The 288,358-nt window shown below is 47.6% G+C and overlaps 1 protein-coding gene across 4 annotated transcripts in view; it reads left to right on the top strand.

Moving 5' to 3' along the window:
- The first annotated feature begins 264,945 nt into the window (after window positions 1-264,945).
- The window catches only part of COASY (Coenzyme A synthase), an 855,545-nt gene continuing 832,132 nt past the window's right edge, over window positions 264,946-288,358 (top strand). For 2 of the 4 annotated variants that reach the window (XM_040331793.1, XM_040331796.1), the window contains exon 1: window positions 264,948-265,172. The gene's annotated coding sequence lies outside the window, so the exon portion shown is untranslated. Of the gene's footprint in view, window positions 265,173-288,358 lie in introns of all 4 variants that reach the window. The other 2 variants (XM_040331794.1, XM_040331792.1) reach the window with 2 other exon arrangements.

The raw sequence follows: 288,358 nt of genomic DNA, 5'->3' as shown, positions 1-288,358 counted from the left end.
AGATCATCCTTGGCTGCATAACATTAAACAGCAGCTCAATACTATGAAAGTATGGATTAAAGCTGTATACATCAAAAATTTATAAAGGTGACTGGCTAACATGGAGGTGGATCATATAGAAAACATCAAAAATTACATAACTGTGGAATCAAGTATATATGCAATAATGCATCTGAAAATTAGAATTTGTGTACATAATAAATAAAACTATATATACAAAAAACTCCACAATAAACAAAACCTAGTTAGGATTGATTAATGAACGCATTTACGTCCCATTCGACGTTAAGTCCAAATGGTGCGTAACTTTTGAGCGAATATATCCAGAAGACTTCTAGTTTCGAAACCCCTCTGGTACTTGGCTCGCCTCTCCAGTGTGGGATAAACTTGTCTATAATCAAGAAAGTGGTGCCTTCCAGTTTTTTGTTGTGTACTTGTAAGTAATGTCTAGAAGACCCTATTTTACTTTCACCTGGTGGTGGTGTTTTTTGTTTTTGTGTTTTTTCCTCTGCCGAGTGCACTTTGGTGGAGGTTTACTTGATATTTTAAACAACTGAGGGTCAGAGGAAAAGGAGGGGCCTTTTAAATTATATCTGATTTGTGTTTCCTGTAGAGGGCAGAGCCAATAATCTCTCAAATAGCTGTCCTGGAAGGTTCCTTGAAATACCGTTACCGTTAAGACTAACGGGGGTTTTTATTCAAAGGCTCAACATCCTTGACCCTAGCATACAGGGCTTCCGGGGAGGGTGGTAAGCGTTTCTTCCCATGAGAATGTGTCTGAGTAATTTCTTATAGGGTTTGGCTATTTTCAATTGAGAGGGGCCCAACAAAAATAATTTAGGTGTCATGGGTATCTGCACCGCGAAGAGGCGGGTCAGTAGTTGTTGTGTTGAGCACCAAAATGGAGCTATTAAAGGGCAGGTCCAGTAGATGTGAAAAGGGTGCCTCTATCTCCCTGACAACACCAACAGCAGTCAGAAATAAAGGGGTAGATAACATGGAGTACATCCGGAGTCGGGTACCAAAAGTAGAGAATTTTGTAAGCATTTTCCTTATAGAGAGTACATAGTGAGTCCAGATCGCCTCGGTTTCTACGTGGATTTCCTCTCCCAGCACCCTTTTCCAGCGGAGCATGTTTGACCTGATCTGGTATGGAGTATGTATTAAGAATCGATCTGATATATATCAGAGATCAGCCCCCTACGTACGGAGCACTCCAGTATGATGCGTTCAAAAGCGGAAGGTGTGGAGAATCGCAGACTCGGAGCTATGGTTTGGGCATAGTGTCGAATCTCTACAGATATCTACATATCCATAGAACATCTGATAGGGTAAGTCATATTTTTCCTGGAGTTCAGAAAATGGTAGTAATTTGGGTATCTACTAAGGGTCCTAAATGGAAAAAGTACTTTGGACGCCCATGGCAATGTCATCTGACGGGAAAGGCTAGCAGGCACTTTACATAGAATAAACCTCAAATACAGTATATGGGATTTTGTGGGCAATTAAAAAGTGAAATTTCATGTATATTTAAAATTAAGGCTAGCAGGCACGTTAGGGTTGCAGAGTAAGGAGCTCAGCAGTGATTTTTCAGAGTTAAGTTTGTGTTCACAAGATAGCTCACCTTATAGCCGCCTAAGCTGGGACATTGAGCCCAGTAGCTGACCGGGTTCTACCTCCCTGTTTGCACTCCAGAGTAGGCTGTTCAGATGTACAGGTACCATCCAAATGTTCTCAATTTCCGTCCAATTATTATAGAAGAGTTGGGGAAACCAGGAGACTATCGCGCGTAGCTGAGCCACCTGATAGTATTTAACTAGGTTGGGGAATGCCAGGCCCCCATTAAAGCGTGACACCATCAATACTGTCAGGATTAATGGGGTTGAAAGAATATATATAAGGCCTGTAGTTGCAAAGAATATAATATCTGAATTTTGACTATTCTCTGGTTCCAGTCAGACAAGCTGAGGCTGAAGCTGTCTTGGAGAACAGGATGCCCCCGCAGGAATGTAATCTGTTACACTCGACTCCGAAGAGTCTATGAAATCCTCTGATAGTAATTATCCTTTGTTTGTGGAGATGCCTATGTCAACATACTTACAATGATCAAAAGACTAGGGCCAAGTGAGGAAGCTACTGATAGTGAAGAATGGATGTAGAGGCTTTTGGGCTTCCGTTTCCGGGGGGAGCGGCTTAGGCATGGCAGAGTGAGGAGGTGAGAGAGGAGCCCCCAGCGAGAGCACCGCGTGTATCCGTCAGAAGGACCGGCGAAAGGAGGCTATACCCCCCCTCGTGAACAGCTGATGTCGCGTAGAGGGAAGAGCGCAGGAAGGAGTGTAGGTGCAGCGAACCCAGCAACCCACACGTACATCACCCGGTACCTCAAGGCTAAGAAAGAGCCGCTGCCACGAACGGACTCGGGGGACGCTGCGGACGCTGATCATACCGCAGACACCGCAGTTACTACAGGCAGCGCGGACGCAGTGCTCTATATGGCCGGGAGACAGGAATCATTGTCAGAAGCCTCATCCCAAGCTCCAGCAGTGAAGCCCATGCAGACTGGAGGTATGTCCAGAGGGAGAGGGGGAGGGCAGCCGGAACCCTATGCTGAAACTTCCACAATGAAGGCAGGGGAAATAAAGGTATGTCTCCTGAGCACAAAAGACACACAGACTCTGGAAAATGAGAACGAAAACGAAGCTGCACTAGATATCAGAAAGCTCAGTGCACTCATACAGGCACTCCCCACAAAGGAGGACATACTGATACTTACGAACAGTATAACGGGGGCACTGCGGGGTGAAATAGAGGAGGTACGCTCAGGTGTGACGAGGGGGGAGCTCAAAATAAACAGCCTGGAAGAACAGAGTCTTGTATTTGGGCACAGAATGACGAATATGGAGGAAGAATTAAAGAGACAGTATCAGCAGCTAGCTACATTACAATTACACACGGAAGAAGCTGAGGACAGAAGCAGACGGAACAATATTAGAATAAAGGGGGTCCCCGAAAGTCTGGAGGGGTCGGATCTGCGTGAAATGATTACAAATATGTTAAACCATGTTTTGAAAAATCCCCCAGACACACCGATCGAGTTAGATCGGGTGCATAAGGTTCCTATTACTCGATATTCGGCCCAGACGAGTCCCAGAGACGTAGTATGCAGGATACACTTTTTCAGGATCAAAGAGGAAATAATGCGTATTGCGTGGAAAGAAGGAGTAATAAAATGGGAAGGCAGCAATATACAGATTTTTCCTGATCTCTGCAGACAAACAAAATGGAGACGACGGTTGCTAAAACCTTTACTAGAACTTATACGGTCGAAGGAAGCAACATATCGATGGGGCTATCCCCTGGCAGTCATTGCAAAGAAAGAAGGGCAGAGTTTCAACTTGAGGTCCCCCGCCCAACTAACAGAACTCTTTCAGTTCCTAGGGACAGAGCCTATTGACGTCCCTAATTGGCTAGAGATGCCCACGACAATGGATAGAGCCCCCATTTAGACTCCCTATAATGTGAACACATATGAGTACTATGAGAACTGTTATGGGGGGGGTTAAGGAAAAAGATAGAAAAGACAGAAGCAGAGGCCGGATTGAAGTAAGGAGAGGAAGAAAAAAACATTTGAAGAGAAAATAAACCCCCAAGGATAATGGATAGTCTTTAACCCTTTTTTTTTTTTGAAGGACTAAAGTTTTTTTTGTCTTGTATTTTTTTTTTGAGAGGAGACTTTATATATTTTTTCTTTTTTTTGGGGGGAGGGGAGGGCAAACGCAGATGGAAGACTGCCCCCTTTTTTTTTTTTTTTTTTACGGGAGGGAAAGAGGAGGGGAGATGGAGGTAATGGGGAGGAGGATAAGGTAACTCAGAGGGAATATGGATACAGGTGAAGCAAAAAGGGTAGTAATAAAGGTAGACAAAATAAATAAAGCAAATCAGTAAAATAGCAAAACACTAAATTAATAAACACTAAATTGATAATCATGGTCTAAGGAATTATGTTAGTAATTGGGGATCACTAAACAGAGGATAGTAGTCTAGCAGGGAGCGGGATTTTCCCCCTCAGGCTCCCCTCCCCCTACCTTGACCTCTCTGGGATGGATGGTCTTTCTTAGGGGTGTTTTTTTATTTTTTATTTTTGTTTTTGTTTGCCCTTTTTTTAAGAACTTTTTCTTTTTTTTTTTTTTTATGATATGATGATATGATGATATATGAAAATGGTATGAAAATGGTATGAAAATGGTACGGCAAATACCGTGGAAATTGTGGTAAAGGTTGTGTCTTTCTTTTTTTTTTTTTGTGCCGAGGACCAATAGAGGGATAAGGGAGGGGGTTTGTTTTGTAGTGAGGGGGTAACAAAAAGAAATTCTTTTTCTTGTTTTTTTTTTTTGTTTTGTGGATCACTAATTTTGGGGAAGATGGGAGGGGGGAGGAGGGTGGAGACATAAAAGGATAACTATATTATAGATTATAATAGATTTAGTGCACATAAAACACAACACACTGATAATGGAGGCAATAGTTCCTCAATTTTTTTTTTTTTGTGAGAGTGGAGAGCAACAAAATTTATTTTTATTTTTTTGAGAACACATGTTCACACATACGTATACCAAATTTGTATACGAATCACATCCATGCACCAATATGGATAAATAGATAGAATAAGGGTGGGAGTAAGGTAATGGGGGAATCATGGATTAGGGGTAAGGGGTAAGAGGGTCCTCGGTTGAAGGAAAGGATCTATATACAAGGACCAGGGATAATATAAATATAAGAGTACTGTTTTATTTATTTAATTATTTGGTATAGATTATATTATATTTATTATATATATTGCATACATTTTTTATTTTTTTTTCCCTCCTAACGATTGTATTAATATAAATAAGGTTGTATTAATAAGGAATATTTAGACCCATATCCGTAGGACATTATATTCGCCAAATTAGGGGGGAATGGAAATGAGATTCGGTCTAACTGTATAACTGAACAAAAATAGCTTCACAAACATTTAAATGTAAATAGGCACGGGATCCCGTGTTTCTTTTTTTTTTTTTTTTATCTTTTTCCCCCCTCCCTTTAGGGAAGGGGTGGGTAAGCCCACGGCAGAAGTAAATAGAGGAAGGATACGCGCGGGCAAGCGTGGGGGGGCTCCAGAGGCACACTTTGCATTGCATATACACTCCCCCCATTTGTAAACGCCTCTCCTCCAAGAGGAGGAAAGCCGGAGGCGTCTAAGGGGTGTTTTTTTTTTTTTTTTTCCCCTTTCCCTCTGTCTCCCTTACCACTGCTCTCGGCAGGGTGTCCTGCGGGTCGACAGATCAACAGGGACCATCGGGCTGGAGATAAGAAGGGGAAAAGGGAATAAACTACTCGGGAGCTCGGACGAGTGACTAGCTCCCGAGGGACGGGATAGGGTTTTTTTTTTTTTTTTTTTTCTCCCTCTCTCTCTCGGGTCTCTCCTCCTACTCCCCCCACCCCTCTTTTTCCCTCTTGCCTGCATAAAAATCCAAGACAAAATGGATACAATTAATTTTACCTCATATAATGTAAAGGGCCTAAATAGCCCAGAAAAACGATCAAAATTAATGGCGGAACTCTACAGAAGCAAGGCACAGGTAATCTTTTTACAAGAGACTCATTTCAGAAAGGACAAGATTCCAAAACTGGGAAACTATAGGTTTCCAACGGTTTATCATGGTGCCTCACAGACATCTAAGGCAAATGGTGTGACAATAATGCTCTCAAAACAAATGATATGGAAGGAATCCGACGTAATAACGGATGAAGAAGGGCGGATGGTGATAGTAAAGGGAGAAATGGGGGAGCAAAAGGTTACCATGGTAAACCTCTATTTACCTAATGACAATCCCATCTCCGCTCTGGAAAGATATTTGGAAATAGTACAACAAAACAAAGAAGGGGTTCTAATCCTAGGTGGAGATTTGAACATAGCCCTGGAACCGACACTCGACGTATCAAAGGGTATATCCCACATATCTAACATAAAACTACGTAAAGTAAAATGTATGTTACATGATGCGCAGTTGGTGGACAGCTGGAGGACTATGCACGTACATGACAAAGACTACAGCTTTTTCTCTGCTAAACACAAGACATATACGAGAATCGATTATATTTTTGTTGACCAGAATATTCTGTCCCGTCTGCGAGACGCGTCAATAGGGTCATTTACCATTTCTGACCATGCGCCCACTAACTGCTCTATAGAATGGGGAGAGAGGGGTCCGTGTGGGTGGAACTGGAAAATAAATGAGACTCTGTTAAAAGACCCAGCGTACGAGAAGCAGTTAGCGCAGGAAATAGACACCTTCTTTGTTATCAACAACCTGGATGAAACAAGACCGCGCAATTGTCAGTTAAAGCGACACAGTGCCAAATCGCAAAAAGTGCTCTGGTCTTTGACCAGCAATATGGCGCGGAGGTTAAGTGGTTAATACAGATGCAATAGTTATATAGTATAGGTTACAATATAGATATAATATTGCATGATTTTACACTTGGCACCCCAGATGGGACATATAAGATTTATTTCTGCATAGAACTCGCAAAACCCTAATGTATTTTTGTTCATTAAGTCCATTAAGCTAAAAAGTCCTCAACCCAGAACTGAAAATCGTCTCTAGTGCAGATAAAAGGTTGGTCCTGGCTCACGAATCTTAAAACCCTGCTTTGATGATCCGGAAAGTTCTGTAAAATTTTTTTTTAAATAACGTTTTCTATTATTCTGTAGAAAAATAAAACAGTATAACATTGGCAAGCGGAAAGATCTGTATCTTGAATGAGCAGTGAAGCCTCCACCAGATAAATGACAATCACCCGATGTGAATAAATAAATTGGCTCCTTACCAACTAGAGTGGACCCTTTAACTAAAAAGAGGTCAAATCAGCTTTGTTACACAAGGTAACCATGGTAAGTGCAGATATAGAAGTCCCAATCGGCGATCATAAGCCTGGTAACGGATCTCACATCTGCTGGTGTCTTCAGGTAAGTCCAGAGTTACTGCAAGTTTGAGAGAGATCACTGAATCTGCTAATTATACATGTAATGATAGGATTGGTCAGGAGTAGCAGTGAATGGGCGGTGTGGTAAAATGAATTCTCCAGATGTGGTGGACCCAGAAACACTGTACGGTGGTGGGTCAAACGTGCTTAACCACTTAAGCCCCGGACCAATACGCTGTCTAAAGACCAAAGGTGTTTTTCCATTTTGTCACTGCGCTGCTTTAACTGGTAATTGCGCGGTCATGCAATGTTGTACCGATACGAAATTTGCATCCTTTTCTTCCGACAAATAGAGCTTTCTTTTGATGGTATTTGATTGCCTCAGCGATTTTTATTTTTTGCGATATAAACGGAAAAAGACCGAAAATTTTGAAAAAAAATGATTTTTCCTTATAACAAAAAGTAAAAAATATCGAATAAACTAAATTTTACTCAAACATTTAGGCCAAAATGTATTCAGCCACATGTCTTTAGTAAAAAAAAAAAAAAAAAAAAAAATCGCATTAAGCGTATATTTATTGGTTTTCGCAAAAATTATAGCGTCTACAAACTAGGGTACATTTTCTGGAATTTACACAGCTTTTATTTTATGACTGCCTATCTCATTTCTTGAGGTGCTAAAATGGCAGGGCAGTACAAAACCCCCCCCAAATGACCCCATTTTGGAAAGTAGACACCCCAAGGAAACTGCTGAGAGGCATGTTGAGTCCATTGAATATTTTTTTTTGTCCCAAGTGATTGAATAATGACACAAAAAAAAAAAAATTACAAAAAGTTGTCACTAAATGATATATTGCTCACACATGCCATAGTTATATGTGGAATTGCACCCCAAAATACATTCTGCTGCTTCTCCTGAGTACGGGGATACCACATGTTTGGGACTTTTTGGGAGCCTAGCCACGTACGGGGCCCCGAAAACCAAGCACCGCCTTCAGCATTTCTAAGGGCACAAATTCTTGATTTCACTCCTCACTACCTATCAAGGTTTCGAAGGCCATAAAATGCCAAAATAGCACAAACCCCCCCCCAAATGACCCCATTTTGGAAAGTAGACACCCCAAGCTATTTGCTGAGAGGGATGTCGAGTCCATGGAATATTTTATATTTTGACACAAGTTGCGGGAATATGACAAGCTGATTTTTTTTTGCACAAAGTTGTCACTAAATGATATATTGCTCACACATGCCATAGTTATATGTGGAATTGCACCCCAAAATACATTCTGCTGCTTCTCCTGAGTACGGGGATACCACATGTTTGGGACTTTTTGGGAGCCTAGCCGCGTACGGGGCCCCCGAAAACCAAGCACCGCCTTCAGCATTTCTAAGGGCACAAATTCTTGATTTCACTCCTCACTACCTATCATAGTTTTGAAGGCCATAAAATGCCAAAATAGCACAAAACCCCCCCAAATGACCCCATTTTGGAAAGAAGACACCCCAAGCTATTTGCTGAGAGGCATGTTGAGTCCATGGAATATTTAATTTTTTTGCCCCAAGTCACTGAATAATGACCAAAAAAAAAAATGACAAAACGTTGTCACTAAATGATATATTTCTCACACATGCTATAGGTATATGTGGAATTGCACCCCAAAATACATTCTGCTGCTTATCCTGAGTACGGGGATACCACATATGTGGGACTTTTTGGGATCCTAGCCGCGTACGGAGCCCCGAAAACCAAGCACTGCCTTCAAGATTTGTGTGAGTGAAATCAAAAATTTATGTCCTTAGAAATCTTGAAGGTGGTGATTGGTTTTCGGGGTCCCGTACGCGGCTAGGCTCCCAAAAAGTCCCACACATGTGGTATCCCTGTACTCAGGAGAAGCAGCAGAATGTATTTTGTGGTGCAATTCCACATATAACTGTGGCATGTGTGAGAAATATATCATTTAGTGACAATGTTTTGTAATTTTTTATTTTTTTTTGGTCATTATTCAATCACTTGGGGCAAAAAAATTAAATATTCCATGGACTCAACATGCCTCTCAGCAAATAGCTTGGGGTGTCTACTTTCCAAAATGTAAGCAATATATCATTTAGTGACATTTTTTTTTTTTTGTCATTATTCAATCACTTTGGACAAAAAAAATAAATCAATGGACTCAACATGCCTCTCAGCAGTTTCCTTGGGGTGTCTTCTTTCCAAAATGGGGTCATTTGGTTTTTTTTTTGTGCTATTTTGGCATTTTATGGCCTTTGAAACTGTGATAGGGGGGCGCATGCGCGGCGCGACGCTGATGGGACGTGCTTAGCCACAGCTCCTACACACCCGGTCACATAACGCCCGTTTCCCCGGGGCTACAACCCTCGTTTTTCGCCCAAAACCACCAACACCCCTGCGGGAACACGGAGTGCATGCCTGGCAACAAAAAGAAGAAAAATCGGAGCCAGCAACACACCCTGACAAACTTTCTGCTGACTATGGAGCAGAGAACAGGGAAGATCTCCCAAAATGGCGCCGCCAGCATGTGGGGAGAAGATGAACTCGTCTCACATCCTCCTAAAAGCCTGGAGAACCGTGAGTACAACTCCCCCCTCTCTAAGGCAGACTTAGATGAGAGCCTCACACTAATCTTTAACAAATTGGTGGAGAAAATTGAAAAGGAGGTACACAAATCCACTGCTGCACTCTCTCATGAGATTGCTAGCATAGGAGGCCGCACAGATTTATTAGAGACAAAACATGACGAACTTTCCCTGGCACACAACGACCTGAGAAAAGATTATGAAAACTTAGCTGATAATTTTGCCTTTATGCAGGCCCAGGTTGAAGATTTGGACAATCGCAATCGCCGCCAGAATATAAGATTACGTGGTATCCCAGAATCAACTATTGATTTATTAACAGCGGTTTCCCAGATATTTCATAACCTCCTACCAGATAAACAACTGTCAGCCTTTGCCTGCGACAGGATTCACAGGGCCCTCCGTCCCAAACCCCCCCCGGAAAATCCCCCCAGAGATGTTATTATGTGCATGAAAGACTTTCTTGTAAAGGAGGACATCATGCGTGCTTCCAGAAATACCCCCAACATCTCATTTGAAGGGAAACGCATTCAAATCTACCCTGACATCTCCCCAGCCACATTAGACAGAAGACGCAGGATGAAAGAAGTCACCACAGTGCTGCAATCTGCCAGGATAAAATATCGATGGGGCTTCCCCTTTAAACTGACTATCCCCCATAATGGATCCACATACACAGTATATAATGTGATAGAGGGAAAAGAGCTTTTGATTAAGTTAGGTCTGCTACCTAATGAACCTCATCCTCGGCTCCCTGCTACTCCAAGACCCTCACCCATCTGGTCCACCCCTTCCAACAGGCGCAGCCAGAGAGACCAAAGAAGATTATTCAACCCCCTCCAGAATCAGCCAGTGTGAATCTTTAATGTTCACCCCAAGAATCTGCAATATCTGCACAGAATGCCATTGTATACCAGAGGCCTACTACTTTAATTCAATTTAATTTTACCCTGTACCCAGAGGTTAGGCGCGATCTGATGCAATTGCTCCATGCAACTCTAGCGGAGGATAGAGATGCTTCCTGGACTTCCTAACATAAATCCATTGATATTAAATTAAACTACCATATACACCATTGAAGTCTCTCCTCCCTCTACTGGAATGACCCAGATACAACACTCTGAACTACACTACCAGCCCATTAGTCTTCTCAATGGACACTTCAAGATACAGTATTTTCTGCACGAAATGACTGTTTGCATCGAATGTCTAGTCCCACAACTTAAACCTGCCCTGGGCTCCGCAGCTCATATAGATTAAGCGAAATAGCTGTGTACAGCATTTGTAGGGGAGATAGACGCTTTCTAGACTTCCTAACTTCAGTCCCCAATTATATTATTGGGTTACTACACATTTCACTTGAATCTCTCCCCCCCTGCTGGAGAAACTTGGATACACCCCACTGAATCGCACCCCTCTCCTGATCTCACTGGGACAATTTAATAATATGCTTAATAGTGTAGACCTTGTTTCCTAACTCTGGAATGTTATATGATGCTGCACTACAGTTTAATGTTGCCATGCACTAATATGCTGATTCTTTTCAGTTTAACCTATCTTACCTGACCGGGTGCGTCCGCCGCCGCTGGATTGACCCCACTCTTGCCTCGGTCCCCATCTGGGTCACCACTTGTGATGATCTGGCTGGGCCTGACGCAGGATAAGGACTACTTTTTTTTGTCCTTCATGTTGTTGTTTTTTTGCTTAATATTTTTCTCACTAACAATGTTTCCAACCAGATTAGACGGGCTTTCACCTGCCTTCTGGTTCCTGGTTAACATTAGGAGTATTATCTCCTGTGGTTCTTTACTTGAAAAATTGAAAATGTTTATGACTGACATAGAGTATAAGTATTCTTGTTCCTCCTCATTCATAGGTATACACAACCAACATGTTTCATATCCTTATGCTTCTTGCAAGCAATTATACGTAGCAGATGTACTGACTCCATGCAGACATATCTCATGTTCAGTCCATTTCCTACTTTATAATGGTAAAATAGACACAGACAGAGCCTACTTGTCACAGCTTGATATTCCTAGGTCTAGTCAGCCCCTGAGATGGTTTGCTGTTCTGCTGATAGATAACTACAACTTTGGTCATGGGTCTTAAAATCATATCCCATAACACGAATGGGTTTAATTCCCCTAACAAACGTAAAAAGGCCTTTCAGCAATACAAGAAACTAGGTGCTGACATTATTTTTCTCCAAGAGACCCACTTTGCATCCTCTAGTCACCCCAAATTCTTCCACAAATCCTACAACCAAGCATACTTTACCACTTATGATAACAAAACGAAAGGCGTTGCCATTCTTATACGCAACTCAGTTATTTTTGACGTTCAACATGTATACAGAGACCCTGAAAGCAGATATATCATTCTCAAGGGAATCATTAACAATAGGGAAATTACTATAGCTTCTGTATATGCCCCTAATGATACCCACACCTCTTTTTTTGTCAAATTCTTTGAGACACTAGATAGATACCACTCACCCCATATCTTGATTGGCGGGGACTTTAATCTAGCTGCTCACCCAGTTCTTGATAGGAGTATTGTTTCTCCACACACTAAATCCTTTTCTAAAACTATAAACCGCCTGCTTAATAAAACACAACTACTAGACACATGGAGAGCTCACAACACAGGTATCAAAGCATATACTCACTACTCACACCCACATGATTGTTACGCCAGGCTCGACTATGTGTTCTCTACCCCTATACTACTAGCCAATTCTACCCAGGCTCAGATTCACCCCTGCCCATGGTCTGACCACAATATATGTACATTCACTACCTCATACATTGGTCTAGCTCCGTCTCAACACAACTGGCGCCTTAATGACTCCCTACTAACCAACCCCACATTCAAATCTACTATCTCCACACATATTGAAAATTACTTCACAGACAACATAAATGAAGAAACCATGCCCACCTCAATATGGATCGCCCACAAAGCAGTCCTCAGAGGTCACATCATCAGCCTAGCAGCCTCTAAAAATAAGGAAAGACAGGCTGACATTAAACGCCTTACTAATGAACTCCATCATTTGTATATCAGGCTACACCAAGTAGTGGACCCTGTCATCACACAGCAAATACAAGACAAACGCAAATCCCTAGATCTGCTACTTTCCGCTAACGTTGAAAAATCTCTTAGGTTTTCCAAAGCTAAGTACATGCTTCATTGCAACTCCCACTCGGCGATGTTTGCAAGAAAACTCAAGCAAGATTGTAACCCCACACATACATACAAACTTAGAAATAGCAATGGTAACCTAGTCTCCCACCCACAAAAAGTAATGGAAATATTCACCTCATTCTACCAGGATCTTATGTCAGATCCCAACACCCCCCCAGGTATAGCCGCCACATCTTGGCTCGATAGCCTAAACCTCCCCTCCCTGGATCAAGAACAATTGGACTCTCTTAATTCCCCCTGCTCAGTAGATGAAATAACACATATCATCAAATCACTAAAATGCTCCACCGCACCCGGTCCAGATGGGTACACCTCCTTATACTATAAGAAATATGCCCCCCTTCTTGCCCCTCATTTAAAAAATTTATTTAACCATATTCTAGAAGGAAATACCTTCCCAAGAGAGATGCTACTAGCTAATCTTTCCCTTATTCCCAAGCCCAACAAAGATCATTCACTCCCCCAAAACTACCGCCCCATTTCGGTTCTAAATAATGATCTTAAAATCTTCGGCAGGATCCTAGCGGATAGGCTTGCCAAAGTAATTTCCCCACTAGTGCACATAGATCAATCAGGTTTTATACCCAATAGACAGATCACAGATAACATCAGGCTTGTCACCAACATTATCCAGGATGCTAACCTCCACTCACGTCAAACATGTCTCCTCAGCCTTGACATCCACAAGGCGTTTGACAGTGTCAGCTGGTCATACTTGAATGATTTATTACCCAGATTTGGAATCTCTGGGGCATTTCTACAAGGATTTAATGCCCTTTATACTTCCCCACAAACCCGCATCCGACTACCTGGTATCAACTCTGATTTCTTCCCCTTAGGTAGAGGTACTAGACAGGGCTGCCCCTTATCCCCACTTCTCTTCGCATTAGCCATAGAACCACTAGCCCAAGCTATTAGAACCAACTTAGACATAAAGGGTTACACCAAGGACCATCAAGAGTACAAGATCAGTTTATATGCTGACGACGCACTGATATACATCACAAACCCCCACACCTCCCTACCTATCCTTCTCAAAGAACTAGACCTTTTCCATAAAGTCTCGGGGCTCAAAATTAATCTAAGCAAATGTTCCGCACTCCCTATTAACATTCCCCCGGACGTACTCAGTCTCCTCCAGACCAACTTCCCTTTCACTTGGATTTCATCCTCGATCAAGTATCTGGGTGTCAATATCACCCCACTCCATCACGGCTTGTTTAAGGCTAACTATATCCCCTTATTTGCACGCATCACTTCTCTCCTAAATACTTGGTCCACCTACCATATCTCATTCTTAGGCAGAGTTTGTGCAATTAAGATGAATATTCTCCCCAAACTTTTATATTACTTTCGCACTTTACCAATCAATGTCCCTAAATCTAAACTCGAGGCAATACAGAGACTCATCAATAAATTTATATGGGCTGACAGGAGACCGAGGTATAGTTATGCCTTACAATATAGAACTCAACCCAAAGGTGGTCTAGGTCTCCCAAACCTATGGAAATACTTCTTGGCGGCACGTCTCTCACAGATATCCCAATGGTACTCCCCGAACAAAAACATCCCCTGGATAACCTTTGAGACCTCATCCATACAACCACTGCACTTACAGGGCATACTTTGGTCCAAATATGTCCTCTATCGTAACCTTATTAAACGCAACATTATAGTAGCTCATGCATTCAAACTCTGGCAAAACTCTAGGGACACTTTTTTACTAGCATCAGATATCTCCCCGCTCACATCATTTTTAGGTGACCCTAGACTCTCTCTTGCATATAACGACAGATACTTGTTTTCCACCTGGATTGATCGGGGGCTAACTTCTCTGGGCTCGCTGCAATCCAGATGGAATTTCAGATCCTTTGAATCTCTCCAAAAAGATTTCGACTTCCCCTATTCGGAGGTCGAAAGGTTCCAATTAATCAAATCATTTTTTCAAACACACTTCTCACTCTCCACAAACATTAATATCACAACATTTGAGAGAATATGCAAATCTACTTCCAGAGATAAAGGGATGATCTCTAGACTTTACAATTACCTCAATGACTTCTCTGCCCCGGAAAAAACTCAACCTATGATACATTGGGAATCAGATTTAAATATTACCCTCCCTCCAGAGACTTGGTACTCTATGATTGAAAATCTCAGAAAGAGCAACAAGGCGATTTCCTTTAGAGAAACTCCAACAAAACTGTTTACAAGGTGGTACTTCACCCCATCCAGAATCCACACCTTCTACCCATCAGTCTCTTCTGATTGCTTCAGAGGTTGCCGAACAGAGGGCACTCTACTCCACATATTTTGGAGTTGCCCACGTCTATCACAGATTTGGTTAGAGATGACTCGTAGACTAGAAGACTCTTCCAAACATAGGATCGCCCTTACCCCACAAATTTGCCTTCTATATGGAGATGTTCCAGGTATCCCACTGCCATGCTCCAGGCTCCTTCATTCGCTCTGCAGCTCGGTGCAATGGATGATTGCACTGAACTGGAGATCTGAAGAGGTGATATGGTCACAGGTAATTGACAGAATGGAGCTTCTGAGGCTGTCGGAAAGAATATACCACACAATCGATGATAGCCTTCACGTATTTGAAGCTAAATGGTCATACTGGTAGTGTACCAACTAATACTTCTGATGTCTCTATGTACCTTATCTCGATGTGATATACTGACATGTTTGCTGTTCGTTCACTCATGGACCAATCACGGTAAAATGACTTGCATAACATTTAATCATTTGTATACCTCTGAAAAGATTTTATACTTTCTACCTATGCTTATATTACAACTTATACAATTTAATTTAATAAAAACTTTTGTAAATGAAACTGTGATAGGTAGTGAGGAGTGAAATCAAAAATTTACACCCTTAGAAAGCCTGAAGGCGGTGATTGGTTTTTGGGGTCCCGTACGCGGCTAGGCTCCCAAAAAGTCTCACACATGTGGTATCCCCGTACTCAGGAGAAGCAGAAGAATGTATTTTGGGGTGTAATTCCACATATGCCCATGGCATGTGTGAGCAATATATCATTTAGTGACAACTTTGCACAAAAAAAAAAATATATATATATATATATATATATATATATATATATATATATATATATATATATATATATTTATTTTTCCCGCAACTTGGGTCAAAATATAAAATATTCCATGGACTTGAGATGCCTCTCAGCAAATAGCTTGGGGTGTCTACTTTCCAAAATGGGGTCATTTGGGGGGGTTTTGAACTGTCCTGGCATTTTATGCACAACATTTAGAAGCTTATGTCACACACCACCCACTCTTCTAACCACTTGAAGAAAAATTCCTTTCTGACACTGTTTGTTTACATAAAAACATATTATTTTTTTGCAAGAAAGTTAAGTTGAACCCCCAAACAGTATATATTTTTTTAAAGCAAAGGCCCTACAGATTAAAATGGTGGGTGTTGCAAAAAAATTTTCCACACAGTATTTGCGCAGCGTTTTTTCAAACGCATTTTTTGGGGAAAAAATACACTTTTTTTAATTTTAAAGCACTAAAACACACTATATTGCCCAAATTATTGATGAAATAAAAATTATGATCTTAGGCCGAGTACATGGATATCAAACACGACATACTTTAAAATTGCGCACAAACGCGCAGTGGCGACAAACTACATACATTTTTAAAAGCCTTTACAGGTTACCACATTAGATTTACAGAGTAGGTCTACTGCTAAAATGACTGCCCTCGATCTGCCCTTCGCGGTGATACCTCACATGCATGGTGCAATTGCTGTTTACATATGACTCCAGACCGACGCTTGCATTCGCCTTTGCGCAAGAGCAGGGGGGGACAGGGATGCTTTTTTTTTTTATATATTTATTTCGCTTTTTTTATTTTATTTGTTAACTGTTCCTTCCATTTTTATTTTTTTTACCATTTTTATTGTTATCTATTAGACCCTAGATCTTTCCTCTGCCCTCAAAGCATCTGACCACACCAAGATTGGTGTGATAAAATGCTTTCCCATATTCCCAATGGCGGTTTATATCCGGGGGGGGGGGAACATTCCCTCCCACTGAATGTAAAAGCAGTCTAGAGGCTAATTAGCCGCTAGGACTGCTTTTACATGAAAGCCGACCGCTGGCTGAAAAGAATGATACCAAGATGATGCCTAAACCCGCAGGCATCATTCTGGTATAACCATTCAAAGTCCAGCAACATACCAGTACGTTGATGGTTCTTGTTGGACATGTATTGTAATCTTTTTTTTCATGCAGCCTGTTGGCTGAACGAAAAAAAGATTGATCGGTGGGTATGCCCACCATTAGAATACCTCCCTTCATCCACCCACTTCTAATGATGGGCATACATGCACCAATTATATATGCCGAAGCATGGGGGCATCCTCCCGCAAAAAAGTTATGCCGCGTACACGGTCGGACTTTTCTATGCCGCGTACACACGGTCAGACTTTTCAATGCCGTGTACACATGGTCAGACTTTTCCACGGGAAAGCCTCCGTAGGAATGTCAACCGTATGTACGCGGCATTAGGAGCAAAATCGCTCCTCCGCCCCTAATGCCCCCCTGCTTCGGCATATATGCTCTTTTTTGAACTGTGGTGGTGAAATCAGCTCCTACAGCATTGGAGTCGCGGCTTTATATATCGTGGGAGCAAACGCTTAACATAACAATAAAACTTTGCAGAATAGAATACAGTAAAAAAGAGAAGAACAATAGAGAGAGAATAGAGAGGGAGAGAACAATAAAACGACAACTATTTTTTTTTTCCTTTTTTTTTTTTGTTTAACACTTTTTTTTGTAACGAACTGTTCAACTTTTCGGTTCCAGGTTTGGGTCTCTCAAAATGCAATGGCATCTTGGGAGACCCTCTGTAAGTGTACTTAGCCTGTGTAATGTTTTACCCTACACTAAAAATTAACGTGTGTGTGGAAGCGTTCAAAACATTCCCCAATACAAAGACCAGGATTGCCAGGACAGCGGGGACAAAAATAACGGGTGTCACGCCTAAATCCGCGCTTGCTACAGACACGACATCTTCTTTGGGGGGCTCGTTGGGTAGGGGTACTCTCGAGGGCATACGAAAAATGCCTCTCATGCAGTCGGCTTACTGCAATTGGTTTGGGGATGGTGAGGTACAGTACCGCCTGCATACAGGAGTTCTGTGATGATATCCCTCTGGAATTGAAGGAAGGATCCATCTTGTCCTGAAGCTCTGTATAAGACATGAGCATTCAGTAGAGCCAATTTAAATAAATGTAGAGACACTTTTTTGTACCAGCGTCTCGTCTTGCGGGCAATATGATACGGCGCCATCAACTGGTCGTTGAGGTCCACCCCTCCCATGTTTTGGTTATATTCGTGGACACAGAGGGGTTTCTCCACAACACCAGTCGCCGTACGAATTTGTACTGTCGTGTCTGCGTGAAGGGTGGTAAGAACGAAAACATTCCTATTGTCCCGCCACTTCACAGCGAGCAAATTTTTACATCTGAAGCAGGCTCTCGCCCCCAGGCTAAGACTGGCATCTACAAGCCTCTGGGGGAAGCCCCGGCGATTAGGTCGCACGGTGCCACATGCTCCAATCTGATGATCAAACAAGTGGCTAAAAAGTGGCACGCTGCTGTAAAAATTGTCCACGTATAAGTGGTACCCCTTTCCGAATAAGGGTGACACCAAGTCCCACACGATCTTGCCAGCGCTCCCCATGTAATCTGGGCATCCTTACGGCTCTACCTCACTATCTTTGCCCTCGTAAACCCTAAAGCTCCATGTGTAGCCTGTGGCCCTGTCACAGAGCTTATAGAGCTTGATCCCGTATCTGGATGGCTTGCTGGGAATGTACTGTTTGAAAGACAAGCGGCCAGCAAATTTAACCAGGGATTCATCAACGCATACAACCTGCTGGGGATTAAACAAGGCTGAAAAACGTTCGTTGAAATGGTTTACGAGGGGTCGAATTTTGTAGAGCCGGTCAAATTCAGGGTCTCCACGTGGACGACAAAGTACATTGTCACTGAAATGCAGAAACCGCAGGATCGCCTCGTATCGTTTCCTGGTCATGCAAGCAGAGAACAAGGGCATATGGTCGATGGGATGTCTGGACCAATACATCCGCAACTCCGGAAATGTGTGTATGCCCATGTTGAGGGTAAGGCCCAGAAAGATCTTAAATTCGGAAACCTCAAGAGGTTTCCATTCTTAGGCAAGGAGAGACTGGAGGTTAGCGGCGATGTAGGTAACAGCATATAAATTACTCTGGTCCACAATAGATCTATAGAGATCTTCCGTGAAATACAGCGAATAAAAATCAAGTGGCATAAAATTCGCTGTATCCACCTGAATACCGGGTTGGCCAGTGAATGGGGGGAAGTACGGGTGCTGCAGAAGTGGTGGGGACCCAATCAGGATAGGCGAATTCTGCAGGAAGGGCTCTATGGGCACGACGGGCCTGTCTCTGTCTTCTTCTTGGTGGCAGCGGGACACTACTTGTGCTTGCCACCTCGCCAGCTTGAACTGCACTTATGGGACTCGCCACGTCGCCACGTCTTACTGCAGTGCTGGATGAACGACCAGGGTGTACTAGGCCGCTGGTGCTTGCCAATCCACCAGAAGGAATAGCGGCGCTAGTACTGGCTCTCTGCTCCATACAAGGGTCCTGCGGTTCTTGCTGCTCAACAACATCAGAACGGGGTCGGGTACGCCTAGCCTTAGAAGGGACCCCCACTCCGTCGTCCGAACTATCTGACATGGAGCCGCTGTCGTAAATAGGATCGTATTCTGAGACAGATTCTGTCAGATGCGTGACCTCCTCTTCTTCACTATCTGACATGCTCAAGATCCTGACGGCCTCTTCACCAGTGTACATTCGCTTTGTCATTTTGGACTCTAAATTTAGTCGTACACTGGTGATGATTCACAGGTAAAAAAGCACCTGACTATAGAAAGGAAAATGTAGAAAACACTTTGAAAAAAACTGTTAGCGATCGCAGGGATCAGGCCTGTCTCTGCGAACGCTGCAGTTATGCGTCTTGTGTTTTTGAAGTGACAGTGATCGATCGATACTGCACTTGGGTGGGTTGGGCTGGGCAGAGGGGGGAAAACGCAGGTGCTAGCGGGTATCTGGGCTGATTCCGCTAACAATGCGTTTTTGGGTACCCTAAACTGCTGGGTACGCTAGTATAGATCTGATCAGATCCGGTATCGATCCGTTCAGATACTATACCACTAAGGGGGGTGTATGCTTTGCGAGTGGGTGTAAGCGGTACTGGCACTAACCTAACGCTGCCTGGGGCGACGCAGACCCTGACTGACGCTAAAATTTAATTTATATCACCCGCCGGGCGATCAGGGGGTTAAACCTTTATTGGGTTATATACGGCGGGTGCCCTGATGCTATAAACAGCAAACTAACTAACCAGCGTGAACCGTAACACTTATACGGTGATCACTGGTAAAAGGGTTAACTAGGGGGCAATCAGGGGTTAAAAACTTTATTTATGGGGGTACCTAACGCTATAAAACCTGGCGGCGAACCTCAAAAAAAAACTAACTGCCTAGCGGCAACAGTGACACTAATACAGCGATCAGAAAATCGATCGCTTAGTGACACTGGCAATAGGGGGTGAAAGGGTTAACTAGGGCGGTGATCAAGGGGTTAAACCTTTATTAGGGGGGGTAGGGGGCTACCCTGGACCTAAAGGGGCTAAAACTAACTGCCCTAACACTTTTTTCTGTAACACTGACACTAAATGCAGAAATCAGAAAATAAATGACACTGCATTCAGTGACACTGTTACAGGAGACTGGGGGGGGGGGGGGGAATCGGCGGTGACTGGAGGGGTTAAATGTGCCTAATGTGCTGGTGTCAGTGTAGTGTTTAGGTGCCACTTACTTGTGTGATGTCTTCTCTCCTCAGCGGTGGTCGATATGACCACCACGAGGAGAGATCACACAGTTCCTGCTTCCTGTGTTTACACTAAACACAGGAAGAGGAGGGGGGCGCGCAGGCATTGGCTGAGAGCGATCGCAGAGGGGGGCTGAACACGGACAGCCGCCCCCTCATCTCGGATCGCTTCTGCAGCGTACCGACCCGCGCCATGTACCGGGGGGGGTCCCGATCGGACCCCCGACCCACGTCGAGCAGAGGACGTACAGGTACGTGATTGTGCCTGTCCGTGCCATTCTGCCGACGTAAATGTACAGGAGCGGGTCGGCAAGTGGTTAATCAACCAAAAGGATGGGGGGGCAACTTCTCTTGATAGCTCTGGACCGTAGCTCTCCACGCTAGTAGAAATCCAAATCGATTAGATCCTGGACATAGAAGTAGTATCCACTGCTTCCTTGTAAGGCATAGGATGGACTCACCATAAAAAAGAAAAAGAAAAAAACGAGAGGATGCCTCCTCATAGTGTAAAAAAAAAAAAAAATGTATTGTCCAAAAGGCAAGTAGCCAGACATGAACACACTCAGCAATACAAATGCGTAAAACCACATCAAGGAAAAAAAGGCCAAAAATGGAAAATAACAATGATAAAAATCCCTGTATTCAATAAAAAATAGCACAGTTAGGAGTGGCTGGGGCCAATGTATGTGCCCGACCGGTTTTGTGTAATGACACTTCAACTGGGGCATACTGGTATGCCCCAGTTGAAGTGTCATTACACAAAACCTCTTGTTTTTTTCTTTTTCTTTTTTATGGGGAGTCCATCCTATGCCTTACAAGGAAGCAGTGGATACTACTTCTATGTCCAGGATCTAATCGATTTGGATTTCTACTAGCGTGGAGAGCTATGGTCCAGAGCTATCAAGAGAAGTTGCCCCCCCCATCCTTTGGGTTGATTAAGCACGTTTGACCCACCACCGTTGTCAGGACCGTTAAGGTAAGTACTCACCGAGACGCCGATGCCGATGCAAGTCAGAGTCCACGGGTTAGAGAGCCTGATCAGGTCAAGCAGGAAGTCCAGGAAACAAGCCAAATGGTCAGGGGTTCCAGAAGGTAGAGAGTCCAAAACGGGAAGCCAGGGATCAAAGGAATGGAGACGGAAGCGGGTCCAGTAAACAAGCCAGGAGGTCAAAGCGTAGGAGAAGGCAAAGAGTAGTCAAGTCCAAATCCGGGTCAAAACAGGTCAGAATACAGGTAATCTTCAAAGGTACTTCAGGTAAAGCTGACAACGAACCAGCAACTAGCAAGGAGGAAGGGGCTGGCTTAAATAGGCCGCTCAGGCCACTGATTGGTCCAAAGTAACATAGGTTCAGCACCAGGCTCCAACGGACAGCAAGCAAAGTAACACTTGAGCAGTGCCTGAGAGGCAAAGAGCTGGACTTGTAATGGATAGGTCCTAGGTTCAATTCCACCCAGAGCCAACTGGGGAATGTGACCGAAAAGGGCAGTGCCCTGACAACCGTACAGTGTTTCTGGGTCCACCACATCTGGAGAATTCATTTTACCACACCGCCCATTCACTGCTACTCCTGACCAATCCTATCATTACATGTATAATTAGCAGATTCAGTGATCTCTCTCAAACTTGCAGTAACTCTGGACTTACCTGAAGACACCAGCAGATGTGAGATCCGTTACCAGGCTTATGATCGCTGATTGGGACTTCTATATCTGCACTTACCATGGTTACCTTGTGTAACAAAGCTGATTTGACCACTTTTTAGTTAAAGGGTCCACTCTAGTTGGTAAGGAGCCAATTTATTTATTCACATCGGGTGATTGTCATTTATCTGGTGGAGGCTTCACTGCTCATTCAAGATACAGATCTTTCTTCACAAGAACTATTTATACAAAACGACTTTTTGATCACTTTTCTATTCCATAATTAGCACATGATTGGACTTTTTCATTAATTTTTTATTGTTTCATATATGTACATAGCAACTTAAATTAACATTTTTGTGTATTGTATCATATATCTACACTATTCACTAGGTCTAGCGCCCCCTCCCTCACCATTTCCATATATTGTTCAGTCACCTGAATTTGGGGATCAGCTCAATTTAATTAAATGTATCCAATTATATATATATTTTTCACATTTACTGGTTCCACTTCTAGTAGTTCCAGCCGTGGCGCATAGATTTTTTCCATACCATTGGCAAGCAGACATTGGCAGAAATAAACAAGAGCGTTGTCTAGCAAGTGGATGTGAGAACTCCGAGGGGGGGGTCCTTTCGTGGACTACAGCATCACATAGACTAACAGTGGTAGTAACAAAGTCTCTAGTAGGACATGTAGCGTATAGTACCGTGAGACTGATTTAACTTTCTATAACATACTATCAATATACTCGGAAAATTGGAAGGGGGAGGAAGTGAGAGAGGGGGAAAGGAGAAAAGAACAGAAGGAGAAGGGAAAGGGGGAAGACCAGGGAGACCAGATGAGCAATCAGGTAGGGAGGAGAAGTACCTCTTAGTTTTGACCGCCGGATCCAGACGGATCCTCCCGAGAGCGCCACCGCTCCCAGACACTGTTGTGGTCGTCTAGCCTGTCTCGCAGTCTAGCCGTCATCTTTTCCATTATCTCAACGTCCTTAACCCTGGCATAAAGGGCTTCCTGTGAAGGGGGCGCAGTCCTCTTCCAGTGGAGGGCTATCAAGCACCTTGCCGCTGTGAGAACAAGCCTAAGCTGTTTTTTTATAGGGTTTAGGTAGCTTTGGCTGGGAGAGATCTAAGAGGAAGAATTTTGGGGTCCAGGGTATGGGTGTCTCCAGGCCCATTGCTACAGGACAGGCAAAACAAACAATTGCTTGGGGCCCCGAACTGGCCTGGGGCCCCAATTTTCCCCTTCCCAGGCTGTAGCGTGGTTGAGCTCCTCTTCCTTCCTCCTGGAGTCCTGTCAGTCCGGTCAGGTACCGCGCGTGGTACAGGAGATTCAGTTTCCTGTTCCTGGCCGGACTGACAGGAAGTGCACACTGAGTTGCTCACTTCCTTCCAGTCCGGCCAGAAACACAGAAAACTGAATCTCCTGTACCGCGCGGTACCCGGCCCGGCACGGGCACCATCTGATAGGGGACTGGGGAACCCATAATGATAGAACACCGGACTGACAGGAGGAAGAGAAGCTCGACCACGCTACAGCAGCAGCCTACAGGGAAGAAGGGGAGGTGAGAATAGAAAAACATAGGGACTGGGGTGGGGGGAGTAAGAACATGGGTATAAAAAATTAGTGTAGCGCTAACGTAGGCTTTGCGTGCGGGCCCCAATTTTGCTTGGGGCCCCCAAATTACTTCAAACGGCCCTGAGTGTCTCGAAGAGTCGGTGCAATAATTGTTGCGTTGAGTTCCAGAATGGGACTATCAAGGGGCATGTCCAATAGATGTGAAAAAGCGTGCCTCTGGCTCGCTGGCACCGCCAGCAGCGATCAGAGGTGGAGGGATAGACCTCTAGTATAATGCGTTCAAACGGGGAAGGGGCGGAGAATTGCAGCCACGGGGCTATGGCTTGGGCATAGTCGCGAATCTGCAGGTAGCTGTAGAACACTTGTCTAGGGAGGTCATGTTGGGATTGGGGCTTAGAGAACGGGAGCGCGTACGGGACCTGGGGTCCACCAGGTGTCCAAAGTGAAACAAGCTCCGCGAGGCCCAGGGCCACGACATCTGGTGGGTAAGACTAGCCGGCACTTCGGGGTTGCACAGGAACGAGGTCATCAGGGAGTGATCGGATTTAAGGTCGTGTTTCCGGGAGAGTTTTAGCCATAGTCGCCGAAGCTGGGACATAGGCCTCAACAGTCAACCGGGCTCTAGCTTCACATTCGCATTCCAGAGGAGACTATTGGGGTGTATGGGTGCTAACCAGATTTTCTCTATCTCCGTCCACCTTGTGTTTGACCTCTGTGGGAACCAGGACACAATCGCTCGCAGTTGGGCAGCCTGGTAATATCTAACCGGGTCGGGGAACGGCAGGCCCCCATCTGTGCGGGCTGCCGTCATGACCGAACGCGAGACCCTGTGTCTCCCGTAGTTCCATACATAGCGCAGTAGGTCGGTCTGGAGTTTACGTAAGTGACTATAGGGAATAAATTCAAAGAAGTACAAGTACACAAACCACAGGATGGGCTGTGGGTGTTTTAAAGTAGTACAGTGCCACGTCCTAACTGTAGTAGGAAAAATTGATGTTGGAGGAAAACAAAAGTGGACTTTATAGGCACTAATCGTTGAAACAAAAATATATTTTATTGACGCAATCCCAAAACGGCTATTGAATCAACATCGCAGTGGATATTGGTAAAATACATTAAAAGCAGAAAATAAATATCTAAAAAAAAACTGTAATAAATTCACAGAACATTAATAATAAACCAATACTGGTCCAATAAAGACATCAACGGATGTTGATGGCTAGCGTGTTTATTGGTAAATTCCAAGCAAGCTATTCATGTTTCGCAGTTGAGTGCTTCTTCAGGAGCTATCTATGGGCCAGATTCACAAACAGCGGCGCAAATTAAGTTACTCAAATTGTATGTGATTTAAGTTACGGCGCCTTAATTTTTTGTCGTAAGTGCCGTATCCACAGCGCATTTGCGGCCCAAATTGCGCAAGCGTAACTTAAATCCCGAGGCGTAAGGCGGGGTTATTGCAAGTGGGAAGGAAGTGGGCATGCTCCATTGTAATGAGCCGTGACCCCATGCAAATGAAGGGCCGGCCGTACTGCGCATGCGCGCATGAATCAGCACCTCACTGGACATGTGCAGAACTTGGCTCGGCGCAATCAGTGAGATAGGAAAAAGGCCAAGCTTACTTAGTTTGAGAATCGCCCTGTGTATAAATAGCCCCAGACAAACACACTTCCCTTGCAAAAGTACATTCCTGTGTTCCCCTTTCCTAGAGCAAGTTGCTTTTGCTCTGTCGTCTGTTGGTGTGTGTTGGTGAGTTTCATGTTAGTTAAAAGATTTGGAGGAGTAGTAGAGTGTAGTAGTTGTGTGTTTTTTCTGATTGTATTTTCTGTTTGTTTTTTCCGTGTTTGTTTTTTGCTGATTGTTTTTTTTTCTGAGTTTTTTTCTGTTTGTTTTTTCGGAGTTTGTTTTTGAATTTGTAGTAGCTGTCTGCTTGTGTGGTTTGATTTTTGTGTTTGTTTGTTGTGTGAGTATGTGTTTGTTTGTTGTGTTTGTTTTTTATTGTCGCTGAGTGGTGGCTGTTATGGCACCGAAGCGCAGGAAGCTAATTTTTTCGAGCATAGAGAAGCAGATTCTTGCTAGGGGCATCGCCCAATATGGGCGTTATTTACATGGCCCTGAGAGCCGGAACACCCCCCCGGCCAGGAGGAAGGCGATCATCCAGAAAATTACGGATCAGATCAATGCGGCGGGGGGGGGGGGGGGGGACGAGGACCCCCAGTGGGATACAAAAGAAGATCAACGATCTTAAGAGCCTGGTCCGTGAGAAGATGGCCAAGATCAATGCCCATGCCAGGGGAACTGGAGGAGGCGCACCCTGCCCCATCAGGCTGAGTGAGGAGGAATGGGCAGTGGCCCGGTGTTTCCACCCACAGCAGGTGGTGGGCCTGCCTGGCTATCAATCTGATTCTCCTGTGAGGAAAGGTAATTTTTGGGTTTTTCTATCTGGTGATTAGCATGTGTGGGTGGGGGAAGGGAAGATGTGCCAAGTGTGTGGATCCTTCAACTTGTGATTGTTTTGTGTCCTCCACAGATGGCCAGAAGATTGCTGGCCCATCAGGCCAGGAGGTTGCTGGCCCATCAGGCCAGGATGCACCATCCCCAGGACAAGAGGCTGCTGAGGAGTCCCAAGAAGGGCAGGAGTCCCCAGGGGAGGGGAGTGGCCACACCTCCCCTCATGAGGAGGTTGAGGGGGAGGAGGATGAGGGGTTGGAGGCTGAAGATATGGACATTGCCAGGCAAGTCCTTTTGGCATCGGATTTGTTGACCCTTGAGGCTACCCCTGAGGCTGGCAGCAGTCAGGCCACCATCAGGGGTAGCCCCTCCCACTCCTCCCCCAACAGGCCTCAACCCACAAGGGTCTCTCTCTCCCCTCCTCCCAGGCCACAAGACTGCTGCAGGCAGGATGGCGACCCATGAGACCAGGGGGGTGGCCGAGCGTCTGCCGGCCAGTCTGCAGAGGGACAATGCCCGGCAGACCCGCAATCTGGCTCAGATCAAAGAGACTCTGAGCCAGATGGAGGCCAGCCTGGGTTCAATTAAGGAGTCAATCACTGATGTGGCCACAAACTCCTTGGCGGTCATCACATGCTTGTGTGACCTGCAGACCGCCACAACAGGCGTGGCCCAGGAGGTTAGTGCCCTGACCCAGGCTGTCCAGGACAATACCCGGGCTGGCCAGGCCAATACGGCTGCCCTAACAATCTGTCTGACCAGGATAGCAGTGGCCTTGGAGGGCAGGCCAGCAAGAGGACAGTCACCAGGGGACGCTCCTCCTTCCCCTGCTCACCCACCCCCCCAGGATGATCCTCCGTCCCCTGCTCACACCCCCCCAGGATGATCCTCCTTCCCCTGCTCACACCACCCCAGGAGGCTCCTCTGGTTGGCCGTGGCCATGCCCCTGGGCGGCCCAGGCGTAGCTTACGCCGCCGCCGTTAATTTTGCAGGGTACTTTTGATTTTTTTTTTTTGGTATACTGTACTTATGATTTGTTTAATGTGTGTGAATGTGGGGGTGGCATTCCTGATTAAATAAGGGTGTCACCCTCAGTTTTGGTGGAGTAGGGATCCCCAGGACCAGGGAGAAGTGATCCCAGGTCCATGTGAATGGTGTATGAATGCACAGTGACATAATTGGAGCCGTGGCGGGGCGTTACTGCTCCAAAGTACCATTGGGGGTACTTGGATCTAATCCAATTAGATGTGCATGTGATGTGTCTGTGCTAGGGACCACAGTGGGTGTGCATTCATGCATTCTCATTGTGACATAATTTAATGTGTGTGTGTTTACTGTGCAAAGATGCATTCTGCGAGGCGTCTCCTGACTGCTGTTCCCTCAGAAGAGGGGGTACCCTCGGTTACTAAAGTCACTAGTCTAGCTATGCGCATGGATGCCCCTGGCATGTTGGCATACAGATTGTTGTCCTGCAAGTGTGTGTGCTCAGCTCTTCCTTAATGGTGTTGCTTTAGATGACATTTACACGGCAGGTGTAAAGTTAGGGCTGCTTTTATAAAGTGTAATTTTACACCATGAAACTAACAGAAGCGCACAGGGCGTAATCTACGCCGCACACACTTAATTTTGTGGATCGCCCTAACTCCCTCATTCGCATCTTTGTCTATCAAAACATCGGCGTGTCTAGCGTATTTTGCGCTCGAAGAAGCGCCTGTGTAATTTTTTTAGGTAGGACGGAAAAAAATGGATTTCAGGCGTAACTCGTTTTGAGGATCAGGCGCAACAATACGCGCGGCGCATCTTTCAATTACGCCGCGCATCTCGAGTTAAGTCGGCGCAAGTGCTTTGTGAATCTGGCCCTAAGTTTCTAGAAGGAAAAACAGGCTATTACTGGTTTATAAATTTAGATTGATATGCAAAAACAAATAAAATAACAATACTAATCAAACATATCATATGTGCAATAGAGCACCGTAACCAAAGACATGCAAATGTGATCGCGGCTGCCATGATGTCACCGGAAGGACAGCGCGCTAAAGGACCCAGAGACAGAAGATGCAGGGACGCACCAGGAAAAGAGTGGTATGATAAGATAGGTAAGTTCATGTAGGAATCGGAGCGCACTTGAATAGTGTGCTCAGATAATGCAAAAAAGTGCCAATAGTAATCCGAGCATAATAAGAATGATGGGAATGTGTATAAGAACAGAGGGACTCAAAATAGAGACTGAGTCGGTGATCCAGAGATATATTAGTGGTGGCAAAAAAAAAAGAAAAAAGAAAGAAACAAAGGTAGTGATTATGCCTACCGTCCACGGTAATGGATAGGGTTAAAAAATGGAGCCCGATAGGAGGAGGTAATATTTGTGGTAGATACAATATCTGTGTTGTCGGCGATCCTGGTAATAGGGTGGCTGATAATCTGTATAATAGGTAAATAATTAAAATTATTGAATCCTCTTGAAAGAGGTTACTGGGGCTGGTATTATAGATAATGAGTGAAAATGATTGCTGGGGACAGGGCTGGACTGGGACAGAAATTTGACCCTGGACTTCATCCAGACTGGCCCACTTTGACAGGTCTCTCCCAAGGCGGCCGGACAACTCCCGCACCCCCCGGTCACGCAAACCCCCTCTCCCCCTTCACTAGTCACTAGCCATTCTACTTTATTAGAGAAGAACAGCTGGTACTGGTACTCTTATAGGCAGTACCAGTGGGAAAGCTAGACATTATTTCACCCGGGGCAAAGAATCAGTTCGGTGCCCCCCCTTATGGGACACGATTAGGCAGAAGGGAGAAACTCCCAGGCCATAGCTGTTGAGTCAGCTGTCTGTCCCCTCCCCCATGCTCCTCTGTCGTCGTCCTTGTTCCTCTGGTCCTCCCCCTGCTTCTTTGTTCTACCCCCGGGTGAGAGCTGCGGGGAGGGAGAGGAGGTGAGCGATGCGGGGAGGGAGAGACAGAGGACCGGAGGGGGGGCGGCGGTCCACTGTCACTAAAGCCGGCCCACTGAGCCATCGGCCCACCGGGAAACTCCCTGTAGTCCCAATGGCCAGTCCATCCCTGGCTGGGGATGTCTAACATGCCAAATATAGCCATACATACCAAGCAAGCGTCCAAAAAGAGTAATCAGTGCACTGGTCAAATTCTTAGGTCAATAACGAAAATGAAACCATCAGGCAGCGTGTACAGGTAAGAGGGACAGATATCCCAGATGGAAGATGAATTCCAAACAGGTAAGGACCAGAAAGTAATCAGTGGGCTGGAATCTAGGATGGCATCTAGATAGAAAAATGAAGAGGACCCTAAATAATATAGGGCACAGTAACAAAACCAACCAATCAAGTACATAAGTAAGGGATAAGAAAAACAATGAGCGAATACCCACCAGCTGGATCGTATCGCCGTCGACCACACCGTTCGCATTTGGGAGAGGGCCTCTGTCTTGCTGGGCTGCACATCCCAGTATATATATGCGTCTCCAGTCACGTGTGCGGATGGGACTTCCGCATCACGTGACCCGGTCAGGATCCAGACGGCCCAATCAGCACGTCCCATCCACGGCAAGCGTCAAATGACGCTACGCCGAGAAGGATGGGAGTGAGAGCGGTGATGCTGTGGAGGGGAGGAGTGTGGGGAACCCCACCAATGAAATGCGATGGAGCGTATCCTCAGTTCAACAGACCCAGACGGATGGTGTAAGCCATCAGTGGGACCAGGGAGGAACAGGGACATCCATACTCACATCCCCTAAACCACAGTATGCAGCGTTTGCACACTGTGTTTACCCGACCATACATGTCCCGCCACGGGACCCAAGGTGCACGCCAATCCCCGGGGACAACAAGACAGCCAGAGGTCACATGCAGAAAAAGTAAAATAATGGTAAAAACATACATAAGAGCATAAAACGTATTTAGTATGGTACATTAATAACAGTGGTACAGGCGTACCAGTATCTCTATAATATAAGTAGTGTCCTAAATCCTTACAATCAATGAATAATTAGGAACAAAAAGTCATTATTAACTCTATATTGGATAATGCAAGCAGCTACAAAGGGGGAAGATAACAACGGGGAGGGGGGAGCAGAGCCATAGAAGAGTAGTTGCGTTACAACAAACCAAATTAAAATTGGATTTGAAAAAGACCAAAACAATGCAGTTGAGAAACACAGCCCAATAGTCGAAAAATTCCTAACCATATGGACCATAGGGAATGGGGATGGGTAGGGTCTGAAAAAGATATAAGAGTTTAGGGAGGATGACCATTTTAAAGGATGCGATGTGCCCTAAGAGAGAGATTTGGTGGGTCTTCCACTTTTGTAGTAGTTCCCTAATGGATTTGTAGAGGGGGGAAATTGAATTGGTATAGGGAATGAAAGGACGGGGTGATGCTCTGGCTCTGACGTTCCCAGTTGTACGGGAACTCCGACTGCAAGTGGAGCAGTTCGGCCTCCGAGACATTAAGCAGGAGGGCCATGAATTTGGAAGCGTTCGTTTTACAGCCCGAGAGATTGCTGTATTTGTCGAGTTTGGCATGCAGGTTGGGCAATGAGATTCTGGGTTGGGTCAGGGTAAGGATAATGTCATCCGCAAACAGGGATATCTTAAATTCCCTACCTCTGACGGAGATACCCCTAATGTTTCTCCGGATGGTCTGTAGGTGGAGTTGATCCGCGCTATCCGTGCTACCAGGTGCAAAAAATCTGTCACAAACCTCACGTATGACTTAATCAAAGGCAAGGGTTAAAAAAAAAAGGGAATGAATGAATGAAAGGTGCTGCAATTAAATGGTTTAGTTCGAATAGTGAACTAATAAAGAATGTGAAAAAGGATATATATTAATGCACAACCTGAAAGTCGCATATCTCAGTGACTAATGTAACACACAAAAATTCATTTGATTGACTTCACTTTTTTTGCTTCTTTTGGTTTTATTTTTGGTTTTATTTTTACATGTATATTTTCATCTATATGGACTCTAGAGGTCTTTATAAGACCATTTGGTGTTTTTTATGGACTTTAATGATCTTTTATCACTAAGTGTTGAAGGTTTATTGCAATAATATTGCTGTTTGTTCCTTCCAATCACCTTCACTTAACTTCTTGGAATTAATTTTTTATTTCCTTATACACCACATCAATCTAATTAATTTTTGTGTGTTACATTAGTCACTGATATATGCGACTTTCAGGTTGCGCATTAATATATATCCTTTTTCACATTCTTTATTAGTTCACTATTCGAACTAAACCATTTAATTGCAGCACCTTTCATTCATTCATTCCCTTTTTTATTTAACTCTTGCCTTTGATTAAGTCATACGTGAGGTTTGTGTGACAGATTTTTTGCACCTGGGATAGCGCGGATCAACTCCACTTACATATTATTATTGAATACACTTTATCTCGCAGCTCCCTTTATTATTGATTTAAGTTTATTTTTCTTTGGGTGAGGAATACACCTATCGATCCAATAGATATTTTTGACTATTGCAGGAGTAGGATAATTAATCCCGATTAAGTTTTTGACCAAACCAATCTGGAAGCAGATAGGATAAGGGGGATCTTCATGAGGATAAAAAATGTCCTTGTAGCTGAGTTGCATGCCACTTGGGACATGTCTTCTTGGAGTGTTATGTTAAAGAAAAAATTATTCCGAGAAGCCTAAGGTGGCATGTATGCCTAAGGTGACAAAGGAGATGCTGAAATCAGGGAGTGGTTCCTCTACTCTAATAGGGTGGGACTAGCCTTCCTTGAGTTTCTGCTGACCAAAAAAAGAAAAGCCAAGTTACAGCTGGAAATAAATGATATAAAAGAAAAGCTAATCCCCATGAACAAGGAGGGTTTATATCAAGTATATACCAATGAATTAAGGGAAATCTTAATAGAAGAAGAAGAACAACGAATCAAAAAATGAAAGAAATATCTCAGAGACATTGAGGACTATAAATGCCACAATGTGTTCAAATGGCAGGAGAACCACCGTGAAAGTTTCACTAAACCTACTGAAATTACTGAAATGGAGGAGGGGGATGCAAGTGGTAGTGTACCAACATCGTCCAACCACAACCCCCCTAGACCGCATCTGGGTCCCCCACCCCCAAGTTATGGTGATCATGGAGCAACGAAAAATAGAACACCTGTTAAAAATAAGAAAAAAGGAAACAATAATACGGATAGACAGCCGCCTAACAGTTATTATGTACCACCGTATCCACAACCTAGGAACCAGGGAAGATTCCCCAATGCCGGAGGAAATGGAGGAAACAGATATCCACATGTGCCATATCCTCAGCCCAATCCCTATTCCTACCCCTCAGATAGGTTACCTCATGCAGACCATTACGGTCCATATGGGGATCCATCCTACAGACAATATCCCAACGATGGATATAGGGAAGGAACACCTGTCTCCCCGCAATTACCATGGAGACCGGATGTACCAGTTAGGAATCAATACGGACCCCTACGGGGACATGGTGATAGAGAAGAAAAATATCTGTTCTCTGGACCTAGAACTTCAGGACCAGCGCAGACTCGTGGATGGGATGGCCCTCCTGAAGCAGCACCTTTGAGAAATAAAACTGATATTTTTTTAAAAGGCCAAGGAAAGAAGGGAAGTCTACGAGGAAAACGGGGAGGAAAACGGTGCAACTCCCAAAAAAAACAAAAGGAGATAATATGCGAAGGAGTGTTCAATCTAAGTGGGGAAGAACTAACAAGGGCTGAGAAGCTGACATTAAATCAAGGTTTGAAATACACCCCTAAAAACTATTAAACAAATTCCAAATGTTTTTAGATGTTCAAAAATATGCAAGAAAATTAAGTATCAAAAGACATTTCCTATCCAATCCATTTGTAGGAAGTAATATCCCTGCAAGTGGAGAGAGAAGAGTAGGGACAGGTCTAAGAAACACCTCTTTGTTCAACCCAGGAAAGCCAGCACCAAGTGTAACAGTATTTAAGGATCTGGTGTTACAGGAGTTACTAGAAGTCAAATTCAAGAAAGAAAGGAAGAAGGTCTCGGAAGAAGGAATATCCTCTCTTTGTGAAAGGAAAAATTGGGTCATCAGACCCGCTGACAAAGGGGGGGATCGTGGTGCTTAAAAGGGAAGACTATCTTGAAGAGATGAATGTCTTACTTTCTGATAGGGCTACATATACTGTCCTGAATAAAGACCCTATGGACAAATATAAAAAATCCCTGAATAGGATTGTTCGAGATGGACATCGGAAAGGGGTCATCAACAACAAGGAACTAGACTTCCTAGTCCCCTTGGCCCCCCGCACCCCCATAATATATTACATCCCTAAAATCCACAAAAATTCCACCAAACCTCCTGGCCGCCCGATAGTAAGTGGCATCAATTCCCTCACTTCGAGAGTCGGCAAATTTGTCTACTGTTTCTTACAACCAGTGGTGACCAAAACCCCTGCCTATCGTAAAGATTCTACACAAATGATTAGGGAAATGTCAGAGTTTACAGTAGATGAGGACGTTCTGTTAGTCACGACAGACGTCGCTTCCCTGTACACTATAATACCCCATGGTTTGGGATACAAAGCAGCTGAATTTTTCTTGAGAAAAGATTTAACAATGAAACCATCTACATTGGAATTTGTCCTAAAGTTACTTTGTTTTGCTATGGAACACAATTATTTTTTCTACAATGGTGAATTCTACCTACAGAGCACGGGCGTGGCGATGGGGGCTAAATTTGCCCCCAGCCTCGCCGGTTTATTTATGGCATTGTGGGAGAATGACAGACTTTTTGCTTTAGCAGAACCACGCCTCCTCCTATGGCGTCGGTACATTGATGACGCCTTCTTTTTATGGAAAGGAGATGCAGGATCCCTATGTGATTTTATGTCATTGTTGAATAATAATGATTGGGGTATTAAATTTACCTATGAATATAGCATGACTTCTGTTAGCTTCTTGGATTTAGTTATTTTCAAGGAACAGGGTGCCCTTTTGTCTAAGACATTTTTTAAAAATACAGACAGAAATGGATATATCCCTATAGACAGTGGGCATCATCCGAACTGGCTGAAAGCAATAGCTAAAGGACAATTCCTAAGGATGAGGCGTAATTGTTCACACCTTGAAGATTTTCAATCACAAAAAAACGCTTCCTAGAAAAAGGGTATGAGTCATCCAAATTAGATAAGGAACTGCAGGCTGTAGCCTCTGTGGACCGACAGACTCTATTGGTGCCTAAAATTAAAGAAAAAAACAGTACACCAAATGAGTTATGTAACGGAATGACCCGGGACGCCCAGAGACTTTGTAAGGATGAGGGCTACTCCTGTACCGGCGTCACCAATGAGTCTTATGTCTAGGGTCACCTTATGTCTGATAGGGCCATAGGGTGACTGAGAAATTATGTCCTAAATTACAGGACAGGGGACATCACTGATAGTTCATATTGCAGGATTTTGAGATACTGCAAGATGTTGGTTAATTGTGACCCAACCAGTCAATAATGACTCATTTCTATGCTTAGCCCTGGCCAGTGACATGCTAATTGAGTCTGGGCTCCTGGAGGACCTTCCATTGTGTGATAACACTGCTTTGAACCTATTGATGCCCAGGTGTGACCACCTGTCGGTCAGAGACAGAGCGTCTGTCTGGGGATGTGGATTGGAAGGAGATCATTGTGTGTGATGGTGTTTTGTTTGTTATGCTGTTAATGAAGGAATGTGCAGTGATTAGATCATGATAATTATAGGTCGGCGCCGACATGTCTAGAATGTTTAGTAATTAGCTCAAAGAATGTGATTGAAGCCCCCAAGGTGTGATGTGTGGGTGGGGAGTTGATTGTTCCTTTAATGCCTTGTACTGTATATAAGACTGAAAGAAACCAATAAAGTTGTCATTACATTTGGATCAGGCACAGATCTGTGTCTCGTCTTGATTCTGGGGAATTGATATGGATCGGGTCCTGTTGGTTGGAGTGTCGATAAGCTGTCTTGGATGTGATGGAAGGTCGTAAACGGTGGTGATCGTTACAAGTTACAATGGTCCTTTCTGACCACTTTTTCTTCCCATTTCTGGTGGGTGGCTAAGATCATACGTAAACATTGGCCTGTTCTTAAGTGTGACAAGATTCTAGGACCTGCGTTGCCCGAGTGCCCCAAGATTTAGGAGAAACCAAAACCTGAAAGACTTGGTGGCCCCCAGTGTGTTTTTTTTTTATTCCAAAATGTTTTATTGAATATATAGAGAGAGTCAGAAACATTAACATGTACAATACATTTCACAAAGCTGATAATTCCACAATGCGTATACAAAGGTAAGCAAACAACAACAAAGCATCTATTCCAGTATTGCAAAATGTAAAGATAACCATTACATATATGTATTGGGGATCCTCCGAAGGGGAGAGGGACTGATCCAATCATGAAACCCCGAACAAGGGAGCAAAGGTTCACCCTGAAGGGTGTAGGGGGCCAGGGACTCTGTCTATAAGAGAATTGCGAAAAGGACCATCGCCAGCCATACCCTCTACCGTCCACCCCTAAAGGGAACTAATCTGTGGACGGGAGGGTAACTGTGGCACTAACATAGTGGGTGAGGGTCGGCATGGTCCATAGACTCGTAGAGTCCCTACTATTGAGATGAGGGTAAGAGTCAGCCAGGACGGGGAGGTGGAAATCCGATATGGAGTGTGGACTTAAAACTATCTCGACGTATGTAGGGGTGGACTACGTTGACCCCCCCTCCGAGAATCCATATGTTCGGGAATCTCAAGGGATTCTTTCCTTGCAAAAAATGCAAAGTCTGTATTTCATCACAAACCACCAAGACTTCCACCTTCACTTCGCATACTACTTCGGTAGAATACCAAATAGCAGATTTTATCACTTGCAGCACTATCGGGGTGATATATTTGCTGGCCTGCCCCTGGGGCTTACAATACATAGGGAGGACCACCCGAGCCCTAAACATTCGAATAGGAGAACATCTGTCCAGGATACGTAGTGGGTTCACTAAACACAGTGTCTCTCTACATTTTCATAAATATCATGGTCGTGACACATCTGTGCTTAAGGTGATAGGAATAGAAAAATATACCCCACATTGGAGGGGGAGTGACCTCACACGTCATATTTCCCTCAGAGAGACCTGATGGATTTATGACATGAAATGTTTTAGCCCGTGGGGCTTGAACATCGAGTGGGACATTAACTGTTACATTGATAACAGTTAAAAGTACTATTTCTCCTTTATATCACCACTCAGACATTTCCAAGTTAGGAATTGTTTCCTTTTTCCATCTTCACCCCTCCCCCTCCTGAGGTTAGAGGATGTGTCCCACCTTTCTGTTTACTATGAGGTGAAATTCCTATATAAGGATATGGGGAGGGTGACTATGTGTTTTTGAATATCTAATTTTTAATATTTTAATTTCAATATTTTAATATTAATATTTTTTATATTTTTTACCTATCTATATATGCTCTGGGATTAGAATTATATGCCATAATTCAGTATGTCATTGAATTGATTGATAATTATCCTGTGGGGTTCCCCTTAAGGGTATGAGGGGTAGCAGCAGTAGATATGTCTAACTGATAAATTTATGTTATAGTCTAATCGGTATATACCTATTGCTAGTAGATATAAGATTATGTGTATTTTTTGTGCATTAACTAATCATTTTTAAATGGATATATGTATTTTAGTTAAAACATATATTAGTAACTCATGTGAGGATTGAGGATGTTTGCGGTAACTGCTGTCAGCCTGTGTGTTAGGCTGACTGGACATTTCCTGCACAAATCATCTCTCAAACCATCATGATGGGTGACAACGGGCAGAAATTGACTTTTTGCCTGTTTCCGGTGTCACCACTCCTGCCAGGGTATTTAAGCAATGGGAGACATCTGAGGCCCCGTACACACGATAGAATCTATCCGCAGATAAATCCCATCGAATGGGTTTCTGCGGATAGATTCTATGGTGTGTACACTCCGGCAGATATTTATCCGCGGATATTTCCGAATTCCAGCAGATAAATATTTGTCGACATGCACAGAATATCTATCTGCTGGAATCGGATCCCACGGATGGATCCGCTCGTCTGTACAGACTCACCGAATCCATCCGTCCAAAGGGATTCCCCGCACGTGTCGTAATGATTTGACGCATGCGTGGAATTCCTTATATGACAGCGTCGCGCCCGTCGCCGCGTCATAATAGCGGCGACGGCGCGACACGTCATCGCCAGAGGATTTCAGCGCGGATTTCAATGCGATGGTGTGTACACGCCATCGCATAGAAATCTGCTGAAATCCTCGAGAGGATTTATCCGCGGATACGGTCCGCTGGACCGTATCTGCGGATAAATCCTCTCGTGTGTATGGGGCCTCAGGCTTTAGCCTCCTTTCCCAGTAGACGCCGCATATGGAGAAACACAGCGTCGGGTGGAGCTAAGAACTCTGACGTCATTACACACCAGCTGGTCAGGCGTGAGCTGAGACACTGGAAGTTTGTTTTTAGATTATGTTCTTTTAACTTTTTTGGATGTCAGCAACCTGCTCATTTAATAAAGGGCAAGTGTTTTCATACTGCACCATGAAGTCTTTTCTTTTTCTTTTTCTTACCACCATACCTATTGCTTATTGAACACCCCCTCTGCTGTCCTGAGAGGAAACGGTGTATGTACACCAAGGATTCCAGTGATTCAACCTTTTTTCCTGGGAAGTCGACCAAGGCTGTCCGCTGCTGGGGATTGATCGTCATGCTTTGGAGCCAGACGAACCGTCCTGTATGTGCTGAGCTGATTTGATCTCTGTAATGGGGGTCCATCTGTTCCGGTAAGTGGCCACTTATCTACCTTATGTGAAATAAGCATCTAGTTGTGAAGATTTACAGTTCTGTTCCCTTGCCTGTTTGAATGAAAATCTACAACCTACTTGTATTACACCTTCTGCGGACTTCACTTTTTTTGCTTATTTTGGTTTTATTTTTGGTTTTATTTTTACATGTATATTTTCATCTATATGGACTCTTGAGGTCTTTATAAGACCATTTGGTGTTTTTTATGGACTTTAATGATCTTTTATCACTAAGGCCCCGTACACACCATAGAATCTATCCGCAGATAAATCCCATCAAATGGGTTTCAGCGGATAGATTCTATGGTGTGTACACTCCTGCGGATATTTATCCTCGGATAAATCTCCCCTGGGATGGATTTTCAGCAGATGAATATTTGCTGACATGCTCAACAAATCCATCTGCTGAAGTCCATCCCAAAGGATGGATCCGCTCATCTGTACAGACTCACCGGATCCATCTGTCCAAAGGGATTCCCCGCACGCGTCGTAATGATTTGACGCATGCGTGGAATTCCTTATATGACAGCGTCGCGCCCGTCGTCGCGTCATAATCGCGGCGACGGCGCGACACGTCATCGCCAGAGGATTTCGGCGCGGATTTCAATGCGATGGTGTGTACACGCCATCGCATAGAAATCTTCTGAAATCCTCGAGAGGATTTATCCGCGGATATGGTCCGCTGGACCGTATCCGCGGATAAATCCTCTCGTGTGTATGGGGCCTGAGTGTTGAAGGTTTATTGCAATAATATTGCTGTTTGTTCCTTCCAATCACCTTCACTTAACTTCTTGAAATTCATTTTTTATTTCCTTATATATCCTTATATATCACATCAATCTAATACATTTTTGTGTGTTACATTAGTCACTGAGATATGCGACTTTCAGGTTGCGCATTAATATATATCCTTTTTCACATTCTCCGGATGGTCGCCGCTAAGGGTTCGACGCAAAGGGCGAATAGTAGCGGGGAGAGCGGGCATCCTTGCCTCGTTCCATTGGTGATCAGGAAGGAAGGAGAAGTGGCGAACGGGGTTTTGACCTGCGAGGTGGGATTAGTATAGAGATGCTGGATCGCATGCAAGAAAGGTCCCCTGAACCCTGTATGGCGTGAGGTGGCGAGCATGAAAGGCCAGCTAAGGCGGTCAAACGCCTTTTCCGCATACAGGCTCAGGAGCAGGGATTCCGTGTTGTCCCTATTGGCCACATCGATCAGGTCAATGACCTTTCTCATGTTGACGCCTGCTTGGCGGAGGGGGACAAAACCCACCTGGTTTTTATGGATCAGAGAAGGAAGTATTGCATTCAGGCGTATCGAGAGGAGTTTCATAAAAAATCTTTAGGTCTGTGTTCAATAGAACTGGCGCATGAAGAAGGGTCCTTGTCCGGCTTAGGGTGAGATGGGAGCACTGCATGTCAGTCGGGATGGGCGTCTGGTGAAGAAAAGCGTTATAGAGTTTGGTCATATATGGGAGCAGCAGGGGGAGAAAGGTTTTATAGTATTCATATGGCAGTCCGTCCTGCCCGGGGGATTTGTGGGTAGGGAGGTCCTTTATTGTTGTCGTGAGCTCCTCTCCGGTGATGGGGGCGTTAAGTGCATGACTCCGGCATGCGGGAAATTCCCGCCTGCTCCAGATATTGTGTCATTCTGTCCACTAGGTTGGGTTGGGGAGGATTATGTGGTATTTCCGGTTTGTTGTATAAGTCAGTGTAGAAGTCCGCAAATGCATTTGCTATGTCCTGGGGGTGTGACAGCAGGTCACCCGATCTGTTTTTAACATTTTAACATTTTCAACATTTGATCAGCCAGTTTCCTGGCTAACAAAGCTTGCGCCTTATTGCCCTTGTCGTAATATAGCTGTTTTAGTCTAATCAGTGCTTTCTCAACCTGCCCCATCGCAAGCTCCCGAAGCGTGGATTGAAGGGATACGATTCGCTTAAGGAGCGCCAGGGACGCAGAGGATGGCAACCGAGCCTCCAGGTCCCTGAGTTGTGTTTCTGCCCGCAGCTTGGCTGCCTCGGCATCCTTCTTAAGTGCGGAGGAGAGGGCAAGGCATCGGCCCCTAAGGACCACCTTATGGGCAGCCCAAAGGGTGGTAAGGGACACATCTGTGAAATTTCATCAGGAGTGTGGACGCGCAAAACTGGTGAGATTTTTGGCTGATATATGTGTGTATGTTAAACGTTTATTGTATTGTTAATGTGTGTTAGGCCTGTAACCAGTTGATTGTACTGGTGAGTGAGGGGAGTGATCATCCCTGGTTACGTGATATAGCCTGCAGATTGACAGGATAAACCACACATCTTTGCGGAAAAAGTGGAGAAATATAGATTTTTATTTTATTTTAATTTTTATTATTATTATTTTTATTTCTTTTTTTATTTTCGAGGAATCATTTTATTTTATTTTTATTTATTTTTTACTTTCGATTGGGAAATATAGATTTTTATTATTTTTTATTTTATTTTACTTTATTTTTATTTATTTTTTCATTTTTGATTTTACATTTTTCTTATTTTTTACGTTTTTTATTATATAAATTTTTGTTGGAAAAAATGTTTTAAATTATTTTTGATAATTTTTTTTCAATAATTTTTTAAAATGTAAAGTTTTTATTTTTATTTTATTTTTACCCATGTGGGAGTGAAAGAGCTTTCTGTTCCTAGAGAGGGTCAATGTGGCCTGCAGTTTGACAGGAGGGCGTTGATTAAGAGTGCGCTCTGTAGGACTACAAATAGTAGCACGTTTTCCAGTTTTTTTTATTGTTGTTTCCTGTGGGTCTGTGTCTCTGTTTGTTGGTCTGTGTTTTTTTTTTTTTTATTTATAACGGAGAGACCGGCCTTCACGACCCACAATACAAAATCATTAGTTAACAGCATGTACAAAAGAGACAAATAATACACACGTCTCTATATAACATAACAAGGTCCTCTTCGGGGCCCTTCCAGGTGTGGTATTTGTCCAACATCCCCACGGGTGGTATCTCCTGTCAACATGAAGAGGTTAATAAAGGGGGGGGGGACTTAGACCATCGTGTGCCCATGTTTCCATGGCATGTGGTTATATTCACGGGGTTCTGTGTGACTCCGCACTGGGGACTCGGTCTGGTTGTCCAGGCCGTATCAGTCCGGCCTCCCTTCCATTTTTCGTTTTTGTTTTTAGAGCACAAAAGGAGCAAAGATAAGAGAAACAAAACAGTTCCAGAGATAGGGGGAGGAGAGGAAGAAGATCAAGGGTAGCACAGAGGGGGGGGATTTCCCAGGGGTGTGCGGCCAGTGTCTATTGGGGTGCGTCTGCGGCGGCATCTTCTGCTCGCTCCCCTCGGAGGGACTGACCCTCAGTGGAGTACTTGAAAATGTTCCACAGCTGCCAGGTTTCTTTGTAGGCTTCCTGTCTATCTTGGCTCGTGAGGATAAGATCCTCCTGCCGACTAATGTTGTCTACTTTTTTAAGCCAGAGAGAGAAGGACGGTGGGTGTTGGGATTGCCAGGTGAGCGGGATGCACGCCTTAGCTGCATCTAGCAGGTGGCGTACTACTGACTTTTTGTAGATCTTGGTTGGGGTGTCTGTCGCGGGTAGCAAGAAAAATTCTGGGTCATCCGGCACCACTCGGTCGGTAAACTTCTGGGACTCCCCTCCAGAAGTCCCGCAGCCGTGCGCAGGACCAAAATATGTGTATCAAGGTACCCTTCTCTTGCAGGCAGCGCCAGCAAAGGTCCGACGCCCCCGGGAAGAGAGCGCTCAGCAATGCTGGGGTCCTGTACCACCTCGTAAGGATTTTGTAATCCGTTTCTTGGGTTCTGGAGCATATGGACGATTTATGAGTGAGTTCGAGTATGCGTTGTCTCTTACTCGTCGTGAAGACACAGTTCAAGTCCCTTTCCCATTTAAGCACACATGGGATCGGGTTGCCCTCAGGGGGGGGTGTTCAATATGCCATACATCAGGGATAGGGTGTGCGTAATCACCCCGGTCTCGGTACAGATCTCCTCTAGGGTCGTGGGCGGTTGCTGTATGGCGGCAGGGGGTGTCATACTGCTCAGAAACATATAAAATATAGATGCGCTAATATTAACTTAAAAGGTGATAAAACGTACAAAGAAAACCTATGGAACCCATGAGTAAGTCGCGTGCCTGTGACGTAACGCGGAGGGAGGAGCCTGCGATCGAATCCGAGTGCATCGGATCGAGCTGAGGAAACAGCATACTGAGTGGCGTTTTCATGCTTTACTGAAAGCGGGGATTCGTGAGTGCATATGTCAATGCTCTGATTACATTTTTGATCTGTCATCGAATATTGCGCAATGAGGTTTTTCTCTTTTCTTTCATGCAATCCCTGTCTGTGAGTGCCTGTATCATCTGATCACAGCGGTGGAGGCCTGGATTAGAATTCAGATTGAAGAGAGTGATTTTTCCCTGCATGGAATCCTGCTAATCACTGTGCACTAATTAAGGACATATTAGTAATTCACAGTTTATGGAGTGTTCTCCCTGATTAGTTTTCTTTGTACGTTTTATCACCTTTTAAGTTAATATTAGCGCATCTATATTTTATATGTTTCACTGTTTGGATTTGGTATCACTCAAGATAGCAGCTATATTATTTGGTTTTTTATTTAGGTGCACGTGGAATTGATTATTTAATTAGCGCTGTAGTATATTTTTCACAATACTGCTCAGAAAGTGTCCGAGCTGAAGTGCTCTCATGTAGTCCAATTTGTATGGGCCTATGGGATCTGTCAGTTCTGCGGCCGTTTTCCATTTACCCCTGTCGCTAAAGTGTGACACTTGACTAAAGCCTGCCTCGCGTAGTTCAAGGAATTTTCCGTCCTGGAGTCCCGGTTCAAAGCTGGGGTGTCCCAGTACCGGTCTCAGTGGGGAGTTGTGTGTCGCAAGGGATGGTCTTGTTAGTAGTTGCGATGTGACCCTAACCGTTGCCCCTATCAGTGGGTGCCGTTTCATCTCCGGGGGTAGCACCGCCGAGCACCACGGCGTCCCCCCGAAGTGGAACACTACTCTGTTCCTGCTCCACCTGAGTCCATAGCTTGGTTTCGGCGTGGCGGCACCAGTCCACCAGCCTCCCAAGGTGGGTCGCCTGGTAGTAGGCACGGAGGTCAGGCATAGCCAGTAGAGATGTACAGAACTGTTCGCCGGCGAATAAATCGCGGCGAAATTTGCGCGTTCGCCGATGCGCGCGAACATATGCGATGTTCGATCCGCCTCCTATTATTTTTCATTGAGCAAACTTTGACCCTCAATTTCACAGTCAGCAGACACATTCCAGCCAATCAGCAGCATACCCTCCCTCCCTGACCTTCCCACCTCTAGGGCAGCATCCATTTTAGATTCATTCCGAACCTGCATTCTTAGAGAGAGGAGGGATAGTGCTGCTGCTGCTGAATTGATAGGGAAAGAATAGCTAGAGTAGTGTTTTCAGTGTCCTGAACGACTCATCTGATCTCTGCTGTAAGGACAGCACCCCAAAAAGCCCTTTTTAGGGCTGGTAACCCCAAAAAGCCCTTTTTAGGGCTGGTATATCAGTCTGCTTTTTTTTTCTCTGTAATCTTATCTCATTGCAGTTGCCTGCTAGGAAGGCAGCCTGTGTGTGTCAGGATCACAGCGTACACTGTGCCCAGTGCCATCCACCACTCATCTATCTTGGTGGCTTTTTTTTCTCTGTAATCTCATTGCAGTTGCCTGCTAGGACGGCAGCCTGTGTGTGTCAGGATCACAGCGTAAACTGTGCCCAGTGCCATACACCACTCATCTATCTTTCTTGGCACAGTAGATAACATTTAAAAAAAAAAATTATTACTGCAATATAATTGCAGTCAGTTGCCTGTCTGCCAGCATGTGTCAGGGTACAGCGTACACTGTGCCCAGTGCCACCCACCACCCATCTGTCTTGGTGGCACAGTCGATAACATAAAAAAAAAATAATTATTACTGCAATATAATTGTAGTCAGTTGCCTGTCTGCCAGCGTGTGTCAGGGTACAGCGTACACTGTGCCCAGTGCCACCCACCACCCATCTGTCTTGGTGGCACAGTACATAACATTTAAAAACCCCCTAAAATTTACTGCAATAGAATTGTAGTCAGTTGCCAGCGTGTGTCAGGCTCATAGTGTAAACTGTGCTCACTTGCCCAGTGCCACCACTCATATATCTGGTGGCATAGTATATTAAATTTAAAAAGAAAAAACACAATTTTGACTGCAATAGAATAGCAGTTTATTGTCTGCAGGCGTGTGTCAGGCCTACAGCGTCTACTCTGCCAACTTCTGCCAGTGCACAGTGCCACTCATATCTGGTGTCACAGTAGCTTGCACGCATAGTACAACTAAACAAATAATAAAAAATTACTGGCAGAGGCAGGCCACCCCGCAGGGGCTATCGTGGTCGTGGTGCTGTGATTCCCTTTGGCCCTAGAATAATGCCCAGTGTTCAGAGGCCACGTACCCTGAACTCGAAAAGTTCTGAGGACATAGTTGACTGGCTAACACAGGACACCCAATCTTCTACAGCTTCTGCTCATAACCTTGACACACCATCCTACTCCAGCTCAGCTTCGGGCACCTCTCAAGTTACCACTCGCCCGCATGCCGCCACCACCAACACTAGCATCACAGCTGCTTCACTTGATCTGTCAGAGGAGTTATTTACACATCAGTTGGAAGAAATGAGTGATGCGCAACCATTATTGCCAGAGGTTGTAGATAAAAGGGATATAACTCAGTCAGGCAGCATTACACACATGGACGTATGGTGTGATGATGATGTACCCGCTGCTGCTTCCTTTGCTGAGTTGTCAGATACAAGTGAAGCGGTTGATGATGACGATGTGTCTGGGGATGTCACGTGGGTGCCCGCTTGAAGAGAAGAAGAAGAGGGGGAAAGTTCAGATGGGGAGACAGAGAGGAGGAGACGAGTTGGAAGCAGGGGGAGGTCGTCGCAGGGAGCTAGTGGCACAGTCAGACAGCATGTATCGGCACCCAGGGTCAGCCAGACAGCATGCCAATCAACACATGCTGTTGCCACCACCAGAATGCCGGCATTGCAAAGCTCAGCAGTTTGGCATTTTTTTTGTGTGTCTGCCTCTGATAACAGTGATGCCATTTGCAACCTGTGCCAAAAGAAACTGAGTCGTGGGAAATCCAACACCCACCTAGGTACAACTGCTTTGCGAAGGCACATGATCACACATGACAAACGCCTATGGGATCAACACATGATGAAGAGTACAAGCAGCACACAAGCTCAAAGCCACCATCCTCCTCCTGGTGCAGCATCTTCAGTCACATCAACCACTGCTGTCCTCCTTGCCCCCTCTCAACCATCTGGCACTCCATCTCTCACCTTGAGCAGTTCCTGCTCATCTGCCCACAGTTTGGTGTCTGTCAAGGACATGTTTGAGCGTAAGAAGCCAATGTCACAGAGTCACCCCCTTGCCCGGCGTCTGACAGCTGGCTTGTCGGAACTCTTAGCCCGCCAGCTTTTACCATACAAGCTGGTGGAGTCCTTCAAAAAATTTGTAGCTATTGGGACACCGCAGTGGAAGGTACCTGGCCGAAATTTCTTTTCACAAAAGGCAATCCCGAACCTGTACTCTATTGAGCAAAAGGAAGTCATGGCATCCTTGGCACACAGTGTTTGGGCAAGGGTCCATCTGACCACTGATACCTGGTCTGCAAAGCACGGTCAGGGCAGGTATATCACCTACACTGCGCATTGGGTAAACCTGCTGACGGCTGACAAGCATGTAATGCGTGGCTCTGCAGAGGAGTTGGTGACACCGCCACGACTTGCAGGCAGGTCTGCTGCCACCTCCTCTACTCCTCCTACTCCATCTTCTTTGATAACCTCCTCGGCTGAGTCATCTTCTGCTGCTGCGTCTTGCTCCACTTCATCTTCACCCCCCCCAGCTCCCCAGGGGCTATTCCACATCACGCATACGACAGTGTCACGCCGTCTTGGGGTTGACTTGCCTGAAAGCAGAGAGTCACACCGGACCAGCACTCCTGTCCGCCCTGAACACACACAGGTGGATCAGTGGCTGACTCCGCACCAACTGGAGATCGGCAAAGTGGTGTGTGACAATGGAAGCAAATTCCCCTTCGTGATCGCTACCTTGTTGTGGTGAAGGGGCTTGCGTATCACAATGAAGCGACCACCTCTATGAGTGTGTTGGCAATGACAATGCTGGCACACCCCAGATGATAAGGTCGTTGCTTCATTGTGATCAGACCAAAAGCGATCAGCTGGATAATTTTGCATAGAAAAACCATTAAATTTCTTTGTGATCATCTAAGGTGATCATTAAAGCCTACTAGGCCAACAATGGGCCCACACTGCAGAATCATTGTTTTCTGGGTCACTTAACTGTCACTGAACTACCTCAGCACGACCATAGGCTTTGAAAAAACCCCATCACCTGCAATCTCAAAAACGTTCATTGACGTCAGTGAGGACAAGGAACGGGACATGGCTAGCTTGGTATCCAACCTTGTGTAAATGGGGAGTTTGCGGTTGTGCAAATGGACTGTTTGCAGGTGTTTGCGGTGTGTTAAACGGGGAGTTTGATCTGTCAGAGTTTGGTCTGTCACTGTGAACCCTACAGACAGGGTTAGGGTTACAGATAGGGTTAGGGTTAGGGTTACAGATAGGGTTAGGGTTAGGGTTAAAGATAGGGTTAGGGTTAAAGATAGGGTTAGGGTTACAGATAGGGTTAGGGTTAGGGTTAAAGATAGGGTTAGGGTTACAGATAGGGTTAGGGTTACAGATAGGGTTAGGGTTACAGACTGTAACCCTAACCCTATCTGTAACCTTAACCCTATCTGTAACCCTTACCCTGTCTGTAACCCTAACCCTAACCCTACCCTAACGCTATCTGTTACCCTAAACCTAACCCTATCTCTAACCCTAACCCTAACTGTAGCCCTATCTGTTATCCTAACCCTAACCCTAACCCTATCTCTAACCCTAACCCTAACCCTAACCCTAAACCTAACCCTTACACTACCTGATCGATATAACATCATACTTGATATTTTAGAGCACGTTATTCCAAACAATTTATGAATGTTAGGTGATTTATACCCTTTATGGATTAAAAACGGACTCTGCGACAACTACGTAATTTTCCATTGGAGTTTTGCCATGGATCCCCCTCCGGCATGCCACAGTCCAGGTGTTAGTCCCCTTGAACAACTTTTCCATCATTATTGTGGCCGGAAAGAGTCCCTGTGCGTTTTAAAATTCGCCTGCCCGGTATTAACGGGGGGCATGACCGGATGGAGTGAGAGTGTGTGTGTTTGTGTGCGCCCTACTCCTCTCCTCTCCATGCTGCCGTAGACCATGTATCCCTGACAGGGGAGTCAAGCCGGCGTCTCTGTAACCTGAGCTCCGCTCTTATCAGCCCTCAGCTGTCTGCCCACGTGAGGATTACACAGGCAGACGGAGAGCTGACACGCTGCACTGCACGGCTATCAGGAGAGAGGAAGATGGCAGTGATATACGAGCGAGATACAGAGCTTTGAAGTGCTGTGAATTGCCTGGAGGACCTGGGTTTGAACTCCTGAATCCCGGGAGTCATAGTAGCAGTGGTTGTAGCAGTACGTACAGAGCGTACAGAGTGTGCACAGAGTAACTGAACAGTCCAACGTCTCTATGTGCTTCTCTGCTCTGAATAAACATTGAGTAAACACCAAACTTCTACTCCAGGACCTGAGGACTCCCCCCCCCCCCTCCTCTCGCTTCTAGATAGGTCACGTGAGTAATGGATTGTAACACTCTGCTATTTGATATACCATTGCCATTGGAATATTGAGCCTTGTGGTTTTTTTTTTCTTCTCTTTTTTTGGCTGAAAGCTTTTAAATTGCATGAGGAATACAGGCTGGGAGGAGTGGAGGGAATACGTGAATACACTGTAACAGACTTTATACGTATTTGCATATGTATCTGCGCTCCCATACCCCTGTTAAGGACAAAAAACATTGAGTAAAGGAAGATAACTATCTAACACTCTGCAGGAAAACCTGAGCACTGTTCCAGCTTATGTTGGCTGCTGGAAAAACTATTGTGCTTATTATTTATATTATTTTTTAATTTCTGCTGTCCTGGAAAAACCGGCGGACTGAGAGTTTTTATTTTGCAATTTATTTTCTCCTCTCTTGCTAAAATTGTCGCAGCTTATGGCACAATAAGAAGGAGCCACACCACATACCACACAGGGTGGTGACAGAGGACGCGGACTGACCTGTGCCCATATGCGCTCAGCAGGACTTGATGGCTGGATATTGATTAAACAGCAGCCTGAGCTGAGCTGAGTACAATAGGATATACACACATTTCCGCCATACTCCTCCATAACCGCATCAAATACATTAAAGACGCAGAGATGCAGCAGTTGCGCTCTGCAAAAGAGAAAAGCTCGCAACAGGCGGCAGCCGCGGCTAAACTTGAGCAATATACCCACTCATCTGCACAGATGCCTACACCAAAAAAAGGACACAATTTAAAACAAAGCAAGTGGGCGCAGCGGATAGGAGAAGCCAGGGGCAATCAGCAGCTATAGCCCCACAGGGTCCATCTGGGGGTCCGTCAGTAAAATCATCAAGTACTAAAACCCCAGAGCTGCCGGAACAAAATGCAGTGGCAATAGCCGAGCAAGGCGCACCACTAGAGATAGAACCAACACTGAAGGACGTATTCCAAGTGGTGAATGCATGCCAGAGTACACTAAAATAATTGAGTGTCCAGATGAAGGAAGTAAAGGAGGATTTAGCATTAATGCGGTCAGACTTACAAAAAACGGCAGAACGAACAACTGCCCTGGAAGAACGGACAAGCCAATTGGAAGATGATGTACTCCCACTAATAAATGAGGTGAAGAACTTGAAGGAACAGATGGGCAGATACGCGTCAAAAATGGACGAGATCGAGAACAGACTGAGAAGGGACAATGTTAGAGTGGTAGGACTGCCAGAAAAGAGCGAGGGACCTAACCCTATGGAGTTCTTGGAAAAATGGCTCATCGAGATCTTTGGAAGAGAGACATTCTCATCAACATTTTCAATTGAAAGAGCACACAGAGTCCCATTCAGGCCCCCACCAGAGGGAGGGCGTCCTAGATCTCTCCTTTTGAAATTTCTAAACTATAGGGATAAAGTGACACTCCTCCGGGTGGCAAGAGAGGCAGGAAATATATTTTTTAAAGAAACGAAAATATCATTATATTCCGACTTTTCGCCGGAATTGCAGAGGCGTAGGGCAGAGTTTATCCCCGTTAAGCACTCACTGCAGCGGTGTAGGCTAACTTATGCCCTTCTCTATCCAGCACGGCTACGAGTAGTGGCACTGGGAGGAACCCTGATTTTTGATACCCCGTCGAGTGTAGAGAGGTGGTTAGAGGAAAATAAGGATAAACTGTAAGATCGGGTGGGAGGGAGGGAGGGTGGGGGATGGAGGAGAGAAGGTTTTTTGGTTTGGTTAAAAAAAAAAAAATTCGGCTTTTTGGTAACTCTCCCTCCTCCTTCCGTTCCCTCCCCCTTCTCCCTTCTTGTTCGGTGGGTCCAGCCTTTCTATTTTCCCTTCCCACTATCTGGGGGGGGAGGGAGGAGGGAGGAGGAAACTACATTTAAATATAAGTAAATTCAAATTAAATTAGGGGGGGGGGAATGAAGCGCACAGTTGATAGATGGAATTGAGTAGGAATGAATGTGAGGAACAAGTGGTGAAGGAAACGGTCACTGGAAACCCCTCAGGGGTACACCTGGTTAGGTGGAAGGGGGGGGCGGGGGAGGAGGGAGGGGGAGGGGGGGGAAAGGGGTGTGGGGGGGGAGGGGAGATGGGGAAAAAGGTAGTCACCTAGGAATAAATTACATTTTTTCACGTGGAAAATATGAAGCTAAGAAGAGTATAGAAATCGATGATATGGCACAAATATGATAAAATATGCTGGGAGGTTGTTTGGTAATATACAGTGGGGAAAAAAGGTATCACGGTAAAATAGGAAATCAAGGAATAAGATGGTCACTAATGGTCACTAATGCATGTTTAAAAAATATAGATATGGATGACACACAGAGGGAAGGTACTATATGATGGGGGAAAAAATAGGTAGAATAAGGAAAATAAGGATAATGATGAAGCATGAAACCTATATAATATATGTATTGTGTTTTTTTTTTTTTTTTTTTGTGTGTTCTTTCTGATCGATTGGACTCAATTGCACAGGATATGTGCCATAAACCCTTGATGCAGAGTAAATTATTAAAGATTGGCTCATGGAATGTCAGGGGCCTGGGGACAGTAGCTAAAAGAATAGCAGTGATCTCTACAATGGAAAAATACGGGGTAGACCTGATCTGCTTGCAGGAGACGCACCTTACAAAGGATACAATTCAACATCTACTGAGTAAAAAATACCCAATTCAGTACCATGCAGTCATACTCTAGAGGGGTGAGTGTGCTGGTGAGAGCTGGGGTGAGATTTTCCTGCAAGCAGACCAGCATAGATGAGAATGGTCGATATATTTTCCTGTATTGCTTAATTGAAAATAGTATGTATGTAATAGCAAATATTTATATCCCTCCCCCCTTTAAAATAGATATAATATTAAAACTAATGAATTTATGCTGGGGAAAGAAGAAACACCGGTAGTAGTAGTGGGTGACTTCAATGAGGTGTTAGACCAAAAGTACGATAGGTTTCCTGTTCCAGTAAACCCAGACCCTGTGGGGAAGAGTCGATTGGGCCAGCTTATGGAAGAAGTTGGCTTAATTGATGTATGGAGAGTACGAAACCCGCGAGCTCAGCAGTATACCTGTTATTCAAGTACGCATTCCACACTCTCTAGGATACATATGATATTGGGGAACGATAAGGCATTGGGGAGTATGGGAAAGCTAGAATACCTTCCGAGAGGAGTATCGGACCACTCCCCAATGGTTTTAGCGTTAAAATTGGGGGGACAAAAAACCCAGAGAGAGTGGAAAATTAACCCATACTGGTTGGAGCTGATTAAGGAGTCAGATGAGGTTTTGCCTAAAATGAGGGAGTTCGTAGAGTTGAACGAAGGTTCCACAGGGACAGGGATTTTATGGGACACCCTGAAGGCATACCTGAGGGGCATACTAATCCAACAGGTGGCCACATTTAACAAAAAAGTTAGAGAAGGGGAGGAAAATATCCGCAGAGAGACACTGGAGGCTGAAAATAACTACGTAGTAAACCCTACAGCAGAGAAGAAGAAAATATGGATTGAGAAACAACAAGACTATAAGTTAGCAAGCATGCGGGAAGTGGAGACTAGACGGCTCTTCCTGCGGCAGTCCGCCTTTGTAGAAGGGGAAAGTGTTGGACGGATGCTGGCACAATTGGTGAAGGCAAATTCCCCCCCCTCTAATATCCAGTCTATTAGAATGGAAGGAGGGGCAATAACAGCAGATAACTCAAAGATAAGGCAGACCTTCCAGGGGTACTATGAGAAACTTTATACCGCACAGAAGGTGGGAAAGGATGTAGAGATGGAAGGTTTTTTGGGGAGACTAGTGATTCCAGCTATATCACAGGTTGAAAGTGATGAACTGGAAGCCCCAATATCACTGGTAGAAATACAACAGGCAGTAGCTGGGATGGCGAATCAAAAATCGCCAGGCCCAGATAGGCTCCCGACGGAAATATACAAACACTATGGAGAACTGCTACTACCAGAATTGGTAAAAGCATTAAATGGAGCGGCCGTGGAGGGAAAACTTCCAGCGTCAATGCGGGAAGCAACCATTATAGTTATACCAAAAGAAGGCAAAGACCCCTTAGACCCAGCTGCTTATAGACCAATCTCACTCCTGTGCACAGATGCCAAGATAGTAGCTAAAGTACTAGCATCAAGGCTCAATAGGTATATCCCAAAAATGATCCATCCAGATCAGACAGGATTCATCGCCAATAGATCTACCAGTATGAATATAAGAAGGACCTTTTTAAATTTACAAACCGCGACGGAGACCGAGGGGACAAGAGCCGTATTGTCACTGGATGTGACCAAAGCATTTGACAGCGTAGAATGGGGTTATATTTGGAGGGTGTTGGGAAAGTTTGGAGTTGGCCCAAAATTTATAGGCTGGATAAAAATGCTTTATGACAATCCCAGCGCCAAAATTAGAATTAACAACGAATTTACAAATAAGATACTATTGGAAAGAGGGACGAGGCAGGGGTGCCCATTGTCGCCTCTGCTGTTCGCCCTAGTGATGGAACCCCTGGCAATTGCCATTAGGTCAAGTACGGAGATAAAAGGATTCCAAAGGAGGTGGGGAGACGAACGAATAGCTTTATATGCTGACGATATTCTCCTATATTTGGGGGATACGGAACAGTCACTGGTAAAAGCGATGAATATAGTAGAGGAATTTGGTAGCTTTACGGGCCTAGAAATAAATTGGGGTAAATCAGAGTTACTACCGGTAGATCCAATTGGGGAAACCGTGCCACTAGGAATGCCACAATTGACCGTGGTGGATACACTGAGATATTTTTGAGGATATTAGTGACAAAAGACCCCAATCAATATATGGAAAAAACTTAACCCCCCTATTGGCTAAATTTAAACAAAAAATTGGCATCTGGAAAAGGCTCCCCCTATCGGTGGCAGGTAGGTGTAGCTTAATCAAGATGATTTGGCAACCGCAGCTGCTGTATATAATGCATAATTGCCCTGTTTGGATCTGTAAGAAATGGTTTAACAAAATCGAAACGCTCTTCAGAGAGCTGATATGGAGAGGGGGTCAACCTAGGATACGACTGCGTACATTGCAGCTACCGGTAGGGGAAGGAGGTCTGGCAGTTCCTCACCCAGAGAGCTATTACCTAGCGGCACAATTACAACAACTAATTGGATGTAATACCCCGGGGGGGGACCCCTAATGGGAGAATAATGTTGAATGGGGCGGTACATGATTCCATTATAGAAGCACTGGAAGCAGATGCCTTTAGAGATAAGACTCCAACAATAAGGATGGTAACAAAGATATGGAAAACGGTAAAAAAAACTGATGGGCTATATGGGACTCTCAGAATATACCCCGTTATGGAATAACAATAATCTACCGGAAGTACTCTTTATTGGAAAGGTGGGAGATTGGGAAAAGCACGGAATAAAAAGGGTGAGACAACTGTATAAGGGAGAAAGGTATAAAAAGTTTATGGAATTGAGGGAGGAATTTAATATTCCGCAACATTCATTTTTCACCTATCTTCAGGTAGGGCACGCTCTGGAAGCCCAATTTAGGACACAAACATTAGTATGGAATGAAATGTCTCTATTCCAAAACCTAATTAAAAACGGCCCAACAAAGGAGGGATTCATATCTGAAACATATGGACAGATAATCAAAAAGACCAACAGAGGGTCAAACCTCCATAAAGTAAGAGAGAGATGGGAGGAGGATATCGGGGGAATAACACAGGAGCAGTGGAGGAAAATCCTTGAGATGGGCTCGAGGGTTTCAGTTTCACCACCCCAAAGAATCTCACATCTGATGCTGGTTAATAGAGCCTATTATACCCCCAAGCGACTGTTTAAGTTTGGTAGAAGATTGGACGACAAATGCCCTAGATGTCAGGGGACGGGTGACCTAGTACACATGGTGTGGCGTTGCCCAAAATTGTTTCTCTACTGGGACGGAGTGATTACTACTCTGAGAGATGTGTTCGGGGTACCAGTGGAGAGGGAAGCCACACTATGTGTATTGGGATACAGGAAAGAGTGAGAGGAGAAAAGAAGCATTACAGTAGCAATACTGAGATGCCTGTTTCAAGCTAGGAAGTTAATAGCTACAAGATGGCAGGCGATAAACCCACCGGCGGTAAGAGAATGGATAAGGACAGTAAATGAGTCACTATGCAAAGAGAGAGCAATCTATATAAAAAGGGGCAATTTGAAAGGTTTTGAGGAGATGTGGAAGCCGTGGTTGGAGAGAGAGGGCGGCCGGTTTGGGTGAAACATTTTTGCAAAACGAGATGGGCAATAGGCAGGACTCTGTAAGAAGAGCTACATCCAAAGGGCATAGGTGGGTAGAATCCTGGGGGATACTAAAAGGATACAGAACAACAAAATAGGACCAGCATTGGCGATGAAATAGCCAGAGAGTCATTGAGCTCCCTTTATAAAATATACGGATATACACGAGGGTATATACTCCACAGAAATAAAAACATTGAGGGGGGGGTGGGAGGGAGAGGGGGGAGGATGGGAGGGTGGGAAAATGAATAAAGAATATAAATACTTTTAATGCTTTAAGTTTAAAATGCAAAGATAATACCAAGATTTCATATGGACGTATGTTTTATTTTAGTGAAATGTGAATAATTTTTTGTATGAGGGAGAAAATGAATAAAGAATAAATTTAAAAAAAAAAAAAAAAAAAAATTTGCCTGCCCATTGAAGTCTATGGCGGTTCGCGCATTCGCGAAACATATGCGCAAGTTCGCAATCGGCTTTTGCGAACGCAAAATTTTAGGTTCGCGACATCACTAATAGCCAGGCCCCTGTGCATTTTCGGGAGTGAGAGTGTCTTCCTGCTCAGTCGGGGGCTTTTCCCTGCCCACAAAAATCTGGTGAAGGCGGTGTGTACTTGTTTAAAAAAGTCACCCGGGATCAGTACCGGGAGGGCCTGTAGGAGGTATAAAAACTTCGGCAGTACCGCCATCTTAAGGATGTTACAGCAGCCCAGCCATGAGTGCAGGCCCCCGTTCCACTGGTCTAGCAAGTTCTTTACCGTCGCAAGGAGTGGTGGAAAATTTAGGTGGAAGAGTCGGGCAAACGACGGCGGTATGTAGGTGCCGAGGTACTTCAGGGCCCTATCCGTCCATTTCAGGTCAAAGCTCCCCCTGAGTTCCGCAAGTCTGTGTTGAGGAATCCCAACACCCATGGCCTCCGATTTGGTGAAATTAATCCTCAAGTTTGAGAGTCGGCCGTATGTGTCAAACTCTCGCATGAGATGCGTCAGGGAGGTAGAGGGGTCCAAGAGTGTAAACATCAGGTCATCTGCGTATGCAGAGACCTTATGTTGCTTTTTGCCCATTGTCACTCCCGATATGTCCGGGTTCCGTCTAACATGACACAGGAAGGGCTCGAGGCAGAGGGCAAAGAGCAGGGGCGAGAGAGGGCATCCCTGCCTCGTGCCATTGGATATCGGGAAAGCCTCCGATATCACCCCCGTTCACCTTAACTCTGGCCGTTGGTCCCGTATAGGCGGCTCTCACCCAGCTCATCATTCTTCCCCCAGGCCCACATGTCTCAAAGTTGCGTAATCCCAGTTCACCCGGTCGAATGCCTTCTCTGCATCTGTCCCCACCATCAGGCAGGGTTTCTTGCTACCAACTGCCACATGTAGTAGGTTAAGGACCTTGATGGTGTTGTCCCTGGCTTCTTTTGTTGGCATGAATCCCACCTGATCTAAATGGATCAAGCGGGGAAGGTGTTGCTGTAGTCTGGAGGCCAAGATCTTGGTGAATATTTTCAGATCTGCGTTTAAGAGGGATATGGGGCGGTAACTCCCGCACAATGACGGGTCTTTCCCCTTTTTAGGTATCACCGAGATCTGGGCCTGGAGCGTGGAGCTGTGAAGTTTACCTCCCGTTCCGAGATCGTTAAACAACTTCACCATTCGTTGTCCTAGAGACGGCAGCAAGGTCTTATAGTACTGTACAGTGAGGCCGTCCGGTCCAGGGGCTTTGCCTTTTTTAGTACAGCCAAGGGCGAGCTGGAGTTCTGTTAGGGTAATGGGTTCTTCCAATTCCCCACAGGCCTCTGTCTGAAGTGCAGACATGCATGATCTGTCAAGGTAATCCGTCACTTGGTCGTGTGTGGTTGTCGGGGTGTGTAGGTTATAGAGGGCCCTATAGAACGTTCTGAACTCACTAGTAATTTGGTGGGGTAAAGAAGCCCTCAGTCCCTCCGGGGTAGTCACGTGTGGGATGTAGGATGCTTGGCGTTGCATGTGAAGAGTGTGGGCCAACAGCCTCCCGCATTTATTGCCCGACTCATAGACCTTCCTCCGGCACACTTGTATTGCCGTTTTTGCTTTGTACTGCAGGATATCGGTAAATTGTGAGCGTACAATGTCTAGGTCTGCCCCTACTCGGGCAGACGGGACCCCCTTATGGGCCGTTTCCAGGGTCCGCAGTTTATCCAGAAGCTGGTTCAGTTGTATCGTCTGCTTTCATTTTAGTCTGGCTCCGTGTTTAATCAGGAGCCCTCTAATGACGGCCTTATGGGCCTCCCAGACCACTCCGGGGTCACCATCCGGCGTGGTGTTGAGCTCAAAGTATCGGTCTATCTCGGCAACCACGTCTGCCAGGACCTCCGGGTCTTGTAGGAGACTTTCGTTGAGTCTCCACGTAGCGTTTTGCCCTGCGTTAACTTCCGAGAGCGCGTATTTCATACCTACCGGAGCATGGTCAGACCACGTAATCGAGCCAATTGACGTGTCTTTAACCGCGTGCAGTTGACCATGTGGGATGAGGAGGTAATCGATGCGGGAATACGATTCGTGGTGTTTGGAATAAAAAGAATAGTCACGCTCCCCAGGGTGGAAAAGTCGCCACGTATCGATCAGCTGTGCGGAATGTAACGCCGTCCCTATACGTTTGCGCATGTCGCGTGAGGTAGACGACTGTCCCGCGGATGTGTCTTCTAGCGGGGAGAGGGGGATGTTTAAATCTCCTCCCAGGATAAGCTGGCCTTCCGAAAAGCGTATCGCCTTTTCTACCTGTCTTTTAATAAAGGTGTCCTGTCGGGTGTTGGGGGCATACAGGTTTACAAGTGTCACCTTTCTACCTCCTATAGAGCCTTTTAAAAAGAGGAACCGACCCTCACTGTCTGTCCTTACATCCTCTAGTTTCCAGGGTACCCGTGCCGAGATAAGGATAGACACTCCACGCGACTTTACCTCCACGTATGCTGAGTGGTACACTAGGGGGTAGTATCTATTTTTGAGTAGGGGCAATTTAAGGTCCCTGAAGTGGGTCTCCTCTACCATAACTATGTCAGCTTTAGCCCGACGCATGTCATGCAGCAGCATCCGTCGCTTCTCAGGGGTGTTCAGTCCCTTCACATTCAGAGATACAATGTTGAGCAGGTCCATGGCCGCACTTGGGGGTGGGGTGGGGTGGGGGCTGGGGGGGGAGAGTAGGTGTAGTAGGAATTAAGGCTAAAGTGTATAGGTTCCCGAGGGGGGGAGTAACAGGGAAGATAAGAGAGAAAGTAAAGAGCTGACACTAGGGCGTGTAGCTGTCAAATTTGTCTAAAGTAGCTTTAACGGCTATGGCACTCGCCGACGTCTCCTCACGGAGAAGATATCGGTGTATAGAGTGCCGCCCTATTCGGGGTAGTGGGTGGACAAAGGCAGGGTATAAAAACTGGCTACCCGGCCTACTCCCCCATCCTATTCGTGCATATATGCATAACATATACATACATATACTTATTGCGTAACACATATCGGCATTGCAGATAGAACGGTCGCAATGCCACAATCAGTATAAAATCTTATGAAACCGGTCAAACAACATTCAAGTGAGCCTAGGTCATAATAAACAATAGTGCAAGAGAAAACTTAGTGCAGACATCTGCCTCAGCAGGTCGTGCACAACTAAAGTGGAGTATACCTGGCAAGGTCGCTCCCTCTCTCTGGGTCCACACAGAGGATACCCCCCCACCCTCCCATGTCCACATGCAGATGTAGAAGTCCATTGCCCCTGCTAGTCTTGGTGGCAATCTCCTTGGGAAAGTCCAGCATACGCCAGGGATGTGATCTCTATTTCCGGCCACCAAGCCCCCCACCCCCAAAACAGTACCCCAACAGATTTAGGCTCATGGGGTGTAACAGATGTTTCCATAGTTGGCTGGGGGTCTCCATTAATCAGGCCTCCCCACCCCAGCAGTAGCCCACCCCCCCGCCCCTCCACCCGAGGCCTCCATGGTGCTTTTGTGGAGATCATCTTTCACGTTATCTTGCTGCTTGATCGTTCCCCTCAATAACTCAGTAAGGGGGGGATATGTGGGGCAGCTGCGATCGGTCGCCCACCCGGTGAACCAGTGGGCGCGGGTGGCCGGGGTGAGAGAGAGCTGTGTGTAGTTTCCGGGGCTGTGATCCTCTATAGGGGGGGAGTGAGGGGAGACCGCCGCAGGTCAGGCCTCCGTGTCATGGTGCGGTAATAGTCACGGTGGTGAGTGGCCGGGTGAGGGTGTGGGTAAGGCAAGCGTGAGGGCTCCGTGGGCATAGGTGCGTGGGGTCAGAGAAGGGGAGACATGGCCCAGGGCCTACTCACGTGGCTCCTCCTGTGATGCCGATCGATTCCTCCGTCTTCCGCGGTGTTGGCGGGGTGGCTGTGGGCCGCGACGAGCTGAGGGTCCAGATCTTCCGGGCGTTCTTGGGAGAAGTTGTAGCCAGTTCGGCACCCGGATGGGTTCTGCCTCCAGGAAGCGGAATAGTTCCGGGAGGTCCGCCGGCGTCTGCAGGGTGAAGGATCCTCGGTCGCTCCGGAAGGTCACCGACAGCGGGGTATCCCCATCTGTAGGTCAGGTTCTTCTGTCTGGCCAGGTCAAGGAGAGGGCAGAGCAGGGCCCTGCAACGCAGCGTCGCCCTGGAGAGATCCGGCAGGATCTTGATCCGAGTGCCCGCATGGTCTGCCTCTCCATAGTCCCAGGCCCTCCTGAGGATCGCCTTCTTTTGGGCATAGCGGTGTAGCCTGCAGATAACGTCACGCAGCCTCTCCTGTTCAGTCGGCCTTGGTCCCAAGGCCCTGTGCACCTGATCAAGGATGATCTGCTCCTCCGGTTCCCCCAACACCGCTCTAAACAGCTCGGTAACCGTCTCTGAGGTTTTCGCCATCAGCTCCCCTATGGCATCCCCGCAGTCGCAGATTATTGCGGCGGCTACGGTCCTAGACATCCTCCAGGTGGAGCTGCAGGTCTACGGCTGCGTCGCGGTGGAGGTCTCGGGAGTGTTCCAGCGCTGCCACCCTGGCCTCCAAGGAGGACACAGACACCTCTCCGGACGTCACCTGCTCTGCTAGTGTGGCGACCTCCCCGTGGACTTCCTGGATGTCCCTGTTGTGAGTTTCCTCCAAACGGAGGATAAGGGACTCGATGTCCGAGCGCGTCGGGAGGGCCTCAATGTCCGCACGTGTCGGCAGGGCTAGCAGCAGGGACCTGATCTCCTGGTCCTGCATCTCTGCGCCGGTCTGCTGATCTTCAGGTGTCGTGGTGTCAAAGGCGGCTCGATGTGGTTCCAGAGGTGCCGCTGGTTTGTTGGTCTGTGTTGTCTAAGCAAATGTGCAGTGTAGTTAGTTGCAGATTAACATAACAATGGGTATTCTTGAACAGTTTACTGAAAAAAATGCTTGTATCCATTTTAATAATATACAGAATAACGGAAAATTGTATACTCACCTTTCCGTAATTTTCCTTTCCTGACGCATCTTCATGGCAGCACACACTGGGTTGTGACTCCGCCCCCACAACCTGACAGGATTGATTAGCTATAAATTTGAAGGGGAGACACCCTGCACCATTCTCTGTATATATCACCATTAAACAGTCGGGTGGGCATCTGTGTGCTGCCAGGAAGATGCGTCAGGAAAGGAAAATTACGGAAAGGTGAGTATACAATTTTCTGTTTTCCTGACGCATTCATGGCAGCACACACTGGGAAATAACTCGCCAGTCGGGAGGGTGCAAGAAAACAGTAATATTTATTCTTTATAGCGCTGAGGAGTTGGCTCTAACAACAGATCTGCCGAAGTCGGCAGTAGCCAAGTGAGCAGAATTCACTCTGTAGTGAGAAATGAAGGAGTGCCGAGAAGACCAGGTTGCTGCTCTGCATATGGTCTCCGGGGAAATCCCGCAATATGCTGCCCATGAGGTATCCACTGCCCTTGTTGAGTGAGCCCTGATGCCCTCAAGAGCTGTAAGTTGCTGGATGGAATAGGCCTCTTTGATAGCGGCGATGGTACGAGAGGTAGCTGCTTGGCCTCGTCTGCTCCCGTGTGGGATAATCAAGAGAGAATCCGACTTCCTCTTCAGGTGAGATGTAGCTGTGAGGTCTAGTTTGCACACTAGCCATGATTAAGCACTAGCTCAGTGCGAAACGGGCCGGCTATCTACCTGTTCCTTTGTTGCACCTTGTGAAGTGATGTACTTGCTGTGTTTTTTTTAATAAAAGACAATCGTTTGGTCATTGGAGTGCGGCTATCCATCCTCTTTCTTCGTATCCTATAGCTGTGAGGTAACTGGAAATGGTTGACTTGACATCCAAGGCATGGGGCTTGCCCCTCCCATTAGTGGAAGATGGAAGGACGATGTCCTGGTTATACTGAAAGGAGGAAGATACCTTTGTTCTAAATCAGTCTGAAGGTTTCATTACCACTCTGTCAGGGAAGAACACTAAATAGGGTTCCATAGCCATAGTGCTTGAATCTGCTACACCCTTTTAGCTGAGGTGATAGCAATAAGGAAAACCAGCTTCGGAGTTAGGTTCCACAGTGAGACTAAGTTAAACGAAAACAAAGGGTGGATTGGACAAGGCCTCAAGAACTATTGAGAGATCCCATGTTGGAAAAACTGGCTTCCTAGGTGGTCCGATCTTCATGCAGGTCTTCAGAAATTGAGTGACCAGAGGGTGAAGAGCCCATCTAGTAACCGTCTTGGCAGAAAGAGCGGATACTTGCACCTTCCGGGTACCCGAGCTTAGGCCCTTGTTAAGCCCTGACTGAAGGCATTCAAGAATTTGAGATGGTTCTGGTGAGATAGGATTCCAATCTCTTAGTTGTGACATCGAAACTAACCTCTCCCAGATTCTAGTGTAGGTGGTATTAGAGGAGCTTTTTCTAGCTGCATTAGGGTCGATATTACTTCCTGGGAGCATCCTTGTTCCCTTAACCTAATCCTCTCAACTTCCATGCTGCCAGATGCAGCTTCTCTGGGGCTGGATGGAAGAATTGTCCTTGATATAGGAAATCCCTGGTTACTGGTAGCTGAATTGGAGGCTGCGTACTGAGTTGTAACAGGGTCGCAAACCGTGGCCTCCTCGGCCAGAACGGTATTACTGCTATAACCGTGGCTGAGGACTTCCGAAGCCGGGACAGGAATCTCGCAATCAGAGATGTTGGAGGGAAAATGTACCCCAGCTCGAAGTTCCATGGGCTAGGCAGTCTGTTCCTTCGGCTGATGGAAAGGGGGCTCTGGACAGGAGCCTCTGACATTTGGTGTTTGTTGGCGTAGCTGCTAGGTCGACCTCTGGTACTCCTCAGGTCTTCGTAAGAAGGGAGTGTCATGGACTCATTAATTAATTGATTTTCCTGATCCAATCTCAGGGCTAACCATTTCTTCCGTCTGATCAAATTATAAAGTGAGACAGTGCAATCTAGACAAAATGATTTCACATCTCACCTCTCTCGGCTTCAATCCCAAACAGGAAGGCCAAACCCATTTATTGGTCTTTTATAAACAATATGACATCACACACGCAAGCACATATGATAGGTTCACATTATACATTCCATACACAGGGGTAAGAAATGGATGTCCATGTTTGGGCATGCTGCCCTAGTCCAATCGGAGGTTTACAAGAAGCAGAGAGTAGAGAGTAGATTTAGCATAACAGTCCTGAGACATAAATTCCTTTTGGGGTCTGTAAAGACAGGACGATGGGGGAAGGCAGGAAATGGCCAACTTCCTCTTGAAAGTTATCCAGGAATGCAGGGAAGGGGTGAATAGAGACACACATGTAACATGAGGGGGAAAAATGGAGGATAGCAGCATCTGTTCTTGTATAATGCTGGATTCATAACTTTTCAAATCATTATATATCATTCCTGATATAAGCTCTTTAAGGAGAATAATCTTTTGTTGTGCTACATATATTTCACACATGCATATATATGTATAAAAAAAAACAATATGAAAACAACAACATAGAAACATTTAAGTGATTCTAATAATAAAAAGAATTAGCCTAATTTGAAAATAGGGATTTTATAATCATCCACTAAAATCCCCCTAAAATGCCTATTTTATCAGTACTGTCCCTACATTCTCTTTGTCCCTGGTCTGGCCTCCTTACTGGCAACTCTTTTTATTTTTCGCATAGCTCCCAGACAGGGCTAATCCGTTGTCCTTCTTCAACGAAACTTCAGGAGGCGGTCAAACACTATTCTCTCCCTCACGTGAAAATGTGATATGTGTTTTTCTTACCAGGTAACTGTAATGGAGGACACGGTCAATATAACAAAACATTATCGTAACCAATATAAACAGAAACAAAATTGCTATACCTGAGCACAAATGTGTTATCACCCAAAATACTGTCCCCAGGTGACATTCTAAATGCACCCCCTTGTTTACTAGTATCATGTATAAGGCCATAATTTTATACAAAGTAATTTGTGAAGTGGCCTTTAGGTGTTCAGTAATATGCTGGAATGCATCCTTGTTTACAGTTAACAAACCTCTGTTGACCATAGCAAACATAATTTATCCAATCTACATTCCCATTACTAAGTTAAATTTCATAAAAGCATCCGTTTCACCTAATTACCATATTTTCCTTCATAAGCACTTTAATTTTGCAGAAGAACATTAATTTTATATTGGGCTCTGTCCTAAATAGTTTATTTCCTAAAGGAACTTAGTTATTACATTACACTAGTTTTCAGAACTGATCACACAGCATGAATAGTTTAAACAAACATAAATATGGCTGTATCATCTGTTCATATCGTATCTTTATTTTTCACTATTTTATCTGACCTTTCTTAAGCTATGCAGATTAACACCATATTTCATTCTCTTTGAATCGACACCCTCAAAGTAAGGTATTCTTCAAAACAAATGGTGCAAAAACCCACAGTTTAGTAAAATATGAGAGAAAGAAAGAAAGAGAGAGAAAGAAAGAAAGAGAGAGAGAAAAAAGAGAAAAAAAGAAAGAGAGAGAGAGAGAGAAAGAAAGAAAGAGAGAGAAAAAGAGAGGGAGAGAAAATATTTTATTAATATGGGCTTTCTTTCAGATCTTCAAATGATTGTGTACAAATTACCTTTTATTATTAAAGAAAGATTTACCCTATAATATGCTTTTATAGTTCATAACATATTTGCTTCAGACAAATATATATATTTTTGCCTTCAAACATTGCAAAGAGAAACATTTAAACCACATCAGTTAAGAATGTTTACACTGGGTGTCTGGTTTCAACGCTAGCACTGACACCGTGTGTCAGGCCGTGTAATCTGATCTCCAACATCTTTTCCTATCTCTTAAGAGGGAACATCTGTCCCCCCCCCCATGCTTGGAGAAGATTGTACACAATCTATACCATATACAATACAATCGAATTGTATCGTTTTTCTCATTTTTAACCCTTTTTCAAAAATGTTAAAACATATTTAGTTTGTACATCTGCCAAAAATCATGTACATTACATTACAATATGACATTTCCCAACTACAACAGCGACAAAAGATCGCTTAGAAGACAAATCTCATGAAATCCACTGACCAGTCCCTGCGCATGAACCGACCATTGTTTTCTCTTTCAAGAAAATTACTCATAATTTATATTTTATCAGAAATGTCACTTTATAATAACTTTTAACACTTGTATATTTTTTTATTTTATTTTTAAAATTTTTTATAATAATAATTTTTTATAAAGTTTTTTTAGATTGAACATAACTTTCATATCTTAATATTTTTCTCTGGGGAACCTTATAATAAACCAAACCCAAGTTTAGAATCTGTTGTAAACATTGCTCAAACCTCAACTTATTAATTCTTACAACCAGATCTGTAGGATTTCAGTTAAATACAAAATACCATGTTGTTTACCATTAACTGAATTGTATACAATTCTTCACACAATCTCAATCAACAATTTTTCTATTAAACCTGTGTTCTAATCCCATGTTTATGCTTTCACATGTCATAATATATTTTCAGTTGTTGGGGTAAACATTTACAGGCAGAATTAAACTTAATTATCTCATTAGAGAACTTCTTTACACTCTGACACTAATTAACTAATTACCCTATGTAACCGGGACCCCCCTTTGAGATATTCCATCCCACAAACCCCAGTGGTCACAATCCCATGTACCTGAAAAAAGATATATAGTTTCATTCAGATTTGGGTGGCACAATCCATCATATCTCATCTCCAGAGAATATTTTTGAAGGGACCTCTTAATCATCACCCAAGGGATATCGGTAATTATCGGTACCTACATCAGAAATGCGAGAAAAAACTCGTACACGGATATTAAACTATTTTTCAAAAGCGGTCACATAATCATAGCTTATAACAATCTAATCTAGAGACTGTCTCACACAAGATTTCAAAAAGGGATAATGAATTGAATGCTCCCCCCTTGGGGCCACTTACCCACTAACCCTGAGGGTGGCATGACACAGCATGTGGAATAAAACCGTTTAAATGTACTATGCAAAACGTTCTAATGTTCCAATGTCATACCCAGAATCTCCTCATCCCCCATTTGTGACTGTGAACACAAGGACTATAGCAAGGAAAGCAGGGATTTACACACTCTCAACCACCTTATAGAATCAATGCATTGGGATCAGGGCATCCAGGACAGCAAATGAGCGGATTCTACCTTCAGGTAGGTCTGCCACTCCCATCTACATCATTCTCCTCCCTTACGTGTCTGTCCAGCGAAGTGGCATTGTATTCACCCCCCCCCCTGGACAGACTAAGGAGGGCACAGAATCCAGGATGGGCAGCGGGCAGGAGGTGACACCATCTGCGTTCAAGACGGGGCAAAGCTTTCAGCAGGGAAGAGCATCCGGGCAGGCCCATGCTTCCTCCAGCCGGGCATACATTCGGGCAGGACATGAGGGGAAGGAAGGGACAATAACAGGCCCTGGGTATCACATTACAACAATCAAACTGGCAAAAAGCCCTCTATGTATCAGGTCAAAATACAATGCATACCATCGTCAGGGTGTGTATAGAACACACAATCTACCCGATAAAAGGATAAAAAAACAGGACGGGCTGGTCACCATGTAACCGCTAAACTAAGCCCAGCACCATGAGGCATATAATTCTCCTGAATTAATTCTCTGTAGAAGAAGTTACTAGATCTCACAATCTTTTCTGTTACTTTAACTGCAAAATAAAGACTTAACAATTGCTTATTATGTGTATCAAATGTCTTTTCCATATTTGTCAAACCTCAGGAGAAATATCCTATTATTTTCTGATTACTGTTTTGTAGGTGCGACAAAGTAACTGAAATCGAATTCTCTGATAAATCAGTGTACAATCTAACAGACATAGATGGACCAACTTCAATAGTACTCAATGAATGAGCATTCCATACATCAATACTGAAGAAACAGTTGCAATATCCCAATTTAACCTTTCTTTAAAAAAAAACTGTCTTCTAGGTTGTCTTTTAGTTTCCTGGGGGGGGGGGAATTAACAAAGGTAAGTTACATTTCTCTATCAAAGAAATAGAAACAAAAAAACTGTCTCCTACACTTTTTACCTTCTTGCTCGGCTGCTAATAGCTAGCTGACACATATTGTTAATAGGAAGGGTTAACTATGCCATCAGACAGACACAGCATTCTTTGAGAAGAAAAAAAAAAAAAAAACTTTCACATGCTAACTTTAAAAGACAGACAGGAGAGAAATCTGATACTCCAAAAGGGGGGGGGGGGTTCAAAGCACAAGGGAATGAAAGCAGGCTGTAGCGTGTGCAGTGTACATCTTCCAGAACAAAAATGCATGTAAAAAAAATGCATGGCACTTTAAGATACGGACAAACAAACAAACAAAACACAAAATACACAGAATACAACTCTTTCAGCGATATGGAACACAAGATTGATAAGGCAACAGTGTGAATCACACCCTCTTTAATCACTCCATGTTCCTTTATTCAGCGTGGAGGGAAATATTATACACGCAAGCATGCATTCTCTTTGTTCACACAATTCTGTGCAAAGAGACATGTTTGCATCTACAATATTTTACGCACCTTCTATAAATCTGGGTGTGAATTAACTACTGTCACACACAGAGTGGGAGGGCATCTGGGACACATCCGGGTCCCCCTCACTACCGCACCCTGCTTCCAGACAAGGGGACTGTGCCACCACCTTCCCACACAGACAATCGCTGAAACAGCCCCATTCAAAGCAACATAAGACATAACAGAAAACACTGATATCAGACAACAACATCGACGGAGACATACGGAATACGACTCTTTCAGCCCCCTGTCTGCTGGGCGCTAATTCTGAACCCCTAACCTCCAAAATATATATATATATATATATATATATATATATATATAAATATACATAAATGCATCTTGTCTCCATGCACCCATGTATAATGTAAAATGTAGCCAAATACCCTTAGTACCCCTAGTTCCCCCAAATCCTGACCCCGTGCCAGGCCAAATCTCGGCTTACCAAGCCAAGCAAAAGCCGAGTCAATCCCCAAAATCGTAGCCCCATTCTAGCCACGCCAAATCCTGACTTATCCTAGTCAGGCCAAAAACCTAGCCCCCAGTACCCCAGAACCCCTTAGAAAAAACTCCGCCTTGAACTACCTTCGTCAAGGAAACTCCCAAATCCTCTTCTTTCAGACCAGACATATTGACATGCGCATACTGCCAACCTCACTTAACCCAACACCAGTAAAACACGGATGCTTATATAGGAAGGAACCCAGTGACAGCATGCGCACATAAACATCTCCCCCAAGACACGCCACCGTGCGTCACCGGCTCAGGACCCCTGAAAGAAAAATACTGTCCACCCACCGCCTACAGACATAGACCCCTGAAACAGTCACATTCAAACTAACACAACGCTTAAACATAAAAACACAGACGGCAAAAGCAAAACAAAGACATTAAACAGACACAAACGTCAAACCGGCAGAAAGGAACGATGGGTTAAAAAAAAACTTTGCTTCAAGAACTCTCCCATCTTTAGACTGGCCAGGAGCAACAAAAAGCGGATCAAGGGAGAGAGCCTGCTATACTGCAGATGTGAACAGGGTCTCTCCATTCAAGCCTCCGTTGCGACTGGTCAGATAAAAAGCAAAGGCACGTTGGGCGTCAATTGTCATGGACTCATTAATTAATTGATTTTCCTGATCCAATCTCAGGGCTAACCATTTCTGCCGTCTGATCAAATTATAAAGTGAGACAGTGCAATCTAGACAAAATGATTTCACATCTCACCTCTCTCGGCTTCAATCCCAAACAGGAAGGCCAAACCCATTTATTGGTCTTTTATAAACAATATGACATCACACACACAAGCACATCTGATAGGTTCACATTACACATTCCATACACAGGGGTAAGAAATGGATGTCCATGTTTGGGCATGCTGCCCTAGTCCAATCAGAGGTTTACACGAAGCAGAGAGTAGAGAGTAGATTTATCATAACAGTCCTGAGACATAAATTCCTTTTGGGGTCTGTAAAGACAGGACGATGGGGGAAGGCAGGAAATGGCCAACTTCCTCTTGAAAGTTATCCAGGAATGCAGGGAAGGGGTGAATAGAGACACACATGTAACATGAGGGGGAAAAATGGAGGATAGCAGCATCTGTTCTTGTATAATGCTGGATTCATAACTTTTCAAATCATTATATATCGTTCCTGATATAAGCTCTTTAAGGAGAATAATCTTTTGTTGTGCTACATATATTTCACACATGCATATACAGTATATATATAAAAAAAACAATATGAAAACAACAACATAGAAACATTTAAGTGATTCTAATAATAAAAAGAATTAGCCTAATTTGAAAATAGGGATTTTATAATCATCCACTACAGGAGAATGCGTGGTGGTTCAGGGACCATTCGTTGTTCGACAGTGTCTCTCGGCTTAGATAGTCGGCCAACATATTTTGTGCTGCCGGGACATACACTGCCCTGAGATCTGGCAGGTGCACTTGGGCCCATTCCAATATGGGGCGAACTTCCTCCAGAAGCTTGAGACTCCTGGTCCCTCCTTGTTTGTGGATGTACGACACTGCCACCTTGTTGTCCATTCGGATAAGGACACTCTTTCCTTTCAGAAGAGGAGCAAAGGTCATGAGAGCCTGGAAGGCTGCTCTGAGTTCTAATACATTTGACACCATGCCCTGAGCTTGAAAGTGCCACTGGCCTTGGGCTGCTTGGTCCCGATAATGTGTTCCCCACCCCCTCTGACTGGCATCCGATGTTACTACTTCTGGACTTGGGGGAACTATCGGTCTGAGTTTCCTGAGGTTGAATGGGTGCGTCCACCACCATAGTGATTGTTTTACTCAGCTGTTCCACTGTCTGAGAAAATAATTCTGTAGAACTCGCATTTGCCACTGGGACCACTGTACCATGGGTATGGTCGCAGACATGGACCCCAGGATATTGATGTAAGCTCTGGCCGGTAGGCGTCTGGATGATAACAGGTTCTGAATCTTCTGGACTAAGGGTTTCAGCCCCCCCTGAGGGAGTTGTACACGTTTCAGCCTGGTATCCAACTCTGCCCCTAAAAAACACCATGACTTGCGTGGGCTGGAGACTGCTCTTTTTCCAGTTGACTAGCCACCCAAAGTCTTGCAGGGTCGTGAGCAATAACTTCCGGTGATGAGTTAAGATTTCCTGATTCCCTGCCAGGAGCAATATGTCATCCAGATAATGATGGACTCGCATCTCCTCTTCTCTGAGAAGTGCGATCAGGGGTAGGAGAACTTTGGTGAATGTCCTGGGTGCTGAGGAGATGCCGAATGGAAGGCACCGGAATTGGAAATGACACTGATTGATTGAGAACCGAAGAAACTTTTGGAAGGCGGAATGGATCCAGTCTCCAGTTCACCGCCAATAGAATGGAGTGAAGGCTTTACATTTTGAAGGCTTCTATTTTTGAACCTCTTGTTGAGCCTCTTTAGATCTAGGGCTGGGCGCAAGTCCCCAGTTTTCTTTCAAACCAAAAATAAAAGGGAATAGAACCCCCTCCCATTTTGGTGCGACGGTACATCTACGATTGCAGCAGTAGCTTTCTTCTGTCTGGGGAAGATGGTATCTTGGTAAGCTGGAATATATTCTCCGGCAGTGTGCCCATGAATTTTCATTTGTGTCCGATCTTGATAGTGGATAATGTCCATGGATCTGATATGTGACTTGACCATATTTAAGCAAAGATCTTGAACCTGGCGCTCACCTGAGCTGGGTGGGCGGGCGAATCCTCAAAAGGATTTCTGTTGGTCCCCAGCCGTGATGGCCTTGTGGAGATGGCTGGATCCAGATTTGCGCCAAATAGGTTTGAGCCATCATATGGGATTTTGCACCAATTCGATTTTGATGCCGCATCAGCTATCCAGGGCTTCAGCCATGAAGCCCTTCTGGCCGTAACTGAGGCTAGCATAGCCTTTGCTGAGGATCTAACGATGTCAACTGATGCTCCGGCCCTGAAGCTGCCTGCCAATTTAATATCTCCTGTAGGGAGGAAATTATTTTCTCCTGGCCATACCATCTAGGTGGGAGTTCTCATGTTAGCCGTCCATGCAGAGATGGCTTTTGGCTACTGCGGGCGGGTGGTGATAGCCAGTCTACAAGCACCTCCTGCCGTGGAATAAGCCTTTTTAATTCAGGATCGATTTTGCGATCAAGTACGTCCCGGAAGGTATACACCTTCGTCTGCGATCGGCAGGGTAACGTGTCTGTCAAGTCGCATTAAAGATGAATCAACCTGTGCATTAATTAGGGAATTGATTTTAGACTCCTTTAAAGGACACAATTTTGCAAGCTAGGTCGTTTATCCAATCTCTCCCACTCATCTTTTATGAGGTCCCACCAGTTCCTTTATGAAGGGAAACGATTCAGGATCCTCTTCAGTCTGGAAAATACTTCCGAACCTTCTGTCTCACCTCCTCCAGCCATTGCTTCTTTGACTGAGCGAGGCGATCGGTTCGACTAAGCAGAAGTGGAACCCCTGACGCCGCAATCGCAGTCTTCATTTTCAGAGAGGGTTTCTGAAGCCTGTGTGTAGTGACAGGGGTACCGGTGAAGGTGCTTGGGGTAGGATCGTTTATTCGGCGGAGCCGTAGTTCCCAAAATTGACTCTCGTTCGACTCTGTCGCTACTCTGGCTCCTTCTCCTTGGTTGCTTAGTTGAAGCAAGAACGGCAAGCCATTTTCCTGGTAATGCTGGAGCCCCCCCGCAAACCCAGCAAGCATTTGCTGCGGGACGGGTTATGTAGGATTCCGATCATGGTGATCGTCTGCGGTGAGATCGACTATGACGGGAGCGGCTATGACGCGAGCGGCTACGTCTTGAGCGATGATAGCAGTAGGGTGATCTTGAGCGACTTCTGCATGACCTTCTGCCACTGGACGCATGACTTGATCTCCCTCTATGCTGCAAGCTTGCGTCTCTTGACCTGGTAGGGCTGCCAAAGAACGCAGCATTAGTGGTCAGGCTCTCTTTTTTGTCTCTTCTCTACTTACCTTTTTGGACGGCCTCTATACCTAGCTGATGGTGGTCTGTGAGGGCAGTGGTCTCCATAAAGGGTGCAGAAGACAGTCTTGAGGACAGTCTGGAGAAGATGAAACAGTACTACTAAAATAAGGCAGAAACAAAAGGTGCAGTATAGAAAAAAAGAGCCAAAGAATCATGCCAGGGAGAAAAAAAACCTGTGTTTTAAATTGTAATCAATCTCTGCAGAGCAGCAGCCTGAAGCCCTATAGCAGAGTGTGCTGTGTTTTTAAATTTGCCACCGCTATCGGGCACAGAAGACACGCACTGCGCATGCACAGTAAGCGGTCCGATGGCTCCGGCGCCATCTTGGGTGAGGGCAGGGGTGCTGCCGGCGTCATCACCTTGCTGCAGATCGACGGACAGGCGGGACGGCGCACACATACTGAGAAAAGTAAAACACTCAGAAAAAGATCACAGTTTTGGTCTAAAATAGTAAAGGAGGAAATATATAGGTAACAATGTGGACCATAATGAGCCAAAAGACATAGAAGTGGAGACCACTGCAAACATTTTAAGCTTCTTTAAAGCTTAGTCACATTGCCAGTACAAGCTGTTGCAAAATAGTAAGGAGGAAATGTAGGTACAATGTGGACCCCTAATGAGCCCAAAGACATAGAAGTGGGGACCACTGCAAAAATGTAAGCTTCTTTAAAGCCTGTCACATTGCCAGTACTTGCTGTCTGCAAAATAGTAAGGAGGAATATAGGTACAATGTGGGACCATAATGAGCAAAGAGACATAGAAGTGGAGACCACTGCAAAAAAGTAAGCTTCTTAAAGCTTGTCACATTGCCAGTACTTGCTGTTTGCGCCCCTGGAGACCACCAGAACGGGTGTTCCTCCATAAAAGCTCCTTTAGAGACTGTACAGGAGGGAGTTCCAAACAGGAGAGGCTATAGAACCTGCTGGAGTGTGATTGTGTCAAGAGGCAATCGCTTGCTTGTTTCATATCCCAATCTGTCAGGTGATGATAAAAAAGAGAATGGTGCAGGGCGTATCCCCTTCAAATTTATAGCTAATCAATCCTGTCAGGTTGTGGGGGCGGAGTCACAACCCAGTGTGTGCTGCCATTAATGCGTCGGGAAAATGTGTTTATACACCAATCCAATGATCTATTAAAGCAATGCAATAGTCATAATGAGGCCCTCAAGTTTAAAAAGTCTTCAAAAAAGGCAAGAAAAAGAGGATGGCCAATGTGGTATGCATGTTATTGAAATTAAAAGAGATTGACAGAGCAGACTGAATTGGAGTGGTGTGAAGATAGGACAGAATTATTTAGGAAGGATAGAAAATGTGAGTAAAGATATTTTCAGCAATAGCCAGCGAATGCCGACACAAAATGTTTGACAGTGATGAAATGAGGAATGAGATTGAACAATTGGTGACTGAGAATGGTTTGTTGGAGCAAGGAGTGAGAATGAATGGAAGGAACATGTATGTTGAGGGAACAATGGTATCGCATATATAGAAAAGAAAAGAGGCTGTGAATGAATCTGCGATAGGAAATACTAAGAGAGAGTATACAGGAATGTAAACACTAGCTAGCCCACAAAAAGTTCATTGCCATTTCTATCTTTGAAAGCACAAGGCAATGGAGAAAGTGCACAAGCCATTGTTATTGCCTACAAGGATACACAGTCCCAGTGTGGACACAGGAGCAGGGAGATGGGATGCTGATCAAACAGCAAACCAGTAGGTCCCGCTGATAATCCTTGAAGAGCCCCCAGATCAGAGTTCATTCTCTTTTCTCTCCTGCGACCGAAAGGACTTGGCCAAGATCTGCAATTATAATAAGGAGGGTTAGCCCCAATCCATGACACTCTCCATACAAGGATTGCATTAAATCGTGCCAGATTTTGGGAAAGTTTATCATTAAGTGCTTCACCCATTAGTCTCTCGAACAGGCTGGAGCGCTAGATGACACAGTACATTTTAAACAATAGGGATGCATGCGCAATCCTCTGCGCATGGCTTCCATTGCCAACTGTGTGAAAAACTGCAACCACCAGTCAGGAATCATAGAGGTCTAACTCCTGAGTTAAACTCAAATTAGGGGATACTACGGCAGATAGAATGAGGGAAATGCAGCACATACTGGGAGGAAGGGATACTAGGCAGGTCTGTCTTAATAGCATCATGGGCCCCTGGGCAAAAGTAATGCTCTGGGCCCCCTACAACGATGACAGTGCAGGTAAACAGACATCAAGTTGGTAGGAGGCAGAGTGCCTCCCTTGTGTTTCTATCACTCTGTGCCACCATGGGGCCCCCCTCAATTTCTGGGCGGCATGTCGCTCAAGACCAGCTGCTTTGGGGATAAGTGCAGGGGCCCCCCCCATGCAGCTGGGGCCCCCTGGACAGTGCCCCAGGTGTGCCCTCTCATTAAGACAGCCCTGATACTAGGGGTTCAGATGCCCTAGAGAATACAAAATTTAGAAGGGGAATTGATCCAATACTCTTTTTCAGTGATTACTTCACCATTTATAAGGCCACATACAATTGTCCTGATTATATCTCATGATGACAGTAGTTTCCTGTGTTCTATGGCTAATAAGTGCACATGTATTGATTACCATACCAGAATTGCACCCGAGGAATACCACCTCATACCCAGACCTTTATAAACATATTAAGGGGACCTGGGTTCGGGAGACAGATCAAGACACTAGGCCCCACCACAAAGAAATTGCGGGAAGTAGTTAAAAGAGAAGGTAGAGTGAGATTTGCAGCAGGTGTTACAGATGTGGAAATACAGGCCATGTAATGAAGGACTGTCAATTGCCTAGGGAGGAGCAATGGATGAGAAGAGGCCTTGGCATAAGAAGGAACAGCAAAAACCTGGACCAGATAAGGTGGCAACGGAGCCGACCAAAGGCACCTGATGCTACATTTGTGTGTAGTGATACGGCCGCAAAAAATTATAATTTTAATTATGTTATATCTGCTGCAGTTCTTGTTTTCACCTTCAGCAAGGTGTGCAAATGTTAGAATGAATATTTTGTTATATGATAATTCTTATGAAAAGAGTGGGTACTGCTGAGCTACCAAATTACAACTAATACAAGGAAAAAAAAAACAAAAAAACAAAAATAATTAAATGATAAAAGCTGCGTATCAAAAGGTGAACAAAACCAAAAATTGAATATATAAAAAGTGGAGATAGCGCTAATATCAACTAGTGCTGATCGGTACAATATGGTGAGTGATATTCATTTAAATTCAGTGAATAGTGTAGATATAAATTAGAAAACAACAACACTCATGAATAAATAAATAAATAATCAGTCTAATGATGTAAACACAGTGAGTTCATAATGGGTTAACAGACTAATCCCATATGCAGCACTCAAGCCACTCAGCTGATGTCTCCTTCACACTGCTTTTCATTAGACAACGACCTTATGCAGCAATTCAGTCAGAAGCACTCCGATCGGAATATGTAAAAGAAAAAGAGAGGACAAGCCTCATAGCACAATACTGTTATGACTAGAGGGATGGACAAGATATCACATCGACGGTGTACCAACTCACACATCCGCCGATATACACAGGCTCAGAGTTAGAAAAAAGCTGCCGCTCAGTGCGATGGTCTCCTCACAAGGATGTATTCCCGTCACATAGGCTCCTCCCCCACGCGTTACGCCACTCGTCACGTGGCTTAGTCATGGGTCTCCATGTGACTGTGAGAACAGCTGAGCTTTTAAACAGAGCCGCTGCGTGTCAATTTCACAGGAAGTGAAACCAAGAAGGGAGCTGACATCAACATCATTGCTGGCAAACAACTCAGGCACTGTGCAAAACACAACTTTAGCATGCCCATTACATATACAATCATGTACAAAACCATAGTTTAATATAAAAAGATTAAAAAGGTATATAATACGATTACACCATATTTGCTGTATGCCTAATTTGATTAAATCGCATGGGCAAACATATATATTTAAAAGCATATTTAAAAACATATTTTACAAACATTTCTTTTAAAACCGAGAAAAACGTATTAACATTATAGCCACTAGTTTTTAATTCACATCACCCTCTTCATGTGACTTAAAGATACTTCATAGACATAGAATGTATCTTCCACATATTGATACATCTTGAAGGGGTATTAGCTATATGGTAACAATAGACCAATGTAGAGTGTGTAAAATACACACAGCTAAAAATTAAAATATATTAACATGCCAAATATAATAATAAATATAAAACAATTCATATGATTGTATATATACACATAATCTATATGCTCACATATGGGCATGGATAGGAAAACCAAAATATATATAAAATATATATCCCATTCAAGATGTGATATAGAAAAAACCCACGAGTGAAAAAGGCTAGATCCATCATTTGATCTTTAGAATATAATTTGAAACTTAAAAATCTGAAATAAAACAATTCAAATCAAATTCTACATTCAGCCCGTTGGGCACTAAAGAACCCATTTCATATATCCACCTGGATTCACTTTTACTAAGTTCACGAACTTTGTGGCTACCTCTCCAGTGAGGGTTATACTTCTCAATAGCCCAAAATTTTAAATCCTTAGGGTCTTGATTGTGACACAATGCGAAATAACGTGAAACATTATGGTCGGGGTACCCCTTTTCAATGTTTTGAACGTGTTCTCTTATGCGTTTCCACATTGGTCTTTTGGTGCGTCCTATATATTGCAGTAGACAAGAACACTGCAACACAGACCACGCCCTCTGTGCGACATGTAATGAGATCCTTGATCTCGTATTCTTTTTGGGTTACATTCGACACAAACTTAGAACACTTTTGGCCATTGAGGTTCGTATTCTTGCAAGCATAGCAACGTTTGCACGGAAAAAAACCTTTTGCCTGATAAAAGGTTAATTGGTTTTGTTTTGTTGGGGGGTCAGGAACATTTTTTGCTATTAGGTCCCTTAAAGTAGGGGCTCTCCTGTATACTATCTTTGGGATGCTCGGCAGGATCCCTTGTAACTGCCTATCGGCTTGTAGTATCGGCCAGTGCGTTCTGAATATCTTTTCCAACTTTTTGTGCTGTACACTGTAATTTAAGATAATGGGTAGCTCCATTCCTACTCCATTATTTTTGGTTTTGTCTTGTATCAAGGATTCCCTCGGTGTATCATATACTTTTGTGATTTGGGTTTGTATAAAATCTTCATCATACCCCTTGTTCACAAATCGCTTACCCAGCATATTGGCTTGTTCTATAAAGACATTCGCATCAGAGCAATTTCTCCGGATTCTTATCATTTGCCCTTTGGGGATATTGATCAACCAGGGGTCATGATGACAGCTGTCTGTGGGTATATAGCTGTTTCTTTCTACCGGTTTGAAGTATGTTTTAGTAGTTATTTTTTGAAGTTCCACATTAATTTCCAAATCCAAAAATTTAATCGATTTGTCGCTAATTTCATACGTAAGTTTGATATTCTTCTGGTTTACGTTCAATTTATCCAGGAATTGTGTAAGGGAGGACTCATCGCCTTTCCAAATGATGATACAATCATCAATGTACCTTCTGTACAAAACTAGGTGATGCGGCATATTTGCATAGATAGCCGTCTCCTCCCATTCCGACATATATACATTTGCGACACTTGGCGCGTACTTTGCGCCCATCCCTATTCCATTTAATTGTCGGTAATAATCAGACTTATACCAGAAATAATTATGCTGAAGGCCGTAGGCCAAGCACCTCAAAACAAACCGTTTCTGTTTCGAAATTAAAGTACCATACTTATTTAATGCCCATTTGGTTGCCCCAATTGCTTCTTCATGATTAATTATAGTGTAAAGTGATGCCACGTCAGCTGTGGCCAACAAATACTTTTCTTGTTCATTTATCACTATATTATCGAGAATTTGAATAAGGTGCTTCGTGTCTCTTAAATAAGCCCTTGTTAGAGGAACTAAAGGCTGGATAAACTTATCCACATACTCTCCCAGTCGGGAATTTATAGATTGTATCCCATTTATGATGGGTCTACCCGGTGGTCTGATAGGATCCTTGTGGATCTTAGGTATCGTGTATATGATCGGGACCCTACAGATTTCTGGAATAAGGTATTTTTCTTCTTTTTTATTTAGAATACCTCTTTCTCTTCCTCGATAGATAAGTTCCCAAAGTTCTTCCTTATATTCCCTTGCAGGGTTTCCCCTGAGCTTGATATATGTATTCACGTCACTGAGCTGATTCTCCAGTTCTTCATAATAATATTTCCTTGATAGCACTACTATGGCTCCCCCTTTATCTGCCGGCCTAATAATAATTTGTTTATTCTCTTCAAGTTCTTTAATCCCTTTATGAATAGCTTTCGGATCCGGCATTTTTTTAATTTTCAATTTATCCAAATCTCTAAGGACCATTTTATTAAAAACCTCTATATGCTGGTAATTCTTTACTTGGGGATTAAATAAAGATTTATTTCTTAATTGACTGTGTGTCACTCTTCCCAACAAATTTCTTCCATCAGGTACAATTTTTATAGGTTGATTTAACATGTATTTTTTAATATTCAACCTCCTAGTAAATTTTTTGATGTCTACGTAAGCATCAAATTTACTGAGGTTTCTTTTGGGGGCGAACTTGAGACCTTTATCAAGAGTCAAGATCTCTGTTTGCGTTAGTTCCACCCCACTAATATTATATATTCCTTGACCTATTGAACCTTCCTTCGTTTTGGCCTTGTGTCCCCCTCTGCATCCCCTCTTTCGTTTGGGCTTCTGGAGTGGGCTCCTTGTTCGTACCGAGGAGGTGTCCTCTCGTTCCTGCGTTGATCTAAAAAGAGCGACTATCCTGTTCCTCTCTATAATTTGCCAATGGGCTCATAATATAATGTGCGTCAGGTATCGGACTTCTTCTGGAATCTTGTTGGTAATAATCCCGAATGAGAAGGACGCCGATGGATAGGCTTGGTACTGTCCTCCTTGATATTGATAGTACTGCGGAGGGTAATGGTCTCTTGGATCCCTTCGATCCTGATTATAGTAATTAGAGTCCTGATGGTATCCATATGTATTAATTCCCCTGATTACTGGACTGATTTTGTGGTGGGTTTGATGGTTTCTGATTAGTTTTGTTTTTCCAGCATGTTTCTTAGGGGATTTAGTACGGGGTTTTTGGTTGTTTTTATTATTCCTCACCAGGGTTTTGGTGTTCTAGGGCCATTTGGTTCCTCCCTAAAAGGTCTGGGTGGATCATTAGCAAAATTCTCGTTGAGATCTTGCATATCATCACCCCCATGTCTCGGTCGTTCAGGTGGTTTCTGTATCTAAATTCCCTTTGAGGGGATATAACCCGAACTCTCTATCAGGAGAGGAAGAGGACTGACCCCATTTTCCCTTCTTTGAGATTAAGTTGCCACTTAAATATCTGATGGGATCGGTAATCATTGTGTCCCCTCATATATTTCCTCTTTTTACGTTGTTTGATTTCAGCATCCTTCTGTTCCAAGACTTTGTTAAGTTGATTGGTTAGAGTGGTAAATGAAGGAGTATCTTTGTATCCTTCTAAGGAAGTTTTGCAATCTGCTATTAATTTTGTAATATGCGTGATTTTACGTTGTTTTCTTTTTATTAGAAACTGCAAAACTTCCAGACCTTTCTCATTGAAAAATTTAAACCATTCTTCAATGGAGTCTTTATCAAATAGCCCATCATTGATGGGAACATCCCATCTAAGCCTTCTAGGTACTATTCCTTCCTTGACATATTGTTCATGAGTAGTCAGATCCCACCACACACTGACTTTTTTCTCCATGAGATGACCAAATTTCCTAAAATTAGTATCTAGGTCACATGTTTCTGCAGAATTCTTGGTAGTAAAAACATCTTTAAGGTCAACTGTACGATTTTCCATATAGTTAAATATATCCATGGTTGCTGCTAGTAGTGATAAAAGAGTAAGTACTATATATGAAAAGAGTGGTACTGCTGCGCTATCAAATTACAACTAATACAAGGAAAAAAAAAACCCAACAAAAAAATTAAATGATAAAAGCTGCGTATCAAAAGGTGAACAAACAAAAATTGAATATATAAAAAGTAGAGATAGCGTAATATCAACTAGTGCTGATCGGTACAATATGGTGAGTGATATTCATTTAAATTCAGTGAATAGTGTAGATATAAATTAGGAAAACAACAACACTCATGAATAAAATAAATAAATAATCAGTCTAATGATGTAAACACAGTGAGTTCATAATGGGTTAACAGACTAATCCCATATGCAGCACTCAAGCCACTCAGCTGATGTCTCCTTCACACTGCTTTTCATTAGACAACGACCTTATGCAGCAATTCAGTCAGAAGCACTCCGATCGGAATATGTAAAAGAAAAAGAGAGGACAAGCCTCATAGCACATACTGTTATGACTAGAGGGATGGACAAGATATCACATCGACGGTGTACCAACTCACACATCCGCCGATACTACACAGGCTCAGAGTTAGAAAAAGCTGCCGCTCAGTGCGATGGTCTCCTCACAAGGATGTATTCCGTCACATAGGCTCCTCCCCCACGCGTTACGCCACTCGTGTGACTGTGAGAAACAGCCTGAGCTTTTAAACAGAGCCGCTGCGTGTCAATTTCACAGGAAGTGAAACCAAGAAGGGAGCTGACATCAACATCATTGCTGGCAAACAACTCAGGCACTGTGCAAAACACAACTTTAGCATGATAATTCATATACTACTGCGCTGATAAATTTAGGCTCCATTCACACCTAGGCAGACAAATTTGCGGCGTTTTTGTCGCCGCAAATCGCGGTACAAATAGCGGCGTTTTGTACCATGATTTGCGGTATTGTCCGCCTAGATGTGCCCCAGATTGACCCCCCTCTATGGAGATGGTTCCCATCTCCTAGACCGAACGCCGAAAGCCGCCTGAAAAAAAGGTCCGGGACCTTTTTTCAGACGGCAGGCGTCCAGCGTCCGGCGTTCAGCGTGGAGATGTGACCATCTCCATAGAGGGACATGTGTTTTCATCACCTCTGGCGGCCAGCGGCGTAGCACTACAGGCGTAAAAACGCCTAGGTCTAGTGAATGGGGGCTAAACTTTAAATATATAAACACACCAGTATTTCAGACAACAATGTGAAAAAACAAAAAATATTTGGAATTATTCCTTAATAACACCGTGCTCAAAGTTTCCTTTAATTATGCACCACCAAGTGCAAAACATGACAAAAAGAATGCAAAAAATACAAAAAAAATATAAATTGCTCAAAACAGTTCAAATAAGTTCAAATAATCCCCAAACTTTCAAAAAGTTCCAGGTTTCCAATATATGTTGTATATATATGTGCATTGCCCAAAACTTAAGTGTAGATCAGTGTCTTAATCACCCTTTAAAGGATCACTAAAGGATTTTTTTTTTAGCTAAATAGCTTCCTTTACCTTACTGCAGTACTGGTTTCATGTCTCATTGTTTGTTTTTGCTTAGTAGCTCTAATTCTGCTGTGATCTCCACACTCCCTGCTCGTCTGTTTCCTTATAACCACAGTGTGGGAGCTTTCTCACGGTGGTCTAAGCTGTCATTACTGTGTGTCTAAACTTCCCAGAACCAATCAGATTAATTTTAAAAAACCAAAACATTGCCCTGGATTTGTTTGTTTTTGTTCTGTGTGTCTCTCTACTTCAACAGAAACATGAAGCAGTTTAAAAGTGAAAGTGAAACTAGAGGCACATTATATGATTGATTTTTATCTATTTTTAATCATTTTTAAAAGGAATCAGTTAAACTTTTATGTCTCTTTACCCTGTAAACAGTCATTTCAGCAAAAAAATAATTTTTCCTTATGTATCCCCTTTAACGTGATTCCTCCACCACTATTTATACTAAAATGCTCACCAGATGGCGGTATATATGTAGCCTGTAATCAATCTCCCAGATAGGTGTACTCAGTTTTAAATCCAATGCTCCCGTCCTCCCTTTGCTAGGTTCACATAGGTCAAAAAACTCTGGGCCAGATTCACAAAGCACTTACGCCGACGTATCTAGAGATGCGCAGCGTAATTCAAAAATGCGCCGCGCATATCTTTGCACCGTATCCTCAAAACGAAATACGCCTGAAAAACAGATTTTTCCGTCCGACTTAAAACGATTACACCGGCGCATCTTGAAGCGCAAAATACGCTAGACACACCATTGATTTTCTATGCTAATATGCAAATGAAGGAGATAGGGCGATCCACAAAAGTATGCTTGTGCGGCGTAGGCTACGCCGTGTGCGCATCTGCTAGTTTCAGGGCGGAAAGTTACACCTTATAAAAGCTGCCCTAACTTTACACCAGCCGTGTAAATGTCAGCTAAAGCAAACACCGTTAGGGAAGAGCTGAGCACAACACACTTGCAGGACAACAATCTGTATGCCAACATTGCCAGGGGCATCCATGCTCATAGCTATACTAGTGACTTTAGTAACCGAGGGTACCCCCTCTTCTGAGGAACAGCAGCCAGGAGACGCCTGCAGAAGGCATCTTTGCACAGTAAACACACACATTAATCATGGCACAATGAGAATGCATGCAATGCACACCCACTGTGGTCCCTAGCACACACACCCCACATCTCATCGAATTGGATTAGACCCAATTACCACCCATGGTACTAGGGAGCAGCAACGCCACGCCAAGGCTCCAATTATGTCACTGTGCATTCATACACCATTCACATGGACCTGGGATCACTTCTCCCTGGTCCTGGGGATGCCTACTCCACCAAAAACTGAGGGTGCACCCTATTTATCATCAGGAATGTCACCCCACATCATACATCATTCACACACATAAAACAAATCATAATCACAGTAGAATAAAAAAAATAAAAAATAAAATCAAAAGTACATCCAATATTAACGGCGGCGGCATGAGCTACGCCTGGGCCGGCCACGGCCATGGCCACGTCCAACCAGGGGAGACTCATGGGGGGGGAGCAGGGGAAGGAGGAGCCTCCCCTGGTGACTGTCCTCCTGCTGGCCTGCCCTCCAAGGCCACGGCTATCCTGTTCAGGCCCACAGTGAGGGCAGCCGTATTGGCCTGGACAGCCTGGGTATTTGCATGAACAGCCTGGGTCATTGCACTCACCTCCAGGGACACGCCTGCTGTGGCGGTCTGCAGGTCACAAATGCAAGTTATGACCGCCAACGAGTTTGTGCTCAATTCACTGACCGAGTCCTTAATTGAGCCCAGGCTGTCCTCCATTGGGCCAAAGTCTGGGTGACCTGACCCAGATGTTGGGGTCTGCCGGGCCTGGTCCCTCCGCAGATTGGCCGGCAGAACCTCGGCCACCCCCCTGGTCTTCTGGGTGGCCTTCCTGCCTGCAGCTGAGGCTTGTGGCCTGGGAGGAGGGGAGAGAGAGAGACCCTTGGGGGGAGCCCTGTTGGGGGACGGAGTGGAGGGGGTACCCCTGATGGAGGCCTGACTGCTGCCAGCCACAGGGGGAGCCACAGGGGGAGCCACAGGGGGAGCATCATCCAAAGCCAAAAGGATGTCCCTGGCAAGGTCCATCCATCCGATCATCCCCAACCTCCCCCCTCATCCTCCTCCCCCTTAACGTCCTCATGATGTGAGGTGTGGCCACTCCCCTCCCCTGAGGACTCCTGCCTTCTTGGGGCTCTTCTGCAGCCTGTTGTCGGGGGTTGGTGCAGGACTGGCCTGATGGCGCAGCAACCTCCTGGCCATCTGTGGATGACACAAAACATACACAGGTTGGAGGATCCACACACTTGGCACATATTCCCCCCCCCCCACATGCTACTCACCAGAAAAAAAATTACCTGTCCTCACGGCCTCCTCGGAGTCAAAGCCAGGCAGGCCCACCACTTGTTGGCTGTGGAAGCACCGGGCCACTGCCCACTCCTCCTCAGTCAGCCTGACGGGGCAAGGTGGTCCTCCGCCAGTGCCCGTGGCATGCGCTGTAATCTTGGCCACTCTTATCACGGACCCAGGCTCCTGATATAATGATCTTCTTAGCGATCCCACTGGGGGTCCTCGTCTCCCCCCCGCATTGATCTCATCAGTTATCTGCTGCAGGATCGCCTTCTTCCTGGCCGGGGTGGTGTCCGGCTCTCAGGGCCATGCAAATATCGCCCAAATCGGGTGATGGCCCTAGCGAGGGATTTGCTTCTCACGCACCGAGAAGTTCAGCTTTCTCCTCTTGGGTGCCATAACACCACACAAACAATCAGCACCAAACACACACAAAAATCAGACCAGAACAAAAAAAAACCAAAATACACAGAACAAATAGAGACAAAAAGACACAGAACAAACAGACACAAAAATACACAGAACAAACAGAGACAAAAAGACACAGAACAGACACAAAAATACACAGAACAAACCAAACAAAAAAATACACAGAACAAACAAACACAAAAATCACACAGCAAAAAAAAACACAAAACTGACAGCTAATACAGACTCCAAAAACCACACAGAAAAAACAGACACAAAAACACTAAGAACAAATAACACCCAATACAAACTCCTCTAACACTATCCAATAACTCTTACCTACTACCACTCCTACACAAACCAACACAATGCCACAGACAACAGAGCAAAAAGCACCTCGCTTCAGGAAAGGGAAACACAGGATGTACTTTTGCAAGGAAGGGCGTTTGTCAGGGGCTATTTATACACAGGGCGTATCTCACTAAGTCTGCTTGGCCTATTTCCTATCTCACTGATTGCGCCGGGCCGAGTTCTGAGCATGCCCAGTGAGGTGCAGATTCGTGTGCGCATGCGCAGTACGGCCGGCCCTTCATTTGCATGGGGTCACGGCTCATTTCAATGGAGCACGCCCACTTCCTTCCCACTTTCAATTACCCCGCCTTACGCCTCGGAATTTACGTTACGCAAATTTGGGCGCAAATACTCTGTGGATACGGCACTTACGCCACAAAATTCAGCCGCCATAACTTAAATGACATGCGTTACGCTAATGTAAATATGCGCCGCTCTACGTGAATCTGGCCCTAAGGTCCTAATTTTTTCGAAGGGCAAGGGAGTTTTAGATTCCTGGTTGCTAACCAAACTTGGTCGCCTGGGTCTAAGATTAGTTCACCCCTTCTCTTATCTCTTCTCTTACAAAAACTTCTTTGTTGTAAGCTTGGGTCTTGGCCATTGTTTCCTGTAACAATTTGTTGTTGGTACTAAAGAAGTCCACTGTTTCAAGGACAGCAGGTACAGAGCATTCTGGAACTGAGTTAAACAAAAAAGATGGGTGAAAACCGTAATTTGCGAAGAATGGCGATTGCTTGGTGGCTAAGTGGGGGGGAATTGTTGTATGCGAATTCGGCCAGAGGAAGTAAGTGAAGCCAATCGTCTTGCGAAAATGAAGAAAAACAGCGAAGGTATTGTTCGAGCGTCTGATTAGTCCTTTCCATCTGTCCATTTGTCTGCGGATGGTAAGCTGATGAGAATGAAAGTTCAATCCCCAGAGACTCGCACAACGACCTCCTGAACCTGGAGGTGAACTGGACCCCTCTGTCGGAGACTATGTTTTCCGGAGCTCCGTGAAGCCTTATGATCCCTTTGATGAAGATTTGTGCAGTCTCTTGTGCAGAAGGAGTGCCTTTCATGGGTAGGAAATGGGCCATCTTGGACAAGCGGTCGACGACCACAAAGATAGTATTATAGCCCTCGGATGGTGGCAACTCCACGATAAAGTCTATGGAAATCATCTGCCACGGTCTACTCAGGACCGGGAGTGGCTTGAGTAGACCCCAGGCCTTGGACCTGCTGTTCTTATTACGAATACAAGTAGTTCATGATTCCACATACTTTTTACAGTCTTTCTCCATCCCGGGCCACCAAAATGTCCATTGCAACAGTTCAGACGTTTTATTAATGCCAAAATGCCCTGCAAGCATGTGGTCGTGGCACAACCCCAAGGTGGAGACTTGCAGGCTTTCTGGTACAAAGACCTTGTCTCTGTACCAAAGTAGCCCATCTCTCGCCAATAGGGAGGTCCCGGGCGGGGAAGGGTTACCTACAGAAGCTTGCTTGATTTGGGTGATCAAATTTTCTTGCAAAAGGAGGAAGTTGCCGGATGACAGGATGGTATCTGGCGGAGAAGTCTCTTGAGGTTTGCTGAACATGCGTGACAACATATCTGGTTTTATGTTCTTTGATCCTGGCCTGTATGTCAAATGAAAAGTGAATCTGGAAAAGAAAAGTGCCCATCTGGCCTGCCGGGGTTTCAGTCTTTTTGCCGTCCTCAGATATTCGAGATTCTTATGGTCCGTGTAGATTAAGATTGGATGTGCAGCCCCTTCTAAAAGATATCTCCATTCTTCTAAAGCCGCTTTGATCGCTAGGAGTTCGCGATCCCTGACAGCATAATTCTTCTCTGCACTGGACAGCTTACGAGAGAAGAAGGCGACAGGGTGCAAAAGAGCTTTGAGAAGGTATGGCTCCAACCGCCGTTTCCGATGCGTCCACCTCTAGAACATATGGCTGGGCCGAGTCAGGGTGTTTCAGGACAGATGCAGAGGTAAATAGCTTTTTCAGAGTCTCGAAAGCAGTCTGAGCTTCAGGAGACCAATGGAATCTGACACCTTGTTTGGTGAGCTGGGTGATGGGGGAGATAATTGCAGAGAATCCCCTGATAAATTTCCTGTAAAAGTTTGCAAAACCTATGAAACATTGGATGCCTTTCTTATCACTGGGGGCTGGCCAGTCCAAGATGGCTGCGACTTTTTGAGGATCCATCTTGATACCCTCAGTAGAAAAAATCAGGCCCAAGAATTGGATGCTCTGGCATTCGAATTCGCATTTCTCGGGCTTGGCGTAGAGTCCATGTTGCTGAAGGCAGTGGCGGCTGGTGCTCAAAATTTTTGGGGGGGCGCAAAGGAAAAAAAAAATTGCAGTCTCACTGTGCCCAATTGCAGCCACTGTTACATGCCATCAAATGCAGCCACTGTGCCATCAATGCCATCCCATTAAACGCAGTCACTGTGCCATCAATTCGCACCACTGTGCCATCAATTCGCACCACTGTGCCATGCCATTAAACGCAGCCCTGTGCCATACATTGTTCACCACTGTGCCATGCCATTAAACGCAGCCCCTGTGCCATACATTGTCACCACTGTGCCATGCCATTAAACGCAAGCCACTGTGCCATCCATTGTCACCACTGTGCCATGCCATTAAAACGCAGCCACTGTGCCATACATTGTCACCACTGTGCCATACATTGTCACCACTGTGCCATGCCATTAAACGCAGCCACTGTGCCATACATTGTCACCACTGTGCCATACATTGTCACCACTGTGCCATGCCATTAACGCAGCCACTGTGCCATACATTGTCACCACTGTGCCATGCCATTAAACGCAGTCACTGTGCCATACATTGGTCACACCTGTGCCATGCCATTAAACGCAGCCTATGTGCCATACATTGTCACCACTGTGCCATGCCAATAAACGCAAGCCACTGTGACCTTTAATGGTCGCCGCTGTGCCAATTGTCCCCACTTTGCCTGTAAATTGCGTCCCCCCCCCGCCCGGCACTTACCTTACTGGTGTCAGGCATTCCACGTCCCACGATGTCTTCTCCCGCCCTCGATGACTGACAGGCGTCTCAGCCAATCAGGTTACAGGTAGCCAGAACGGCCAACGTGATTGGCTGAGACGGCCTGTCATCTTATTCCAAGGGGCGTACAGTCTGTGCGCTCGAGGAATAAGCTTCTGGGCTGTATTGGGAAAGCCTATCAGAGCCGTTGGCTTTGATAGACATTTCCCCTACAGCCAACCAGCTGGCGTTATTCAGATGGCCGGACATTGAGCGCCGACCATCTGAATAACAGCGGCAGCGGCGAAAATAACATAGATTCGTGCAATGCATGAATCTATGTTATTTCACTCAGTGGCGGTGAGAGCAGCGGGGCGGCGCTCCAGCGCCCTCTATGGACGAACCGCCACTGGCTGAAGGCGTCCCAGTACATTTCTAATGTGTCTGTGATGGTCGTCTAAGGAGGAAGAAAAAATGTGTATATCATCAAGGTATACAACAACAAATAAGTCCAGGAAATCTCGGAAGACATCATTAATAAAGTGCTGGAACGTAGCGGGGGCATTGCAAAGTCCGAAGGGCATCACAAGGTACTCGAAATGCCCAAAACGTGTACGGAAGGTGGTCTTCCATTCATGCCCTTCCCGTATACGGATCAAATATAGGCACCCCCGGAGGTCCAGCTTAGTAAAGATGATAGGCAGCACCAAGTCTCTGAAAAGTTCAGGCATTGTGGCAGAGGGTAATGGTTTTTGACCGTAATTTTATTTAGCTCACGGTAATCCACCAAGGACATAAAGAGTGATCCTTCTTTTCCACAAAGAAGATTCCTGCACCAGCCGGAGACGTGGAAGGGCGGATGAACCCTTTCTCCAGATTTTCATCAATATAGTCTTTAAGGGCTACAAGTTCACATTCAGATAAGGGGAAAATCCGGCCAAAAGGAACTTCGACTCCGGGGAGGAGTTCGATTGGACAATCGTAGGACCGATGAGGAGGAAGAGTCTCTGCCCCTTTCTTGCTAAACACGTCCAAGAAATCGTGGTACCCTGCAGGTACCGATTGACGAGCCTCAGAGTCTGTATCAAGGCATAATAGGGAAGGCTGGTCACAAGGAGTTGGAAGGCAGTGCTGAAGGCAGTAGGACGAAAGGAACTCAATTTCGTCTGTGGTCCAGTTGATGCTGGGTTTTCAGGCTTTCAGCCAGGACATGCCAAGAATAATCGGGAACAAAGGAGAGGCGATGGCGTCTAATCGAAGAAATTATTTATGATCCCTGGCCATGGTGGCTAGTAGAGGAACAGTCTCGTGCGTAACTGCCCCAGACTTAATAATGGACCCATCGGCCAGGTAGATGGAAAGTCTCTGTGGTTTGGGTTGAAGTGGAATACGATGTTTTGCAGCAAAGGATAGATCCACGAAGCAGCTACAGGCCCCGGAATCAATTATAGCGGGCGTCTGGATGGTCCCTTCTGGCAGCTGTAATGAAATGGAGAGAGCAAGATGAGCAGAATTGCTGGGCATGTTAATAGTTGCAGGGGGTGAAGTAACTGAGTGGCACTTACGGGGTTTCAACTCTCCCAGCAAATTTCATCAAAAAAAGGTGGTTTTAGTGTTGGTCACCACGCACGCCAGCTGATCCAGGCACCCGACTAGCACCCGACTAATCTGATCCATCCCAGGATACCGAGCGGATAGCTTTCACACAGCCAAGCGAGGTTCCCCAGTGAGGACGTTTTTGTCACACACGCAGTCCCAGTGCCGGGCAGGCACTTACCAAGTAAGAGCTGATGTCTTTTAAGTGTATTTTAACCAGTTAACAACCGCCCTATAGACGAAATACGTCTACAAGGCGGTTGCTTAACTCTGGGAGGACGTCCATGGACGTCCTCCCAGAATCGCGCTCCCGCGCGCCCTCTGGGGCGGGCACACGGGAATGTCCTTGATCGCCGGGACCCGACGGAGCACGGTAAATCGCCGATGATAGCGGCGGTTTACCACGTGATCGCTCCGTCCAATGACGGAGCGATCACTTGTAAACAAACCGGCGTCATGTGATGACGCCGGTTCCTCCCTCCCCTCTCTGTACCGAACGGTACAGTGTGAGAGAGGAGAGGGGGGAGAGCGGAAGCAGCAGCAGCTTCTGTGGGCTGGATCTGTGACAAATGCAGTCACAGATCCAGCCATCCATCCCTCCCTGTGCAATACTCTGCAATAACACCAATACTCTGCAATACCCTCCATACTCTGCAATAACACCAATACTCTGCAATACCCCCATACTCTAAAATACCCCCATACTCTAAAATACCCCCATACTCTGCAATACCCCAAAATACTCTGCAATACCCCAAAATACTCTGCAATACCCCACAATACTCTGCAACGTCGCCTATGGGGATTTTTAAGTAGCGAAGTTTGGCGCCATTCCACGAGCGTGTGCAATTTTAAAGGGTGACATGTTGGGTATCTATTTACTCGGCGTAACTTCATCTTTCACATTTATGCAAAAGAATGAAGAAAAAATACTAAATTTGCAAAATTTTATAACAGAAACAAAGAAAAAATCATTTTTTTTACAGAATTTTCAGTCTTTTTTCTCTTATAGCGCAAAAAATAAAAAACCCAACGGTGATTAAATACCACCAAAAGAAAGCTCTATTTGTGTGAAAAAAAGGACAGAAATTTCATTTGGGTACAATGTTGTATGACTGAGTAATTGTCATTCAAATTGTGAGAGCACCGAAAGCTGAAAATTGGTCTGGTTATTAAGTGGGTTTACTTACCCAGTGGTCAAGTGGTTAATAAAACCGTATTATACTATTGAGATCCCCTTTTGTTTTTCCTGCGGTTTGAACACATCGTTTTGTAGCAGTGGACTCCTTGTTGCATCTTCTGCCATACAGTGTGCAGGCACTCATCCTGCTCAGCGTGCATGACCCACTTTTCTAAGGGGTCCATACGTAAGGGTAAGCGCATAAGTTATCCAGAGGACTTTGGGTGAAACTAGATGGTGAAGGCGTTCTCCTTATCTGCTGTGAATTTAACCTCATGCATCCATCCACATGAACTTTTCTTTTTATGAACTTTTTCACATGATCACATCACATTGTGATAATCTGTGTTATTGCATTTATAATTTTTTTGATGAAATTTGCTATTATCTGGGTGAGTTTTTTTCCTGTAATTTTGATGTGTTGAAACTTAATTCTAACCAATTTTTTTTAGATGTTTATATAATTGCACAATAGCAGTACCTTCCTATATTGTATTGTTTGTTTCACCTACCAGGTGAATCTCATTCACTAGGTTAACACATTGGGCCGGATTCAGAAAGAAGATACGATGGCGTATCTCCTGATACGCCGTTGTATCTCTGAGTCCGGCCGTCGTATCTATGCGCCTGATTCATAGAATCAGGTTAAGCATAGATATGCCTAAGATCCGACAGGTGTAAGTGACTTACACAGTCGGATCTTAGGCTGCAATTCCAGGCCGGCCGCTAGGTGGCGCTTCCGTATCTTTTACGCGTGCAAATGAGCATTTACGCCGATTCAGAAACGAACGACCGCCCGGCACTTTTTTTTTTACGTCGTTTGCTTTCGGCTTTTTCCGGCGGAAAGTTACCCCTGCTATAGGAGACGATACGCTGCCGCAAGTTTTGAGGTAAGTGCTTTCTGAATTAAGCACTTGCCTCAAAAGCTTGCGGCGGCGGATCGTAAATCAGATAGGTTACGCGGATCTAAAGATCCGCTAACCCATCTGAATCCGGCCCAAAGTGTGTAATTGGTTCACATGTTGAACCACAGCGCCCTCATCCACATATATATTCACGAACACAGTTCACCCCCTGTAAACTGAGGAGCAGCTTTTATTTTGTATATTTTGCATATACCATCCTCCCTTTTGGGGGGTTGTATATAGATTGCACTATATTTAAATATATAGGGCCATATCCACAAAAGAGATACTCCGGCGTAAGCCGTCGTATCTCTGGTTCTAACTTTGGAACTGATCCTCAGAAGCAGTTTTCCTAAGTTAGGCAGAAGATCCGACATCTGTAAGGGACTTACACTGCCGGATCTTAGGATGCAGTACCGCATCCGCCACTGGGGGCATTTTGAGTCGAAATGCCTCTTCTAGTATGCAAATTAGCACTTAGGGCGATCCTCAAAGCTTTTGTGCCTAGTTTTTTCGCCGTAAGTGTTAGTTTGCCTGGTGTAAAACTAGGGCTGCTTTTACAAAGTGTAAAGTTAGTCACACCTTGTAAAGGCCCATTCAAGCGACGGCATTTGGTATGCATTCCCGAGGGAGAACTCCGCGGCAATTTGTAAAATCCAAACCGGCATGGGTTCCCCCCCAGGAGCATACCAGGCCCTTAGGTCTGTTATGGGTTGTAAGGAGACCCCCCCTCCGCCGAAAAATCGACGTAGGGGGTCCCCCTACAATCCATACCAGACCCGTATCCAAAGCACGCTACCCGGCCGGTCAGGAAGGGAGTGGGGACGAGCGAGCGCCCCCCCCCTCCTGAGCCGTGCCAGGCCGCATGCCCTCAACATGGGGGGGTTGGTTGCTCTGGGGCAGGGGGGCGCCACTGCGGGCCCCCCCACCCCAGAGCACCCTGTCCCCATGTTGATGAGGACAGGGACCTCTTCCCGACAACCCTTGCCGTTGGTTGTCGGGGTATGCGGGCGGGGGCTTATCGGAATCTGGGAGTCCCCTTTAATAAGGGGGTCCCCAGATACCGGCCCCCCACCCTAAGTGAATGGATATGGGGTACATCGTACCCCTATCCATTCACCTGTAGGCAAAAAGTAAAAGTTATTAAAGTTATTAAACACACAACACAAGGGTTTTTAAAATAATTTATTATTCTGCTCCGGATGCCCCCCCTGTCTTCTTTATTAGCTCTATTAGCAGGGGGGCTTCTTCTTCCACTCTCCGGGGGTCTTCTCCGCTCTCCGGGGGGGCTTCTCCGGACTCCGGGGGGCTTCTTCCATCTTCTCCCCTCTTCCGCTGTTGACTCGGCGAACCCCGGTTCTTCTGCAGATGTCCGGTGCCTTCTTCTTCAGCGCTGGCTGCCTGCTATCTTTGTGTGTTAGCTCAATTTCTAACAGGCAGCCGGCGCGGTCTTCTGTGACGTCAGGGTCTTCTCTTCTGTTCTTCTCCCCTCTTCCGATGTTGCCTCGTCGCCTCTTGTCGCTGCAATGATGGAAGCGCGCCTTGCATCCCATTTATATAGGCATCACCGTCCCATCATGCTCCGGCAGGTACCCACGTGGTGGGTGCCTACCCACGTGCACCCACCACGTGGGTACCTACCGGAGCATGATGGCGGCTTTGACGTTCTTCAATGGTGAGAGAAGGGCGAAGTAGGCCGATCTGCATTGGCTTTGGTGCGTCAGACGCGGCCGGGGCAGGGGCCGGTGGAGCAGGGTTGAAGGGACTGGAAACCCGTGGTAGCATCCATACTGGGCGTGACTGGCCCGCAGCCCTCTCTGATCTCCGTTCTCTCAACCGGCGATCGATTTGGATAGATAATTTAATCAGAGCCTCCAAGGTGGAAGGCACCCCCGCATCACCGTCCCATCATGCTCCGGCAGGTACCCACGTGGTGGGTGCCTACCCACGTGCACCCACCATGTGGGTACCTACCGGAGCATGATGGGACGGTGATGCCTATATAAATGGGATGCAAGGCGCGCTTCCATCATTGCAGCGACAAGAGGCGACGAGGCAACATCGGAAGAGGGGAGAAGAACAGAAGAGAAGACCCTGACGTCACAGAAGACCGCGCCGGCTGCCTGTTAGAAATTGAGCTAACACACACAGATAGCAAAATAAAGAAAAAACTGCGCTAGTTCAGAAACGAAATGTCTAGCTGCTACATACAAACAAACAAAGCCAGCAAGAATAGTAAATAAAAAATGTAGCGCTAAAAACCAAAAACTCCAAAGTATGTAATACCATGTGAGGTGACAAGGTTCATATGAAAGTGCATATACATAAACCACTGACATATAAATGTAAATAGCTCAAACAGTGCTTGATGCAAAAGAAAAAGTCTATATTACAAAGTAGAAAAAATCAATTGAGTGATGGGTGCAGGGAAAACAGATGAGCTGCTATCCGTTGATTGGGATACAACAGGTGCACAAGTTGTCTGTAGAACTCTATGAGGATCACAATCACATCAAGGTAGGTAGTGGATGAAATACGCTTACCGGATGGGTTTGACTCTACTACTGTACAGCAAAGAGTCAGCCAGACATAGTGGTCTTTGGAAACCGGGACCACTCAAACCGGAATGGGACCATAAGTGAGACTGGAACTCCAAATTGACATGGACGGCAGGAACCAGCAGAGCTTGAATGGTGTGTTGGATCAATACCACGAGCTTTGAATAATCCTTAGACCATCAGTCAGGAGATGCAAGGCAGGATGTTGCTAAAGCTCTCAGGAAACCATGGAGTGGATGATATAAAAATGGAAAAAGAACTCCAATAGTGCAGGTCAATTAAAACCAATGAGGTTTATTTGTAAAAAGTCATGGGTAAATATGACAAGGATAAAAAGTGATCACGTACAGAGAATGGCAATGTGGGGTGCTCAATAGCAATACCCGACGCGTTTCGGCTAAGTAAGCCTTCAACAGGGGCATAAGGATGCACCCCCACATTGCTTGCTTAAATACACAGAATGGTTATAGGACCCTCCCCCAACAGGGCGGTGCCCTAAAACAGGATGTGATGTAATAGATGTGCATTGTGACAGACATAATATAAAAGGAAATGATTCTTTAAACAAGTATATATCACATACTAACATCACCTCAATCACATAGAAATGCAACAAATACCACCATATTATACATATCATATCAATGAGAGGCAATCATCTGCAACATTCTATGAAAAAAATATAAATATAAATATAAATATCACAGCTGTTGCTGTGTCACCGGATGAGGAAACTCTCATAATTCTATGAGCGGGGACACTGCGCCATCATGTTGTTTTTACAAACGTTACTTTGACAAATATTCCCACTGAGCATCTACTGACTGCTTCCTTGTAAGGGCGCTCGTCCTTGGGGCTAGACAACCCCACTGTGCTCATAGATTAAACACGATCGCCCCAAATTGTCACCGATCGGTACAGCGCTGATACCAGCAGTCCGCGCGTGCACCAATCAGGTGCATTGGGGGCGTGGCATAGAGCCAAGGCGGCCAGTCAGCGAGCATCTATAGCTAACCTCTACACCCATCATGTGTGTAGCGATGCTCACACCAATGGGATGTGGAGGGGCGTAGCTTATGATCGCACCATCCAACCAGCGGTCGGACGTTCCCTAAACCAATCGGGAGGGGGGCACGAGTCACATGGACACGGCTTCCAATAGGCTAGCGCCGTGAACCTGACAGCGCGTCACGCATCGGAGCCCCGCCCCCCGAACCGAGGGGGTACTCGGAGCTACAAGGCATGATAGCCCGAGACATGGCAGTGCCCCTGGTCGATGGAACGGCCCCAAGCGTGGTCACAAATATCGAGTGCTCCAACTGCACGAGCACTGCAGTACACAGGCAATTCACCTAGATGTTATAATAACTCGCAAGGCATGTAGGAGACTCCTCGGCACCTTTAAACATAGATAAAGGGGACTGTATGCATTGTGAGGATGGCCCCAATTGGCCCGCCCAGACTGGGACAGCGGGGACCACCCACAATGTAGAACTGTACTGTAAGAGGGACTTATAATAAAGAGTCAGCATGAATGACAGAGTCATCATATTGAATCTAAAACTGATGGAGAAATGAATAGACATAGAACATAAAGGAAAAATAATAGGGATAAACGAGCTCAGGATGCTCACCCCTGGTTAATGAAACAGTTGATGTCCCAGTCAACGTTCATACCATAAGGGGTGTAGCACCTGAGCTTGTGTATCCAAAAAGTCTCGAGTCTCATTTCTCCATCCTGTGATATTTATATTTATATTTATATTTTTTTCATAGAATGTTGCAGATGATTGCCTCTCATTGATATGATATGTATAATATGGTGGTATTTGTTGCATTTCTATGTGATTGAGGTGATGTTAGTATGTGATATATACTTGTTTAAAGAATCATTTCCTTTTATATTATGTCTGTCACAATGCACATCTATTACATCACATCCTGTTTTAGGGCACCGCCCTGTTGGGGGAGGGTCCTATAACCATTCTGTGTATTTAAGCGAGCAATGTGGGGGTGCATCCTTATGCCCCTGTTGAAGGCTTACTTAGCCGAAACGCGTCGGGTATTGCTATTGAGCACCCACATTGCCATTCTCTGTACGTGATCACTTTTTATCCTTGTCATATTTACCCATGACTTTTTACAAATAAACTCATTGGTTTTAATTGACCTGCACTATTGGAGTTCTTTTTCCATTTTTATATCATCCACTCCATGGTTTCCTGAGAGCTTTAGCAACATCCTGCCTTGCATCTCCTGACTGATGGTCTAAGGATTATTCAAAGCTCGTGGTATTGATCCAACACACCATTCAAGCTCTGCTGGTTCCTGCCGTCCATGTCAATTTGGAGTTCCAGTCTCGCTTATGGTCCCATTCCGGTTTGAGTGGTCCCGGTTTCAAAGACCACTATGTCTGGCTGACTCTTTGCTGTACAGTAGTAGAGTCAAACCCATCCGGTAAGCGTATTTCATCACTACCTACCTTGATGTGATTGTGATCCTCATAGAGTTCTACAGACAACTTGTGCACCTGTTGTATCCCAATCAACGGATAGCAGCTCATCTGTTTTCCCTGCACCCATCACTCAATTGATTTTTCTACTTTGTAATATAGACTTTTTCTTTTGCATCAAGCACTGTTTGAGCTATTTACATTTATATGTCAGTGGTTTATGTATATGCACTTTCATATGAACCTTGTCACCTCACATGGTATTACATACTTTGGAGTTTTTGGTTTTTAGCGCTACATTTTTGTTTACTAAACACAGATAGCAGGCAGCCAGCGCTGAAGAAGAAGGCACCGGACATCTGCAGAAGAACCGGGGTTCGCCGAGTCAACAGCGGAAGAGGGGAGAAGATGGAAGAAGACCCCCGGAGATCGGAAGAAGAAACCCCCCCCGGAGAGTGGAAGAAGACCCCCGGAGAGTGGAAGAAGACCCCCGGAGAGTGGAAGAAGAAGCCCCCCTGGTAATTGAGCTAATAACGAAGACAGGGGGGCCTCCGGAGCAGAATAATAAATTATTTTAAAAAACCCTTGTGTTGTGTGTTTAATAACTTTTACTTTTTGCTCCAGGTGAATGGGTAGGGGTACGATGTACCCCATATCCATTCACTTAGGGTGGGGGGCCGGTATCTGGGGACCCCCTTATTAAAGGGGACTCCCAGATTCCGATAAGCCCCCGCCCGCATACCCCGACAACAACGGCAAGGGTTGTCGGGAAGAGGTCCTGTCCTCATCAACATGGGGACAGGGTGCTCTGGGGTGGGGGGGCCCGCAGTGCGCCCCCCTGCCCCAGAGCACCCACCCCCCCCATGTTGAGGGCATGCGGCCTGGCACGGCTCAGGAGGGGGGGGGACGCTCGCTCGTCCCCACTCCCATTCCTGACCGGCCGGGTAGCGTGCTTTGGATAACGGGTCTGGTATGGATTGTAGGGGGACCCCCTACGTCGATTTTTCGGCGGAGGGGGGGTCTCCTTACAACCCATAACAGACCTAAGGGCCTGGTATGCTCCTGGGGGGGGGGGGAACCCATGCCGGTTTTTTCTTTGAAAATTGGCAAGGAGTTCTCCCTCTCAGGAATGCATGCTGAGCGACGCTGTAATTTTTTTTAAAAATTATTTGTTTTCCCGGCGCGTCTTTTTTTTTCACCCGTCGCAACTTTAGTGTCCCGTCGCAATCCACAAAGCCGCCCGGCGTTCAATTAAGTTCGCGCGCTGCACGTCGGGAAAATGACGTCACACGCATGCGCAGTACGGCCGGCGCGGGAAGCGCGCCTCATTTAAATTGTAAACGCCCCCCCGGAGAGGAGGACCGCCTTACGACGGCGGCACTTAAGTTACACGGCTTGAAATTGTTACGTAAGTGCTTTGTGGATCAGGCACTTAGGTAGAAACTTTAAGTCAGTGTAACTTAACTGCTGAAAGTTAAGTTACGCCGCCTGGCTGAAGGATTTGCCCATAATTTCTGGCGCGGAAAAACACTTTCTATCACTTACAGGGTTTGACTGGACAGGATCTTACATAATGGCCTGACCCTCCGCAGTACAGACAAAGATTCTGCTGGCGGCTTTGACGTTCTTCAATGGTGAGAGAAGGGCGAAGTAGGCCGATCTGCATTGGCTTTGGTGCGTCAGACGCGGCCGGGGCAGGGGACGGTGGAGCAGGGTTGAAGGGACTGGAAACCCGTGGTAGCATCCATACTGGGCGTGACTGGCCCGCAGCCCTCTCTGATCTCCGTTCTCTCAACCGGCGATCGATTTGGATAGATAATTTAATCAGAGCCTCCAAGGTGGAAGGCACCCCCACTCGGGCTAGTTCGTCCTTAAGGGACTCAGAGAGGCCCATGCGGAATTGGTAGCGTACTGCGGCATCGTTCCAGTTAGTGTCAAAGCCCCATCGTCTGAACTCGAGACATAATCCTCCACTGGTCTGCGACCTTGCTGAAGTGAACGAAGGGGCCGCTTCAGCGGAAGCGGCTTGCTGGGGATCCTCGTACAACTGGGCCATGGCAGCGAAGAATGAAGCTAGATCTTGCTAAACACACGGACTTCTGCTCAAGGAGACGATGGGCCCAAGATTGTGGTTCCTCTTGCAACAGAGAGACTACAAAGCCGACCTTCGTGGCCTCTAGAGAGAAGGTGCAAGGCTGCAGTGCAAAATTACAGTTCACATACGTTTTTGAAGGATCTAAACTTGCTGTGATCTCCAAGGAATTTTTCCGGGGTCGGGACCCTGGGTTCAGGTGGAAGCATGACAACTGCCGGAGTAGGAGAAGCCCCTGGTGGGCGGCGGGGACAGGTGCAGGTCCCTGGGCAACAGAAGACAAGGTCTGCACTTGTCCTTCCAGCTGGGTATATCCTGCTTGTAAGTCCGTCACTGCCCGTGCCAGTTCAGCCAGATGCTGGCACATTTCTTCCATGGGAGGAGGGTCCTCGCCACAGGCTCAGACATGGCTGTCCGTTACTTTCACCTGCCCTGGCGGTAGAAGCCTGATGTGCGGAGAGGACGGCCTCTCTTACAGCTCTGACTCCGAGCTCCTGATAGAGTGGGACAGGAGGCTCAAGAGTACAAAGTCGCACGAGTGCCTGGCAGGGTCGCTGGGCTGGAAGTCGCTGAAGGGATCCCAGGAGGACACTGGTGCAGGAGAGGCCCAGGAACAGCTGTCAGCAGGTAGCGGAAGTAGGCAAAGCCGGGTCATACACTATCTGGCACGTCAGGAACAGAAGCGGAGGCAGGAGGGAAGTCAAGGTGCAGGCCGGGTTGGTATTGGGCTGGCAGCGAGGTAGCAGAAGCAGCAGGCGGAAGCAGGGTCAAAACAAGCTGGGTCAGGTGCAGGCAGAGAGCAGGAGCGTCAGAGACAAGCCGGAGGTCAGATAAACGCGAACAGGAATCAGGACTACAGGATTAACAGGAACAGGTATGCTAAACGTTATAGAATGACAGCACTTGAGTCCAGGAAGTGGCCAGTTTAAATAGCCTGTTTGGCGCCAAAACACTCAGGGAGTGCACGCCGCGGCTTGCACATGTGCATGCGTGCACAGGCGAGCGCATTGCGCGCAGAAGTCACTGGCCGACCTCGACGGCCGCCATTTTGAGGCACTGGCATGCCCTTCCTGACAATTATGCTCTGCTGGAGGAGCTCCTGCCACTAATTGAGAATGCAGGTCTGAAATCAAACCCCAAAAAGGCACAATTGATGAAGGATTCAGTATGTTTCTTGGGTGTGATAGTTTCACAGGGGGGAGGACTCCAGACCCAAACAAATGTGAAACTATCAGGAGATTACCAAGACCAATCACTAAAACTGCACAATTCCTGGGGATGGTCGGTTTCTGCAGGGACTTCATTGAAAAGGCAAGACCGCTGTATGATTTTTTCAAAGGAGACAAGAAGGAAACAGACCCCTTAGACTGGTTGGGAGAGCATGAGCAAGCTTTCACCAAGCTAAAGGTGGGTCTGATGCAGGCCCCCGGCCTTAACCTCCCTGGCGGTATGATTCTGTCTGGAATTTTTGTACCAAAAGCGGTACAATTTTTTGCATGGAAATTTGGTGATATGTATTATAGGCATGCAGTTCTAAAAATTACTTACTTAAATCTGACCAAAACAAGACTCTAGTAGACATTCACAGATGTGATACATTTGAAACACAAACTCATAAATTATAATCTAATCAATAATATTAATTTTATTCAATAATGTAATGAAAAAATAATGAAAATTTGTCAAACACAGAAATTCAATACACATCCTAAGTGTGAAACAGTTTGAAGCATGGAACTAGCCAAAGTCCGACGTCGCAATCAGACAAAAGTACCTTGTTTCTTTTCGGACTTTTTTTTCCACTTGCCATCTCTCTTGGAAACAGCAAATGACGCACATCCTGGTAGGCGCTAACTTTCTTGTGGTTGGCGGTACGTAGTCTAAAAATGACGAACTGTCAGGCGTTCTGGGTTGACAACGTCAACAGCGCGTCGTCCGGGTATGTTAGCTGATACTGATGGCGTGGGTGGTTGACAAAAATCTGCTCAGCCACCTTCCAGATAAAGTCCGAATGAACAAGAGGTATTTCAGTGTTTGCTTTATTAAGGATATAGGCGTTTCCAAAGGCATTGTTCCAGGAGATGCCTGAAATCTTTTTGTAATATTTTTTTCTGTTGTTTCCGCCGGGTAAAATGTCATTGCCTGATCGGCTTGGTTGACACCTCCATTGTGTGATTATAGTCGATCACGACTTGCGGCTTCAGCACATCTTTTCCGTGTTTTGTGCAGACCATGCAGTGGAGGTGCTGTGCACGGTGCTCATGAGACACACGTCCTTCTGTCTCGCCATCGCATTGCCATAATTTTACCCTTTTGAAAGGCAACCATGTCTCCTTTTTTTGTTTTTTCTTGCCAAACATTGATGGCATGTCACGCTGGTTTGGCCTCACGGTACCATACCATCTGTTTTGTTTAGGAGCAAAACCTCATATAGTTCCGGAGATGTGTAAAAATTGTCGGTTGTCACGCAATATCCCTGGTTCAGCAATGGGTCCAGCAGTGTAAGGACAGATGAAGTGGCCATCCCATAGCGGCTGTACCTGGGGTTGAACTTGGTGCCTTTAGCGGTGTAAATGACGCATTCCAGATATATCCGGTGGATTATTCCACAGAGCATGAACATTTTATGCCAAACCGCACTCTTTTGGATGCAATAAACTGTATCCAGCTCAGGCGTCCCTTGAAGGCCATCAGACTTTCGTCCACACTGACGTCCCTTTCTGGCACGTAGGTCCGCTGGAAGTTGGCGACAATCATCTGGCATACCTCCCAGATTTTTTTTAGTTTGGGCGCAGGATGCGTGGCCTCATCAAACTCTTCATTGTTAGTGAAGTGTAAATTCTTCATGATGAGCAAAACGCGGTATTCGGACATGACGGTGCCAAAAAATGGAGTGACCAGTAGCTTATTGGTGGTCCAATACCATTTCTGGAGCGGTTTCCCACCACCCCCTGAAGGATGATGAGTCCCAGAAACTGCCAGATGTCCTCTTTAGTGACCGGTTCCCCATTTTCTGGATCTGGAAAACCTGGCACGCAGCGTAGCGGATTGCTTGAACATGGTAGCAGTTGGTTTCTGTGACGATTTTCAAAATTACCTCCTCAGTAAGAAATAATTTAGGTATGGCAGAGGGTTGTCACTCTCCACATCTACTTTCATCCCAGGCGATCCAGTGATCGGAATCTCGGGGGCGCTGCCTGGTCCGCATCGCTGTCTATAGGGCACTAAGTGCGCACATCGCTTAGGTCAGGTGCAGGATCATCGCGTTAATCGCTTTCTGGATCAGTGTCAGTGTTAGAATCAGATGACAAATCTCCCCACGACTCACTATCGCTCTGTTCTTCGAGCACACTCCGTGTCGCTGACGCTGTCCGCTGTCGCTCAGCTGATCCAAAAGCGCATTTGTAGGACAGCGCTTTTTGATGCCATTTTCAAACAATTTTTTTGTCACAAATGACAATGGCAAGGGGCACTGAAAGGGCACTGTGTCAGATACTAAGGTGATACAGTGTAATCTGTTCAGATTACATTGTATCACCTCCTTTTTATGTGTTTGTGTTGTGCAACATTTGAATTTCCCTCCCAGTTCCGCTCCCATGCACCATTGCTGCTGCAGGGAACGGAACCAGGAAGTCAGCAGACCGACGGACGGAGCAGCGGGGATCTCGGCGGCGATCACAGCAATGGGAGATCATCGCTGGATCGCCAGGAGAAGGTAAGGAACCCCGCTGCAGGCTCTGCATTGCTACCCCGAGCGTGACTCGGGGATACCGATCCTAGCAGGAAAAAAACACCCAGAGTCACGCTCAGGAATACCGCTAAGGGGTTAAGCAATCCAAATGCCGATTTGCCCTTTGCAATACAAGTGTATGCCTCTGCGGTAGCAATAACAGCGGTATTGCTGCAGGAGAGGCAGGGCAAATGGGTACCTGTGGGGATACTGGTCCAGGGTACTAAGCCCGGTAGAGAGGGGATTCGATGAATGTGTCAGAAACCTTTTGGCAGTGCACTGGGCGGTTCTCGCCACAGGGCATGTTGTGGGGTTTGGCAAAATCATTCTGCAGACACCCCATTCTCCAATTAAAATGCTTTTGGAACATACCCTCAGTGGAGTATCTTCCCAAAGGGTAGCCAGATGGCTAGTGGATTTAACGCCCAGAAATCTGGCTGTGACCCACAATGCCACCTACACTCTCCCACAATTGATGCAATATGAGGGAGAGCAGCATGACTGTGGGGAGGTATAGGTTAGCAGCAGGTGATGTAGACCTTAAAATCTGGGTGGATGGATCAAGGTACTGGGATGAAGGAATTTTTCACACAGGGTATGCCCTGTGCTGCCCCCAGACCAATGAGAAAATCATGACCAAATGCCCTCAAAGTTTTTCTGCCCAAAGAGCTGAACTGGAGGCAGTGAGAGAGGCCATCACACATTTCAGTTCAGGTCCCATAACCATATTCTCTGACAGCGCCTATGTAACAAGGTCTCTGACCAAATACATGCCTCTGTGGCGGTCAAGGGGCTTCAGTGATGCCTCTGGGAAATACTTGGTACATAGTGCGGTGCTAAGAGACATATGGGAATGAGCAAGTGTGGAACCTGATAGAAGTCAAGTGGACACCCTATGATGCTGAAGGGAGACAGGCCTGGGAGGAACATAATTTTGAGGAGCAGGAGGTAAAAAGCAGGTTCACATGACTCCTGCCAGTGCTAGGATGCCTACCCCATGTTTAGCAGTTGAACAAAATAAGGATGAGGCCTTGAGCTCAATCAAAAAGCAGCTTAGAACAAAAGCGGCAGATTGTCATCAATGTTGGACTTGTTAGGGCAGAAGTGGGAGCAGGGGGGAGGTGAGAGAAGGAAAAATGTCCGGCCAATATCAGAGAGTCCTATGCTGTCAGCAGGTAGCGGAAGTAGGCAAGCCGAGTCATACACTATCGGGCACGTCAGGAACAAAAGCGGAGGCAGGAGCGAAGTCAAGGTGCAGGCCGGGTCGGTATTGGGCTGGCAGCGAGGTAGCAGAAGCAGCAGGCGGAAGCAGGGTCAAAACAAGCCGGGTCAGGTGCAGGCAGAGAGCAGGAGCGTCAGAGACAAGCCGGGTCGGATAAACGGAACAGGAATCAGGATACAGGATAACAGGAACAGGTACGCTAAACATTATAGAACGGACAGCACTTGAGTCCAGGAAGTGGCCAGTTTAAATAGCCTGTTTGGCGCCAAAACACTCAGGGAGTGCACGCGCGCGTAGGCGCGCGCAGAAGCAGAAGTCACTAGCCGACCTCTATGGCCGCCATTTTGGGCACTGGCATGCCCTTCCTGACAATTATGCTCTGCTGGAGGAGCTCCTGAGAATGCAGGTCTGAAATTAAACACCAAAAAGGCACAATTGATGAAGGATTCAGTATGTTTCTTGGGTGTGATAGTTTCACAGGGGGGGAGAACTCCAGACCCAAACAAATGTGAAACTATCGGGAGATTACCAAGATCAATCACTAAAACTGCACAATTCCTGGGGATGGTCGGTTTCTGCAGGGACTTCATTGAAAAGGCAAGACCACTGCATGATTTTTTCAAAGGAGACCAGAAGGAAACAGACCCCTTAGACTGGTTGGGAGAGCATGAGCAAGCTTTCACCAAGCTAAAGGTGGGTCTGATGCAGGCCCCCGGCCTTAACCTCCCTGGCGGTATGATTCTGTCTGGAATTTTGTACCAAAAGCGGTACAATTTTTTGCATGGTAATTTAGTGATATGTATTATAGGCCTGCAGTTCTTAGTAATTACTTACTTAAACCTGACCAAAACAAGACTCTAGTAGACATTCCAGATGTGATACATTTGAAACACAAACTCATACATTTTAATCGAATCAATAATATAATTTTATTCAATAATGTAATGAAAAATAATGAAATTTGTCAAACAAAGAAATGCAATACACATCCTGAGTGTGAAACAGTTTGAAACATGGAACTAGCCAAAGGCCGACGTCGCAATCAGGACAATAGTACCTTGTTTCTTTTCGGACTTTTTTTCCATTGCCATCTCTCTTGGAACAGCAAACGACGCACATCCTGGTAGGAGCTAACTTTCTTGTGGTTGGCGGTATGTAGTCTACAAAATGACGACCTGTCAGGCGTTCTGGGTTGACCACGTCAACAGCGTGTCGTCCGGGTATGTTAGCTGATACTAATGGCGTCAGGTGGTTGACAAAAATATTTTTTGGGGATATTTATTATAGGAAAAAGTAAAAAATATTGCATTTTTTTCAAAATTGTCGCTCTATTTTTGTTTATAGCGCAAAAAATAAAAACCGCAGAGGTGATCAAATACCACCAAAAGAAAGCTCTATTTGTGGGAAAAAAAGGATGCCAATTTTGTTTGGGAGCCACGTAGCACAACCGCGCAATTGTCAGTTAAAGCGACGCAGTACCGAATCGCAAAAACTGGCCTGGTCCTTTACCTGCCTAAAAGTCTGGGTCTTAGGTGGTTAAGAGGTTGGTTGATAGTGTGGTGATGCAGGGCAAAAATATGTCATGGGCTCTGGCATGCACGCAGGGGCAGGCAGAATTATCAGCCAACATCGAGCTGATTGTACAACCTCTGTATGAGGGGCAGTGGCCTTATGAGTTAGCATCACAGCTCAGTAAGATTTTACCAAAGCACATCACTTTCACTAATCCAAGATGGTGGTCAAATTCCTGGATGGGCTGTACTAATTTGGATTATGAGAGATGCTATGCTTCCTATATACATGTAGCGCCCCCTTACTTTCAGTATGGGCATTATGCTAAAGTTAGTGGGGAATGGGAGAGTTACTTTGCTCCCATTCACTATTTGTTAAAAATGTGGGACTTCTGTCATGCCAGGAATGTCCACTGGGTCAGTCTGAGGTCCAGGGATGCAATACCATCCCTGGCCAGCAGTTGGCGCCAGAGGGGTTCTGGCAGAGTAAGTTTCTCCAGCAGCCAATCAGAGGAGTTTTCTCTCTCACGGGGCGTGCTGGAGAGGGGTATATCTGTGACAGTTGTCAGTTGTCATGTTCTAAAATTTTTGCGGGGTCCTGTTCCAGGTACAGCATCCAACTTCAGGGTGCGCGCATCCATGGACCCCACCGGCTGTCAGGGGATGCCCACGCAGGCATCCGAGTACTGAGTTACAGGTCAATGGGCTGCACTAATGGAAACAGGCACCAAGATAGTGAAAAAATATATATGTTTATTAAGTTAAAGCACACGTGAAAAACAATCAATGAAAGCAAGCGTGACACAGCAACCAAAAACCACTAAGCAGGTAATGCAGGGATAAGACATAAGCAAGTCCGAGGTCCAAGCCAGGGGTCAAGGATAGGAGAGAGCAGCAAAGTCCAAAATACAAGCCGGGGTCAATAAGCGACAGGGTCCAGGGCAGGGAGCGAAGCAGGAACAGATGGGCAACAGCTAACAGGTCAGGCAGGGAACAGGCTGACAAGCAAAATACTGAAGCCCTGAACTCCAGTTTAGGGCGGGCTTAAATACCTGTGCAAATCTGTATTGAGCGACACCTGCTGGAGGCCACCAGAACTGCACCCCTGTTACTGAAGAGAACAGTGCCACCAGCAGGTGACCAGAGTCATGACACAGATCATGACAGTTCCCCCCCCCCAAGGGGTGGCCTCTGGACACCCCATTCTGCCCTTGCCCTGGTAGTGAATGAATGAATGAATGAAAAATTTATATAGCGCGGCACATGCGAACTGAATAGCCTCTGGGCGCTGGTTGTTTGTGTCTCATGCCATCAGAAAAGCAGGGTCTTGATCTGCCTTCTGAACGACAGGTGGTTTTGCTCCAACCGAATGCTGGTTGGTAAAGCATTCCAAAGCCTGGGGCCCTGGAAAGCAAACCTTCTTTCTCCTTTAGATTTGTATTTGGTTTTAGGAACCATGACCAATTTTTGGTCGGTGGAACGCAGAATGCGGTTGCAATTGTGCGGTTTGATCTTGTCGCATAGATATCTAGGAGCCTTCCCATGGATGCACTTATGTGTCAGGCAGAGTGCTTTGAATGCAATTCTGTCTTTCACTGGCAACCAGTGAAGGGATCTCAGTGAAGGTGAGATTGATTCCCAAGATTTTTTCCCAGTCACAAGTCTTGCGGCCGTATTCTGTACGACTTGAAGACGAGCGATTTGGTACTTGGGGAGCCCGAGGTAAAGGGCATTTGCATAGTCCAGTCTGGAATTCACGATTGTTCCCACCACGACTGCTACGTCTTCTTTGGGGATAAAAGGAATGAGTCTGCGTAGTAGGCGCATCAAATGGTGGGCCCCGCTGACTACTGACCCTATTTGTGCGTCCATAGTCATGAAGGTGTCAAACGTGACTCCTAGACTTTTGACTTTGGAGCTAGGGGCGATGATTTGTCCCAGAATGGGCGATGGTGTCCAGTTAGTTGCTGGTAGTTTCTTCCGACTGGCATCGAAGATGAACAGTTCTGTTTTAGCGCTATTGAGTTTGAGATAACTCTTAGTCATCCAGTTTTCTATTGAAGAGAGACATTTCTCTAATCTGAGATGATGATCCTTTTTTTGGCAGATGCGAAAATACAATTGCGTGTCGTCTGCATAAGAGTGATAAAGTAGTTCTTGGCTACTGATAATATCAAAGAGAGGACGAAGATAGATGTTAAACAGCACCGGTGATAGGGGGGATCCTTGGGGGACCCCGCAAGGCACCGTGCGTTTTTCTGACGTGAAAGATCCCAGTTTCACTGTTTGTGATCGGTTTCCGAGAAAAGAGGAGAACCATGGTAAAGCGTCTTCTGTGACTCCGGCGACTTCTGTGAGTCGTCTCAGTAGCAATCTATGGTCTACTGTGTCAAAGGCTGCGCTTAGGTCCAGCAGAACCAGGAGACACGATTCTCCTTCGTCTGCGGCCTCGAGCGCATCGTCCCATATTTTCAGTAAGGCCGTTTCTGTCCCGTGTCCGGGGCGGAACCCGGACTGAAATGGATCAAGTAGGTTGTGGGTATCGAGATGCTGTTGCAGCTGATTTACCACCACTTTCTCCATTATCTTGGACAGAACATTTAGACCTGTGATGGGACGGCGGTGAGTTGGGTCCATAGGATCCAAATTAGGTTTTTTCAAGATCGGCAGGATTGTGCCCTCTTTCAGCAGGGAAGGCACTATGCCTTCCTTGAATGACTGATTTATAAGCTGAGTGATTGGAGGCGCCAGGATGTCGGCACATTCCTTCAGTAGCTTGGTGGGAATGATGTCGTTGGGTGCAGTGCTGTTCCGTAGCGCACCAATGAATTTTTTGGTGGTATCGATGGAGATGGGTTCCAAAGTGAACTTAGTTGATTGTAGAGGCGTTCCGTCGGTGTTTTGATTGAAGAGGGGACTGAGTGGAGTATTGTTTTGCCGAATACTTACCCGAATTTTTTCCATTTTTTTTGATGAAGAAATCCGATAGTTCATTGCAGAACACTTGGGAGTCTGAAGTGGGGACTTCAAGACATCCCGGATTCATGGTCTGGGTGACCATCCTGAAGAGTTTGCGTGGGCGATTCATTGCGCTGTTAATCACCATGGAAAAGTAAAGTTTTTTGGCTTTAAAAATTTCCTTGTGATATCGTGTTGTTACTGCTTTGTAGAAGTTGAGGCGGTCATCTGAAGGACTTCTTTTCCAGGCGGCTTCCGCCCTTCTGCGCTCTTGCTTCAGTAGTGACAGCTGGTTATTGAACCAGCTGGACTTTTTTGCCCGGCCGCGGACTTTGCGCTTTGGTGCTGCTATGTCGGCTGACTGTAGCAGAGCTGTATTTATGGCATCCAGTGTATCTGAGGCTGCTAGCTGAGGCGGAATACCCTCAATTCGGTTTACCAGGGTGGATCTGAAAAGTTCCGAGTGGAGCCTTTTCTGAGATCTAGCCCAGCGTATTGTAACCGGCTTGGGAACCTTCATAGCTAGTGGAATTCTGGGAATTGTGAAGCTTATTGCATGGTGGTCTGTCCATGGCAAAGGTTCATTGCCCACAATGTTTATTTTCAGATTTTGTCTGAAAATTAGGTCGAGTGTGTGACCTGAAGCATGCGTGGGTCCGCATATGAGTTGCTGAAGTCCTATCCCTTCCAGGTGGTTGATGCAGGCCTCCGCGATGGGATCCTGTGAGGAGTTGGCCCACAGATTGAAATCCCCGAGCAGCAAAAGATGATTGCTGTTAAGGGCGTAAGTGGATAAGAACTCAGTTAATGCTGGAAGCACCTGCGATTTGGGCCCAGGGGGCCTATAGCAGAGGAGAATGTGAACGGTCTCCTGAGAGTGAGCTTGAAGTTGAAGCGTAAGGGTTTCCATAAAGGGTAGAGGATTTTGAAGGACCGGTTTGGTGATTGCAATATGAGACTTATGAATCACCGCCAGGCCTCCTCCTCTTTGCCCTATTCTATTTTCCGTTAAGATGCGGTAGTTTGCTGGTACCAGTTCTCCAAGAATGGTGTTGCAATCGATCGACAGCCAACTTTCTGTAATAAAGAGGCAGTCGAGATCGTTTTGTAGTAAGAAATCATGGATTTCTGATCGGTGTTTAACTGCCGATCTAGTGTTAAGCAAAGCACAAGATATGTGCTTGAGCTGTGTTGAATGATTGAAATTTTTGATGATCGATCGGTGATCGAATCTCAAAAGTTGATCTGATTTTAAGGCTATTGCGGTGACGGCAGGTAATATAGTTGCGAATTGTCTCAGACCCCAAATGGTTTCCGCAGAGTATCGCAACTTAACCATTGTTGCCAGTCACCGTGGGCGGGAGTGGGGGTGTTGGGTGAGAGAGGATTCACAGAATCCTTGCTCAAGGGGAATTATGTTTTTTTTTTTTTTTTTGGTCCAGAGGAAGGCAAAAAAACCCTGGGCCAGCTGGCCAATGTGCTGCGGCAGGGAAAAAAATTCCTTCCTGATCCCAGAAGGCGATCAGCTCAAAACCCTGGATCAAAAGACTGACGGCTATGGAGGGGAAAGGGGGGGGGGGGATGCTGGGTGTCACTGCTGCTGGGGTGCACCAAAAAATGGCCGCCAGGCAAAGCACAGGACCCAGGCTGGGGGGAGACTGTCAGCTTGGTAAAAAACAATAATTTACCGATGAGTTTGCTGAACAGGGGGCATCAGGGGGTGTGGGAGTGAAAATCCAGAGCAATCTGTGCTTTTGGAAGTATTAGTGCAGGGAGGAACGAACGGCGCGCCGGTAGGCCGCGGCTGAAGCCGCGGACTTTCCTAAGGTGCGGCGGCCGCGAAAAGAAGCAGGCTGGCGCGGGGGTGAAGAAATGCCAAACAACGCCTAAAAATACACCCGGGGGGGTGCCTTGGGACCTCCACAAACGAGGGGTGGCCGTGCGAGCGGTGATGTCGGCGAAAGGATAGTGCAGAGAGTGCAGAGAGCCGCAGTGTGGGGTCTGTGAGACGGCTGCCCTGATAAGGACGGCCGTCAGTGGTTCCCCAGGATGTCAGGCCCTGAGAGGCAGGGTCTTACCTGCGGAAGAAAAGAGGAGTCCTCGAGGAGAGAGAGGTGCTGGTTCCTGGTTCCAGGGAGCTGTTTCTTGGAGAGTCTGCCTAGCGTCTGCCTAGCATCTGACTGCCAGGTCTGGGTGAGAGCAGGCTCGTAAGCGGAAGGTCCGAAGCGCCCTACTCCACCGCTGACACTGACTGACTGACTGACTGTTCTGACTGACTGGATGCAGAAGAGTCCCAAATAGTCCTTCGGTCCCAGCCCTTTAACCCATTGGGAGACCAGCCCCCCAAGTCCGGAAACGGAACCTGCATCCTACCACCACCAGGGTCTGGAAGTTGGTATCTAGAGGTGGAAACAGGCCAGGCAGCGAATTTAGGTTCATTAGGCTGGGAAAGTGACACATCGAACTGAAAGTCAGGCACGTCAGGCTGGGAGCCCGTACCCAGGACGTCGGGGTGGACAACAGGAACCAGGCCGCCAGACTGGGCCGCAGATGGTGGCAGATCAGCAGACGGTGGCAAATCAGGCTGGGCAGTAGACAGGAACCCCTCCGTCTGGGCAGCAGACAGGAACCCCTCCGGCTGGGCAGCAGACAGGAACACCTCCGGCTGGGCAGCAGACAGGAACACCTCCGGCTGGGCAGCAGACAGGAACACCTCCGGCTGGGCAGCAGACAGGAACACCTCCGGCTGGGCAGCAGACGGAACAACTCCGGCTGGACAGCAAACAGGAACAACTCCGGCTGGACAGCAAACAGGAACAACTCCGGCTGGGCAGAAGACAGGAACAACTCCGGCTGGGCAGAAGACAGGAACAACTCCGGCTGGGCAGAAAACAGGAACACCTCCGGCTGGGCAGCAGACAGGAACACCTCCGGCTGGGCAGCAGACAGGAACACCTCCGGCTGGGCAGCAGACAGGAACACCTCCGGCTGGGCAGCAGACAGGAACACCTCCGGCTGGGCAGCAGACAGGAACACCTCCGGCTGGGCAGCAGACAGGAACACCTCCAGCTGGGCAGCAGACAGGAACACCTCCGGCTGGGCAGCAGACAGGAACACCTCCGGCTGGGCAGCAGACAGGAACACCTCCGGCTGGGCAGCAGACAGGAACACCTCCGGCTGGGCAGCAGACAGGAACACCTCCGGCTGGGCTGCAGACAGGGGCTCAACAAGTTGGTATGTTGGCATTGCAATGTCAGGCTGGGCAACTGGCACGTCAGGCTGGGCAACTGGCACGTCAGGCTGGGCAACTGGCACGTCAGGCTGGGCAACTGGCACGTCAGGCTGGGCAACTGGCACAACAAACTTGGCAACTGGCACGTCAGGCTGGGCAACTGGCACGTCAGGCTGGGCAACGGGCACGTCAGGCTGGGCAACTGGCACGTCAGGCTGGGCAACTGGCACAACAAACTTGGCAACTGGCACGTCAGGCTGGGCAACTGGCACGTCAGGCTGGGCAACGGGCACGTCAGGCTGGGCAACGGGCACGTCAGGCTGGGCAACGGGCACGTCAGGCTGGGCAACGGGCACGTCAGGCTGGGCAACGGGCACGTCAGGCTGGGCAACGGGCACGTCAGGCTGGGCAACGGGCACGTCAGGCTGGGCAACTGGCACGTCAGGCTGGGCAACTGACACGTCAGGCTGGGCAACTGGCACGTCAGGCTGGGCAACTGGCACGTCAGGCTGGGCAACTGGCACGTCAGGCTGGGCAACTGGCACGTCAGGCTGGGCAACTGGCACGTCAGGCTGGGCAACTGGCACGTCAGGCTGGGCAACTGGCACGTCAGGCTGGGCAACTGGCACGTCAGGCTGGGCAACTGGCATGACAAACTGGGCAACTGGCACGACAAACTGGGCAACTGGCACGTCAGGCTGGGCAACTGGCACGTCAGGCTGGGCAACTGGCACGTCAGGCTGGGCAACTGGCACGACAAACTGGGCAACTGGCACGACAAACTGGGCAACTGGCACGACAAACTGGGCAACTGGCACGTCAGGCTGGGCAACTGGCACGTCAGGCTGGGCAACTGGCACGTCAGGCTGGGCAACTGGCACGTCAGGCTGGGCAACTGGCATGACAAACTGGGCAACTGGCACGACAAACTGGGCAACTGGCACGACAAACTGGGCAACTGGCACATCAGGCTGGGCAACTGGCACGTCAGGCTGGGCAACTGGCATGTCAGGCTGGGCAACTGGCACGTCAGGCTGGGCAACTGGCACATCAGGCTGGGCAACTGGCACATCAGGCTGGGCAACTGGCACATCAGGCTGGGCAACTGGCACATCAGGCTGGGCAACTGGCACGTCAAACTGGGCAACTGGCACGTCAGACTGGGCAACTGACACGTCAGGCTGGGCGACTGGCAAAACAAACTGGGCAACTGGCACAACAGGCTGGGCAACTGGCACATCAGGCTGGGCAACTGGCACATCAGGCTGGGCAACTGGCACATCAGGCTGGGCAACTGGCATGTCAGGCTGGACCGCTGGCACTGGAACAGGCTGAGCAGACGGCACTGGAACCGGCTGAACAGACGGCACTGGAACAGGCTGAACAGACAGCACTGGAACAAGCTGAACAGATGGCACTGGAACAGGTTGAACAGATGGCACTGGAACAGGCTGGGCAGGTGGCACTGGAACAGACTGAAGCAGGTTGGCTGAAGTGGATGCAGATTGAGTTAGTGGCAGGATCGAGTGGGTTGGAAAAAACTTTTTCTTCTTCTTTGGTTTCACCACTGGGGGTTTGTATATGGGTATAGGGTTGGAGGTAATGGATACGGCTGGTAGGGGTGAAGAGGATTTTGGTGGAACAAACGGAGGCAGTTGAGAAGCAGCAGAAGGGTTAAAGGCAGGGTAAGTGCAGCAGGAGGAAACAGGGGACTGGTACTTTGTTGTTAGCAGGGTGTATTGTTCAGCAAAAGTGGGAATTGGGGGTAAAGAAAAAGACATCCCAGCAGGTTGGTAACTAGAAATGGATGGTTGGAAGCTGGCAGGGGCTGAGTACAACAAACTGGACCAGGCTTGTAATAATGGTTGCACAAAATCAGGTTTGCACACAGCTTGTCTGACCAGAGACTGCACAGAATTAATGCATGCTGCAATCACCTGTTGAGGACAAGCTGAGTACTGCTCATGAAAAAAGGCTGAATCATCCTCCAACAGCCACACCAAAGACTCTACCTGAGCTGCACTAAAAGGAGGTGTATAATCATCACGTTCATTAGCAGCATCAGACTGAGCCAACTCTGTGCAGATCTGAATCAATGGCTGCACATCCTCAAACAAAACACTGCCATGATCAATAAAAACATGAGCCATACGGATACATTCCAACAACTGCTCACTAGTGTATTCACTTAGTTTCTGATAGCAGAAATCTCTGTCATCTGTTGCCAAGAGTGACAGGTACACAATATCTTCTAGATGCATTTTTATAAAAGCAAATGCCCAGAGCCAATTTCCCAAGTGCAGCCGACCTGTTTATATGGCTTCAGTATTATGTCAGGGGATGCCCACGCAGGCATCCGAGTACTGAGTTACAGGTCAATGGGCTGCACTAATGGAAACAGGCACCAAGATAGTGAAAAAATATATATGTTTATTAAGTTAAAGCACACGTGAAAAACAATCAATGAAAGCAAGCGTGACACAGCAACCAAAAACCACTAAGCAGGTAATGCAGGGATAAGACATAAGCAAGTCCGAGGTCCAAGCCAGGGGTCAAGGATAGGAGAGAGCAGCAAAGTCCAAAATACAAGCCGGGGTCAATAAGCGACAGGGTCCAGGGCAGGGAGCGAAGCAGGAACAGATGGGCAACAGCTAACAGGTCAGGCAGGGAACAGGCTGACAAGCAAAATACTGAAGCCCTGAACTCCAGTTTAGGGCGGGCTTAAATACCTGTGCAAATCTGTATTGAGCGACACCTGCTGGAGGCCACCAGAACTGCACCCCTGTTACTGAAGAGAACAGTGCCACCAGCAGGTGACCAGAGTCATGACACAGATCATGACACCGGCGTGGCCCACCTGGCCGAAACTGCAGGCCACACAAACCCTCATCCAGAGGTACAAGGGGACCCCAGTGACTTACTGGGTTCCCGGTTCTACTAAAAGGATCCCAGGCTGGGTGCCGTTCGATTGGGGAGTCAGTTTGAGGAGGACCCGGAGGCAGGTCGTCCAACAGAGCCTGAACAAACCAATTGGGGATCCGGTGACCAGAGTACTGACAGGTATGTTTGCTGTCATCTGGTGACCAATGCAGAAATCTACTGGGAGGATTCGCTCCATTTGTCTACCTAGCTCAGTTATTGAATAGGCCTGTGATAGGGGCCCTAGAGCCAGGCCTATAGACAGGCCTGTTCCTCCCAGGAATCCTAAGTTACATCTCGGCTGCCAGGCTTATAGAAACAGGTCCTGTCTGGGGCACTTTACCCACTCAGTTGGAGTGGCGACGAGTTACAAGTTGGTACTATACAGAGCAGTGCTGACTGCTCCATTTAATATCCAGGCCTGATACTGCAAGGTTCTTCCTCTCTCTCTAATCCATCAACTTTATCCTTCCCAATTTGTGTTGATGTTGGCTGTGTTGGTCTGGAAAATAAAGCATCGGAAAAACCCTCTATTCACTGTCTGGACCTTCGCTCACTATCTCTGTTCTCACAACTACACCCCTAGACAACGCCAGGGTAACTTAATAGGCCGATCCCAAAATCAACCAGCGGCTCCTTTGGGGGTGAGCGCTACATACAGAAGGACAGACTCAGTCTGTGTATTCTGTAGTATCAATGGGCTTGCTGACTGGGGATTCTACCTTGTTGCATCTGAGGCTAAATTACCCACATGTGATCAGAGAGGATGGGAGCTGGAGGCAGGTTGATATTTCCCTCTGTTGGAGGCATGGCCATGACGTCCTGTGTATGCCAGGTCAATACACAGTGGTAAATGAGAAGTGTTGGGAAGATGCCTCGCTTTGTGTTCTGGATGGGGAAAACATCGCCGGGAAGGAAACACCGGTGTATTATTTGGGACATAGGAGAGTTTGTTTCTTTGTCCTAAAGTCATGGAACTAGGATGTTCTGTGAACATGACACTAGCAAGAGGAGCATGGTGTACCCTTGGGGGTGTCTGAAATCCAGACACAGGAATGGAATTATGTGGTACCGCATATTGCCAAACTGTCTGTGGATATCAACCATAACCGCCCTGCTAATCTTAGAGCCCTGAACCTTGGTATGGGAAGGAAGATACAGGAATGGTTAACAGATTGGGATAGAGATGAGAGCCTTATGAGGACGCTGTAGCAAGAGAGAGATAATGCTACTATAGTCATCCACCACGATCAGAATGAAATAAAGGAGATCAAATAGAAACTGATGCGTGAGGATGTTGGTGGGAGGTAGTATTTGGACATTCCAGTAAGGCCAACAGTATTTTGAATTATTTGATACATCCCATTGTGGTATTACTCATTTTTGCTGCAACGTAGTCATTGGTTCAAGTTGGTATGTGTTGTTGGACTCAACGTTTATATAGGAAAGTCTCGCAATTATACATGCAAGTTGAGGGACGAATCGGTGGTGAGGTTTCTTCATACAAGTTAGAGGATTTTCTGCCAATTCAGAACACTGAAATACCGCCGACATGCCAGAATTGTGGTAGGGAAGGCCATTGTGAATGAATCTGCATAATCCCGACCCGTATTTACAGTGAAGTTATAGAAGGTTGGGAGCGGGATACGTAATTTGATGTGTCATATGTATATATGTAAATATTATGGTGATGGATTGATTTATGTCATGGTGTAGTGTGATAACGGTGTGTTTTAGGCTAGTAAGATGGACAGGAAAAGCCCTCCTTGGGACTCAGTATCTGAAAGCTGGTTAATATGCTGCTCTGAGTGTGTGCTGGTGAATGGTGAGTGAATGGACACCCCTTGCCTGTACTGCACCCCTTCATAAAGATGTCAGAAAGAAGAAGAAGAAGATACAGAATGGTGACATGGAAGCCATCACGGAATAATGATGTTGGTGTGTCACCCAGTAGCAAAGCGGCACGTGTTGGGAAGCACAGCACGTTAAAACCATTATGGACGGTTCAAAAGAGCTGTTGCTGAAGCACATGTTGGAAGACAGTTAAGGACTGTTCCAGAGGTACTGGTTCTGAAACACATGCTGGAATTCAGTTATGGACTGTTCCATAGGAGCTGTTTCTGAGACGCATGTTGAAGAATGCAACACATTAAAACAGTGGAGGACTGTTCGGACCATATGGACGGTTCAAGGGGAGCCATGTCTGAAGAAGGATGTTGTGCGCAAAGCGGCATATGTTGCAAAGAATATAATATCTGAATTTTGACCATTCTCTGGTTCCAGTCAGACAAGCTGAGGTTGAAGCTTTCTTGGAGAACAGGATGCCCCAACCCCCCCCCCCCCCTCGCAGGAATGTAATCTGTTACACTCAACTCCAAAGAATCTATGAAATCCTCTGATAGGCATCTCCACAAACAAAGGGGAATTACTATGTCAACATACTTACAATGATCAAGAGACTAGCCCTCTATTGGAGATTGTATGGACAAGATTGCCCCCAGTGGCTAGGTAGGGAAGGACAATCGGTAACAAGGAAAATAAGCAGGTATGCGCAACGATTGGTCGAATGGCAGATGGGCGGCAATGGGAGGGTGCTTAAATGGTGTATGGATCAGGTCCTTTAAAACCGGACGGCTGTGAATGAGAGAGCCTCAATGAGCTCAGCCAGTGAGGAAGGAAGTGTTAAAGCGGTCCTCCACCCTAAAGTGGAGTCCCGCTGATCGGAACCCTCCCCCCCTCCGGTGTCACTTTTGACACCTTTCAGGGGGGAGGGGGGTGCAGACACCTGTCTAAAGACAGGTATTTGCACCCACTTCCGGCCACACGATACGGGCGAAAGACGGGCATTCCGTCACATCCCGTCTGTCGCCCGTTGTGTGCTGGGAACACTCGGCTCCCAGCACACAGCGTGTGAGCCAATCGGCGGGCGCAGCGCGACTCGCGCATGCGCCGTAGGGAACCGGGCAGTGAAGCCGCAGCGCTTCACTTCCTGGTTCCCTCAGCGTGGATGGCGGGGGGAGCAGCAGAGTGACGAGCGATCGCTCGTGCTCTGCTGCGATCGGCGCTGGACTCCAGGACAGGTAAGTGTCCTATTATTAAAAGTCAGCAGCTGCAGCATTTGTAGCTGCTGACTTTTAATATTTTGTTCCCATGGCACATCCGCTTTAAGTTTCTTTCATTGTTATTACCAGTACTGTTATTAGGCCATAGATGTGTGTTGTTAGAATGTGATATTCCTACTTTGAAAGGAAATAAATACAATGGGCCAGATTCACAGAAGAAGTACACCGTCGTACTTTTAAATTTGCCGAGTCGTATCTTTAGTTTGAATCCTCAAACCAAGATACGACGGCTTCTGGCTTCGATCCGACAGGCGTACGGCTTCGTACGCCTTCGGATCGTAGGTGCAATACTTTGGCGCCTGCTGGGTGGAGTTTGCGTCGTTTTCCGCGTCGGGTATGCTAATTAGCATTTTCCGTCGATCCACAAAGGTACGCGCGGCCGTCACATTCTCTTATGTCGTCGCTAGTCGGCTTTTCCCGGCGTATAGTTAAAGCTGCTATTTTGTGGCCTATAGTTAGACCTGCCATGTTAAAGTATGGCCGTCGTTCCCGCGTCAAATTTTTATATTTTTTTTTTGGCGTAAGTCGTCCGTGAATAGGAAAGGACGTAACTCACGTCGAAGTTCAAAAAATGAAGTCGGTGCGACGTCATTTCGCGCAAAGCACGGCGGGAAATTTCAAAACGGAGCATGCGCAGTACGTTCGGGAATGCGCCTAATTTAAATGATCCACGCCCCCTACCCGGATCATTTGAATTAGGCGGGCTTGCGCCGGAGGGATTTACGCTACGCCGCAACTTTTTTTTTTTTATTTAAAAATTATTTTTATTAGCTTTTTGCACACAAAACAGCACAAACAGGTAGGCAACATACCCACCCTGATGGTGGCCACGCAGGGCCGACACACACAAAACAGTGACATAAAGAACCCTTGAAAACTCCCTACCCCCCACCCCCCACACCCGACTAACACCTTGCCCCACAATCCCATACCTAAGCACCCTGAACATTCCAGGAATAATGTTACTCAACACAATAAGGATTAGATAGAATTGAAGTAGAACACTTGACATAACTGGAACTGAAAAATAAAATTGAAATTATGATTAAAATTATGATTAAGCCTGTCCTCGCCGCCGCAACTTTACAGGCAAGTGCTTTGTGAATCAAAACTTGCGGCGGCATAACGTAAATGCGATACGTTACGCCGCCACAGATGTACCTGAATCTGGCCCCATGTGTTTAACTAGCAATTGTGTCAGTCTTTATAACTAGCATTATAGCCTTAAGCCTAGCACATTCTGGTCTTATATATTAGCAAACAAGGGACTCATACACATTAATACAGATGCAATAGTTACAGTATATAGTATACTGTAGGTTACAATATAGATATGTTATTGCATGATTTTACACCTGTATATTGTATATTTTTATATATATATATATATATATATATATATATATATATATATATATATATACACTATGAACATGAGAGAAGCCATTTTCTCTCTAAAGTTGAATTAGAGTTCATGATTGCTCAAGGAAAAATTATTGGAAAAACACCAAATGGAGGTCTCAACACCAGAGGGAAAATAACTATTCCTATTACTTAAATATACACAACACATATCATAGAATAGATTACTTTTTCATAAATCAATCAGGTCTGATGATGACCCCTTCCACGGACATTGGAAACTTTTTTTGGTCAGATCACGCCCCGATCTACATGGAACTAGCAATAATCGAACATAGGAAACCATTGGGAACCTAAAGGTTGAATGACAATTTGATCAAGGAAAACAAATGCGAGACAGAAATTCGACAAGCAATCAGGGAATTCCTACAGATACATGAAAAGCATAATACATCAATTCCCGTACAATGGGAAACATTAAAATGTGTAATACAGGGACTGTTCATCAAACATGGAACAAGAATAAAAAAGGAAAGAGCAAAAAACATCAAAATATTTAGGAGAAATTTCCAGATTGGAAAATATGCATAAACAACATTTTAATTTGGCAGATAGAATAGTTTTAAATGATAAACGAAGAGCATTGCAACCCATATTTGATGAACAGTCCCTACGGTTAACCACTTCCCGACGGCCGTACGACTTTGTACGGCCGCAGGGTGGCTCTACTTCTCTGGGAGGCCGTGTTTTTACGGCCGCCCCTTTTCGCGTTCCCCGCGCGCGCGCTCCCGAGCGCGCAGCGGGGAACTGCTGTGCTGGCCGTGTCCCTTGGACACAGCCAGTCACAGATCGCCGTGAACGGCCAATCGGAGCGGCCGTTTCCTAGGCGATCTGTGCGGCCAATGAGAGACGATCTCATATGTTTACATATGAGATCATCTCATTCCCGGCTCTCGCAGACAGCGGTGCTGTCAGGGGAGAGAGGAGACGGATCTGTGTCTCTTGTACATAGAGACACAGATCGGTCACCCCCCCCCCAGTCACCCCCCCTCCCCCACAGTTAGAACACTAATTAGGGTACACATTTAACCCCTTCCTCACCCCCTAGTGTTAACCCCTTCCCTGCCAGTCACATTTATACAGTAATTAGTGCATATTTATAGCACTGATTGCAGTATAAATGTGAATGGTGCCAAAAATGTGTCAAAAGTGTCCGATGTGTCCGCCATAACGTCGCAGTCCCAATAAAAATCGCAGATCGCCGCCATTTCTAGTAAAAAAAAAATAATAATAATAATAATTCTGTCCCTTATTTTGTAGGCGCTATAACTTTTGCGCAAACCAGTCGCTTATTGCGATTTTTTTTTTTTTTTACTAAAAATATGTAGAATACGTATCGGCCTAGACTGAGGATAAAAAAAAAACGTAAAAAAAAAAAATTGAGCTATTTATTATAGCAACAAGTAAAAATATATTTTTTTTTTCAAAATTGTCGCTCTATTTTTGTTTATAGCGCAAAAAATAAAAACCGCAGAGGTGATCAAATACCACCAAAAGAAAGCTCTATTTGTGGGGAAAAAAGGACGTTAATTTTGTTTGGGAGCCACGTCGCACAACCGCGCAATTGTCAGTTAAAGCGACGCAGTGCCAAATCGCAAAAAGTCCTCTGGTCAGGAAGGGGTTTAAGTGCCCAGTAAGGAAGTGGTTAAAGGGTCACTAAAGGATTTTTTTTTTTTAGCTAAATAGCTTCCTTTACCTTATTGCAGTCCTGTTTTCATGTCCTCATTGTTCGTTTTTGCTATGATGTTGCTGTAATCCTTCTCTGAAAAAGGGGGGAAGTTGGGACTTTAAATGTGATGCGTTTTTAGCAATATGCGATTAAGTATATAGATGGAATATAAAAAATGTTTCCATAAAAGCCAGGCTCAAAGTTGCCAACCAAATCCTTCTCTGTTCTGAACAGTCTGTTTCCTGATGAAAAAAGTCATGGGAGGTTTCTCTCTGTGGCACTAATCAAGGAGGTGTGATTACTGTGTGTCCTTAACCCCTCAGAACCAATCACTTTCGTTTTACAAACCATCACTGCCCTCTATTGGCTCTGTGTCTCTGTACTTCACAGAAGCATGAAACTAGATGCATAAACGAAACTGAAACTACTGGTACATTATATGATTGATTTTTATCTATTTTTAATCATTTTTAAAAGGAATCAGTTAACTAGTATGTCTCTATACCCTGTAAACAGTCATTTCAGCAAAAAATGTTTTTTCCTTTACAACTCCTTTAAAGGATATAAATAGAGCTCAAATATATCAATCAGGAAATAAAACAGGGAAAATATTAGCTAGAACATTAAAACAACAATATTCTTTGACGACCATATCTAAAATTTATAAAGTCTACTGGAGAATTAACTTATGACCCCACGGAGATATCCAAAACATTTTACACATACTATTCAAAATTATATAACCTAAAAACACAACAAGAAAAGGAAAAGGAGGACAGGAATTTGGAAGAAATATGCCAATATATTAAAGAAACAGCTTTACCCACATTTCCTAAAGAAATAATAGAAGGTCTGAAAAAAGACATTTCCACGGAAGAAATACAGCAAGCGATATCCGCTCTGGTCTTGGGCAAAAGCCCAGGTCCAGTCGGTTATACACCCAGATTTTATAGAGTATCATACCTATGCACTGATCACAAATGTGACTAAATATATAGTTCAACATCAATTAACAAACATGCAAAAAATCTGGAATCGATCAATTAAGTATAGAACTTAATTAATTGATCGATTGATTCCCGATTTTTTGCATGTTTATCATGATTGCCTGATTATCCACTTATCCCCCGGACCATATTGCTGGTCAAAGACCAGAGTACTTTTTGCGATTCGGCACTGCGTCGCTTTAACTGACAATTGCGCGGTCGTGCGACGTGACTCCCAAACAAAATTGGCGTCCTTTTTTTCCCCACAAATAGAGCTTTCTTTTGGTGGTATTTCATCACCTCTGCAGTTTTTAGTTTTTGCGCTATAAACAAAAATAGAGTGACAATTTTGAAAAGAATGAATATTTTTTACTTTTTGCTGTAATAAGTATTCCCCGAAAATATATATAAAAAACGTTTTTTTTCCTCAGTTTAGGCCGATACGTATTCTTCTACATATGTAGCGCTCACCCCCGTAGGAGCCGCTGAATTATCGGGTCTTCTGTCTCACCTCTGTGACACACCACAAACAATGAATCCACAGCACACCAGCACACCTTGTGAAGTTTTATAACAGATTTAATGACTGTGGGATAGAGCAAAAGCCCTTAATGTCTCCCCACTCTAATATAATACAACTAATAACAGGATGAGATAATACGTCTAGATTGAATGCAATGAACAGCAATATATATATATATATACACTTAGCAGTATCGACCCCACCCTAAACTACTGGCCAGTAGTACTGTCCTAGGCTAGCCAACGTTGGGGCCCTGGCTGTATGGCAGTTGTAGGAAATAAAATTTGGAAACAACTGCGCTAAGGTGAAAAATCGGATTGATAAGCAGCAATTAAATTGTGTATAAACAAAGTAAATAACGAGTAAAGGAGGATAATTGCGCTAAACCAAATTGTGAACTTATATCAAACAAACAATTTAGGCATGTGCCCAAGTGCATGTGCTAAACATCTAAATTAACACTCTAAGATATAAACACTTATATAAATCGCATGGAGTCAGGGGGCCCAAAGCCACCTGGCCCTGCTAGGCAATATTCTGTGTAAGCCCAGTGATGAATACCACAAGTAAATGTGTAAAGAGACGTGACCACAATATTGCTAATAAAAATAAAAATAAAAATAAACCACAAAGTGGTAGGTGAAGTCCGTGAAGTCCAAAATGAAAAATAAATAAAGATTATGTGGTAAGTCCATATAGCAAGGAAGACACCCGTGAAAACTGCAGGAATGCTGTTGTTAGGCACCAGACGTGAATCCACCACCAATCATGCAGCTGCTTACCAGAAATCAAGGTCCTGCCGGACCACTATCAACATATCTCTCAACCATAGATCTTAAATCAGCAGTAGATCCTCCACTTGCGCTAGAACCATGCCGTGCTCAACGATGGATATAAAAAAAAAAAAACAGAGCTCCACATAGCATAAAATCCGGGTGATTTATTTAAAAACAAGAGTAAACAGGTATACAACTCACATTTGGGTTGATAAAACCAGCATTTGGCCTGTAACGCCGGCCGGACGTATCCAGGAACAAAGCCACTCATATGGAGTAATGGAAGGGATGGCGTCCACACGTCACTCACTCCACCCGACACGTTTCGTGAAAGAATCACTTTGTCTCGGGGGTTGTAGGAAATACACTTGTTGCAATGGCCAAAGGCCGCTCACCACTTCCAGTGTCTCTTGGGAAAGGAGGATGATTGTCTGCGGAAGCGAATGTCCCTCTCTCCTCAGACCGACGTCTGTGAAATGGATGCAGTCTTTTAAAGCCTCCGGCAGGACATCTCAGATAGTCTAGGGGCCGTCTGGGGAATCTGGCAATAACTTCCGTCAGCTCCGTCGGCTCCACTCACTCAGTTGGGCAGGCTGGGTTACTCCGGTGACTGGATCGGCCCTGCGACCAGGCCTCAGTTCTATTGCTCAAAACACAGTCTCTCCCTGTTTCAGTAGACGAACATCAGTCTCCCCAAGCACTACTGCATAGAGCCTGTGTCTCAGTGGCAAACACACAGCTCTGACACAAGCTGTCTTAAATCACACTGCAATGCAGATCTGTCTTTCCTGGATCACTGTCCCAGACTCACTCTCCACTCATCCTTCCTCTCCCACAGCCTCCTGGGAAAAACAAATGCCGTCCTCCCGCCCCTTGCTGTACAAATGTATCCATATATCTGCTCTGTACTGCAGTCTCCACGATCTGTGCTCTCTGGCTCCACCTGCTGCCATATATCTATATCTATATCCTCTTAAATGGCTGAAAATCACAACAGGGCTACATTCTCCCCCTACTTAAAGTCTTTGGGGTCCCCCCCAAAGGGTAAACTGTATTTGTAAGTTCTACAGACAATATATACAGTATGAAGGGCACATATAAAGTTTATACTAGACCATCAATACCTTTACTGCGCATAGATAGATGCAGTCTATGACAACGTCTAGCAAGTGGAGGGGGCAGAGGAACACTCCACCAAGGTGTGCTGATGGTCGGGATTGGACACAAGTCCTTTGATACCTCTGTGGTTAGGGTGGACACTTCGGGTGATCTGCGTACAGTAGTGATGGCTTCCTCTGTGCTGCTCCCTGGTGAGTCATAAGTGAGTCTCTGAGGAGGTCGCACCAGTCGTTTGGACCTTGATTCTAAAAACCAGGATGGGCCTCCATCTGCTGAGTCCTCTTCTACTTGCTGCGTTAACTGAGGGAATTCAGTTTCCTTTTCAACTGGCTGAACAGGGGCATATTCTAGCACTGAGGTTTCCGGCAAGAGACTTTCCACTTGAGAGGGTACAGAATTATCCTCGTTTGCTTGAGGCACAAATTCAGGGGCATCTGGTCTCAAATTGCTCAAATCCGGCTCCGGAGTCATAATAGTTGGATGAACATCCATAGGTTCAGATGGCCACATCCAACTCGGACACACATCTTCCTCATCGCTGTCGTCCTCACTTTCTCTTGTAGAAGGTGGCTGTTGGGACCGAGTAACAGGTGCTTGACGGGAAGTGGATGGAATGGGTGAAGGAGACTCATCTCTATCTGGTACCCGCACAGCTTCATTCAGAGGTAGGAGATGATTCCGATGCCAATTCTTCAGTGGCCCGGTCTTTCCCTCTGGTCGAATCTGGTACACTGGCAGGCCAGGCAATTGTTTACAGACGATATAGATCTGAGAGCTCCATCTATCAGCTAGTTTGTGCCTGGCCGAAGCACCCAAATTTCTCAATAGAACTCGATCACCTGGCTGTAAATCCTGTACCCGAACCCTCAAGTCATAGTTCCGTTTGTTTCTTTGTTCTCTACTCCCGGATGTCAAACGGGCCTTCTCAAATGCAGAAGCCAGGTTTCTCCTCAGTCTATCCACATAACCCTGGTGAGAGGCAATAGACGTCTGGTCAAGGGAGAGGCCAAAAGCTAAATCTACTGGTAATCGGGCTTCTCTTCCAAACATGAGGCGGTACGGTGAGTATCCTGTAACATCACTTTCTGTACTATTGTAAGCATGCACAATGGTAGAGATATGCCGACTCCAGTGCTGTTTCTCCCTGATCGACAGTGTTCCCAACATATTGAGTAGAGTCCGATTGAATCTCTCCGGTTGTGCATCACCCTAGGGGTGATAGGGGGAGGTTCTTGACTTCTGAATCCCCAATAGATCCAAGAGCTGCCTGATGAGTCGACTTTCAAAGTCTCTGCCTTGATCAGAATAGATCCTCTGAGGTAGACCATAATGAACAAAGAACTTTTCTACTAGGACTTTGGCTACAGTAGGAGCACGTTGGTCTTTGGTTGGAAAAGCTTGAGCATAACGGGTAAAGTGGTCTGTCACCACTAGGATATTTCCCTGTCCACTAGTGTCAGGCTCTAAGCACAGGAAGTCAATACACACCAGGTCCATAGGCCCTTGACTCTGTAGATGGCTCATTGGAGCAGTCCTAGAAGGTAAAGATTTCCTCTGGATACATCTTAGACAGGAATGGCAGTAGCTTTCAACTTCGGATCTCATGCAGGGCCAATACAATCTGTCTCGGACCAGTTTAAAAGTTCTCTCTGCTCCTAAGTGACCATGGTCATCATGCAAAGCTTTCAGCACATTTTCTCTATGCTTCTCTGGGAGGAACAACTGCTGCTTTTCTTCTAAGTCATCCGAGGGGCACCTTCGGTAGACCACCCCGTCTAGCAGTTTCAACCGTTCCCACTCTTTGTGGACCAGACGAGCCTCTTTTGGTGAATCAGTTAGTAGGAGCCCTCTTTGACCCGCTTTCATTGCTCTCAGAGTTAACCCGATCAAAGGATCTTCAGCCTGATCTACTCTCAGGTCCTTCTTCGTGAAAGTAGGCAGGCCCTCACTCCTCAGCTGTGTAGGGTTACAATACATTTTAGGGACACCGGCAGCCATGACTCCTATGGCCTCTGCTCCAATCATTCCTTTGGTTCGGCACTCCACCCCTTGGCATAGGGCTTGAACTCCATCTGGAGTCAAATGAGTCCACTCTGTTTCTGGGACCCCTGTGCTATAGGGTCTCCTGGATAAGGCATCCGCGTCTTGGTTATTGACCCCAGGGCGATATTTGAGGCTGAAGCGGAATCCTGACAGGGCAGCCAACCACCGGTGCCCAGTGGCATCCAGTTTGGCCGTAGTGAGAATGTAAGTGAGTGGGTTGTTGTCAGTTCTGACCACGAAATTGGCCCCGTACAGGTAGTCTTTTAGTTTGTCCACCACTGTCCACTTCAAGGCCAGGAACTCCAACTTGTGAGTGGGGTAATTCTTCTCAGAAGGGGTGAGACCCCGACTCACATATGCCACCAGTCTCAGGAGGCCATCATATTCCTGGTATAGTACTCCTCCTAGCCCTTTTCTGCTAGCATCCACATGTAGTTCATAAGACTTGGCCGGATCAGTCTGTGTTAGACTTCCTTTCAATTGGAGAAAAGCTCTTTCACATTGGTCGGTCCATTCCTCCTGGATTGATTCACAAGGCTTCCTAGTTCTGAGGGCTGATGAACCCAGCTCAAAGGGCATTGATTCATCTTCTGCTCCTTCCATTCTTAGAAGCGTGTTCAGAGGCTGAGCTATCTTGGCAAACCCCTCTACGAACCTCCTATAGTATGAGCAGAATCCTAGGAAGGACCGGAGTTCAGTAATATTACGAGGTCTCGGCCATGAAGCCACAGCTTCCAACTTCTTAGGATCAGTTGATATGCCTTCTGCTGAAACAACATGTCCCAGGTACGTGACTGAAGGCATACAGAACTGACACTTCTCCAAGGAAAGTTTCAATCCTTCTTCATGCAGCCGCTTCAAGACCTTTTCCAACCGCTGCTCATGTTCTTCCAGTGTTCTTCCGAAGACTATTAGGTCAACCAGATACACTAGTACCTCGATCAGGTGCATGTCTCCCACCGTCTTTTCCATTAGTCGTTGGAAAGTTGCTGGGGCTCCTGTGAGGCCTTGGGGCATTCTATTAAACTCAAAGAATCCCAGTGGACAGATGAAAGCAGTCTTCTCTTTATCTTCGGGATGCATGGGTATCTGGTGATACCCACTTCCCAGGTCAATTACACTAAACCACTTTGCTCCGGACAGACACTGTAAGGCATCTTCTATTCGAGGAGAAGTGTATTGGTCGGGAATGGTTCTTTGGTTGAGTGTGCGGTAGTCTATGCACAAACGGATGGAATCGTTTTTCTTGCGAACTACCACGATGGGTGAGGCATAAGGACTCCTGGATTCTTGGATTATCCTGGTCCTTTTCAATTCAGCCAGCTGTTCCCTTAGGTCATCTAGATCTCCCAATGGGACTCGCCGTGACCTTTCTCGAAAGGGCTTGTCATCTTGGAGGCGAACGCGGTGCTGAGTGCTCCTAGCACACCCCACATCAAACTCATCCTTGGAGAATAAATCTTGCCACTTGAGGAGCTGAGACTGAATTTGCTTCTTCCACTCAGGCGAGATAGGGGCATCTTCAGGATAGAACCGTTCAGCTGGGATCTATCTGTCTACTCCCTCTATCAATTCAGTGGGTGAGAGGGGTGTGGCAGTGGCCACTTGTTCAATCGGCATCCGTGCCTTCAAGGTCACTGGGGAGTCTGACACATTGCATACACTTACAGAGACTCTCCCACGGGCCCGCTGTAGAGCTCTGGTGGATATTATCTCAGGCACCAATTCCACTCCAGATCTCTTCATATTTCTGGGATCAGTTTCCAGGACCACATAGGGGCCTGGTTGTGACCAATTCAACTTGACTGAGGCCCGGAAACTAGTAATTTCTCCTGGCTGCAAGACCTTCTCTGCTCTTTCTAATCTCCAAAGCCGTCCCACTTCTGCAGGGGCCCTCTGTTCTTGAATAATCCGCTGGTAGATTGGCCGCAACATCGGGTGCATCTCCTCTGAAGTAGAACTCTTTCCGTCACTAATGGAGTTATAAGGCGTCTCACCAAGTCAGTATTTGTTCCCACAATTATAGAACTTCCAAAAGAAGGTACAGCGCTGATGTGATTGAATTAACCAAATATAATGTGAGAAATAATCTGTGACTTGATGAACAAAACAAATTAATTATATGGTGAAAATTTCTAAAAATGTCCAAAAGTGAAAAAGTAAGTTTGCTGATCCTCCACCAATCACTGATTGAATATAGGTGATAAATAGCAAATGTAAGTCAGTGAAAAAAAAGTCCAATGGTAAAAACAAACGAGATTCTTAATCTTCCACCAAGAGAAAACACCCGTGTGATGGTATTCCAATCTGCTTACCAGATTCACTGACCGTAATTGCGGTCACATAGAGCCCAGAGATCTTTTAAAGTCCTCTCAAGTAGACTATATAACAGCAGGTTACACAGATCGGATCATCTACTGCTCCAAAACTCCAGATATAGTGAGGATGCGCACAGGCACCTGCAGTCTTCCGCTTCTACCAGGTAAAAAATTCTCAACTTCCTGTAGCCATAGTTCACAGATGGCGAGGAAATGTTTCTAACGCTCTCTACCAGTTTTCTTATGTCCATGAAGAAGGAAGCTGGGGGTAGTTAGTGGTTGGTACAGAAGTGGTAGTTACTTCCACTGTGTCTGACATGGTCTGGCTTGGTCCCTCCAGACAACTTGCTGAGGTGAGTAGAGGGAATAACCGTGCTTTAACTTCTCCGGCTAGCTGGATGCTATCACCCTGGAAGCAGGTTGGGACTCCTTTCTTCCATTCTAGTAGGGCATAGGTATGGGAGACTTTTTGATCTATTTTCGTGTCTATTACAAACACTTTCTGGTCAGGTGCTAGTGTAGTTACTGCTTGACGGATCTGTTCCTCTGTCCATTTGTCAGCAGGAATGTCCATTACTATACTCAGCCCTAATTGGCCATTTTGTTCTTTGCACCACTCTGCTGCGGTGTTTGGATCCATTGCTGGCTCGTTTGTGCGGTTATCACTTTGCGAGAGGTATCAGAAGAAATCCCGGACGAGGCCCCCACGTGTAGCGCTCACCCCCGTAGGAGCCGCTGAATTATCGGGTCTTCTGTCTCACCTCTGTGACACACCACAAACAATGAATCCACAGCACACCAGCACACCTTGTGAAGTTTTATAACAGATTTAATGACTGTGGGATAGCGCAAAAGCCCTTAATGTCTCCCCACTCTAATATAATACAACTAATAACAGGATGATATAATACGTCTAGATTGAATGCAATGAACAGTAATATATATATATATATATATATATATATATATATATAAATATATATACACTTAGCAGTATCGACCCCACACTAAACTACTGGCCAGTAGTACTGTCCTAGGCTAGCCAACGTTGGGGCCCTGGCTGTATGGCAGTTGTAGGAAATACACTTGTTGCAATGGCCAAAGGCCACTCACCACTTCCAGTGTCTCTTGGGAAAGGAGGATGATTGTCTGCGGAAGCGAATGTCCCTCTCTCCTCAGACCGACGTCTGTGAAATGGATGCAGTCTTTTAAAGCCTCCGGCAGGACATCTCAGATAGTCTAGGGGCCGTCTGGGGAATCTGGCAATAACCTCCGTCAGCTCCGTCGGCTCCACTCACTCAGTTGGGCAGGCTGGGTTACTCCGGTGACTGGATCGGCCCTGCGACCAGGCCTCAGTTCGATCGCTCAAAACACAGTCTCTCCCTGTTTCAGTAGACGAACATCAGTCTCTCCAAGCACTACTGCATAGAGCCTGTGTCTCAGTGGCAAACACACAGCTCTGACACAAGCCGTCTTAAATCACACTGCAATGCAGATCTGTCTTTCCTGGATCACTGTCCCAGACTCACTCTCCACTCTTCCTTCCTCTCCCACAGCCTCCTGGGAAAAACAAATGCCGTCCTCCCGCCCCTTGCTGTACAAATGTATCCATATATCTGCTATGTACTGCAGTCTCCACAATCTGTGCTCTCTGGCTCCACCTGCTGCCATATATATATATATCTATATCCTCTTAAATGGCTGAAAATCACAACAGGGCTACACATATTTTTCATAAAAAAAATCGCAATAAGCGTTTATTGATTGGTTTGCGCAAAAGTTATAGCGTTTACAAAATAGGGGGTATTTTTATGGCATTTTTATTAAAAAAATTTTTTACTAGTAATGGCGGCGATCAGCGGGCGCGCGAACGGGAGTCGGGGGCGAGCCCCTAGTTGCCTGCGAGAGAGCCGACGTAGAGCTATGGGCTCTCGCGCAGGAGAGCCAACCTGCCGCCGTAGAATGACGGCGGCAGGTCGGCAAGTAGTTAAACAGATGATGATTTTGATGTCTTTTTGATGAATTTCTTCAAAATAAAATAATTTCTGTGCAATTTTCTCTATATCGAAGCCATTGGGAAGGCTTGATTGCTAGCACTACCAGCTGTGACTGACGTGCACCTCACCCCTTAATTTTTGCCCAGATTCTATAGGGTAAAGAAAGACATATAATTCCATCTCGGCATCACAGACGTTTACACCACAAAGTATGGAGGCTCATATCACACTAATGCCACGTACACACGATCATTTTTCGGGTTATAAAAACGACATTTCAGGCTCTAGAAAAAACAAAGCTTTTTTCAACTTAATCATTAAAACGGCCTTGCCTACACACGATTGTGAAAAAAAAAATGCTCTAGCAAAGCGCGATGACGTACAACACGTACGACGGCACTATAAAGGGAAAGTTCCATTTGGATGACGCCACCCTTTGGGCTGCTTTAGCTGATTTTGTGTTAGTAAAAGACGATTTGCGCTTTTCTGTCTGTTACAGTGTAATGAATGTGCTTACTCCATTACGAATGGTAGTTTTACCAGAAAGGGCGCTCCCCTCTCATAACTTGCTTCTGAGCATGCGCAGGTTTTTCACGTCGTTAAAGCCCACACACGACCATTTTTTACAACCCGAAAAACGACAACGTTTAAAACATTGTGAAAAAATAGAGCATGTTCAAAAAAATATGGGCCGTTTTTCAGAACCCGAAAAATGCCCACACACGATGGTTTTAAATTACAATTTAAAAAATGATTGAAAAATGATTGTGTGTATGCGGCATAATTCCTAAGCCAGAGAAGGACCATACAATATGTAGTAATTATCGCCCAATCTCTCTCACAAATATAGATTTACGATTATACTCTAAAATAATTGCTAACAGATTGACACCTATTTTACCCAAACACATAAATTTAGATCAAACAGGATTCACAAAGGGGAGGGAAACACGGGACAATATAATGAAAACTTGTACATTGATAGAACATGCTCAAGGGGCCGCCATCCCAGCCTGCTTACTGTCAATAGATGCCGAAAAAGCATTTGACAGGATGGGATGGCGGTTCTTGGAAGAAACTTTAATTCAAATAGGGATGGGACCCAAGATGCTTGGTAGAATGATGGCTCTATATTCTAATTCCAGAGCTAAAGTAAGAACAAACGGAATGCTTTCCGAATATATACAGAAATCAAACGGTACTCAACAGAGATGCCCTTTGTCTCCATTAATATACATGCTTCTGAACATCTTAATACAGCAATACAAAAAAATAGGGATATTCAAGGAATAAAGATTAAAGAAAAAGAATACAAAATGGCAGTATATGCAGACGATTTATTAATATATATTACAAACCCAATTATAACTTTACCAAACTTAATACAGGAGTTTAAACGATACGGGAAAATAAGTAATTTCAAAGTCAATTATGACAAATCAGAAATGTTAAATCTATCATTAAACCAAAAAGATCAAACACTTCTTCAGAGAGACTTTCCTTTTTAAATGGCAAAAAGAGGCAATCAAATACTTGGGGATATACCGTACATACTGTTGTAGAACAATTCAGCTGGGTTTACAACAAATGACACTTGCAATCTTTAAAGGAGGAGGTTGTCCTCAGGCAATGTCTGCATAGCAGGGGGGCCTTACTCATATGTGTAAACAATACTCTACAAGCCAGCTGGAGGAAGGGCTGCCCTATGAACAGTGATTGGTCCAAAGGCAAATGGGAGGGAGTTTTGAATGAGTGATGAGTGAGTGGTTGGAACTCAGAGCTCTCTGTTCTCTTGGACGCTTGGTGAGTAAGGATCTCGGCTGGCAAAAGCCTCATGGAAGCCTGGGCTGTATTTGGGGCCTAGCCATGTGACCAAGGCCGGGGGCCCTCTCTCTTTTTACATCGTGAGCTCAGGCAGGGAGGAGATCAAGTTTTGAGTATATTTGAAAAAGGTTTATATGGTTAGTTTCCAGCACAGACAGTACTGCACCAGTCCTTGAAATTTTTTAAATATTAGAGCAAAAACAAACTGAGTGGGTGTTTAGACCACATCAGTAATATAGGACTTTGTGGTGTGTCGTGTCAGGGATAGGTGAGCTAATGATTCAATCTAGAACATTGTATAGAAAAAATAACAATTTATTATAAATATATAAAAATAAAACACAATAAATAAAATCACTTGTTGCCCTGTTACAGAAGAGATGCTAATAGTGATTAGTTGAACTTGATGCTAGTCGCCGACATGTTTCGCAAGAAAATGCATCCTCTGGGCGCCGCATTCATCTAAATTACATCCTCATCTAATAAAATGTAAGTAAAACAAATTGGTTACATATAATATTTTCCGGGCATAGAATATACAAAATTACATAATTTATACTTAGATTAATATATCATGAAAATATATATATAAATGCTCACCACAGACTGTAGACTGGCAGACTTTGTCAGCAAGGACACATTAAAGCGGGAGTTCAACCATTTCTTTTTTTTTTTTTTTCCTTAGCTTCCTGCTCGTTCGGTCTAGGGGAATCGGCTATTTGTAGTAAAATATGATCCGTACTTACCCGTTTTCGAGCTGCATCTTCTTCCGTCGCTTCCGGGTATGGGTCTTCGGGAGCGGGCGTTCCTTCTTGATTGACAGTCTTCCGAGAGGCTTCCGACGGTCGCATCCATCGCGTCACTCGTAGCCGAAAGAAGCCAAACGTCGGTGCGGCTCTATACTGCGCCTGCGCACCGACGTTCGGCTTCTTTCGGAAAATCGTGACGCGATGGATGCGACCGTCGGAAGCCTCTCGGAAGACTGTCAATCAAGAAGGAACGCCCATTCCCGCAGCCCATACCCGGAAGCGACGGAGAGGATGCATCTCGTAAACAGGTAAGTAATGCTCATATTTTAAAACAAATAGCCGATTCCCCTCGTAAAAACGAGCAGGAATCTAAGGCTAAAAAATGCCCTCTAAGGGTGAACCACCGCTTTAAGCCTGAATTAGGGGAGATGGACACAACCATAGGACAGAGGCTCGCCTGAGCTGCAACTAAGGCCCCCTGCGGGAGTCAGACCCGCAGAGTTTAGAGTGAAGCTGTTTCCCCCTGGTGGTATTCAGATAACGGTGGGTGGTATAATGAAATCTATAATAATAGTGATGAAAGCTAGTAAGAAATATATATGTACATATATGGATATTGACGCATATATATAGATATAAAATAGGGTTGCTGGTGTTGATCAGCAAGAAACCCATACAAAATGTGCAATCAGTATACATTTGTTATCTCATTGTTGATTTACAAGTGATACAAAAACTAATATATATATATATATATATATAAATTAATATATAAACACATTACCTACCTAGTATGGCATATTAAACCGGATATCCTCTAGCGAGGGGCAAGGTATGGAAGCGGGACCGTGGGGTACTAAATCCCCTAGGAAACCAAGATAAACATATGCGTTTTAATGGTGATAGCAATCCCAGGTGAATATTTATGTTTTAAGTATATGGAGCAAAAAGGCAGGGTTACTATCTATAGAAGTGTGGAGCTGGGTAGGGAAATAGTGTTGAATCATAGAGCAATATAAGTTCAGTAAGCCGGGTCCCTCCTCACTCTATAATGAGTATGTAGAATTAAATGCGAAAATTGTTCCAACATATAAATAAATAAATAAATATTCTCCCTTAAGGGACTTGTCAATCAAGCATCGGGGAGGGGATGAAGGAGGATCCGTATTTCCTGAGCTCTATCAGCACTAACAGATACCTATCACAGGCGCTCCACACATAAACATGAAAGAGGACAATAAATGTCCTATATGTCCATACCTTGGAATGCAATAGCTCCAAACGCGCTCCCGCTGGGTGCTCTTGTGCCTCCGTCTCCCCGGCGTGTGTGTACTGTCTCCACACGCCGGCGGTTAAATATACAGGGCGACCCGGAAGTGAAGAGTCACATTGACCCCTGTCATCACTTCCTTTGGATCCGCACTCTGTGTGGATGGGAGAATATTCCCATCCTCAACAGCAGGATCAACAGCTTCACTGACTTGGCAGTTGACGCTCAGACAGCGCCACCCAGTGGTCCCCAATGCCTACTGTCATAGACACATGCTTCCTGTCTGCTGACAACGAATAGCAGCCACAGCCTTGTATTGATTGTGAGAAGAAACAAAAAATAATGTATCATAATATGAAATAATCTGCAATATCAGCAAGAAAATTCAACAGTATATAGATTTATTGGATATATACTCCAATATCTTATCCTTCAAAAAGGAGAATTAAAAATTCAGACAAAAGTTAATATGATGACCATTTGTCTATTAACCAACGGACTGATATGTAGTTCTTCAAAGATACCACTAGATGGCGTGCATATATCTAATACATTGTGCATTATAAACAGAGAATTAAGTAATCTACCCTGAAGAGACCTAAGCTGTTAATTCAAAGGAATGGTTTAAAGGATAGGGCTGAATTCAAGCCTGGCGCATAAGTGGCTCTTTGATTGAAAATCCAGCGGGTTTCCTGTTGTAGTATTTTTTTGTCAAAATTTCCTCCTCTTTCTGAGGGGGGGATCACTTCTAATACAGAAAATGAGATGACCGCACGGTCAAAACTGTGTTGCAAGCCCACATGGTTGCAAATTGGTGTGTATAGTAAGCCTGCTTCCAAATAATAAAGATGGTTCTTGATTTGCTTCGCGAATGGTCTCTTAGTCTTTCCTATGTAGAATGCACCACAGGTGCAGGTTGCTAAATACACAACCCCCACCGTGGTGCAGTCCGCATAGGCTTTTGACTTATGGTAGCCTCCCCTTGGCAAGGGGCAGCCCGTTCCTTCCCTTACCCAGGGGCATTGATTACACTGACCGCATCTAAAGGTTCCCTTCTCCACTGTTGCATTTGCAACTGATGAGTTTAGGGTTAAATGGCTGTGTACTACATTGTCTCTGATGGATCTCGGTCGTCTGTAAACAATTTCTGGTTTTGTCGCTACATACTTAGAGAGGACTGGATCCTCCGCTAAAAAGTGCCAGTTATTGGCTATAATGCTTCGAAACACATCCTGATTGTCACTGAAGGTGGTAATATATTTTGTTGTGGGATTCGTTTCCTTCCTTTTGGGTTCAAACATAAGAGTTTCTCTAGATTTCAATTTTGCTCTCTGGTAGGCTTCTCTTAATACTTTGTTGCTATACCCTCTTAGCAGTAATCTAGTATACAGAGCTTTTAATTTGATTTCGAAATCTGCCTCTTTGGTGCAGTTTCTACGAATCCTCAGATATTGTCCAAAGGGGATACTTCTTACCAAGGGACGGGGATGAGCACTTGAATAGTGTAATATCGTGTTTCCTGCCGTTTCCTTCCGGTATAAATTGCTATGTATAAGGCCATTTGGATCAATGATCAATTTTAAATCCAAAATCGGAATACTGATTGTATCCGATTGGATCGTGAATTTTAAATTGAAGGAATTGCGGGAAATGTATATCATGAAGTCTGCTAGCTGATCAGCCGATCCAGCCCAGACGACCAGGACATCGTCGATGTACCTCCGCCACAATAAAATGTGGCGGAGGTACATCGCGGCGCCGTCATCTGCAAACAGCTCCCTTTCCCACCCCCCCAGGTACAGGTTGGCATACGATGGGGCACACAAAGTCCCCATCGCAACCCCCTGTACCTGGAGGTAAGTGGAGCCGTTGAACAGAAAAGCGTTAGTAGTAAGGATATGTTCCAACAGTGACGTGACAAATCTACACAGCTTCCAATTGTGTCTGTCCTGTTCTTTCAGGAAGTTTGTAATAATTTCAACACCCTTAGAATGAGGAATGCTGGAGTATAAAGCCTCTATCGATGGCCGCTAAAATGGTCCCAGCCGGGACAGTCATGCCTTCAATTATCTTAAGGAAGTCCAGTGTGTCTTTTAAGTAGGAAGGTAAGCCCATAACATGTGGGCGGAGCTGGCAGTCTATGTATTTACTTGCTGTCTCTGTATGGCAGCCAATACCAGAGACAATTGGGCGTCCTGGGGCAGGGCCGTCTTTACCACAGGGCAAATGGGGAAGCTGCCCAGGGCCCTGTCACTGTTGGGGGCCCAAAGCAACCCCCTTTTTTTTATTTATTTTTAAATAAAAAAAATATATTCTTTTAATATATTTTTATTTTATTTTTTATTAAAGGGGCAATTTTTTTAGGGGTCCTCAGGGGCCCGGAGCCCCCCAGGGCCCCAGATGGCAACCCTCCTTTTTTTTTTTTTTTAAATAAAAAAAAAATATTTTTCTAATATATTTTTATTTTATTTTTTATTAAAGGGCCAATTTTTTTTTAGAGGCCTGGGGGTCCCCAGGGGCCCGTAGTTCCCCAGGGCCCCGGATGACAACCCCCCTTTTTTATAAAAAAAAATATATATATTATTATTAAAGGACCCAGAGGTCCCCAGGGCCCCGGATGGCAACCCCCCCTTTTTTATAATTTTTTTTCATATTATTTTATTTTATATATATATATATATATATATATATATATATATATATATATATATATATATATTTTTTTATTATTATTAAAGGGCTCAGAGATCCCCAGGGCCCCATGTGGCAAACACCCTTTTTTATTTTTTGTATAAATGTTTATTTTTTTATTTTTGTTTATATATATATTTTTATTATTAAAGGGCCCAGAGGTCCCCAGGGCCCTGGATGGCAACCCCCCCCTTTTTTTTTATAAATGTTTCTTTTTTATATATATATTTTTTTATTTTTTATTAAAGGGCCCAACGCCCTTTTTTTGTAATTTCTTTTTATAGAAGCAGAGAGTTCAGAATCAGACAAATAGGTTGCAGGATTAGAATAGGTATTCGATCTATGGTTTTAACCGCGGAAATTGGTGAAACCCTTTTGCCATCTGTATGCATAACCACCCGTGAATGCAAGTTTATCCTTTAATTTTTGGTCTTTTTTTAGGACCACGCTTTTGTTGTATTTCACTAGGTGCTGTATTAGTTCTTGTTCCTTCGTTTTGAATTCAGGGATGGAAGCATATTGTGTGGCAGTTCTACGTAATGTCTCAATCTTACTGTCAAGTTCTATTAAATCTAAATTATGTTTCTCTTTGAGCATCAACATCATGTTTGCTGAACATTGATTCAGATTTTGTTCCCATTTTTCTTTTAGGTTGTCTTCAGTGACATCAAAGGTCGGAAAAATTTGTATTCTCAAGCCTTGGGGGTTCACACTCTCCCTTAGGTACCGGTCAAAGAAACGTATGTGCCACCCCAAGTTTGATTTCTTCTCCATTAGTCTTTTCAATTTTGAAAAGAACACCTCAATTCCTATATCTGTTTCGACCTGAGGGGTACACGAGTTTTGAATGGTGTCAAGGAATTGTTCCCAAATTTGGCCTGAAAATTTTAGAGTGAATAGATAGAATGGAATCCCAAACTGGACCAGTATTCTATATATGCTAGGGCTGCCCAGAGGTGACACAGGATAATAGGGAATGAGGAAGGGATTAGCCAAAACTAGGGATGAGCCGAACATACCCGGGTTCGGTTCGCACCAGAACGGTCGAACAGACCGCGGTTTCGAACAAACATTTAGAACCCCATTGAAGCCTATGGGACTCGAACGTTCGAATTCAAAAACGCTCATTTTAAAGACCAATATGCAAGTTATTGATGGAAAACGTCTTTGAGAACCCGGGTCTTGTACCAGGGAACATGTATCAATGGAAAAAAAGTTTTAAAAACTGTAGTTTTTTCTTGAGCAGCGATTTTAATGATGCTTAAAGTGAAAAAAAAAATTACTTTTAAATATGGTACCTGCTGGGTGTCTATAGTAGTGGCACGTGTTTAGAAATGTCCCTGCACAACATGAGATTACTCTCAGAAAAAAGTAATTTAATACTGCTTGCGGCTTTAATGTAATGGTTGATCCCTGCAATATGGATAAAAATCATTGAAAAAAATAGCATGAGTTTCCCCGCCACCACTCCCCCCAGGTCATTAAAAGACCCAGTGCCGATCCTGACCTCCCTGGGGTCCTAAGCAAAATGACATGGCACATTAAAAATGAGAATCGGGGGGGCGCTGACGACAGTGACATGTCACATTAAAGAAAGTTGAGAAGCGGGGGGAGGGGGTGTTCTGCTGTCGGAAATGACTCAGCCAGCGAGATTAGGGTGAGGGGGCGAAAATTACTTCTCACCAGGCGGGGCCTCTAGTAATTTGGGGGGCCCTTTGCAGCTTTGCGGGACCTTAAGCTCCTTGCATAGTGAGCCTATAGCGAGGATCGGCCCTGACAAGACCGTCTGGTCCTATATACTTTGAACAGCAGTATACAGGCATTGCAAACAAGATAAGGACTGTAGGTTTCTTAAGTAGAATCAGAACCATCTCATACTTTGCTCCTGCATATTGCACAATTTCCCAAAGAGAACCTCAACAAACTACATGACACTTGTGCCTGTTGAGGCCACTCAGGGCCGTCTTAATAGCATCATGGGGCTCTGGGGCCCCTACAATGGAGACAGTGCATGCAAACAGAAATCAAGTAGGTAGAAGGTAGGGGATATCTAGGGTGTAGAGGGGTCAGAGTGCTGGGGGATAACTGGGATGTAGAGGGGCAGCCTGGGCTGCCCCAATTTCGAGGGCAGCCCGGGCTCAAGGACCAGCTGCTTTGGGGAAAGGACAGGGGCCCCCATGCAGCTGGGGCCCCAGGGCAGTGCCCAGGTGTGCCCTTTCATTAAGACAGCCCTGAGGCCACTGATGTTCCAGTGTTGCTGGCCCGTGAGACTGTCCATACAGGCTTGGCCCCCCAAAGTGCACGTGCTGTGTGGCAACAATATGTCAGTTATTGTAGGGGTGGGGGGGACATTACAATGCCAGATCTTGGCTCAAAAATTATTTTTTTGGTAAAGTAAAATTCTAGAAAAAAGGGGGGTTGCCATCCGGGGCCCCCTTTGAACAAATTCTGTGAAGAACTCCTGTTCTTTGAAGGCCTCCATTATTTCTGCAAGTCAAAATATTGAGAAAAAAAACAAATGTCAGTCAAGCCTTAGCTTTCTCCCCATATCTAACCCACAAACTCATCCACTGATCATAAAGTCCAAAGATCAAGTTTACTATCGTCGTACTGCACGCCCGTTTTCACGACATATTCTACCGACGGCGGACTACGTAACTCACTCAATATCGCTTTATACACTGCGCATGCGTGAAGCTCCGCATGTACCCCCCGCCTATGACGATCGTTCGCGTGATTAACACGCCCCTTTTCAGTCGTCCCATGCGAGAGTCAGAACTTGAAGAGTGAAGACATGATGGAGTGAAGTCATCAAGCTGCAACCAGGCAGGAGAGAGGACAGGCACACCCCAGGAGGAGCAGCAGGAGTTCCACCAAAGCCACCAACATGAGCTTCGAAGAGATGGTGGAGCTGGTGGCTGTCATGAAAAAAGAGGACTATGATGGCAAAAAAGGTCCTTACAAGAACCCCAATAAAAAGAAGGCCCAGATAATAGAGAAAGTGCAGAGGACTCTGCGTGCAAAATTCGGGGTGCAGAGGTCCAGGGAGCAGCTGCGGAAGCGATGGTGTGATTTAAAAATCAGAGAGCAGGACCAGATGGGTAGAATTAGAAGAGTTCTCAGAAGACGTAAGTAAATTTCATGTGTACTCTGAATATTTGTTTTAATTCTTTTGCGTCATTTGCATAGTTGCCAACATTTGTCCAGGGACACTTTGCAGCACAGCTATTAATTAATTACCACACTCACTTACCCGAAGCTCCACCCACTACGCATAATCTTCGCCAGGCGAAGATTATGCGGAGTGGGTGGAGCTTCAGAGAAGTCAGTGTGGTAATTAATTAATAGCTTTGCTGCAAAGTGTCCCTGGAATTTTTTTTCAAATGTTGGCAACGATGCATTTGGTTTTCTTTCAGGTTGTGTATATAGACAGTCCAAGAATAGATGTTTCAAGGTTCCTGTTTGTGGGCATAATACTTGGTTGTTAATTTTTTTTTTAAATGTGTATTTTGTGCGTGTACTTGAGAGAGGAGCCGGACTGCAGGAGTTGGGAGTAGGCAGGCCTCCCCCAGAGGCAATTTGCCACCTTTCTCTATGCCCCGGGTGGCAATGGTAGGTGTGTGAGGGGGTCCTCCCACACAGCCCGCCCTACCTGCTCTGCTTTGAAGCCCAACGGGGCAGAGGGACTCCCTATAAGGGAGTGAGAGGATCTAGCCCGCTCAACCAGCCCCGTTAGTCCTTCCCCTCTCTTTTTAGAGACCGTGTGGTCAAAGTGCGTGCATGTTAACCCAATTTCGAGTGCGTGTAAGTGTGGTTGTTTTTGTGGGAGGGGGGGGTGGGCGTACTAAGCACAAGCTTACCTCGCATAGCACACCCACCGGGAGCCGGGCTGAGACCACCAAACTCAATTTACATGTAGCTGAGCACGGGATCCAAACCTCTAGCTGCAAAGGTGAATGGCTTGTCAGCGCAGTGCCAATCGCGTCGAGCCACCGCAGCTCCCCAATACTTGGTTGTTCATTGTATTTAAGATCTTCTTATGTGAGACCAATTTTTTATTGAATGTAGATGTGTTATTAACTAGATTGAAATAATCCGACTTAAGTCATTATACAGTAAAAGGAGAGTATGCTCAGCGCAGAAGTTGATTACACATATGGACTCACTAGCACAATGGTTGGCATGGCCGATCCGCCCTATAGGCTCGCTACGCAAGGCGCTTAGGGCCCCACAAATCTTGCGAAGGGCCCCCCAAATAACTAGAGGCCCCGCCTAGTAAGAAGTCATTTTCGCCCCCACACTCTGCTTCTCAACTTGCTGACTGCATGGGAGAAGAGGCAATAAGTCAGCACCCCTTGCTTCTCAATGTAATGTAAGATGTCATTTCCGACAGCACAACACCCCCTCCCCCCACTTATCAACTTTCTTTAATGTGACATGTCACTGTTGTCGGCGCCCCCCGCTTCTCATTTTTTATGTGCCATGTCATTTAGCTTTGAGCCCCAGGGAGGTCATGATCGGCACTGAGTGTTGCACACAACAACAACCTAGTTAGCGTGTCACACAGAGGTGATCCAGTGTATACTTGTTGTTTTTCCAGCTAGGAAACTTGTCCAAAGATAGAGAAATGCAGCAGCTTCGGCAATGTCTAAAATCCAGTGTTAAGCTTAGAAGGATTGTAAAAGCAGACAATTGTACTACACTTTTTAAAAAGGATGATTGATATTCCACTTTCAGGCCTCTAATCTTTTTGATTCATAAATCCCTTTTTTTTTACAATCTCATAGGCCGCAAGCAAGCTGCAACAATGCAGCCCACCAACCCCACACCCAGCCAAGCCCCACCCTCGCCGGATGTTCAGGAAGTGAACAATGCCACCACCTCAGGTCAGTGTCATACAGCACAGCTTCAGTTAATACATGTAGGCCTGCATAATTGTAATGCATGTTTTTTCACAAATTTTAGGTGGACGACCTGTTGGTGGCTTAGACAGTGACAGTGCCCAGGTGCTCATCGGCGAGATCATGTCCTGCAGGGCACGAATAGAGGACACGAACCAAGCCCTGGAGAACATTATAAGGGAGAATAAGAGGGTGGACCAAGACCTCAAGAACATTCTTGATATTCTGGGGAGGGTTTAAAAAAAAAAAAATCTAAAAAAAATAATATATATATATATATATATATAAAGATGTAAAAAATAAATAGAAAATGATACTTTTGGAATTTTGATCCAATAAATATAATTTTGGATACTAAAGAATCTCTGGCTTCTTATTATATCAATACTGCCTAAAAGAACAAATGTAGATTTGTGGTGTTTCCATTGACAATGATGAGTATTTAGTAAAGGAAACTAAACATGACACTATGAGAACGTAGGAGAAAGCTAGAATGAACTCAAATTCGAAAAGAAGCAAACCATGAAAGTGACTAAAACAGGGGTAGCAAAATTGGGCCTTATGCCGCATACACACCATCACTTTATGTGATGAAAAGGCCCGGATTTACTCCCTTTGCCGCCCCAAGGCCGGGTCCTTGAATGCCGCTCACCCCCCATTAAAGGGGTGGCGACGCACGGGGGTAAGCGATTTTTCACAGACAATGACTCGTGTTGGTGCTTCAATCATCCCGGCACCATGGTTGTTATGTTGTCAGGATGATTGAAATGCATTATTTCTATCATTACATTGTAATATAAAATGAAATAGTTCAACTTAACATAAAGCAGAATGAGTGTGAGCCCTGAGCGTGTCACTTGCCACCGTTGCTTGTTACCAGATGGGAATGTCACTTGCCACACTGCCTGCCACCAGATGGGAATGTCACTTGCCACAACTGCCTGCCACCAGATGGGGATGTCACTTGCCACACTGCCTGCTAGCAGAATGGGAATTGCCACAGTTACCTGGCTGCCACTCAAAAAGTATCAGTTTGTCACTAATTGCATGTCAAATCAAGCCCCCCACCAGCATTGCAGAGTACTTGCAGCCAGGTACAATGCTGTCAGCCTGTCCTCTCCCACGCGGGGAAACTAGCTGCAGGTTAACCGTGAAACAGAGGCACATGAGACTCGAGTGAGAGTGAGGGCGGGCGCTGAGAGATGACGTAATTCTCTCTTCTGTGTCACGCAGCCTGTAAGTAAGGTTGGAAGTTGGAACAGCAGTGCGAACAATGAGAGAAGATGTAATCTCTCTCCACCACCACACGGCCCGCACCGCTGAAAAAATTACTTGTCTCCTCCGCCGCGCGCTGCCGCCCCTGCACACAGTGCCGCCCCGAGACCTGGCCTTGTTGGCCTTGTGGGAAATCCGGCCCTGCTTGCAGCGATCTACGGGGATCTTCGCCCATTCGTCATGGGCAAAAGCCTCCAGTTCAGTCACATTCGCATTGCAACTGCTTTCTTTAAGTCCCACCAGAGGTTCTCAATCAGATTTAAGTCTGGTGACTGCGATGTCCACTCCAAAATGTTCCAGACTTTAATCTGCAACCATGCTCTAGTGGACTTGGAGGTATGCGTGGGATCATTGGGCCAGATCCACAAAAGAGATACGACGGAGTAACTGCTGTTACTCCATCGTATCCCTTGTCCTAACTTTGGAACTGATCCACAGAATCAGTTTTCCAAAGTTAGGCAGAAGATCCGACATCTGTAAGACACTTACACTGCCGGATCTTAGGATGCAGTACCGCATCCGCCGCTGGGGGCATTTCGAGTCGAAATGCCGCTTCTGGTATGCAAATTAGCACTTAGGGCGATCCACAAAGCTTTTCAGCTTCGTTTTTTCGCCGTAAGTTTTAGTTTGCAAGTGTAAAATTAGGGCTGCTTTTACAAAGTGTAAAGTTAGTAACACCATGTAAAAGCACATTCAAGCGACGGCATTTGGTATGCATTCCTGAGGGAGAACTCCACGGCAATTTGTAAAATCTAAACCGGCATGGGTTCCCCCCCAGGAGCATACCAGGCCCTTAGGTCTGGTATGGGTTGTAGGGAGACCCCCCCTACGCCGAAAAATCGACATAGGGGGTCCCCCTACAATCCATACCAGACCCGTATCCAAAGCACGCTACCCGGCTGGCCAGGAATGGGGACGAGCGAGCGCCCCCCCCTCCTGAGCCGTACCAGGCCGCATGCCCTCAACATGGGGGGGTTGGGTGCTCTGGGGCAGGGGGGCGCACTGCGGGCCCCCCCACCCCAGAGCACCCTGTCCCCATGTTGATGAGGACAGGACCTCTTCCCGACAACCCTGGCCGTTGGTTGTCGGGGTCTGCGGGCGGGGGGCTTATCGGAATCTGGGAGTCCCCTCAAATAAGGGGGCCCCCAGATACCGGCCCCCCACCCTAAGTGAATGGATATGGGGTACATCGTACCCCTACCCATTCACCTGGAGGCAAAGTGATAGTTATTAAACACACAACACAAGGGTTTTTAAAATCATTTATTAGTCTGCTCCGGAGGCCCCCCCTGTCTTCTTTAGCTCTAATACCAGGGAGGGCTTCTTCTTCCGCTCTCCGGGGGTCTTCTCCGCTCTCCGGGGGGGGTTTCTTCTTCCGCTCTCCGGGGGGGGTCTTCTCTGCTCTCCGGGGGTCTTCTTCTATCTTCGCCGCTCTCCGCTGTTGACTCGGCGCACCCCGGTTCTTCTCCAGCTGTCCGGTGCCTTCTCCTTCAGCGCTGGCTGCCTGCTATCTGCGTGTGTTAGCTCAATTACTAGCAGGCAGCCAGCGCGGTCTTCTGTGACGTCATCTTCTTCTCTTCTCTTCTTCTCCCTTCTTCCGATGTTGACACGACGCCTCTTCTCACTGCAATGATGGAAGCGCGCCTTGCATCCGATTTATATAGGCCTCACCGTCCCATCATGCTCCGGTAGGTACCCACGTGGGTAGGCACCCACCACGTGGGTACCTACCGGAGCATGATGGGACGGTGAGGCCTATATAGCCGGCGCGATCCACAAAACTCGGCGTAACGTAACTTCGCGCATGCGCAGTACGGCCGGCGCGGGAGCGCGCCTCATTTAAATGGGACTCGCCCCATTTGAATAGGAACGCCTTGCGCCGGCCGGATTTAAGTTACACAGCCTGAAATTTCTAGGTAAGTGCTTTGTGGATCGGGCACTTAGGTAGAAATTTTAAGGCAGTGTAACTTAAATGGGATTTTTTAAGTTGCGCCAGGTTTTTGTGGATCTGGCCTTATGTCCTGTTGAAAGGTACAACGTCTCCCAAGCCTCAGGTTTGTGACGGACTGCATCACATTGTTATCCACTATGTCCTGTTACTGAAGAGAATTCATGGTACCTTGCACACGCTGAAGCTTCCGAGTACCTGCAGAAGCAAAACAGCCCCAAAGCATGATTGACACCCGCCATGCTTCACAGTAGGCAAGGTGTTCTTTTCATCATAGGCCTTGTTCTTCCTCCTCCAAACATAGCGTTGATCCATGGGCCCAAACACTTCTAATTTTGTTTCATCAGTCCACAGAACACAATCCCAAAACTTATGTGCTTTGTCCACATGATTTTTGCATACTGCAGTCGAATTTTCTTATTCTTTGGAGACAGCAAGGGGGTGCGCCTGGGAGTTCTGCCATGGAGGCCTTCATTACGCAGAGTGAGCTGTATTTTCTTAGCAGAAACTTCAGTACCCACATCTGACAAATCTTTTCTCAGTTCCTCAGCAGTCACAAGGGGATTTTTCTACACTCTACGCTTCAGGTAGCGCACAGCAGTCGAAGTCAGCATCTTCTTTCTGCCACGACCAGGTAGCGTTTCAACAGTGCCCTTTGCCTTTCATTTGCGAATGATGCTTCCTATGGTGTCTCTCGGTTTGTTTAACATCTTTGAAATCTTCTTATAGCCATTGCCCTTCCTGTGAAAAGTAATCACCTCTTCTCTTGTCTTCCCGGAACATTCCCTTGACTTCAGCATGTTTGTAACCACACTACTAAATGTCTAGAAGGAGCCAAGTATCAAAGTAATTTGAAAGCTTTCCTTGATTGGTGCTTATTAGGCTTTATTGCAGCTCCCTGACATCCACATGTGTTTTCAATACATGATTGAAAACACTTCAATGAACCTCTGTTCTCCAGAGTAGTAGTCTTTAAGGGGTTGATTAATTGTGTAAATGAAGAATTCACAAAATAAACATTTACTACTGTTACTATTACAAATGTACACTAAATTCACTAAAACCCTTAACAGCATTGGGGGGTTGAATAATTTTCAACTGTAGATGTGTTATTAGCTAGATTTAAATAATCCAACTTACGTCAATATACAGTATAAGGAGAGTATGCTGATCGCAGAAGTTGATTACACATATGGACTCAGTAGCACAATGGTTGGCATGGCCGATCCGGCCTATAGTCTCACCATGCGAGCCGCTTAGGGACCCTCAAAGCTGTGAAGGGCCCCCCAAATAACTAGAGGCCCAAACTGGTAAGAAGCCATTTTCGCACCCTCACCCCGCTTCTCAACACGCTGGCTGCATGGTAGAAGAGGCAATAAGTCAGCAACTCTTCCTTCGCACTTTAATGTAAGATGTAATTTCCTAAAGCAGAACACCCCCTCCCCCCACTTCTCAACTTTCTTTAATGTGACATGTCACTGTCGTCAGCGGACCCCGCTTCTCTTTTTTCATGTGTTATGTCAGTTTGCTTCTGGCCCCAGGGAGGTAATGATTGGCACTGAGTGTTGGCCACAAGAACAAACCAGTTAGGATGTCACCCAGAGGTGATCCAGTGTATACTTGTTGTTTTTCCATGTAGGAAACTTGCCCAAAGATAGAGAAATGCAGCAGCTTTGGTAATGGATAAAATCCTGTGTTAAGCTTAGAAGGATTGTAAAAACAGACAATTGTACCACACTTTTTAAAAAGAATGATTGATATTCCTCTTTTAGGCCTCTAATCGTTTTGATTTATGTATCCCTTTTGTTTACAATCTCATAGGGCACAATGAAGCAGCTGCTGTAGCGGACCCGCCCAAGCCAACACCCAGACAAGACCCACCCTCGACGGATGTGCAGGAATCTCAGAATCCCACCACATCAGGTCAGTGTCCAACAGCACAGCTGCAGGTAATACATGTAGGCCTACATAATTTTAATACATGTTTTTTTTCCCCAAATTTCAGGAGGTGTCGGAGGTGTTGGGGGCACAGTAGGTCACACCAACAGTGCCAAGGTCCTGCTCAGATAGATAAAGACAACCATTGAGGAGATTGAGGAAACAAACCTCATGTTAGAAAATGTCTAAAACAAAAGACAAAATTTGGAACTGAAATTAAACAGACTAGTAGATGAGCTGGGGAGGGATTTAAATAAAACATAAAAACGAAAAAAAAAGAAAAATTTAAAAATCTTAAAAAATAAAAATAATATGGCTTGAACCAAAAAAAAAAAAATATCGATATATTTTGAACAAATCTAAATAAAACTTTATAAGTGTGAGATAATAAATATTTTTGGATACTAAACAATGTCTGGCTTCTTATTATATCTGTTATATCCTTGGTGTTGTGAGGGACACAAGACTCTGGTCTGGAACAATGGATGTTTATTTCAGTACAGGCTGTACACTGTAAAATGCATCTCAGGACATTACAGGTTATCTGCTTCCTACATGTGGTCTCTCTAAGATGGCTACTATGCCCCTTGACCCTTGTCATCACTGGTGGGTGGAGCCACCCACCAGTGATGGAGCCAGCCATCACTGGTGGGTGGAGCCAGCCAGCCTTGTCATCACTGGTGGGTGGAACCCTTCAGGTATAACAATATAAATGCTGTCTAAAATAAGAAATCTAGGTTTGTGGTGTTTACATTGACAATCATGAGTATTTAGTAAAGGGAAATAAACATGACACTATGATAACGTAGGCGAAAGCTAGAATGAACTCAAATGATAAAAGAATGCAACCAAGAAAATTACTGGAACAGGGCCATACAATTTTGGCCTTAGGCACTGGTGGCGGTGTCACAACACTGCAACCCCGCACAGATACTATAATTGTACCTTAGAAAAGAGCCACATGTAAAGTATTTCATTAAAAATTGTTATTAGATGACCCTGTTACACAGGGGCAGAACAATTAGGCCTTAGGCACAACACAACACTGCAACCCCTCCCAATATCTTTAATTTGTGCGCAACAAGGAGCCACGTGCAAAGTATTGCATCAAAAATTTGTATCAGGCGCCCCTTTTTTCAAAGAGGCAGAAACATTAGGCCTTAGGCACAACACAACACTGCAACCCCTCCCAATATCTTTAATTTGTGCGCAACAAGGAGCCACGTGCAAAGTATTGCATCAAAAATTTGTATCAGGCGCCCCTTTTTTCAAAGGGGCAGAAACATTAGGCCTTAGGCACAACACAACACTGAAACCCCTCCCACTATCTTTAATTGGAGCACAACAAGGAGGGACATGCAAAGTATTGCATCAAAAATTATTATTAGGCGCCCCTGTTAAACAGGGGCAGAAAAATTAGGCCTTAGGCACTGGTGGCGGAGCCCAGAAATACAACATTTCTTTCTAGATATCAGATAGAAAAGTGAGGAGGAGAAGGATATTCCATCAGCAGCATAACAGGACAGTCACTCAGCATCAGCATACGCAGTCTCCAAGGGATCTGACATTTCAACAAAAAATGATTATTCAGTAACATCAGCATCAGGTGCTTGGTAGCTGGTGTTGATCCAAGCCTGATTCATTTTGATGAAGGTCAGTCGATCAACAGAGTCGGTGGAGAGGCGCACCCTGTGATCGGTCACAAAGCCTCCAGCAGCACTGAATGTGCGTTCTGAAAGAACACTGGATGCAGGGCAAGCCAGTAGCTCAATTGCGTACTGTGCAAGCTCTGGCCAGTGATCCATCCTCAAGACCCAGTAAGCCAGAAGATTTTCGGTGGGGAAGGTGTCCAAGTCGGATCTTGCCCCTAGGTATTCCCGGACCATGTAAACCAGACGCTGGCAATGGTTGCTGGAAAGGGTCAGACCTTGGGGCTGCGGACTAAAAAATTGTTTGAACGCATCGGTCAGACGGCCACCTTTTCCACCGCTCCTTCTCTGACTCACCGAAGCCTCAGCAAGACGTTGTCCAGGGCCAGGTTTTCTATATCCCCCCGGTTCTGGGAACGCATTGCACAGAGCCTTCTGCAAGGCCTCCCGCAGAAGTTTCATCTTCTGCTCCCTCTGCGATGGCAACATAAGGTCCGCTACCTTACTCTTGTAATGTGGATCAAGGAGAGTTGCCAGCCAGTAATGATCCCTCTCCTTGATAGCACGTACACGAGGATCCTTACGCAGGCTTTGCAGGATCAGGGAGGCCATGCAGCGTAGGTTTGCAGAGGCATTCGGGGCACAGTCCTCTGGGTCACTGAGGACGACAGGATCGGCAGCCACCTCATCCCAGCCACGTAAAAGTCCACGTGTTCCTTGGGACTGTAAATGATCCCTTGAAGACTGCTGCTGTTGATGCTGAGTGCTAGGCTCCACCTACATGCTGCTGATACAATCCTCCTCCTCCTCCTCATCCTCCTCCTCTTCTTGTGTTCCAGGTGGGCAAGCAGGAACAGTGTCTGGATAAAGGGGGCCTTGAGAGGTAAGGAAGTCCTCCTCTTCCTCCCTCTGTTCTGCCTCAAGGGCCCTGTCCATTATTCCACGTAGGGTGTGCTCCAACATGTGAATAAGCGGGAGAGTCTCACTGATGCATGCACTGTCACTGCTCACCATCCTCGTGGCCTCCTCAAATGGTGACAGGACAGTGCATGCATCCCTGATCAACGCCCACTGGCATGGTGAAAAAAACCCAAGCTCCCCTGAGCCAGTTCTGCTGCCATATTGGCACAGGTACTCATTGATGGCCCTCTGCTGCGTGTGCAGCCGCTGCAGCATGGCCAACATAGAGTTCCATCTGGTGGGCATGTCACAAATTAGGCGGTTCTTGGGCAGGTTGTATTCCCTTTGGAGGTCTGTCAGCCGAGCAGTGGCAGTATGACCTTCGGAAATGCACACCGACTTTCCTGGCCTGCTTCAGGACATCCTGTAAGCCCGAGTACCTGCCCAAGAACCGCTGCACCACCAAATTGAGAACATGCGCAAAACAGGGAACGTGGGTGAGTTTTCCCTGTCGCAGGGCAGAGAGGAGGTTGGTGCCATTATCGCTGACCACCATTCCAGGCTTCAGCTGGCGTGGCGTCAACCACCTCTGAGCCTGCCCCTGCAGAGCTGAAAGAACCTCTTCCCCAGTGTGGCTCCTGTCTCCCAAGCACACCAGCTCTAGCACCGCATGGCATCTCTTGGCCTGCATTCCTGCGTAGCCCCTGGTACGCCTACGGAGAACGGCTGGTTCTGAACAAACATCACCACAGGAAGAGGCCACAGAGGAAGAAGAAGAGGAGGGGGTGGAGGAGAGAGGTGTGTCACAAGCAGTAGTAGTGTTTTGGAGGCGTGGTGGCGGAACAACCTCCAAAACTACTGTACCTTGCCCTGCGTCCTTCCCAGCTGCCAGCAGAGTCACCCAATGGGCCGTAAAAGACAGGTAACGTCCCTGTCCATGCCTGCTGGACCATGAGTCAGCGGTAAGATGCACCTTACCACTGACCACCCTGTCCAGTGAGGCATGGACATTGCCTTCCACATGGCGGTAGAGAGCCGGAATCGCCTTCCGGGAGAAAAAGTGGCGTTTGGGTACTTGCCACTGAGGTACTGCACATTCCACAAACTCACGGAAGGGGGCAGAATCTACCAACTGAAAAGGTAGCAGTTGAAGTGCTAGCAATTTTGCTAAGCTAGCATTCAACCGCTGGGCATGTGGATGGCTTGGAGCGTACTTCTTTCGGCGCTGCAGCAGCTGGGGCAGGGAAATTTGTCTGTTACTCTCATTAGATTGCCCGCATGTACTACCACTACTACGTTGTGACACACCTATTTCTACACCTTCGGTGCAGGCTTCAGAGAGGACTGGGGGTCTAGTGGGGTTGGAGGTCACAGAAGGGCAAGGGGAGGTCTGCTTCGGTCTTTGGTGTGGGTCTTTCTGGTATGCTTGCCATCGAGCTGCATGGCAGCTCGACATATGTCTGGACAAACATGTGGTGCCCAAGCGGGTGATGTTTTGGCCACGCGAGATACGCTTGAGACATATGTTGCAAACAGCAAAGGTACGATCTGATGGACAGGTTTCAAAAAAGGCCCACACCAAAGAACTTTTGCTGTACCGTTGAGACACAGCAGCGCCACGTAATGCAGTTGGTGTGCTGCCCTTAAGCTGACCCCTGGAGGGCTTCCTGCCTCTTTGAAGATGTGCCTCTTCCTCCTCCTCCTCTCTCCTATCAGGCACCCAGGTAGAGTGTTACGTACCTGGTTTCCAGAGTCTGATGCAGGGTAGCCTCTCTTACGACTCTGGTTCGCGAGCCACTGGATATGGGACAGCGGGCTCGGAGCACAGAGGGGTAGGAGTGCCGGGTGGTGATGTGTAGAAGCAGGTGGACGAATACCTCTGGCAAGTAGATGCTGAACGTACAGCGGAGGATGGGTCAGCGACCCGCACAGAAGCTGCGACTACAGTGTCACAAGTTAGTAACAGTTCAGGTAGGATGGGTCAGCGACCCGCACAGAAGCTGCGACTACAGCGGCACAAGTTAGTAATAGTTCAGGTATACCGGGAAAGCAGGGTCAAACAAGCCGAGTCATAACAGGTGATCGTGCAGAAAGATGACTGAAGAATGGTCGGTAAACAAGCAGGTGGATCTGGCAGCAGTGAAGTCAAGCAGGCGGATGGTCAAACGGAGCCGGGTCAGGATAGGAGAGATGAGAGGAGTCAGACAAGCCGGGTTCGGTGTTCAAATCAGGTTTCAGGTAGAGTAGTCAAAACAAGCCAAGTTCAGTGTTCAAATCAGGTTTCAGATAGCAAACAGGTCTCAGATAGGATCCACGTCAGAACTGCAGATCAGGCAGCAAAGACACTGTGCTGCTGAGGTGTTTAAATAGGGCAGCCTGCTGTTAATCACTGAAATCAGTCTGCACCATTAACCCTTAAGTGGCAGATCCATGACATTGCCCCCCCCCCCAAGGGGCAGCCTCCGGATGCCCAGTCGGGCTTCTTTGTCAGGATGAGCAAGGAAAAAAGCACGTAACAACCTCTTGGCATGTATATTACCTTCTGGCTCCCAAGAATTATCTTCTGGGCCGTACCCCTTCCATTTGACTAGGAATTGATTCTGGCCTTGTCGCTTCCTACAGTCCAAGATAGCTTCCACCACGTATTCTTCCCAACCGTCAACCTGGATGGGTTCGGGAGGTCTGGATCCTCTGTTGGGAAAAGGATCGGCCACTGCAGGCTTGAGTAGAGAAACGTGGAACACAGGGTGAATTTTCAATGAGTCAGGCAAAAACATTGATGTTATTATATGCAAATTCTGCCAAAGGCAGCAGAGAGACCCAGTCGTCTTGAGAGAAGGCTGTGAAACACCTAATATATTGTTCCAGGGTTTGATTCGTCCTCTCTGTTTTCCCATTAGACTGGGGGTGGTAGGCTGAGGACAAGGAAAGTTGAATCTGTAGTGTTTCACAGAGGGCTCTCCAGAAACGAGAAGTAAATTGGACTCCCCTGTCCGAAACGATGTTGGAAGGTACCCCATGTAGTCTAATGATTTCCTTGATAAACACGCGGGCCGTTTCTGCAGCGGAAGGTGTGTTTTTTAAAGGCAGGAAATGAGCCATTTTAGTAAAACGGTCCACGACAACAAAAATTGCGGTACATCCCTCGGAACGAGGAAGTTCAACAATAAAATCCATTGCGATCATCTCCCATGGTCGGTTAGGTACTGGTAAGGGTTTTAGTAAACCCCAGGCTAGTTTTCGGGGTGTTTTATTTCGGTTGCATATCGGACAAGAACTGATGTAAGACTTGCAAAATTCCTCCAAATTGGGCCACCAGAAGGTGCGTCGTACCAATTCAAGAGTCTTATTAACTCCAAAGTGACCTGCAAGTGGGTGATCATGAAGAAGTTTCAAGACTTCCACTCTAATGTTTTCTGGGACAAAAACCTGACTTCCTCTCCAAAACAGCCCGTTTCTGGAAGTTAGTCAGACATTAGAGGGTTTGGACGAATCGGAAGATGCTCCTCGGATCATGGAGATTAGGTCAGTGTGTAGAAGCAGGAAGTTGCCATCCGACAGGATGGTATGGGGAATAGAAGTATCCTTTGGGTTATCGTACATTCGGGATAATGCATCCGGTTTAATGTTTTTGGATCCTGGTCGGAAGGTAATATGGAAACAAAAACGAAAAGAAAAGAAAAGAGCCCAACGGGCTTGTCGAGGTTTAAGATGTCTGGCAGATTTCAAATACTCCAAATTCTTATGATCTGTGTAGATCAGTACAGGATGAATGGCGCCCTCCAATAGATATCTCCATTCCTCTAGAGCTGTCTTAATGGCCAGTAGTTCTCGATCTCCTACATCATAGTTCTTTTCTGTGGGGGAAAGCTTTCAAGAGAAGAATCCCACTGGGTGTATTAAATCTTTGTCCCCCAAGCGCTGAGAGAGAACAGCTCCTACCGCAACTTCGGAGGCTTCGACCTCAAGAAGGAAAGGTAACTTTGGATTGGGATGTCTAAGGATCGGAGCTGAAGTAAAGAGTCTTTTTAAAATGTCAAAGGCCTTCTGCGCTTCAGGGTTCCAACAGAAACGAAGATTTTGTTTTGTGAGTTGTGTGATAGGAGCCACAATAGCCGAAAACCCTCTAATAAATTTTCTATAGAAGTTTGCGAATCCAATGAAACGCTGCACCCCTTTTTTATCCAAGGGTGTTGGCCAGTCTAAGATTGCAGATACCTTCTTTTGATCCATCTCAATTCCTGTAGGGGAAATTACCAGGCCTAAGAATTGGATGGTTTGCTGTTCAAACTCGCATTTTTCAGCTTTCGCATATAAACTGTGCTGACGGAGGCGATCCAGAACCTTACAGACATGTCCTCGGTGCTCCTCCAAGGAACGGGAGAAAATCAGTATGTCATCTAGATACACGATTACAAAAATGTCCAAAAAATCTCGGAATACGTCATTGACGAAGTGCTGAAAAGTAGCGGAGCGCGTTACATAGCCCGAAGGGCATGACCAAATATTCGTAATGGCCATAGCGGGTACGGAATGCTGTTTTCCACTCATGTCCATCCTTGATACGTATTAAATTATACGCTCCCCTTAGGTCTAATTTTGTAAAGATAACGGCAAATCTTAATTTTTGGAAAAGTTCAGGTATTAAAGGTAGAGGGTAACGATTTTTCACGGTGACTTTGTTGAGTTCCTGGTAGTCAATACAGGGACGGAGAGTTTGGTCCTTCTTTGTGACGAAAAATATTCCGGCACCTGCTGGTGAAGTGGACGGGCGGATAAATCCCTTTTCCAAATTCTCGACAAGGTAGATTTTTAACGCGTCTTGTTCTTTTTCAGAAAGTGGGAAAATTTGTCCGAAAGGGATCTCGGCCCCTGGAAGAAGATCAATCGGACAATCGTACGGCCGATGAGGTGGAAGGGAATCTGCCCCTTTCTTACTGAAGACATCCAGAAATCCATGGTAGGGTTTGGGGATGGATTGAATCAAACTTGGGTCAGTGTTTAAGCACAGCAGGGCAGAAGATGGTTTAGGACGTTCGGGAAAACAGTGTTCCTGACAGTAATGAGATGGGAACGAAAGATTTTTAGAGGATTGTGTACCTGAAGCCAGGGTATACCCAGGATTACTGGAAACAAAGGAGATGAAATGACGTCCAAAATTAAAAGTTCCTTATGATTGGATGAAGTAATAGCAGGTAAAGGAAGGGTCTCATGGGTCACTTGCCCAGACTTGATGTGTGAGCCATCAGCCAAAAAAACGGAAAGTCTAAAGTCCTTTGTGCGGACGGGAATGTTATGCAGATCGGCAAATGAGGAATCGATGAAACAACTGCATGCCCCTGAATCTACGATAGCGTTGACCGACACCATCTTTCCCGGAAGCTGTAAGGAAAGGAAGAGAGCAAGATGGTTGGGGTTGGTAGTAATAGCAGAGATGTTACCAGGAACTGAAGAATGGAACTTACGTATTTTAACGGGACAATTGTGTACGTAGTGACCGGCCTCACCGCAATATAGACACAGGTTTAGCTGACGGCGGCGTGTGCGTTCTTCAGGTGGCAAGGTGGGTCCCATGGATACTTCAGAACCCATGCAAATAGTTGCATGGGTTCTGAAGTATCCATGGGTGGACCAGCAGAATTGGAAGAAACAGGTGGTGGAAAACGAGAAGGAGGCAAGGGAGCCCGGGTGGTGACCCAGACTGGGCGACTCTGTTGAGAGGATTGTTCCGCTCGGCGTTCCCTTAGTCGTCGGTCGATCTGAACGGCTTTGTCAATCAGATCATCCAGGGTGTCAGGTACCCCAATGCGGGCCAAGTCATCCTTTAAGGCTTCAGACAGACCTAAGCGAAATTGGTGGCGCAAGGTGTCCGCACTCCAGCGGCGGAAATCAGTAACATAGTCCTCCACTGCTCTACGCCCCTGTTGGAGAGCGAGTAAAGCAGCTTCAGCAGTAGCAGTCCTTTGCGGGTCGTCGTAGAGCTGTGCCATAGTCTGGAAGAAGTTTAGCAAAGTCTCTGTCTGGACACCGTTCTCCTCTAACGAGCAATGTGCCCAATTTTGGGGTTCCCCTTGGAGTAGGGAAACGACAAATCCCACTTTAGTGGCTTCCAAAGAAAAGGTTCGGGGTTGCAAAGCAAAGTATAACTGACATGCGTTTCGGAAGTCCCGGAACTTGGTTTGATCCCCGGAGAATCGTTCGGGCATGGGAACCCTGGGTTCAGATGGCAACATCAAAACTGACGGACCCGCAGATGACGATGATCTAGCGGTGGATGCTGAAGTTGCGTCCCCAGAAGCTGATAAGTTCTGAACCTGCCCCTCCAATCTCAGGTAGCCATCTTGTAGGTTTTTAACGGCCTGGGTAAGTGATGCTAAGTGTTTACACACCTCTTCCATAGCCGGAACTACGCCTGCAGACTCTGTCATGGCTGTCTGATACTGTTACGTACCTGGTTTCCAGAGTCTGATGCAGGGTAGCCTCTCTTACGACTCTGGTTCGCGAGCCACTGGATATGGGACAGCGGGCTCGGAGCACAGAGGGGTAGGAGTGCCGGGTGGTGATGTGTAGAAGCAGGTGGACGAATACCTCTGGCAAGTAGATGCTGAACGTACAGCGGAGGATGGGTCAGCGACCCACACAGAAGCTGCGACTACAGCGGCACAAGTTAGTAATAGTTCAGGTATACCGGCAAAGCAGGGTCAAACAAGCCGGGTCATAACAGGTGATCGTGCAGAAAGATGACTGAAGAATGGTCGGTAAACAAGCAGGTGGATCTGGCAGCAGTGAAGTCAAGCAGGCGGATGGTCAAACGGAGCCGGGTCAGAATAGGAGAGATGAGAGGAGTCAGACAAGCCGGGTTCGGTGTTCAAATCAGGTTTCAGGTAGAGTAGTCAAAACAAGCCAAGTTCAGTGTTCAAATCAGGTTTCAGAGAGCAAACAGGTCTCAGATAGGATCCACGTCAGAACTGCAGATCAGGCAGCAAAGACACTGGGCCAGATTCATGAACAATGGTGCAGATTTGCACCGGCGTGGTGCATCATTTTTAGACTACACCGGTCCAGCGCGGAGAGGCAGTTAGGTGATTCAATAAACTTTTTTTGTCTACGATGCCCCAGCGGGGAGGATTTTAGACGGCGTAAGGCGGGGTAAGGCCAACTGGGAGTCACCCTATGCTAATGAAGTGCCGACCGTGGCGCAGGGGTCACGCCGGGGCGCATCTTAGACTGCACATGCTCAGTGACATCCAGGGGTAAATGCCCCAATCTGCACATGCTCAGAACTGCGCCCCGGCGTGATCCCTGAGCTACGCCGACCCACTACCAAAGCCCAGTCCATGAATCAGCCCAGACTTCCGCCCTGCAGGTGTAAATGTACTGAAGCTTTTTTTTTTCTAAGCTAGGTCATTTGCATTGTGGTGGGGCAGTTATGGCTGATGAGGAATCCTCAGGTGGGCGGATGACCAATTTCAGCCCAGAGGAGAGGGCTGTAATTGAGGGCCTCTCCCAACATGGGGACCGCCTCTATGGGCCACAGAGTGGCTGCCCCTGGCATGTTGGCACACAGATGTGTTGTCCAGCAAGTGTTGTTGCTCAGTTCGTTTGTAACGCTGCTGCTTTAGCTGCTCTCCAGCTGACCTCTGCAAGTTTGGTGCAAAGTTCCCCCTGCTTTTATGAGGTGTAACTTTGCACCGGAAATTTCAGCTCCGCTCACCGGGAGTAGCCTGCGCCGGTCAAGCTTAAGTTGATGAATCGGCCCAAAAACCTCACTTGCATATTTAAAACACAAAAACCATGGCCGCGCCAGATCCGACCAGCGTAAATCTGCGCCAACGCCGCGCCGGCGTGGAAAGGTTACACCGAGGCGATGAAGTCTATTTGGAGGCATAATCTGGTTCTCTGGGTAAGGCGCAGCGATCCGCCGGCGCAAATCTGCACTTACGCCGTGCATCTACCAAAAAAACGGTGTAAGTGCTTCATGAATCTGGCCCTGTGCTGCTGAGGTGTTTAAATAGGGCAGCCTGCTGTTAATCACTGAAATCAGTCTGCACCATTAACCCTTAAGTGGCAGATCCATGACATAGAGTCAATGACCTCATCATCCCCTCCCTCCTCATCATCACTGTCGAAAACCTGGCAGTATGCTGAAGCTGGGGGAACATCACTCCCAGATTGTTGTCCCTCTCGGCCACCCCCTCTCCCTGGGCTCACATCAATGCCTTCCTCTATCTGTGTTCCGTCATCGGAGTCTTTAAAACGCTGCGCATCTTCATGTAGCATGTACCCAACACTGTGTTGAAACAGTTCGGGGGACTCCTCAGGAGGACACGGTGGGACTAGGGAAGGACTGTGTGATGCCATTGTGCAGAGGGTAGAGGACGCCTTGGCAGCTGCTTTGCCAGACAAACTATGATCAGTCTGTGTGAGAGAGGATGAGGACGGCTTGGTCATCCACTCAACTAATTTCTCTGTATGTTGAGGCTCAACACGCCCAGCTCCCGAAAAGAAGGACGAGCGGCCATGGCCACGTGCTGAAGAGGATAAACCACATCCACCACCAGCATTACCTCTAGATGCAGAGCCTGCTTGCCCTCGTGACTCTCTGCCTCTCTTTGTCCTTCCAGTCATATTTATGCCTTCAGGTGCTATGTACCAAAACAGACGCAGTCAAAGCAACTGCGTTCAGGTGTTAGTAAACTACACAACAGGAAGTAAGAGCGACTGTGTTCAGCTGCTATGTAACAAAATAGTCGCAGTCACACCAACTGCGTTCAGGTGGTAGAAAACAGCAACCGCACAGTAAGAGCGAGTGCGCTCAAGTGCTATGTAACTAAATAGTCGCAGTCACACCAACTGCGTTCAGCTGGTATTAAACAGCAACTGCACAGTAAGAGCGAGTGCACTCAAGTGCTATGTAACTAAATAGTCGTAGTCACACCAACTGCGTTCAGGTGGTATTAAACAGCAACCGCCCAGTAAGAGCGAGTGCGCTCAAGTGCTATGTAACAAAATAGTCGCAGTCACACCAACTGCGTTCAGCTGGTATTAAACAGCAACCGCACAGTAAGATCGAGTGCACTCAAGTGCTATGTAACTAAATAGTCGCAGTCACACCAACTGCGTTCAGGTGGTATTGAACAGCAACCGCCCAGTAAGAGCGAGTGCGCTCAAGTGCTATGTAACAAAATAGTCGCAGTCACACCAACTGCGTTCAGCTGGTATTAAACAGCAACCGCACAGTAAGAGCGAGTGCGCTGAAGTGCTATGTAACAAAATAATCGCAGTCACAGCAACTGCGTTCAGGTGGTATTAAACAGTAACCGCCCAGTAAGAGCAAGTGCGCTCAAGTGCTATGTAACAAAATAGTCGCAGTCACACCAAGTGCGTTCAGGTGGTATTAAACAGCAAGCGCACAGTAATAGCGACTGCGCTCAAATGCTATTTAACAGCACACACGCAGTGACACCAAGCGCGTTCAGGTGGTATTAAACAGCAAGCGCACAGTAATAGCGACTGCGCTCAAATGCTATTTAACAGCACACACGCAGTGACACCAAGCGCGTTCAGGTGGTATTAAACGGCAAGCGCACAGTAATAGCGACTGCGCTCAAATGCTATTTAACAGCACACATGCAGTGACACCAAGCGCGTTCAGGTGGTATTAAACAGCAAGCGCACAGTAATAGCGACTGCGCTCAAATGCTATTTAACAGCACACACGCAGTGACACCAAGCGCGTTCAGGTGGTATTAAACAGCAAGCGCACAGTAATAGCGACTGCGCTCAAATGCTATTTAACAGCACACACGCAGTGACGCCAAGCGCGTTCAGGTGGTATTAGACAGCACACACGCAGTAAGAATGTCTGCGTTTCTGTGCAATTCAATAGCCCAGTTGCATTAACAGCTACTGCGTTTCTGTGCTAATAAATTGCACACGTGCAGTAACAGGTAATGCGTGTGTGTGTGCAATTAACTAGCACACGTTCAATAACACAGACTAATATTTTAAAGCTAATCCCTAATGCAGGCAATACAACACGTTAGAGCACTGCATGTAGAACAAACTCCTGCCTGACAGATACTAATAGCAGATCTAGCTGAGCTATACAGTTTATAAATATATTGACAACTCCTAGGGATGTGAATATATTCTCTACAAACTGTAGATTTAACTATACTGACTAGCTTCCTACTCTCTCTATCTATCTATCTATCTATCTATCTATCTATCTATCTATCTATCTATCTATCTATCTGTTAGAAAAGACACTGGGCCAGATTCATGTACAATGGTGCAGATTTGCACCGGCGTGGTGCATCATTTTTAGACTACACCGGTCCATCGCGGAGCGGCAGTTAGGTGATTCAAGAAACTTTTTTTGTCTACGATGCCCCAGCGGGGCGGATTTTAGATGGCGTAAGGCGGGGTAAGGCCAAATGGGAGTCACCCTATGCTAATGAAGTGCCGACCGTGGCGCAGGGGTCACGCCGGGGCGCATCTTAGACCGCACATGCTCAGTGACATCCAGGGGTAAATGCCCCAATCTGCACATGCTCAGAACTGCGCCCTGGCGTGACCCCTGAGCTACGCTGGCCCACTACCAACGCCCAGTCCATAAATCAGCCCAGACTTCCGCCCTGTAGGTGCAAATGTACTGAAGCTTTTTTTTTCCAAGCTAGGTCACTTGATGTGTTGTCCAGCATGTGTTGTCACTTGATGTGTTGTTGCTCAGCTCGTCTGTAACGCTGCTGCTTTAGCTGCTCTCCAGCTGACCTGTGCAAGTCTGGTGCAAAGTTACCCCTGCTTTTATGAGGGGTAACTTGGCGCCGGAAATTTCAGTTCCGCGCACCGGGAGTAGCCTGCGCCGGTCAAGCTTAGGTTGATGAATCGGCCCAAAAACCTCATTTGCATATTTAAAACACAAAAACCATGGCCGCGCCAGATCGGACCAGCGTAAATCTGCGCCAACGCCGCCCGCCGGCGTGGAAATGTTACACCGAAGCGATGAAGTCTATTTGGAGGCGTAATCTGGGTCTCTGGGTACGGCGCAGCGATCCGCCGGCGCAAATCTGCACTTACGCCGCGCATCTCCCAAAAAAACGGTGTAAGTGCTACATGAATCTGCCCCACTGTGTCTCTATCTCTCTATCTCTAACTGTCTGTCTGTCTGACTTGTCTTTAACAAAGCCGGAACACACTACACGAGGCCGCCGTGCAGGCTGCCTTTTATAGTGTGGGGCGTGTACTAATCCCCCTGAGCCATAATTGGCCAAAGCCACCCTGGCTTTGGCCAATTATGGCTCTTCATTTTTGGCGCACTGTGATTGGCCAAGCATGCGGGACATACAGCATGCTTGGCCAATCATCAGCGGTCAACGCCGCAGTGAATTATGGGACGTTTTACGTCACTCGAATTTGGCGCGAACGACACGTTTTGTTCGGGTTTCGTCGAACGAACGAACGAACGACCAATGTTCGAGTCGAACATACGTTCGTATCGAACGCGAAGCTCATCCCTAGCCAAAACCCTTAAAGAAGGGGGGAAGGAAGCACACAGGGGGAATTATGCATATGACGCAGTCTAGCTGCCCCCAGTGAAGCAAAGAAGGGCCACCAGATCAATTTGCATACAGAGTTCTAGCCCTGTGTTAAAAAAATGCTGGTTTTCTAATTTACAAACAGTCAACTAGACATTCTGTCTGAGTAATTCTAAATATAATACTGCATATTTTAATAATATAACATTTTCTTAAAGTAGTATCACCTAGTGCTGGGAACCTTCCAAGAGAGAACGGGATTTTACGTCCCAAGTTAATGTATATTTGAAAAAGGTTTATATGGTTAGTTTCCAGCACAGACAGTACTGCACCAGTCCTTGAACAATTTAAAATATTAGAGCAAAAACAAACTGAGTGGGTGTTTAGACCACATCAGTAATATAGGACTTTGTGGTGTGTCGTGTCGGGGATAGGTGAGCTAATGATTCAATCTAGAATGTTGTATAGAAAAAATAACAATTTATTTTAAATATATAAAAATAAAACACAATGAATAAAATCACTTGTTGCCCTGTTACAGAAGAGATGCTAATAGTGATTAGATGAACTTGATGCTAGTCGCCGACATGTTTTGCAAGAAAATGCATCTTCTGGGCGCCGCATTCATCTAAATTACATCCTCATCTAATAATATGTAAGAAAAACAAATTAGTTACATATAATATTTTACGGGCATAGAATATACAAAATTACATAATTTATACTTAGATTAATATATCATGAAAATATATATATAAATGCTCACCAGCGACTGTAGACTGGCAGACTTTGTCAGCAAGGACACATGAAGCCTGAATTAGGGGAGATGGACACAACCATAGAGCAGAGGCTCGCCTGAGCTGCAACTAAGGCCCCCTGCGGGAGTCAGACCCGCAGAGTTTAGAGTGAAGCTGTTTCCCCCTGGTGGTATTCAGATAACGGTGGGTGGTATAATGAAATCTATAATAATAGTGATGAAAGCTAGTAAGAAATATATATGTACATATATGGATATTGACGCATATATATAGATATAAAATAGGGTTGCTGGTGTTGATCAGCAAGAAACCCATACAAAATGTGCAATCAGTATACATTTGTTATCTCATTGTTGATTTACAAGTGATACAAAAATTAATATATATATATAAATTAATATATAAACACATTACCTACCAATATGGCATATTAAACCGGATATCCTCTAGCGAGGGGCAAGGTATGGAAGCGGGACCGTGGGGTACTAAATCCCCTAGGAAACCAAGATAAACATATGCGTTTTAATGGTGATAGCAATCCCAGGTGAATATTTATATTTTAAGTATATGGAGCAAAAAGGCAGGGTTACTATCTATAGAAGTGTGGAGCTGGGTAGGGAAATAGTGTTGAATCATAGAGCAATATAAGTTAAGTAAGCCGGGTCCCTCCTCAGTCTATAATGAGTATGTAGAATTAAATGGGAAAATTGTTCCAACATATAAATAAATAAATATTCTCCCTTAAGGGACTTGTCAATCAAGCATCGGGGAGGGGATGAAGGAGGATCCGGATTTCCTGAGCTCTATCAGCACTAACAGATACCTATCACAGGCACTCCACACATAAACATGAAAGAGGACAATAAATGTCCTATATGTCCATACCTTGGGATGCAATAGCTCCAAACGCGCTCCCGCCGGGTGCTCGTGTGCCTCCGTCTCCCCGGCGTGTGTGTACTGTCTCCACACGCCGGCGGTTAAATATACAGGGCGACCCGGAAGTGAAGGGTCACATTGACCCCTGACATCACTTCCTTTGGATCCAGACTGGCCGCGCATGCGCAGGTGGGCCGGTAACGGCCGTACCGCGCATGCGCCGCACTCTGTGTGGATGGGAGAATATCCCCATCCTCAACAGCAGGATCAACAGCTTCACTGACTTGGCAGTTGACACTCAGACAGCGCCACCCAGTGGTCCCCAATGCCTACTGTCATAGACACATGCTTCCTGTCTGCTGACAACGAATAGCAGCCACAGCCTTGTATTGATTGTGAGAAGAAACAAAAAATAATGTATCATAATATGAAATAATCTGCAATATCAGCAAGAAAATTCAACAGTATATAGATTTATTGGATATATACTCCAATATCTTATCCTTCAAAAAGGAGAATTAAAAATTCAGACAAAAGTTAATATGATGACCATTTGTCTATTAACCAACAAACTGATATGTAGTTCTTCAAAGATACCACTAGATGGCGTGCATATATCTAATACATTGTCCATTATAAACAGAGAATTAAAGGAGTTCTCCAAGCTAAAACTTTTAATCCCCGCTGTGCCCGGGCTGTAAAACTATACAAAATCAACTTTCACTTACCTGCCTACGATCCCCCGTTGTTCCGATATCGCCGTCCCGTTCTCCGGTCCCGGTCTGTTCCACTTCCTGCGGGTCGGTGACTCACAGTGCGCTCAGCCTATCAGCGGCCGCAGCAATGTCCCGTCGCGGCCGCTGATAGGCTGAGCGCACTGTGAGTCACCGACCCGCAGGAAGTGGAACAGACCGGGACCGGAGAACGGTACGGCGATATTGGAACAACGGGGGATCGTAGGCAGGTAAGTGAAAGTTTATTTTGTATAGTTTTACAGCCCGGGCACAGCGGGGGTTAAAAGTTTTAGCTTGGAGAACTCCTTTAAGTAATCTACCCTGAAGAGAGCTGTTAATTCAAAGGAATGGTTTAAAGGATAGGGCTGAATTCAAGCCTGGCGCATAAGTGGCTCATTGATTGAAAATCCAGCGGGTTTCCTGTTGTAGTATTTTTTTGTCAAAATTTCCTCCTCTTTCTGAGGGGGGGATCACTTCTAATACAGAAAATGAGATGACCGCAGGGTCAAAACTGTGTTGCAAGCCCACATGGTTGCAAATTGGTGTGTATAGTAAGCCTGCTTCCAAATAATAAAGATGGTCCTGGATTCGCTTCGCGAATGGTCTCTTAGTCTTTCCTATGTAGAATGCACCACAGGTGCAGGTTGCTAAATACACAACCCCCACCGTGGTGCAGTCTGCATAGGCTTTTGACTTATGGTAGCCTCCCCTTGGCAAGGGGCAGCCCGTTCCTTCCCTTACCCAGGGGCATTGATTACACTGACCGCATCTAAAGGTTCCCTTCTCCACTGTTGCAACTGATGAGTTTAGGGCTAAATGGCTGTGTACTACATTGTCTCTGATGGATCCCGGTCGTCTGTAAACAATTTCTGGTTTTGTCGTTACATACTTAGAGACGACTGGATCCTCCACTAAAAAGTGCCAGTTATTGGCTATAATGCTTCGAAACACATCCTGATTGTCACTGAAGGTGGTAATATATTTTGTTGTGGGATTCGTTTCCTTCCTTTTGGGTTCAAAGATAAGAGTTTCTCTAGATTTCAATTTTGCTCTCTGGTAGGCTTCTCTCAATACTTTTTTGCTATACCCTCATAGCAGTAATCTAGTATACAGAGCTTTTGATTCAATTTTGAAATCTGCCTCTTTGGCGCAGTTTCTACGAATCCTCAGATATTGTCCAAAGGGGATACTTCTTACCAAGGGACGGGGATGAGCACTTGAATAGTGTAATATCGTGTTTCATGCCGTTTCCTTCTGGTATAAATTGCTATGTATAAGGCCATTTGGATCAATGATCAATTTTAAATCCAAAAACGGTAAATAATGATTGTATCCGATTGGATCGTGAATTTTAAATTGAAGGAATTGCGGGAAATGTATATCATGAAGTCCGCTAGCTGATCAGCCGATCCAGCCCAGACAACCAGGACATCGTCGATGTACCCCCGCCACAATAAAATGTGGCGGAGGTACATCGCGGCGCCGTCATCTGCAAACAGCTCCCTTTCCCACCCCCCCAGGTACAGGTTGGTATACGATGGGGCACACAAAGTCCCCATCGCAACCCCCTGTACCTGGAGGTAAGTGGAGCCTTCGAACAGAAAAGAGTTAGTAGTAAGGATATGTTCCAACAGTGTCGTGACAAATCTACACAGCTTCCAATTGTGTCTGTCCTGTTCTTTCAGGAAGTTTGTAATAATTTCAACACCCTTAGAATGAGGAATGCTGGAGTATAAAGCCTCTATATCGATGGCCGCTAAAATGGTCCCAGCCGGGACAGTCATGCCTTCAATTATCTTAAGGAGGTCCAGTGAGCATTCATATATATATTTTCATGATATTTTAATCTAAGTATAAATTATGTAATTTTGTATATTCTATGCCCGGAAAATATTATATGTAACTAATTTGTTTTTCTTACATATTATTAGATGAGGATGTAATTTAGATGAATGCGGCGCCCAGAAGACGCATTTTCTTGCGAAACATGTCGGCGACTAGCATCAAGTTCATCTAATCACTATTAGCATCTCTTCTGTAACAGGGCAACAAGTGATTTTATTCATTGTGTTTTATTTTTATATATTTATAATAAATTGTTATTTTTCTATACAACGTTCTAGATTGAATCATTAGCTCACCTATCCCTGACACGACACACCACAAAGTCCTATATTACTGATGTGGTCTAAACACCCACTCAGTTTGTTTTTGCTCTAATATTTCAAGTGTTGAGTATATTTTCTATCTTATTTGCAAGTATTGTTTATTAGGTCATAGACATTTTCTGTTAGAGTGTGATGTTTCTACTTTGAAGGAAATAAATATATGTTGAACTAGCAATGCTTCTGTCTTTTTAACTAGCATTATAGCCGTAAGCCTAATATACACTCTGGTCTTATATACTAGCAAACAAGGGACTCATATCCAGTAATACAGATGCAATAGTTATATATATATATATATATATATATATATATATATATATATATATATATATATATATATATATATATATATATATAAGTTATAGTAAAGGATAAATAGACACATAGGCCCGGATTCAGAAAGCAGTTACGACGGTGTATCTCCGGATACGCCGTCTTAACTCTGAGTGCGGGGCCGTCGCAACTCGGCGCCTGATTGATAGTATCAGATACGCCTCACAGTTGCCTAGATACGAGTGGCGTAAGTCTCCTACGCCGTCGTATCTTAGGCTGCATATTTACGCTTTCCGCTAGGTGGCGTTTCCGTAGATTTCTGCCTCGAATATGCAAATTAGGTAGATACGCCGATTCAGAAACGTACGTCCGCCCAGCGCATTTTTTTTTTGTCGTTTGCGTAAGGCTTTTTCCGGCGTATAGTTACCCCTGCTATATGAGGCGTACGCAATGTTAAGTATGGACGTCGGGCCAGCGTCAAATTTTCCATCGATTACATCATTTGCGTAAGTCGTTCGCGAATAGGGCTGTGCGTAAATTACGTTAACGTCGAAAGCATTGACTATTTGCGGTGTAATTTGGAGCATGCGCACTGGGATACGTTCACGGACGGCGCATGCGCCGTTCGTTAAAAACGTCATTTACGTGGGGTCACACTGAATTATCATAAAACACGCCCACATCTTCAAATTTTGCCGGCCCTTATATGCTATGCCGCCGTAACTTCGGGCGCATAATCTTTCTGAATACCATACTTGCGTCACAAAGTTACGGCGGCGTAGCATATAGGAGATATGCTACGCCCGCCTAAAGATACACATTTGTATCTGAATCTGGTCCATAGTTATTATTGCATGATTGATTCTACATTTGGCACCGCAGATGTCTTTGGACATAAAATTCACAAACCCTAATGTATTTTTATATTGAGTCCATTAAGCTAAAGAGCCCTCAACCCAGAACTGGAAATCGTCTGTAGCGCGGAGGAAAGATTGGCGCTGGCTCACGAATCTTGAAAACCTGCTTTGATGATCCAGAAACTGCTGAGAAATTTCATCAGAATACGGACGCGTAGAAACTGGTGAGATTTTTGGCTGATGTATGTTTTTATTTTAAACGTTTTTATTGTAGTGTTAACGTGTGTTAGGCCTGTAACCAGTGGATTTACTGGTGAGTAAAGGGGAGTGATCACCCCTGGATATGTGATATAGCCTGCAGATTGACAGGATAAACCACACATCTTTGCAGAAAAAGTGGGAGAAAATGTTAATTTTTTTAATTTATTTTTTTAAATAATTTTTTTTTTTAAGCTTTTAATTTTTGTTTACCCACGTGCTTTTCCCAGAGAAGTTTAATGTGGCCTGCAATCAAAGAGGACTAGAAATCAGTGATAAGGAGATAATCTCCTGGTTTGGAAGAGCATTAGTTAGCATTAGTGCCCATTCACACCTAGGCGTATATACGCCTGTAGCGCGACGCCGCAGCAGCCCCTGATACGCTGGAGGGGTGAGTTTACATTGTCGGCTATGGAGATGGTTCACATCTCCACGCCGAATGCCGAACGCTGTACGCCTGCCACCTGAAAACAAGTCCCGGACCTTTTTTTCAGGCGGCTTTCGGTGTTCGGCCATAGCTGACAATGTTGTCAGCCCTCCTGTGTATGTTACCGCGGCGTATTTTACCGCGTTTTGTCGCGGCAAATCGCGGGACAAAACGCTGCAATTTGTCGCGGCAAAATACGCCGCGGTAACATACATCTAGGTGTGAATGCAGCCTTAGTTAGTGTGCTCGGAACGCAAGTTTTAAATAGCTTAATAGCAGTTTTTTGTTTGTTTGTGGTGATTCAGGTGTGTATTGTCTAAGCAACTGGTCAAACAGGTTTCAGTGTGGCTAGTTGCAGATTTAACATAACAATGGATCTTCTTGGAAAACTACTTAACGAGAATGGTTTTTATACTGGATCTATATAATGAATATAGCTAAACAGTGTGATGCAGATGCTTGTAAACGTATTGAACAATTAGTGAATGAGAAGTGTGTATTGGAAAAGAGGGTTAGTATATTAGAGAAGACTTGTAAGCAAAAAGATAGTTGCTGTCACGTACCTGGTTTCCAGAGTCTGATGCAGGGTAGCCTCTCTTACGGCTCTGGTTCGCGAGCCACTGGATATGAGACAGCGGACTCGGAACACAGAGGGGTAGGAGTGCCAGGTGGTGATGAGTAGATGCAGGAACGCTGGAGTAGAGGATGGGTCAGCTACCCGTACGAGAACTGCAACTACAGCAGCACAAATAGTTCAGGTATACTGGAATAGCAGAGTCAGACAAGCCGGATCATAAAAGGTAACATGCAGGTGGAGAGCTGAAGAATAGTCGGTTTAAACAGGCAGGAGGATCTGGCAACAGAGAGGTCAGGCAGACGGATGGTCAAACAGAGCCGGGTCAGGGTTGGAGAGATGCGAGGAGTCAGACAAGCCAGGTTCAGCGTTCAATCAGGATTCAGGTAGAGTAGTCAGACAAGCCGGGTTCGGAGATCAATCAGGTTTCAGATGAGCATACAACAGGTCTCAGATAGGATCCATGTCAGAACTGCAGATCAGGCAGCAATGTGCTGCAAACAGCAAAGGGTTTTTAAAGTGTCTTTTTGGCGCCACCGCTAATTAGCCCTCCATGCAGGCTTCCTTCAGACAGCCAGCATGCCATCGCGGGTCCCGTGCTCGTGCACGCGCATTAGCGGGAGCGCGCGCACGGGAGCGCGCGCGTGCACGAGCACGGGACCCGCGATGGCGTGCTGGCTGTCTGAAGGAAGCCTGCATGGAGGGTGTCTGCATGGAGGGTGTCTGCCGGGATGACAACGGCAAAGAGGTGAGTCCCTGACAGTTGCATTGCCTCTTTAAATCAGAGAGAGTCGGCTAATGGGCGTATTAAAGATTTAGCCGAAAGTGCAGTAGTGGAGACACCCTTCGCAAATGCCCAGTGCACAATAAAGATAGAGATTAAGCAACATGCAGGAAAACCATATGCTATGGTTAATGCAAGTAATAGTAATATGATAGAAATCAAAGTTAAAAATGTAAATAGAAATGCGGTAACCGCATTAGAAAATGATTCTGGTATTGAATCAGTGGAGACATCTGATGAATCCATCGCTAGGGATTACTCCTCGGACGATGAAAGTATTAAGTCTGTTCAGAGTAATGTTATGCAACAATGTCTCCATCGCCTTTTACTCAGAGAAGGGCCCAGGCAGGGAGACCGACCCTTAAATGTTTTTTTATGTAAAAAGGGGGGTCACAATTAACAAGTTACATAGTTACATAGTTACATAGTTAGTCAGGTCGAAAAAAGACACAAGTCCATCCAGTTCAACCACAAAAAATAAAAAACAAAATAAAAAAAACACAGTACAATCCTATACCCCCAACTCCATACCCACAGTTGATCCAGAGGAAGGCAAAAAACCCCAGCAGAGCATGATCCAATTTGCTACAGCAGGGGAAAAAATTCCTTCCTGATCCCCCGAGAGGCAATCGGATTTACCCTGGATCAACTTTACCTACAAATCTTAGTACTCAGTTATATTCTGTACATTTGGGAAAGAATCCAGGCCTTTCTTAAAGCAATCTACTGAGCTGGCCAGAACCACCTCTGGAGGGAGTCTGTTCCACATTTTCACAGCTCTTACTGTGAAAAAACCTTTCCGTATTTGGAGGTGAAATCTCTTTTCCTCTAGACGTAAAGAGTGCCCCCTTGTCCTCAGTGTTGACCGTAAAGTGAATAACTCAACACCAAGTTCACTGTATGGACCTCTTATATATTTGTACATGTTGATCATATCCCCCCTTATTCTCCTCTTCTCAAGAGTGAATACATTTAGTTCTTCTAATCTTTCCTCATAGCTGAGCTCCTGAATTCCTATTATCAGTTTGGTTGCCCTTCTCTGCACTTTCTCCAGTTCTCCGATATCCTTTTTGAGAACTGGTGCCCAAAACTGAACTGCATATTCCAGATGAGGTCTTACTAATGATTTATACAGGGGCAAAATGATATCTCTGTCTCTGGAGTCCATACCTCTCTTAATACAAGAAAGGACTTTGCTCGCTTTGGAAACCGCAGCTTGGCATTGCATGCCATTATTGAGCTTATGATCAACTAAAACCCCCAGATCCTTCTCCACTACAGATCCCCCCAGTTGTACTCCCCCTAGTATGTATGATGCATGCATATTCTTAGCCCCCAAGTGCATAACTTTACATTTATCTACATTAAACCTCATCTGCCACTTAGTCGCCCAATTAGACAGAGCATTGAGGTCGGCTTGTAAATTGGAGACATCCTGCAAGGACGTTATTCCACTGCCTAGCTTGGTGTCATCTGCAAAGACAGAAATGTTACTTTTGATCTCAGACCCAATATCATTTATAAATATATTGAAAAGTAAGGGTCCCAGCACTGAACCTTGGGGTACACCACTGATAACCTTGGACCATTCAGAGTAAGAATCATTAACCACGACTCTCTGAATTCTGTCTTTCAGCCAGTTTTCTATCCATTTACAAACTGATATATCCAATCCTGTAGACCTTACCTTACACATGAGCCGTGTGTGCGGAACTGTATGGAACGCTTTTGCAAAATCCAAATATATCACGTCCACAGCCACGCCTCTGTCCAGGGTTTTACTTACCTCTTCATAAAAGGAAATCAGGTTTGTCTGACAACTTCTGTCTTTCATGAATCCATGTTGTCTGCTGCTTAAATAGTTTTTTTCCAGCAAGAACTCATCCATGTGGTCTTTTATTAAACGTTCCAGTATCTTCCCAACTATAGAAGTTAAACTAACAGGTCTATAGTTACTTGGTAAAGACTCTGTTCCCTTTTTAAATATGGGCACCACATTGGCCCTGCGCCAATCCAGTGGTACTATTCCTGTCTTTAATGAGTCCCTAAATTTTAGATACAGTGGCTTTGAAATGACAGAGCTCAACTCACCTAGGATCCGTGGATGGATGCCATCAGGTCCAGGTGCTTTATCCACCTTTATTCTGTCTAAATATTTCTGGACCATATCACTTTTGAGCCATTGTGGATTTGGGGCTGTGTCTCTCCCACCCCCATTTTGGACATGCGCTCCCCCATGCTCCATTGTATACACAGAGCTGAAGAAAGCATTTAATAAATTTGCCTTCTCTTTGTCCCCAGTCACCCACTCTAGATTATTTTGTAAGGGGCCTACATGCTCAGACTTCACCTTTTTACTATTAATATATTTAAATAATTTTTTGGGGTTTGTCCTATTATCTTTTGCAATCTGTCGTTCGTTTTGAATTTTTGCATCCTTGATTTCCTTTTTACATATCCTGTTATATACTTTGTAACATTTAAACAACACTAGTGTTCCTTCATTTTTATATTTTTTAAAAGCTACTTTCTTATTGTTTATAGCTTTTTTAACTTTGACCGTGAGCCACATAGGTTTTATTTTAGCCTTTTAAACTTATTGCCCATGGGAACATACTTTGCAGTGAGGTTCCACACAGTCTTTTTGAATAATTCCCATTTCTGTTCTGTGTTCATCTGTGCCAATAGTCCCTCCCAGTCCAAGTCCTGGAGAGCAGCCCTCATCCTTGGAAAATTTGCTCTCTTAAAATTTAGTGTTTTAATATTTCCTGTATGTATTTCTTGCTTATAGTTAACATTAAATGAAATCATGTTATGATCACTGATACCCAGGTGTTCTTTTATCTGAACATTAGTAATAAGCTCTGCATGGTTTGAGATTATCAGGTCCAACAGAGCATCATTCCCAGTTGGGGCCTCAATAAACTGCACCATAAAATTGTCCTGCAATAGGTTTTTAAATTTTTGTCCTTTAACTGTCCCAGAAGTGCCATTAATCCAGTAAATTTCTGGGTAGTTAAAATCCCCCATTATTATCACCGTCCCAGCCCTTGCAGCCCTTTCCATCTGTGCAAGGAGCTGAGTCTCCACCTCCTCATTAACATTGGGTGGTTTATAACAAACTCCAATGATTAATTTTGAACTACGCACATCTGTATGTAGTTCCACCCATAATGCTTCAGCCTCATCACACTCTCCATCAACCAGGTTCTCAAGTGAGTGACTGCACGGAGGCAGAGCTAGCAGACAGGCCGCAGCTCCGAGCTCCAGGCTCCATGAACCTCCCCAGGGAATGAGGTTTCCAAGATGAAAAGGTAGCAGAAGGCATCAGAAGGAACGTAAGGAACGGACTAACCTTCGCTATGGTGAGGGGGCTGAAGTGCGGCAGAACAGCCCGGCTCCCGTGTGCGGATACAAAGGGTTGAGACTTTCGGGAGAGAGCAAGGAAGGCTGGTCCCAGTGCCCTGTGACGTAAGGCGGTAAAGCACTGTGCTGTATCTGGTCTGAAGCGGCGTGCAGGGATCAGCGACCTGAGGGAAGGAAGTACGGCGGTGCCCAGCCACAGACACCCAGACGTTTGCCGCTAAGGAGAGCCGGGGGTCACGAAGGAGCGAGCGGTCCGGGAAGGAGCAGAGGTCTAAGGACTGAGGGCGGACTGAGGATCGAGGGTGGAGGACAGAGACCCGAGGAGCTGTCTCCCCTGTCTTCCCTGTAAGGGGGGGTAGTGCAAACCAGCAATATCTCCTAGCCCGGCTCCCCCGCTCAGGCTTCTGTTAGGGGCCAAAGACCAACAGACTATCGTCCTGTAAACATCCGGTTGGACGGATTGGAGGGAGAGGGACCCTCAACAGAGTCAACCAGACAGCTGGGTCTAGAGAAGTATCAGCAGCAGCAACAGCAGGTAGGCCAGACTGTGTTTCTATTTTTAAAGTTGAAAAGAGGATTTAAAATGTGTGCAGTCCTTTCAGAGAATAAAGGATCAAAGATTTATGCAGGAAGATTCAACACTTAAATACATGACGTATAGAAAGTCAGGATCCGAAGGAATTACAGCTCAATATATATAATATTTATTTAATATACCACAATATATCCACTTATTTTACTGCACCTGCTGCATTGCTGTACCTGCTGTGCCTGCTGAAATATATAATACCTAAATACAACGGACAGTCGTCCCTCCTTTGTGGGTAAATACATAGGAAGAACTGTGGTTATAAATTATAAATTAAAGGCCAGATCCTTCAGTGTTATACACTCAGCCATCAGCCACTAGCCATAGTCACTATCAGCCAAACACGTAGAATTGGCCTTAGGGCATAAGGCAAGCAAGAGCCTGAACCGGGATATAAGTCTTTTCTCCTCTTCCTTTTTTTTTTTTTGCTATTAAATCTTTTTAAAGAGGCCACTGACCATCCGGTTCATCTTCCCTTTTTTCTTCTTCTTGGAGTCAGGGAAAATGGTAAAGAAAGCTCCAAAAGCAAACCAGGGGAGGTACTAAGCAAAAAAACAATTAAAGCCTATCTTATCTCTGAAGGTGAAGCTCAATTGGGGAGCCCCAGTACAATGGGGCCTAAATCCTGCCCAATTGACTCAATTAAGGAGAAGCCTTCCCCAGAGAAAGTTACGGACATGGGGGAAAAAGTGGGCGAAACGATAGCTGGATTGTCCCCGGGAAAATTCACTCCAGGAAAGGAGAAAGTAAAACCTCCAATGACAAAACCCCAGAAACAAAAAATATAGGAAAAGTATTGAGCACCCCTGAGAGACAACAGCAAAAGGAAACAAACCAAGAAGAGCTACAACTACCCCCCACCAAGCAAGATATGGCAGATATGATTGACATGATTTGCCGTTTGGAGCATACTATTAAAGGTGAGATGGGAGCTACAAGGAAAGATATACATAGGGGCTGATTTACTCCCTATAGAAGTCTATGGGAGAAATCACAAGTGTTAATTTTAAATGTTAATATGCAAGTTTTGTCCTAAAAAGTGTTTTGGGACCTGAGTCCTGCCCCAGGGGACATGTATCCTTTTTTTTTTTTTTTTTTTTTTTTAAACGGGAGCTTTATCGGGAGTAGTGAATTTAATAATGCTTAAAGTGAAACAATAAACGTGAAATATTCCTTTAAGGTGGCTTGGCAATGGCTGAGTGAAGACGTGCATAGCTGGAGCTCCCGGCCTGAGTCGACCTGACCACTGACCACCTCTAGACCCATGCTGGCACGGCATGATCACCCCCAGACGGTATAGGACACGTTCGGCGACCCGTGGGACCCGTCACCAGACATCGCAGCCTGGGATACGGCAATTCCTTAGAGACCCGCAGAGAGCATCTCCGGGCACCATTGTAGCTGCACCTTGTGGGATCTCTATGGAGCCCCCCAGCTCCTCGCCGCCGCCAGCCGCCCTGACACCTCCTCCGAGCGCGGGGACGTATGCGGGAGCTGTGGTGGGCTTACAAACACCCTGGGCTGGCCTCCCACAGAGCCAGAGCAGGATAGATGATGATCTGCGCGCCCTGCTCCGTGCCCTCCCGACGAAGGCGGCTGGGCCTGTAGTGGCGGCTGGGCCTGAGGCGGATAGCAGTTTGGCGCATGTCCTTCCACCACCGAGGATTGCAGGGCGCTTCAGTTTGCCTCCTGTTCCTAACTCCTTCTACTCCGCTTCCTCATCCCTACCCGCCTCCTCATCCAGTCAGCGTAACAAACTTCAGCACAGCCATGGGTAAACGCCAGCAGGCAGTTTTAAAACTTTCCTGTTTGGGGGAAAAACCACACCACCGCGCAGGAGTTGTGGAGGGGACATGGAACAACAGACCACATGAGTGGTTGGCGTCAGTGAGCCTCAAGCCGGGCCTGGTGGTGTGCGATAACGGGCGAAATCTCGTAGCAGAGAGCGTTACAGCATAAATTTTGCTGACACTTTAGGAATCCAGCTAAGCTGGTCGGTGCCCCGCTTTGGGAGCCCTATAGCACCCAGGGTGGTCACTGTCTCCACCCCCTTGTGGAGCTTTTCCTCTGCAGGGCGGTTATTCATCCCTTCAGCCTTCTACATTCCCACCCCTCCTGTCTTCCTTCTTCCTTTCTTTCTCTCTCCCCCCCCCCTCCTTGGGGTATTCCACAGGCATGGACGAACTTACCATTGTCACACTGAACGCAAAAGGGCTTAACGTCCCAGAGAAGCGTCGTATGCTCCTGAATGACATGAAGCGCATGGCCGCGGACGTGGTGTTACTGCAGGAAACACATTTCCGGAATGATAAGTTCCCTATCCTACAGAATAGGTCTTACCCGACGGTCTACCACTCCACTTTCTCAGACGCCAAATCCAGAGGGGCCTCCATCCTGATTTCAGCAAGAGTCCCATGGAGTCCCACTGACGCGGAAAAAGCATTCGATCGCGTTAATTGGGATTTTATGTTTTCAACACTACGTCATGTGGGGCTAGGCGTGAATATGCAAAGATGGATATCTGCGGTCTACACATCTCCGACGGCCAGGGTTAGGGCTGGCAGCGTGATCTCAGACTCGTTTCCCATTACCAATGGGACGAGGCAGGGTTGCCCGTTGTCGCCCCTGCTCTTTGCGCTCTATCTGGAACCTTTTTTGGGACACGTGCGGATTAACCCAAACATCACAGGGATCCGGTTTGGCTCCTCCCAACATAAGGTCTCGGCGTATGCGGACGATCTGCTATTCTCCCTCGCCAACCCACTAGTATCGCTCCCAAACTTAATGCAAGAATTTGAGACATTCGGAGCGCTTTCCAATTTGAAAATTAACTTTGCCAAATCAGAGGCCATGGGAGTGGGGCTACCACCAACACAACTAAACCACCTCCAGACCAGTTTCACCCTGAAGTGGACAAACACACGCTAAAATATTTGGGTACACACATACCCCCGACGTTCTCGAAGTTGTTCGAACTTAATTTCCCTCCTCTATTAAAATCGATTTAGTTATTATTAGCTAAGTGGAACACGGGCCTGCATTCCTGGCTGGGCCGATGCAATATTTTAAAGATGACGATTCTCCCGAAGCTGCTCTACCTGATGCAGGCCCTACCCATCCATATACGGACGTCATACTTTAGGCAGGTGCAGTCAGTATTCACAGACTTTGTCTGGGCTAAGAAAAGACCTCGCCTAGCACACAAACTACTTGTCCTCCCGAAGCTTCGGGGTGGCCTGGCACTACCTGATGTGCGGACCTACTACCATGCGGTCCATCTCGGGAGACTGATAGATTGGTGGCGTCACCGAGATACCAATCTCTGGATACAGATAGAACAGGCCCAAAGTACGATCTCCTTAGGAGGGACCACATGGTGCTTTCACTCACTCCCGACAGACCTTAAATGCCACCCTCTTATAGGGACCTCCTCACGACTCTGCTCCCGACTTTTGTCCCAGTTGTCACTGTCATCCCCGAATTCACCTCTATACCCCATACTGGGGAACCCCCAGTTCCTGCCTGGTACGCAGGACGTGGTCTTTCGGGGTCTGAGCGGGACGGGCCTCAACCAAGCCTCACACTTCAGCGCAAGGGGGCACTGGAAAACAATCTCGGAACTTACCTTCCCTTTGGGCCCGTTCCGCCTGGACTTCCTGAGAGCGTGACAGTTAAGCCACTTCCTCAGCTCAAAGAGGCCCCCTGATGATAATGGCCAACCACTTACAGCGCTGGAGGACCTCTGTGCCTCCACGGGGACTCTGAGGCATACACTCTCACTGGCCTATGATCTACTGATCTCGCCATCACCTGACTTTGTGCCCCCGGGTATTCTGAACTGGGAAAAGGAATTAGATCGCCAATTTAACCCAACTGAGAGGCAACACATTCTTCGATACACGCATAAGTCCTCTATATGTGCCAAGATCCAAGAGACCGATTATAAAGTCATGTCCCGTTGGTATAGGACCCCTGTGCTGTTGCACAAGTTCTACCCAGTGACGTCAGATCTTGCTGCGCTGCTTGGAGGATAAAGGTACTTTTAGGTAGATTCACGTAGATTGGATTAACTTTAGTTGGCCTAGCCTAGCCTGTTTAGGCTACACCGGCCCTAATCTGTAGAGCAAAGTTGAGATTCACCAAGCATTTGCGTGCCAATGTGCGCCGGCCAAACCTTAATTTGGAGGCTTAAGCCGGTGCAAGTGGAAGTGGATGTCAACTTATGTAAATGATTGTCTGAGCGTGGTGCAGTGGCTTACGCCCGGCCTAACTTCAACGGAGCATGCGCAGTGATGTTTTAGCCGGAGCGCTTTCTTGTGCGCATGCGCGCATCTAGGTCGGCCGAACTTCCTGTTGTAGGCCGGCCTATTGGCTAGGCTCGAGCGTACAAGTACGGCCAGACATGCATCCGGTCGATGCAAAATTACATCCCGCTCCCCCCCCCTGAGCTTGGTAATTTTGCCCCTTGCTTTTCAGTTTCGGATTACGATGTCTGCTCCAGTGGCTGCTCCCGTGGCATCTCCTGTCACCCACGTGGGAAAAAAAAAAATTACACCCCAGGAGAGGGCTATTTTTATTGATGGGATAGAGGAGTTCTATGAGTCCCTCCATGGCCCTTCCAGCCGGAATACGACGCGTGCAACTAGGTCAATGCCCTTGGCAATGTCCCTCGCCTTGGCCAGCATATTTTGAAAAAAATATACGATATGCGGCTTCGGGTGCGGGAGAAGGTAGCCAAAATCAGGAAGCACCGACTGGCACTGGGGGTGGACCACCCTGCGATGTCGTGCTGACCCGGAGGAGGAGAGGATCGCCCGGTGTCTGCACAGGAGCAGGTTGAGGGGATTGAGGGGTTTGATTCCCGGAAGATGTCTTGAGGACAGTAAGTGTGTTTTATATTTTCCTATCTGGTGTGTCATGTGTGGGGTGGGGGAAGGGAACATGTGACAAGTGTGTGGGTCCCCCAACTGTGACTGCTTTATGTCATCCACAGATGTGCAGGAGGAGGCGGGCCCATCTGGGGTTGTTGGCCGTCCCACCACCTCTTCCGAGGAGCCACATGAAGGACCCCCAAGATGTTGTGAAGGAGGGGACAGTCCACACCCAGGTCATTGAGGTGGTGTTGGACGAGTCGGTGGACCTAGGCCAGATCGGTCACAATATAGAGGAGTGCATTGTGATGGTGGACCCTCTACCACCTCCACCCCCATTATAGGAAGCCCCTCTCCCTCACCCACCAGCAGGGCACCACCACCAGGGGCTCCCCATACACCCGCTCTGTTGCCTCTTCTGGCCCAGGAAGGCGACCAAGAAGACCAGGGGTGTAGTGGGCGACGTCCAGGAGAAGGGGATCGCCCAGGACCAAACCCTCCAGACCCAGCATATGGGGGATCTTGCTGGGATATGAAGAAAATCGCACAGGATACTGGACATCTGAGGGAGGCTGTGCAGGATTTGAGCTGTAACAGCTCTGCAGTGGCCACCTGCATGGTCGACCTGTCCACCAAGGTGGATTGCCTTTGTGAGGCTGTTAAGGCCAACACCACCGCGGTGCAGGAGGAGGGGAGTGAGAGGGCCAACCTCACCGCCAGCTGAGGATGCAGGCCCAAACTAACCTGGTCCTCAGCAGGATTGCCGCTGCCTTGGAGGCCAGGCAGCCGTCACCTGGCAGGAGTGGGCCACCTCCCGATCGTCCAACCCCCCACCTCCCCAGGCTCCGCCGAGGCAGCCGTCACCTGGCAGGAGTGGGCCACCTGCTGATGAGCCTCTTGCTGATCAACCCCCCCCCCCCACCAACCCAGGCTCCGCCCAGGCAGCTGAGGAGCCAATCTGCTGCCACTAGGCGAAGCCAAAGAAAGGCAAAATAAAAGCCTTATTTTCTTTTTTGTTTTGCTCAGGTCATGAGCTGTATTATTTAGTTATTTGCTCAGGTCATGAGCTGTATTATTTATTTATTTATTTGCTCAGGTCATGAGCTGTATTATTTATTTTTTTGCTCAGGTCATGAGCTGTATTATTTATTTATTTTGCTCAGGTCATGAGCTTTATTTGAGTTCTGCCAGCACACGGTGAGGAGTGCTGCTTCAGTGTGACTGGTGTGTGAATGGGGGGGGGTGTCACTCCTGCTGGCAAAGGGGTGTCACCCTCTGCCGTGTGAAAGGGGTATGAATGTACAGTGACATAATTGGAGCCTTGGCGTGGCGTTGCTGCTCCCAAGTCCCATCCGGTGTCCTTGGGTCTAATCCAATTAGATGAGGATGAGATGTCTCTGTGCTAGGGACCCCAGTGGTGTGCATGCGTGCATTCTCATTGTGACATGTTTAATGTGTGTTTTTAACGTGTAAATATGTCTTCTGTGAGGCGTCTTATGATTGCGGCTCCCACAGCAGACGGGTTATCCTCAGTTATGGGGGGATTGTGTGGTTTGGGGGTCAGGTCATCATGTATGTCAATCTGCAGGCCCTTTCTCACGGCGTAGTTGTGCAGCATGCAACATGCCCCGATGATCTGGCACACGAAGTTGGGGGCATACAACAGGGTACCCCCAGACTTATCCAGGCATCGGAAACGGGACTTCAGGAGGCCAAATGTACGTTCCACCACTCCACGGGTACGTGCGTGTGCTTCATTGTATCTTCTCTCTCCTGGGGTTTGGGGAGTCCGGTATGGAGTCATGAGATGGGGGTCCATGTGCATATGCAGAGTCACCTGGAAGTGAAAAAGACAGGAGGATGTTAGTCAGGCATGTGCCCCTCGTGATGTCTGCATCATGGGAGGGGACAGTCATACCTGACACCCATGTCACTCACCAACCAGCCAGGTGTCCCCATACATGTTCTGGTCAAAATCTGTTGGGATGTCGCTTCGACGGTATATGAAGCTGTCATGGCTGGATCCTGGGTGTTTGGCATGGACATGCCATATGAGGCATTGGGCATCGGCTATCACCTGTACATTGATTGAATGCCAGTGCTTGCCACACGTGTGCAATCAATGGCCCCACGGTGCGTGGGAATCTGTCAATTCTATAGAAATCCATCAATTGCCTTTTACTGCAGGTGCTGCTGGGTGGGTCTGATGATGTGGTGGGACATGCGTCCGAGGATTGTGGGGATAACCTGGTGCACACATCTGCTCATGGTGGTTTGTGACATCCCAGCCACACCTCCACTTGTCCGCTGAAAAGAGCCACTGGCAAGGAAATGGAGTGTTGCCAGGAACCTTGAACAGTGGCATGCACTGCTTGTGAGCGGTGTGTTGGGCTGGTGATGTCCATCCTGCAGGATTGTGGTTAAATCCAGGATGGCTTCACGGCTGAATCTGTAGATGCGATACACCTCTGCTTCCCCATGCAAAGACGTTCATGCGCGTTCGGTAGATCCGCTCCCCTTCCCTCCTACGAGTCCGTGGACCCATTAGTAGTGCTAGGAGCACGCCTGCCCCTGGCATGTTGGCACACAGATGTGTTGTCCTGCAAGTGTGGGTGCTCTGCTTGCTCAGCTCGTCCGTAACGCTGCTGCTGGAGCTGCTCTCCTGCTGACCTGTGGTCCAGGTGCCAAAAAGATTTTCCACCTTTTTGGTGGAATACTTCAGGCCTGATGTAACCGGGCTTAGCCTAAGTCTGGCACACTTTCATTCGCGAATCGCTGTATCTACGTAATTTGCATATTTAAATAGGAAATCAATGCAAGCGGAAGATGCATCGCGCCTAAATATGCGCCCGGCTTAGAAAAGTTGCATCGGTCGAAAAACAGGGTATACAAAAAATCTGTGATTCGCCACCTGCTAGACGCAGCCAAGGCCTGCATCCCTCTTCTCTGGAAGTCACCACACCCACCGACTGTTGCCATGTGGCTCCGGAAAGTTGAAACTATACAGCACATGGAAGACCTCATCCTTACAGAGCAAAAGAGATAGGAGACATACACCAACACCTGGCAACTGTGGAATGTTTTTATTTTCTCCACGGAGGGCCAGGCTTTACGGGGGGACACAGACGACACATCTACCAGTTGAAAGTACAGATATGCCCTCCCAATCGGTCCTGTAATCCAAATTGGCACCTTGGAGGCCACTGTGGAAGCGCTTCCTTGGTGCCCCTTGCCTGTGGATGCCTCTACTCTTGCTTTGTCCTACTTTTACCCTCACCACACTACACTCCACCCCCCCTCTTCCTTCTTTCCCCCCCTTTCCCCTCTATTTTTAGTTTATTTCCACCTGTTCCCCGCCTTAGGCCTTGAATCCCAGGTAAATGTTGCCTGGATGTTCCTACCCCTATGAGAAAACGGAAAGGACTGAGCGGTGCTCATGGGGCAGCGGCCATCTGTCGCACCATTATGAAGACACAGCCCCGGCCTCCCCCAGGTGGGAGAGCTATGGGAGACCTCTTAGATTTTATAAGACCGTTACATTGGGACCAATTTCAGGAATTCTGTGAGCCACACTTGGGACACACTATGTTGTGATGGTTTGATACCAGGTTTACATGCTTCTACCTGTAATGACGCTTCTGAGATACTGTTTTTTTTTTACATGTCGTGACTCTGTACATATACCAATGTCTCTCTGTTCTGTGCATTATTTTCTATCTTGTATTGTTGCGGCCCCTGTGGGTTTCTGCTCTGTTCTGATATAAATAAAAAGATAAAAAAAAAAAAAAAATATTCCTTTAAATTTCGTACCTGGGGGGGTGTAAAGTCAACATGTGAAATAGCACATGTTTCCCGTACTTAGAACTGTCCCTGCACAAAATGACATTCTGAAAGAAAAAAAGGCATTTACAATTCACTCGCGGCAATAATAAATTGTCGGCTCCCGGCATTTCTGAGAGGATAAAAATATGCGTGGGGGTCCCCCCAAATTCAATTACCAGGCCCTTCAGGTCTGGTATGGATATTAAGGGGAACCCCGCCGTAAAAAATGTAAAAAAAAATGACGTGGGGGTCCCCCCAAATGTCCATACCAGGCCCTTCAGGTCTGGTATGGATTTTAAGGGGAACTCCACCCCAAATTTAAAAAAAAATGGCGTGGAGTCCCCCCAAAAATCCACACCAGACCCTTATCCGAGCACGTTAACCTGGCCGGCCGCAGAAAAGAGGGGGGGACAGAGTGCGGCCACGCCTCTCCTGAACCATACCAGGCCACATGCCCTCAACATGGGGAGGATGTCCCCTTGTTGATGGGGACAAGGGTCTCATCCCCACAACCCTTGCCCGGTGGTTGTGGGGGTTTGCGGGCGGGGGGCTTATCGAAATCTGGAAGACCCCTTTAACAAAGGGGACCCCCAGATCCCGGCCCCCCCCTGTGTGAAATGGTAATGGGGTACATTGTACCTCTACCATTTCACCCAAAAAAAATGTAAAAAATGTTAAAAATGACAGTAGCCGGTTTTTGACAATTCTTTTATTAATATCTTCTTTCCTCGCTTCTTCTTTTCTTCTTTCATTCAAGTTTCTTCCTCCATCTTCCTCTGCTTCTTTCTTCGGACTTCTCGTCCGCATCTTGCCCAGCGTCTTCTTCCATCTTCTTCTCCTTTCGTCGGCCTTCTCATCCCGCATCTTCTTCTTCCTCTGCTTCTTTCTTGGGTCTTCTCGTCCGCATCTTGCCCGGCGTCTTCCTCCCATCTTCTTCTCCTCTGTCGGCCTTCTCATCCGCATCTTCTTTCATTGGATCATTTTTACTCTGCAACTGTTTTTTGCCCATCTATTTGGACATTCAAAGTTTTGGGGGGTTCTGCTGTTGATTTCCTTCTCATTTTGGACTGCCTTAACAATTGACTAACAAAGTTTTCTAAGCGTTTGGTCCCAAATAGCAGATTGTTGTATTACTCCGAAAGGTTTTTTCTACGGTATGGGCATCATCCTTTTTTTTGCTATTTTTTGCACTAGCACTTTATTTATATATTCATTTATGCATTTTTATTATATTATTTCCGCATTAAGTTGCGACTCCTAGCGCAACTCATCTTTTTTCTTTTTGCGTGTATATCACATGTTTAGCGTTGCTGCTGGAATTACTCACTATTTATTTATTTATTTATTCATTTATCCATTTGAAATTCATTTATATTCATTCTCCTAGCGCGAGGAAACCCCCCCCCCCTCTTTCCTTTACTTATTTTACTGCACCTGCTGCATTTCTGTATCTGCTGTGCCTGCTGAAATATATAATACCTAAATACAACGGACAGTCCATCCCTCCTTTGTGGGTAAATACATAGGAAGAACTGTGGTTATAAATTATAAATTAAAGGCCAGATCCTTCAGTGTTATACACTCAGCCATCAGCCACTAGTCATAGTCACTATCAGACAAACACGTAGAATTGGCCTTAGGGCATAAGGCAAGCAAGAGCTTGAACCGGGATATAAGTCTTTTCTCCTCTTCCTTTTTTTTTTTTTTTTTGCTATTAAATCTTTTTAAAGAGGCCACTGACCGTCCGGTTCATCTTCCCTTTTTTCTTCTTCTTGGACAGTCAGGGAAAATGGTAAAGAAAGCTCCAAAAGCAAACCAGTTGGAGGTACTAAGCAACAAAACAATTAAAGCCTATCTTATCTCTGAAGGTGAAGCTCAATTGGGGAGCCCCAGTACAATGGGCCTAAATCCTGCCCAATCAACTCCAATTAAGGAGAAGCCTTTCCCAGAGAAAGTTACGGACATGGGGGAAAAAGTAGGCGAAACGATAGCTGGCTTGTCCCCGGGAAAATTCACTCCAGGAAAGTAAAACCTCCAATGACAAAACCCCAGAAACAAAAAATAAAGGAAAAGTATTGAGCACCCCTGAGAGACAACAGCAAAAGGAAACAAACCAAGAAGAGCTACAACTATCCCCCACCAAGCAAGATATGGCAGATATGATTGACACGATTTGCCGTTTGGAGCGTACTATTAAAGGTAAGATGGGAGCTACAAGGAAATATATACATAGGGGCTAATTTACTATTATCACTGCGCTGCGCCGGTTCATGGCTTAATTAGTACTCCGGGTGAAGCCTTAATTAGGCGCATGATCCGGTGTAGCAGCGGGCGCAATGCAAGTAATATGTAAAGCCGCCGCCAAACTCCCTATAGAAGTCTATTGGAGAAATCAAAACTGTTCATTTTAAATGTTAATATGCAAGTTTTGTCCTAAAAAGTGTTTGGGGACCTGAGTCCTGCCCCAGGGGACATGTATCAATGCTTTTTTTTTTTTTAAACGGCCGCTTTTTCGGGAGCAGTGAATTTAATAATGCTTAAAGTGAAACAATAAAAGTGAAATATTCCTTTAAATTTCGTACCTAGGGGGGGTGTAAAGTCAGCATGTGAAATAGCGCATGTTTCCCGTACTTAGAACTGTCCCTGCACAAAATGACATTCTGAAAGAAAAAAAGGCATTTAAAATTCACTCGCGGCAATAATGAATTGTCGGCTCCCGGCAATTCTGAGAGGATTCATTCATAAAAAAAGGCGTGGGGGTCCCCCCAAATTCAATTACCAGGCCCTTCAGGTCTGGTATGGATATTAAGGGGAACCCCGCCGTAAAAAATAAAAAAAAATGACGTGGGGGTCCCCCCAAATATCCATACCAGGCCCTTCAGGTCTGGTATGGATTTTAAGGGGAACTCCACCCCAAATTTAAAAAAAAATGGTGTGGAGTCCCCCCAAAAATGAACACATTGGGAACATAAGGAGAGGATTTAGAGAACATTCTGTTTCTCGGCATTATAGGGAGGTGCATGCCAGGGATCCTAGTGGCACTTCCTTTATTGCCATTGACATCCTCAAACCCCACTGGAGAGGTGGATCAAAAAGGATAGCGATATCAAAACTCGAGATGAGTTGGATATATCGCATGAAATGTCTTAAACCGCAGGGTTTGAATGTGGACATAGAGGTCAATGCCTTTTTAGACAATTCTTAGTGATCTCTTGCTGAACTATTCATTTTCTTCCCCCCTTTCTTGCCACTCCAATTTTCTGGGTCCATCTGAGGATTGTATACTATTGAAATTTGATACTAAAGATGAGGATAGTATACGATTATCGGTTTAATTTTTTGCCTTTAAGATCCGTGTGGGACCCCTTGGGGAGGTAGGTTATCCTTCTGGGGATTGTTCTTGTCTCCAATAGGGATTTACCTACCTGTAATACTCACATATGCTGGTTAAATGGCAATGCAATTTCTTTATCAACCACTAGAGGGCTCTCAATGTGATATTTTAGATTTATTAATTTTTAGATTTTTTATGTTTTGACCTTTATGATTTTAATGTATAAGGAGAATACAGATGTCAGCCAACTGCGATTTCTCTTTCAGATATTAAAATCCCTGTTTTGGCTGATATGATATTAATTTGGGTATAATGTTCATGCTGCTATCTTTCTGGCGTTTTTAATAGATGCTATAAAGTGGTGACATGAATTTACCCGTTTTTAGGTTAATATGGTGTTATCTGTTTATGTATAGTAAGAACATACGATGTGACAGACAGTGACTCTTTAACCACTTCTCTACTTTGGGTGTTTTTCAGATTTGGCGTTTACAAGACTAAAACATTTTTTTTTGCTAGAAAATTACTTAAAACCCACAAACATTATATATATATTTTTTCTAATACCCTAGAGAATAAAATGGCGATCATTGCAATACTTTTTGTCACACCATATTTGCGCAGCGGTCCTACAAGCGCACTTTTTTTGGAAAAAAATCACTTTTTTGAATTAAAAAATAAGACCGCAATACATTTGGCCCAATTTTTTTATATATTGTGAAAGATAATGTTACTCCGAGTAAATTGGTACCCAACATGTCACGCTTACAAATTGCGCCCGCTCGTGGCATGGCGTCAAACTTTTACCCTTAAAAATCTCGATAGGCGACGTTTAAAAAATTCTATAGGTTGCATTTTTTGAGTTACAGAGTAGGCCTAGGGCTAAAATTATTGCTCTCGCTCTAACGATCGCGGCGATACCTCACTTGTGTCGTTTGAACACCGTTTTCATATGCGGGCGCTACTCACGTATGCGTTCGCTTCTGCGCACGAGCTCGCCGGGACGGGGCGCTTTAAAAAATTTTTTTTTTTTTTTCTTATTTATTTTTATATATTTTATTATTTTTTACACTGGAAAAAAAAAAATGATCACTTTTATTCCTATTACAAGGAATGTAAACATCCCTTGTAATAGAAAAAAGCATGACAGGTCCTCTTAAATATGAGATCTGGGGTCAAAAAGACCTCAGATCTTATATTTAGACTAAAATGCAAAAAAAAAAAAAAAAAAATTGGAAAATGTCATTTTTTCAAATGACAAAAAAAAAAAATGTTTCTTTAAAAGCGGTGGTTCCCCCTAAAACTAATTTCTAACAATAGATTCGTAAGACCCGTTACACTGCGGGTAGGCTGGCTTTTTTTTTTTTTTTTCGTACATACCGAGATCTCCCCGTCTCGTCCCTTGGCGGTGGGCGTTCCTAGTTGATTGACGTTCCTCGGACGGGCGCGTACGTGACGTCACGACTTTCCGAAAGAAGCCGAACGTCGCTGCGCATGCACCGTATAGAGTCGGCTCTATACGGCGCATGCGCAGCGACGTTCGGCTTCTTTCGGAAAGTCGTGACGTCACGTACGCGCCCGTCCGAGGAACGTCAATCAACTAGGAACGCCCACCGACAAGGAACGAGACGGGGAGATCTCGGTATGTACTAAAAAAAAAAAAAAAAAAGCCAGCCTACCCGCAGTGTAACGGGTCTTACGAATCTATTGTTAGCAATGTGTTTTAGGGGGAACCACCCCTTTAAGAGGCTGGGCGGGACTGACGTTTTGACGTCACTTCCGCCCAGCCGAGCTATGGGGACGGGCGAAGGAGATTTTTCCTTCAGTCTCGTTCCCGCTCAGCTCCCGAACGGTCGCGATCTCCTCCGCCGCTACCGACGGCTCCGGTAAGCGGCGGAGGGCGCGGGAGAGCGGCGGGAGGGGGGGGGGCCCTCTCCCGCCACCGATAACGGCGATCTCGCGGCGCATCTGCCGCGGAGACCGCCGTTATCGTTACCAGAACCGCTGACAGTAAAGATAGATACCTCGGTTGTGGCAGCAGCTGCTGCCGTTACCGAGATATGTATCTTTAAAGTGCCGCCGTATAAAGTCGTACAGCGGTCTGGAAGTGGTTAACTAAAACATTCATATGAAGTGAATGGTGGGATGTCTGCTGACCATTGAGAATATCCTCATGAGGTAGGACCTTACCCTGCTGACATAGGATAGTCCTATCTATGTCAAGGGCGGTCTTACTGGTAGGAAGTTCCGGGTCATTCAGATCCTCCCCTTCTGGGTTCATTGATCCTGCGGCCGTTCCTGATTGGAGGCTGCTAGCTGAGAGAGAGGCTTGGTTGCCTGCTCTGTAGGCATATAAGGCTGACGTTCAGTGCGTCGCCCGTGCCCTTTGACAACGCCATCTGTGGCGAAATCGATCAGGGCGGAGCCACGCACCGAACGTCATTGCGTTTTACGTGACCCCGGATGCACGGGCGCATGTTTTTTATTTGTATCTGTTTGCTTGTTTTAGCCGGCAATTTTAAATTATATGTACCGCTGTGTATATGTTGCACAATTTTTAATAAATATTTGACGGTACTTCACATTCTGAGCCTATTTCTTCCCCTGGTTCTCCGGATGGACGTGGAGCCGTTAAACACATTGGAGAGGATATTCTGCCTGTCAGCTGTGACCGAGTTTTCTCCATGACCTGAGTGGATCGACACGCTTTTTATGATCGTGGATCTGGTAAGAGCACACCCTTACTTACCTCTCGGTGGGAATATATGTTTCTTCTGACCAGAGACCAGAGGCTGTTCAATATTTGGATCATTTTATTACTCTGCAACTGTTTTTTGCCCATCTATTTGGACATTCATATGTTTTGGGGTTCTGCTGTTGATTTCCCCTCTCATTTTGGACTGCCTAACAATTGAATAGTATGCAATTCTAATTCTTGTATTGTTGCGGCCCCTGAGGGTTTCTGCTCTGTTCTGATTTAAATAAAAAGATAAAAAAAAAAAAAAAATATTCCTTTAAATTTCGTACCTGGGGGGGTGTAAAGTCAACATGTGAAATAGCGCATGTTTCCCGTACTTAGAACTGTCCCTGCACAAAATGACATTCTGAAAGAAAAAAAGGCATTTACAATTCACTCGCGGCAATAATAAATTGTCGGCTCCCGGCATTTCTGAGAGGATTCATTCATAAAAAAATATGCGTGGGGGTCCCCCCAAATTCAATTACCAGGCCCTTCAGGTCTGGTATGGATATTAAGGGGAACCCTGTCGTAAAAAATGTAAAAAAAATGACGTGGGGGTCCCCCCAAATGTCCATACCAGGCCCTTCAGGTCTGGTATGGATTTTAAGGGGAACTCCACCCCAAATTTAAAAAAAAATGGCGTGGAGTCCCCCCAAAAATCCACACCAGACCCTTATCCGAGCACGTTAACCTGGCCGGCCGCAGAAAAGAGGGGGGGACAGAGTGCGGCCACGCCTCTCCTGAACCATACCAGGCCACATGCCCTCAACATGGGGAGGATGTCCCCATGTTGATGGGGACAAGGGTCTCATCCCCACAACCCTTGCCCGGTGGTTGTGGGGGTTTGCGGGCGGGGGGCTTATCGAAATCTGGAAGACCCCTTTAACAAAGGGGACCCCCAGATCCCGGCCCCCCCCTGTGTGAAATGGTAATGGGGTACATTGTACCTCTACCATTTCACCCAAAAAAAATGTAAAAAATTTTAAAAATGACAGTAGCCGGTTTTTGACAATTCTTTTATTAATATCTTCTTTCCTCGCTTCTTCTTTTCTTCTTTCATTCGAGTTTCTTCCTCCATCTTCCTCTGCTTCTTTCTTGGGACTTCTCGTCCGCATCTTGCCCAGCGTCTTCTTCCATCTTCTTCTCCTTTCGTCGGCCTTCTCATCCCGCATCTTCTTCTTCCTCTGCTTCTTTCTTGGGTCTTCTCGTCCGCATCTTGCCCGGCATCTTCTCCCATCTTCTTCTCCTTCTGTCGGCCTTCTCATCCGCATCTTCTTTCATTGGATCATTTTATTACTCTGCAACTGTTTTTTGCCCATCTATTTGGACATTCATATGTTTTGGGGTTCTGCTGTTGATTTCCCTTCTCATTTTGGACTGCCTAACAATTGACTAACAAAGTTTTCTAAGCGTTTGGTCCCAAATAGCAGATTGTTGTATTTACTCCGAAAGGTTTTTTCCATAACTGTTTGGGCATCATCCTTTTTTTTGCTATTTTTTGCACTAGCACTTTATTTATTTATTCATTTATGCATTTATTTATTTATATTATTTTCGCATTAAGTTGCGACTCCTAGCGCAACTCATCTTTTTTCTTTTTACTTTTTGCGTGTATATCACATGTTTAGCGTTGCTGCTAGAATTACTCACTATTTATTTATTTATTTATTCATTTATCCATTTGAAATTCATTTATATTCATTCTCCTAGCGCGAGGAAAACCCCCCCCCTCTTTCCTTTACTTATTTTACTGCACCTGCTGCATTTCTGTACCTGCTGTGCCTGCTGAAATATATAATACCTAAATACAACGGACAGTCCGTCCCTCCTTTGTGGGTAAATACATAGGAAGAACTGTGGTTATAAATTATAAATTAAAGGCCAGATCCTTCAGTGTTATACACTCAGCCATCAGCCACTAGTCATAGTCACTATCAGACAAACACGTAGAATTGGCCTTAGGGCATAAGGCAAGCAAGAGCCTGAACCGGGATATAAGTCTTTTCTCCTCTTCCTTTTTTTTTTTTTTTGCTATTAAATCTTTTTAAAGAGGCCACTGACCGTCCGGTTCATCTTCCCTTTTTTCTTCTTCTTGGACAGTCAGGGAAAATGGTAAAGAAAGCTCCAAAAGCAAACCAGGGGGAGGTACTAAGCAACAAAACAATTAAAGCCTATCTTATCTCTGAAGGTGAAGCTCAATTGGGGAGCCCCAGTACAATGGGTCTAAATCCTGCCCAATCAACTCCAATTAAGTAGAAGCCTTCCCCAGAGAAAGTTACGGACATGGGGGAAAAAGTAGGCGAAACGATAGCTGGCTTGTCCCCAGGAAAATTCACTCCAGGAAAGGAGAAAAGTAAAACCTCCAATGACAAAACCCCAGAAACAAAAAATAAAGGAAAAGTATTGAGCACCCCTGAGAGACAACAGCAAAAGGAAACAAACCAAGAAGAGCTACAACTACCCCCCACCAAGCAAGATATGGCAGATATGATTGACACGATTTGCCGTTTGGAGCGTACTATTAAAGGTAAGATGGGAGCTACAAGGAAATATATACATAGGGGCTAATTTACTATTATCACTGCGCTGCGCCGGTTCATGGCTTAATTAGTACTCCGGGTGAAGCCTTAATTAGGCGCATGATCCGGTGTAGCAGCGGGCGCAATGCAAGTAATATGTAAAGCCGCCGCCAAACTCCCTATAGAAGTCTATTGGAGAAATCAAAACTGTTCATTTTAAATGTTAATATGCAAGTTTTGTCCTAAAAAGTGTTTGGGGACCTGAGTCCTGCCCCAGGGGACATGTATCAATGCTTTTTTTTTTTTTTTAAACGGCCGCTTTTTCGGGAGCAGTGAATTTAATAATGCTTAAAGTGAAACAATAAAAGTGAAATATTCCTTTAAATTTCGTACCTGGGGGGGTGTAAAGTCAGCATGTGAAATAGCGCATGTTTCCCGTACTAAGAACTGTCCCTGCACAAAATGACATTCTGAAAAGAAAAAAAGGCATTTAAAATTCACTCGCGGCAATAATGAATTGTCGGCTCCCGGCAATTCTGAGAGGATTCATTCATAAAAAAAGGCGTGGGGGTCCCCCCAAATTCAATTACCAGGCCCTTCAGGTCTGGTATGGATATTAAGGGGAACCCCGCCGTAAAAAATAAAAAAAAATGACGTGGGGGTCCCCCCAAATATCCATACCAGGCCCTTCAGGTCTGGTATGGATTTTAAGGGGAACTCCACCCCAAATTTAAAAAAAATGGTGTGGAGTCCCCCCAAAAATGAACACATTGGGAACATAAGGAGAGGATTTAGAGAACATTCTGTTTCTCGGCATTATAGGGAGGTGCATGCCAGGGATCCTAGTGGCACTTCCTTTATTGCCATTGACATCCTCAAACCCCACTGGAGAGGTGGATCAAAAAGGATAGCGATATCAAAACTCGAGATGAGTTGGATATATCGCATGAAATGTCTTAAACCGCAGGGTTTGAATGTGGACATAGAGGTCAATGCCTTTTTAGACAATTCTTAGTGATCTCTTGCTGAACTATTCATTTTCTTCCCCCCTTTCTTGCCACTCCAATTTTCTGGGTCCATCTGAGGATTGTATACTATTGAAATTTGATACTAAAGATGAGGATAGTATACGATTATCGGTTTAATTTTTTGCCTTTAAGATCCGTGTGGGACCCCTTGGGGAGGTAGGTTATCCTTCTGGGGATTGTTCTTGTCTCCAATAGGGATTTACCTACCTGTAATACTCACATATGCTGGTTAAATGGCAATGCAATTTCTTTATCAACCACTAGAGGGCTCTCAATGTGATATATTAGATTTATTAATTTTTAGATTTTTTATGTTTTGACCTTTATGATTTTAATGTATAAGGAGAATACAGATGTCAGCCAACTGCGATTTCTCTTTCAGATATTAAAATCCCTGTTTTGGCTGATATGATATTAATTTGGGTATAATGTTCATGCTGCTATCTTTCTGGCGTTTTTAATAGATGCTATAAAGTGGTGACATGAATTTACCCGTTTTTAGGTTAATATGGTGTTATCTGTTTATGTATAGTAAAAACATACGATGTGACAGACAGTGACTCTTTAACTAAAACATTCATATGAAGTGAATGGTGGGATGTCTGCTGACCATTGAGAATATCCTCATGAGGTAGGACCTTACCCTGCTGACATAGGATAGTCCTATCTATGTCAAGGGCGGTCTTACTGGTAGGAAGTTCCGGGTCATTCAGATCCTCCCCTTCTGGGTTCATTGATCCTGCGGCCGTTCCTGATTGGAGGCTGCTAGCTGAGAGAGAGGCTTGGTTGCCTGCTCTGTAGGCATATAAGGCTGACGTTCAGTGCGTCGCCCGTGCCCTTTGACAACGCCATCTGTGGCGAAATCGATCAGGGCGGAGCCACGCACCGAACGTCATTGCGTTTTACGTGACCCCGGATGCACGGGCGCATGTTTTTTATTTGTATCTGTTTGCTTGTTTTAGCCGGCAATTTTAAATTATATGTACCGCTGTGTATATGTTGCACAATTTTTAATAAATATTTGACGGTACTTCACATTCTGAGCCTATTTCTTCCCCTGGTTCTCCGGATGGACGTGGAGCCGTTAAACACATTGGAGAGGATATTCTGCCTGTCAGCTGTGACCGAGTTTTCTCCATGACCTGAGTGGATCGACACGCTTTTTATGATCGTGGATCTGGTAAGAGCACACCCTTACTTACCTCTCGGTGGGAATATATGTTTCTTCTGACCAGAGACCAGAGGCTGTTCAATATTTGGATCATTTTATTACTCTGCAACTGTTTTTTGCCCATCTATTTGGACATTCATATGTTTTGGGGTTCTGCTGTTGATTTCCCCTCTCATTTTGGACTGCCTAACAATTGATTAGTATGCAATTCTAATGGACTAACAAAGTTTTCTAAGCGTTTGGTCCCAAATAGCAGATTGTTGTATTTACTCCGAAAGGTTTTTTCCATAACTGTTTGGGCATCATCCTTTTTTTTGCACTAGCACTTTATTTATTTATTCATTTATGCATTTATTTATTTATATTATTTTCGCATTAAGTTGCGACTCCTAGCGCAACTCATCTTTTTTCTTTTTGCAGTAAAATAAGTGGATATATTGTGGTATATTAAATAAATATTAGATATATTGAGCTGTAATCAGGGCCGGACTGGGAATAAAAACCAGCCCTGGAAATTATTTCATACCAGCCCCATAGCATTATACCAGCCCAACATCATGCTCTTTGCCGGCAGTATAGCTGCGGTGCCTATTTATTTCAATGGGCAGGAGCGGCTCTTTCAGGGTGCTTTGCAGGCGCTATCTTTAGTGTTATAGCACCTGCAAAGTGTCTCAGTGTGAAAGGGGTCGAACTCTAATATAAAGGTGGGCACGGGTGACCAGAGACCACACTTATATCAGAGTCCACTGCATTCCCCTTTACATCAGAGTGCCCCCTTGCACTGTAAGGTTGAATCCTGCAGACTTTGATGTAAAGGGAAACTCTGGGAATGTGGGGAGGTCTCTGGTGACCAGAGACCACCTAACGCAGAAAATGAACACTAAGGTAAGGGGGTTTACTGATATAAGGGGGGAACCTTTAGATCAGTGCCCCCTTACAATATTATATTGACACCCCCCCTCCTCAGACTAGCCTGGCGGTGCTGTCACTGACCTCCTTTCAGGTGCACCATGTGTGGCTCAGTCACTCGGCTCCAGCTTGGTCCCATAGTTTCCTCTCCACAGTCCATACATGTCTGACTTTTCCAGTGAACCCCCATCCTGGCAGCACTCCCACTCTCGACTCCTCTTCAGATCTGATATAAGACAAGAAATGGTCAGAGGCTGCGGATGGTACAGGGGAAATCAAAAGCTGCAGAGGGGGGGACAGGAGGTCAGAGGCTGCGGAGGGGGACAGGAGGTCATTGGCTGCAGAGGGGCAACAGGAGGTCATTGGCTGCAGAGGGGCAACAGGAGGTCAGAGGCTGCGGAGAGGGAGCAGGAGGTCAGAGGCTGCGGAGAGGGAGCAGGAGGTCAGAGGCTGCGGAGAGGGAGCAGGAGGTCAGAGGCTGCGGAGAGGGAGCAGGAGGTCAGAAGCTGTAGGAAGGGGACAGGTCAGAGGCTGCAGAGGGGGGGCAGGAGGTCAGAGGCTGCAGAGGGGGGGCAGGAGGTCAGAGGCTGCAGAGGGGGAACAGGAGGTCAGAGGCTGCAGAGGGGGAACAGGAGGTCAGAGGCTATGGGGAGGGGACAGGTCATAGGCTGCAGGGGGGGCAGGAGGTCAGATGCTGTGGAGGGGGGGAACAGGAGGTCAGAGGCTGCAGAGGGGGAACAGGAGGTCAGAGGCTGTGAAAAGGGGACAGGTCATAGGCTGCAGAGGGGGGGACAGGAGGTCAGAGGCTGCAAGGGGGGGCAGGAAGTCAGAGGCTGTGGGGAGAGGACAGGTCATAGGCTGCAGAGAGGGGGACAGGAGGTCAGAGGCTGCAGGGGGGGGGCAGGAGGTCAGATGCTGTTGAGGGGGGAACAGGAGGTCAGAGGCTGCAGAGGGGGAACAGGAGGTCAGAGGCTGTGGGGAGGGGACAGGTCATAGGCTGCAGAGGGGGGGACAGGAGGTCAGAGGCTGCAGGGGGGGCAGAAGGTCATAGGCTGTGGGGAGTGGACAGGTCATAGGCTGCAGGGGGGGCAGGAGGTCAGAGGCTGCAGGGGTGGCAGGAGGTCAGAGGCTGTGGGAAGGGGACAGGTCATAGGCTGCAGAGGGGGGGACAGGAGGTCAGAGGCTGTGGGGAGGGGGCAGGAGGTCCGATGCTGTGGAGGGGGGAACAGGAGGTCAGAGGCTGCAGAGGGGGAACAGGATTTCAGAGACTGTGGGGTGGGGACAGGTCATAGGCTGCAGAGGGGGGGACAGGAGGTCAGAGGCTGCAGAGGGGGGGGGGCAGGAGGTCAGAGGCTGTGGGGAGGGGACATGTCATAGGCTGCAGAGGGGGGGGCAGGAGGTCAGAGGCTGCAGGGGGGCAGGAGGTCAGAGGCTGTGGAGGGGGAACAGGAGGTCAGAGGCTGCAGAGGGGGAACAGGAGGTCAGAGGCTGTGGGGGGGGCAGGTCATAGGCTGCAGAGGGGGGGGCAGGAGGTCAGAGGCTGCAGGGGGGCAGGAGGTCAGATGCTGTGGAGGGGGAACAGGAGGTCAGAGGCTGCAGGGGGGGCAGGAGGTCAGAGGCTGTGGGGAGGGGACAGGTCATAGGCTGCAGAGGGGGGGGACAGGAGGTCAGAGGCTGCAGGGGGGGGCAGGAGGTCAGATGCTGCAGAGGGGGGGACAGGAGGTCAGAGGCTGCAGGGGGGGCAGGAGGTCAGATGCTGTGGAGGGGGGAACAGGAGGTCAGAGGCTGCATGGGCGGTCAGGAGGTTGGAGGGGGGGAAGGAGTTCAGACGCTGCATGGGTGGTCAGGAGGTCGGAGGGGGGGAAGAGTTCAGACGCTGCCTGCAGGGAGGGGATGTAGGAAGACTCAGAGGCACAGCACACGCAAGACCTCACCTCAGTGAGCGGCGCGCATTTTAAAAATGGCGCCGTCGTGGCACTGCGCATTCGCCCGCATTTCGGAAAATTGCCGAGTCTGTACGAGCTTTCTCGTGCATGGCTAGCTTCGGAACTGCGCTGAGCCGCTGGAGCATGCGCAGTTACATGTTGGTCGGCCCGGCCGCAGCCATATTTCTTTCAGGCGCCGCTGCCCTCACAGCAGCGGCCTCCAGGAACAGCCAGGCAGCCGGCCCACCAGGATTTTTCCCGGTATCCCAGTTGGCCAGTCCGGCCCTGGCTGTAATTCCTTCGGATCCTCACTTTCTATACGCCATTTATTTAAGTGTTGAATCTTCCTGCATAAATCTATATCATGGGCTTGGTAATTGAATTTTGGGGGACCCCCACGTTTTTTTTTTTTTTAGTTTTAATGAGCAATGACTGTATTCTTTATAGCCATGAGTACTGTTAAATTACTTTTTTTTTCACTTCAGAAATGACATCTTGAACAGGGACAGTTCTAAGCACGGGAAACATGCACCACTTCACAGGCATGTTATACCCCCCTCCCCCCTGTATGAAATTTAAAGGAATATTTCACTTTTATAGTTTCACTTTAACCACTTCCATACCGCGCCTATTCTGGCACTTCTCTCCTTCATGTAAAAATTATATTTTGTTCCTGGAAAATAATTTAGGACCCCCAAACATTATATATATTTTTTTAGCAGACACCCTAGGGAATAAAAAACAAAAAAGCCGCACCAAAATTTAAAACATTAGAACATTGAAAAAAAAACAGCGAGTGTGGTATTATATAAATCTGGAATAAACCAGGGAGTACACATAAACCATAGAATGACACTAAGTGATGGGTAAAGATGGAAAAAAGTTCAAATAAAGTTCTTTAAACAGCAAGGTAACTCCTTAGAAGTTGGTAAACTGAAATGACACTTCTCCAAATCACCAGGTGACATGTATGCATTCAGTGCGAACCCTCCACCGTAATAGTAAGCAGCTTACCAGAAGGCAAGCAATGCGAGCGGTTGGCTATAGCCCAGCCACGGCCTTTAGCTCCCCTCGGATGTTGGATGGGGCGATTTCGTCCCAGATAGCCGATAGGGCCACTCCAAAGATCAGATGGCGAGCAATGCAGGCAGTTGATTAAAGCCCGACCAGGGCTTTGGCTCCCCAGGGATGGTAGATGGAGCAAAATCGTCCCAAAATAACCGATAAAGCCACTCCAGGGATATGTAAGTGAATGGAAAGAAGGACGCAATAGCGTAATTCCACAAGATAACAAATTTAATTTAAAAGTAGTGTACTTACACACAATGTAGTTTAAAACAGCGTGTTTGGTAAAATCTGTAAATGCCGGCCGGCATGAAGGTGCCCTCCTTCTTAGCGTGGTGACGTCACTGACGTAGCCTCCCAGACCCGTTTCGTCACTAGTAGGACGTTCTCAATGGGGGTAGGGCTTTCGACAGTGAGACACCGTTATATGGCTGCCACTCTATGTGAAAGGCAGCACAATGGATCCAAAACCGCCATCTTGGTAAAGGTAAAAATGCCAGTTTGTAGTGGCGTGGCGTAATATTGCCGAATTACTGAATCTAACTACTAAAAAAATATTTTATTTATAAAAAATATTTTAACATATTCTCTACACGGAGTATCACAGGTAATGAAAATTCTATATACATTGATGATTCTAACGTGGAAGGGAAGAGGAATTCATCCGGCACAAGACGCCTCCCCCTCTCACAGCTATCGCCATCTTATGTATATAATCTAATATTGCAGACAAATATTTAATGCCATAGAGTTAAATGGGCATATATAGGTCCGTAGAAACTACCTTATTTATTTACTACCATGCCAAATTTGATCCTACATCTCTCAGTAAGGAAACTAAAGACTTCATGGAGACTCATAAGTTGTTTACATTCTAATGTTCTATATTAAAGGAAAAACAAATTTAAAAAAAGGGAATTGTGAAACCAGAATCACAGACTGAACGTTCTATGATTCAAGGACGTGGGTTACTCCACACAGACAGTGGTGTTTACAAAACCGTATGGTGCCATCTTAAAAGGGATTGGACTACTCCAAAAATTAAATGTTTATAAAATAAATCAAAAACCATCATAGGTGTAAATTAGTTGACCCCTGAAGGTGGAAGGCCATACATAATCATAGTGTCTTTAGTGAAAAAACATATTTATTTATTTTTGACCAAAAAAAAAACAAAATGTTTGTGAGTGAAATTTTTTTTTTTAATTGTTTAGATGCTCTCCAGGCATTGGATACATGAACCCAGATGATACTAGGAAAATGCAAAAAAAAATTGATTGGGCAAAAAAAGGCCTGAATATTTTGAATAAGAATCGTGAAAAATAAATATTCATAAAATATTATTATATTATTTAAATATGTGAAAAATAGTGCAACAACTGTGTATTGATACAAAGGTGTGTATAATATTATACACAAAAATTATATATAAAAAAGTGCTCTCTATAAAAAACGGAACAAGAGGGTCGAAGCCAACCGAAAAAACATCTGCCCCCATTGGTGCCTTTCACAGAGAGTTCACATCAGGCATTGTTAATGAAAGCATTAACATCAGTTTCGATGTTTAAACGGTAGGGGGTATAGGTTTTCAAGCGGTGTATCCAACCCATTTCCATTTGGAAAATTTCCCTCACTAGATTGCTACCCCTCCAATGCGATTTGAATTTATCTATCCCCAAGAATAGGGTGTTTGAAGGGTCTTTCTTATGCTTTAATGGTAATGGTTGGACACAGAATGGTTTTTATGCCCCGCTAAAATATTAGTAATATGCTCATTTACCCTTATTTGGAAGGACCTTTTGGTCCGGCCCACATATTGTAGGCCGCATGGGCACTGTAGCAAATAAACTACCCCTGTGGAGGCCCATGTAATACATGATGTAATCTTAAATTCCTTGTTGGTGGCTGTGGAAACGAAGGAGGTAACACACCTCAGGTTGTTAGTACTCAGAGAGCAAACTCTACAGCGTTTGCATCTATAGTATCCCTTTAGTTGGTCAAAAAAATCCCATTCCTCTAAGGGGAGGGTCTATCACGTTAACTGATATTTTATTTCTGAGGGACTGGACTCCTTTGAAAATCACTTTGGGTCTTGGGGGCAAGATATTTTTTTATTTTTTTTTTCCTTTAATATAGAACATTAGAATGTAAACAACTTATGAGTCTCCATGAAGTCTTTAGTTTCCTTACTGAGAGATGTAGGATCAAAGTTGGCATGGTAGTAAATAAATAAGGTAGTTTCTACGGACTTATATATGCCCATTTAACTCTATGGCATTAAATATTTGTCTGCAATATTAGATTATATACACAAGATGTCGATAGCTGTGAGAGGGGGAGGCGTCTTGTGCCGGATGAATTCCTCTTCCCTTCCACGTTAGAATCATCAATGTATATAGAATTTTCATTACCTGTGATACTCCGTGTAGAGAATATGTTAAAAGATTTTTTATAAATAAAATATTTTTTTAGTAGTTAGATTCAGTAATTCGGCAATATTACACCGCGTCAATACAAACTGGCATTTTTACCTTTACCAAGATGGCGGTTTTGGATCCATTGTGCTGCCTTTCACATAGAGTGGCAGCCATATAACGGTGTCTCACTGTCGAAAGCCCTACCCCCATTGAGAACGTCCTACTAGTGACGAAACGCGTCTGGGAGGCTATGTCAGTGACATCACCACGCCAAGGAGGAGGGCTCCTTCATGCCGGTTGGCATTTACAGATTTTACCAAACACGCTGTTTTAAACTACATTGTGTGTAAGTACACTACTTTTAAATTAAATTTGTTATCTTGTGGAATTATGCTATTGCGTCCTTCTTTCCATTCACTTACATATCCCTGGAGTGGCTTTATCGGTTATTTTGGGACGATTTTGCTCCATCTACCATCCCTGGGGAGCCAAAGCCCTGGTCGGGCTTTAATCAACTGCCTGCATTGCTCGCCATCTGATCTTTGGAGTGGCCCTATCGGCTATCTGGGACGACATCGCCCCATCCAACATCCGAGGGGAGCTAAAGGCTGTGGTTGGGCTATAGCCAACCGCTCGCATTGCTTGCCTTGTGGTAAGCTGCTTACTATTACGGTGGAGGGTTCGCACTGAATGCATACATGTCACCTGGTGATTTGGAGAAGTGTCATTTCAGTTTACCAACTTCTAAGGAGTTACCTTGCTGTTTAAAGAACTTTATTTGAACTTTTTTCCATCTTTACCCATCACTTAGTGTCATTCTATGGTTTATGTTGACTCCCTGGTTTATTCCAGATTTATATAATACCACACTCGCTGATTGGGGTTTTTTCAATGTTCTAATGTTTTAAATTTTGGCGCGGCTTTTTTGCTTTCTATTGCCTATTGTGTGTATCGCACGTTAGCTGCTGCCTTGGTTCACCTGTGTAGCAGCGCGTTTTTTTGTTTTTTCCTTACCCTAGGGAATAAAGTGGCGGTCATTTTTTATTTTATTTCCAACGGTATTTGCGCAATAATTTTTCTAACGCCTTTTTTTTTGGCCCAAAAAAACAAAACGGTTTCATGAATAAAAAAATAGGACACGCCCAGAAATTTTCAGGGGGGACACACACACACTAGTTCTGGGGGGGAGGGGGGGCACTGGATTCCCTTAATTTGCATAGTTTTTCTCTCACTTCCTGTTTGGCTATGGGGCAGGAAGTGAAGGCAAATCTCCCCAATTGGACAGGGATGGTACAAAATAAACTGACAGGGGCCTCCCTCCCTCCATCCAAAATGAAAGAAAAAAAGTGTTGATTATAGTTCTACTTTAAGCACAAATTTCTGATAATATACAGTATATATCTAGTAAGCTAGTACCCTGTGGCTTACGCATTCAGATCTTCCCTAACATTCGAAAGGTCGAACCAAAAATCAAAAAGGCATGGGAGGATAACCTCCAAACCTGTTCAACTCAGATGATGAAGATCCTTTATGAATGGTATGGACAGGACATCCAACAAGTCGATGTCGAGATAAAAGAATGTCTTGACAATAGTGGAAACGTAAATACGTATCCTAACTATATTGCATGTGAGAAACAACTTAAAGATCATCTCACACGCTACGCAACAAACCTGATTAAGACAAAAGAGAGCAAATACCAAAGAGACAAGAGAGCCTATGATAATGATCAAGCTTACAAATGGACAAGCTCCAATCCACCACGGAGTAACATGAAAAAACAATTTAATAATAAAAAACACCCCTTCCCGCGGAGACGGACATACAGGGCTCTGACACTTCATCGCTGTCATCAGCCTCGTATGTCCCGATAAGCAGGAGACCCGCAAAAGAAAAGAAACGTAAAAACAATGCCGATAGCAGTTTACAGGAAATTTCACGTTCCCAATTCCCGCTTAAAGACAAACGGCCACGCGCCCAAAGAAATCGTAGATCACAATCTGTCGAAGCCCAAAGCACTAGTATACATAGCAATACATCAGTGGCTTTAAGTTCACCACTACCGGTGGTTAACGTTATATCTACACCGGCACCCCCTTTGACACACCAACCTAATTGCGGCCATGGTACTACCAGGTTCTCACAACATAACAGATATAAGAACCGCTCCCATCTTTACGATGGAACGCAGATCCAGCATAATACCAACCAATACGGTTCAGGAATTAAACCAATAAGTCCCGATCTTGATGATAATCCAGATCGGGACTCTAACAACATTATCAATTTATCTAATTTCAAACTTACAGCAGACCAGACCACAGTACTCCAACTAGGTCTATCCTTCTGCCCTGATGGCGAAGCAGACCAGTTTGAATTCATTAAATACCTACATCTTTTCGCTAGAAGATTGATGTTCAAGGTTCTCTACGACAAATCCCAAGCAAACACAGAGCTTCCAATTACTGACAACTCTAGTCTTGATCAGACTTCCTTACATGAACTCCAAGCCTTACAGGATCTCATGTCCCTTTGGGACGAGAGCAACCCCGAGGAGGAGGGTTGGACTTTCAAGATCCCGGGGGTCACACCTGGTACCTTGGTCCAATCTCGATCCAATAGACCTATCTACGTAACGCCAAAAACATACAAGCCAAAATCACATTCCATTCCTGTTCTACAAGGGAATCCCAACATCTGGGCATTCGTTTTACAAGTAACAAAGGCCATTGAAAACACACAATGGAAGACAGGTCCCCTTCCCAACATAAGCCCGAACCTCAAAAAAGCCATTAACGATCTTCGAAACAACGACAAGATAGTGATTAAACCCTCTGATAAGGGTGGCAATGTTGTCATCCTTACCAGTGAGGGATACGAGTCCATGTGCCTAGACATTCTTAAGAACAAACACTGGTACAGGTTGGTACCCGCCTCCATTGTGACTCGGAACATAAACAAATATAGGGAAATCCTTAATCGCTCTCATCGAGAAGGGATTATTGACGATAACACTACTAAATTTCTTAACATTGAGCACCCCTCCACACCCACCTTTTATGCACTACCAAAAGTGCACAAAGGCATCCTGCCACCGCCAGGACAACCTATCGTCTCAGGATGCGTATCTCTCACCGAGAACGCTAGCCGCATTATTGATGAGTATTTATACCCTCATGTGCGGGGACTGTTCTCATATGTCAAGGACACAATCGACCTCCTCAAAATCACGGATGGACTAACAATCCCCGATGATGCTTGGCTTGTCGCCATAGATATAGAGGCTCTTTATAATTTCATACCCCATTCCCACGGAGTACAAGTCATCAGAAGTTTCCACTGTGAACGCGACAAACATGCCAAAAAATACAATAATTTCATCATCGAAATGTTAGAATTCATTTTGACCACCAATGTGTTTCTCTTCAGGCGCTCCCACTACCTCCAGGTGCAAGGTGTGGCTATGGGGGCAGGCTGTGCCCCCTCATATGCCAACTTGTACCTGGGGGGGTGGGAGCGTGACCTCTTTGGAGGTGAAGAAAATGATGCCCTGTTGTCTAATGTGCTCACCTGGCACAGATATATAGACGACGTGTTTATGGTATGGGCAGGGTCCAAAAAAGACCTTGATACTTTCCTAAATAAACTACAAATTAATACCTATAACCTCAGATTTACCCACAACTATAGTCAGGAGAAAATAACTTTTTTAGACGTTGAACTCTTTGTCGATACCAACGCCGGCTATGTTCAACCCTCCACCGGAAACCAACAGCAGGGAACAGCCTGCTTCACACCTCTAGCTCTCATCCAAAGACCTTGAATGCCAGTATACCGTATAGTCAGTATTTACGACTCAAGCGTAATTGCTCTGAACAAAGCAATTTTGTCTCAGAAGCAAGACAGCTCTATGCCCGCCTACGGGCCCGTGGGTATTCTAAGAGCTGCCTACGCAAGGCCTATAATAGGGCAAATTGCCAGGACTGCAATTCGCTCCTTTATGCATCAAAAGAAAAAAAGACATCAAATACCACCCGGGTGATCCCTAGATACAGCAGACAGCATTCTAAAATAAGGAAAATATATAATCAATACTGGCACCTTTTGACATCAGACAGCAAAATTAATAAGTTTGTGAATGATTATCCTGAAATTACATTCAAACGGTCCAGATCAATAAGAGACAATGCTGTATCTAGCCATTACTCTACCCAATTGATGCCTAAACCTACATTAACAGGCACTTACCCCTGTATGAAATGTAATTACTGCCGCCATATTATCAAAGGCAGCCGTATACTTCTGCCCAATGGCGACACTTGCACACCTAAATTCCGAGCTACATGCAAAACTGTAGGAATCATCTACATAATGAAGTGTAATTGCGGAGCCTTCTACATCGGCAAAACAAAATGCAACTTTTTTTGCCGTATACGTGACCATGTATCGGCAGTCAACAAAACACTTCTTGAAACCCCAATTAGCAGACATATGGGGCTACATCATGGGCATGATGTGGACATGATGTTTTTTTTGCCCTCGGCCACATCGCACCAAACGAGAGAGGCGGTGAGATCGACAAACGTCTTCTCCAACTAGAAGCACGTTGGATCTATACATTAAGAGCCACCATATACCCAGGCCTTAACGACAGCATGAGCTATAAATAATTTTTATAAATACATTGTGATTTCTGTGATGTTCCTCCTAATTTTGTTTACTTTCCCATCTCCCCCTTAGGGGGGCTCATATATTCCATTCTTTTTATTAGAGCGATTGTCCTTACATCGCCACAATGTATCCATCCCATCCTGTATCCACATTCCATCTTCTCTGATGCGGATCCAGCACACATCTCCACCAACGGTCCTCAACACCTGGCAGGCGGCCTTCCCTCCCCCCCTCCCCTATAAGATCAGATGGAGTCCTGACAGGTTCCCAATTAACAATCTGTATGATATCAGAATGTTCCCAGTACTAGTCTATGTGTGTATTATTACTTAACCATAGACGATCTAAATAAACAATTTTTATATTTGTGACTGTACTCATGCTTAAATGCTCTTTTATAATGAGCTAAATTTGTGATTTATCATAAGGGATAACCACCTTAACAGGTGCATGACGTCTGCATTTAGGTTGTCATCCCAGTTGTATAAATAGAACATCAACATGACATTCTGTTGACTATATCCTGTTTTGCTGCACTTGTAACAGATTTTTTATGTTTGTCTATTTCTATTTGCTGCCATATGTAGGACATGTTTTATGCTCAGGGACTCCCTGTGCTTCCGTGTGCGGTCTCACGGTTCACACCCCTTGGGGTGTTCCCCCTTATGAATTGGCTGTATATATGGACATAGCATCATGTCATCTGACACCCTCGGATCACGACAGGTAGGCCCCAGGGTGATCACCAGATGCAGTATTTGCCCTGAACCATGGCGGAGGCCATGGTGCCTGTGATCATCCGCCGCTCTAGTGCATTGCCGTGCCGGGTCCATACACCACAACTGAGACGCATCGCCGCTCTCCCCACTCTGGCCCAGGGGCGGGCCGACCTCGCATCCCCTATGGGCGGTCCCCCAACAAGGCTAAACGACGGGAGAGGATTCCCCTGCCTCTCCTGACGCACTATGCCCGCCCGACCACAGCGCTCTGACGTTCGCTACGTCAGAGCTCTAGGGGCGTATATTAAGCAGAACACACAGCTGACACAATCCGCCCAGGCATCAGCAGCAGACCGTGCCTAACTCAGCCACCACACAAAGTAAAACTATATAATTATTTATACTCTCTTTGAATCGCTGTAACGCCTTCCTCATGACCCATGGAGATAGGTATATACTGCACAAATCTAATATTGGTATTCTCCATAGGGAAACCTGTTCCCTTGGACCTTCCCTTTTTGGGTTCTCCCCTCAATGTGTGGCTAGCTTGTATGGCTTGCTCCATCCCTGCATCCCTGAAGGGATCTTTTCATTTCTGCATGTCCTAACACACTGGAGGTATCACAAGAGGTACCTATATTCATATCCTTCATTCTCTTTTCTTATCTCACCCATTATGTATTTCTTTTGAAATACATTTTCATATGTAACCATGACTAGTGTAGTTTTCAATGTGCAACAATTCCTTATGACCTTCCCATTACATCATCCCCTTATACCACACCCCAATTTACACCCCCATTTACCACCTTAATCCAGTAACGAGACAGACACAGTAATTGGAGTAAAATTGGCCACAACAGCCATTTTATTTTATAACCAAAATAAATATTAAACCAAATTTAATACTAGAATTTCCAACAATTCCAACTTTAACTATTAACACTTTTTTACCAAACACTTTTTAATATTTTACACCGTCCCAATTGGTCTCTGACAGTAACCCCCATGAACCTTTTCACCACCACACTGCGGTACCATTACCATAACCAGGCCTCCAGCCGACCCAGCTCAGAGACAACCCATTTTTAACCCGCAGTGCACCGTAACCGATTACAGCAGACACCGTTCCACTGCAATAACCCCCATAAGGGGCCCATCCCACCGATGAGCCCCCCAACCATTTCCATTTCATCAGTTAACTGTCACCATCAAAGACCACGGACACCCGCCACAAGCCTGGAAGGGAAAAAAAAAACTTTTCCTTACGGGCCCCTCCACAGGCCCCGCAGGGCCCTCTGATACCCTCCTGCACACCTAGCACCCATAAGTCTGTACCCACATCAGTTAGGTGACACCATCCCTGAGCAGGTACAACACCACGTTCAACTCCAATTCCCTGTGTCGCACCACTAACCCCCCCTTGTTTAGCCACAAACCTCCCAGAACCTTATTTACCTTTACCCTGCCCTTGTTGACCCTATCCACTGACCGTGCCATGCGCCACGTAGTTCGCGCAACAATGTCAGACCAGACGATCAACATCTTAGGAAAAAACGCCCGCAACGTCAAGACATCCGCCTTGACCGCTGTCATCAGATCCCCTATAGGCCGAATCCCCAGTTGTTCCCCCCCAACGTGTAACATCAACACGTCCGGGGGTCATTTTGAGCCGAGCATAGCGCTGTACTTCAGTCAGCACCCTGCCCCAACCCATCCCAGGGATACCCAACCACCTAATCGAAGCCTCCTGCTTGGAATCCCCACTGCCTTTCCCTCTGGCCTAGCGTCCGTTCTCCTGGCCCCCCTACAAACATACGAATGCCCCATTATCCATACGAGGCGCGCCTGCCTTCCACCTGAAAAACAAAACAGCAACAATGACTATCACAACACACCCACACAGATACACCCCGGCAATTTTAGGCAAGCAACCCCCATACTGTTTACAGATCCATCACCAAATGTGGGCGTACATAGAACGGAATCTCCTAGATCCCACCTCCCAATTCGTTTCATCTGCCCGCCTCATCCAACCCACACGGCGGGCCGCCCCGATGCGGAAGGAGTGCGAGCCAAACAATCGCTCGTCCAGGCCCCACTGTCTTCAAACATTTTTTAAAAACCGCTATAAAACTGAAAACTGTGATAAAAGGAACCATCAGCATGTACCAAAAACGGCGCCACCCCCCAGGGGCGTCCCTTCAAATATTCCCCTACCACCCTTACCGACACACCACCGAACCCGGCAAAAGAGTACAAAAAACACATCCACTCCCTTTTTCCCCTCTGATCTGTCTTTGACCGTCTGAAGCCGAAAAACCACCCTGTCCTCTCCGACCACCTCGTACCTCGTCCTCTCGCTAAAAAGGCCCCCTCCTTGGCGACGTCTGCCTCCCAGGCGCAGAAGGCCTGGAGCCGTGGATCCCAGCCTCCCGGCGGATCGTCCTCTCACCCCTCGACCCGGCCGTGGATGTCTCGGCTCTGCTCTGCACCCCCAACCGACCTCCGATCGACCCCCCTCCTCCGATCCGGGGACTTCCGGCCTCCTTAATTCTTGCTTTATGCTTATGTACTGAATATGCTGACTTTTATAGCTTAGAAATTGCGGCTATGTCCGCATTATGTTTTGTGGACTATATAATACGTGAAAGTATGAAATGCACTATACTTACATGTTTTTCATTTATAGATTATATAGTATGCATTCTTGTCCCTGAAGAAGCCCGAAGGGCGAAAACATGTTGGGACCCCCTGCATACATCATTCTGTCACCCCCACTTTTTGGTGAAATATTTCATCTTATGTGATCATGTTTTTATTCTATGTGTATATTTACATGTCCAATGTCAATTAATTATATTTTTTATCTATACAAGTCTTGTCTATCATGTATGATCCTGCGGTTTCTCAGTAAACTATTTGTAATTATAATACATATTCCAACTTGCATTCGCACAGTCCCATGCCACATCCCAGAACTGGAACATATATTCATTTTTCTACCCGGGGACGGTAATGCTTTTTGGACTCACCACCCTTAGTATACTGTGCAAGCTCTATATGTACTCTATATTTTTCTCTAAGGGGGATATGTACTCACTGTACCCCGACCTGGATCTGCCTGCAGTCACATCTGCCTTCATCTCCATCTGTTCCATGAGGAGGTTTGGCTGGGTCCATGGCTGTCGGTACCTTCTTGTAAGGGTTATCCACGAGCCGACCCTTCCGACCCCCACGCTGCTCTCCAGGCGTTCCCTCCGGGTTGCGCTGTGAGGCAAAAGCCTACTTCCTCTGATGCGGTTCCTGTTTCTCTCAGCGAGGCTTGGAGCGCAATGTTTTCAAAATAGGAAGCAATCCCCGGGAAGAGAGAGCGATTCAAATGGCGGCGTTTCTTCTGCACCATAGCAATGGCTAGCCTCCCCGCAGCTCAGAGCGCTGTGCAACCGCCTGGGCGACCTGTGAGTTGGACAAGCCTACAGGTAGTTCAGCCCTCCCCGGCCTCCCTAGAACCTGTCTCAGACAGGGGTACCTTCGACCCTCCCCGGTCTCTAGGTTTTTAAACAAAACAAACGTGACGATGTGTTCAGGAGAAACACAATCAATACTGAGGATCAAGGGGAAGGGTGGGGACTTATAGAAAAATGTCAAGTGATTGAGTTTCCTGTGGGGAGGAGCCATCATCTCTCAAGTGCCGTCCTGGAAGGTGATAGGAGAAAATATAACCATGCCAATAGGCCAGGATACAGCGTTGCTAATATGTATGAATGTGTGTTAGGGCCCCCCACAAAACACCACCCAATGTAAATTAAAAATGATTAATTTGCAAATAATTATCACCTGCTCATTTTTTTTTTTTTGGGATGTCTGCACCCCTGATAGGGTGAAGACACCTCACAAATGTTGTCACTTTCTAATTCAAATTAATTCACTTCCTGTCACATAGCCAAACAGGAAGTGAGGGTAAACCCTTACTAATATCTTTTCTCTCGGGGACACAGAGATCAATCTAAATAGTTTCCCATTATGTAAATTGCACTCTAGCATTTTGCTGTGTACACCCCAAATTATTAGGGATCTTGGACTTTGGGGGCCCATTTACTAAAGGCAAATCCACTTTGCACTACAAGTGACAAGCAAGGAAGAAAAACAAACAAAAAAAAACTTTGCTTCTACAGGATTGGATGTTAAAACCATCAGTGCTTCCTCTCTGATTTTCGGCGACTACGCTTTGCCTTTACTAAACCCCAAACTAACAAATCATTTGGGGTGTACACAGCAGTGCTGGAGTGCAATTTGCTTAATGGGGACACTAGTTAGATTGACCTGTGTCCCCCAAGAAAAGACATTGGTAGGGTTTTAACCTCACTTCCTGTTCAGCTGTGTGACAGGAAGTGAAGCCAATTTAAGAAAAGGGACACAAAGCTCAACATAAAAAAACACAAGCAGGGGTTCTATCACTCACTTGGCTTCCCTCAAACACCCACAATTAGAATAGGATTGCCTTGCGGTAGCACAGTGCTGTAAATCAGCACTTCAAGCCTGTCCGCCAACACCACCCCCCCCCCCCACCCTCCCAACAGGCCATGTTTGCAGATTTTCCTTCATCTTGCACATGTGCTTTAAAAGACAGTCTGGATAAGATAAATCCACAAAACATGTCCTGTCGGGGGTACTTGAGGACCACTGCAGTAAAAAGAAACCAATACTTACTGCTCTGTCTTTTCCATTTCCTGGTGATTAAACATGGCAGCAAACATTTCATGCGTACCAACCAGAAAAAGAGCTTACAGACAAAAATCACACCTGATTGTTTTAGGCCAAAACTATTTCAGCTGCAGCTGTCAAAATCTGTAGCATGAAAAAGTAACAAAAAACAAACAAACTTCAAAATTCAAAGTAATTTTATTGGTCAACAAAACAAGGAAAGGAAAAAAAAAAAAAAATTCAACATAAAAACACAAACAAACATAAATATAAAAACTAAAAATATACATTTGAGACCGTAAACAGCATATGGTTTATGCTTTGGAAATAATAGGATAGACCCACAGGCAGGATTGAAACATTAGTCAAAACATCTTGAGAAAAATTTAGCAAAATAATGCAGCATAGACAAATAAATCAAAGTGAACATCATTAAAAAAACATACATTGCTGAAAAACCTTGCTCAAAAACATATCTGTTTAGCAAAGACATTCTTGCCAGCCGTCCAGATCACTGTTCATGAAGGGGGCGGTGAGCATGAAGGGGAACTCCAGACCAAAAAGCTTCCAGCTCCTCCCAGTTTGGTCATTCCACTTCCTGCTGGAGTAGAGAGAAGACCTGTCTTCCAGAGCTCCTGTGTTCCAGAGGATCCAGCCACCAGGACCAGCCTCCAGCCCCAGCCCCAGCCCCAGCCCCTGGCCCCAGAAGAGGGGAGGGTGGCCTCCCTCAGCCCAGGAGAAGGACCTGCCTCCGGCCTCCGGAGTAACCAGCAGCACCTGCCCTCCTCCAGCCAGACGAAGATCAGCAGGGATGACCGCCTCTTCCTGGGCACCCAGCAGGGTCTCTCGACTGGACCAGCATCCAACCAGGTGAGAATGAGGCCAAAGCCAGGAAGAGGTGTGATAAGATCAAGTCCCTGCTGGTTAGGATAGCCCAGGCCTGCGTGGAAAAAATGTCAGCTCTCGCAGGCCTGAGGGACAGGTGCTCCAGCAGTAAGAGGTCGGAGTACAGGGAGGCCATTAACACCCACCGGCTGCAGGTGAAAGAGATTTGGGACTATATTGGGGGATTTTGTGAACGTGGGGCTGGAGAAGTTGCTTTCCTTGAGGAGCTCAGGAAGACCCTCCAGCAGGCCAGCCAGGAAGGAAGTCAGGCGGCAAGGAGGAGCAGCGGGCGGTCGGGGTCCCAACCCTCCAAGCAGCCGGGGAAGTCAGGAGAGCCTGGGTGTAGTGGGGGGGGTGGAAGCTCTGGTGGTGCAGGGCCCAGTAAGGCCATAAAACCTGGGGGTGAAGTACCAACAAAAACGTTAAAAGTACTTGTCTGCAGCGTGACCAAGATGGCGCCAGCTGCTGGGGGAGGAGCAGCCAGATGCCAGTAGGGACCCGGAAGTACCCCCCCCCCCGTGACCGGAAGTGCTCCCCCCCCCCCCCCCCCCCCCCCCCCCCCCGCGACCGGAAGTGCTCCCCCCCCCCCACCCCCACCCCCCGCGACCGGAAGTGGTGCCCCCCCTGCGACCGGAAGTGACTGCCGGTGAATTTTCAGCTGGTGTCTCCAGCACGGGAGTGGACTTGGGGGGGGATGGGCCGGGGGTGCAGGGGTGCCCAGTCCCGTTTATTGCAGCAAGCACCTCTGGGCACCCCCGGCAGGACGGTATGGACGGTATGGACGGTAAGCTGCTTACCCCCCAGGTCCCTATGGACACCAGCCCTGAGGGGCTTCCAGCGGCACAGGCAGGGTGGGGGGATTGTCAGGTGGGGCCCCTCCCGGAGGACAGTGCTGCATATGACTTTATCCGTCAGCTGGAGGGGTCCCAGGGGGGCATCCCCCCAGAGACAAGTGTGCGGGTTGAGTCCCAAGGGGCTGGTGAGGTCGCAGAGGGGTCTGGTTGGGAGAGTTTGGTGGGGGAGGTACCCCCCTCTGCTGTGGCCCCAGGGGGGGAGGGGCCTGTAGTCAGGCCAAGGGTGGTGGGTCAGGGAGGTCAGGGTGGTTCAGTGGGGGTGGGTGCAACGCCACCGGCAGGGATGGGGGCCCCCCCGTTCCCCCCCACTTCTGGGGGTGCTGAGGGGGGTGCCCCGCTTCCGGAGAACATCTTTCGGGGGTCTCCGGAGGCCAACTTATTATCTGCCCTAAAGGGGGGTCGCTCTTTCGCCCAGGTGGCGGGCTCTCGTGCCCCTCTGGACCACCTGTACAGCCGGTTTGGCGCCCAGAATTTCCGCGCCCCCCCTGCTGACCAGGAGAGGACGCAGGGGTCGGCGTGGACGAGGGGTACAGGTGGTCCAGAGAGGAGGCGTAGGAATGTTGTCCAGCTTTGGTACGAGGGTCCGGACCCCTGCCCCGCCCGAGGTGAGGTGGTGGACCTGGTACTCTCCTTGGGTTTTGGGGTGGGTGACCTTTTTGCTGTCATCCACCCCACCAACACACGGGAGTTTGACATCAGTTTTGTCACTCCCGTGTGTATGGAACGCTTCATCACCAGCTTTGGGCTGGTGAGGGGCGTTGACCCTTGGAAGAAGTACAGGCTCATTCCCATCTCCAGGCAGGAGGAGGTAAAGAACATCACCATCCTGGTGAGGAATGAGTCGCTCCCTCCGGAGGACATTGCCACCTGGCTTGGGAGGTACGGGCAGTTGCAAACCCCCCTGAGAAAGAACCTCGATGAGCGCGGGGTCTGGACCGGGGCTTGGTTGGCCAGGATCCGGCTTAAGAGGGAGGGCAACAGTGTTGCCCACCTCCCTGGCAGCGCCTTCCTGGGCAGAGACCGGATCCTGGCCTTCTACCCGGGACAGCCCCGTCGTTGCTTCAAGTGCGGCAGCCCGACCCACATGAGCTCGGACTGCACGGTGGTCAGATGTGGCCGGTGCCATGAGTTTGGCCACCAGTCCGACCCATGTGGGAAGATCTGTTGTAATCTGTGTGGTGAGATGGGGCACCCATTCAGTCGGTGCCCCAAAGCATATCAGTGTTCTTTCTCAGGGGGGGGACCTCCCGGGCCGGGAGCGGCCGAAGCCCCCCCCGGGGAGTGATGGCCGGGGGGGTGGGGATCCTGGGGCCCCTAATGCCCCTCCGGAGGGACCAACAGGCCCACAGCCTCAAAGAAGGCGGAGCAGGCGTGGGCGAGGGGCTCCCCCCCCGGGAGATACGGGCTCAGTTGGCCAGGAGGCTCCCGATCATCCGGAAGGCGAAGCCGGTGGGGAGGAGTCGGGGAGGCCTGTGGGTCCCGGGCCTCCCCATGCAGCCCCCCCTCATCTTCCCATCCCCGTACCCCCCCTCGTCCCCCCCTCCCAAGTCCCGTCCCCCCCCTCCCCCTTCTTCTGCCGATCCCCTTCCTGTCCCCCCCCCTGTCTCTGGCCCCCCTCCTGCCTCTCCCCCCCCCCCCCCCTTCTGGACCCAAAGTCTCCTCTGGCCTTGTGGCCATGGAGACGGAAGCTGCTCGAGCCTCATCTAAGAGGGAAATCTCGAGCAGTGGGTCCGAGGAGGGGGGTGGCGTAGTCACCTCAGAGAGATGGCAGGAGTGGGAGCAGGTGAGACGCAGGAAGAAGGGGAAGGCTGTAAAATCTGGGGGCGGGAGGTCCCCTGTGAAGGGTGGGGTTCCCCCAGGGGCACGAAGTGGGGTGTCCCTGGGGAACCCGTTTGGTGTCCTCTCCTCCTCCTCCTCGGACTCAGAGGAGGTGGAGGGAGTGTAAATATGTAAATATGTTTTGGTGTTTGTAGTATGAAGGAGAACGTGACCCTTTCAATCATTTTGATGGCGGTACCCTCTCCAATACGGCTTGCGACCATTAATGTCGCAAGTATTCATTCTGCAGGAGCTCGTTTTATGGCCTTTGATTTTCTCAGCCGTGTTGAAGCTGACATTTTGTTTTTGCAGGAGACCTGGCTGGCATCTGTGGCAGAGATGCATCTAGCAAAGAGGGAGTGGAGATGTGGGCCCTCCCTCTGGTCTCTTGCGGCCGAGCCCTGCAGTGGTGTTGCGGTCCTTTTTAAGACTGGTTCGGTGGCTTGCCGGCGAGTGATTGAAGTGGAGATTGGTAGATGTCTGGTGGTGGACGCTGTCGTGAGGGGGCAATTCCTCCGGCTCATTAATTTTTATGGGCCTCAAACCAAGAGGGAGAGGAAGAGCCTCCTTACGGCGGTTAAGCCTTATCTTTTTACATCCCAGCAGGTGATCTTTGGTGGTGACTTCAATATGATCACTAGGCCCAAAGACCGGGCAGGTGCCGCCAACCCTCTGGGATATGATAGTACTTTTTTGAATAGCGTAGTGAGGGAGGCCGGGTTGGTGGATGTGCACGTTCGTCACCTCCCCAACCTCACTGGTTTCACATTTTCCCGAGGTAGTTCTAAGAGTAGATTAGATAGGTTTTTTTTAAAGGGGGACTCTGCTTGCTCGGCTCCAGAGCTGCAGTCGGTGGAGTTCTCCGATCACTGTATGGTATCTGTGGCCCTGAATGTCGCCGACACTCCTCAGAAAGGGAGGGGTATGTGGCGCCTGAATGGGTCGCTACTGGAGGATCCTGAGGTTAGGGAAGCCTATGAGGTTTTCTTCCTGGACCAGACCTCGCTCCTTGAGGGCAACTGCTCCCGCCTTGAATGGTGGGAAGTAGTTAAAAAGAGGTCTGGTGACTTTTTCCGGGAAATCTCTGGGTACAGGGCAGCTTCCAAGTACCAGGCCTACCAGAGACTACGCAGGCAGCTTGACCGCCTGGTGTCCTCTGGGGGCTCTCGGGAACAGATATCCGGTCTGAAGGCGCAGATGAAGGAGTGTCAGTACGACCGTCTCGCCTCCCTGGTTTTTGAGAGGGATTATGGGAAGTTTATCTCTCCTGATCCCTACAGGAGCTGTGGTGAGGCGGCGAGTTCGAAGGTCGCACACGGCCTGAAGGATGCCTCGGGATCTCTGGTCCGGTCCAGATCGGGGATCCTGGGTGTCGTCAGAGACCACTTTTCGGACCTCCTGAAGAAGCGGCCTCTAGACATGGAGAAAGTCAGGGTATTCCTTGATGAGACCCCACTGGAAGTGGGGTCTGACCTTCCTGACTCTCTGACAGAAGAGATCTCGGTAGCTGAAGTCGAGCAGGCTATCAGCTCTTTAGCATCTAAAAAGTCGCCTGGGCCCGATGGACTCACGGCAGAGTTTTACAAAACCTTTAAGAGCCTCTTGGCTCCTCATTTGAGGGACGTGTACCGTGAATGTTTGGCCTATGGCCTGCTGCCTCCCTCAATGAGAAGGTCAGCTCTGATCCTTCTGTCAAAGGGGAAAGACCTGTCTGTGGTGGAGAATTGGCGTCCGATCGCCCTTCTTACCACAGATAGGAAGATACTGGCAAAGATCTTGTTTACACGTCTGTCTGCTTTGGCGGGCAGGATGCTGTCTCCCTCTCAGCACTGCACAATTCCTGCGGGCACTTTTGGTGCCGTCCTGAACGTCCGGGAGGCTGTGGAAAGGTGCAGGGCTGATGGCAGCGAGCGGTATCTGCTTGCACTGGATCAGGCTAAGGCGTTTGATCGGGTGAACCATGAGTACCTTTGGCTGCTTCTGAGGAGATACGGTCTGCCTGATCAATTTGTTGATTGGCTACAGGTATTGTATAGGGGAGCTGAGAGCTTCCCTCTTGTCAACGGTTGGGTGGGTCGGGCCTTTTCTGTGGACTCTGGCGTCCGGCAGGGCTGCCCGTTGAGCCCCCTCCTGTACGTCTTTGCGGTTGACCCCTTCGTAAGGAGGCTAGACTGCGAGCGTCTTGTGGGGGTTCCGGTGGGACCTGTCGGGAGTCCGGTTTCGGCAGTGAAGGTCGTGGCCTATGCGGATGACGTCTCGGTGGTGGTATCTGGTCGTGAGGAGGCCCATTATGTGGAATCCCAGATCGGGTGCTACTCTGAGGCGTCAGGTTCGCTGGTCAATTGGGACAAGAGTGAAGTTTTCTGGATGGGGAAGGAGGGGGAGCAGTTCCCCCTTCCGGACGTGTTCCCCACGCCCGTACCAGAGATTCGAGTACTTGGCATTCATTTCGGCCCGGGGGATTATCCCAAGCTAAATTGGGAGCGCAGGCTGGTGAGTGCCACTCGGAAGGTGAAGGCCTGGAAAGGTTGGAAACTTTCCCTGAGGGAAAGGGTATGCTTGGTCAAGACGTACTTACTGCCTGAGTTTCTCTTTGTGAGCTACGTGTGTCTTTTGCCAGCATCTCTCTATGCTCGGGTCTATGGTCTGTTCTTCCTGCTGTTGTGGGGAAACAGACTGAACCTGATCAAGAGGGAGGTCACATACCGCCAGCGAAGGCAAGGAGGGTTGGACATGGTCAACCCGGTGGTGTTCTTCATCATCATTTTTGTAAAGTACAACTTGCAGTCCATCTTTGTGGATGCGCCTTCCTGGTGGGAATGTTCATGCAAGGACTGGCTCTTGCTGTTCCTGAGGAGGTGGGAGGAGGGGGGGAGGCCCGGCGATCTGAGGAGATCGCATGGGTATCTCCCATCCTACGTCCCCCTGGCATTGAAGGTACTGAGGCAGTGGCGGATAACTGCCCTTGAGGTGGGCTCTCTGGGTCGGCGTGAGCTGTACCTGAGGGTCATGGCCTCGGACATTTTGAAGCCCCTGTCTTTAAGGGACTGTCCTGAGAGGGTCCTCACGGAGGGGTTAGCCCTCTTGAATTCTTCCAGAATCCCGAACAAGTTTTGGGATCTTGCATGGAGGTCGTTCCATGGACGACTGTACGTCCGTGCAAATCTCATATATCTGAACCTAGGGGACAGGGGCTGTCCCCGACGGGAATGTGGAGGGACATTGGAGACCATGGACCATTTTACGGGGGTAGGGGGTGCCATTGGCTACCCCCGCCTTCCGGCCCTGACCTATGCTGAGCGGGTGTATGGTGACTTCGGGGTCCGCAGGGGTTTTGAGTTATCGTCACTTTATTTAGTCAGCGTAGTTGTGCTTTACTACACTTGGCACGCTCGGTGTTTGGTGTCCACTAGGGACAAAATCCTGTCTGTGCATGAGGTGGTGGGCGATATCTTTCGGGAGTTGGTGAAGGTGCGGGATCTGGAGAGGAGCAGGGTCGGGCCTGAGAGGTGTGCCCATTTATGGAGGGGGTTCCTCTTCCAGCCCCCTTAGGCCATGACCCTGCCCCTCTCCACGGGTAGGGGCAACTTTCCTTTCTCACCCCCCTTAGATTTTGTTTATAGTTTATTTTTGAAATAAGGCTACAGACATGTCTGATTATCATGTTCTCGCTCATACGTGGGTTGTAGGTATTTGTTGTTCTGGTGGTGGGTGTGTTGTGGGTTGGCGATGATCTGGACAGTAGTGGTTTTTATGGACTTTAATATTTCCCTACTGTACCAGTGAGCCGTTTTAAGTTGGTTTTGTTCTTTTTTTTTTTTCTTTTTTTTTTTTGGCAATGATCTGGACAAGCTTTTTCTGATGGACTATAAAGACTTTTTCTTGTACCAGTGAGCCTGTTGTAAATACCCATTCTAATGTTGTTTATGTTTTTTTTTTTTTTTTTTTGCAGTTATTTTTTGGAGGGTGGTATGATGGTTTGTGTGTGTTGTTTGTTTTGTGTTATTTAGTTTATTTTGTATATTAACTTTTTTATGGTCGTAGTTTTAAAAATAAAAATCTCCAGACCAAAAAGCTTCCAGCTCCTCCCAGTTTGGTCATTCCACTTCCTGCTGGAGTAGAGAGAAGACCTGTCTTCCAGAGCTCCTGTGTTCCAGCCACCTAGGACCAGCCTCCAGCCCCAGCCCCAGCCCCTGGCCCCAGAAGAGGGGAGGGGTGGCCTCCCTCAGCCCAGGAGAAGGACCTGCCTCCGGCCTCCGGAGTAACCAGCAGCACCTGCCCTCCTCCAGCCAGACGAAGATCAGCAGGGATGACCGCCTCTTCCTGGGCACCCAGCAGGGTCTCTCGGACTGGACCAGCATCCAACCAGGTGAGAATGAGGCCAAAGCCAGGAAGAGGTGTGATAAGATCAAGTCCCTGCTGGTTAGGATAGCCCAGGCCTGCGTGGAAAAAATGTCAGCTCTCGCAGGCCTGAGGGACAGGTGCTCCAGCAGTAAGAGGTCGGAGTACAGGGAGGCCATTAACACCCACCGGCTGCAGGTGAAAGAGATTTGGGACTATATTGGGGGATTTTGTGAACGTGGGGCTGGAGAAGTTGCTTTCCTTGAGGAGCTCAGGAAGACCCTCCAGCAGGCCAGCCAGGAAGGAAGTCAGGCGGCAAGGAGGAGCAGCGGGCGGTCGGGGTCCCAACCCTCCAAGCAGCCGGGGAAGTCAGGAGAGCCTGGGTGTAGTGGGGGGGGTGGAAGCTCTGGTGGTGCAGGGCCCAGTAAGGCCATAAAACCTGGGGGTGAAGTACCAACAAAAACGTTAAAAGTACTTGTCTGCAGCGTGACCAAGATGGCGCCAGCTGCTGGGGGAGGAGCAGCCAGCATTAGGGACCCGGAAGTACCCCCCCCCCCCCCCCCCCCCCCCCCCCCCCCCCCCCCCCCCCCCCCCGCGCCCCCCCCCCCCCCCCCCCCCCCCCCCGCGACCGGAAGTGGTGCCCCCCCTGCGACCGGAAGTGACTGCCGGTGAATTTTCAGCTGGTGTCTCCAGCACGGGAGTGGACTTGGGGGGTGATGGGCCGGGGGTGCAGGGGTGCCCAGTCCCGGTTATTGCAGCAAGCACCTCTGGGCACCCCCGGCAGGAAGGTATGGACGGTATGGACGGTAAGCTGCCTACCCCCCAGGTCCCTATGGACACCAGCCCTGAGGGGCTTCCAGCGGCACAGGCAGGGTGGGGGGATTGTCAGGTGGGGCCCCTCCCGGAGGACAGTGCTGCATATGATTTTATCCGTCAGCTGGAGGGGTCCCAGGGGGGCATCCCCCCAGAGACAAGTGTGCGGGTTGAGTCCCAAGGGGCTGGTGAGGTCGCAGAGGGGTCTGGTTGGGGGAGTTTTGTGGGGGAGGTACCCCCCTCTGCTGTGGCCCCAGGGGGGGAGGGGCCTGTAGTCAGGCCAAGGGTGGTGGGTCAGGGAGGTCAGGGTAGTTCAGTGGGGGTGGGTGCAACACTACCGGCAGGGATGGGGGCCCCCCCGTTCCCCCCCACTTCTGGGGGTGCTGAGGGGGGTGCCCCGCTTCCGGAGAACATCTTTCGGGGGTCTCCGGAGGCCAACTTATTATCTGCCCTAAAGGGGGGTCGCTCTTTCGCCCAGGTGGCGGGCTCTCGTGCCCCTCTGGACCACCTGTACAGCCGGTTTGGCGCCCAGAATTTCCGCGCCCCCCCTGCTGACCAGGAGAGGACGCAGGGGTCGGCGTGGACGAGGGGTACAGGTGGTCCAGAGAGGAGGCGTAGGAATGTTGTCCAGCTTTGGTACGAGGGTCCGGACCCCTGCCCCGCCCGAGGTGAGGTGGTGGACCTGGTACTCTCCTTGGGTTTTGGGGTGGGTGACCTTTTTGCTGTCATCCACCCCACCAACACACGGGAGTTTGACATCAGTTTTGTCACTCCCGTGTGTATGGAACGCTTCATCACCAGCTTTGGGCTGGTGAGGGGCGTTGACCCTTGGAAGAAGTACAGGCTCATTCCCATCTCCAGGCAGGAGGAGGTAAAGAACATCACCATCCTGGTGAGGAATGAGTCGCTCCCTCCGGAGGACATTGCCACCTGGCTTGGGAGGTACGGGCAGTTGCAAACCCCCCTGAGAAAGAACCTCGATGAGCGCGGGGTCTGGACCGGGGCTTGGTTGGCCAGGATCCGGCTTAAGAGGGAGGGCAACAGTGTTGCCCACCTCCCTGGCAGCGCCTTCCTGGGCAGAGACCGGATCCTGGCCTTCTACCCGGGACAGCCCCGTCGTTGCTTCAAGTGCGGCAGCCCGACCCACATGAGCTCGGACTGCACGGTGGTCAGATGTGGCCGGTGCCATGAGTTTGGCCACCAGTCCGACCCATGTGGGAAGATCTGTTGTAATCTGTGTGGTGAGATGGGGCACCCATTCAGTCGGTGCCCCAAAGCATATCAGTGTTCTTTCTCAGGGGGGGGACCTCCCGGGCCGGGAGCGGCCGAAGCCCCCCCGGGGAGTGATGGCCGGGGGGGTGGGGATCCTGGGGCCCCTAATGCCCCTCCGGAGGGACCAACAGGCCCACAGCCTCAAAGAAGGCGGAGCAGGCGTGGGCGAGGGGCTCCCCCCCCGGGAGATACGGGCTCAGTTGGCCAGGAGGCTCCCGATCATCCGGAAGGCGAAGCCGGTGGGGAGGAGTCGGGGAGGCCTGTGGGTCCCGGGCCTCCCCATGCAGCCCCCCCTCATCTTCCCATCCCCGTACCCCCCCTCGTCCCCCCCTCCCAAGTCCCGTCCCCCCCTCCCCCTTCTTCTGCCGATCCCCTTCCTGTCCCCCCCCCTGTCTCTGGCCCCCCTCCTGCCTCTCCCATCCCCCCCCCCTTCTGGACCCAAAGTCTCCTCTGGCCTTGTGGCCATGGAGACGGAAGCTGCTCGAGCCTCATCTAAGAGGGAAATCTCGAGCAGTGGGTCCGAGGAGGGGGGTGGCGTAGTCACCTCAGAGAGATGGCAGGAGTGGGAGCAGGTGAGACGCAGGAAGAAGGGGAAGGCTGTAAAATCTGGGGGCGGGAGGTCCCCTGTGAAGGGTGGGGTTCCCCCAGGGGCACGAAGTGGGGTGTCCCTGGGGAACCCGTTTGGTGTCCTCTCCTCCTCCTCCTCGGACTCAGAGGAGGTGGAGGGAGTGTAAATATGTAAATATGTTTTGGTGTTTGTAGTATGAAGGAGAACGTGACCCTTTCAATCATTTTGATGGCGGTACCCTCTCCAATACGGCTTGCGACCATTAATGTCGCAAGTATTCATTCTGCAGGAGCTCGTTTTATGGCCTTTGATTTTCTCAGCCGTGTTGAAGCTGACATTTTGTTTTTGCAGGAGACCTGGCTGGCATCTGTGGCAGAGATGCATCTAGCAAAGAGGGAGTGGAGATGTGGGCCCTCCCTCTGGTCTCTTGCGGCCGAGCCCTGCAGTGGTGTTGCGGTCCTTTTTAAGACTGGTTCGGTGGCTTGCCGGCGAGTGATTGAAGTGGAGATTGGTAGATGTCTGGTGGTGGACGCTGTCGTGAGGGGGCAATTCCTCCGGCTCATTAATTTTTATGGGCCTCAAACCAAGAGGGAGAGGAAGAGCCTCCTTACGGCGGTTAAGCCTTATCTTTTTACATCCCAGCAGGTGATCTTTGGTGGTGACTTCAATATGATCACTAGGCCCAAAGACCGGGCAGGTGCCGCCAACCCTCTGGGATATGATAGTACTTTTTTGAATAGCGTAGTGAGGGAGGCCGGGTTGGTGGATGTGCACGTTCGTCACCTCCCCAACCTCACTGGTTTCACATTTTCCCGAGGTAGTTCTAAGAGTAGATTAGATAGGTTTTTTTTAAAGGGGGACTCTGCTTGCTCGGCTCCAGAGCTGCAGTCGGTGGAGTTCTCCGATCACTGTATGGTATCTGTGGCCCTGAATGTCGCCGACACTCCTCAGAAAGGGAGGGGTATGTGGCGCCTGAATGGGTCGCTACTGGAGGATCCTGAGGTTAGGGAAGCCTATGAGGTTTTCTTCCTGGACCAGACCTCGCTCCTTGAGGGCAACTGCTCCCGCCTTGAATGGTGGGAAGTAGTTAAAAAGAGGTCTGGTGACTTTTTCCGGGAAATCTCTGGGTACAGGGCAGCTTCCAAGTACCAGGCCTACCAGAGACTACGCAGGCAGCTTGACCGCCTGGTGTCCTCTGGGGGCTCTCGGGAACAGATATCCGGTCTGAAGGCGCAGATGAAGGAGTGTCAGTACGACCGTCTCGCCTCCCTGGTTTTTGAGAGGGATTATGGGAAGTTTATCTCTCCTGATCCCTACAGGAGCTGTGGTGAGGCGGCGAGTTCGAAGGTCGCACACGGCCTGAAGGATGCCTCGGGATCTCTGGTCCGGTCCAGATCGGGGATCCTGGGTGTCGTCAGAGACCACTTTTCGGACCTCCTGAAGAAGCGGCCTCTAGACATGGAGAAAGTCAGGGTATTCCTTGATGAGACCCCACTGGAAGTGGGGTCTGACCTTCCTGACTCTCTGACAGAAGAGATCTCGGTAGCTGAAGTCGAGCAGGCTATCAGCTCTTTAGCATCTAAAAAGTCGCCTGGGCCCGATGGACTCACGGCAGAGTTTTACAAAACCTTTAAGAGCCTCTTGGCTCCTCATTTGAGGGACGTGTACCGTGAATGTTTGGCCTATGGCCTGCTGCCTCCCTCAATGAGAAGGTCAGCTCTGATCCTTCTGTCAAAGGGGAAAGACCTGTCTGTGGTGGAGAATTGGCGTCCGATCGCCCTTCTTACCACAGATAGGAAGATACTGGCAAAGATCTTGTTTACACGTCTGTCTGCTTTGGCGGGCAGGATGCTGTCTCCCTCTCAGCACTGCACAATTCCTGGGGCACTTTTGGTGCCGTCCTGAACGTCCGGGAGGCTGTGGAAAGGTGCAGGGCTGATGGCAGCGAGCGGTATCTGCTTGCACTGGATCAGGCTAAGGCGTTTGATCGGGTGAACCATGAGTACCTTTGGCTGCTTCTGAGGAGATACGGTCTGCCTGATCAATTTGTTGATTGGCTACAGGTATTGTATAGGGGAGCTGAGAGCTTCCCTCTTGTCAACGGTTGGGTGGGTCGGGCCTTTTCTGTGGACTCTGGCGTCCGGCAGGGCTGCCCGTTGAGCCCCCTCCTGTACGTCTTTGCGGTTGACCCCTTCGTAAGGAGGCTAGACTGCGAGCGTCTTGTGGGGGTTCCGGTGGGACCTGTCGGGAGTCCGGTTTCGGCAGTGAAGGTCGTGGCCTATGCGGATGACGTCTCGGTGGTGGTATCTGGTCGTGAGGAGGCCCATTATGTGGAATCCCAGATCGGGTGCTACTCTGAGGCGTCAGGTTCGCTGGTCAATTGGGACAAGAGTGAAGTTTTCTGGATGGGGAAGGAGGGGGAGCAGTTCCCCCTTCCGGACGTGTTCCCCACGCCCGTACCAGAGATTCGAGTACTTGGCATTCATTTCGGCCCGGGGGATTATCCCAAGCTAAATTGGGAGCGCAGGCTGGTGAGTGCCACTCGGAAGGTGAAGGCCTGGAAAGGTTGGAAACTTTCCCTGAGGGAAAGGGTATGCTTGGTCAAGACGTACTTACTGCCTGAGTTTCTCTTTGTAAGCTACGTGTGTCTTTTGCCAGCATCTCTCTATGCTCGGGTCTATGGTCTGTTCTTCCTGCTGTTGTGGGGAAACAGACTGAACCTGATCAAGAGGGAGGTCACATACCGCCAGCGAAGGCAAGGAGGGTTGGACATGGTCAACCCGGTGGTGATCTTCATCATCATTTTTGTAAAGTACAACTTGCAGTCCATCTTTGTGGATGCGCCTTCCTGGTGGGAATGTTCATGCAAGGACTGGCTCTTGCTGTTCCTGAGGAGGTGGGAGGAGGGGGGGAGGCCCGGCGATCTGAGGAGATCGCATGGGTATCTCCCATCCTACGTCCCCCTGGCATTGAAGGTACTGAGGCAGTGGCGGATAACTGCCCTTGAGGTGGGCTCTCTGGGTCGGCGTGAGCTGTACCTGAGGGTCATGGCCTCGGACATTTTGAAGCCCCTGTCTTTAAGGGACTGTCCTGAGAGGGTCCTCACGGAGGGGTTAGCCCTCTTGAATTCTTCCAGAATCCCGAACAAGTTTTGGGATCTTGCATGGAGGTCGTTCCATGGACGACTGTACGTCCGTGCAAATCTCATATATCTGAACCTAGGGGACAGGGGCTGTCCCCGACGGGAATGTGGAGGGACATTGGAGACCATGGACCATTTTACGGGGGTAGGGGGTGCCATTGGCTACCCCCGCCTTCCGGCCCTGACCTATGCTGAGCGGGTGTATGGTGACTTCGGGGTCCGCAGGGGTTTTGAGTTATCGTCACTTTATTTAGTCAGCGTAGTTGTGCTTTACTACACTTGGCACGCTCGGTGTTTGGTGTCCACTAGGGACAAAATCCTGTCTGTGCATGAGGTGGTGGGCGATATCTTTCGGGAGTTGGTGAAGGTGCGGGATCTGGAGAGGAGCAGGGTCGGGCCTGAGAGGTGTGCCCATTTATGGAGGGGGTTCCTCTTCCAGCCCCCTTAGGCCATGACCCTGCCCCTCTCCACGGGTAGGGGCAACTTTCCTTTCTCACCCCCCTTAGATTTTGTTTATAGTTTATTTTTGAAATAAGGCTACAGACATGTCTGATTATCATGTTCTCGCTCATACGTGGGTTGTAGGTATTTGTTGTTCTGGTGGTGGGTGTGTTGTGGGTTGGCGATGATCTGGACAGTAGTGGTTTTTATGGACTTTAATATTTCCCTACTGTACCAGTGAGCCGTTTTAAGTTGGTTTTGTTCTTTTTTTTTTTTCTTTTTTTTTTTTGGCAATGATCTGGACAAGCTTTTTCTGATGGACTATAAAGACTTTTTCTTGTACCAGTGAGCCTGTTGTAAATACCCATTCTAATGTTGTTTATGTTTTTTTTTTTTTTTTTTTGCAGTTATTTTTTTGGAGGGTGGTATGATGGTTTGTGTGTGTTGTTTGTTTTGTGTTATTTAGTTTATTTTGTATATTAACTTTTTTATGGTCGTAGTTTTAAAAATAAAAATCTCCAGACCAAAAAGCTTCCAGCTCCTCCCAGTTTGGTCATTCCACTTCCTGCTGGAGTAGAGAGAAGACCTGTCTTCCAGAGCTCCTGTGTTCCAGCCACCTAGGACCAGCCTCCAGCCCCAGCCCCAGCCCCTGGCCCCAGAAGAGGGGAGGGGTGGCCTCCCTCAGCCCAGGAGAAGGACCTGCCTCCGGCCTCCGGAGTAACCAGCAGCACCTGCCCTCCTCCAGCCAGACGAAGATCAGCAGGGATGACCGCCTCTTCCTGGGCACCCAGCAGGGTCTCTCGGACTGGACCAGCATCCAACCAGGTGAGAATGAGGCCAAAGCCAGGAAGAGGTGTGATAAGATCAAGTCCCTGCTGGTTAGGATAGCCCAGGCCTGCGTGGAAAAAATGTCAGCTCTCGCAGGCCTGAGGGACAGGTGCTCCAGCAGTAAGAGGTCGGAGTACAGGGAGGCCATTAACACCCACCGGCTGCAGGTGAAAGAGATTTGGGACTATATTGGGGGATTTTGTGAACGTGGGGCTGGAGAAGTTGCTTTCCTTGAGGAGCTCAGGAAGACCCTCCAGCAGGCCAGCCAGGAAGGAAGTCAGGCGGCAAGGAGGAGCAGCGGGCGGTCGGGGTCCCAACCCTCCAAGCAGCCGGGGAAGTCAGGAGAGCCTGGGTGTAGTGGGGGGGGTGGAAGCTCTGGTGGTGCAGGGCCCAGTAAGGCCATAAAACCTGGGGGTGAAGTACCAACAAAAACGTTAAAAGTACTTGTCTGCAGCGTGACCAAGATGGCGCCAGCTGCTGGGGGAGGAGCAGCCAGCATTAGGGACCCGGAAGTACCCCCCCCCCCCGTGACCGGAAGTGCTCCCCCCCCCCCCCCCCCCCCCCCCCCCCCCCCGCGACCGGAAGTGCTCCCCCCCCCCCACCCCCACCCCCCGCGACCGGAAGTGGTGCCCCCCCTGCGACCGGAAGTGACTGCCGGTGAATTTTCAGCTGGTGTCTCCAGCACGGGAGTGGACTTGGGGGGTGATGGGCCGGGGGTGCAGGGGTGCCCAGTCCCGGTTATTGCAGCAAGCACCTCTGGGCACCCCCGGCAGGAAGGTATGGACGGTATGGACGGTAAGCTGCCTACCCCCCAGGTCCCTATGGACACCAGCCCTGAGGGGCTTCCAGCGGCACAGGCAGGGTGGGGGGATTGTCAGGTGGGGCCCCTCCCGGAGGACAGTGCTGCATATGATTTTATCCGTCAGCTGGAGGGGTCCCAGGGGGGCATCCCCCCAGAGACAAGTGTGCGGGTTGAGTCCCAAGGGGCTGGTGAGGTCGCAGAGGGGTCTGGTTGGGGGAGTTTTGTGGGGGAGGTACCCCCCTCTGCTGTGGCCCCAGGGGGGGAGGGGCCTGTAGTCAGGCCAAGGGTGGTGGGTCAGGGAGGTCAGGGTAGTTCAGTGGGGGTGGGTGCAACACTACCGGCAGGGATGGGGGCCCCCCCGTTCCCCCCCACTTCTGGGGGTGCTGAGGGGGGTGCCCCGCTTCCGGAGAACATCTTTCGGGGGTCTCCGGAGGCCAACTTATTATCTGCCCTAAAGGGGGGTCGCTCTTTCGCCCAGGTGGCGGGCTCTCGTGCCCCTCTGGACCACCTGTACAGCCGGTTTGGCGCCCAGAATTTCCGCGCCCCCCCTGCTGACCAGGAGAGGACGCAGGGGTCGGCGTGGACGAGGGGTACAGGTGGTCCAGAGAGGAGGCGTAGGAATGTTGTCCAGCTTTGGTACGAGGGTCCGGACCCCTGCCCCGCCCGAGGTGAGGTGGTGGACCTGGTACTCTCCTTGGGTTTTGGGGTGGGTGACCTTTTTGCTGTCATCCACCCCACCAACACACGGGAGTTTGACATCAGTTTTGTCACTCCCGTGTGTATGGAACGCTTCATCACCAGCTTTGGGCTGGTGAGGGGCGTTGACCCTTGGAAGAAGTACAGGCTCATTCCCATCTCCAGGCAGGAGGAGGTAAAGAACATCACCATCCTGGTGAGGAATGAGTCGCTCCCTCCGGAGGACATTGCCACCTGGCTTGGGAGGTACGGGCAGTTGCAAACCCCCCTGAGAAAGAACCTCGATGAGCGCGGGGTCTGGACCGGGGCTTGGTTGGCCAGGATCCGGCTTAAGAGGGAGGGCAACAGTGTTGCCCACCTCCCTGGCAGCGCCTTCCTGGGCAGAGACCGGATCCTGGCCTTCTACCCGGGACAGCCCCGTCGTTGCTTCAAGTGCGGCAGCCCGACCCACATGAGCTCGGACTGCACGGTGGTCAGATGTGGCCGGTGCCATGAGTTTGGCCACCAGTCCGACCCATGTGGGAAGATCTGTTGTAATCTGTGTGGTGAGATGGGGCACCCATTCAGTCGGTGCCCCAAAGCATATCAGTGTTCTTTCTCAGGGGGGGGACCTCCCGGGCCGGGAGCGGCCGAAGCCCCCCCGGGGAGTGATGGCCGGGGGGGTGGGGATCCTGGGGCCCCTAATGCCCCTCCGGAGGGACCAACAGGCCCACAGCCTCAAAGAAGGCGGAGCAGGCGTGGGCGAGGGGCTCCCCCCCCGGGAGATACGGGCTCAGTTGGCCAGGAGGCTCCCGATCATCCGGAAGGCGAAGCCGGTGGGGAGGAGTCGGGGAGGCCTGTGGGTCCCGGGCCTCCCCATGCAGCCCCCCCTCATCTTCCCATCCCCGTACCCCCCCTCGTCCCCCCCTCCCAAGTCCCGTCCCCCCCTCCCCCTTCTTCTGCCGATCCCCTTCCTGTCCCCCCCCCTGTCTCTGGCCCCCCTCCTGCCTCTCCCATCCCCCCCCCCTTCTGGACCCAAAGTCTCCTCTGGCCTTGTGGCCATGGAGACGGAAGCTGCTCGAGCCTCATCTAAGAGGGAAATCTCGAGCAGCGGGTCCGAGGAGGGGGGTGGCGTAGTCACCTCAGAGAGATGGCAGGAGTGGGAGCAGGTGAGACGCAGGAAGAAGGGGAAGGCTGTAAAATCTGGGGGCGGGAGGTCCCCTGTGAAGGGTGGGGTTCCCCCAGGGGCACGAAGTGGGGTGTCCCTGGGGAACCCGTTTGGTGTCCTCTCCTCCTCCTCCTCGGACTCAGAGGAGGTGGAGGGAGTGTAAATATGTAAATATGTTTTGGTGTTTGTAGTATGAAGGAGAACGTGACCCTTTCAATCATTTTGATGGCGGTACCCTCTCCAATACGGCTTGCGACCATTAATGTCGCAAGTATTCATTCTGCAGGAGCTCGTTTTATGGCCTTTGATTTTCTCAGCCGTGTTGAAGCTGACATTTTGTTTTTGCAGGAGACCTGGCTGGCATCTGTGGCAGAGATGCATCTAGCAAAGAGGGAGTGGAGATGTGGGCCCTCCCTCTGGTCTCTTGCGGCCGAGCCCTGCAGTGGTGTTGCGGTCCTTTTTAAGACTGGTTCGGTGGCTTGCCGGCGAGTGATTGAAGTGGAGATTGGTAGATGTCTGGTGGTGGACGCTGTCGTGAGGGGGCAATTCCTCCGGCTCATTAATTTTTATGGGCCTCAAACCAAGAGGGAGAGGAAGAGCCTCCTTACGGCGGTTAAGCCTTATCTTTTTACATCCCAGCAGGTGATCTTTGGTGGTGACTTCAATATGATCACTAGGCCCAAAGACCGGGCAGGTGCCGCCAACCCTCTGGGATATGATAGTACTTTTTTGAATAGCGTAGTGAGGGAGGCCGGGTTGGTGGATGTGCACGTTCGTCACCTCCCCAACCTCACTGGTTTCACATTTTCCCGAGGTAGTTCTAAGAGTAGATTAGATAGGTTTTTTTTAAAGGGGGACTCTGCTTGCTCGGCTCCAGAGCTGCAGTCGGTGGAGTTCTCCGATCACTGTATGGTATCTGTGGCCCTGAATGTCGCCGACACTCCTCAGAAAGGGAGGGGTATGTGGCGCCTGAATGGGTCGCTACTGGAGGATCCTGAGGTTAGGGAAGCCTATGAGGTTTTCTTCCTGGACCAGACCTCGCTCCTTGAGGGCAACTGCTCCCGCCTTGAATGGTGGGAAGTAGTTAAAAAGAGGTCTGGTGACTTTTTCCGGGAAATCTCTGGGTACAGGGCAGCTTCCAAGTACCAGGCCTACCAGAGACTACGCAGGCAGCTTGACCGCCTGGTGTCCTCTGGGGGCTCTCGGGAACAGATATCCGGTCTGAAGGCGCAGATGAAGGAGTGTCAGTACGACCGTCTCGCCTCCCTGGTTTTTGAGAGGGATTATGGGAAGTTTATCTCTCCTGATCCCTACAGGAGCTGTGGTGAGGCGGCGAGTTCGAAGGTCGCACACGGCCTGAAGGATGCCTCGGGATCTCTGGTCCGGTCCAGATCGGGGATCCTGGGTGTCGTCAGAGACCACTTTTCGGACCTCCTGAAGAAGCGGCCTCTAGACATGGAGAAAGTCAGGGTATTCCTTGATGAGACCCCACTGGAAGTGGGGTCTGACCTTCCTGACTCTCTGACAGAAGAGATCTCGGTAGCTGAAGTCGAGCAGGCTATCAGCTCTTTAGCATCTAAAAAGTCGCCTGGGCCCGATGGACTCACGGCAGAGTTTTACAAAACCTTTAAGAGCCTCTTGGCTCCTCATTTGAGGGACGTGTACCGTGAATGTTTGGCCTATGGCCTGCTGCCTCCCTCAATGAGAAGGTCAGCTCTGATCCTTCTGTCAAAGGGGAAAGACCTGTCTGTGGTGGAGAATTGGCGTCCGATCGCCCTTCTTACCACAGATAGGAAGATACTGGCAAAGATCTTGTTTACACGTCTGTCTGCTTTGGCGGGCAGGATGCTGTCTCCCTCTCAGCACTGCACAATTCCTGGGGCACTTTTGGTGCCGTCCTGAACGTCCGGGAGGCTGTGGAAAGGTGCAGGGCTGATGGCAGCGAGCGGTATCTGCTTGCACTGGATCAGGCTAAGGCGTTTGATCGGGTGAACCATGAGTACCTTTGGCTGCTTCTGAGGAGATACGGTCTGCCTGATCAATTTGTTGATTGGCTACAGGTATTGTATAGGGGAGCTGAGAGCTTCCCTCTTGTCAACGGTTGGGTGGGTCGGGCCTTTTCTGTGGACTCTGGCGTCCGGCAGGGCTGCCCGTTGAGCCCCCTCCTGTACGTCTTTGCGGTTGACCCCTTCGTAAGGAGGCTAGACTGCGAGCGTCTTGTGGGGGTTCCGGTGGGACCTGTCGGGAGTCCGGTTTCGGCAGTGAAGGTCGTGGCCTATGCGGATGACGTCTCGGTGGTGGTATCTGGTCGTGAGGAGGCCCATTATGTGGAATCCCAGATCGGGTGCTACTCTGAGGCGTCAGGTTCGCTGGTCAATTGGGACAAGAGTGAAGTTTTCTGGATGGGGAAGGAGGGGGAGCAGTTCCCCCTTCCGGACGTGTTCCCCACGCCCGTACCAGAGATTCGAGTACTTGGCATTCATTTCGGCCCGGGGGATTATCCCAAGCTAAATTGGGAGCGCAGGCTGGTGAGTGCCACTCGGAAGGTGAAGGCCTGGAAAGGTTGGAAACTTTCCCTGAGGGAAAGGGTATGCTTGGTCAAGACGTACTTACTGCCTGAGTTTCTCTTTGTAAGCTACGTGTGTCTTTTGCCAGCATCTCTCTATGCTCGGGTCTATGGTCTGTTCTTCCTGCTGTTGTGGGGAAACAGACTGAACCTGATCAAGAGGGAGGTCACATACCGCCAGCGAAGGCAAGGAGGGTTGGACATGGTCAACCCGGTGGTGATCTTCATCATCATTTTTGTAAAGTACAACTTGCAGTCCATCTTTGTGGATGCGCCTTCCTGGTGGGAATGTTCATGCAAGGACTGGCTCTTGCTGTTCCTGAGGAGGTGGGAGGAGGGGGGGAGGCCCGGCGATCTGAGGAGATCGCATGGGTATCTCCCATCCTACGTCCCCCTGGCATTGAAGGTACTGAGGCAGTGGCGGATAACTGCCCTTGAGGTGGGCTCTCTGGGTCGGCGTGAGCTGTACCTGAGGGTCATGGCCTCGGACATTTTGAAGCCCCTGTCTTTAAGGGACTGTCCTGAGAGGGTCCTCACGGAGGGGTTAGCCCTCTTGAATTCTTCCAGAATCCCGAACAAGTTTTGGGATCTTGCATGGAGGTCGTTCCATGGACGACTGTACGTCCGTGCAAATCTCATATATCTGAACCTAGGGGACAGGGGCTGTCCCCGACGGGAATGTGGAGGGACATTGGAGACCATGGACTATTTTTTGGTCCAATGTCCCTTCAACATGGAGGTTCTTACGGGGGTAGGGGGTGCCATTGGCTACCCCCGCCTTCCGGCCCTGACCTATGCTGAGCGGGTGTATGGTGACTTCGGGGTCCGCAGGGGTTTTGAGTTATCGTCACTTTATTTAGTCAGCGTAGTTGTGCTTTACTACACTTGGCACGCTCGGTGTTTGGTGTCCACTAGGGACAAAATCCTGTCTGTGCATGAGGTGGTGGGCGATATCTTTCGGGAGTTGGTGAAGGTGCGGGATCTGGAAAGGAGCAGGGTCGGGCCTGAGAGGTGTGCCCATTTATGGAGGGGGTTCCTCTTCCAGCCCCCTTAGGCCATGACCCTGCCCCTCTCCACGGGTAGGGGCAACTTTCCTTTCTCACCCCCCTTAGATTTTGTTTATAGTTTATTTTTGAAATAAGGCTACAGACATGTCTGATTATCATGTTCTCGCTCATACGTGGGTTGTAGGTATTTGTTGTTCTGGTGGTGGGGTGTGTTGTGGGTTGGCGATGATCTGGACAGTAGTGGTTTTTATGGACTTTAATATTTCCCTACTGTACCAGTGAGCCGTTTTAAGTTGGTTTTGTTGGCAATGATCTGGACAAGCTTTTATGATGGACTATAAAGACCTTTTCTTGTACCAGTGAGCCTGTTGTAAATACCCGTTCTAATGTTATTTTTCTTTCTTTGCAGTTATTTTCTTGGAGGGTGGAGGTCGGTGGTAATAGTTTGTGGTGGTATTGTGATTGTCGTTTGTTTTATGTTATTTTGTTTATATGTTAAATTTTGTCGTAGTTTTTAAAATAAAAATCCCCAGGCCTGCTTGGAAAAAATGTCAACTCTCGCAGGCCTGAGGGACAGGTGCTCTAGCAATAAGAGGTCGGAGTTTAGGGGGGCCATCAATACCCACAGACTCAGGGCCGGCGCAACCACCAGGCGGACCAAGCGGCCGCTTGGGGCGGGCAGGTCCGCAGCCTGGGATGGGGCGAAAAGATTACTTTTTTTTTTTTTTTTTTTTTATTGTCCGGAGTTGAACGAGTCCTGCGGGAACGGCGTCTGTAGAGGAGAAGGGAGGGAGAAAAAGTTTCACTGGCACCGCATTGCCCCGCCCCCTCCCCCGGCGAGCTGTTGCAGAAGAACAATAACATCATTAGCATGTGACAAACCCGAGTCTCTGCTGCCTGACTAGTAACTCCCCCCAGCAGGAGATCGTGGCCGTGCTTCCCTGCTTGTAATTTTTTTTTGTGATGGACGCTGATGAGCTGACCAGCCAATCTGCATGCACCTAGCCCTATCATGTGCATGCAGATTGGCTGGTCAGCTCATCAGCGTCCATCACAAAAAAAAATTACAAGCAGCCAGCATGCTCCATTCAGCAGGGAAGGAAGAGAAGCTTGCTAGTGTTGGCCACGATCTGACTGCTGGGGTCGAGTTACTAGTCACAGGGCTGGTGCAAGGATTTTTGACACCCTAGGCGAAGCCTCATTTTGACGCCCCCCCCCCCGCACCATTCGCTCCGCCCCTCACTGAGATTTTTGCGGTGCCTCTTCACCTATTTCTAGGCTAAGCAATATACAGAGAGGCCAACTGTGTAACTGCCTGTCTGTACGAGCGACAGATACACTGACAATGCTACACTCCTAGTAAAAACAATAAAAAATGCAAATTTTTTGACCTGCAAAGGGATCTGCATTTATTTTTATTTTTTTTACAAAACTGGATTTGAACCTTCACACCTCAAATCCCTAATGCCCCCCCACAGCTCTCCCACCAACTCCCCCCCCCTCCTCTCTTACTAATGCCCCCCAATTCCACCCTCCTCTATTACTAATGTCCCCCCAGCTCTTTCACCAATCTCTCTCTGTTACTAATCCCCCCCAGTTCTCCCACGAATTCCACCCTCCTCTCTTACTAATGCCCCCCTGTCTCTCTCACCATGTCCCCCCTCCTCTGTTACTAATTTCCCCCCAGCTCTCTCACCAATTCCCTCCTCCTCTCTTACCAATGCGCAGACTGATATGTCTCCCTGTGCTTTTTTTTTTTTTTTAAACACAATGCTGCTGACACCTTTGAGTGTCAGAACTGTAGCATGGAGCCTAGGAGGAGCTTCACAGAACTTGTAGCTCCATGCGACAGTCCTGACAGGTGGGGAAAGACACCTCCGGCATTCCCACCAGCAAATGTGGGCATGTGCCCCCTGGGTGCATGGTGCAAACACACAGAAGCAGGTGGAGTGCTTATGTGTGAAGTTCCGCTCAGTGTGGTAAAATATGGTGTCTACCGTCCATGGGGGTGACACCATGTTGTCCTGTCGCTGCTCCTAGCACAAATTCCCCTCCAAATCCCCCTCCTCACACAAATCCCCCAATCCCCTCTTCTAGCACAATCCCCCTTCTTGCACAAATCCCCCCTCTTCACATTAATCCCCCAATCTCCCCTCCTTGCCTAAATCCCCTCTCCTTGCATAAATCCCCCCTCCTAGCACAAATCCCCAAAATTCCCCCCTCCTCACACAAATCCCCCCTCCTTGCATAAATCCCCCTCCTAGCACAAATCCTCCCCAATCCCCTCTCCTAGCACAAATCTCCTTCTCTCCTTGCATAAATCACCCAAATCCCCTCTCCAAGCACCAATCCCCCTTCTCGCACAAATCCCTCCTCCTCGCACAAATCCCCCCAATTGGTCATTCTTGCACAAATCCCTCCTTCTCGCATCAAATCCCCCCTCCTCACACAAATCCCCCCTCTCACATAAATCCCCCCCCAATACATTCTCATCTGTCATGTCTGGACAGATTCAAGTCAGAGATGTGGAGGGCTCACCATGGGGGGCCGAGAGGGCAATAGCTAGCTGGACTAGTTGGAGTTGTTATCTGGTGATAGCAGATATTGGTATGGGGGATCTGGGGAAGATGGGATCTGTTCCTGCAGACAATGTCATCAATTTGAAACTGACCTGTTTGTTGCTGGAATGGGGATGTGGATAGGATAGCTGCAGGGAAGATGCTGTGGGTGCCGGAAATCGCACTATTACAGCAGTCAACATGGCAGCAGAAGGCCTGGATGGATGACTTCCCCTGGCACCAGGAATGTCATTGGCCTTCCCCCCTCACATAACAGGAGCGCTGCTAAACCCAGGATAATTCAGTGCATGTTTACTACCCGGGACCTCGGATTGGCGTCACCCGGTGTGACCTGCACCCCCCTGCCCCATAGCAACACCATGATTCCGCTTACCTTGCACAAAACGCTGAGAGGCAGGATCAGGTCAGTTGAGAGCCGGCATGGAGGCTGCTGGCACACAGGATCAGGGCCGCTGAGAGCCGGGATCGGAGCCGCTGAGAGCCGGCATGGAGGCTGCTGGCACACTGGATCGAAGACGCTGAGAGCCGGCATGGAGACTGCTAGCACGCCGCTAATATGGGCAGTGTCACAGGTGGGGGGGTCCAGTGTCACAGGTGGGGGGGGGTCCAGTGTCACAGGTGGGGGGGGTCCAGTATAAAAAAGAGAAAATGCGCCAACCTAAGTGCAGTAAGTAGGTATTTAATTAAAGCAATTTGCACAGTAAAAGAGGCTACTCACAAAACCAGTATAAATACAGGCATGTTATGGAGGAGACGGCTGGTCCGATGTCACAACTCGTAGTCAGCAATGCAACAGGCTGGTCTCTTATCCTAGTCCCCCGGGTGATGTAAATAAAGGTCCTAGATGTTTGGTAGCCTTAGGGGAACCCCACAGAGAACGGGAGCCGTAGATACTGCACCAGAAGCGGCGTGCGTTCCAGCGTGGAACGCAGCGTATCGCCGTATAACCGGAAGTGACGTAGGGGCTTCGGACAGCCAATGGGATGACGCGTTTCTCAGCCTCCGCTGGTTCATCAGATCCATGTTGTCCAATAGGAGCGGACATAATAAATAAGCAAGGGAATGCCATGATTGGTCAGCGGCGCCAGTGGGCAGATACACACAATGAAAGGAAGGAATTCATATGGAATAAACTGGGGAAATACACTGCTAGTAATGAATGATTAAATCAAATATGATTAAAAAAGATATATGATTAAAAAAAGACTTTTGGAAAGGGGATCAATTTAAAAAACAATTTAAAAAAACAGATTTGAAAAAACGAACAGCAATATATCATGTCATTGTAACAGGCATGTCTAGGCATTGATTTTGGATGAACATCACTGTGTGGGTAGGATATGTTAATATAATTTATACACTTACATAATATATATACCAAAAAATTGTATACAAAAATATATAAGAATGAAGGATGAATAATAAATAAATAACAATAAATAATGGAGCAATATGAAAATAAAAATAAAAATAAAAATAAAAATAAGTATAAATCTCAAAAGGTAAAAGATTATTAATTAATAATAGTATCTGATCCATAAAAGATCATAGGTTCACCATATATGTATATGAAATAAAATCTGTACAATAGAAGATAGAATATAGAACCGACACATCCAAAACTAATCATAAATCAAGGTATATATATATATATATATATATATATATATATATAAGTACATATATATACACATAAAACTGATGAAAATTCAAAATATTAATGATACACTGGTGCATGTAATGCACAGTGTATCTATAGATAATGACACAATAGATGACCAAAAAACTATTACACAAGGTAATCCTGTAGTACCCCGTGCATGTATCAAATACGTATCAGAAAAAAAGGAGGAGGGGTTTCTATGCATATATATAAAAATATGAGAATATGAAAAGTACAAAGAACTATCCTTAACCAAAGGGCAAAATCTGTTAGAAGTAGGAAAAATAGGAACAACCTGCATACATTAAATGATATTATTCGTCTCAATTTCCTCGTTGAGGCCATGAGGCGACATCGTGTTTAAAGAATAAATCCAGAAAGTTTCCTGTCTGCATAGGCGCTGAAATCTCTCAACTGCAGTAGGGGTGTCAGGGATAGCCTCAATGACCCATACCTGCAGGAGAGAGATATCCTTGTGATGGTTAATGGCAAAATGACGTGCAATACTAGACTTGGGGTAACCATCACAAGGATATCTCTCTCCTGCAGGTATGGGTCATTGAGGCTATCCCTTGATTTATGATTAGTTTTGGATGTGTCGGTTCTATATTCTATCTTCTATTGTACAGATTTTATTTCATATACATATATGGTGAACCTATGATCTTTTATGGATCAGATACTATTATTAATTAATAATCTTTTACCTTTTGAGATTTATACTTATTTTTATTTTTATTTTTATTTTTATTTTCATATTGCTCCATTATTTATTGTTATTTATTTATTATTCATCCTTCATTCTTATATATTTTTGTATACAATTTTTTGGTATATATATTATGTAAGTGTATAAATTATATTAACATATCCTACCCACACAGTGATGTTCATCCAAAATCAATGCCTAGACATGCCTGTTACAATGACATGATATATTGCTGTTCGTTTTTTCAAATCTGTTTTTTAAATTGTTTTTTAAATTGATCCCCTTTCCAAAAGTCTTTTTTTAATCATATATCTTTTTTAATCATATTTGATTTAATCATTCATTACTAGCAGTGTATTTCCCCAGTTTATTCCATATGAATTCCTTCCTTTCATTGTGTGTATCTGCCCACTGGCGCCGCTGACCAATCATGGCATTCCCTTGCTTATTTATTATGTCCGCTCCTATTGGACAACATGGATCTGATGAACCAGCGGAGGCTGAGAAACGCGTCATCCCATTGGCTGTCCGAAGCCCCTACGTCACTTCCGGTTATACGGCGATACGCTGCGTTCCACGCTGGAACGCACGCCGCTTCTGGTGCAGTATCTACGGCTCCCGTTCTCTGTGGGGTTCCCCTAAGGCTACCAAACATCTAGGACCTTTATTTACATCACCCGGGGGACTAGGATAAGAGACCAGCCTGTTGCATTGCTGACTACGAGTTGTGACATCGGACCAGCCGTCTCCTCCATAACATGCCTGTATTTATACTGGTTTTGTGAGTAGCCTCTTTTACTGTGCAAATTGCTTTAATTAAATACCTACTTACTGCACTTAGGTTGGCGCATTTTCTCTTTTTTATACATATCTTTCAGAGTCTGCTTCTAACTCCGGATTTTGCTGCCACTATTGTGCTATTGGACTTAAAATTGGATTATTGATCCATTTGACTTATTTTATTCATTTATTTTTCAATTTTTATTGACATGGACCATATGATGTATGTACTTTTTTATTGTTGACTGTGCTCTCCTGGTTTTTGCGCCATCGATCTATACATATTACACTGGGGGGGGGTCCAGTGTCACAGGTGGGGGGCAGTCAGTGTCACAGGTGGGGGAGGCCAGTGTCACAGGTGGGGGGGCAGTCAGTGTCACAGGTGGGGGGGGCAGTCAGTGTCACAGGTGGGGGGGGCAGTCAGTGTCACAGGTGGGGGGGGGCAGTCAGTGTCACAGGTGGGGGGGGCAGTCAGTGTCACAGGTGGGGGGGGCAGTCAGTGTCACAGGTGGGGGGGCAGTCAGTGTCACAGGTGGGGGGGCAGTCAGTGTCACAGGTGGGGGGGGGCAGTCAGTGTCACAGGTGGGGGGGGCAGTCAGTGTCACAGGTGGGGGGGCAGTCAGTGTCACGGGTGGGGGGCAGTCAGTGTCACAGGTGGGGGAGCAGTCAGTGTCACAGGTGGGGGGGCAGTCAGTGTCACAGGTGGGGGGCAGTCAGTGTCACAGGTGGGGGGGGCAGTCAGTGTCACAGGTGGGGAGCAGTCAGTGTCACAGGTGGGGGGGGGCAGTCAGTGTCACAGGTGTGGAGGGGGTCCAGTGTCACAGGCAGTGTCATAGATGGAGGGGGAAGTGTCACAGGTGGTGGTGGTGGGGGGGGGGCAGTCAGTGTCAGGCTTACCTTACATGAGAAGTATAAATGCAGCAGCCCTTGAACGTGTTCCCTTGCGATGTCTGCAGCATGTCCCTCCAGCCAGCACAGGTCACTTCCTGAGTGTCATGTATACAATGGAGAGGGGAGGAGCCTCTGACCCCAGCATGTATTGACAAGTTTGCAGAGTGTACAAGCAGAGGGACAAACTTGTGCACTGAATCTGGTCTCTGCTCGGGTCAGAAGCCCCTCCTCCCCTGTCCATTGTACACACACTGACACTCGGGACGTGAACTGCTGGGTAGAGGACATCACAGAGCTGCTGATGGCCCCCCCCCCTCCCTCCCCTGTATAGTAAGAGATGCCAGCGGTGCAGGGGGGAGTGGAAACAGCGGCCGAAGTTCATATTGTGTGTGGGGGGGGACTGTGCTGCCTGTCATGGTGCGCTCTGTGCCTGTACTGCTGCTGAGTTAGATAAGAGCGGAGGGCGGCTGCACTGTCTGGCAGCATAACTTTTGTTCAGGAACAGTTTGTCACTCCTGGCTGACAGTATTTTAATGATCCGAATCCCCAGCGAGTGGCTGGGGATCTGTTTTTGCCGCTCCCCCTACCCTGGCGCTCTAGGCAGCCGCCTGACTTGCCTATGCCTAGCGCCGGCCCTGACTAGTCAGGCAGCAGAGGCTTGTCACATGCTAATGATGTTATTGTATAAATACCAGGAAGCAGCATGGATGGAGGGTAAGTCACAGAAATTGTGTGTGTTACTGTGCCCCCCCCCCCTGCAGACTTTATTTAAACTCCTGTTTAAAGGGAAACCTGGCTGAGGTTGACAGGCTGGCATTGAGAAAATGGATGAGGATGACTCTGGGTGGATATGAGAGTTACATTGTGGAGATTCTCTTCACAATGTAACTCTCATCCCCACAGAGTCATCCTCATCCATCTTCACAATGCAAAACAATCATCTTCATCCCCACCCAGCACCATCCATCCCTCTCTAACGCATCCCCTGCACCATCCATCCCTTTCCACAACACATCCCCACCCAGCACCATCCATCCCTCTCTAACGCATCCCCTGCACCATCTATCCCTTTCCACAACACATCCCCACCCAGCACCATCCATCCCTCTCTAACGCATCCCCTGCACCATCTATCCCTTTCCACAACACATCCCCACCCACACCCAGCACCATCCATCCCTCTCCACAACGCATCACCACCCACCCCTCTCCACAACGCATCCCCACCCACGCCTAGCACCATCCACCCTCTCCACAACACATGGCTGTGGAGGAGGCGGGTACAGAGAGAGGTGGCTGTGGAGGAGGCGGGTACCACCCACCCCTCTCCACCACGCATCACCACCCACGCCAAGCACCATCCATCCCACTCCACAATGCATCCCCACCCACCCCTCTCCACAATGCATCCCCACCCACCCCTCTCCACAACGCATCCCCACCCACCCCTCTCCACAACGCATTCCCAGCCACGCCTAGCACCATCCACCCTCTCCACAACACATGGCTGTGGAGTAGGCGGGTACAGAGAGAGGTGGATGTGGAGGAGGGGGGGTACAGAGAGGTGGCTGTGGAGGAGGGGGGGTACAGAGAGGTGGCTGTAGAGGAGGGGGTACAGAGAGGTGGCGGTAGAGGAGGGGGCATGCACAGAGAAGTAGCTTTACAGCCCTCTCTGTACCCCCCCTCCTCCACAACCACCTCTCTGTACCCCCCCCCTCCTCCACAACCACCTCTCTGTACCCCCCTCCTCCACAACCACCTCTCTGTACCCCCCTCCTTAAAATGACTAAGATTGTTTTTTTTTTTTCTTTTTTAATAATTATGAGGTGGCACTGGTGGGCAGTAATGAGGTGGCACTGATGGACACTAATGGGCTGAACTGGTAGGCAGTGATGAGGTTGCACTGACAGGCTGAACTGGTGGACACTAATGAGGTGGCACTGTTGGACACTGATAGGCTGCACTTTACCTCTCCACCCTAAACAATAACCTCCTCCCCAACCTAGATTTCCTGAGATAATGAAAAAAAAAAAAATATTGGCTGCAAAAATCGGCCTAAAATATTGGCCATCGGCCGCCCCAATTTTGAAATATCGGCATCGGTATCGGCCAGAGAAAAACCCATATCGGTCTATCTCTAGTCTGCACTGTAGGGGTGTCTGCATTGTAGGGGTGGGGGTCTGCACTGTAGGGGTGTCTGTACTGTGGGAGTCTGCACTATAGGGGTGTCGGTCTGTACTGTAGGGGTGTCTGTACTGTGGGGGTCTGCACTATAGGGGTGGGGGTCTGCACTGTAGGGGTGTCTGTACTGTGTCGGGTTGGGGTCTGCACTGTAAGGGTTTCTGTACTGTGGGGGGCTGCACTATAGGGGTGTCTGTACTGTGGGGTATGGGGGTCTGCACTGTAGGGGTGTCTGTACTGTGGGGGTCTGCACTATAGGGGTGGGGGTCTGCACTGTAGGGGTGTCTGTACTGTGTCGGGTGGGGGTCTGCACTGTAAGGGTGTCTGTACTGTGGGGGTCTGCACTATAGGGGTGTCTGTACTGTGGGGGTCTGCACTGTTGGGGGGTCTGCACTGTTGGGGGGTGTCTGTGTAATGGGGTCCAGAGGTGCAGGGTGCTATGTAATGTAAAGGGGTCCAGTGGTGTATGGTGCTGTGTAATGTAAAGGGGTCCAGTATGTTTTACATTTAGTAGTATGGTGTATATTATACTAAGAATTTCTGGTGTGGCGTGGTTACAAAAGCACAAATTAGTGTGTTTTTTTATATAAAAAAATGATTGAAAGAAAAATTTTTGCAAGGGAGGTGGGTGGCCGTTGGGGGGGCGCCAAAATGGAGCTTCGCTTGTGTAGGCAGAAATCCTTGCACCGGCCCTGCACAGACTTGAAGTAAAGGAGATTTGGGATTACCTGGGGGGCTTTTTTGAGCGTGGGGCTGGAGAGGTGAGCTTCCTTGAGGAGCTCCGGAAGACCCTCCAGCAGGCCAATGAGGAAGGAAGCCAGGCGGTGAGGAGGAGCGGTGGGCGGTCGGGGTCCCAACCCTCCAAGCAGCCAGGGAAGGCAGGAGAGCCTGGGTGCAGTGGGGGGGGGGGGGGGGTGAGTGCCGGTGGTGCAGGGCCCAGTAAGGCCATAAAACCTGGGGAGGGTTCCCGGGAGCCGATCCCTCGGTCCGTGAAAGGGACTAGGGGGTTGGCCAAGTCTGGGGAGCCCAATGATCCAGGAGGCCGCCGGGCCCAAGTGCCGCCTGAGGTAACCCCCCGGCATCTTCAGGTCAGCGTGCCCAGGCTCTCTCAGGATGGTCACGCTGCCACAGCTGGGGCCCACCATGTGCCGGCCTCCATGACCCCTCAGCGTGCAGATGATCTGGCAGTGAAAGCGCCAGGGACTGCTCCTGCAGCTGCTATGTCACCGGGAGAGAGGCAGGTGCATGGTGGAGGCGTAATAGTAAAGTCAGCTTCAGGTAAACAGCTTGTGTGCAGTGTGGCCAAGATGGCGCCGGCTGCTGGAGGAGGAGCAGCTGAGAGCTCTCGGGACCCGGAAGTGACCGCCCACGAACCGGAAGTGACCCTGCCCGACCGGAAGTGACCCTGCCCCGACCGGAAGTGACCCTGCCGCGAACTGGAAGTGAACCCCGTCCCCCCCACCCCCGCTGCCGGAAGTGGCCCGGACAGAATTTTCAGCTGGTGTCACCAGCTCGGCGGACCTGGGGGATGAGAGGCCGGGGGTGCGGGGGTGCCTAGTCCCGGACGTTGCTGTGGGTACCTCCGGGCACCCTCGGTCCATGGGCGGTATTAAGGACGGTAAAATCTATGTTGCTGAGGACAGTATATCATCACCCCCCCAGGTCCCCATGGACACCACCGACCCTGATGGGATTCCAGCGGGACAGGCGGGGTGGGGGGAGTGTCAGGTGGGACCCCTCCCGGAGGACTGTGCTGCGTACAATTTCATCCGTCAGCTGGAGGGGTCCCAGGGGGGCTCCCCCCCAGTACAGGTTGAGTCCCAAGGGGCTGGTGAGGTCGCAGAGGGGTCTGGGTGGGGGAGTTTGGTGGGGGAGGTACCCCCCTCTGCTGTGGCCCTGGGGGGGGAGGAGCCTGTAGTCAGGCCAAGGGTGGTGGGTCAGGGGGGTCAGGGTAGTTCAGTGGGGGTGGGTGCAACGCCACCGACAGGGATGGGGGCCCCCCGTCCCCCCCCACTTCTGGGGGTGCTGAGAGGGGTACCCCGCTTTCGGAGAACATCTTTCGGGGTCTCCGGAAGCCAACTTATTGTCTGCCCTAAAGGGGGTCGCTCTTTTGCCCAGGTGGCGGGCTCTCGTGCCCCTCTGGACCACCTGTACAGCCGGTTTGGCCCCCAGAATTTCCGCACCCCCCCTGCTGACCAGGAAAGGACGCAGGAGTCGGCGTGGATGAGGGGTACAGGTGGTCCAGAGAGGAGGCGTAGGAATGTTATCCAGCTCAGGTACGAGGGTCCGGACCCCTGCCCCGCCCGAGGTGAGGTGGTGGGCCTGGTGCTCTCCTTGGGTTTCGGAGTGGGTGACCTTTTTGCGGTCATCCACCCCACCAACACACGGGAGTTTGACATCAGTTTTGTCACTCCCGTGTGTATGGAACGCTTCATCACCAGCTTTGGGCAGGTGAGGGGCGTTGACCCTTGGAAGAAGTACCGGCTCATTCCCATCTCCAGGCAGGAGGAGGTAAAGAACACCACCATCCTGGTGAGGAATGAGTCGCTCCCTCCGGAGGACTTAGCCACCTGGCTCGGGAGGTACGGGCAATTGCAAGCCCCTCTGAGGAAGAACCTTGATGAGCGCGGGGTTTGGACCGGGGCTTGGTTGACCAGGATCCGGCTCAAGAGGGATGGCAACAGTGTTGCCCACCTCCCTGGCAGTGCCTTCCTGGGCAGAGACCAGATCCTGGTTTTCTACCCGGGCCAGCCCGCCGATGCTTCAAGTGCGGCAGCCCGACCCACATGAGCTCGGACTGTACGGTGGTCAGATGTGGCCGGTGTCTCGAGTTTGGCCACCAGTCCGACTAATGTGGGAAGATATGCTGTAACTTGTGTGGCGAGATGCCTACCCTTTTAGTAGGTGCCCCAAAGCATATCAGGGTCCTTCCTCAGGGGGGAGACCTCCCGGGCCGGGAGCGGCCGAAGCCCCCCCGGCGAGTGATGGCCGGGGGGGTGGGGATCCTGGGGCCCCTAATGCCCCTCCGGAGGGACCAACAGGCCCACAGCCTCAAAGAAGGCGGAGCAGGCGTGGGCGAGGGGCTCCCCCCCCGGGAGATACGGGCTCAGTTGGCCAGGAGGCTCCCGATCCTCCGGAAGGCGAAGCCGGTGGGGAGGAGTCGGGGAGGCCTGGGGGTCCCGGGCCTGAGGGTCCGGGGCACCGGCTTTCCCCTCCTTTTGTTGCAGGGTCGATCCCCATCCCCCTTCCCCCTCCCCCTCCTCGCATTGCCCTCCCCCTCCACCTGTTCTATCTGCCTCCCCATCAGGGCTGTGGAGTCGGTAGATAAATGTTCCGACTCCGACTCCTCAGTTTTATGTACTTCCGACTCCGACTCCCCGACTCCGACTCCTCTGTATTAATATTCGAATGTATTTTATACATTCCTTGAGGGAAAGAAACGCAACCTACCACAGGACTACTGGCTGGGAAGCCAACAGTCTACTGTATTGCACAGTTTAAGCAAAAGACAAACACAATGGCCCAGATTCAGGTAGATTTGCCCATTACTTACACATGAGCTGCTCAGCTGAATTTCTCTGCGCTGGGGCAATTTAGCCAAATTGCCACCTGATTCAGGAATCGTTTGTTCAGTTAATTTGCTCCTGTTTAAGGCAAAGCTGAGGGCGCAAGGCCGCGCAAGTGAAAGTGGGTGTGCCCCTATGTAAATGAGCATTTTTCGGCTCAGCAGAGGTTTGCGCCGGGCGCGCGCATGGGCAGTTATGGCGCTTCCGTCTGCGCATGCGTCAAACTGCGCCTAGCATACTTTCAGGGCAAATCCTGCTCAGCTGCTTGCACTGAGCAAATAAATAGGAGCAGACTTGCGCAGGTTCTTTGCTGAATTTCATCCTGCTTTTTCCAACCCCCCCTGAGCAAGGAAATTCAGCCCATTTTGAAGAGATGGCACCTCCCAAAGGAACTAAAAAAAGAAAGGCCAACTTCGTGGCTGCGAAGATGGACATCCTAATTGCTGCACTCCAGCAACATAAAGAAGTCCTATATGGTGCCCAGCAGCCAAACACCACCGTTGCCCAAAGGAGGGCTATCTATGAAGCCATAACCCTGGACATCAATGCCCTGGGTAATCAAGAGCGTTCCTGGGATGACATCCAGAAAAAACTAAATGATATGAGGCGCAGGGTCCGGGAGAAACTGGCTCTTATCCGCAAACATACCGGTGGCACGGGAGGTGGACCACGATGTAAGATCCGACTAAATCAGGAGGAGGAGCTTATTGCCCAAAGTTTAGTGCAGGAGCAGGTGGAGGGACTTGCAGGGTACGACTCCACTGTTGGGAACTTGGCGACTGGTAAGTTATTTTGTTTCATATCTGCTGTGCATCATGGGAGGGGGTAGAAGTGAACATATTTGTGGGTAGAAGTGAAGATGGAACTATTATTTTTGTTTCATATCTGCTGTGCATCATGGGAGGGGGTAGAAGTGAACATATTTGTGGGTAGAAGTGAAGATGGAACTATTATTTTTGTTTCATATCTGCTGTGCATCATGGGAGGGGGTAGAAGTGAACATGTGAGCAGTGTGTTGCACCAGCAAAATTTTTCGTTTTGGTGTCATCCACAGGTGGTGATGAGGATGATGAAGCTGGGCCGTCTTCGGCTGCGGGGCGACCCACGCCATCCATACCTGAGCCAGGGGTCCAGTCAGGCCCCATGGACATTATGGCAATGCTTGTACAGGAGGAGATCCTACCGGGGACAAGTATGGTGGAGGAAGTGGTTTTGGAGGAGGATTCCTTTTTCCTCATCCAGGAGGACTCTGGCTCCCTCCAGGAGGATACCACCATCCCTGATCAACCCACCACCCCCCCGGCCAGCACGTCATCCCCCTCCAGGGCAAGCCCCTCCATTGTGGACCCCTCCCCTTCTCCCTCTGTCCGTGCCCGAGCCTCTCCTCCCAGGAAGGCTCTGTCCAAAACCAGGCATATACCCTCCAGCCTCCGTCACGGTCTGCTGGAGGAGCAGGCCCTGCAGAGCCGCCATATAGGGGCCATGGTGGGCAGGGATGGACTGGCCATCGGGACTACCGGGAGTTTCCCGGTGGGCCGATGGCTCAGTGGGCTGGTTTGAGTGACAACCTGTCAAAGTAATGGCTGCGTGGCTTGCGCAGCCATTACTTTGAGCACCGCTGTACTGCCCAGGGAGGGACTGACCACTTGATGTTCTCAATGAATTGCGGTGAAGGAAGCGGAAGTTTTCTCCACTCAGAGAAGCACACCTACAGTACCCTCCGGCGGTCTCGCTCCTCTCCGATCTGTGTGCTCGGCGCTGCGGCGCAGCACGTTGTGCCCTGTGTCTGTGCTCACTGCGATTAGAAGCAGTGGGAGTGGAGCGGGTTTTGGCGGTGCCCGGGTCTATGGAGGCAGCTTAGAGTTCGTTCTGGGACAGGACAACGGATGTGTGGAGGGAGGTGAGCCGGCCGCTTTGTGGGAGAACCTGTGTGTCGGGACTTGAGATGGGGGAGGGGGAAGTCAGTGAGAGCAGTGTCTGCAGCAAGGTGGGAAACCAATTCTGGTGCTGTGCTGCGAACTTCAGTTGTTCCATACATGTCACTGCAAGGTGGTCTCTGCCGTGATGGAGCAAACAATTGGGCTCATTCACACCACCATATACCACTTTTCTACCATGTGCACCCCTGCCATATACATACTATCCCCCACTATACACTCCGCACCTCTCTCATATAATACTACCCCCCACTATACACTCAGCACCTCTCTCATATAATACTACCCCCCACTATACACTCCACACCCCTCTCATATACATACTACCCCCACTATACACTCCGCACCCCTCTCATATACATACTACCCCCCACTATACACTCCGCACCCCTCTCATATACATTCTACCCCCACTATACACTCCGCACCCCTCTCATATACATACTACCCCCCACTATACACTCCGCACCCCTCTCATATACATTCTACCCCCACTATACACTCCGCACCCCTCTCATATACATTCTACCCCCACTATACACTCTGCACCCCTCTCATATACATTCTACCCCCACTATACACTCCGCACCCCTCTCATATACATTCTACCCCCACTATACACTCCGCACCCCTCTCATATACATACTACCCCCCACTATACACTCCGCACCCCTCTCATATACATTCTACCCCCACTATACACTCCGCACCCCTCTCATATACATACTACCCCCCACTATACACACCACACCCCTCTCATATACATTCTACCCCCACTATACACTCCGCACCCCTCTCATATACATACTACCCCCCACTATACACTCCACACCCCTCTCATATACATACTACCCCCCCACTATACACTCCGCACCCCTCTCATATACATTCTACCCCCCCACTATACACTCCGCACCCCTCTCATATACATTCTACCCCCACTATACACTCCGCACCCCTCTCATATACATACTACCCCCCACTATACACTCCGCACCCCTCTCATATACATTCTACCCCCCACTATACACACCACACCCCTCTCATATACATTCTACCCCCCACTATACACACCACACCCCTCTCATATACATTCTACCCCCACTATACACACCACACCCCTCTCATATACATTCTACCCCCACTATACACTCCGCACCCCTCTCATATACATACTACCCCTCCACCCTACACTGCGCACCTCTCTCATATACATTCTACCCCCCACCCTACACTCCGCACCCCTCTCATATACATTCTACCCCCCACCCTACACTCCGCACCCCTCTCATATACATACTACCTCCCACTATACACTCCACACCCCTCTCATATACATAATACCCCCCACCCTACACTCCGCACCCCTCTCATATACATACTACCCCCCACCCTACACCTCTCTCATATACATTCTACCCACACCCCCCCCCCAACCCTACACTCCACACCTCACTCATGTACATACTACCCCCCACCATACACCTGTACATCCCCATGCTTCTAACATGGCCTTCACACTTTAGTACATACCATGTGAATGAGGCCTTAGTAGAAATGTAATGTTTGTACACTGTTTTTGTGCGTGTTTCCAAAATAAAGTGGGCCGGTCTGGATGAAGTCCAGGGCCAAATCTTTGTCCCAGTCCAGCCCTGATGGTGGGAGATGTAAGACGTCTGGCGGACAGCATGGCATCCACCTCCACCTCTGTGCAGCATGCCCTCACCCTGCATGCAGACCGGGACAAACATGTCTCACAGAGCCTGGATGAAATAAGTGGCAACTCCAAGGCCATAGTCACCTGCTTGGTGGCTCAGCAGAACGCCCCCGCTTTATTAACCGCTGAGGTCAGCAGTATGGCAGCTGCGGTGGAGGCCAACACCGCTGCTGTGCAGGCCAACACCGCTGCAGTGCGGGAGGAGGGGAGAGTTACCCGCCGTCATCAGCGGAACACCACCACCCGCCAAATGCGGATGTTGGCCCTGACCAACACCATCCTCGCCCGCCTGGCCAACGCCATGGAGGGCATGCAGCCACCACCTGCGAGGAGTCTGGAAGTAGGGGTTGATGCTCCTCCCCTCCCTCCATCCCCACCCCATGCCTCCTCAGCACCACGGAGATTGAGGAGCCGGAGCCGGGGCACCCTTGGCCCAAAGAAGAAATAAAAAAAATAATATAATTTGAACAATTATTATATGCTCAGAATATGAGCTATTTTTTTATTATATATGCTCAGAATATGAGCTTTTATATTTATTTGTAGTCCCTACACACGGTGAGGAGTGTATACTACAGTGTGACTGGTGTGTGAATGGGGGGGGGGTGGCACTCCTGCTGGAAAAGGGGTGTCACCCTCTGCCATGTGAAAGGTGTATGAATGGACAGCAACATAATTGGAGCCTTGACGCGGCGTTGCTGCTCCCTAATACCATGGGGTATTGTTGGGTCTAATCCAATTTGGGGTGCATGTGTCGTGTGTGTGCTAGGGACTACAGTGGTGTGCATACATGCATTATACTTGTGACAAGATCAGGGTGTGTTTAATGTGCATAGAGACGTTCCACAAGACCATTCCGGATTGCTCTTCCCTCAGAAGATCCGGTAGTGTTTATTGGGGGGGGGGTTGCGTGGTTCAGGGGTAAGGTCATTGCGTAGCTCAATGTGCATGCCCCTTCTCTCAGCAAAATTGTGGAGAATACAACATGCCCCGATGATTTGGCACACAAAGTTGGGTGAATACAACAGGGTCCCCCCTGATTTATCCAGACATCTGAATCGAGATTTAAGGATGCCAAATGTGCGCTCCACCACCGCACGGGTACGTGCATGGGCTTCGTTAAATCTTTCCTCTCCTGGTGTTTGAGGGTTACGAAATGGGGTCATCATGTGAGGTCCCAGGGCATATGCTGCGTCACCTGAAAGGGAAAAGACAGGAGGATGTTAGTCGTGCATGTGCCCCTTGTGATGTCTGCATCATGGGGGGGGGCAGTCATACCTGACACCCATGTCACTCACCAATCAGCCAGCTGTCTCCATACATGTTCTGGTCAAACTCGGTTGGGATGGGGCTGTGTCGGTAAATAAAACTGTCATGGCTTGACCCTGGGTGTTTGGCACGGACATGCCATATGAGGCCATGTGCATCCACAATCACCTGCACATTTATCGAATGCCAATGCTTCCTGTTGCAGTAGATATGCTCGAGGTGCCGGGGGGGGGGGGCGTAGTGCCACATGGGTACAATCTATTGCACCCACAGTGCGTGGGAATCTGGCTATTTCATAAAAATCACTGATTGCCTTCTGCCGCAGGTCAGCCGTGGTTGGTTTGATAAATTGTGTGCCCATGCGTCTGAGTATTGCAGGGATCACTTGGTGCACACACCTGCTCATGCTGGATTGGGACATCCCCGCCACCATTCCACCTGTGCGCTGAAATGAGCCACTTGCCAAAAAATGAAGGGTTGCCACTACCTTCACCAGTGGCTGCACTGCCTGTCCCCGATGGGTCGGGCTGCTGATGTCATCCTGCAGGATTGTTACCAACTCAAGGATGACTTCAGGGCTGAAGCGAAACATGCGATACACCTCATTATCACTCATATCAAAAAGGTTGTAGCGCCCTCTGTAAATCCTCTCCCGTGCCCTCCTACGAGTCGGCTCAGTTAATAGAATATCAAGAACCATAGCTGCCCCTGGCATGTTGGTGCACAGATGTGAGGTCCCGAAAATGTGGGTGCTCTGCTTGTTCAGCTCGTCTGTCTAGGTGCTTCTGAAGTTGCGCGCTCCTGCAGCTGACATGTGGCCATCTTTTGCTAACTTGCCCCTGCTTTTAGAAGGAGCAAGTTTGCGCGGGGAAAAAAGCTTGCGCGCTTCCAGCGCAAGATGAGCATCACACGCGCATGTTTCAGAATCATCGGCAGTACCTAATTTGCATATTAGCTGAGGGAATAACATGAATGCACAAGTTACACCCCGCGCAAAATTGCGCAAAAATTGCGCCGGAGCAGCGAGGCTGCGTGCGCGGGAAAAAGGCAGAATTTCAGGCTTAGCTGGTTTACAGAATCAGCCGCAAATTTGCCTGGGAGCAAATCAGTACTTGCGCGGCGCAAATCACACTTGCTCCCGCGCAAGTGCTTCTTGAATCTGGGCCAATGAAAACAATCAAGTGGCTGGATAGTAGCAGCAGGCATAAACATCAGGAACAGGATCTTTACCAGTTCAAAAATACAAACCACATTATTTGGTTGTTTTAGAACAAAAACAAAGCTTATCTATAATGAACCAAAAACAAAATCTGTAAAACCTAGAAATGGTTTATATTAATCTTGAAATGTAGTTATAGGCTTAGCAAATGCAAATCAATTCAATGTAGAGTTCTAAGGAAGAGAATTGCCTCTGCCAGATCCTCTTTCATAGAGGCTCTTAAAGCGGTGGTTCACCCTTAGAGGGCACTTTTTCCCCTTAGATTCCTGTTTGTTTTTACTAGGGGAATCGGCTATTTGTTTTAAAATATGAGCATTACTTACCCGTTTACGAGATGCATCCTCTCCGTCGCTTCCGGGTATGGGCTGCGGGAATGGGCGTTCCTTCTTGATTGACAGTCTTCCGAGAGGCTTCCGACGGTCGCATCCATCGCGTCACGATTTTCCGAAAGAAGCCGAACGTCGGTGCGCAGGCGCAGTATAGAGCCGCACCGACGTTCGGCTTCTTTCGGCTACGAGTGACGCGATGGATGCGACCGTCGGAAGCCTCTCGGAAGACTGTCAATCAAGAAGGAACGCCCGCTCCCGAAGACCCATACCCGGAAGCGACGGAAGAAGATGCATCTCGAAAACGGGTAAGTACTGCTCATATTTTAATACAAATAGCCGATTCCCCTAGACCGAACGAGCAGGAATCTAAGGGGAAAAGGGGAAAAATTTTATAAATGGGTGAACTCCCGCTTTAAGTCAGACTTTATTATTTTTAGGGCTGAAAATAATCTTTCGACACTGACTTGGGTGGGTGGCATTGCAGTAACTATTCTGGCCACATCACTAACGATCTCTGGATAAACAAGGATGGCTTCTTCAACAGTAAGTTTTTATGAGCGATCATACTTTTCAACTTCTTTTAGTGCTTTATAAAACTCCTGTTGGAATTTTTTTATTTGGACACTTACTGGTTCTCTAACATGCGTTCCCTGTAAAAGCAGAACACAACACTATGGAAAGTATACGTATTGCAGCTCCTAATTGTGCGTTGCGTGCCATATAGTGAAGCACATGAAAAGCATGCTTCTTCACGGTCACTTAACGTGTACGTTTTGCGGTTACGTGAGGCACTGCATGCATTGGTCTTTATTCTTACAGTAGAGAAGTCATTAATTATAACTTTTTGTGAATTGGGACATTTAAACTTGCTTTTTTTTTTTTTTCCAATCTAAATTTAGTAGGAGTCGGAGTCGGAGTCGGTGCATTGTTTGCCGACTCCGACTCCAGGTACCCAAAATTTCCCCCGACTCCGACTCCTCGACTCTGACTCCACAGCCCTGCTCCCCATGCAACCCCCCCTCATCTTCCCATCCCCGTACCCCCCCCCCTCGTCCCCCCCTCCCAAGTCCCGTCCCCCCCTCCCCCAAGGCTGATCCCCTTCCTGCCCCCCCCCTTTCTCTGGCCCCCCTCCTGCCTCTCCTATCCTCCCCCCCTTCTGGACCCAGGGTCTCCTCTGGCCAGAGGAGACCCTGGGTCCAGAAGCTGCTCGAGCCTCATCTAAGAGGGAAATCTCGAGCAGCGGGTCCGAGGAGGGGGGTGGCGTAGTCACCTCGGAGAGATGGCAGAAGTGGGAGCAGGTGAGATGCAGGAAGAGGGGGAAGGCTGCAAAATCTGGGGGCAGGAAGTCCCCTGTGAAGGGTGGGGGTTCCCCCAGGGGCACGAAGTGGGGTGTCCCTGGGGAACCCATTTGGTATCCTCTCCTCCTCGGACTCCGAGGAGGAGGGAGTGTAAATATGTAAATATGTTTTGGTGTTTGTAGTATGAAGGAGAACGTGACCCTTTCAATCATTTTGATGGCGGTACCCTCTCCAATACGGCTTGCGACCATTAATGTCGCAAGTATTCATTCTGCAGGAGCTCGTTTTATGGCCTTTGATTTTCTCAGCCGTGTTGAAGCTGACATTTTGTTTTTGCAGGAGACCTGGCTGGCATCTGTGGCAGAGATGCATCTAGCAAAGAGGGAGTGGAGATGTGGGCCCTCCCTCTGGTCTCTTGCGGCCGAGCCCTGCAGTGGTGTTGCGGTCCTTTTTAAGACTGGTTCGGCTGTCGTGAGGGAGCAATTCCTCCGGCTCATTAATTTTTATGGGCCTCAAACTAAGAGGGAGAGGAAGAGCCTCCTTACGGCGGTTAAGCCTTATCTTTTTACATCCCAGCAGGTGATCTTTGGTGGTGACTTCAATATGATCACTAGGCCCAAAGACCGGGCAGGTGCCGCCAACCCTCTGGGATATGATAGTATTTTTTTGAATAGCGTAGTGAGGGAGGCTGGGTTGGTGGATGTGCACGTTCATCACCTCCCCAACCTCACTGGTTTCACATTTTCCCGAGGTAGTTCTAAGAGTAGATTAGATAGGTTTTTTTTAAAGGGGGACTCTGCTTGCTCGGCTCCAGAGCTGCAGTCGGTGGAGTTCTCCGATCACTGTTTGGTATCTGTGGCCCTGAATGTCGCCGACACTCCTCAGAAAGGGAGAGGTTTGTGGCGCCTGAATGGGTCGCTACTGGAGGATCCTGAGGTTAGGGAAGCCTATGAGGTTTTCTTCCTGGACCAGACCTCGCTCCTTGAGGGCAACTGCTCCCGCCTTGAGTGGTGAGAAGTAGTTAAAAAGAGGTCAGGCGACTTTTTCCAGGAAATCTCTGGGTACAGGGCAGCTTCCAGGTACCAGGCCTACCAGAGACTACGCAGGCAGCTTGACCACCTGGTGTCCTCTGGGGGCTCTCAGGAACAGATATCCGGTCTGAAGGCGCAGATGAAGGAGTGTCAGTACGACCGTCTCGCCTCCCTGGTTTTTGAGAGGGATTATGGGAAGTTTATCTCTCCTGATCCCTACAGGAGCTGTGGTGAGGCGGCGAGTTCGGAGGTCGTACACGGCCTGAAGGATGCCTCGGGATCTCTGGTCCGGTCCAGATCGGGGATCCTGGGTGTCGTCAGAGACCACTTTTCGGACCTCCTGAAGAAGCGGCCTCTAGACATGGAGAAGGTCAGGGAGTTCCTTGATGAGACCCCACTGGAAGTGGGGTCTGACCTTCCTGACTCTCTGACAGAAGAGATCTCGGTGGCTGAAGTCAAGCAGGCTATCAGCTCTTTAGCATCTAAAAAGTCGCCTGGGCCTGATGGGCTCACGGCAGAGTTTTACAAAACCTTTAAGAGCCTCTTGGCTCCTTATTTGAGGGACATGTACCGTGAATGTTTGGCCTATGGCCTGCTGCCTCCCTCAATGAGAAGGTCAGCTCTGATCCTTCTGTCAAAGGGGAAAGACCCGTCTGTGGTGGAGAATTGGCGTCCGATCGCCCTTCTTACCACAGATAGGAAGATACTGGCAAAGATCTTGTTTACACGTCTGTCTGCTTTGGCGAGCAGGATGCTGTCTCCCTCTCAGCACTGCACAATTCCTGGCCGGGGCACTTTTGGTGCCGTCCTGAACGTCCGGGAGGCTGTGGAAAGGTGCAGGGCTGATGGCAGCGAGCGGTATCTGCTTGCACTGGATCAGGCTAAGGTGTTTGATCGGGTGAACCATGAGTACCTTTGGCTGCTTCTGAGGAGATACGGTCTGCCTGATCAATTTGTTGATTGGCTACAGGTATTGTATAGGGGAGCTGAGAGCTTCCCTCTTGTCAACAGTTGGGTGGGTCGGGCCTTTGCTGTGGACTCTGGCGTCCGGCAGGGCTGCCCGTTGAGCCCCCTCCTGTACGTCTTTGCGGTTGACCCCTTCGTAAGGAGGCTAGACTGCGAGCGTCTTGGGGGGGTTCCGGTGGGACCTGTCGGGGGTCCGGTTTCGGCAGTGAAGGTCGTGGCCTACGCGGATGACGTCTCGGTGGTGGTATCTGGTCGTGAGGAGGCCCATTATGTGGAATCCCAGATCGGGTGCTACTCTGAGGCGTCAGGTTCGCTGGTCAATTGGGACAAGAGTGAAGTTTTCTGGATGGGGAAGGAGGGGGAGCAGTTCCCCCTTCCGGACGTGTTCCCCACGCCCGTACCAGAGATTCGAGTACTTGGCATTCATTTCGGCCCCGGGTGATTATCCCAAGCTAAATTGGGAGCGCAGGCTGGTGAGTGCCACTCGGAAGGTGAAGGCCTGGAGAGGTTGGAAACTTTCCCTGAGGGAAAGGGTATGCTTGGTCAAGACGTACTTATTGCCTGAGTTTCTCTTTGTGAGCTACGTGTGTCTTTTGCCAGCATCTCTCTATGCTCGGGTCTATAGTCTGTTCTTCCTGCTGTTGTGGGGAAACAGACTGAACCTGATCAAGAGGGAGGTCCCATACCGCCAGCGAAGGCAAGGAGGGTTGGACATGGTCAACCCGGTTGTGTTCTTCATCATCATTTTTGTAAAGTACAACTTGCAGTCCATCTATGTGGACGCGCCTTCCTGGTGGGAATGTTCATGCAAGGACTGGCTCTTGCTGTTCTTGAGGGAGTGGGGGGAGGCCCGGCGATCTGAGGAGATCGCATGGGTATCTCCCGTCTTACGTCCCCCTGGCATTGAAGGTACTGAGGCAGTGGCGGATAACTGCCCTTGAGGTGGGCTCTCTGGGTCGGCGTGAGCTGTATCTGAGGGTCATGGCCTCGGACATTTTGAAGCCCCTGTCTTTAAGGGACTGTCCTGAGAGGGTCCTCACGGAGGGGTTAGCCCTCTTGAATTCTTCCAGAATTCCGAATAAATTTTGGGATCTTGCATGGAGGTCGTTCCATGGACGACTGTACGTCCGTGCAAATCTCAAGTATCTGAACCTAGGGGACAGGGGCTGTCCCCGACGGGAATGTGGAGGGACATTGGAGACCATGGACCATTTTCTGGTCCAATGTCCCTTCAACATGGAGGTTCTTACGGGGGTAGGGGGTGCCATTGGCTACCCCCGCCTTCCGGCCCTGACCTATGCTGAGCGAGTGTATGGTGACTTTGGGGTCCGCAGGGGTTTTCAGTTATAGTCACTTTATTTAGTCAGCGTAGTTGTGCTTTACTACACTTGGCACGCTCGGTGTTTGGTGTCCACTAGGGACAAAATCCTGTCTGTGCATGAGGTGGTGGGCGATATCTTTCGGGAGTTGGTGAAGGTGCGGGATCTGGAAAGGAGCAGGGTCGGGCCTGAGAGGTGTGCCCATTTATGGAGGGGGTTCCTCTTCCAGCCCCCTTAGGCCACGGCTCTGCCCCTCTCCACGGGTAGGGGCAGCTATCCTTTTTCACCCCTTTAGATTTTGTTTATGGTATTTTTTTGAAATAAGGCAACAGACATGTCTGATTATCATGTTCTCGCTCATACGTGGGTTGTAGGTATTTGTTGTTATGGTGGTGGGGTGTGTTGTGGGTTGGCGATGATCTGGACAGTAGTGGTTTTTATGGACTTTAATATTTCCCTACTGTACCAGTGAGCCGTTTTAAGTTGGTTTTGTTCTTTTTGTTGGCAATGATCTGGACAAGCTTTTTCTGATGGACTATAAAGACTTTTTCTTGTACCAGTGAGCCTGTTGTAAATACCCGTTCTAATGTTGTTGTTGTTTTTTTTTTTATTTTGTTTATTTATTTATTTATTTATTTTTGTTTTACTTTTTGCAGTTATTTTCTTGGAGGGTGGAGTTCGGTGGTATGTTGATATTATATTTGTTTTTTATTTTATGTTACTTTGTTTATTTTGTCTATTGTTAAAATTTTTGGTCGAAGTTTAAATAAAAAAATCTCCAGACCAAACCGGTTCCAGCTCCTCCCACTGTGTTCATTCTACTTCCTGCTGGAGTAGAGAGAAGACCTGTCTTCCAGAGCTCCTGAGTTCCAGAGGATCCTGCCACCTGTACCAGCCTCCAGCCCCAGCCCCTGGCCCCGGAAGAGGAGAGGGATGGCCTCCCTCAGCCCAGGAGAAGGACCTGCCTCCGGAGGAACCAGCAGCACCTGCCCTCCAGCCAGATCACCACCACCATCAGCAGGGAGAACCGTCTCGTCCTAGGGACCCAGGAAGGACTTTCTGATTGGACCGCTCCCCAGCCAGGTGAGACGGAAGCTAAAGCTAGGAAGAGGCGGGATAAGATCAAATCCCTGCTGGTGAGGATATCCCAGGCCTGCGTGGAAAAAATGACATCTCTCGCAGGCCTGAGGGACAAGAGGGACAGGTGCACCAGTACTAGGAGGTCGGAGTTTAGGGGGGCCATCAACACCCTCAATTTAGAAGTTAAAGAGATCTGGGACTATTTGGGAGGATTCTTTGAGCGTGGGGCTGGAGAGGTGAGCTTCTTGGAGGAGCTCAGGAAGACCCTCCAGCAGGTGAGCCGGGAAGGAAGCCAGGCGGTGAGGAGAAGTGGGCGGTCGGGGTCCCAAGCCCCCAAGCAGCCGGGGAAACCGGGAGAGCCTGGGTGTCGTGTGGGGGTGGGAGTTCCGGTGGTGCAGGGCCCAGCAAGGCCATAAAACCTGGGGAGGGCTCCCGGGATCCGATCCCTCGGTCCGTTAAAGGGACTGGGGGGTTGGCAAGGACAGGGGAGCCCAGTGATCCAGGAGGTCGCAGGGCCCAAGCGCCGCCGGAGGTACCCCCCCTGCGTCTACGGGTCAGCACACCCGGGCTCCCACAGGAGGGCCACGCTGCAATTGTGGAAGCCCGCTGTGTGCCTGTCTCCAGGACCCCTCAGCCTGCAGTAGAGCGGGAGTACCTGGCAGAGGCAGCGCCAGTGACCGTTCCTGCGGCTGGTAAAGAACAGGGTGAGAGGCAGGTGCATGGCGGTGAAGTACCAGCAAAAACATTAAAAGTGCTTGTCTGCAGTGTGGCCAAGATGGCGCCGGATTCTGGGGGAGGAGCAGCTGAGGCCAGCATCAGGGACCCGGAAGTGCCCCCTCCCCCGCGAACCGGAAGTGCCCCCTCCCCCGCGAACCGGAAGTGCCCCCCGTCAAGCCCGCCCCCCCCCCCCACCCCGCGCGCGACCGGAAGTGCACCCCCGCGAACCGGAAATGACCCAACCCCCCCGAGACCGGAAGTGATCCCCGCGAATTTGCGGCTGGTGTCACTGGCTTGGAGGACCTGGGGGATGAGAGGCCGGGGGTGCGGGGGTGCCCAGTCCCGGATGCTGCAGCGGGCACCTCCAGGTACCCCCCGCAGGCTATGGACGGTAAAATGGACGGTAAGCCGCCTGCCCCCCAGGTCCCCATGGACACTACCACAAGCCCCGAGGGGCTCCCTGCAGCACAGGTGGGGTGGGGGGAATGTCAGGTGGGACCCCTCCCGGTGGACTGTGCAGCCTATGACTTTAACCGGCAGTTGGAGGGGTCCCAGGGGGGCTCCCCCCCAGTACAGGTTGAGTCCCAAGGGGCTGGTGAGGTTGCAGAGGGGTCTGGGTGGGGGAGTTTGGTGGGGGAGGTACCCCCCTCTGCTGTGGCCCCGGGGGGGGAGGAGCCTGTAGTCAGGCCAAGGGTGGTGGGTCAGGGTAGTTCAGTGGGGGTGGGTGCAACGCCACCGGCAGGAATGGGGCCCCCCCCGTCCCCCCCCACTTCTGGGGGTGCTGAGGGGGGTGCCCCGCTTCCGGGTAACATCTTTCGGGGGTCTCTGGAGGCCAACTTTTTGTCTGCCCTAAAGGGGGGTCGCTCTTTCGCCCAGGTGGCGGGCTCTCGTGCCCCTCTGGACCACCTGTACAGCCGGTTTGGCGCCCAGAATTTCCGCGCCCCCCCTGCTGACCAGGAGAGGACGCAGGGGTCGGCGTGGACGAGGGGTACAGGTGGTCCAGAGAGGAGGGGTAGGAATGTTATCCAGCTCAGGTACGAGGGTCCGGACCCCTGCCCCGCCCGAGGTGAGGTGGTGGGCCTGGTACTTTCCTTGGGTTTTGGGGTGGGTGACCTCTTTGCGGTCATCCACCCCACCAACAAACGGGAGTTTGACATCAGTTTTGTCACTCCCGTGTGTATGGAACGCTTCATCACCAGCTTTGGGCTGGTGAGGGGTGTTGACCCTTGGAAAAAGTATCGGCTCATTCCCATCTCCAGGCAGGAGGAGGTAAAGAACATCACCATCCTGGTGAGGAATGAGTCGCTCCCTCCGGAGGACATTGCCACCTGGCTCGGGAGGTACGGGCAGTTGCAAACCCCCCTGAGAAAGAACCTTGATGAGCGCGTGGTTTGGACCGGGGCTTGGTTGACCAGGATCCGGCTCAAGAGGGAGGGCAACAGTGTTGCCCACCTCCCTGGCAGCGCCTTCCTTGGCAGAGACCGGATCCTGGCCTTCTACCCGGGCCAGCCCCGCCGCTGCTTTAAGTGTGGCAGCCCGACCCTCATGAGTTCGGACTGTACGGTGGTCAGATGTGGCCGGTGTCTCGAGTTTGGCCACCAGTCCGACTCATGTGGGAAGATATGCTGTAACTTGTGTGGCGAGATGGGGCACGTCATACGCGTCACTTCCTTCTTCTTCTGTAGTGGCGGCTGTGGCTCCTGTGTCCGCTTGGCTCCTCAGGCTTCCTCCGTCATGTCTCCTTTTCCGCCAAAGCGTTAGGCATCCGATAGGATCGCCTAAAGCTTTGGCCAATTGGGTGACAGGTTTTAATGACCTGCCTGCTGATTGGCAAGGAGGAACTTTAGTGTGAAAATAGCCTCTGGCTCTTATCACGTGCTTCAAGATACACACCCCGCCTATTCCCGCCATAGTATTTCATGTGTCCGGCATCCTGAAAGGGGCCAGGCACATGAATAGGGAGGGCGGCAGAGGTGACGGGGGCGGTGCCCATGCATTGTGGGCCCACCATGCAGGGGCCACCACTGGTCTTTGATCTCTGTCAAGTGCCGGGGTCTGGATCGCCTCCGCTGCTTTTCCTCCAATCGGGCCAAAGAAGCTGAGTGCGAGTTTACCTATTGCCCTCACACTGGACGAAGGGTGTCCCCGTCCTCCGGGGGAGAGAAGGGTGTCCCCGTCCTCCGGGAGAGAGAAGGGTGTCTGTCCCCATCCTAAGGGGAGAAGGGTGGCACCCTCTCCTCCTCCAACCACCCAAAGATCAGCTCTTCCAATTTTGGCCAACACTGGGGCCCATCTCCTTTTCCTTAGGACGGGGACAGACACCCTTCTCTCCCCCGGAGGACGGGGACACCCTTCTCTCCCCCGGAGAAAGAGGACACCATTCTCTCCCCCCAGGGGACAAGGACACCATTCTCTCTTTCCCTCATACTTCTCTGGTCCCCCCTGTGCTCCACTGATACCCCCCCCCCCTGCTTCTCTGTTCCCACACATGCTTCTCTGTTCCTCTCCTGCTCCTCTATCCCCCCCATAATGCTCTGGTCCCCCATGCGCCTCTATCCCCCGTCCCTCATGATGCTCTGTTTCCTCGCAGCGCTCACCTCCTCTCCCTGTCCAACCCTGGTGTCCTCGTCCTCAGGGGGAGAGAATGGTGTCCTCGTCCTCAGGGGGAGAGAATGGTGTCCTCGTCCTCCGGGGGGAGAGAATGGTGTCCTCGTCCTCCGGGGGGAGAGAATGGTGTCCTCGTCCTCCGGGGGGAGAGAATGGTGTCCTCGTCCTCCGGGGGGAGAGAATGGTGTCCTCGTCCTCCGGGGGAGAGAATGGTGTCCTCGTCCTCAGGGGGAGAGAATGGTGTCCTCGTCCTCAGGGGGAGAGAATGGTGTCCTCGTCCTCCGGGGGGGGAGAATGGTGTCCTCGTCCTCCGGGGGGAGAGAATGGTGTCCTCGTCCTCCGGGGGGAGAGAATGGTGTCCTCGTCCTCCGGGGGGAGAGAATGGTGTCCTCGTCCTCCGGGGGGAGAGAATGGTGTCCTCCTCCTCCGGGGACACCCTTCTCTCCCCCGGAGAAAGAGGACACCATTCTCTCCCCCCAGGGGACGAGGACACCACTCTCTCCCCCCAGAGGACGAGGACACCACTCTCTTCCCCCGGAGGACGAGGACACCACTCTCTCCCCCCCGGGGGACAAGGACACCCTTCTCTCCCCCGGAGGACGGGGACACCCTTCTCTCCCCCGGAGGATGGGGACACCATTCTCTACCCCGGAGGACAGGGACACCAGGGCTGGACTGGGACAAAAATATTGCCCTGGACTTCATCCACTTTGACAGGTCTCTCCCATGTGGCTGGCCCCCATGCTCCTCTGTCCCCCTCTCTGCTCCTCTGGTTCTCCCCCTGCTTCCCTGTTCCCCCACATGCTTCTCTACCCCCCCCCATGCTCCTCTTACCCTCATGCTTCTCTGGTCCCCCCTGTGCTCCACTGATACCCCCCCCCCCTGCTTCTCTGTTCCCACACATGCTTCTCTGTTCCTCTCCTGCTCCTCTATCCCCCCCATAATGCTCTGGTCCCCCATGCGCCTCTATCCCCCGTCCCTCATGATGCTCTGGTTCCCCGCAGCGCTCACCTCCTCTGTCCAGCCCTGGTGTCCTCGTCCTCAGGGGAAAAGAATGGTGTCCTCGTCCTCCGGGGGGAGAGAATGGTGTCCTCCTCCTCCGGGGAGAGAATGGTGTCCTTGTCCTCCGGGGGGAGAGAATGGTGTCCTCCTCCTCTGGGGGGAGAGAATGGTGTCCTCGTCCTCCGGGAAGAGAATGGTGTCCTCGTCCTCCGGGAAGAGAATGGTGTCCTCGTCCTCCGGGAAGAGAATGGTGTCCCCGTCCTCCGGGAAGAGAATGGTGTCCTCATCCTCCGGGAAGAGAATGGTGTCCTCGTCCTCCGGGGGGAGAGAATGGTGTCCTCGTCCTCCGGGGGGAGAGAATGGTGTCCTCGTCCTCCTCCTCCGGGGGAGAGAAGGGTGTCCCTGTCCTCCGGGGGGAGAGAATGGTGTCCTCGTCCTCCTCCAGGGGAGAGAAGGGTGTCCCCGTCCTCTGGGGGAGAGAAGGGTGTCCCCGTCCTACGGGGAGAGAATGGTGTTCTCGTCCTCCGGGGGGAGAGAATGGTGTCCTCGTCCTCCGGGGGGAGAGAATGGTGTCCTCGTCCTCCGGGGGAGAGAAGGGTGTCCCCATCCTCCGGGGGAGAGAAGGGTGTCCCCGTCCTCCGGGGGAGAGAATGGTGTCTGTCCCCGTCCTAAGGAAAAGGAGATGGGCCCCAGTGTTGGCCAAAATTGGAAGAGCTGATCTTTGGGTGGTTGGAGGAGGAGAGGGTGCCACCCTTCTCCCCTTAGGACGGGGACAGACACCCTTCTCTCCCCCGGAGGACGGGGACACCCTTCTCTCCCCCGGAGGACGGGGACACCCTTCGTCCAGTGTGAGGGCAATAGGTAAACTCGCACTCAGCTTCTTTGGCCCGATTGGAGGAAAAGCAGCGGAGGCGATCCAGACCCCAGCACTTGACAGAGATCAAAGACCAGTGGTGGCCCCTGCATGGTGGGCCCACAATGCATGTGCACCGCCCCCGTCACCTCTGCCGCCCTCCCTATTCATGTGCCTGGCCCCTTTCAGGATGCCGGACACATGAAATACTATGGCGGGAATAGGCGGGGTGTGTATTTTGAAGCACGTGATAAGAGCCAGAGGCTATTTTCACACTAAAGTTCCTCCTTGCCAATCAGCAGGCAGGTCAGTAAAACCTGTCTCCCGATTGGCCAAAGCTTTAGACGATCCTATTGGATGCCTAACGCTTTGGCGGAAAAGGAGACATGACAGAGGAAGCCTGAGGAGCCAAGCGGACACAGGAGCCACAGCCGCCGCTACAGAAGAAGAAGGAAGTGACGCGTATGACGGGTACAAGTGACTGCATATGGAGGGCCCAACTGCTGCGCATGACGGGCACAAGTGGCTGAAAATAGTGGGCACAATGGCTGCGTATGATGGGCACAAGTGACTGCATATGGTGGGCACAATTGCTGCGTATGATGGGCACAAGTGGCTGCAAATAGTGGGCACAATGGCTGCGTATGATGGGCACAAGTAGCTGCATATGATGGGCACACTGGCTGGGTATGAAGGGCACAAGTAGCTGCATATGGTGGGCACACTGCCTGCGTACGATGGGCACAAGTGACTGCATATGATGGGCACACTGTCTGGGTATGACGGGCACAAGTGGCTGCAAATAGTGGGCACAATGGCTGCGTATGACAGGCACAATTAGCTGCATATGGTGGGCACACTGGCTGCCTATGATGGGCACAAGTGACTGCATATGGTGGGCACACTGGCTGGGTATGACGGGCACAAGTAGCTGCATATGGTGGGCACACTGGCTGCGTATGACGGGCACAAGTAGCAGCATATGGTGGGCACACTGGCTGCGTTTGATGGGCACAAGTGACTGCATATGGTGGGCACACTGGCTGCGTATGACGGGCACAAGTAGCTGCATATGGTGGGCACACTGGCTGGGTATGACGGGCACAAGTAGCTGCATATGGTGGGCACACTGGCTGCGTATGATGGGCACAAGTAGCAGCATATGGTGGGCACACTGGCTGCGTATGATGGGCACAAGTGACTGCATATGGTGGGCACACTGGCTGGGTATGACGGGCACAAGTAGCTGCATATGGTGGGCACACTGGCTGCGTATGACGGGCACAAGTGACTGCATATGGTGGGCACAATTGCTGCGTATGATGGGCACAAGTGGCTGCAAATAGTGGGCACAATGGCTGCGTATGATGGGCACAAGTAGCTGCATATGGTGGGCACACTGGCTGGGTATGAAGGGCACAAGTAGCTGCATATGGTGGGCACACTGCCTGCGTACGATGGGCACAAGTGACTGCATATGATGGGCACACTGGCTGGGTATGACGGGCACAAGTGGCTGCAAATAGTGGGCACAATGGCTGCGTATGACAGGCACAAGTAGCTGCATATGGTGGGCACACTGGCTGCGTATGATGGGAACAAGTGACTGCATATGGTGGGCACACTGGCTGGGTATGACGGGCACAAGTAGCTGCATATGGTGGGCACACTGGCTGCGTATGACGGGCACAAGTAGCAGCATATGGTGGGCACACTGGCTGCGTTTGATGGGCACAAGTGACTGCATATGGTGGGCACACTGGCTGCGTATGACGGGCACAAGTAGCTGCATATGGTGGGCACACTGGCTGGGTATGACGGGCACAAGTAGCTACATATGGTGGGCACACTGGCTGCGTATGATGGGCACAAGTAGCAGCATATGGTGGGCACACTGGCTGCGTATGATGGGCACAAGTGACTGCATATGGTGGGCACACTGGCTGGGTATGACGGGCACAAGTAGCTGCATATGGTGGGCACACTGGCTGCGTATGACGGGCACAAGTGACTGTATATGGTGGGCACAACTGCTGCGTATGATGGGCACAAGTGTCTGCATATGGTGGGCACAACTGCTGCGTATGACGGGCACAAGTGAATGTATATGGTGGGCACAACTGCTGCGTATGATGGGCACAAGTGACTGCATATGGTGGGCACAACTGCTGCGTATGACGGGCACTTCAGCAGAGCAGGCTAGGGTGCGGGGGTCTCGACCTCGGGAATAAGCAGGCTACTGTTTACACGGGGCTGGAGGCGGTGCTGCCGATTCTCATTACATCTGTATGTCTTTCCCTACGGCCCCCCCCCCCGCTCTTTAACGCTCTCTGTATCATATCTGTATGTCTCTTTCATTATATCTGTATGTCTCTTTCATTACATCTGTATGTCTCTTTCATTACATCTGTATGTCTCTCTCATTACATCTGTATGTCTCTCTCATTACATCTGTATGTCTCTCTCATTATATATATATATATGTATGTCTCTCTCATTACATCTGTATTTCTCTTTCTCTCCTGCTGCTCCCTATCTCAGAATGCTGCCGCTCTGTGTATGTTTCCTCGAGGGTCACATGTCTCTTTGATTATATCTATATGTGTGTTTCTCCTCCGCCCCCCCCCCCTCCGCTCTGTGTATGGTTATCATCTGTGTCTCTCCCGCCCCCCCGCCGCTTTGTGTATGCCTCGTCACTTCCGTGACAAATTCTGATGGATTCACAGAAGGGTAGTGTCGTGAATGCCCTGGAACGCATCGCATTTTGCGTTGGAACGCATTGCGCATGCGCATTTCGCCGCCACGTGACTTCCGCAGCATTCTGAGATAGGCAGCAGAATATGACACTGCACCGCCCTCTAGGAACTATCCAACTCTCAGTGAGAGAGCTAGTTCCTATCCAGCTAAAGGACCTTTTTCTCCATAGTGTTTAGGTCCTTTTAGGAACTAGCCAGCTCACAGTGAGGTAGCTAGTTCCCATCCAGCCAAAGGACCTTTATCCCTCCAGCCCTTTACAGGGATAGGAACTAGATGGTTCACAGTGAGAAATCTAGTTCCCATCCAGCTAAAGGACCTTTATCCATCCAGCTAAGAATGGTCCTTTACAAGGATAGAAACTAGACGGTTCACAGTGAAAGAGCTAGTTCCTATCCTGTGAAAGGACCTTTTTCTATATAGTGGCCAGGTCCTGTATAGGGATAGGAACTATCCAACTCACACTGAGAGAGCTAGTTCCTATCCAGCGAAAGGACCTTTTAGCCCCCTAGTGGTCGGGTCCTGTTAAAGGATAGGAACTAGCCAACTCACAGTGAGAGAGCTAGTTCCTATCATGGGAAAGGACCTTTTAGCCCCCTAGTGGTCAGGTCCTGTATAGGGATAGGAACTAGCCAACTCACAGTGAGAGAGCTAGTTCCTATCCAGCTAAAGGACCTTTTAGCCCCCTAGTGGTCAGGTCCTGTATAGGGATAGGAACCAGCCAACTCACAGTGAGAGAGCTAGTTCCTATCCTGTGAAAGGACCCTTTTCTCCATAGTATTTAGGTCTTTTTAAAGGATAGGAACTAGTAGCCAGCTCACAGTGAGAAATCTAGTTCCCATCTAGCCAAAGGACCTTTATCCCTCCAGCTAAGAATGGTCCTTTACAAGGATAGGAACTAGACGGTTCACAGTGAGAGAGCTAGTTCCTATCCTGCGAAAGGACCTTTTTCTCCATAGTGTTTAGATCCTTTTAAAGGATAGGAACTAGCCAGCTCACAGTGAGAAATCTAGTTCCCATCCAGCTAAAGGACCTTTATCCCTCCAGCCAAGAATGGTCCTTTACAGGGATAGAATCTAGACAGCTCACAGTGAGGGAGCTAGTTTCTATCCTGTGAAAGGACCTTTTTCTCTATAGTGGTCAGGTCCTGTATAGGGATAGGAACTATCCAACTCACACTGAGAGCGCTCATTCTCATCCACTCAAAGGACCTTTATCCGTTCAGCTAACAATTGTCCTCGATAGGGATAGGAACTAGATGGTTCAAAGTGAGAGAGCTAGTTCCCATCCAGCCAAAAGGCGGCCTATTATCCCTCCAGCCAACAATGGTCCTTTACAGAGATAGGAACCAGACGGATCACAGTGAGGGAGCTAGTTTCTATCCTGCGAAAGGACCTTTTTCTCCATAGTGGTCAGGTCCTATTAAAAGGATAGGAACAAGCCAACTCACAGTGAGAGAGCTAGTTCCTATGCACTCAAAAGGACCGTTATCCCTCCAGCTCAAGAATGGTTCTTGATAGGGATAGGAACCAGACGGTTCACAGTGAAAGAGCTAGTTTTATTGCAGCAACTCCAAATGGTACTCAGTAGTGTGTATGGCCCCAATGTTCTTGTATGCATGCCTGACGTTGTCGGGGCATGCTCCTAACGAGATGATGGATGGTGTCCTGTGGTATTTCCTCCCAGATCTGGACCAGGGTATCACTGAGCAACCTGGCAGTGTCGGATGGACTGAAACATAATGGACTAGATAGAAAAAGGATCTATCCAGAGGTTAATTCACCTGCACCACATCCCTGTATGAAGATATAGGACACAAGAAGAGATGCTCCTGTGGGAGCTGGGATTTTTTAGGTGCAAATAAAAATGTTGAGAGAAAAAAGTAAAATTACATATTTTATTTTAATTCATTTAAAACGTGAAGACAAAACAAACAACGTTGTTAAAATGAACATAGTCCAAGGTTTACAACACTTTGGGGGTGATAATCTCAACATGTTTTGCTGGTAAATTTAGCTTTTTCAGGGGTTAATAGATGGAACATGAACAACAATACAGTATTAAGGATCATTTCAAGCAGTCCAAATAAGCAATGACAAATTATAAAGATGTATGAAATATCCATTAACATTTTTTTAAATAAATATATATATATATATATATATATATATATATATATATATATATATATATATATATATATATATGTAACATGTGTAACAAATATACAGAAAAATAATAATTTTTAAGGTTGATAATGGGTCTCATCGCTGTGCATTAGAGCACAGGATAATCATCCAGATTTCCATTGTTTGTAGAGAAAAATTGATTAGCAACCAATCACATTGATTTAAAGCGGTTGTAAACCGCATAAAAATTTTTTTTTCAAACCTGCAAGGCAAAAGACATAATCAGCTTGTATACACCGCACAGCATGGTTACCCATTTTCAAAAGTAATGAAGAGCTAAGCATATCCATCTGGAGGGGCCATTTTTCCAAGTGCAGGAGGTATTGTGTGTGTGACTGCTCCGTGTACTCTTACATTGAGACAACATCAACATGACTTACACGGCTTCCCCACCTATCAGAAATGCCAATGGGGCCACTTCCTGATATATTCCTCCCGCCCTGCGTATGACGCTGTGTCGTGACGCAGACCTGATAAAAATTCCCTGGTTGCCTCCCAGACAAGGAGATTGCATGTAAGGGCAAAAGTGGCTCAATTGTCCCATTGGACATGCGCCCGCATTCTTGACACCAAGAAAAACTACCCAATAATTGAAATACGGCAGAATCGCCTACAAAAGTACTAGAGAGAGGGTCCACAGTTTTGGTGGATCCACCTCCCATAAACAGGAAAACAAAGCTTATTAACTGGTAAACCACCATCTAGGATTTAAGAATGTCCTAGAGGTGTTCTATTGGATTTAGGACAAGCAAGTGTGGGGGGCCATTCAATGGTATCAATTCCTTCATCCTCCAGGAACTAGCCGCATACTCTCGCCACATGTAGCCAGGCATTGTCATGCATCAGGAGGAACCCAGGACCCACTGCACCAGCGTAGGGTCTGACAATGGGTCCAAGGATTTCATCCTGATACCCAATGTCGGTCAGGGTGCCATTGTCTAGCCTGTAGAGGTCTAGAACAAAAGGACTTTCTGCAGCCCTGTCCAGCTCTCCTAAAATCTCCTCCTTGCTCTTGAGACTGTGCTGAGAGACACTGCAAACCTTCTGTCAAATCAATGGGACGTGTTGATGTGACAGGGGGGAGAGAGAGGGGGGGGGAGAGAGAGAGGGGGGGGGGGGAGAGAGAGGGGGGGGGGAGAGAGAGGGGGGGGGAGAGAGAGGGGGGGGAGAGAGAGGGGGGGGAGAGAGAGGGGGGAGAGAGAGAGGGGGGGAGAGAGAGAGGGGGGGGAGAGAGAGAGGGGGGGAGAGAGAGAGGGGGGGGGGAGAGAGAGGGGGGGGGGAGAGAGAGAGGGGGGGGAGAGAGAGGGGGGGGGGAGAGAGAGGGGGGGGAGAGAGAGGGGGGGAGAGAGAGAGGGGGGGGAGAGAGAGAGGGGAGAGGGAGAGAGAGAGAGGGGAGAGAGAGAGAGGGGGGGAGAGAGAGAGGGGGGGAGAGAGAGGGGGGGAGAGAGAGAGAGGGGGGGAGAGAGAGAGAGGGGGAGAGAGAGGGGGGAGAAAGAGGGGGGGAGAAAGAGGGGGGGAGGGGGAGAGAGAGGGGGGGAGAGAAAGGTGTAGACAGAGAGAGAGACAGACAGACAGAGGGGTGTAGACACAGAGGGGTGTAGACAGAGAGACAGAGGGACGTAGACAGAGAGAGACAGACAGAGGGGCGTAGACAGAGAGACAGACAGAGGGGCGTAGACAGAGAGACAGACTGAGGGGCGTAGACAGACAGACAGACAGAGGGGCGTAGACAGACAGAGGGGCGTAGACAGACAGACAGACAGAGGGGCGTAGACAGACAGAGGGGCGTAGACAGACAGAGGGGCGTAGACAGACAGAGGGGCGTAGACAGACAGAGGGGTATACAGAGAGAGAGGGGGGGTATACAGAGAGAGAGGGGGGGTATACAGAGAGAGAGAGGGGGGTATACAGGGAGAGAGAGGGGGGTATACAGAGAGAGAGAGAGGGGGGGGTATACAGAGAGAGAGGTATACAGAGAGAGAGAGGGGGGGGTATACAGGGAGAGAGGGGTATACAGAGAGGGGGGGTATACAGAGAGAGAGAGGGGTATATAGAGAGGATATAAAATAAGATGGAGGGAGAAACCTTCAGGGTGAAGACAAGTGCTCTGCTCTGTAGCCTCCTATTCACCATCCCCCCCCTATATACAGCTACAGACAGTCCTACTCCTCGGCAGAGATGCCAAAATTGCATGCATCCGTGCACACACCTGTTTAGCAGAGCAGCCGCATGGCTTGTGATCACTTCCTGTACTTCTCTGTACCATGTGACCAAATAGTCACATGGTCTGTGACATCACCAGGGTCCTTCTACTGGCCAGGAACTAGCCGCTACCCTAGTCGTTACCTAAACAGCAGGGAGGTTCGGTAGGGTAAAGTGCACCTGGTCCTTCTCCCTGATTGCGGCAGTTGGCGGGATAAACGGGTACCAGAGGTAATTATTGGCTACATGTATTTATTTGTGTTCACATTCCACTGGGTCTATTTATAGACCATTCGTATTGGTTTGATAGCACTTGGAACAATCTTTGTGTATCTGTTATACTAAATAGCTTAAGATACACTTTAATACTTAATTCAGGTACGGATCAATGGAAGTATACAGCTTTCGTACATGTGGGTGGAACGATGTGAATGTAGAGAACTGTGGTAATTGTTGCTACTACAGCAATTTTTACAGTCTTTTGGGTCGGCTGATGCCTTGCTGCATAATAACCGAAGGAGTTCCGCTGCTTGGTGCAGCTGCCATTTAAATTGTTCGTTGTATTTTTGTCAACTATTGCAAAGCATTCTCTGATTGGATGAGCTGGAGAGGCATGGAGGTGACAATGTGCGGCCTGTCCATAGCGGGCGCCCCCCCTTCCCCTCCTGTAGTCACACAAAAAAAAAAGTTTAAAACGATCCCTTAAGAAAAAAATGCCCTTTAAGTAAGTGCACTTAGGCACCGGACAACAGTGCCCTATGGGAAGCGCCACGTCAATGCAATCACGAGATTGCAGACATGGCGCTTCATTTGCGGGGGCTTTTAAGCCGCCTTGCAGCGCAATGCAAAGCGACGATTAGCTTCCGCCCGTAGAATCACTATGGGCGCCGGGCGGGAGCATTGTTGTTTGTATTGCAGCAGTTACTTCCGGTTTTCGTCTATTCCTCGAAACCGCTAAGTGACGTCACAGCGGCAGCTCCGTTCTTTGCATGGCCCGAGCAGAGCTCAACGCAAGGTAAATAGACAGTTCCTACCACCACCACATGCTGTTTGTCCTTGCTAGATCCCACCCTGATCCCTAGATTGTCTGGTAAGTTTTCTGGACTGGCTCCTAATTTTATGTGATTGTGCAAGGCAATCAGGCAAGGGGAGCATGTTCCTGTTATCCTGTACAACTATAACGCATCCTTCTTGGGCCAATCCTCCATCCTTTTGTATTTCTCTATAAATGCTGCACCTGTGCCAAATGACAATCTTTGCACTAGGCTGCATTCAAACTATAACGCGATTTGCCGCGACAAAACGAGTCGTTTTAACCTTCTTTTTTTTTTTACAAAACATTGTTAACATTGTTGTCTATGCCGAAAGCCGCCTGAAAAAAAAGGGTCCGGGACTTGTTTTGAGCTTCAGGCGTTTCGGCGTGGAGATGTGAACCATCTCCATAGACATCAATGTTAAATCACCCCTCCAGCGGCACAGGCGTCGGGCATAAATACGTCAAGGTGTGAATGCAGCTAAGGATTTGATGGCTGGAACTGCTATATATAATAAAGCAGTTTTATCTATATGTAAACCAGGGCTGTGGAGTCGGTAGATAAATGTTCCGACGACTCAGTTTTATGTACTTCCGACTCCGACTCCTCTGTATTAACCACTAGAGTACCGGGCCATCGTCAAATGACGGCTCCACGGTTACTCTGAAAATTCAACAGGACGTCATTTGGCGTCCTGTATTCTTGCGGCCACTGGGGGGCGCGCGCGCGCGCCCGGCGCGTCCCCGAGATGCCGATGCGCGTGCCTGGCGGTCGCGATGTCCGCCAGGCACTCGGAATCGGCGGCTACAGGGACAAGACGTGGAGCTCTGTGTGTAAACACAGAGCTCCACGTCCTGTCAGGGGAGAGAGGAGACCGATCTGTGTCCCTTGTACATAGGGACACAGCATCGGTCACCTCCCCCAGTCACCCCCCTTTCCCCACAGTTAGAACACAATTTAGGGATACATATTAACCCCTCCCTCACCCCCTAGTGTTAACCCCTTGAATGCCAGTCACATTTATACAGTAATTAGTGCATATTTATCGCATTAATCGCTGTATAAATGTGAATGGCGCCAAAAACGTGTCAAAAGTGTCCGATGTGTTCGCCGCAATGACACGGTGACAGTAAAAAAATCGCAAATCGCCGCCAATACTAGTAAAAAAATTAATAAAATAAAAATGCCATAAATCTATCAGCTATTTTGTAAACGCTATAACTTTTGCGCAAACCAATCAATATATGATCATTGCGATTTTTTTTTTACCAAAAATATGTAGAAGAATACATATCGGCCTAAACTGAGGAAAAAAAACGTTTTTTTTTTTTTTAAATTGTGATATTTATTAAATAAAAAAGTAAAAAATAGTGTTTTTTTTTAAATTGTCACTCTTCTTTTGTTTATAGCGCAAAAAATAAAAACCGCAGAGGTGATCAAATACCACCAAAAGAAAGCTCTATTTGTGGGAACAAAATGATAAAAAAATTGTTTGGGTACAGTGTAGCACGACCGCGCAATTGTCATTCAAAGTGCGACAGTGCTGAAAGCTGAAAATTGGCTTGGGCAGGAAGGGGCGTAAGTGCCCAGTATGGAAGTGGTTAATATGCGAATGTATTTTATACATTCCTTGAGGGAAAGAAACGCAACCTACCACAGGACTACTGGCTGGGAAGCCAACAGTCTACTGTATTGCACAGTTTAAGCAAAAGACAAACACAATGAAAACAAAGTTTTTTTTTTTTTGTATTAATCAATCAAGTGGCTGGATAGTAGCAGCAGGCATAAACATCAGGAACAGGATCTTTACCAGTTCAAAAATACAAACCACATTATTTGGTTGTTTTAGAACAAAAACAAAGCTTATCTATAATGAACCAAAAACAAAATCTGTAAAACCTAGAAATGGTTTATATTAATCTTGAAATGTAGTTATAGGCTTAGCAAATGCAAATCCAATTCAATGTAGAGTTCTGCCCTGGTTCACACTGGGTACGATTTGGAACGATTTGAGATGCGATTTGACATGTCAAATCGCATCTCAAATCGGCGGCAATTGTTGGCAATGGCACTGTCCTAATCAGTGCGACGCCGCATCTGCGATTTAAAAAAGTAGTTCCTGTACTACTTTTTGCGATTTCGGGCCGCGATTTACATTAAATTGCGGCCGAAATCGCGGCAAAATCGCGGCCGCGAAATCGCGGTAAAATCGCGCATTTTACCGCGATTTTGAATTCGCAGCAGTGTGAACCTAGGCTCTAAGGAAGAGAATTGCCTCTGCCAGATCCTCTTTCATAGAGGCTCTTAAGTCAGACTTTATTATTTTTAGGGCTGAAAATAATCTTTCGACACTGACTTGGGTGGGTGGCATTGCAGTAACTATTCTGGCCACATCACTAACGATCTCTGGATAAACGAGGATGGCTTCTTCAACAGTAAGTTTTGATGAGCGATCATACTTTTCAACTTCTTTTAGTGCTTTATAAAACTCCTGTTGGAATTTTTTTATTTGGACACTTACTGGTTCTCTAACATGCGTTCCCTGTAAAAGCAGAACACAACACTATGGAAAGTATAAGTATTGCAGCTCTTAATTGTGCGTTGTGTGCCATATAGTGAAGCACATGAAAAGCATGCTTCTTCACGGTCACTTAACGTGTTCGTTTTGCGGTTACGTGAGGCACTGCATGCATTGGTCTTTATTCTTACAGTAGAGAAGTCATTAATTATAACTTTTTGTGAATTGGGACATTTTAGCCCTGGTTCACACTGGGTACGATTTGAGATGCGATTTGACATGTCAAATCGCATCTCAAATCGGCGGCATTTGCCGGCAATTGTCGGCAATGGCACTGTCCTAATCAGTGCGACGCCGCATCTGCGATTTCAAAAAGTAGTTCCTGTACTACTTTTTGCGATTTCGGGCCGCGATTTACATTAAATTGCGGCCGAAATCGCGGCGAAATTGCGGTAAAGTCGCGATTTTGAATTCGCACCAGTGTGAACCTAGGCTTAAACTTGCTTTTTTTTATTTTTTATTCCAATCTAAATTTAGTAGGAGTCGGAGTCGGTGCATTGTTTGCCGACTCCAGGTACCCAAAATTTCCTCCGACTCCTCGACTCCGACTCCACAGTCCTGATGTAAACATGTCTGATGATTTAAAGCGGAGTTCCACCCATAAATATAACATTACATCAGTAGTTTAAAAAAAAATGTCATTAGTCCTTTAAGAACATTTTTTTTTTTTAGATGCCTTCAAAGTGTTGTTGCTAGGCAGAATAGTTAATCTTCCCACTTCCTGCACCTAGGTGCTTAAGCTTCCTAACCTACACTGCACAGACTCCTGGGAATGTAGTGGGTGTAACTTTCCAGGAGTCTGTGCTGTCTCGAAGAATCATGTGACTTGGACAGTACAGGTGCTGAAACCTGATCTGAAACCTATTACACTGCTTGTGCAGCACTGAGCATGTGCGAGATCTCCAAGGCTGAAATCCAGGAAGTCATACAGTCTGGCTTCATGATGCCCACACTTAAGATGGGCCCCAGTCGATTTCTATTTTATAAAGTGTCTAAATGCTGTAACAACCTAACAAAACGGACCTTAGTTTACAGACTAACTTTACTAGAATACATTAAGCTTGTGTATTACAGGGGTATTTATATTTAAAAAGTGAAATTGTGGCCGGAACTCCGCTTTAATCATTGAGCTGTTTGTGCTGCTGAGCAACCATTGTCCTAGGCATGGACAGGACATCCTGAGACTTGTAGTTCCACAGAGATCAGAACGCCATAGGTTTGTTATTTGCGAACATGTAGCTAGATTCAGGTAGGACGCCGCATCTTTAAGGCGGCGTAGCGTATTTACAAGTACAAGGCAAGTACTGTATTCACAAAGCGCTTGCCTCCTAACTTCCGGCGGCGTAGCGTAAATGGGGCCGGCGTAAGTGCGCCTAATTCAAATGAGGATGGGGGGGCGTGTTTTATGTAAATGTTTGGTGACCAGACGTGATTGACGTTTTTTACGAATGGCGCATGCGCCGTCCGTGTACATATCCCAGTGTGCATTGCTCCAAAGTACGCCACAAGGACGTATTGGTTTCGACGTGAACGTAAATTACGTCCAGCCCCATTCACGGACGACTTACGCAAACGACGTAAAATTTTCAAATTTCGACGCGGGAACGACGGCCATACTTAACATTGGCTAGGCCACCTAGGGGGCAGCTTTATCTTTACGCCGGCGTACCTCTTACGGAAACGGCGTATCTTTACTGCGACGGGCGCACGTATGTTCGTGAATCGGCGTATCTAGTCATTTACATATTCTACGCCCAACTCAACGGAAGCGCCACCTAGCGCCCAGCGGAGATATAGCACCCTAAGATACGACGGCGCAGGCCGTCGTATCTTAGATAGGTTTAAAGGATCACTAAGGCCTCATGCACACGAGACGCTGCTAAACTCGAGTTCAGAGGCATTTGGGCATTTTTTTCAACTGCCCCTGAACACATTTAATGTTATCCTATGTGTCCATGCACACAATCACGTTTTTTGGCGTTTCAAAGCAGTTGGGTTTAGGGCCGTTTTTCCAAACCCAAAATTTTGGGTTCAGGAGCATTCAGCTTTTGCGTTTTAGACGCAAATCACGGCAAATCGCGGCAAAACGCGGTACCGGCGTTTTGCCGCGATTTCGTCTATAGGCGTTTTTAAAGGTGACCTATTTTTTTACATTAGAAATCTCAAAAATGATGGCAAATGATGAAAAACCATAAAAAAAAAACATAAAAAATGTAATTGCTTGTATTGCATTGTGGACAATCCACAACTTGTGGCAGGTGACGTGGCCAGTGGACAATCCACAACTTGTGGCAGGTGACATGGCCAGGTGATGTGGCAAGTGGACAACCCACAACTTGTGGTAGGTGACGTGGCCAGGTGATGTGGCAGGTGACGTGGCCAGGTCACGTGGCCAGTGGACAATCCACAACTTGTGGCAGGTAACATGGCCAGGTGACGTGGCAAGTGTACAATCCACAACTTGTGGTAGGTGACGTGGCCAGGTGACGTGGCAGGTGATGTGGCCAGGTGACGTGGCAGGTGACGTAGCCAAGTGACATGGCAAGTGGACAATCCACAACTTGTGGCAGGTAACGTGGCCAGGTGACATGGCAGGTGACGTGGCTTGGTGACGTGGCCAGTGGACAATCCACAACTTGTGGCAGGTGACGTGGCCAGGTGACGTGGCAGGTGACGTGGCCAGTGGACAATCCACAACTTGTGGCAGGTGACGTGGCCAGGTGACGTGGCCAGGTGACGTGGCAGGTGACGTAGCCAAGTGACATGGCAAGTGGACAATCCACAACTTGTGGCAGGTAACGTGGCCAGGTGACATGGCAGGTGACGTGGCTTGGTGACGTGGCCAGTGGACAATCCACAACTTGTGGCCAGGTGACGTGGCAGGTGACGTGGCCAGTGGACAATCCACAACTTGTGGCAGGTGACGTGGCCAGGTGACGTGGCCAGGTGACGTGGCCAGGTGACGTGGCCAGGTGACGTGGCCAGGTGACGTGGCAGGTGACATAGCCAGGTGACGTGGACAGTGGACAATCCACAACTTGGCAGGTGACGTGGCCAGTTGATGTGGCAGGTGACGTGGCCAGTGGACAATCCACAACTTGTGGCTGGTGACGTGGCCAGTTGACGTGGCAGGTGGCGTGGCCAGTGGACAATCCACAACTTGTGGCAGGTGACGTGGCCAGGTGACGTGGCCAGGTGACGTGGCAGGTGACATAGCCAGGTGACGTGGACAGTGGACAATCCACAACTTGTGGCAGGTGGCGTGGCCAGGTGATGTGGCAAGTGGACAATTCACAACTTGGCAGGTGACGTGGCCAGTTGATGTGGCAGGTGACGTGGCCTGTGGACAATCCACAACTTGTGGCAGGTGACGTGGCCAGGTGACGTGGCAGGTGATGTGGCCAGGTGACGTGGCAGGTGACGTGGCCAGGTGACGTGGCAAGTGACACGCTAAATACACGTACACTGCTGCTCTCTCAGCTGCTCTGGTCTCACAAAATAGCTGAAATGGTTAAATAATATTGTTTTTTGAGCTTAGGGAGGGTCTTATGATGTTTCTTAACCAAATGCTTATAAACGCAAACGCGGTAAAACGCCGCGAAATTCGCGGCAAAAACGGGCGTTTTAAATGCCGGTTTTTGCGTTTGAAAACTTGTGTTTAGATGAGTTTGCATTTGCTTCTCGTGTGCATGGGGCCTAAAGGAATTTTTTTTTTTTTTTTGGCTAAATAGCTTACTTTACCTTTCTGCAGTACTGGTGTCCTCATTGTTCGTTTTTGCTTTGAAGTTGCTGTAATTCTGCTGTGATCTCCACACTTTCTGCTTGTCTATCTCCTTATGAAAAATCTCATGGCAGCTTTTCACTGTGGTCCAAGCGGTGTGTCTAAAACTCCTCAGAACCAATCGGATTCATTTTAAAAACAAAACACTGCCCTGGATTTGTTTGTTTTTGTTCTGTGGGTCTCTTTACTTCACAGAAACATGAAACCAGTTTAAAAACGAAAGTGAAACTGCAGGCACATTATATGATTGAATTTAATCTATTTTTAATCATTTTTAAACGGAATCAGTTAACTTTTATGTCTCTATACCCTGTAAACAGTCATTTCAGCAAAACATTTTTTTTCCTTTAGTGACCCTTTAAGTGTATCTCAATTTGAGCATACACTTAAACTTACGCCGGCGTAGATTCAGAGTTACGTCGGCGTATCTACTGATACGCCGGCGTAAAGCTACCTGAATCTAGCTAATGCACTTTAAGTGATAATACCTTGTGTAGATCTGCTTAAAGTTATGGATTCAAGTGATATTAAACCCAAAGGCAAACATGTAAGATTATTCCAGTCCGTAAATATGATTACTGTATTTGTTTTATTTTTTTAGGCTTTCTTAGAGCCTGGTATATGATGTACAGAGCCTAGTGTATAATGTAGAGCAGGGGTGCCCAACCAGTGGCCTGCGGAGCCCTCTGATGTGGCCCGCGACCTCCTGCTCTGGGATGGAATAGAATACTGTTATTAAAGGTCAGTTCATTACTAAAATCAGTGTATATATGGGCATATCTGTTCTGCAGTGGTTACTGGGCTGCTTTCAAACTGATCTACAGGTGCAGAGCATAGACTTCTGTTATTACCTGCAAGTTTGGTGAGCTTTCTGAAAGTGCACCAAACCTGCAGAATATAATAGTAGTCTTATGCAAAGTGCAGAAAAGCTAAAGTTACACTGAGTTGCACCCGCGGTCAGTCCGACCCAATTGGACCCTCCGTTCACCTCCAAGGAGTGGCATATGTGTCCTACCTCCAATCTAAACCGGCTGTGTCCGTGTCTGCTCTGCATATGCAGAGTGGTCATGGACCTGCCATCCGCTCCCTCCACTGATTGTGGCCCACGACCAGTTACCAAGTCGCTTAAGTGGCTCTCGCGCTTCAAAAGGTTGGGCACCCCTGATATAGAGCCTGGTATATGATGTAGAGAGCCCGGTGTATAATGTAGAGCCTGGTATATGATGTATAGAAACCGGTGTATAATGTACAGCCTACAATCACCTGATGAATGCCTATTTGGAGTCCTTCATTACTAACAGTGTTATTTTTCAGTTTGTTTGCGCTGATCTGTAAGTGTATATACTCCTGTCCTGTGATGCTGGGGCTATATACTCTGTCCTGCTGAGCTGTATACTCCTGACACTGAGTGAAAGAAGGGGAAGGAGTGGGTGGATTCTATAAGGGATGTGGCTTATAAGTGGGAGGGGCCAAACAGGGAGGGGCGGCGTCTTGCACCCCCCCCCCATCTTAAAACTTCCCCATTTGCCACTGGTCTAATCGGAGAACGCTTTGCATGAACTGAGGAAATGCAATGTGTTGCTGAATGATGTGCCAAACAAGTGATGCCCTGTGGTTATTATGTGATTTTATTTTTATTTATTTTTCTCCTATCACCTTTCATGACGGCACACCAGAGAGATGAGGGCTCCTCCCTACAGGAAACGCAATCAATTGACAAGTTTGTTATAAGTCCCCACCCATCCCCTTGCTCCTCAGTATTGATTGTGTTTCTCCCGAACACAGCGACACGTTTTTTTTTTGTTAACCTGGAGACGGTGAGGTCGAAAGGTACCCCTGTTGAGGCAGGTTTAGGGAGGCCGGGGAGAGCTGAACTAACCTGTAGGCTTCGGTCCGCTCACAGGTCGCCCCAAAGGTGTGCACTGGCGCTCTGAGCTGCGGTGAAAAAGCCATCGCCTTAGTGCAAGAACGCCGCCACGGTACTGCTCTCTCCTTCCCGGGGGGGTTGCCATTAGGAGCATTGCGCTCCAAGCCTCTCTCTGAGAGGAACAGGAAGCGCGTCACAGGAGAGTGGGCATTCCTTACATCGCAACCCGGAAGTGACGCTTTGGCGTGGAGAGCAGCGTGGAGCGGTGGAGGTCGGCGGCGGATAAACCCTGAAGCAGGTACCGACAAGCCAAGGACCCAAGTCAACCTCCTCATCATGGAAGAGGACGGGAAGACAAGCGTGGCTGCAAGCAGATCCAGATCGGGGGTCGGTGAGTGCAGTCCCCCCTGGAAAGGGAGGAAAGAGGAGAGTGAGAGTTCCTGGATTTCAGGATACAGCTGGTAACGGCTGCTTCCCTCGTTCTCTCTCTCTCTCTTTTCTCCCCAGTACAGTCCAGCAGCCCCAGAGTGGGAGGGAGTAACATTACTCTTTTTTTATCTAACAGAATCCCCCGGTGGAGCCCAGGAGGCCTCAATCTCCGGCTACTACTGGGCACAGTTCCTCTAAGAGGTGTGGGAACTGTAAAGATAAGCTCCCTAAAACCCACACCAAACCCTTCTGCTACAAGTGCATTAATCAGTTAGCAGGGAAGGAAGCGGCTGCAATGATGAAAAACTTTCTTATGTCTATGCAGTCTGAGATGTTAGCTACCGTTAGAGCTTTCAGGGAGACAGCTGGGCAGTCAGCCATTACTCCTAGTTTAGAACCCGTCCCTAGGGAAGGTACGTCCTCCCAAGAAAGTCTTCTTTCAGGACCTAGTGCCCTTTTCCCACCCTCCCAAAGCTTTCCCCTTGATCAAAAGATCCTGGCAGAGCCAGAAGAAGAGGAAAGTGATTTGATGAGCCAGGTCACCAGACACAGCTCGGAGGGTGAGGAAGATAGAGACTATCTTAGCCAGTCTCAGGAAGAAGGGAGATTGAAAAGGTTCCTCTTTTCAGCGGAAGACCTCGATAGTCTCCTTCAGGCAATTTATGCCACGGAAGAGATTCCAGAGGCCCCTAAAGCTACCTCAGCACAAGATAAGGTCTATAGGGGGCTTAGTGAGACACAGGACAGAGTGTTCCCTCTCCACCAATCCCTTAAAGAACTAGTCTTACAAGAATGGAAGGATCCTGAAAGGAGACTGACCACACAGAAAACCTGGAAGCTAAAATATCCTTTTCACCAGTCTGTTGGGGAAGTCTTCTTTAAACTCCCTAAACTGGATGCGGCCCTATCCCAAGTCACTAAGCTGTCGGATCTTTCCTTTGAGGATGCGGGCAGTATTAAGGACTTGATGGACCGAAAGGCTGAATCTCTCCTAAGGAAAGCATGGGAGGCTAATTCAGCCACAATGGCCCCGGCCTTAGCAGCAACCTGCGTAGCTAGAAATACGGACCTCTGGGTAGAAAAGCTTTCCGACCACCTGGTCCAGTTTACAGACTCAGAGGAAGTTTTGGGTTCCCTGTCATTGATAGGGAAGGCTGTAGCTTACTTGGCTGATGTGGCTCTGGAGGCCGTGAAGGCTTCAGCAAAAACAGCAGCCCTAATCAACTCAGCCAGGAGGGCTATTTGGATTAAGGCTTGGGAAGGGGATGTCACATCTAAAGGGAAACTGTGTGGGCTCCCCTTCCAGGGTTCGCTTCTGTTTGGTCAGGGCCTAGATGACGTCCTTGCTAGGTCATCTGAGAAGGGAAAGAAGTTTCCGGTAAAACCTAAAAAAGAGGGTTTTAGAAAAACTTTTCGAGGCCCCCAGGGGCAAAACAAACAGAAATATAAAAAAGAACCCAACAAGCGTTGGTTCTATGGTAAGGGAAACAAAAATAATAATTTACTCTTTCCCTCTACCAAGACTGACACTAAACAACCCAAGTGACGCCAAGGTCAGAGTGGGGGGGCGGCTTTCCCAATTTTCACAACAGTGGGAAAGCATTTCGGACAGTGCCTACATCCGCCAGATTATAAGAGAGGGGTACTGTCTAGAATTTCGAACAGTTCCCCCCCCTATGATCACTCTCACGCAACCCCCCAGGGATGCTCTAAAAAGGGCGGCCCTCTTAGAGGGTATCCAGGAACTGGCAGAACAGCTAGTGATAGTACCAGTACCAATGGAACAACAATACCGGGGATTCTATTCCCACGTATTCGTAGTTCAAAAGCCATCAGGAAAATACCGCCTGATAGTAAACCTGAGAAACCTGAACACATTTTTGGAACAAAAACGATTTTCCATGGAGAGTATTTACTCGGTAAGAAAAAACCTCATGAAGGAAGCCTTCATGACGACCATAGACCTCAAGGATGCCTACTTGCACGTACCAATTCACGTGGACCATCAGGTGTTTTTGAGGTTCGCGGTCGTGGTGGGGGAGGAAATCCGCCACTGGCAGTTCAGGGCACTCCCGTTTGGTTTAACATCAAGCCCAAGGGTCTTTACGAAGATCCTGGCAGAGGCAGTAGCCTTCTTACATCTGCAGGGGGTATGCCTAATACCTTACTTGGACGATCTACTGATCTCCGGTCAAACAGCGTCCCAGGTCCTGCTAGATACCAACAGAGTTTTGAAGATATTAAAAAGCCTGGGTTGGATCATCAACTTAGAGAAATCCTCCCTCAAACCAGAACAGGTAAAAACCTTCCTGGGCTACATAATAGACTCCAGACAACAGGCGCTCTTCCTGCCAGAGGAAAAGATAGAAAAGCTAGCGTCAGCAGCAGGGAATCTGGTAAAATCTCCCAAACTCCCCAGGAGGTCTGTCATGAGAGTCCTAGGCCTAATGTCGGCGAGCATACCAGCGGTAGTTTGGTCCCAACTACATGCCAGGACACTTCATTTCTTTTTCCTGTCCTCTTGGGACAAAAGAAAAGAATCACTGGATCAGGAAGTTCTACTCACCCCTCAGGTCTTGTCATCCCTAAAATGGTGGACTTTTCACCAAAACCTAAGGAAGGGTCGACCCTGGGCCCAGTGGAATCCGGTAAAAGTAACTACGGATGCCAGTACATGGGGGTGGGGTGCCCACTCAGAGGGGAAACAAGCCCAAGGGCAGTGGAACAGCTCACTGGCTCGCAGATCATCCAATTACAGGGAGCTCAGAGCAGTGGGGGAAGCCCTGAAGGCCTTTCAACAGGACATCAAGGGCAGAGAGGTGCAGGTGAGCTCCGACAATGCCACAGTCGTAGCCTACCTAAACCACCAAGGAGGTACCAGGTCCAATCCCCTACTAGAACTAACCAAGGATATCCTGGGTTGGGCAGAGGAAAAAATTATCTCCATTTCTGCGATACACATAAAGGGGACAAGCAATATAGAAGCAGACTTCCTCAGCGGATAAGTCAAGGGGAATGGGAACTGAACCCCGAAGTTTTTCAAGCCCTAGTTCTTCAGTTTGGCAAACAGATCTATGTCTGGTTTGCCAATCGAAAGAACAGAAAGGTGAACAGATATTTCTCGACCCCTTTGGAATGGGAGTCCGAGGGCCTGGATGCGCTGTCTCAGACTTGGCACTACAGACTGGCGTACGCCTTCCCGCCCCTGGCGCTAATTCCGAGGGTTCTCCAGAAAATCAGCAGATCCCCCGGTCAGGTCCTCCTAATAGCCCCATGGTGGCCGAGGAGGACGTGGTTTGCGAATCTAAGATTCATGTCAGTAACAGAGCCACTGAGACTTCCAGTCAGAGTAGATCTCCTAAAGCAGGGACCAGTTTTTCACCCAAGACCAGAATTCTTCCAGTTAACGGCCTGGTTAGTGAGCGCCAGATCCTGAAACGGAAAGGTTGCTCAGAGAAGGTGATAAACACTCTTCTTTCTAGTAGAAAACTAGTCACCAGAAAAATCTACTCGAAAGTATGGAAGACCTTCCATTCTTGGAGTAGAGAAAGACAGGTGTCTTCCACGTCGGTTCCGGTTATCCTGGATTTCCTCCAGGATGGGGCAGACGCAGGACTAAAAGTCAGTACCCTTCGGGTCCAGATAGCAGCCCTCTCGGTCTATCTTGATAGAAGATTAGCTAAGGAGGACCTCGTTAAGCGATTCCTACTAGCTAGAGAAAGGGTGTCCCCAATTCTTAAGAATAATTGTCCGCCTTGGGACCTTACTAGGGTGTTAGAGTCATTATCTATGCACCCGTTTGAACCTATAGAGAAAGTTTCCTTTAGCTTTCTAACCTTAAAATTAGCCTTTTTGTTAGCTATCACTACTGCTAGGAGGGTAGGGGATTTGCAGGCTCTGTCCATGAAAGAGCCCTTCCTGAGGGTACAGCCAGATAGGTATAGGGGATCTGCCCTTAGGGTGATCCTACCAAAAGTAGCATCCTTATCCAATAGGACGCAAGACATAATATTGCCGTCCTTTTGTTCTGAACCAAAGAACGAAAAATAATTTAAGTTTCACTGTTTAGATGTAAGAAGATGTCTTCTTAATTATTTGGAGAGAACCCAAAGTTTTAGGAGATCCAACCATCTCCTAGTTTTATATGCTGGAGCCAGGAAAGGACTGCAGGCATCAAAGTCCTCAGTCTCAAGGTGGATAAGAGAAGCTATCTCAGAAGCTTATCAGTGTGCTGGGGTTCCAGCTCCAGCTAATATCAAAGATCATTCAACCAGATCCTTGGCAACGTCCTGGGCTGAGAAAGCAGGTGCCTCCTGGGAACAAATCCGCAGCGTGGCTACCTGGTCAAGTCATCATACATTCCTGAAGCACTATCGTGTGGAGTTGTTGTCACAGCAAGACCTGGCTTTCGGTCGGAAGGTCCTCCAAGCTGTGGTCCCACCCTGAGGTAGGCCTGTGGTTACTTTAATATCCTCTCTGGTGTGCCGTCCTGGAAGGTGATAGGAGAAAACTTACGTTAGATCTACCGGTAACGGTATTTCTAGAACCTTCCAGGACGGCAGGCCTACTACCCGCCCTATGTGGAGGGAAAAAGATAAGCTATACGCTAGGTGGTAAGTACCTATACGGAGTAGTGTCCCTTGTGAACCAGTTCAAGATTACTTTAATACATACTGAGGAGCAAGGGGATGGGTGGGGACTTATAACAAACTTGTCAATTGATTGTGTTTCCTGTAGGGAGGAGCCCTCATCTCTCTGGTGTGCCGTCCTGGAAGGTTCGTAGAAATACCGTTACCGGTAGATCTAACGTAAGTTTTTTCAACTGTATGGATTATACTAGACCAGTAAACTCCAGACCTGAAATTCAGCTTGAACCCTTTTACTGCCAGAGCTGGTTTTGCATTCTTGTTTATAAAATGTTAGGCTCCATGCACAGTGGTTTAAAGGGGTTGTAAGCCCTCATATTTTCCCTGTTCATTTTTCAGGACAGCCACCGTAGAGAGACACAGGCTCCTCCCCTCTTAGGAAACACTGCCTTCCAATTAAAGATTTAAACCTCATCCTCCCTCCAGCTCCTCAGTTTATGGTGTTTCCTCCGGGAGGGAGACAGCGCTGGGGACCAAGGGCCAGACAGCTGGGGAGGCTGAGGCTAGTATTCCTGAGGGGGGGAGCTGGTCTCTCCATTCCTCAGACCCTCTACGGCAACCCGGTTAGCTAGTGAGCTACATACCTGGGGTACTTGCGTTTCTGGGCAGAATTTCTACCGAGGAGGTCCTTTTTTCTTTTACGCACAGGGGTGGCGCTGCAGGCGGTGTGTCAGCCACCTGTGTTGGCCAGGAAGCTGGGGCCGGACCGGACGATGAGTGACATCAGTTCCGGCAGGGGCAGGCACTTCTGCCGAATACGCGTCTCTCGGTCCCAGACGCAGCAGATGAAATGGGACCGAGACGCTGGGCTGGTGCGGCCTTCTCTTGCAGCCATAGGGATGGCACTTTTTGGCGTTTGCGACCACAATCCTCAGGGGAGATGTCGGAAGTAGAGACTTTGCACGCACCTCCAGGTGACAACAGCACCAGCCATTTTAAGGTAAGGGGAACCCTAGGGTGGTGTTCCCTTACTATATTTCTGACAGCTCCACTGGAGTTTTTTTTTTTCTCCTGGTAGTCGGGGAGTTTAGGAGGTGTATCTGGGACCCTGGTGGTGGTTGGTCCTGGGAGGAGCACTCCTGGTGGTTATCTGTTACAGCGCTGGTGGGCCCTCACTCATGGTTCGTGCTCTTGTCTGTGTTTTTCTGCAGAAATCCACAGAGAAATCGTCCCACAATTCCAAAAAGAGGTGTCCCTCCTGTAGAATTTCCTTGGGGGGGAAAACTGGAACAAGGCACTTTGCAAGCGATGCATTGAGGGGCTAATTGGAGAGAGAGAGAAAAGCAGAGCAGGGTTCTGACCTAGCAGCATCCGTGAAAGGGCTTTCTAGCACCTTTCAATCATTTAAAGTGGTAGTATACTCTTTACTACCACTTTTACCTACAGGTAAGCCTATAATAAGGCTTACCTGTAGCTATAAAGAATATCTCCTAAACCTGTACGGTTTAAGAGATATTCCCCTCGCAATGCGCCGCTGATTGCAGCGGCGCATGCACAGCAGGGATCCTCGGCTGAAGCCGGGACCGGGGCCGGGAATAAAGTCTCATGCGCGGGAGTGACGACATCGCCGCTCCAGCCAATCACATCGCTGGAGCGGTACCCGGAAGACCGCAACAGCTGGTTCACGCCGAGCGAGATGTCATCACATCTCGCTCGGCGTGGACCAGGTAAGTTCTCTACACCTCGTTTACAAGTTAAGTATTTCATAATGAGCTAGGATGCAGTGCATACTAGCTCATTATGCCTTTTGACTTGCAGGTGTAAAAAAAAATATTGCGGGTATACAACTGCTTTAAGGATCTTTTTTGCTAGTTTTCAATTGCCCCAGAGCAGCCCTTCTCCAGCGCAACAGATTGTTCCGCCTAGTCCAGTGGTACTTCCCTCTGTGAGCGGGGAGAAGCCAGGGGACTTCAGAGAGGACGCTGAGGAAGAGCCAGACAGTGCCACTTCTAGCTCCCAAGGGGAGTCGGATGGAGAAGGGACAAAGGGGGAGTCCTCCAGAACCTCTCGCTACAAACTTTTTTCTCGAAGAGGTGGATGATCTTCTAGGACATGGGTCTTCAAACTATGGCCCTCCAGTTGTTCAGGAACTACAATTCCTATCATGCCTAGTCATGTCTGTGAATGTCTGAGTTTTTTTACAATGCCTCGTGGGATGTGTAGTTCCGCAACAGCTGGAGGGCCGTAGTTTGAGGATCCCTGTTCTAGGAGCTATCCACACTACTTTGGGGATACCAGAAGAGAAGAAGTCACTGTCGCTCCATGATCGGATGTACATGGGCCTGGGGGAACAAAAGAAAAACGTTTTTCCGGTCCATGAGGTCTTGATCAGTGCCATCAAAAAGGAATGGCAAGATCCGGAGAGAAAATCTTTCTTTTCAAATGCTTTGAAACAAAGGTTTCCCTTTTCTGAGGAGAAAGCTCTGGTTTGGAATAAAACTCCCAAGCTGGATGCTGCCTTCTCGCAGGTGTCCAGACACATGGACCTGGCGTTTGAAGACATGGGGGTGCTTACAGACCCCATGGACAGAAGGATGGATTCGCTTCTGAAAAAATCCTGGGATTCTTCACAAGGGAACCTAAAGCCTGCCATGGCAGCAACAGTGGTAGCTCGCAATCTGGAGCATTGGCTCACACAGATTAAGGCGCACACATTGAGGCGGGGGACGCCCAAAGAAACTATTATGTTCTTTCCCTACGCTACTAAATGGTGTGGCGTATTTAGCGGACGCATCTGCAGAGTCTGTACGTATGTCTGCAAGGTCCGCAGCCTTGTCCAATTCGGCAAGGAGGGCCTTATGGCTCAAGACGTGGCAAGGGGATATCGCTTCTAAAGTTAAGTTGTGCGGAATCCCTCTTACAGGAGATCTGCTGTTTGGGCCAGGTTTGGAGGCTGTTCTAGACCGAACAGCCGACAAGAAAAGTTAGGGGGGGCAAGCCAAAAGAAAATTTTGGTCTCAAAAGAAGGTGGAAGCCACGAAACCAGAAGGGAAGAAGAGGTTTTGGGGGCAGAAAGGTAAAGGTCGTGGAGGAGGGATTTTTCGCCCTCCTGAACAGCCCCAAAAGCCACAGTGACGGAGTCAAAGTGGGAGGAAGATTGGGGGCCTTTCTCCCACAATGGGAAACGATCACCAGCAATCAGTTTTGTGCTAGGGATCGTAAGGCGAGGATACAAGTTGGAATTCTCAAGTCGTCCCCCCCCCCCATTCAGACTTCTGCCAAAGTCTACAGAGAAATCATTGGCTCTTCTTTCCTCCCTTCAGGAGTTGGTGAATCAAGAGGTGGTGGTTCGGGTCCCAACAGAGGAGACAGGCATGGACTTCTACTCCCACATCTTTGTGGTCCGCAAACCTTCCTGGAAAATTCAGACTAATACTGAACCTGAAGCCCCTGAATGTCTCAGTCACATACAAAAGATTCCGGATGGACTCAATTTACTCTGTAAGGGCACTTCTCCCTCCAAACTGTTTTAGGCATCCTTCAGGTCTATTGATGCCATATCTACACATCCCAATAGCGGAGGGCCATCAGAAGTTTCTCAGGTTGGCAGTAAGATCCAAGGAAGGGACGTTTCACCTACAGTTCAAAGCTCTTCCCTTCGTGCTCTCCTCTTCCCCCCCCCCCCCGCATCTTCACCAAAGTAATGGTGGAGGTCCTGGCGTTCCTTCGTCTCAAGGGCATCTCACTGACATCCAGTCTGATGCCCTCACAAAGGGTCACCTTCCTGGGTTACATATTGGACTAAACCAGGCATATGGTTTTTCTTCCAGCAGAAAAGGTCCAGAAGGTGGACAAGGCAATGTTGCTCCTTCAGGGCAGCTCTCAATAAGGAAAGCCATGTTAGCCTTGGGTCTGCTGACGTCCACACTTCCGGCGGTGCAGTGGGCAGGGTTGCATTTTCGTCCCCTACAGCTGTACATCCTAAGTGTCTGGGACCACAACCCAGGGTCTCTGGACTCCCTAATATCGGTACTGGTTCAGGTCAAGAGGGCCCTCTGGTGGTGGAGGAAGGGGGCGAACCTGTTACAAGGTCTGGAATGGATCTTACCAATATCCAGGACAGTAACGACGGACACCAGTAGCACAGGGTGGGGAGCACACCTAAATTCCCATCTGGTGCAGGGTACCTGGAAAAAAGAGGACTCAAGGAATTGGAGGAAACTGAAGGCAATAGATTTATCCCTCAGAGCCTTTTAAAGGGAGCTGCAGGACCAGCATGTACGGGTCCGGTCAGACAACTCCTCCGCGGTAGCCTATATAATCAAACGGGGGGGCACCAGTAGAAGATCCTTGTGGGATCTGACAGAATCCATTCTCAGGTGGGCGGAGGCCAATGTTCTGTCTCTTTCAGCGGTTTAACTGACATTTGCGTGGTCGCGCAACGTGGCTCCCAAACAAAATTGGCGTCCTTTTTTCCCCACAAATAGAGCTTTCTTTTGGTGGTGTTTGATCACCTCTGCGTTTTTTAGTTTTTGCGCTATAAACAAAAATAGAGCGACAATTTTGAAAACAAATAATATGTTTTACTTTTTGCTATAATAAATATTCCCCAAAATCTATAAAAAAAAATAAATTTTTTTTCCTCAGTTTAGGCCGATACGTATTCTTCTACATATTTTTCGTAAAAAAAAAATCGCAATAAGCTTTTTTTGATTGGTTTGCGCAAAAGTTATAGCGTTTACAAAATAGGGGGTAGTTTTATGGCATTTTTATTAAAGCGGAGGTTCACCCATAGCTTACACATTTACCCCTTAGATTCCTGCTCGTTTTATCTCCGTACTTACCCGTTTACGAGATGCATCTTCTCCGCCGCTTCCGGGTATGGGCTGCGGGACTGGGCGGTCCTTCTTGATTGACAGTCTTCCGAGAGGCTTCCGACGGTCGCATCCATCGCGTCACGATTTTCCGAAAGAAGCCGAACGTCGGTGCGCAGGCGCAGTATAGAGCCGCACCGACGTTCGGCTTCTTTCGGCTACGAGTGACGCGATGGATGCGACCGTCGGAAGCCTCTCGGAAGACTGTCAATAAGGAACGCCCGCTCCCGAAGACCCATACCCGGAAGCGACGGAGAAGATGCATCTCGAAAATGGGTAAGTACGGATCATATTTTAAAACAAATAGCCGATTCCCCTAGACACAACGAGCAGGAATCTAAGGGGGAAAATAGAAAAAAAAAAAAGGAATTGGGTGAACTCCCGCTTTAATATTTTTTTTTTTACTAGTAATGGCGGCGATCAGCTTTTATTTTTTTTTTTTTTTTTTTTTTTTTTTGGTACTGCGACATTATGGCAGACACTTTTGACACATTTTTGGGACCATTGGCATTTTTATAGCAATCAGTGCTATAAAAATGCATTGGATTACTATAAAATGCCACTGACAGGGAAGGGGTTAACACTAGGGGGCGGGGAAGGGGTTAAGTATGTTCCCTGGGTGTGTTCTAACTGTAGGGGGGGGTGGACTCACTAGGGAAAATGACTGATTGCTGTTCATACATTGTATGAACAGACGGTCAGGCATTTCTCCCCCTGGCAGGACCGGGAGCTGTGTGTTTACACACACACACAGCTCCCGGTCCTCGCTCCTGTAACGAGCGATCGCGGGTGCCCGGGCACGGGAGTCGGGGGCACGCGCCCCTATTGGCTGCTGGGCGTTATACTACATGCTCTCGCCCAGCAGAGCCGACCTGCCGCTGTAAAACTGTGGCGGCTGGTCCACAAGCAGTTAAACGGCACCACCACACAATATCGCAGCGCAAGGCACCCCAGGGGACATATAAGGTCTTCAAAACATTGCTTAACCACTTCCTGCCTGGACAATTGACGTCCGGGAAGTGGTTATGAAATCCTCACTGGACATCTATTGGAGTCCTGCAGGATTTTAATGCTGGCGCGCGTCAGTGCCACTTCTCAGTGCCCATCCATGCCCAGTGCCCACCTATCTGTGCCACCCATATGTATCCATCAGTGCCGCCTATGAGTGCCCATCAGTACCGCATACCAGCGCCACCTTTCAGTGTCCATCAGTGCTGCCTATCAGTGCCACCTCATAGGTGCCCGTAATTAAAAAAGAAAACGTACTTCTTTACAAAAAAAATAACTTATTTTTTCCCCCAAATTTTCGGTCTTTTTTTAGTTGTTGCGCAAAAAATAAAAATCGCGGAGGTGATCAAATACCACCAAAAGAGAGCTCTATTTGTGGAAACAAAATGATAAAATTGTTTGGGTACAGCGTAGCATGACCTCGCAATTGTCAAAGGGCGACAGCGCAGAAAGCTGAAAATTGGCTTGGGCAGGAAGCTGTGTAAGTGCCTGTTATGGAAGTGGTTAACCACTTAAGACCCGGACCTTTAGCCAGCTAAAGGACCTGGCCAGTTTTTGCGATTCGGCACTGCGTCGCTTTAACCAGTTCCGGACCGCCTCATGTACATATACGTCAGCAGAATGGCACGGACGTGCTCTGCTTGACGTGGGTCGGGGGTCCAATCGGGACCCCCCCCCCCCGGTAGGTCCGGCGGTCCGGTAATCTTCAGGAGCGATCAGGGATGAGGGGGCGGCGGTTCGTTTTTGTCCGCCCCCTCCGGATCGCTCCCCAGCCAATCCGCTTCCTCCCCCGCCCTCCTCCGCCTGCATTGTAAACACAGGCAGAGGAGGAAGTGATGTCACCGCTCCTCCCGCCGGTATATTCGTCCGGCGGAGGAGCGGAGACATCACACAGTGAGTACACAAGCACTACACTGACACCTGTACACATAGGCATACAATCCCCCCCCCTGTGACATTTACTGATCACTGCATTTAGTGTCAGTGTGACAGGCAGTTAGTGTCAGGCAGTTAGTGTTAGGTCCAGGATAGCCCCCCCCCCCATAAAGGTTTTAACCCCTTGATCACCCCCTAGTTAACCCTTTCACCCCCCTATTGCCAGCGTCACTAAGCGATCGTTTTTCTGATCGCTGTATTAGTGTCGCTGGTGCCGCTAGGTAGCTAGTTTATTTTTTGAGGTTTGCCCTCCAGGTTTTTATAGCGTTAGGTACCCCCATACATTTTTTTTTTTTTTTTTTTTTTTCTATTTTTTTTTTTTTGCCACTTCAGACTTCACCACAGCGAGAGACTTGCTCATGATTTTATTCATAATTCCGTCTCTACATCTGGTTTAGCATCATTTGTGGTGTATTTCTTTTACAAGTTTTTATACTTGTTGTAATTTTTATTTTATTTATTTATTTTTATTTCTATTTTTTTATAGAGCTTCCCGTTTTCCTTTTTTTTTTCTCACCGTTTGGGACTCTCTCGTTTGTAATAAGTACGGAATTTTAAAAGGTTTTATCCGCGTGACAAAGAAATACCCAGCGCCCCATCTCCCCCCTCCCCCCTACCCACCCCCGCCCTTGACCATCCCACGACTCCACTATAAGAATTCATTCCCTTACTTGAAAATGCGTTCTTATTCCTCTCTCAGGTTTTCTGCGAACCTCCAGGACTTTTTAAATTCCGACCAGGGTACCCATATATCCTTTTCCCCTACCTTGTGTTTATAGCTTCCGTATTTTAATTTCTCTCTCCTATAAGTGTCCTCTACGGAGTCGATCCACTCCCACATTTGCGGACTTTTCGCGTCTCTCCATTTAAGGGGAATCAATCGTTTCGCTGCGTTCAGCAAATGAGGGATCAGTGAACCCTTGTACTCCTTTTCTGGAACCTCCCCCCCGTGAAAGAGAACTACCCATGGGTTATCTTCCACTTCTTTTTTTGTTATTACCTTTATCAGGGCCAAGATTTTTTTCCAATAAGCTTTAATTTTCAGGCAGTCCCACCAAAGGTGTGCCATCGTTCCTGTTGACTCACAACCTCTCCAGCATTTCTCTGACTCACCCCCTCTGAATTTGGCCATTTTATCTGGGGTGGCGTACCACCTCGTCAAACATTTGAAGTTCATCTCGGCGGTTCTTACATCTACTGCCGGAGGTGTGAGTCATATTCAGGATTCTTCCTATGGTCGTTTTCCCCCTTGGGACCCCTAAGTCTGTTTCCCAATTTTGGATGTATTTTAGCGTGTCCAACTCTTCCGTTTTCTGCAAGTAATTATAGATTTTAGATATATTTCCTTTTGAGCTTTCGATGCTACACAATTGTTCCAATATAGTGTACTCCTCTTGTGACCGCAAAGGGTGTGGTAGGCGCTTGACGAATGACACTAACTGCAAGTATCTCCACTCGTCGAGCGCCCTAATTCCAATCCTATATTTAATATCGTGAAGTGTCCTAATTTTACCATCTAGTGTTATATCTTTTAGCTGTGTTCTATTTGTGATCCAATTTCCCCCTACTTCTTTTGTCCCTGGGATGAAATATTCATTTTCTTTTAAATCTATAAAGGGTGAGTTGAATTCTGTTTTTAATTGTTTGTGAAGTCTATCCCAGATCCTCCATGCATTATGAGTAATTGTGTGTGTTGAGGTGTGTAAGGATCTATATTGTGGTGGATTCCAAATTAATCTCCCTAACTGTGCCCTCGCTAATGTGCATTCAATATGTATCCATCTTTTGTCCTGGGACTCTTTAGCCCATTCTATAACCCGTGAGAGAACCGAAGCATTATAATACAATCTGATGTCGGGTACAGCTAAGCCTCCCTTTTTCTTGGCCCGTTTTAGGATTTGAGCAGACACCCTGTGTTTTTTATTATTCCAAATATAGTTCATTATGAGGGAGTTAATTATTTTGATGAATGACGGTGGTAGGTAAATTGGGACCATTTGAAACTTGTATAGAATTTTTGGGATGAGAACCATTTTTACCACATTTATCCTCCCGAACCACGAAATTGGTCTATTATATATGTTTTTAATTTCACTTTTTATTTCGTTGAGCAGGGGGATAAAATTTATTCTATATATTTTCTTGATGGTATTTGCCAGTTTTATTCCCAGGTATTTTATTTCTTTTTGCCATTTGAAATTATATTTCTTCCGCAGATATTGTTCTTCTTCTTCTTTAAGAATGTTGATATTCAGGATCTCCGTCTTTTCTGTATTCATTTTGAAGTTTGACACCTCACCATATTGTTTTAAGGTAGCTATTAA

The sequence above is a fragment of the Rana temporaria genome, chromosome 12 (assembly GCF_905171775.1).
Source record: "Rana temporaria chromosome 12, aRanTem1.1, whole genome shotgun sequence".
NCBI lineage: Eukaryota > Metazoa > Chordata > Amphibia > Anura > Ranidae > Rana > Rana temporaria.
The sequence above is the reverse complement of the archived record's forward strand: the minus strand, read 5'-3'. Positions and strand labels throughout refer to the sequence as shown.